This window comes from Miniopterus schreibersii, assembly GCF_964146895.1.
Source record: "Miniopterus schreibersii genome assembly, chromosome: 4".
Classification (NCBI taxonomy): Eukaryota; Metazoa; Chordata; class Mammalia; order Chiroptera; family Miniopteridae; genus Miniopterus; species Miniopterus schreibersii.
In genome coordinates, this window is record NC_138105.1 from 66,437,882 (window position 1) to 66,651,642 (window position 213,761).

Consider the following 213,761-nt stretch of genomic DNA (forward strand, 5'->3'; position numbering starts at 1 on the left):
TTTCCTTTCCAACCTGTACTGCTTTTATTTCCTTTTCCTGCCTTATTGCATTGGTTAGAACTTTCAATACTATGTTGAATAAAAATGGTGAGAGTGGACATCTTTGCTATGTTTCCAATCTTAAGAGGAAAGCATTTCATCTTTAACCATTAAGTACAATGTTAACTGAAAGTTTGTACATGTTCTCCATTAACTTGAGGTAGTTTCCCTTTTTCCTAGTTTGCTAAGAGTTTTTATTATAAGTGGGTGTTGAATTTTGTCAAGTGCTTTTTCTGCATCTGTTGATATGATTGTACAACTTTTCTTCTTCAGTCAATGCTTTTATTTTCTGTGGCTGCTGTAACAACTTTACAGCACATTTAGGGGCTTAAAAACACACACACAAATGCATTATCTTATAGCTCTGTAGGTATAGAAATCTTACATGGATCTCCTGAAGCTAAAATCAAGGTATTGGTATGGCTACATTCCTTGTTGGAGGCTCAAAGGATGAATGTTTCCTTGACTTTTCCAGCTCAGAGGTTTCCCATATTCCTTGGCTCATAGTCCCCTTTCTCATCTACAAAGGCAGCAACACAGTAAAATACTCACATCATCATATCATTCCTAACTTCTTCCACTGTCACCTCTCCCTGACTCTCTCTTCTGCTTTTAAAGTCTCTTGTAATTACAATGGGATAACCTCCCTATTTTAAAGTCAGCTGATCAGCAACTTCAATTCCATCTGCAACCTTAAATTCCCTTCAGTGTGTAACTTCACATATTCACAGGTTCTAGGGATCAGGACAGGGACATCTTTAGGGAGCCATTATTCTGCCCACAACAGCCTGTTAAATATGGTGGATAACATTTCTTTTTGAATACTGAACCTACCTTGTATCCCTGGAATAAGCACCACTTGGTCATGGTACATAATTCTTTTTTTTTTTTTAATATGTCTTTATTGATTTCAGAGAGACGAAGGGAGAGGGAGAGAGAGAGATAGAAACATCAGGGATGAGAGTATTTGATTGGCTGCCTCCTGCACGCCCCTACTGGAGATGGAGCCTGCAACCCGGGCATGTGCCCTGACTGGGAACTGAACCGCCATCTCCTGGATCGGGTGGATGCTCAACTGAGGAGACATGCTGGTTGGGTGGTGCATAATTCTTTTTATATGTTGTTGAATTCTATTTCCTAACACATTGTTAAAGAGTTTTCTGTCCCTATTCATGAAGGACATGGTCTGTGGTTTTCTTTCTCTGGACCATCCTTACCTGGTTTTGGTATCATGATAATTAATGCTAGTTTCATCTAATGAATTGGCAAGTCTTCATTCCTCTTCAATTTCCTGGAAGAGGTTATATAAAAGTGGTGTTAATTCTTCTTTGAACCTTTGGTAGAAAAATTATCTGGACCTGGAGATTAAAAAAAAATTTTTTTAAGTTGACTTTTAGAGAGAGAGAGGAAAGGAGGGAGGGAGGCAGGGAGGCAGGGAGGAAGAGAAATAAACATGGATTTGTTTTCCACTTATTTATGCATTCATTGGTTGCTTCTTGTATATGCCCTAACTGGATCAAACCTGCAACCTTGGCTCATTGGGATGATGCTCTGCTCTAACCAACTGAGCTACCCAGCCAGGCCTGGAAATTTCTTTTTTGGGAGTTTTAAAATTACACACTCAATGTCCTTAATAGATATAGGGTGAGGCTGCTTGGACTTCATACATATAGCAAAGGATAGACTTTGGAATCCACTGGAGAGCTGTGTGACTCTGGGCAATCTGTTCATCTTGAATTGTCTAATAAAGTTAATAATACTGCCATAAAGGTGTGCCATAGTGGTTATTTTTAACTTTGTTTACCAAAGGCAATAGGGAGCCATTGAAGGATTTAGAGCTGGGAAGGGAGGTGATCATAGTTGCATTTTAGAAAGATCCCTCTGAGGCCAGGGTGGAAGATGGACAGTGTGGGGGGTTAGTATGGAGGCCTGAGACAGAAGATGGCAAGGGTCCAGGTGGGAGAGGTACAGCCCTAGGTTTTGAAAGATAGTTGAAGGGAAAGTGGGCAAGGACCTAGAGGTATAAACTGAAGCTAGACTTTGGGGAGCAGGGGGATGACAAATTGGTGGCTGGACCTGCGGTGGTGGTTGGGGGCACTCCAAAAGGAGGCCTGGGCCGGACAAAAAGAGAATAATAATACTTCACATTTATCCCGCTCCTACTATATGTCAAGCCCTGATCCTTAACCCTTAAGTGGAATTATTATTATCCCCATGGGGAAAACAAAGAGGTGGAGCCACTTGGCTAAAGTCACAGAGGTGCTAAGTGGTGCAGCGGGATTTGGAGTCAGGTCCAGTCTGATTCCACGCCACCCTGGCTGGACACCCCCGCCCCCGCCCCCAATGTCCTCTCCCCTCTTGCAGACTGGGGTCCGGATAAACCCATCGGCGGCTGAGCCCAGCCAATGGCTCCTCGCGGCTTGGGGAAGCCCCTACCCCGGGCTTTTAGCCCTTCCAGGGGCTGGGGAAGATTCAGCGTTGGGGAGATTCGGCGCTGGGAGGTGGCGCTGCGCTATGGAGCAAAGGTCCCAGGACAGGGGCCTGAGACAAAGGACAGGGCGGCAGCCACCAGACACAACTCCAGCCCGGCTCCGCCCACGTGTCCAATGGCGTGGAGGGTGGGGCCACCCCAGACCCGAGGTGCAGGTTTTGATCCGAGAGCTGATTGGCTGTCTGAGTACCAAACCCTACAACTGGTTGGTTAAGTGAGGCTGTGGGGTCCAGATGATTGGCCAAGAGAGACGGCTGCCCATTGGCTCAGTCGGAGTTCTACGGAAGCAGCAGTTTAACACTGATTGGCTAGAGGAGGTAAAACGGCTACTGTTTATTGGTTGAAGATGAAATAAATCTCCGATAATTGAGTGGCGTACTCCGCTCTGGTCCAATAGTGGAATCAATTAGAGAAGGGCCCACCGGAAAAGTGGAAATTAACCCTTTAGATTAGAGCTTGCGGCCGGGCTCGGGAGAATTAAAGCCCGCGGCACAGGGTCTGCATTCTGGCCTGCAGCTCCAGGGCTCAGTGGCTCGTTCTCCGGAGCTTCAGTTTCTCTCCTGGTCCCAATGGCCAAGGTCTCTGCGTTCCTCTGGAGAAGTGGCGCTCCGTTTCCCCCTCGTCCTAGCGGGCTGAACTCCCGCGCCCCCCAGTCCCAGGCCTCTGTCCTATAGGAGGTGGCTTCCGGTGGAGTCACTAGTCTCCTGAAAGCATAAGTCCCGCTCCTCAGTTTCCTCATTTGTATCTATGAGCCCTCGGTAATCACCCCCCACCCCAAAGAGAGTGGCCTCAGGTCTCAGTTTCCCCAATGGTCCCAGAGGGTTAAGCCCTCGACTCCCAAATGTGCAGGCCCGGGCCTCAGTTTCCCCGCTCGCCCCAGCGGGCCGAGCCCCCCACCCGCCCACCAGCGGCGGCCAATGACTGGGGCGCCCCCCGAATTGGGGCGGAGCCGCGTCACGTGCCGGGAAGAAAGAACAAGCGGGGCGCGAGGTTGGAGCAGCCATGGCAGGTACCGCGGGCCTGTAGGGGAGCCAGCGAGGCGCGGGGCTGGGTGGCTGGACCAACTAAGGGGCGCGCGGCCCCGCTGCAGCTTGTCGCTGCCCGCAGCTCCGGAGCCGCTGTCCCCGGCGGGCGGCGCGGGCGAGGAGGCGCCGGATGAGGACGAAGATGAGGCGGAGGCCGAAGACCCCGAGCGGCCGGCGGGAGCGAGCGGAACGCGCACTGGCGGCGGCGGCGGCGGCGGAGGGGCGGGAGCGGGGGCTGGCGGCGGGCTGGGGGGCGCGCTCACCAGGCGCGCGGTCACACTGCGGGTGCTCCTCAAAGACGCGCAGCTGGAGCCCGGCGCCGGGGTGCTGTCTATTTACTACTTGGTGAGCACTCCCCACCCCCACCCCATCCCAGCAGAGGCCAGAGGAAACTGAGGCTCAGAGCTCCCTTACGGCAGACGGAGCCTGGAAATGGGGAGGGGAAACTGAAACACGTAAAATCCAGACCCAGCACGAACCCAGGAGCCCTGCTGGGAGAGAGGACATCGTACACCAAACAGCCCATTCTACAAAGGAGAAACTGAGGCTCAGAGAGGATACCACTGCTTTCTTGGCTGTGCGACCTCGCTCAACCTCTCAGTATTCTAGTATCCTAGTTTCCTCATTTGTAAAATGGGATTTTTTTCCTCTCTCATGGGGTTGTATGAGGATTAAATGAATAAAGCACTCAGCAAGGTGCCTGCTACACAGTAAGTGCTTTATGTTTGCTGTTATTACTTTTGTTGTTATTGTTTGGTTTGTGAATGGTGCAATTTGTGAATTGAGCACCCGCTGTGTACCAGGCTGTATGTTGGGCATCAGGGACACAGCAGTGATCAAGACAGATCCTGTCCCTGCCTTTTGGAGGCTCACAAAAGGCAGGGACAGTGAGGGGAAGGGGGAATAGACACATAATTGGGTGGTTTTGATCCAAGTTGACCAGGACTGTGACATTGGACATACAAGTACTGGGAGGCCCCTAAGATAAAAGGCTTCCTGGAAGGGGTGCTGAAGTGGGTAGTGAGTGCTAAGTCCTGGGAGCAGCATGGGATCAGGGAGGATTTGGTAGGTACCAGGTCCTAGGCCCAGCCAGCCCACTGTCACTGCAGGGAAAGAAGTTCATGGGGGACCTGCAGCCGGACGGGAGGATAGTGTGGCAGGAAACGGGGCAGGTATTCAACTCGCCTAGCGCCTGGGCCACCCACTGCAAGAAGCTGGTGAACCCGGCCAAGAAGTCAGGCTGTGGCTGGGCCTCCGTCAAGTACAAGGGCCAGAAGCTGGACAAGTACAAGGCCGCCTGGCTCCGGCGACACCAGCTCCATGTGCCTGCAGCTGCTGCCGATGAGGTGCCTCCTTCAGCCTTCTGGATTAAGTCTTAGTCTTCATCATATGTAAAATGGAAATGATAACAGTACCATGTGTATGAGACATATTTAGATAGATTAAATATGTTTGTATATATCTGGCTGGCAAGCCTTAAATTTGTAGGGCCACTGGCAGGCTGGAAACTCAGGCAGGAGTTGGTGCTGCAGTCTTGAGGCAGAATTCCTTTTTTGGGAGGCCTCAGTTTTTGGAGAAGACTGAGGAAGGGCGGTGCAGGACCTGACTTGGATGCTGGTTCAGGTGGATGGTGATGGGGTGGACCAGACTGGCTGTTGAGATGGAGAAGAGGTGGTCAGGTTCTGGCTAATTTTGAAAGTGGATCTCATGAGATTTGCTGATGGATTAGATGTTGGTGTTAAGAGTTTTGTTCTAAGCAAGTGGGTGGATGGGGTTGCTCTCATCCGAGTTGTGGGGATTTGGGAGGAGTAGGTTTGGGGGGATGGTCAGGTGCATCATGGCTATACTGAGTGTAAGCCCTCTGTGTGGGGACATCGAGGGGCAGCTGGACCCCCAACTCTGGAGCTTAGAGGAATCCCAGGATGGAGATAGGACTGTGAGTATCATTGGGCATAGGTGGGGTTGGAGCCCTGAGAGTGGACCAGGCTGTTCTGAGGGAAGAAGCCCCAGAAACCAGCCCTGGGCAACGAGGGAGAGATGGGGAAGCTGAGGGAACCCTGTAGAGGGGCAGGGAAGCTGGATGAGTTCAGGGTCCCTGAGGAGTTCCTAGGAGGAGGGGGTACCAGCTGGGTCAGATGTTGCTGGGAGGCAGAGCACAGAAACTGAGATGTGACTGTTGGGTTTGGACACAGAGAGGTCACCTTGGCAAGGGAAGTTTAGGAGAGGGCAAGAGGAGAGGTTATTGAGAGAACTTAGTAACATAGTCCACACAAAGTGCATGCTTGCTCAATGGATGGAGCAGCGGGGCATATGCTGAATTCTTTGCACGCATTATTAACCTGTTTCACCCTGACGCCAACCCTATTGGGCTAGAGGTCATTTTCTGGTGTTACAGGTGACCATAGAACTCAGAGAGGTTATGCTTGTCTAAAGTCACACGGCTTGTCTAGGATTCGAAGCTGTAAGTCAGCCACATGAAGGAGCTCAGGTCTGAGCAGCGTCGGAGCTTTAGGCCGCCTCTGCTCACCCCCTCCCTCTAGTGGACATATGGGGCAAGGGCAGGGACCTAAGGCTCAGGCGGGTCAGTGGTCTGGGCGGAACTTGGGGAGGTTGGGGTGCGCCCAGCTGAGGGTCCCGCCGCTGTCCTCACCCCCACCCCGCCAGAGCCCAGCCAGTGAAGGGGAGGAGGAGGAGCTGCTGATGGAGGAAGAAGAGGAGGAGGTTCTGGCAGGGGTCTCAACGGAGGACAAAAGTCGAAGACCACCTGTGAAGGGCCCGTCAGAGCCAGCCCACCCGGGTGAGAGGCGTGAGGGGGGGGAGATGGGGGGGACGGCCTGTAGAGCTCAGGTGAGGGAGGGGGCTGGGGACGCACAGGCCTGGCCTTTCTTTTCCTCAGCGCGCCCAAGATGCCTGGCTGACTTCTTAATGTGCTGCCCGATTTCTTCACCATGCTGCCTGACTTCCTTGTTCCCCAGTAGGATTTCTTTGCCCTGTTGTCTGATTTCTAAACTTGCTGCCTAATTCCCCCACCCCCAACCATTTTTCTGAGGTCCCCACCTGATATCCTGAGCCCTTCATCTGATTTTAAATCTCTGTTCAACTTGTCAACCTGACGCATGATTTCCCAGTCCCACTGCCTTTCTAAAAAAATCCTCATCCGAGGATATTTTTTCCATTGATTTTTAGAGAGAGTGGAAGGGGGGAGAAGAAAGGGAGGGAGAGAAACATCAGTGTGAGAGAGACACATGGATTCGGTGCCTCCCTCACATGCCCCAACCGGGCCAGATTGAACCTGCAGCCCAGGTGTGTGCCCTTGGCTGGAACGGAACCGGCGACCCTTCCGTGTGCTGGCCGACGCTCTAACCACTGAGCAACACCGGCTAAGGCCCAATGCCTGATTTTTAAGGCTGCTTCTAGGGTTTTTTCTTTCGTGGGTTGCCCCGTGTTTGTTTTCCAGTTCCAGGCGGGGGTGGGACTGACCCTGCCCTTTTTTCCTTACCCTGGCAGAGGCCACGCCCCTAGGAAAGCGAGTGGAAAACAAGATCCGGGTGCCAGTGCGATACTGCATGTTGGGTAACCGTGACTCTGCCAGGTCAGACATTTCCATGTCCACCACACCACCTCCATTTTACATGAGCTCTTGCCAGGATGGAAGGCGGAGCTGGGTGGGGACAAGGCCTCAGATCCTCAGAGTTGGCTGTGGGGGCGGGGCTGAGGAGCCAGCCTAGGGCTTCCTGAAGCTGTGGGACCCTCCGTCTCCTACAGGAACCCCCATACCCTGGTGGAAGTAACATCCTTCACAGCCATCAACAAGTTCCAGCCGTTCAATGTGGCTATCTCCAGCAACGTGCTGTTCCTGCTGGTGTGTGCCCAGCTACTGTCTTGTTCCTTGTGGGTCAGGGGCTCCCAGATCTGGGCAGAGGGCTGGGGAGCTCTGGAGGTAGGGGGTCCCTGGAATGTCAACCCGGTGTGGGTGGGGACTTTGTCTGCTCACAGGTGCTCAATGTTTGAAGGAGGAGGTGGGAGGGCTGGCCCCTGCCCATTTCAAGGGCCCTGGACTTCCAGGATGGAGTTGGGGCGGGTGCAGCCTAAGCGTGTCTTCTGATATCTCTTTCCCAGGACTTCCACAGCCACCTAACTCGCAGCGAGGTTGTGGGGTACCTGGGGGGCCGCTGGGACATCAACAGCCAGAGTGGGTATTTGGGGCCGAGTGGGCAGGGTGATATTGGGAGCCGGGTTGATGTCCACACTTTCTCCCCACTCTGTGCAGTGCTCACGGTGCTGAGAGCATTCCCCTGTCGCAGCCGGCTGGGGGACACTGATACTGCGGCCACCGTGGAAGAAGAGGTGAGGGGACATACTGATGGGCTGGGCGAACACAGCTGTCCTGGTTACTGTGTCCTGGCAGCAGCTAGCAAAGTCAATGTTCGAAAAATGTGCAAATGAGTGGGTGTGAACCTGTCCCCACCTGACACCTAGTAAGGGCCAGATAAATTTTTTTTTAAATATATCTTTATTGATTTCAGAGAGAGGAAAGGAGAGGGAGAGAGAGATAGAAACATCAATAATGAGAGAGTCATTAATTGAGCCCACAACCCGGGAATGTGCCCTGACCGGGAATCGAACCCCGATTGCCTGGATCCTAGGTCAACGCTCAGCCGCTGAGCCACACCCGGCTGGACCAGATATATTTTTAACTGCCATTCTTAATAATGCTTTTGTCATGGTTCTTAGTATGCACCTGGCACTGTGCCAAGCTCTATACCCACCTTCTTGTGGCCCCATCTGTGTCCCTGAGGGACAGGTGATTGGATGTTGATTCAGTGAGAACGATTCTTTTTCCACCCCTGCTTGCCTTCACTTGCTGAAGGCATCTGGGAATGCCCATGCCTGCTCAAATGCACACATAGCCACCTCTTTATTTATTGAGCATCTGCTGTGTGCCAGGCATTGTTCCATTAAGTTGGGGACACAGCAGGGAACAAAATTTTTTGCCTTTGCTTCATGACAGGTGCATCTTTTTTATGTATTTGTTGACCATCCCCCCACTGGACAGTTAGGGTGGGGGCAGGGTCTGTCTTGGTCACTGCTGTCCCCCCAGGCCTGGTACACAGCAGATACTCATTTTGTGTTGCCCTCACATGGGCCTGGATAGGTGCCAGGAGCACTGGCAACAGGGAGTGGCGGGAGCACACCTAGGCTGGTAGGGCCCCCAGCTCCCTGCCCACGCCAGCCCCGCCTCTACCCCCAGATCTACCAGAGCCTTCTCCTGCGGGGCCTGTCCCTGGTGGGCTGGTACCACAGCCACCCGCACAGCCCTGCGCTGCCGTCACTGCAGGACATTGACACACAGATGGACTACCAGCTTCGGCTGCAAGGCTCCAGCAATGGCTTCCAGCCCTGCCTCGCCCTGCTCTGCTGTAAGTTCCCCTGTGGGAATAGGTGTGTGTGTCTCTCTCCTGGACCATGAGCTCCCCAGGCCCAGCCCCCTTTCACTCTCCTCCCGCAGCCCCTTACTACTCTGGCAACCCGGGCCCTGAGTCCAAGATCTCCCCCTTCTGGGTGATGCCACCCCCTGAGGTAGGCAGGGCTCCTGGGGGAGGCCAAGGGTCAACAGTCTGGGTGTGGGTCATGGGATGGGAGGCTTGGGGTGGCTGGTGGTGACTGGCTGGTGTCCCTGCCAGCAAAGGCCCAGTGACTACGGTATTCCCATGGACGTGGAGATGGCTTACGTCCAGGACAGCTTCCTGACTAATGATATACTTCATGAAATGGTGAGCTCAGTCCCAGGTGGGGTGGGTGCACTCCCCTAGGGGTAGGCAGGGGCTGAAAGCACCTAGCTGGATGTACAAGACAAGGTATAACTCAAGAAGTGTGGCTGAATACGCTATACCAGGGCCTTGGTCAGGTTCCTCTTCTGTAGATAATCACCTGTGGCTCTTAGGATCAAGTCCCAAGTCCTTGGGGTAGCCCTTCCCCCACCCACCTGCTCACCCACCAGGCCTCCTAGTTGTTCTGGAACACCCTAGGGATGCTTCTGCCTCGGGCCTCTGCACCTGCCACTGCTTCTCCAAGTGGAGACACATGGAGGACTTCAGGTGTTACCTAGATGGTTTATAACGCCTGTGGCTCAACAGGCATTTAAAAAACGGAGCTAGTTCATTACACCTGTGATTTCATGGGTATTATGAGAGTGAGCCTAAAGCAGGGAGCTATGTCAGGCCTGTGTGATATAAAGAATCACATTCAGCATGCCTCGCTTGGCCTCTGGGGGAGTTCCCTCTCCTCCTCCAAAATCCTCCTGCTGAGCTCCCTTCTGTCAACTCTACTGGGTGGCACTCCTCAGTGGTCTCTTTCTTGGTGAGCAGTACCGTCTACTTGTTGCATTAGCCTGGAAGCCTTCATGATAGGTAGCGGCGGCACCTGTCCTGCTCACTGCTGAATCCCCAGCGCCTGGTGTGGGGAGGCAGGAGCGAGGGGGTCCCAACCACCCCGTCCTGTAGATGCTGCTGGTGGAGTTCTACAAGGGCGCCCCTGACCTGGTGAGGTTCCAGGAGCCCTGGAACCAGGAGCACACCTACCTCGACAAACTAAAGGTAAGACTTCCACCCCAAGACCCGTGTGAACCCCTCCTGTAGGAAGACAGTTCTTGGGGAGACCCCAAGAATACATCCATGGGCAGCCTGAGAAAGTGATTTCCTAATTTGTTCTGTACAAAAGTATTTCAGCTGGAAATTAATGCTGGCAAAAAGCCTTGTTTTATCACGAGGGTGGGAGTGGGAATCACCATCAAAATGGGGATGAAAATGTTAAGTTTTGTAGACCCAAGGACCCTGGAGGGGGGCGCTGCTCTGGACCCTATTTTGTTCTGTGGCCAAGCATGGAGGGTGTGCAGGGGACCTGGCCTGATTTAGAGCCTTAAGAGCAGCTGGTTTTATGAACGTGCACATTGGCCCCATAGGTAGTGGGACATTTAAATGAGGCTTTTGGTGGCTCCTGTGTGTGTCTATTTCCTGTTTGAAAGTCATTCTCAAAAGACACTCTCAACTCTGCTTTGCATAGAAACACAGTATAGAAATAGTTTCAGGCATTTGCTTGTTTTGCTCAAACTTTTATTTTTTTTGTTAATCCTGACCCGAGAACATTATTTCCATTGATTTTTAGAGAGTGGAAGGGAGGGAGGAAGGGTGGAGAGAGAGACAGAGACAGAGAGAGAGAAACAGAGAGAGAGAGAGAGAAACATCGATGTGAAAGACACACATCGATTGGTTGCCTCCCACACGCACCCGGACCCAGGGCTGCGGATTGGACCTGCAACCCAGGTATGTGCCCTTGACCAGGAATAGAACCTGAGACCCTTCATTGTACAGATCAATGCCCTAACCACTGAGACACACTGGCCATGGCTTTTCAAACATTTAAAGAAAACAGTAACCAGGGCTTAAAGTTTTTCCTAGTCACCTCCCACACAGGCACTGGGCCGTTGGGTGGGAGTGGCTATCTGCAGTCTTTGGAGACCCAGGAGCTGGGTGGCTCTCAGCAGGTGGTGAGTGTGGGATCCAGGCTAGAGGGACAATAGGATTTGGAAAGTGTAGATGACTCCCTCACTCCAAACAGTCAGCTGGGCCTTAAGTTACTCAACACCCCTTTTGTTAAAAAAAAAAAAAAGCATTGCTTTAGGGACACCATTGTGTACCTTGGGTAGGTGAGCTCCTCTGCCAAGTGGCAGCATTGGGCCTTGGGGGGGGGGGCAGGAGAGGGGGGCAAGGTCTGGAGAGGACTGCTGGGCAGAGTCCTGAGGCGCCAACCCTGCTTGTTTCAGATCTCCGTGGCCAGCAGGATGCCCAAAGACCAGGGCCTGTGCCATGTGCTGGAGCAGGTTTACAGCATCCTCAAGCAAGGGAACTGAGAGGATGGACCTTTGAGGACCTGGGAGGCCTCCTGGTCAGGCTCTGAGCACCCCGCCCCTCCGTGCAGCCCTGGGTGAGGGGGAACAGGTTGAGGGGATTCATTTGCTACTGTGTTGCTCCGTTCCTGTGGGACTGAGCTGTTCGATGGCAGGGGCTCATATAATAAATAAAGGAGAGAAGCAAACAGCCCAGGCATGTCTCACCCTGAGATGGGGGTCCCCCCAGCACTTGTTGCTGGGCATGCAGGCTGCTGTCTGGGCAGTGGAGCAATCGTGCAGCCGTGTGTGTGGACAGTGCTGGGCCCAACCCCAGTCCTGTCCCTTTCTGGGGCTGTGCGGAGGGGAGTCTTGGGGGACATACCTCCTATGCTGGTGACTGGGTAAATGACAACCACCCTTCCTGGGCTTGCTGTGGGGCCGATGCCCACTGCTCTGGGTGGGGGTCTGGGGGTGGGTAGCCACATAGGCCCTGTCCTGACCAGAGACCCCTCAGGAGGGCTGTGGGTGTCCTGGTGAGCAGAAGGCCTGCCCTACACCACAACCAGGCAAGAGACTGTAGAAAGAGACGTTTAATACTTCTTTAAAAAAAATATCAGGATTACATTTCCATCTGCCCTAGACTTTGACCAAGGCTATGCTGCTTGTCTTGATCTGGATGCCTGTGTCTCTCCCACTCACGATGGTGAGGGGGGCGTTGGGGACGAGCAGAGCCTGGTGTCATGGGGGCTGTGCAGGGTCATCGGAAGAAGGGAATGTGAACCAGGCCCGAGGTCCCAGCACTGAGCGAATTTCAGATTAGACAAGAGGGGAAGCAGGTGCAGGGCTGGGGCCCTGCTGGTCTGGGGAGCTGCCTACCTTGGTCTGGAGGAGACAGCTGGGGGCACTGTCAACAGGGGGATGGCAGCCAGCTTGGGATGGGGAGGCCCTGTGACACTCCCCAGGATGGTCCAGCAGCCAGGGGCCTGGGAACACTCACTCATCAAAACCTTTGTGCTTGACCTTCAGCAGAGAGGAAGCTGGAGGCTCCCATGGTCCCATGTGTTGCATGTCAGTGTGTGTGCGTGCGCATGGCTAGTGGTGGCAGCTTGTGTCAGAGAGAAACGTTCCATGTGCTTGGTTCCATGTGCAGGTGGGGACTGAGGGGTCCGGGGTAGGGTGATGGGCGTGGGTGTTTGGGGCTCAGCACTCTGCAGCTGAGGAGAGGGCCTGTCCTTAGGGGACCTGGCATCTATGCCAGGAGGTGGCATCTATGGGTCTTCAGGGGCCTGAGGAGGAGTGTCTGGGGGGAATTTAAAAGCAGGGTGGTGAGCCAGCGTACGGGGTCCTATTTGGACCACCCCATCACACAGACTCAATCTGCTCACAGTAAGGGTGGGTCCCAGTGTGGAGGGAACGAAGGGTATGCGTGTGTCTTTGTGACTGAAGGGAACCCATCCAGTTACCAGTCCTGGAGGGGATGGGAGGAAGTTAGTGTTTCTAAGAGCACCTTAGTGTTAGCCCCCCTCAGGGCAGTGGAGCCCAGACGGCTGCATGGAGTGGGGAGGGGAGCCACCACCACCACTATGAGTGAGCACTAGTGTAAACAGGGCCCCTTGCCTCCCTGGCTGGCCCTGCTGCCTTGAGTCCCTGGTGCCCCAGGAATACTGAGGGAGGCCCTGGGAGGAGCACTACCCTTGCTGTGCTTCGAGCCAAGTGGAATACAGGTGATCTGGACAGAGGGGCGGGCAGGCCGACGCTGTCACTGAGGCAGGGGCACCAGCACCTCCACATAGCTGAGGGGAAAGAAGCCCGACTGGCCATGGAGCATGCCCTCGTACCAATTCTCGTCGATCTGGTTGGTCAGTGTGATGATGTCGCCCTCGTGGAAGCCCAGCTCCCCATCATTCTCGGGCTCAAAGTCGTACAATGCCTTGCAGCTTGGCTGGTCCAGGGGTGCTGGGGGTGGGTAGGAGATGGGTGATAAGGTCTGGGCATCCAGCTCAGACCCCACCTGCTCCTGCTGCCTTGCTGTGCCTGTTTCCCCTAAGGAGAGCCGCTCCTTTCTCTTGCTTCTCAGGGTTGTTGGGAATAAGGAGCAAGTGACACAAAGGATGGAAAGGGTTTTGTGAGTGGTTACCACAATGCTCCTGGGAGGAGCTGGGGTGCACAGTGGCATTAGGATGACAGGATGACCAGAGCCTGCTGCCCTAGGGTGTCGCTCAGAGAGCTGAGAGCCAGTGGGTGCCCTGGATGCTCATAGCAGCCCCTGTTTCTCATGGGGAGGCTGAGGCCCACAGGCAGGTACCTACTGCCTGGCACCCACCTCCTTCCCAGCTTGAGGGTCTGAGAGGACCAACCACAGCAGGTGTGCATTTCTACCAGAGAAGGGGAGTCAGAAAGACCCTTCCAGAACAGACTGGAAGGCACTGATAAACTGAGGCAGGGGACACTCACGCATGCTCCTGCTGGGGGTCCGAATGGGCTTGTCGGAAGATCGGAAAGATGACGAAGCTGCTTGCAAACAAAACACAGAGGTGGGCTGAGAGTGCTGGGTGGGGCCTGGGTCCCATCTCTGGGGGCCCCTTTTGCAGAGCGTGAGTGGGTGGGCGGAGAGGTACCTGGCCCTACTATTTGGATGGGGCAGCGGGGCTGGGACTACCTCAGAAGGGGGCCTGTCTCTGAGGTCCTGGGAGAGCATGGCCCCCTCCCAAACCTTACCTGTGATCTTGGGGGCTGGGGTGCAGGGGAAGCCCCCATTGGACTGCTCAGGCTCTCCGAGGTCAAAGGGCTCCCGGGGCTTGGGCTTATATTCCCGCTTGGGGCGCGAAGAGGCTTCCCGCATCCTGCAAGTGAAGGGGTAGGTGTGGGCAGCCACAGAGCCTATGTCATGAGCCAGGGTGTCAAGGCCACAGAACAGCACCCCCTCCCCAGCTGTTTATGCTGCTGCCACATAGGCAGTGGGGCCCTGGGAAGGCTGTGAGGTAGACACAACACACAAGGGAATCCTGGGGGACTCGAACAGACTCGAGCAATTTTCAGGTTGCCAATCGGCTGGGTCCTGCTGAAGCCCCCTTGGCCCCACTGGGGAACCACTGCCAATCAAGGAGACTGGCAGTGGAGAAGGGTTCCTGGGGTCATCCCTGGTTAAGCTGCCTCCTGTCCACCTCAGGCTGTCTCCCATCCCCAGGCCACTCCAAAACTCTCCTTCAGGGGTCAGGACAAGCCTGAGGAGGACCTGCTCCCTTGTGGAACCCCCATTCTCACCCTCACAGTCAAAATTATGAAAAGCCAGCTGCCAGGCCCTGGACATGGCTGGGCTGTCAGGGGGAAGTGTGTAGGGAATCTCAGTGGCCAGCCCAGGAATCCACAACAGGGACTCCAGGTTTCCAGGGACCCCACAGCCTGTAGGTCTTTCCTGGCCAGCAGAGAGTGGGAAGGGGCTTACCTTCGCTTAAGCTTGTTGGCCAGCTCGTCCAGGATCTGCACAGCCTGCCGGTGGTATTCCAGCTGGGCGTCCACCAGGGCAGAGAGCTGGCTCACCTGCTCAATCTGCAAGCAACCAGCCAGGGCTGAAGAGGGAGCTGCCCTCTAACCCCATCTCTAGGCCACTTCCTGCAAGGAGCCTTCCCAGACTGCTCCAGGCACTGGGGCCCAGCTGACCTTTGAGCTGCAGCTAGAGAAGGGTGAAGGGCCCAGAGACCCAAAGCCTCAAGGTGCCAATTGCTGCCCACCTCTGGTCTTTGTTCTCCCTTCATTTTCTTCACCTTCTCAACTGGCACGGAACCCTTAGAAGCTGACACCCCCACAAGGCTCGTTTTAGGGGCTTCCCAAGGGTGGACCTGGGCCCATGGACATACGTCAGTCTCCAGGAGGTTGTGCATGCTGGTCTCGGCCACCTCCTTGGACTCTTCAAACTTCTCTAGGGCCTGGCGCAGCTCTTCATCGGGGATCTTACCCTGCCGCTTCTTCTTATAGTCAAAGTCAAGGCGGCGGCCCTCCAGCTTCTTCAGGTGGTGCTGGGGACAGGGATGAGGTTCACACTGCAGGGCACCTCAATGACCTGCGGCCCTTCTCACTGCAAGTATGCAGGAAGGTGGGCCAAGCTGAGGCCCAGGATGGGAAGAGGCTCACTGTCTGAGTGAGGGATCCCTGAGGGCTATACTGGGGGGTGGGAGGGGCAGGCCATCAAGGTGTACCTGGATCTCCTTCAGGTCTTTGTCGCACAGGTTCTGGAGGGGATCGATGAAGTTCTGCTTCACCTCTATATCCAGGGAGTCCTTCACCTCAGCCAGGCACTTCATGGACTCCCCTGCATCCAGCAGGGCGTCACCTAGGGGAGGGGAGGGGAAAGGAAGAAGCAATCACAGGATGCCTTGGCCTGTGGGGCAAGACACCCCCAACTTGTAATTTGACCCCATGGCCCAGGACCCGGACCAGAATTCAGAGCAACAGACCATAAAATCTGGACCTGAGCCAGTCGCCTGGGGCTGGTAATAATAGGTATCAAACAATCTGCCCTTCCACTCTTAGATGGGACCAGATTTGCCCTGAATGAGCCATGGTGTGAGGGGGAGGCCCTTCCTCAGCCTTAACACTGCATGCAGTGCTGGGATTCTCCCTCACCCCTGGGGTGTGTGTGTGTACAGAGGTGCTCTCTCAGGAGCTTCAGTTGCCCTCATCCAGGGACCAGCGAGCCCTAGAGAAGATTCTGGAGCTATGGGAGGGAAGTGCCCTCCTGCTCACCAGTATGGAGAAGCTCTGGCCTTCCCTCCCTCAACCTGGCCGTCTGCCCATGCAACCCTGCTGAGGCCTGAGGCCTGAGGCTTTCGTGGTGGCCCTCACCAAAGTTGGACTCGCCACCCAGCTCCTTCCCATGACGAATCATGCACTCGCCCAGCAGGCCCTCCGACTGCGGGTAGCCAGGATTCTTCACCTGCCCACGGATCTTGGATACCGTGTTGAGCATCGTCAGCTTGGCCCGTGAGGCTGGAACAGAATGGGCCAAGGAGGTATGTGGGTGGTCTCTCCAGGAACCACCAGGCCTGTGCTTGGTCAGTGCTTGGCCAGTGCTGCTAGCTGCCTCCCTCTGCCCTGGGTGCTCCCCCTCTCCCCCAAGGCCCACGTATTTATCTCTAAAGTACTCCCTTGGTTCAAGGCACCTTGGCTGCCATGCCTGTTGATGACCAGGACATGAGGAGAACCCCAAAGCAGACTTGCCCTCCTCTGTTCTTCTTGGCCACAAGGGATCATGGGCAGTGGGGAGGGGAGGTGATCGGCTCCTCAGGAGCCCCCAGGGCCTCCTCATCCTGGAGCATGGCTCTGACTGAGACCCTCCCCTTAATGGCTTGGTGGAACAGCACCCTAGAGAAGTGGTGGTGGTGGGCAGGTACAAGCGTCTCAGACATGGATATCCACCTGAGTTGGGGGAGGAGCTGTGCTTATACCTCTGCCCACTTAGATCTGTCCCTGGAATAGGCCTTGAATGGAGACACCTGGGTGTGCTACCTGTCCCACATCCACTGCCTCCCGCTATGCAAACTAGCATTTGGATTTTCCTTGAGGGAACATCCCCACTTACCTCTCATCCTAGGAGACCCCACTTCATGCTCTAAAGGCGGGCATGTGGCTGGGACCTGACAAACTAGGGTAAGCACCCATTTCAAATTAGTCCAATGAATTGGCTGGGGGTAAGGGGAAAATGCTCTTTTCTGCTGGGACTATTAACTGCAAAGGTGATTTGAGGCTGGAATTGACACAAGGAATGAAAACTGCTAGATGAAGCAGAAAAAAAATGCATGGCCCCAAGGACATCCTTTAGATCCCTGGATCCAGCCATGCCTAAAACCCACCTACCCCATGACATTTCAGTTTTGTGATCCCTTACATTCCTTCTTTATGCTGTGGTAACCGGAAGAACTTGCAGCTAGCTGGTGCCCTACCTGGGTTGGGCTGCAGGTATTCGATGGTTCTGGCCAGCACTTCCACCACAGCCTTGCTGGTAACATCCACCTTCTGTAAAAAGAGGCAGCATGTGTGGTTTCAAAATCACCGGGGTGCCCAAGGCCAAACCAGGGGCCCCTGGATAGCCCTTGCCCTGCTCCCCAGTCCCTGCCTGCCTTAGAACCCACATAAGAACCATCCTCTGCTGTGAGGGCTGCCTGGCCTCCCTGTTGTTCATTATACTGTGTCCCCATTGTTGCCTGCCCAGGGCTGAGGGATGCCTGATACCTATCTAACCCATCCTGATAAGCCTCATCCCCCTACCCACCCCAGATGTTGAAGCTGGGCCTTATGAGAGACTCAGTAAATGGTGCCAGACATTAGACAGGGCACATCACTCTTCCCATTACCTTCTCCATCTCTTTGAAGTCATCGTCAAGCTTGGTCCCTTCAGCCCCTCCGACCTTCTCACTGACCAGCTGGGGAACAGAAGGAGATAAAAGAGTAAGTCTCAGAAGAGGAGGCCTAGGATGCCTTCCAGCCATGCCACATCCACTGCTGGTGGGAGGTCGAGGGGTCAAGACATGCATGACTTCCCAGGGATGCTAAACACAGAAGCCAATGGCAAGATGGGTGGTTGACCACCCGGGCTCCAAATCTACACAATCCTTCAATGAGGGTGGGGGCATCTTCTCGTGGTATGAATCTCAGGGACCACTAGGTATGGCACAACCCTCAAAATGCACCCTCTGGAGGGCTCTTGAAAGGTGAGCAGGTCTGGGGTGAAGAGGAGATCCCATGGCTGAGTGGACAGTAAAGTGCCATGTTTGAAAAAAGCTGAGAGGGAAGAAGAGACTTGCCCTGCTAGGGCCAAATGTTATGGTGCCTGGAAGGTATTTCTCATGCACATGTGTGTGCATGCACACACATCTGAACAGCAGCCTGACATGTTTAATTATATGCAACCCAAAACAGCAGAGTGTGACATGTTTACTCAGATACTCATCCTGGCTGGTGTAGTTCAGTGGTTAGAGCATCAGCCTACACATTGAAGGGTCTTGGGTTCAATTCCCAATCAAGGGCATGTACCTGGGTTACAGGTTTGATCCCTGGCCGTGCTTGGTGCATGCAAGAGGCAACCAACCAATGTCTCTCTCTCTCTCACATCAATGTTTCTTGCCCCCACTCTCCTTCCATTCTCATGAAAAATCAATGAAAAAATATCCTCGGATGAAGATTAGAAAAAAAAAACAGACACTCATGCATGCATGGCACATACACAGACACACTCCATTTCCTGATGGCTGGCAGCAGCTTCCACCCACACATGAAAACCCCTCCTGGGGCTCCTGAGGACATCCAGCAGCTGCCAGCCTGCAGGAGCAGCCAGATCACTGGCATGCAAGGACAGGTCTGCGACCTTCTACCTGTGTAGTCATGGATAATCGGCTTCACTGGGACTCAGTTTTTCCCTTTGTAAAACGGGCTGACAAGTATGCACTCACAGGGCCATAACCTGGCATCTGTGGCCTGCTGATGGGTGTGTGCTCAGGAGCGTGCCTGGGCTACAATAAGCACTGGGTACCCACACTGCTCACAACTCCGACCACTATTACTTTCCTCAAGTGTCTTGTCCCTCCATGGGGACTGAGCAGAACTCCAGGGCAGGCCTAGCCTGTCTGTATTTAGCTGCCCACCCCCCACCCCCACACACTTGGAGTCAAAAGGAAAGTCAGTGGTTCTCAACTTGGCTGTACCCAGGGAGTCTACGAGGAAACTGGGCAGGTGAAAGAGGAGAGCACTGCAGTTGGGAGGGGGCAAGAAGGAAGTGGGGCTGGCCCAGAGACTGTCACCACTTGGACCTGCTGGGCTATGCTTTGCAGTGCACACTATCCTTTAGGGCACCTCACAGAAGAGGCAAGGGCTATCCTTCAGCTTCTGCCAATGACTTCAAAAGGAAAAGACCCTGTCTGTCCTAGGTGTTTTGGAGGCATTCCACTTTATTTCATGGGACAGTTTCACTTCTTTTGATTATGGGAAAATAGGGCGTTCTCAAATTCGGTGGTTGCCAGAGAGGGAAGTGAGTTAGCTGCCTGACGCGAGACACTCTTCTGGTGTATTGGGAGGGGAGCTGAAGCACTGGTGCTTAAAACCACACCTTCCGGACTGAGGGCACCAGGGCCAGACAGCCTGCTCAGTGCAGGGCACTGAAGAGAGCAGCTCACCACCTCTCCTGGGAATCTGGGACTTACCTTTCCCAAGCCCTCTGAACAGCTCCTCTGGTCCCCCACTCAGGGTCAGATTTACGTGGCCATCCTTGCACTCAGGTATCTGGGAGGCCTTGGAGGAACTACTAGGCTCCTACCAATATCCCCACACCATCTGAGAGCTCTGAGCTCAAGTCCCTAGGTGGCAGTTGATTGTCCCCCATGTCCCTGCTCTCCAAGGCTCAGTCTTAGAACCAGCACAAATGGATGAGATAACAAGAGGTCAAAAGGAAAAGTGGGAAAACCAAAGAAGCCACACGCCAACCCAGCAACAGCAACAAAGAACAGGTATAGTGCCGAGTGTGGGGCTGTTACCTCCTCTCCAGCAGGGATGTGACCTTTGGTGGTATGTGGCAAGTAAGGCCTCCTGGGCTCCACCTGGCTAAGTCAGAGCCTGAGTCACCAGTAGTGAGCCCCACAATGGTTGCCATCGTAAAATCCATGCCAGCGCCAACACAGGGCCCACCCTAAGCCAGAACATCCTCCCAGACTGTGCCCCAGTTCAGGTGCCAGCCTGGGCCCTGTGGAACCTACCTTCTACAAAGGCACTGGGAGGCTGGGATGGCCCAAGGCTGAGAAGTCACTGTGGGAGAGGCTGCCACTCAAGTCAGACATGGCAGTGACCTCTTGCCCACTGGACTATTCTTGGGTCTTTGCAAGACTGGCTCCTAATCTCTCAGATCCCAGTCCCAGCCAGCCCTGACTCTGCTCTCCTCTGCCCCACCTGCCCGATGCTGGCTGCATGCCACATTTCACTTTCCACCTGGAACTATCTGTTCATTTTTCTGTCTAGCACCTAATGTAAGCCCGGGAGGAGAGGTCATACCTGCCTGGTTGGTGGCTGTATTTCTCCTGTGCTGGCACAGTGTGGGCCTCAGGCAAGCACTGTGACTGTGCTCCACAAAGGGCCTAGAGCGGGGTCTACCAGGTGATACCCAGTGCTACTCTGTTACACCCTGAGCATTCGCCTGCCTGTGCCTGTCTCTTTTTAAATGGCTTTATCTTTATTAAATGACCTAATTACATGACATGAGCACACACCTTGATGAGTTTCAGTGACGGCACCTCCAGAATGGTAGGAAGTTCCCTCAGGCTGTCCACAGTCAACCCTGCTCCCACAGGAAACCTCTGCCTTGCTGTCTCTCTCTCTAGAGGTACCTTTCCTGGAAATTGCCAGATGGACTCACATCATATGTTAGTATTTTTAACTTCTGGGAAGAGCATACCCTGCTCCCAACCCAGGCTGCAGACCCTTCCAGGGCAGGATGGTGTCCACAGTTCCATGTTCTCCTAAGTTCAAACTGTGTTTAGACTATACAGGTGGTTACTGCCAGTGAGAGAGTAAAAGTCACCCCCAGTCCTGTTCACGTTCCCAAATGCCTGACCCACTCAGGCTGCTCTCCCAGGAACCCCCAGGCCTTATTCCACCTGGACTCTGAATGGTCATATTTACAACAACAAGCCCACAAGTGACTTCGAAGGACAGACCTATTCAGGCCTATTTCAGGCTCTTGCACTGTCTGACAATGAAACCTGTGAACCAGGCACCTGGGAAGTGAGCAGGCCTGGATCAGAGGTGGGGACTCACCCCACAGCACCTATGTGATTCCTGTTCTCATACTGGCTCATGGGCACTTACAATAAAAATCAATTGGAGAAGGGGGCTATTCTTTCAAAGACTGGTGTGCTTCAGTGTTCTAGATCTTTGTCTGTCTTTGGAGAGGAGCAAGGACATTGACACGCAGGAGAGAAAGAGAGAATATGCAGAACAGTCCACAAAAGGGACTGAGAAGATGCTGCACGCTAAGACCCGTCAGGGCAGCCATTGGAGGAGTGAAGCAGTAAACAAAGGCAGGAGAAGCTTTTACCCAGGAGTGCTGGATGACGGCTGCCCCTCACTGGACAGGCACATCTGTGGTGGCCACTACCAAGGAGCAATTTGAATCCTGCCAAGTGGACGATGGCGGCAACTGCATGCCTCATAATTGAGTCATCTCAGCAGGAAAACCTGATCAATACAACCCGGAAATAAAGTGGCCAATATGTTGGCTCTGTGACCTGGGCAGACAGTTCACTTTGATGAATTAAGAGTTTAAGAAAAAAAATAAGAGGAGAGGGAGGAGGGAGCTGGCATGGAGGAGGGGGAAGGAAGATTGCTCGGGGCCTTGCTGTCCAGAATGGGTGTTCCACGTTTCCTGCTCAGTGTCCTCACGCCTCATTCAGACATCATGCTCTGGGTGGCCATATGTAGTACTTCATGACCAGGTAACACCCGGGCCTCCTGTTCTCTCCTGACCTGGGCCAGAGTCTAAGGGCAGGCTTCCCCTCCTGCCTGTGCCTGGCTGTCCTCTCCCTGCCTGTGAGTGCACAAGAGTGACACTTTCCACCCTGGGCTATGGAGCAGCCCCTTCACCAGCCAGAAACAATATGCATGGAGACAGTGGCCCGGAACTGAGACAGCCCTGAGGGTCCAGCCCAGCCACCTTCCTGTGGCCCTGAAAGAGCCAACATCAGGTGTGGGCCAGTGACTGGCTCTCCTTCCGGAGGCAATGGGACTTGGCCCTCAGGTGTGAGCACTTCTGGCTCCAATTAGTGACTGCTCTCAAGAGTGGGGGAGAGGGTCAGCAGTCCAGTGCTAGCCAACAACCATGTAACGTGATGAACCGTGTCTGGAGCGGGAAAGGGGTATGGAAGGCCTGAGAGAGTGTCTTGGCCTTGAGGAGCATCCCTCTGGTGAGGGAGACAAGAACATCAGAACAAAACATGACAAGAGCTGCAAGGAGATGTAAACAGGCCAACATGGCAGAGGGATGTGCTAATGGCTGGATGGGCCATACAGACCAGTGCTATCCACACTGGACCTCAAATGAAAGGCAGGGTCCCAAAAGGCAGAGCCTGGCCAGGCTGGCAGAGGGTATTCTGGGTGAGATGCAAGTTCAGGGGCACAAAGGCCGCCATTTCTGGTCCACCACATAATCATGATCCTGTACGATGATGTTGAGTGCCACATTCACTCAACGATGATGCAAGGACCAACACAACCATTTTAAAGATGAGGAAACTGAGGGATGAGAGATGAAAGAATTTAAAGGCTGTGCAGCTGTAAATGGAGGAGCTGGGAGCTGCACCCAGACCTGCCAGACTGGACAGTCCATCATGTGCCCCGCCCCGAACTGGAAAACTGGTCAATGATGGAATGGGGTGAAGCCTGGGGACTGCACAGGGCCTGGCCGGAAGTATGTGGGGCGTCTAAGGGCCGCACCCCCATGTGCAGAGTGCTGGACTTGGGAGGCCCCAAGAGGCCACTGTGATGATCCTGGGCAGGGCTAAGAAATTCCTGAGTTGTGATGCCGACAAAGGGATGGGAAGGGAGGGAGGGAGGACTTGTTCGCCTCTAAATCCAACTGTGACTCCCCTCCCTTCTGGCCTCCTAACATCTGAAGAGATGTGTGCCAAGTAACTCTGAGCAACCTCTCTGGTTTCCATTACAGTCTCTTGTCTCGTGACTCAGAGAGTCCACGACATGGGCAGGGCCCCAACTGGTCTATTGCCAGGCTGACACATGATGCCACTGGCCTTCTCAGTCTCCTTTATCTGCTTGCACTCCTGGACCCCCAACTTGGAAACGCTGGCTGAGACACAAGATGGTGTGCTCTTTGGCTAACCAGACTCCTACTGCAAAGCTGAGCCGAGCATGCTTCTTGGGGAGGTAATATGCACAGTGCACTGGCTGCCCTGAAGTTTCCTGTTCTCGATGTGTCTGTCTGTCCCTGCCTGGAAATCTTCAGTGGCTCCTGGTGTCGCCAAGACACTCAGAATGATTTCCAAAGCTGAGGCCCTTGTGAATTGTTCAATTATGAAATGCTTGCTAATGGGGGCAGCAATCTGATTCCAGGAAGCTTGGAGCTCCCACGTCGCTCCTGAAAGTGAAGGCCATGAGGCGTGGGGCTGGGCTGCCAGGAAGAGGTGCCACACAAGTAGAGGTCACAAAAACACCATCTGTGCCCAAATGAACCTTCATACCCCAACTGGGAGGAATCAAAAGGTAGAAATCAACCCCTGAACTCAAGGAGATGGGTGAGCAGGAAGACCAAGGCTCTGGCAGCCAGGGAGAGACCTCATCCAGCAGAGTTCTTAGTAAATACTTGTGAGGTGACTGACATAGAAAGCCACCACCCCTTTAATCCCATGGAGGGAGGTGTTCTGACAAGTCAGAACTTACTTCGGCATCCTGGGAACTCTGAATTTTCCTGAGATTTGCTGGTAACTTTCATGCCTCAGGGCACACATTTCCTCTCCACCCAGCGATCAAAGCTAAATATATATTTAAAAACAGCTTTGTGAGCAGGAGTGGTGTAAATGATCAACCAAGAAAAAACTTCTAAAGTTACTTTTCACTTGGAAACCCCAAATTGGGCACCGAGACCACCAGATCAGGTCCCAAGAGGCAGACATGGGCCCATGTGTCTACACCTCCATGCGTAGAGTGTCACTGGTTTGGTAGGAACCTACTTCTGGCAAAAGGAAAGTGGCTTTAGAACCCAAGGCATTTTCTTAGCAGAAGGGGCGGTTGCTCAGGCCTGGGGGTGGTGGCTGAGATACCAGCTCAGAAGCAGAACCCTCAAGTCCCCCAGGCTGCAGGGGTAAGTCAGCTGCAGGGTCTCCCAGCCAGAGGAGGGAGCTGGGGGGGCTGGCTGTTGCTGTGGAGAGGAGCCTGGCACAGGGGCCTTGGTCAGACCTGGCCTCTCACAGTCTAGGAGTTTTCTGCCACCAGTAGTGCTCGCCATTTACATCACATGTCAGGGTGGCTCAAACTTCCCACCTTGCAGCACATACACATCTCAGGACTGCCTGGCTCCCGAGTCCTCCAGTTTGAGAATAAGACTCCAGGCTGGCACAGGATGATAAACACTTTGCTATCTGGAAGACAGTGAGCTGTCACGTGAAGCCTCGGTTTCACTGACTGGCACATGCTGTTAAAATGGGGGTGGGGGGCTTAAGCAAGAAAAATCCTTTCAAAGTCTTCTGTCTGGCTTAATTCAAGAGTCTGAGCTGGACACATCACGGGCACTGGCAGCAAAGCAGGAACTGGGCATTGGAAAGAACTGACTTTAGGGGAAGTGGCGACAGCAGATGGAAGACAATCACAAAGTGACTGTCAAGGAGGAGTGGTGAGCCAGACGACAAAGCTCTTCGAGATATTACCAGGGTGCAGCCAATTCCTTGTCTTAAAGCCCTAGCCGCCTTTTGCAGGTCCCAGTACCCGTAGCCACAGGTTCCTCCAGGGCGGACACAGAAAGAGCTGCTCCTTCAGCTCCAGGTTGAAAAGAATTTTTCTTTGCTGACAGCAAAGTCACCAGACCTCCACAAGTGCCTGGTCCACTCCTCATGCTGCTGTCATACTGCATTTCTGCTGAGGCCTCAGACAGTGCCACTGGCTTTAAACACCCTGGAATTCTTTATGAGAGCTCCTGGGGGAGCCCCTCCACACAACTGAACCAGGCCTGCCCCACCCTGGCTTGGACTTGTATCATTTTATTCTCCGGGACCTATGAGCAGTCTCCTCACTGTCTCGCCTCCCAGACCTTGCCCCAGCCTCCTGCCCAGAACCCTCCGTGCATTGGGGCCTGCCGCCCTCTCTGGTCTTTGTGCCACAGCCCCCAGATTGCTCTGCTTCTTACCCTGCCCATCAGTTCTGCTCCGGCCTAATCCCTGCTTTGTGAGTTCGGAGGCCTTGGCTTGGGCCCGACGTCCCATTAGAGCTCCCCACACCTTTCAGAGCATCTCGAGTTCTAACTCTGCATGCCATGCATCCCACGTTTGTCCCCAGTAGCCGACAGCAAGCTCCTGAGGCACCTCATGTGTTGCTCTGCTGTCACTCAGCACATGGCCCGGCACCGTGCATGGGTGGCCCATCAGTCTGACAGACTGGCTGGCCCACCGCTCTACACTCAAATCATCCTGAAGGGCCAACTCTTGCTGCCCCTCTGCCCCCCACAAAGGGTGAGCTTTTAGACAAGGTCAGAGAGGATTGTAGGCTTTGCCCAAGCCCCTTCCTTTCTGGGCTGCCCTTTCCTCATCTTCCAAAGGAGTGGTTAATAAGACACAGGTGCAGAAGCATAGGTGGACCTGAGGCTGAAGGAGATCTATGACTATGGGGCCACAGGGGAGGAGTTGGGGCTGGGTACACACAGGTGGTTGTAAGGTGCCTTGGTTTCAGCCCTCTCTGAAAGAAGTGCCTCCCACAGGTGACTCAGTAGTCCTTAGAGACGGGTGACAAGGAACCCACACCCTGCCTGGCCTGACCTCCATGTGGAAATGGTCTGAGGAGAGGGCAGGGTGAGTGAATTTTGGTCCACATGGGGCCGAGGAGTTTTCCCTCGAAGCCAGTCTGGCCAATCTGACCAGAGGCCAGGCCCTGAGCACCTTCCTGATGCACTGTGGTGGGTGGTGGCCTGGGGTCAGAGCACCAGGCCTCCTAGTCCTGGCTCCTCCAAGGAACCTCCTAATTTCCTCATGTGTGAACAAGAGCATTGGCCTAGGTTCAAACCCAATAATTGCCAGTCCTGGGATTTCCATTAAGACACCACCAAGTTTCCCCAAAAGGAAGCAGAAGCACTTAACAAAAACTGCTCCCCACTGTCACTCATGGTTAACCAGTTCCCTGGCTAAATTTTGGCATCTGGGGAGGAAGTGGTCCCCACTGGGTACTGGGAGGGCTCCACATTCTGTAAGGTAAAAAAAGCCAGCTTCTAATCGAAGGCCTGCAATGGGAGGCAGGCCCGCTGGAGCTGAGAAGGAGTCATAGAATTTGTATTTTTAAATATTCCTACACGACATGGCAGATACTACATAGCTGCTTGGACCTGCTGCCTTGCTAGGCCTTTTGTCATCCTTGAAAACCCCAAGAGGAAGGGACAGAGCCAGCTGGGACCTCCAGTGCCCACTGGGTCCAGCCTCTGGGCAAGTGTCTCCACCTTATAAATGGGACAACTAAGATCCCAGGGAGTGGCGTGCCTTGCCCAAGGCCAGGCAGTGTAGCTCCAGGGGCTGCCCTGAACCTCTCCAATCTGTTTCCTCATTTTCAGAGACTGGCCAGGTCTGTCAGGGGGCTGGCAGGACAAGTGAGATGATAATAATGAGCAGGAGGCTGTGGGAGACCGATGGCCAGGGCTCAGGATTGGGTCCCATCAGTTCAGGAGAGTGTTCCAGTGAGTATAAGGCCATGTCCCAGGCCCCTGGCTGTGCTGAGGGATTTTACCTCCGACTGAGATGACAGCAATCACTTGAGGCTCATCTCCTAGGAACAAATTGCATCTGAACCTCTTGCCAGAATTAAAAGGCCTAGATATACATCAGCATTTTAACTTCTCATCTTGGGGACAAGGCAGGAGGGCTGCATGGCACATAACTGGGAAAATCAATTTTAGATGGAAACTTATAAAAAGAAACACCCAACCCACAAACAAATGAGGCAATACCCCCTTTCCTCCTAGGACCTGCCTGGCAGGGCAGCGCCAGCTCCATACCACTAATAGCGAGCTGGGTTCACTGTGGGGAGCTGCTGGCTGCTAGTCTATTGCCTGGCTGGCAGAGTATTGTTCTGCTATGCTCATGCACAGAAATGATAAGGTAATTTTGCAAACTAATCTATTATCAATGGCAAAACTGATGCAAAAGCAGCTTTTTAGGAAAGGACAGGAAATAGGGCTTGGCAATCCTGTGAGGCACAGACCTGCCCAGCCTCCAGAATGCACCAGAACAGCCTCTGCATTAAACATTGTGACCACAGTCTACTGCACAAGAGGCTGTAGATATCCAGCATAATTTTTAGTGAGGGGTGAAGGGTTCCCCATCAATGGCAAGCTAAGGTGAGCAACTGACCAACCTAAAAGCCCAGAGCCCCTGCCTCCTGGAACACAGATGTCACCTCTCTATCTCTAAAACCCCTTCCATTTTCAAAGAAGCTACCTATTCCGCCCTCCTGATTCTCTATCGCCCACCTCCTAATCCAGGCAGGGGTGACCTGGGTGCTGGCTGCCTCTCCCATCACACTATGGCAGCTCCTCTCTCAAACCACTGCCCCCTTTGGACCTCACCTTGGACCAGGCTTGCCCAGGCCATTTTGTGTTCCATAAAGATACTCACCTCATTCCCAACTCTTTACACCCTCCTTCCCCACTGGACTATGAGCTCAAAGTAAGCATCTGGTCACTGCCATACTTGCAATCAGAATGGTATCTAAGACTCAGGAAGCGCTTAGCTAATACAACCTCATGGGGGTCTGATCACATCCTACCACTCCAGTGACTGACCTCTGGGAGGGCAGTGGACTAGGGAGATGGCTGGATGAAAGCCCACCTCCCATCCCCAACTTTCCTTTATGGGAAGTTCAAGTTAGGCTGGCTCTCTGGTTAGAGGCTGCCAGTTCAGTTCCTTGCTCTCAGCCCAATATCTGCCCATAGCAGGCTCCTACACTGCAGAGAGCAAAGGTTCAGGAATATTTGCAAAGATAAAAAATCTGAGCAAGCCAGGCCGAAGCTGGCTCAACTCCAGGGGATCCCATTTCCGGAATAGGGTGGTTTGTTATTAATAGGAACCTCCGTGAAAGCAAAGGGTCTGTGGTTTGGGAGGACAGGACACGGAAAAGGAAGGCTGATAGGCAAACAGGCTTTGAAGGCCAAACTGATATGGCCCAAAAACACACATTGGGCTGGAGCAAAGAGGTATGTGGGGGGAACACACTTAGGTCCCCTGTGGATCGCTGGGGGACAGAGAGTGGCCTTGGGTCTCTTTCACCAGACAGCCGGGGCAGAAGTTCTGAGTGGGTGCTAAGGAATGTGTTTTCACCTGGCTCCACTGCTCACCTGCCACACCAAGATGGTGACAACAGACTCAGGAAACAGGTGACTCATGGCCATGGTGGCTCACAGTCACCAAGACCAGTTTCTTCAGGTGTGGCTACCAGCAGCACCTGGGCAGCTGTCACAATCCTGAGACAACTCTTGGCACTGCAGACTGCCCCTACCATGGGTTAGTGATGGGCACTGTGAGTCGGGGTCATGTATTAGGTGCCAGTATCCTGTCACTCTGCACATCCACTTTTATCTGCAACCCATTTGTCCAGGGATACTTGCCCTTCTAAACTGCAAAGTTAGTATTGGAAACCTGGAGCTGAAATCTCAGAATCACTGTCCAACCTCAGCACACAGATGAAGAAAACAATGGGGCCGAGGAGGAGGGAGCTGCTACGGCCAGGTGGGCAGTTCTAGGTGGTCACCAGGGCAAACCATCCCTGTCCCACAGCTGCTGTCCACCCTGCAGCAAACAGAGTGGGTGGGCCTTTCCTTTCTAAGGATGCTCATTCAGACCTTGCACACACATGCTCACTAACACCACCTCTCATGCCCCAGTGATGGGTGAGCACCCAAACTTCAAGGTGCCCAGGACCCACCTCAGCCACAGACAGAGAAGAGCAGTTCTCAGGGGCCCTTTCTCCTCCCCCGAGGCTCAAATTCATTCTAGCAACTCTACTGGGGGGCAGCCTTGCCTCCCCACCCCAAACACTAACTTGCAGTCATTAGCAGTGCTGGCTACGGTGATTGAATTAGTAGAGCAGCACGGGCCTGATGTCCAGCAGGTGCTCAGGCAATGGCTATTTGTTGATATAAATAAGTACCTGTGTGCAGACCCCACCCTCCACAAGATCATTCCCAGGTGTGTTAGTAACAAGCCAAAACAAGGGTGCCTGAGGTCCTGAGGCAATGGAAGGGATGATAGAGGAAATGGAGGGACTTGGACTGCAGAATGGGGACTGGATCTGGCTCTGTCCACCAAACTGACTTTATGCAAGAAATGTAGATTCCTCAGCCTGTCAGCTTCCTCTGCTACAAAACGGGATAATGACAATGATGCACTGTGGGACTTGGGTGTGAACATGTTTTAAGAACCACAAACTGTCCTACAAATACAAGCCTGCCCAAGGCTGTGTGATGCCCTCAGGAGGAAGAAATGAGGTGAGGAAGACCTTGGGCAGCCAGCTTGAGGCGCGGTCCAGGACATGGGCAATATTCAGAAACAGGGTCTGCTGAGTGGCCTGGATAATGGGGTAGTAAGAATGCTGGGGTTTCTGGAGTGAAAGGTTTGGTGTGGACTCTTAAGAAAAGGAAACACAACATCTTGGGTGGCCCTCCTATGACGGATCCGTACTTCTGCACACACATCACCTCCACTCACCAGGACATGTGTCAATAGTGGGCTGATTGCTCAATCTTCCATTGTACCAAAAGGCCTCAGAGATCAGTAACAGCATCTAACCCAGACTCCAGAAGGCTCATGGTACCAAGTACATTTGTTGAGGAGCAACCATGATACACAATGGTTAAACTCTATTTGGGGGAAAGGGAGGAAATGAAGTGCCAGGAGATAAAATAACTTGGTTTGAAGGAATACGGGTAGGAAATTCCCCCATACTCCATCAAGAGCAGCACCTGGTGCAAAAATGCCACCATGTCTGACCTGGGCACAACAGTCTCTAGGCCACCCCTCCTCTTCCAAACAACCTGGTCTACTGGCCATCCCTGATCATCCTAGGTGGCTTTCTGGCCTTTGTCCTCACTAACATGATTCCTGCCTGCCCCTGGGACACCCTGCCCTTTCCTTCCAGATGGTGTGCATCACTTCCATGAAGCCATGCTTACATTCTGGGTATGAGGGATCCCCACACTGTAAGTCAGAAGGTCCTGTTGTATTTGCCAAAATGGCTATACAGTGCTGACCAAAGGTACCCCTCAGCAGAGATGGTTTTTCATCTTTTATTTTTCCTTTTTGCAGGAGAAAAGCTGCCCTGCCCTCCTCTTCAGGTCTTGCTTCTCTGTTGTCACAGTGTGATACATGTCTGGTGTGGCCACTTCCTGAGCCAGGAGCCATAAGAATATTCAAATCTATCTCCACTCAAGGATGATGGTTTAGCAGCAAGGGCCTCCTCCCGGCGCCCAGCATTTGTGGCAGCTCCTGCTCCCATGGACAAAATGACCCCTTAGAAAGACAGTGTCTGGGCTCCTGGAAGAGGGATGAAAACACAACAGGGCAGGCCAGTGACCCAGAGGCCCCAGCACCAGTGCCTGCCAGGAAACCCTGCATCCCATCCGCCTTCCCTTTCTCCTTTCTACTTCTAAATTCAAAGCCGACGTCCCAGTCACCTTCCTGTGAATCATCCCTGGTTTCTCCCTACAGGGCACTTGTCATAGGACCCTGTATCACACTGGTACTGGACCTATTTCAATCACTAGCCACTGTGTATGTTTGGGATACTCTCCTGCCCTAATCTGAACATTTGGGGCCAAAGTCAGATGACCGGATCTCCCCTTTTGAGCAGGTTGCTCTTATTCATTCAACAAGTATTTACTATTTAAATACACCAGGTATACAGAAGGAAAAAAAATAAATAACATAAGCACACAAAAAAATGGTAACATAAGGACCTCAGATAAGGAACCTACAGGGAGAAGCCACTTTCTTCTGTGGGGAGGGAACCAGGGAGGATTCATAAGATGACAACTCTGGACTTGGCTTTGAAGAATGGATTTAAATTGGATACGGGAAGGAGAAATGGACATGATGTGAGGAAAGACAGAGACAAGGGGACACAGGGGTCTACAACAACACAGAGGACAAAGGAGCTAAGGACTGCCTTAGAAATAGTAACTGCATTTGTAACTGCAGATGGCTGGGGGGAGACTCGTTGTTAGCACAGTACCTGTTAAGTCAACTTGGCAAAGAGAACTGGTCCTACTTTCTTGCTGACTTCAGCCATTAAAATGGAGATAAAAGCCAATGAAGAAACACACACACACACACACACACACACACCCTTAAAGGTTGAGCTGAAAACCTTTAGCAGGACAAAGCATTAAAACAGTGTGGACCTGTATGAGTTTCCTATGGCTGTTGTAATAAATTACCATAAACTCAGTGACTTAAAACACAAGTTTCGTAGAAGATACAATAAATGTCCTTACTACCTAAAGCAAGCTACAGATTCAATGCAATCCCTATTAAACTACCAATGACATTCTTCCAGAATTAAAACTAATCCTAAAGTTTATATGAAACCACAAGATCCCAAATAGCCAAAGAAATTTTGAGGAAAAAACAAAGTGGGAAATATCATGCTCGCCGATACCAAACTATACTACAAAGCTACAATAATCAAAACAGTATGGTACTGGCATTAAAACAGACACAGTGATGAATGGGATAGGATGGAGAGCCCAGAGATAAATCCTTACTTATACAATAAAAGGTAAGGATATACAGGGTGGGGCAAAAGTAGGTTTACAATTGTGTGTATGGAAAATAATACAATTAATAAGTAATAATACAAGAATAAACTCTGTGCTTTGCATACTCATAACTATAAACCTACTTTTGCCCACCTTGTATATAGGGTAAAGACAGGTTCTTCAACAAATGGTGTTGGGAAAACTGGGCAGACATATGCAAAAAAATAAAACTAGACCACCTTCTTATACATATATAAAAATAAACTCAAAATGAATTAGACTTCAATGTAAGACCTGAAACCATAAAACTCCTAGAAGAAAATATAGGCAGTAAAATCTCTGACATTGTCCTTAGCAATATCTTTTGGATATGTCTTCTTAAGCAAGGGCAACAAAAGAAAAAATAAATAGTATTACATCAAACTTAAAAGTTTTTGTACAGGAAAGAACCATCAACAAAAAAAAACAAAACAACCTACTGAACAGGAGAAGACATTTGCAAATGATGCATCCGATAAGGAGTTAATATGCAAAACATAAAAGAAACTCATCAACTTAACACCCAACAAACCCAAACAATCCGATTAAAAAATGGGCAAAGAATCTGAATAGACAAGTCTCCCAAGAGGACATAAAGACAACCAACACACATATGAAAACATGCTCAACATCACTAAGCATCAGGGAAATAAAATTAAAACCACAATGAGACACCACCTCACACCTCTCACAATGTCTATCATCAATAAATCAACAAATAACGAGTATTGACAAAGATGTACAGAAAACAAAATCCTCATGCATTGTTGGTAGGATTGTAAACTGGTACAGCCACTATGGAAAACAGTATGGAGGTTCCTCAGAAAATTAAAAATAGAACTGCCATACAATTCAGCACTTCCACTTTGGGTATTTATATGAAGAAAACAAAAACAGTAATTCAAAAAGATATATGCACCCCTATGTTCACTGCAGCATTACTAGTAATAGCCAAGATATGGAAGCAACCTAGATGTCCATCCGTAAATAATTGCAAAAAGAAGATGTGGTCCATATATATAATGGATATTACTAAGCCATAAAAAAGATTGAAATCTTGTGATTTGAGACAACACGGATGGACCCAGAGGGTACTGTACTAAGTGAAATAAGTCAGACAAAGAGAGAGATACCACATGATTTCACTTAAATGTGGAATGTAAAAAAAACACACACGAATAAACAAAACAAAGCAGAAACAGACCAGTAAATATAGAGAATAAGCTGATGGTTGCCAAAGAGGAGGGGAGGTGGGAGAATAGAATCATCTTTCAAAATAAAAAAATAAGCCCTGGCCAGTGTGGCTCAGTGATTAGAGCGTCAGTCCACACACTGAAGGGTTCCAGGTTCGATTCCCAGCCAAGGGCATGGACCTGGGTTGTGGGTTCTCTCCCCACCCCTAGTTGGGTCATGTGTGGGAGGCAACTAATTGACGTGTCTCTCCCATCAATGTTTCTCCACTCCCCTCCTTCCACTCTCTCTGAAAAGCAATGGAAAAATATCCTCGGGTAAGGATTAACAAAACATAAAAATAAATAAAAATTAAATTAAAACACAGCACAAAACATTAAACATGATGTTAAAATAACAAAAGTTCTTAAAGAGGTCAGAGGTCCAACATGGAACTCACCAGCTAAGACCAGGATATGGTCAGAGCTACATTAATTTCCGGGGATTCTAGGGATTTCCATGCCTTTTCTGGCTTCTAGAGGCCACATGCATCCCTTGGCTTATGGCCCTTTTCTCTGTCTTCAAAGCCAGCAATGGCTTTGTGCTGCCTTCCTTCTGGTTCTCTTTTCCATATTCACATCTCCCTCTGACCATAGCAGGAAGAGGTTTGAACTTCTAAGTGTCCTTATGATTAGATTCAGAATGCCTGCTCCATATGCAGGTCCATACTCTTAATCCCATCAGCAAAGTCCCTTGTGCTAGATAAGGTAACATATTCACAGGTTCCACAGATTAGGAGAGGGACATCTTGAGGGTGGGGGGTATTCTACCTGCCACAGGAACTATAGTGACTCTCATTATCCATAGTGGTTCTGTTCTATAAAGTCACCACAAACACTAAATTAGCAAATACAAAACCACTGCTCCTGGAGAAAATACTGTGTTAGGTTACATAATCTTGTGTAAGTGTATTTCTATTTAAAGACACTTCATTTAATATTCATTGTTGCTTCATTAACATTGAACTCAGCCAATAGCACTGTAACTTATGTCTGAATAAAGCTTCTCTAATACATGTTATCTTCTTTGTAAGGAACAGCACAGACTTCTTGCACTTAGGAACCCTGGATAGCACTTCAGCTCTACCCTTGGGATCAATTTAAACAGTGAAAACACCCACAAAAAGCACAAAAATACCAAAAATGCAGCACTAAATGAACAGTGAAAAGGGCACCAGTTTACAGTAGAAGAGCTGAAACAAGGCAGAGCATGTCAGGAAACTCAAAATTTTTTTGCTGTTCTGCACATATCTGTGAAAGTGCCACCAGTACTGATTTGAGCGTTACAAATAAATTTCAGCAAGTAGGTGAAACTGAAAATACAGAATCTAAAAAACAACAAGGATGAACTGTATATCCAAGCCTAAGAAGATGCCAGCTGCTGTCTGTGAGCTTAGTCTCACTGCGAAGACCAAAACAGAAGACATGGGTTCCTGAGGAATTGACAGGCTAGTGAAGAAACTAATACTACAAGAGGACAAAGGGGAGAAACAGGGTTCTGGATGCTAGCAGCAGCTGTGGGCTTCCTTGGGTTGATCCATGGTCCATGTTCCCTCTGGACAACACTGAGCTAACACCGAGCACCGGCCCCATACATGCCACTTCCCGGCCAAGGCCTCTGGGCATGTGCAGCCCAGTGGAGTACAGTTGAAATATCATCCTTTTATGAGGGCTCAAACACATGACCCCTACCAGCTTTGAGTCCATGCAAATTGAATAGGGTGGCTTTTTCCAGGCTGGTACCACTGAAAACCTATATGGCTACATTAAACAAGATATGACCCAAGAGAAACTCTAGGACATGTGCCCAAAGGGACATCTACAAGAATGCTCACTGCCACACTGTTTGAAAGAGTAAAAACTTGGAAACACCCTAAATGCTCACTGGCAGGGAGATGGATAAAAGCACTGTGGAATAGTTGTACCAAGGGAGCTATATAGCTGTGGAAATAAACTAGAGTCACAGGCCATCAGTGTGAATGAAACACAAATAATATTGAAAAAAGAAAGCAGGTTGAAACAATAAACAACCATGTGATACCACTTACATGAGGTGTAAACTTGCAAAATACTGGGCATTTTTCAGTGATACTTTCATATGCAGTGAAGGTGGGCACTTGGGCTGATCATTTTTTGTATCTCTTTTCAGTCTGAGACACTTCATAATACAAATTTAAGGTGCCTAGAAAGGGCTGTGCCCCATCAAGACTTACTGATGCTGACTAGCTAGTTGGTGGGCCTCGTGAACACATTGTGAACTAGTTAAGTGGAATCTTCTCTTGGAAGGATGTCGCCTCTCCTCCAGGTTCTTCTGTGAGCTGAGCAGAATCCTGGATTCAGACTGAGCAAAAGGTCTTGCTCCTCCCCACTCTCCTAAACAAGCATACTCTCCTCCTAGGCCCCACACATTCCCATCTCCACACTTTCCACACATCAGTCCAGAGGCAGTGGAGGGACTCTATTAAAGAGAAGGGCCCACTGGTGCCTTCTGCCCACCCAGCACTGAGGTTGAGGGGTACAAACGAGGTGCTCTGGGACAAAGTGGGGAGCCTGGTGTGGGATTTGGGGCTTGGGAGAACATTCAGCTGCTCAAGTTCCCTGGGAAGAAAGGAATTGATTAGGAATCTCCCAGAGAAAAAAGCATAAGACTTCCACTGTGAAGTAAACGTGTCAGAGTCTGGAGAGAAAGACAATCTCTGTTTCAATGTTCTGGACCTTGAAGCCAACCTCTGTGGGGGCGTCACCCTGCCCAGATACCCACTCTGCAATCAATGAGGGGGTGCAGCAGCCCAAAGACTCTTTGAGGGTGAAATGCTGACTCTAAGCGCAGCAAGAAGCAAGAGACTAACACATAGCAAGGACTCTCCACCTCCAAGGAGACAGGGGACAATGCTAGGTTGGGCAGCTTAGGTTAGAGGATGGGGAAATCCCATCCCCATTCCCTCAGCTGCCTCTTCTGAACCACAATGGTTGGCCTAAGGCCAGAGCTGCCCAACTGCCTGCCTTCAGATAATCACGGCTCCGATGAGCTGAGGCTGTCCATCTGCCCAAGGCAGCCAAGGGGCATCATCCTGGGGAGGTGAGTGGCAGAGGACAAGGAGGGGCCTTGGAGATGAAAAGGGGCAGGAAGCGCCCAGGTTCCTTCCTATGGGGCTTCCTAAGGACACAAGTCTCCTCTTACTCCTGGGGCTGAGGCCCAAAACGACAGCAGAAAAATCAATGATCAACTATTCCACTTTACAGAATATAGGCTGAAAGATACTTGAATTATCAACCAAGGTGGTGTCTAGGGACTAAGAATATCCACTGAACTGTGCCACTTACTGTCATGCCCCTTTCCAGACACTTGGGAATCCACCCTAATCTTCTGAGCCTTAATTCAAGTCCGTAGGATTTCCTGATTCTCCATGAAGACTATGAGGGGAATGGTGGTGGGTGCCAAGAGAAGAAAGGTATTCAGGCGATGCATTATAGAATTGTAGACCTGAAACCTTTGTAATTTTACTAACCAATGTCATCCCAATAAAGTCAATAAAAAAGTTTAAAAAATATATAAATATTGATTATATGAATGACTGTAGGTGTCAGAAAAGGGGTGGCTCTTCTGGAACATAAGTCCGTATGCAGACAGATCTACAGCAATAGAACTTTAACTCCTAACTTAATCAGCATGGCAACAATGTGATTGCATTTTTATTATTCTTAAGATAAATTTTTTTTAAAAAAAGGGAAGAAGAAAGGTAATGTAGTTTACAGGGAATCATGTTCTCCAAACTACAGGAGGTAACACAGGGACAAGTGAGAAAATTATTACCACAATAATGTTCCTTCAAAACTCTTTATTCTGGCAAGGTGGGTGGGCACTGTTCTGATTTCAACAACTCTTAAATAAGAGGGAACAGACCCCAGGCTCAGAAGTAAGGTACCCTGCCCTGGCTGGTGTTGCTCAGTGGTTAGAACGTTGGCCCTCACATTGAAGGGTTGCAGGTTCAATCCCCAGCTCAGGTCGGGGCACATGCAGGAGTCAACAAATCAATGTGTCTCTCTCACATAGATGTTTCTCACCTCCCCCCACTCTAAGAAGTATCCTCGGGTGTGGATTAACAATGACAAAAAAAACCCCAACCAAAAACCAAACAAAATAAAGGTATCCAAGAAATTTGATTACCCTGCTTTGTTTCAGTTTTATTTGGTGGTTCAGTTAATATAATGTTATAGCATGGAATAACGTCAACATCCCTTTAAAACAAATTTTAAAAGTTGATATAAGCCGGGCTGGGCATGGCTCAGTGGTTGAGCATCAGCCTAGGATCCAGGAGATTACGGTTTGATTCCCAGTCAGGGCACATGCCCAGGTTGCAGGCTCGATCCCCAGTCGGGGGGGTACAGGAGGCAGCCAATCAATAATGACTCTCTCATCATTGATGTTTCTGTCTCTCCCTCTCCCTCTCCCTTTCTCTCTTTGAAATCAATAAAGACATATTTTAAAAAAAAAAAAAAGTGAGTCAGGGTTCTCACATGGAGTCAGGGTAAGGAAAGGGTGGGGGCAGGCAGGTAAGAAGGCCGGCTTCCAGTGCACTGGGCTTTGGAGGGCTTTGCATTTCAGGTACCCTTGGGATGATCAGGGATCGCCATATAGGACAGGGGCAAAGAATCTTTTTTCTGCCAAGGGCTATTTGGATATTTATAAATCATTCGCATACCATACAAAATTATCAACTTAAAACTTAGCTATGAAAAAGGCTCCTAGATTTATTGAATTTCGAGTCCTGCCTGAGGTTGCCTTGGCATGGCCAGACCAAATGATTTCATTCCGTACCCCTGATCTAGGGGATAGTTGGGAGTGACTTGAGATGTTGATCTGGAGGACAGATGCGTGAGGGGTGACAGGTGCCAGGGAGGTGAGAAGGAGAGAGAATGAAAAGGCCACAGAAAGAGCCAACTGGGAAGGTGGGAGGAAAGGAAATAAAAGAACTGGAGGGCTAAGAAAACGAGGAAGAGGGGAAACAGCAGGCAGGTATGGAAGCCTAGTGGGCCTGGGGAGCAGGCTTCCACAGGCCAGGGAGTGGTCTAACAGAAGGTAGAGCCCAGCAAACTCCATTTCTGAGAAGGCTGGGCACCTCCAGATAAGTCTGGGCTTGGCCCTGGGGTCTGGATAATAGAGACTACACAAGACACAAGTCAGGAGGCCCCTATGGCCTAGTCAAGTACAGGTCCCTCTTAACCACAGCCCCTGGAGGCAGGCAGATCCTAATCCAAAGGGAACATCTTTGAGCTTTGATTTCTTATTTTTTAAACTAGTCAGACCTTTTCCCAACACAGCCCTCCAAGGCCTCACCAGCCACTCTACTTCCCTGGGGTTCTGCCAGGGCCTGAGCAGGAGCTAGATGAGGGCTGGTGATAAGCCACCACCAGGGACACTGCTGGGAGCCCTCACTCCCACGCTAAGAGGGAGCCCACCGCCCTGGTCTTTGTGGCTCAGTTGGTTGGAGTGTTGTCCCGTGCACTGAAAGGTCACAGGTTTGATTCCCAGTCAGGGCACATACCCAGACTGCAGGTTCTATCCCTGGTCGGGCGAGTACAGGAGGCAACCAATTGATGTTTTTCTCTTACACTGATGCCCCCCCATCCCCAGTGAAAAGCACATCCTCGGGTGAGGTAAAAAAAAAAAAAGCCCACCTTCTCTGCCAACATGGTCAACAAGCCATAACCCAGGGTACTGGGGTATGTCACAAACCCCCAGGCAGTCCCACTAACTCAGAGGCTGGCTTTGATGAGAAGAAAAATACATTTGATGTGAGGATGTGCTTGGCATGTGGCATACGTAATGCTCGGAGGGTGGAGAACTGGGTGGTAAGGGAGATAAGGAAAAAGGAGGATACACACAGAGCTTTAAAGGGCAACCAGAAAGTGGACAGAGAGACCCTGGGTGGGCTGGGAAAGGTGAGAGGAGCACTGCTTCCAACAGAAGGGGGGAAGGTACAGGCAATTGGGCAGGCCCAAGCAGACTGGTAGGACTAGAGTATGGCCCTAGAAGGGGATGGGTGGGAATTAGAGCAGGGACCACGGCGGGGGGCTCCAGAAGGTCCTGAATGCCAGGATGAAGCTCAAACTGCACCCAGATCAGCCAGCCACGGACATCCTTCTTATCATTCGTCCCAGCCCTTTGCTTTCTCCAGACATGCTGATGCAACTGCTTCCACTTTTGCACTCTCCCAACCAATGCTGCAGCATCTGCTCATTCATGTGTAGGGCAAACATCCTTCCAGTATTTACCAGTATTTACTGAGTTCCTGGGAGAGGTGGGGGCCAGGCTTAACACTGGGCACACAGCAGTGGGCAGAAAACAGTCCCTGACTGCAAAGAGCTTATAACCCAGTGACAAAGACAATAAGAATAGTCACCCAAGTCACCTCAGTCCTCTACTGAGAAGATGCTATACAGGAGTCTGTGAAACTGCGAGATGGGGGATCTGAGGGATCAGAGGTTCAGGAAGACACTATGTGAAAAGGCTGGAGGGACACATGAAGGATGAACTCATGTTCACCAGGCCAAGGGCTGGAAGAGCTGCCCAGGGAGCACTGGGAGGGCATCTCATACCCTTGGGCTACGACAGCATCTCCTGTGACAGTGAGTGCTGCTGAGACCATGGTCACTGAGCAAGGCTGGCTGTCTCATACACCAGGCTTGATGCACACCAGAGGCGTTTATGCCCAGGTGTGGAAATCCCAGCAGCCCTTTCCAAAGTGGGCAGGAGACAGATGCTGAGTCAGGTCCTCCAGAGGAAACTGCACTATTCAGAGGAAATCACACAGCTATCTTCCTGCTATGGTTGGAGTGTCCGCTTGACCCTACTCTCAGAGCCCAGTCAGCAGGTTTTTCTAAGAGCTGAGCAGAAAAGGAAGAGGGAAGCTGTCTTCTAGGAAGTGGCTGCCAAATCCAGCCCTGTGAAAGGCGAGGGAGGGGAAGGGAGAGGGGTGGGGAGAGAAAAAGAGGGAGGGAGGGGAGAGGAGAGAGAAGAGAGAAGCCAGCTGCTGCCACATTCTGACACATTCTTCCACCAGCTTTCCAGGGACAGCTTTGAAAAAGAACAGGAACAAACTGCCCCTAACACTTCACAAAGCACATTAAAAGGCCATTAGAGCTTGAGCACAGGGTGTAGAATGGCCTCAATGGGCTCCTAACCCCTGGGGCAAAAAGGCCCCTGGCTTAAAAGTTTCAGCATTAAACCCTCCCTCTAAAGCTTAGAAACCTCACCCCGCCTTGGAACTCAGAAACAGAAACAATTTGACTTTCCTCCTGGCCACTCACCCAGTCTCCCCACAGTGCTAAATCATGCAGTTGCCTCTGAAATCCTAAAGAGGAAGTTGGCTGCACATCCTAAATTAAAAATTATGTTTCTCCAGATTGGATCAGTTCCAAAAGGAGAAGAAGAGCTGAGATAGAGGCCAGGGCAGAGCTATCTGGTCTATGCCCTTGAACCAAAGGCCAAGGAAACACATGTCGAGGCAAATGGCAAGCCTGGTCACAACCTGCAAGATCTTCCTTTGAGGGAAAAAACAGACACACATATGGATAGCTTAAGTGCAAAAGGGTGAGGGTGGGATCTAAATGCACTAAGTGCACTCAGATGTGGACAGGTGGGTGGGTGAGCAGCAGGATTTTCTTGGCTCAGTGCTAAGTATTTGATAATTCTGGAGTCTCAAAAATGTGACAGCCCCAAATTTCTGAAATTGAACTTAGAGAGACTGTGAAACCCCTAACCTTACAGGCTGTTATTAAGTGGCACACAGATTATAACTAAGTGTCCTATGGCTTTGCCTTAAAACACACCCAGATATCCCTAGCCAGTTTTCTCAGTGGTTAGAGAGTCAGCCCGAGGACTGAAGGGTCCCAGGTTCAATTCCTCAGTTTGCAGGCTCCATCCCTGGCCAGGAGATAATCAATTGAATCTACATGTCTCTCTCTCACATTGATGTTCCTCTCTCTCTCCCTTCTACTCTCTCTGAAAAGCAATGGAAAAAAGTCCTCTGGTGAGGACTGAAAAAAAAACAAAACACCCACACCCAGATAAGCAGTGATTAGATTTCATGACACTTGAACTGTTTCTCCCCCCCCCCCCCCCTTTGAACTGGTCCTTAATACACACAGAATCCTGAGTCAGAGGTGAACTTTTGGCCTCATATTCAGCAGTTACAGTGTCTGAATCAGAATGTGAATGTGATGACCCCTTCCTTAGTCCTGGTCTGTTAATAACAAGAATGTGCAGGATGCTATATGGAAACAGAGTGTCTCTGTGATTGTGAATGGTGGGTCCTGGGAAGGAGGTCAAATTAACCTGCTTGTTAAAAATCCTTATCAGCCCAGCTGGGCGTGGCTCAGCGGTTGAGCATTGACCTAGGATCCAGGCAACCTGGATTCGATTCCTGGTCAGGGCTCATGCCCGGGTTGTGGGCTTGATCAATAACTCTCTCATCATTGACGTTTCTGTCTCTCCTTCTCCTTTCCTCTCTCTGAAATCAATAAGGATATTTAAAAAAATAAATTCCTTACCAGAGGATATGTTCTTATTGATGGGGGGGGGGGAACAGTGTGTCCAACCAAACCTGCAATCTAGGTATGTGCCCTCACCAGGAATTGAACCTGCAACCTTTTGGTGTATGGGATGACACTCCAACCAACTGAGCCATTTGGCCAGAGCAGGTTAACCTACTTTTACAAATTAGACCTGGGAAGTATGTATCGGGGGGGTGTCAAAGAAGCCCCTGGTTCCTTTAGGGAAGAACAGTCTCAAACCTCTTCTGGATCTCCAGAGTCCAGCCTAAAACACAGCCTGGTTACTCCACCCAGGCGGGGGGCGGGGGGGGGGGGAGCGGCCCAGTCTGTCCACTGATGGAGCAGGATGAGAACATCTCCACCCAGGGTCCCACAGGGACAAGGCTAATTCTAGGATCTTTTTCTTCTTCTTTTTAAATATATCTTTATTGATTTCAGAGAGAGGAAGAGCGAGGGAGAGATAGAAACATCAATGATGAGAGAGTCATTGATTGGCTGCCTCCTGCACGCCCCCTTACTGGGGATGGAGCCCACACCCTGGGCATGTGCCCTGACCAGGAACCGAACCAGTATCTCCTGGATCATAGGCCAATGCTCAATGGCTCAGCCATGCCAGCTGGGCTCTAGGGACTTCTTACAGATCTAGTCAGCAGAGTGGCTTCTTTTTTTAAAAAAAAAAAATTTTTTTTTATATGTCTTTATTGATTTCAGAGAGAGGAAAGGAGAGGGAGAGAGAGAGATAGAAACATCAATTATGGGAGAGTCACCGATCGGCTGCCTCTTGCATGCCCCCGACTGGGGATCGAGCCCACAACCCAGGCATGTGCCCTGACCGGGAATCAAACCCCAATCGCCTGGATCCTAGGTCAACGCTCAACTGCTGAGCCACGCCTGGCCGGGCCAGAGTGGCTTCTTGTAAGGGTAGACTTAACCCAGTTTCTTTTTCCTTTTTTTTAAATATATCTTTATTGATTTCAGAGAGAGGAAAGGAGAGGGAGAGAGAGAGATAGAAACATCAATGATGAAAGAGTCATTGATTGGCTGCAGCCCACAACCCGGGCATGTGCCCTGACTGGGAATCGAACCCTGATCGCCTGGATCCTAGGTCGACGCTTAACCGCTGAGCCACGCCTGGCCGGGCAACCCAGTTTCAATCATAAGTGGGCATCCCAATGGCCCAAAGCACTTCCCATGCCTGCTGCCCCAGTAAAGATGGTGTTGTGGAGTTGAGCTGCAGCTGCTAAACTCAAGGACCCACGGTGGGGAACCCACTCTCCAGACCTGTCACCTGTCATTCGTAGCCCATGAGTTCCACACCTTTATTCATGCTGAGATAAAGGGGTTAGAAGTTCCAGATTTTCATTATCTTAAGGTCATTCCAAGTTTATTACTTAACAGGCCAAGCACTTTGCTAGGAAATCAAAAGCATGAGTCCACAAACTGCGGTTTATAAAATAGGTCAGTGCAGGCGGTATCTGCACACATTCCAAACACTAGCCACATCCCCCAGAAACACTCTTAACAGGTTGGGGTCCTAGGTCTCCCAGCCCTCCTCCTCCCACCCCATGCCTCTCACAGGAAGTTCAATCTTTCCTCCTAGGCACAAATTGGGGGGAGGGTGAAGCTAGCAAGCACCCAACAAACTTCAAAGCTATGGGGTATGGTGGGTGTAAATTTTTCTCCTAGCTCAGATGAAACCAATCTTTCAGTCCAAACTCTTTCCCTCCTTTCAGACAAAAAAAGTCAGGCCAGCATTCCAGGCAGCTCCCAGCTCTATCCTTAGTTACACTTTCAGATCTCTACAAAACCCAGCCACAAGAGTTACCAGAAAACCAGTTAGCAGTTTAGGTCTGGAAGTTAATGTCACTCAAACACACGACAATGAGGAGTGAACTTTCAAGTCTGTATCTCACTAGTAAGGTTCCCTTACCCTCCTTAGTTTCCCAGAAATATGCACATAAAAGCATCTTCCCCAATTCTAGTCTTGCCTAAGTACCACACAGCTACTGAGGGAGTGGGCACTACACGGGGAGAACAGGGGGGACCAAAATAATGAGCCAAGACAGATGCCTATTTCTTTTACTGCTTTCTTATATGGATTCTTCAACTTTCCTCTGCCCAGGTCTGCAACCCAGGCAGTGGCCAGCTCATAACAAGAAGTAAAAACTCACAAACCTCCCACTCAAACACAAAATGATTTTAATCAAGACCTGAAAAGTTTTCACCTGAGATGAAATGGCATGGAATTTTCCCAAAAAATGCCAGATATAGGCAGAGCTTGAAAATACTGCAGGTTCGGTTCCAGACCACCGCAATCAAGCCAGCACCACAATAAAGCAAGTCATACTCTTCCTGCTTGGCGGGGGGAGGGCTTGCCTTCAATATGTAAAAAACACAACATCTCTGAAGTGCAACAAAACAGGTATGTCTGTACTAGTAACTGATTTGTTACTAATATCATCAATAAAATTAGACATTTTTACTTAACATCACAACCTCACCTGCTAGAAACCAAGTTTCTCTATTCCCGGAGCCCAATCTGGCTCCAATTTCTCAATTTAGAAATGACAGTTACAAGCCTTTGAAATCAAGAACCTGTTTCAAAGCAGGATTTCTCAACCTTGGTGCTACTGACACTTGGGGCCAGATAATTTTTTTGTTGGGGGGGGGCTGTCCTGTACATTGTAGGATGTTTAGCAACCATCCCTGACCTCTACCTACTTGATGCCAGTAGCATCCTCTCCCCAAATAGTGACAACCAAAACCTGTCTCAGACATTGCCAAATGTCCCAAGGAAGGTACATGGGAGGAGATGAAAGAAAGCAGGGTTAGTCACTTCTGGCTGAGTGGCTGAGAAGCAATGATGCAAGTTTATACCTTCTCAAAAATACCAGATGCCAAAAGACACTCTGGAGTTCTAAATATTTGGGAACTGGATGCTGAGTTTTATGTACATGTCCATCTGTGTATATGTGGTTATCTGTGTTATAAAAACTGGGAAAAGCAGGTAACTAACACAAGAATGGCCCAAATGTGATTATTTTTAAAATTTTTGGTATAATTGTCCTCACTTTTCTCAAACCTTAAAGCAGGGTTTCTCAACTTCGGTACTACTGACATCTGGGGCCAGGAAATTCTTAGTTGTGAGGGGCTGCCCAATGCATTGTAAGATGTTGAGCAGCATCCCAGGCCTCCTCCCACTAGATACCAGTGGCAATCCAAGTTGTGAAAACCAAAATGTCTCCCAATATTGCCAATGTCCCCTGGAGGGCGAAAATGACCCTGGTTGAAAAGCACTGTTCTACAGGAAGATAAATGTCCACAAATCCTTTTACGTAAAAGAGGGACTACATTTACCCTTAGGCCAGATAAGTGAGACCAGTTGAGATCAACTGGTTTAAAGCATATTGCCTGTTCACACTGAGAATTGAATAAATACTAATTATTAGTATATTAACAAGAGATGTTACTCTTCAACAGACAACCCTATTCTGAGGGGACAGAAGAGGATGAAAGATGGTGTTCCTAAGATCGAGAAAAAGAAACACACAGAAAGATGAACAAGGCCAGATGAACAATGGAGATGCTAGAGGACTGTGGAAACTATTGCAGAAGAGAATGGAACACAGCAAGGGTGATTTTTGAGAGCACAACTCAATGTGGAACTAACCAGGTAGCCAAGATGACTGCTCTCAGATTAGGATGTGGCCACTGCATCAATTCTTTTGGGTCTGGGCCTCAGATAATAAATTGATGCAAACCACAAGCTTACAGTGCATTGAGCATTCCAGGTTTCAAAGCACTTCTCACAGATCTGAATACAGGCCATTCTGTTTCCCTCCCCCTGAGAGAAAAAGCTCTGGTGGCTGACGCAAGAGGCCCAGCTAATTTGGGATGGGATGGACCACCAGCATCAGGGCTCAAGACAGTGAGCAGCTTTTCTAGGTGCTCCAGTCAAGCACAGGGGACGGTCTGATGCCTGTTAGGCAGCATCTAGGGCCAGGCCACGTAATTTCGTCCTTTTAAAAAGGGCTGCAACAATCCTAGAACCCTTCTAGATTAAATCTCTCTTCCTCTAAGGGCTTAACCATCATCTGGGGTCTACAGACAGACCCCAAATGTCTTTAGCTCTAGACAACCACTAGGGTTGTGACTTTTCCCCGTAAGGGATAAAACATACCAGCTTTGGCCCATGCACTGAAGGATTTGGGGTTCGATTCCTAGTCAAGGGCACATACCTGGATTACAGGTTTGATCCTTGCCCCAGTCTGGGTGTGTGTGGAAGGCAACCAATAGATGTGTCTCTCTCACATTGATATTTCTATCTCTCCCTCCCCTTCCACTCTCTCTCAAAATCAATGGAAAAAAATATCCTAGGGTGAGGATTTAAAAAAGAAAAAGATACCAGCTGTGTGTTACTGGAGACTCATTTTTCATCCCTCCCAATGGACCTCTTCAAATGTGAGTACTGCATGGTGTGCTAGCAAGGTCCAAACAATTCTTAAGATTATCACTTATTCTTCCATGGAGTCTATCCATACCAACTCTACACCTAAAGTTCATAACCTGGGATGCAGGGACCAAGAGGATTCAAGGAATTTTAGGCTTCTTGGCCCAGACTTTCTAAAAAACCTATACAATCTGTCACATGTATAATGGATATTTTTTGATTTGGAATTCCACTTCTGGGAATTTATCCTATGAATCCAATCACCTCTGTGAGCAAAGATATTCACTGTCTATTCACTGTAGCAAAAAACTACTGGAAACAATCTAAACATCCATCAGTAGAGGACTGGTGAAGTTAATTATGGTATGCTTCATGGAATGGAATACCAGGAACTTATTAAAAAGATCCAAGAAACTCTAGGAGTATGTTCTAGTGCAGTAACTCTGGGGGAAGGAAGGAGCTCCCCCAGGGACATTTGGCAGCGACTGGAGACATTTGTGGTTGTCACGACTCGGGGTGCTCCTGGCATTGAGGGAGTGGAAGCCAGGGATGTTGCTCAACATCCCACAGTCCCCAGAAAACCCCCTCCCAACAGAGAGTGTCCTGAGGTGGAGAATTCTGACACATTTAACAAAAAATTCAAAGTACACAGGACTCTGTAGACTATGCCTCACCACCTGTGTATGTTTTTAAAGAAAAGGTGTACACATATCTTTGAAAAGAGACATAAGTCATCAGTGACAATCCTTGTCTCTGGAGAGTTGTTCTGAATGCCTGAGAGTCTGGAGTGAGAAACTGACTTTTTACTCTACCCTTTCAACTTTGTACCGGGTCCATCCAAAGGGTATTTATTGTTGTTGTTTTTAAAGAACTGCTCTGGACACAAATTTTTCCTCCCCCTGGGCTATCTGGCAATAGTCCAGTTTCTTCCCCTTGTCTTTCCCGTCCATGCCCTTTCAGAGGGGAGGAAGTGTGTGTGTGTGGGGGGGGGTCCACATCCCAGATCAACCTCTGGGGGCCTCTCTGCCCCACCCAGTAGTCTATCCACCCTTCTCAGGGAGACTGGAGCCCACAGGGCGGGCAGGACCTGGGCCACCCTCGCACGAAGCCCCCGGCCTTCCTGGGCTCTCCCTACCCCGCGAGGAACACGTGCCAACGCCGCCCCCTTGGTGTTCCCCGCACCCTCCCGAACCAGAGCCCGGCCTAGCCTGGCCCCTCACTCCGGGTAGCCCGGGTCCCGGAGCTCGCCCTCCACTCACCTGGCTCGCCTTGTAGAACTGCTTCTTCAGCCCCGCTACCGACATTCTGCCTTTCGCCGTCGGACCTCCCGTTGGGACCCAGCGAGCCAGAGAAACAGCGCAAGCGACAGGCTCCGGGGCGCCGCCGAGCCCCCGCGCGCTTCAGCTGGCCCCGTCGGCACCGCCTCCGCAGCCCTCCAGCCAGCTCCGCGCCCGCCCGGGCGCAGCCTCAGCCCCTCTCGCGCCCGCGCGGCCAGGATATTACATGGCAACCACACACTTCCGGCGCCTGCCCCGTCTGAGCACGCGCGCGCTCCCTGCCGGCTGGATAGCGCACGCGCATTTCTCCTGTCGCGGGAGCGGCAGCTTCTGCCAACGAGTGGCTCGGGGCGAGTCTAGAGCGGCCAGGGCAGCTGCAGCGACCCCTGGAGTCCTGGAGGTGGCTCTAATGCCTTAGGAAAGGCGTTTAACCTTTCTAAAGAGGTTGGGACACTGGGTGTATAAATCTTGACATACCAGTTCACTAATCTCTCAGCTATATCCAATTCCACCATGCGTTTAGTCCCTACCTTCCAGCCCAGAACCCTGCCCAGTGTTCATCCACTCAGTTGTCCAAGTCAGACATCAGGGTGTAGCTTCTACCTCTTTTCCACTGTCCCCACTGTCGTTTGCCTTGACCAAACCATTCTACCAGCTTCCTCTCTGTTGTGCCCGCCTTCAGGTTCTCCTCTCCAATTTATCCCCTACCGGGAAACCAGAAAGATGCTTCTGTAACACTATTCAGATCAGAGTGCCCCTTTTAAAGTCCACCCACTGCCCTCAGAACACACTCCCAACTTCCTAATATGTTCTACAAAGCTTGCATATTTTGGCCCCCTCAACCCTCTGGTTTCTGGGCTCTCTTCCTCTCATACCTGTTGCGTGTGGGCCTTTGCTAATGTTGTTATTCTCTTGCGCATTCTTCCCTAATCTTTCCCCCCATGGTTTGTGTATAAAAGAGGAATCTGCGTGGAATATTGCCTCCTCCAGAAAGCCTTCCTGGATTGAACATGTCTATTGATAGTGACTTCTTTTTGTTAATCCTCACTGAGGATATTTTTTTCCATTGCTTTTCAGAGAGAGAGAATAGAAGGGAGGGAGGGTGAGAGAAAAAGAGAGGGAAACATCATGTGAGAGGGATACATCCATTGGTTGCCTCCTGCATGCTCCCTGATAGGGGGCAGAGAGCGAACCCACAATCCAGGTACTTGACAGAGAATCAAACCTGCAATCTTTTAGTGCAGGGGCAGATGCTCTAACCACTGAACCATACCAGCCAGGGGATATTGATAGTGGCTTTTTAAATCAATTCTTATTGATGAAAATGTATTGAATGAGTTGGAAATTAATAATGAGTCAGAATGAGTAAATGAATTCAAGAAGAGGAACAAGGAAGTGACTAGAGCTAAAGGGTTTTCAGCTTCAGTGCTGAAATTTCTGACAGATTTGGGTAATTTTCTGAAGCAGAAGGTTACTGGAAGTTTCCGAATGTTTAATAGAAGGTACTGGACTAGATCAGAGGATTGTTTCAGAGTATGCATGCCCAACCTCCCTCTTGAACAGGCTATTATTAATAGTTTGAAAAAACACCCATGTGATTATGATGGGCACCCTTAACGGTGATCCACTGGCCGAAATCATTGTATAGTGCCAGAATATCAGAGAAGGAAAACATCCTCATGGTTCATATGGAGAAACTGAGGCCTTGAATAAGACATGACTTGCCCAAACTGAAGTCCCCAAATTCTGGATTTCTCCACATTGTTTCCAATCAATTCTATTGATTTAATTATCTAATCTATAGTACCAATAGAATTCCAAACTTGGGCTCACTTTTAGTCTTCTCACTTCTGCCCTGCTTAAGATTAAATTTGTGCTAAAGAAAACCTATTTCTAAGGCCTGCAGGCTGACACTGAAGGTCTCTGTTCTGTGAGGCTTTTAACCTACGTGATCACACAAATCCAATCCAATGATATTTATGCATTCACGCAAATATTTATTGAATACTCACTAATGTATAGGTCCTGGGGATACAGTTATAAATGATTCCTGCCCTCGAGGAGCTAGTGACAAAAACAGAAATTGATTCATTAATCATAAATAACACGCAAACAAATAAATATAAGCTGTAATCGCTTTTGGGTTTTTTTGGTATTTTTGTTTGTTTGTTTTTTTTAAAGAACGCTGTAAGCACTTCTTGTTGGGGTTACGGGAGAAAAGGCTTCTCTGAGGTGCCAGTCTAAGATCTGAAAGTTAGATAGAAATTAGCCAGCAAAAGAACTGCGGAAAGAGTTTTCTAGGCGAGGAAACAGCGGGCGCAAAAATCCTGACTAAACCAGAAACAACTATTTCATTCATTCTCTCTGAATATAGTTAGTGCATATCAAATGCTGCCTAGATTTTATTTATTTTGTTTTTGTTCATATAAAAAGTAATTTATAATCTTAATTGCTGTTGTTATATTCAGCGGACGTCCAATTAGGATAAACTCAAAACTTCTTCACCTAAACTGCAGTTTCAGGTTGTCACCTGCACCCTACGTAAAACGTTTCGTCATGACGTAAGAGCCTGTACCTCCCTCCTCCTATCGAGCGATCCCACGCACTTAGCCAATCATAGTGTAGATTTCTTGACTTGACACCTCCCACCCCCAATAGCTGAATGCCTTCTTCCCACAAGGCCGCCAAGAGAAAGCCCGCTCCTCTGAGGGAATATCAATGGGGGAGCTGTGGGGAGGAATGGAAGCCACGGATCTCGCGAGGATACTTCCTGCGCTCCCCATTTCCCTAGGAGGGATGTCACGTGACGCGGCCTTGTCCAATCGGCGCGCGGGCTGCGGGGGTCGCCGCGGTTCCCGCCAAATACGAGCGCGGCGGCCGCGGCGGCAGCAGCGGCGCGGGCGGGAGGCGAGCAGGAGCCGCCGCCGGAACGTAGCCCGCGCCTCCGTCGCCCTAAGGTACCTCGAGCTGCCGCCGGGGCAATGCTGGAGGAGCCAGAGTGTGGGGCTCCGGGCGCCAGGGGAGCTGCCTCAGGTCGGTTCGGGCCTGCGCGGAGGGGTAGTGGGGGTGCAGCGAGCGGCCTGTGCTGGCCGAGGCGGTGATTGTGGGCAGTCGGGCCCCCCCGGCCCCGAGCCGCTTCTTTGCGCCAAGTGTTCGGTTCGTTGGGTCGTTACAAACCCGAGGAAGGGCCTTGTGACCCGAAGGACGCTCTCCTTGACGTTATTGTTGCAGCAGCGACCATTTCCGCCCCCCCCCCTCACCCCCTCCCCCGTGCTTTTGCGTTAAGTTTGTTCTTGCAGGGCCCTCAGCGGTGCCTTAGGAGGAGAAACTGAGGCCCAGGAAGGCGAAAGCGCCAACTCTGCAGGTTGCGTTTGTTCCCTCTGAGCAAGTTAGATCCTGCAGCGACCCTCTGGCCGGGTAGGGAAACTGAGGCCCAGGGTCACATGGGCTCGGAGACCGTAACGGCTGTGTCTGACGGTCAGGGCAAGTCCAGGTAAGAGGCCTGGATGATGGGGATTGTCAGGAAGCTCGCACTCCCGGATTCTTATCCTGCTGGATATACAAGGTGAAGAAGACCTGTCTTTCTCCTCCCAGTGTCTTGGGATGGGGGTTTCTAGCACCTAGCAGGCCTGGGGAGAAAAAGGGTGGTGAACCAAGTAAGACTAGATTGCCTTCTCCACAGCTTGACTCCCATTTTATCCCCAATTCTTGGCACAATGCTTGGTACATAATAGGTGCCCGATATTTGTTGGTTGACTGAATTAAGAATTGGCAGGGACATCAACTAGACTAATCCAGGATTTCTCAACCTCAGCACCATTGACATTTGGGGCTCTCCTGTTCACTTGAGTGTATCAAGCGGCATTCCTGGCCTCCACTCATTAGATGTTGATAGCAACCCCTCCTCCCCAGTTTTGACAACCAAATGTATCCAGGCATTGCCAAGGGCCCCTGGTGGGAAAACCACTGTTCTAATTGTTTCCAGATTTGGGAATTTCACAAAGTAAAATTTTCACCAAAAAAGTTAGGGGGACTGATTGTCACGGACAGTCATTTGACCCACTAAGGGTGTTTAAAAAGTAAAAAATATCACCTGCTATGACCATACTATTAGAAAAGGAAAGGATATTTTAACAGCAAATAGAATTAGGAGGGATGTAATATCAAGAGCAGTGGTGAGTTTATACACAAGTGGGTGTTAATTGTATGTGTATCTTTGAACAGTCCAGATCCCTGAATGGGGTCCCTTTTTAGGTTGACTGAGGTTGCTTCTGGGCCCAGGTCACTACTGTTCCACTTGCATCAAAGCTCGTGACTCAGGACCACACCAATAAATCCTTGTGATTGTCCTAAAAGTAAATTTAAGTGGCGGGTAGTGGGAATCCATGTTTTTGGTAACTGAAAACTAGAATGGTATTGTCTTGAAATGGGTAGAAAGGAAGTATGAGTCTTCTGGGTACCTTATATTTCAAGCTTGGAAGTGGGGAGGGCAGTTTCATTTATGGACAGCTGAGTTTTTCAGAAAGCCCTGGTCTGCTTTTTATTTATTTATTTTAATTTTTTTAAAAAAATATATCTTTATTGATTTCAGAGAGAGGAAAGGAGCGGGAGAGAGGGAGATAGAAACATCAATGATTTGAGAGTCATTGATTGGCTGCAGCCCACAACCTGGGCATGTGCCCTGACCAGGAATCGAACCCCGATCACCTGGATCCTAGGTCAACACTCAACTGCTGAGCCACGCCCGGCCGGGCCCTGGTCTGCTTTTTAAAACTATTCACTTATATGTATCTTTTACAAAACATATATAGGTTGCCCAAAATAAACTAGATTTTTCCAAGCCAGCTCTCCTGGCAGGTGTGAGCTTCTAAACTTACTCTATTTAAAGATGCATACTTACAGTCATTTCTACATCAGTTTTGATGTTATTAGATGCTTTTCTTGAGGTTTTTTGGTGGGTTGTTGGTGTGTGTTTTTTGGTGCAGGTGAACTTTCCATTATTATTGATTTTAGAGAGGAAGGGAGAAAAAGAGAAGCATGGATGTGAGAGAGAAACATTGATCTGTTGCCTCCCACACGTGTCCTGGCTGGGGATCAAACCTGCAACCTGGGTGTGTGCCCTGACTGGGGATCGAACCCACCACCTTTCAGTGTATGGGATGATGCTCCAACCAACTGAGCCACACTGGCCAGAGCTTCCTTTATTATTTGACAGTGCTTCAGCTTTGCCTGGCAAGCTCAAAATGCTTTAGGTTCCATTACTTTCATAAACTATTTAAAAAGAAAGTAAACCCTATTCTAATCTTACAGAACTGGTTGGATTGAAGGTAGATGTTTTGAGATCCTGTTAATGGTGACTTAGATGATACATTGTTTTCTCTCATTGCATCTTGTACTCATTCCCCTTTTTGTTGTTGCTGTTACTATATTCATTGATTTTCCCCAGTGTGCCAGACCGTGGGTTAGGTGCTCCAGGTACAGTGTAGAACAAGTCTCCCTGCCATCACAGAGCTGGCATTCTGTAGGAGGAGACATAATAAACAATGTAAGTTTCAGAGCAATTAATGCCACAAGGAGAATAAACCAAGAAGGTGTGACAGTGTCCAGGGCAGGATTTCTCAACTTATTAACATTTTAGGACAGATAATTTTTGTTTTGTTTTGTGTGTGTGTGTTTTATTTTTTGGTTAATCCTCACCCAAGGATATTTTTCCATTGAATTTTTTAGAGAGAGTGGAAGGGAGGGGGAGAGACAGAGAGAAACATCGATGTGAGAGAGACACATCAATTGGTTGCCCCCCGCAAGTACCCCTACTGGGGCTGGGGACCGAGCTGCAACTGAGGTATGTGCCCTTGACTGGAATGGAACCTGAGACCCTTCAATCCTTGGGGCCCATGCTCTAACCACTGAGTGAAACCGACTAGGGCTTGGGCCAATTAATTTTTAGTCGTGGTGGGCTGTCCTGTGCATTGTAGGATATTTAGCAGTATCTCTCTCTTCTACCCACTAAATTCGATTAGCACCCTTCCTCCAAGTCATGACAACCAAAAGTGTCCCTAGACATTGCCAGCTCCCCGGGATGCAGATGGCAAAGTCACTCCCACTGGATAACCGCTTTGTATATAATAAGTGCTACTTATGTATTTACTCCTTCATTATTTCCTGCATTTAATAACTTATCCTTTGACACTTTTATTCACAGCAATGGATTGTAAAGACAGACCAGCTTTTCCAGTCAAGAAGTTAATACAAGGTAACTTTCTGAGAATGGGTTAATAATTTTTCCTAATGTATATCCTTCATTGTCTCCTCAGTTATATTTTTAATCCCCCTCTAGCAGAGATTGTCTGTTGGGGTCCTTAGCAGCAGTATCAAGGGGGCTGGAGGGGAGAAAAACAGCTGTACTTTACATTTGGGATCTTGGGAATCCTTTTTTTTTTTAATCCTCACTCAAGGATATTTATTTATTGCTTTTCAGAGAGAGTGGAAGAGGGGGAGGGGAAGAGAGAGAGAGAGACATCAATTGGTTGCCTCCTACACATGCCCCGACTGGGGGCTAGCCTGCAACTGAAGTACATGCCCTTGGCTAGAATCAAACCCAGGATCCTTCAGTCCGAGGGCCAATGTTCTAACCACTAAGCCAGACCAACTAGGGCATGGAAGCCTGGGAACCCATTTTATTACACTACTATTTCCCTAGGTTCCCAGGAGTAAATCCAGAGGTCACTGTCTTTATAGCAGCCTTTCTCTACTTCAGTCCTATTGACATTCTGTAATTTTTCAGGTGTGGGGGACTGCCCTGTATATTGTAGAGTTTAGCAGCATCCCTAAGCTCTTCCCCCAAGTCATGACAACCAGTAATGTCTCCAGACATTGCTAGATGTTCCCTGGAGGGCACAGCTGCCCCAATTGAACCATTGTTGTACAGGAAGATAAATGTCCCCAAATCCTTTTGTGTCAAAAGGGAGTGCATTTACACTGAGGCCAGATTAGTTGCTGGATTGTATTAAAAACCATGGTTTCTGATTTTTCAAACTTGGTATCTAGTTTCCTCCTGTAGCAATTTCCCTTTTCCTCTGACAACTGATAGCAAGTTTGGTAGTGGTAGGAATTGTGTTTAGGGTGATAGTCTCCTGAGGTTAAAGGATTAGGGGTAAACCATAGTACCCAAGGGCATAATTGCTTTATAGACTATTAAAGTATGAAAATCCCCACCCCAAGTCCAGCAAGGTTGATCATTTTTTGAGCATATAGAATGGTAAAGTATTGATCAATTGTCACTCTTCACACTTTCACTGTAAAGATAGTCTCCTGTCTTTTATTTCAGCTCGTCTGCCCTTCAAACGCCTGAATCTTGCCCCAAAGGAGAAAACCGAGGACAGGTCGGACAATACAAGAAGCTCTCCAAGTGCTCTTGCACAAAGTCAACTCCCCGATGTAGAAACCTCTTTGGACAACTTGGAGAACAATTTTCATATGGGTTCTGATATAGATTTTAGGCCAAAACTTGTCAATGGGAAGGGTCCCTTAGATAACTTTTTAAGAAGTAGAGTCAAAACCAGTATTGGCGAGACCACAGTCGTCATTGATTTGACGGGGGACTCAAGTGACCAACCAGACAACATTGTGGCCTACAGTAAACTAAATTCTGCATCCTGTCCCTCCTTGGAGGAGGTTGTAAGTAGCGTCAGAGAAGAAGCCGAAGGTGAGGGGAGGCTGCTGAAGGCTAGTCAGAAGGACAAGCTAACGTTTCCTGAAGAGACCCTTTTAGACATTCCATGCAAAACAGAGGAAGAGGGTGCTGGCTCAAGGTGCACAGAGAGGCGAGGAGATGCACAGAAAACACCTCAGAACTGCTCCAAGTTGACAGATGATCTGAGAACGTGCTCAGAGAAGGAACAGGACAGTTGGAGCGAAGCTGGGGGCATCTTGTTCAAAGGGAAGGTGCCCATGGTGGTTTTGCAGGATATTCTGGGTATAAAACCTGGAGCCAAGTCTCCACCAACCCCTCTGGACCATGGCATGCCCCCCCAGAGCGAGATGATGGAGTCCGGCCCTGAAGAAGACTCTGTCCTCAGCCATTCGTCCCTGAACTCTTCCTCTCCTACCAGCTCGCCTGAAGGGTGGTCTGCTTCTGAAAATCAGCACAGCAGTCTCAGTCCCTTCCCCACCCCTACACCTGTCCGAAGAGTGAGTATCTCCACAAATCCCAGCATCTTAGTGCTGATGATGTTTCTATTCCAGCCCCTTTTCACCTGGGGACACAGTGTCCCTCAGGTGGTTAGTGGCTGAGTGAGGGGCCACTAACTAGGTCTTGTAACTTCTGATGCAGAATTTTGATTCTTTTCAATATCAAAGACCATTAGAGGTATTCAGTGATGTGTACTGTACAGTGGGTTGTTTTGGTGGCTAGGTTAATCACAACTGTGTCGAGATCATTCTGGTAGACTTTGTTGTTCACACCTAGTTAGTTGTCTGGTCAATGTAGCTATTTTAGGAAATGATGGCATTAAGCAGGCAACTGTAACCCCTCATATCAGACTTTGGCCTCAGCTCCCTCTGTTCCTTCTTCTTGTTATAACACAAACTTGTAGGGGGGGTAAAGAATCAATCAGTGTTGGTGAAGAGACCCCCAAGACAGCAGGAAGTCTATAACGGAATTCTGTAGTCAGCTCTTGTCAGCATGACCACCCATCTTAAAAACCTCACTCAGCGCAAGAGAAACAAAAGGGGAAGAAAGCTGGCACCATTTAAAAAAAAAAGTGTATTGATTTCAGAGAGAGGAAGGGAGAGGGAGAGAGAAACATCAATGATGAGTCATTGATTGGCTGCCCATGCACGCCCCCTACTGGGAATCAAGCCTGGGCATGTGCCCTGACTGGAAATTGAACTACGATCTCCTAAATCATAGGTTGATGCTCAACTGCTGAGCCATGCTGGCTGGGCTGGCACCATTTTTAAGGATCCCAGAAGGATGACTTTGTTATTGGTTTCTGATCAGCACGATGGCAAATGTCACTCTTCTCACCTATCCTTAAGGTCTTGTGGATAAAACATAAATCGGTTAAGAATCCCAAAGTGTGTCTAACAGTGTTTTGTTTTTTTTTGGTTTCATGGAACCTTAGTTTGTTCATCTTGGGTGTGTGTGTGTGTGTGTGTGTGTGTGTGTGTGTGTTTTAATATATAAAATTGGATCTAGGTTAGGTTATTTCATCTCTACCTGCTTAATTTAACCATAACCTTGATCACTTTCTGAAATCTCTAAGGACTAATTATTTTTCTAGATAATTCCATTTCTTGTTTTTCATATTCTGAGTATAGGAGAAAATGGCTTCCTCTGTAGGTTCATAAAATATTAAGAGTGGAGCCATCTTTTTTTCTTCTAAGTTTCTCAGTGTGGCAGACAGATAGACATTTTTATTTTTTTAATATGTTTTTATTGATTTTAGAGAGAGTAAGGGAGAGAGAAACATCGATCAGTTGCCTCCTGTATGTGCTCCAACCAGGGATCCAACCTGCAACCCCGGTATGTGCCCTGACCAGAAATTGATCAGGGCAATCAAACTGGTGACGTTTCAGTGCGTGGGATAATGCTCAGCCAGCTAAGCCACACCAGCCTGGACCGGATATACATTTTTAAATTTCCACCTGAGCTATTACTCAGACTCTCAGAATCAGAGTTTGAGTCCCTCTTGCTGTCAGCCATATTGTTCGGTCCATAGTTAGTTGAAATCCTTTCAGACTGCTGCTAATCGTTTACAGAACTATTTTGTCATGTGATGTGTCACAGCCAGTTAGCCTGGAGAACAGGACATTACACATTTTCATTCTTCTTAATAGCTTCATTAAGTTTATTTTTATGCTTATAGTTCCAAACCTGAAAATTGGGAGGTCACATAGTTGGTCATTGTCATGAAACAGTTTTACTTCTGTCCACTGGCCCAAATGGCTCTAAGACAGCCGAGCATGGGAACCAAGTGTGTTCAGTTTAGGAAATCCTGTATCTGAGATTCAGGTCTTATTTTGAACACATACTTGGAGTTTTGAAATGCTTTAGAAGACATTGTTATCATATCTTTGCAAATAATTCACACTGCAAGTGGTGAAGGCTGAGGCTGTCCCAGAGCCTATGGCAGAAAATTGCCCCAGGTGGGCCATTCCATCACAAGAGTGGAAGTAGAACCTCCTGATGTTAGGTGACACTGAAGGTATGAGAGTGAAATGATTATCAGGAGCATCTGGGTGCTGTGACGGCAAGACTTCCTGAGAGCAGAGCTGAAGACCACACACACACACACACACACACAGAGAGCTTTCTAGTTTATCTCCTTGGAGAGTACTGGATTTCATGATTTGCTTGTGCCTTTTGTTGTTGGTATGTAACTTGAACAGCTTTCCCTGCCTTGGCGTTTGAGATTTTCCTGACCCCTGTTACTATGGGGAACACTTTGTTTTTCCATTTTCCCTCTCCACCTCCTTTCCAGATTGTAGCCAGACACTTGCTAGAAGTTTACAGAGTGTTTCATATTACCATGTAATGTGTGGTTTTTACTGCTCTTTGTTAGTCATGGAGTTGGGGACTCGTAGGCACTCACTTGTCCTCTATTTTGAGTGTTGTTTTGGGTTTGTGTTTTTTTCCTTGTGGGAAGCTTGTTAAAATGCAGATCTGATCCTCCTGTCCCTTTCCAGGGATCTAGAGACTCTTTCTTGGGAAAACAATAGTTTAGAACACCTTTTTTTACTAGCTTAAGGAGTTTCTATTTAGCATTAGAGCTTTTTTTGTGTGAGTGTGTATTAATCCACACCTGAGGATATTTTTTCCATTGCTTTTCAGAGAGAGTAGAAGGGGGGGAGAGAAAGAGAAACAGAGATGTGAGAGAGACACATCGACTGGTTGTCTCCTGCATATGTGCCAATCTGGGGTGGGGATAAACCGGCAACCAAGGTACGTGCCCTTGACTGGGAATCGAACCAGCGACCCTTCACTGTGCAGGCTGATGCTCTAACCACTGAGCAACGGCTGCCAGAGCAGCATTAACGCTTTTTACCATTTGGGGTAGGACTATTTCCCAAGTTTGTTTGCAATGAGATGCGCAAATTATTCCACAAATGATAATGCTGATATGGTTGTGTTACTGGAATCTCTACCTTGTCTGTACAAATGGGCCGAGCCCTGCCAGGCGTGGCTCAGCGGTTGAGCGTCGACCTAGGATCCAGGCGATCGGGGTTCGATTCCCAGTCAGGGCACATGCCCCGGTTGTGGACTCGATCAATGACTCTCTCATTGATGTTTCTATCTCTCTCTCCCTCTCCTTTCCTCTCTGAAATCAATAAAGATATATTTAAAAAAAAAAAAAAGTGAGCCCAGATCACTGGAACTTCTTCCCGTATAATTTTAATTTGGCAAGTATTAAATTCTCCATGTTTATTTTTATTATTATTTTTAATCCTCACCTGAGGATATTTTTTCCATTGCTTTTCAGAGAGAGTGGAACGGGCGGGGGGAGAGAGAGAAAGAGAGAGAGAGACATGGATGTGAGAGACAGATCGATTGGTTGCCTCCCGCATGTGCCCTGACTGCAACTAAGGGCACCTGCCCTTGGCCAGAATTGAACCCGGGACCCTTCAGTCCATGGGCCGAAGCTCTAACCACTGAGCAAAACCAGCTAGGGCAAATTCTCCATGTTTAAAAAAATATATTAAAACATGACAGTCCCCTTTGGCCCCCTTTTTCTTCCCCAGGTTGCCATTATTATCTTCACAGTATCATTTTGTTTTCTTATGTGAGTGTATACTGTAAATTTGTTTCTTTTTCATTGGAGGTGTCTCATATTTTTATATTGGGATGCTTTAATTGCCTATGATGTGGATATACTGCACTTTACAAAATCAGCCTCAATAATGGGTATTTCTGTTGTTTCTAATTTTCTGCCTCAGTAGAATGGTAACTAATGAACTTCCTTCTACCTGTTTCCTGGGTTCTTCAGTTGGTTTGCGGGCTCCCAGTGAATAATTTTTTTCCACTTGCACTCAAATATGGCTGGACCAATTTGGGTTGTGTCTTTCCCTCCCTGCCTTCTCTCTTCTGCTGTTAGATTTTCAGCTGCTCTTGCTGAACCCATTCATAACAGCCTCTGCTCACCTCATTTGCTGTTGCTTATCTCCTCTGAGCTTAGAAATTCACTCTCCTTATGTATAAGGAAAGCAGAGTAAACAGGCTCTGAGGATTTTTATGAATAAAATGTAGGAATTTTAATGCACAGACGCAGTTAAATCTGCCTTGACTGGAGATAGTTGGTCTGTGTTTCAGCCTCCTTCTGAGATCCTGGGTTTTGTTTTTGGCAGCTGTGTTCCAGACAATATGTATGACACATGATTTTGAGAGAGTTCTATAAATACTTGTGCCATATGTCACAAAGATAAAATTATATCAGACCAAGAAGTTCCTTCCAAATGTCTAGTAAAACCAGTAGAGATATTGGTTTTATATTAAATTGTAATTGCTGAGGTTGTTGCATGTCATTAAGGTGGCTCCTGATAAGTCATGTTAACTCTAGTATTCCTGGACTCACAGCAAAGGGGAAGCAATGTAAAAGGCACTAGATTCTGTGGCTGAAATTCCACAAGTATGGGCAAAGCTAAGTGTATTCCTTCTTTCCTCACCAAATACTCATGTAAGAGCCTGGCAGTCATATTCACTATAATCTTTGAACACAAAGGACAATGACATATTGATACAGCAACTTACAAATTCTGCTGTTAAATCCTTTACTGTGAAGGTGAAGCCCACAGACTTGGCAGCCAAAGTGGATTCTGAAGAGGAAGGTGCTTTTTCTTAAGCTCGTGGTAAGATGGCTTTGGTAACTGGCATTTTAGTTGGGACATGCTCACTTGAGCACAGTCTCTGTGGCATTTGAGCTCCTGCCAACATATGGCTTTCAGATGAGTGCTCAGCCTTTTCGTTTAGGAAGGCTGAGTCCAGAAAGAACTTGGTATGCCAAATCAGAAGAATGTCTTCTTGAGTTTATTATCTGTAAGTTTTATTCTGTAAGAGGTCTTAGGGCTGAGGCTTCCCCAGATAGAGAAATCACGGTTACATAGTTTTGTCGATATGGCCATAGTTTTGGCCATTTTAAGAGAAATGGGCCTTTGGTTTTCCAGCTCCACTTCAGTCTCATTTTTTGGCTGCCTGTCCAAGTCTGAACTCTCCACTGCTCTTCAACCTAATGGTTTGGTTGTCAGGACTCCCTACTCTGGAGAGAGCTTAGGTCAGTAGTCCGAACTTCTGTTCGTATTGCAATCAGACTATTTGGCCAGCATGGTGCATGAATCCAACCGTGCGTTTTGGGAAGTCCTTGTTACCACTCTCAGTTTGAAGCAGAGTGATAGAGAATGTTATGCTCTAGAACAGGGGGATTCTAGACCAGATTGCTTCTTCTGGCAAATAGACCTTTTTTCTTGAGCATTCAGCCTGCATTCTAAAAACAGAACCTTACCAGGCAGAGAATACAGATTGGTGGCCCACAGGAATCCTGCCCATAAACGTTTTCTTTCTTTCTTTTTTAAAAATATATCTTTATTGATTAGAGAGAGAGGGAGAGGGAGAGCGAGTTGAAACATCAATGATGAGAGATTGATTGGCTGCCTCCTGCATGCCCCCGACAGGATCGAGCCCACAACCCGGGCATGTGCCCTGACTGGGAATTGAACCACAATCTCCTGGATCATAGGTCGATGCTGACTGCTGAGCCTTGCCTGGCCAGACAACATGTTTTCTTTGATTCATATAGTGCTAGTTTTTAGACAGTACCTACAAAATTTACATAAAATTGACAATTCTCTCGTAAATTACCTGTAAGAGCATGTCCTCTCTAGTTGGCTATAAATCTTATCACTCCATGTGGTCTGCATTGCTTTTATTTTCTAGCTTTCCTTGTTTTTCTTGTGCTTGGCCCTCCTGTCATTCATTTGTGTCATCTGCCTCCCCTACCTACCCTCTCATCCCCAGACGGACGTGTGTGTTCTTCATTGGAGTTTATGACTCCACTAAGGCATTTTGGTTCTGTATGGTGGCAACTGGTCACCTGGAAATGTTTCCATTTTTCTTGTTTTGCAAAGAAGTCCTTAATAGTGTGGGTCACTCGTTCCTTTCTTCCCTTCCCCAAGGACTGTGCAATGTGTTAAAGTGACCGAAACAGCCCACGTTTAAAGATAAATGTCTTTCATTTCAGATAACTAAGAAATTGGTCAAAGGTTCTGCTGAGAAGAACAAGATGAGACTACAAAGAGTAAGACATTTCCCCTGAAGTAGAAAGTTAACTTGCTGTGCTTTTTGCATTAAATATAAACTAAACCCTTTGCACTTCCCTCATCCCAGTTTTTACCTTTCCTGGCTTATCCTGACGCTCATTGTGACTCTTACTTAATTTTACATAACTGGGCTTTGTAGATTGTGTCATTTTTAGCCTTGCATGTAGACTTTTCTAATCTATTATTATTATCATAATAATTGTGTATCTTATTGTAGCTTAAAGTTGTCTTCACAAGAACCTAGTCCCTTTATTTGCATCCCAGGCTCCTACAAGTAGATTTAGGTTCCGTTGCTTTCCACTTGCTGTAGCATTTTGGTGACCCCTACTTTCAGTGGGTGATTATTACTTAGTGATCCACTGCTGAGTCATGGATTCTATTATCTGGGGATGACCACATTTCACACACAGCAGTGCAGGGCACTTCTTTTTATTGCCATGAAGAACAGAGAAAGCCATCGAGTTTTTCCCCTCCCATGCCAGCTCACGGAATGGGCACTGATGACAGTTGGCTGTGTGTTCACCAGGTGCTTCATATGCCATCCATCTTAAGGCTGTGTTTGATTTTTGTAGGTTTGATTTTGATGACTTCTTTAGAGTTTGTCTCATTCTCCATTGGGATTTCAGAGATGGCCACATGTGCGTGGGAGTGGAGACAGGACTCAAGTATGGCTGAAGAGACCTGATTTATATGATCCACCTGTGATTTACAAAGTCTTCTGTCTTCTGACTGAGCATTGGGGAGCTGTTAGTCTCATTACTAGATCCAGACCAGGCACCTTCTTAAGTATCTTATGTGTCAGGTGAAGGTGCCGAGGATACTTGGCAAGAATTGAACATTCAAACATCTCTAACAGCCTCTGTCGCTTTTATTTTTTTTTAATACTATATTCTTTTTTCTTATTGATTTCAGAGAAGAAGGGAGAGACAGAAACATCAATGGTGAGATTCATTGATTGGCTGCCTCCTGCACACCCCCTAGTGGGGATCAGCCTGCAACCTGGGCATGTGCACTGACCTGGAATCAAACCATGACTTCCTGGTTCATAGGTTGACGTTCAACCACTTAACCACGCTGGCTGGGCCTCTGTGGCTTTTTCGTTTTTAAAAAAATATATGTTGATTTTTAATTTAAAAAAAAAAAAAATATCTTTATTGATTTCAGAGAGATGAAAGGAGAGGGAGAGATAGAAACATCAATGATGAGAGAGTCATTGATCGAGCCCACAACCCGGGCATGTGCCCTGACCGGGAATCGAACCCCGATTGCCTGGATCCTAGGTTGACACTCAACCGCTGAGCCACCCCCAGCCGGGCTAAATATATATTGATTTTAGAGAGAGGAAGGGAGAGAGAGAGAGCTGAAACATTAATGATGAGAGAATCATCATTGATTGGCTGCCTCCTGCACACCCCCGACGGGATTGAGCCCACAACCCGGGCATGTGCCCTGACCAGGAATCAAACCTTGATCTCCTGTATCTTAGGTCAATGCTCAACCACTGAGCCACGCCCAGCCGGGCTCTGTGGCTTTTATTAAAGCAACCAAAGGGTTATCAGAGGAGAAGGTAGAATATTCTCTAGAGGTGAGGCATAATCATATACCCAGACTGAAAGATGAGTTGTTGGGCTCTTCACCTCGGGAAGACCATTTTTGGTGGTAATGTAATGGTCCTTGAAAGTTACCTTGTCCTGTGTTAGAGCCTTACTGCTCTTCTGGTCACATGAATTCAAGATTCTATAATAACTCAGTGTCTCAGACTACATGCCAGTTCTTTGGAATGAAGGACTGATGTGCTAAAATGATGCATTACCTCTTTAACAAATAGCAAAGACACTAGCTGTTTTCTCCTTAGTAATACAAATTACTCTTTGTCCTTTCTTCACATCTACTCTTCTTCTCAGGACCTGAGTAATTGTTTTAAAGATTAAAAATAATACTTTTTCTTTGGTTTTATTTTTTATGGTTCTCATCTGTTCCCCACTGTTTTAAGGATTTACCCATCAGGTTCCCTATCCTTGCCTCATCCAACCTTCCATTTTAAAAGAAATAAAATAAACCCTGTTATCTGGGATGGTTTGGCGGGGGATAGGAAGAAAAATGTTTTTGTTTTAAAGGCAGGGAGGCAAAACGTGTAGGTGTTTTTGTGTCTTTATTATTTTACCACAGATTATTTTTTAAATTTTTATTTATTGATTTGAGGGGGAGAGAGAGAAAAACATCCATTCCACTTATTTATGCATTCGTTGGTTGATTCCTCTGTGTGCCCTGACTGGGGATTGAACCTGCAGTCTTGGTGTATTGAAATGATGCTCTACCTGGCTAGGGCTTTACTACAGATTTCTGATTAAATAAAAGCAGCTCAAACGAATAGCTGGCATCCTGCATCGGCATCCCAGGGGTACTTAGTTAACCTTCTTTAAGTGAAAAATTAATTCCACCCCATGTATAAAGAAGGGTATTTTAAACAAATCTTATTTTGAATGGCCCACAAGGGTCCGTAACAGTACCTAATTTTCACAACAGAAGGAAGTGTGATGGAAAAATCACTTCCATGTAAGGATGTTGACCACCAGGCTTCTCCTAGAGCTGGTTTCTTCATTCTTTCCCTTTCTGTTTGAACTCATCATTGCCATGATGCTGACCTGACCCTTCCCTGGAGGTCTGCTGGGGACACAGCTGTCGAATTGTCTCTTGGCTGCAGGATAAGGAGCGTTTGGGCAAGCAGCTGAAGTTACGGGCCGAAAAAGAGGAAAAGGAGAAGCTGAAGGAGGAGGCCAAGCGGGCCAAGGAAGAAGCCAGAAAGAGGAGGGAGGAAGAGAAGGAACTAAAGGAGAAGGAGAGGCGCGAGAAAAGGGAGAAGGAAGAAAAGGAGAAGGCAGAGAAGCAGAGACTCAAGGAGGAGCGGCGTAAGGAGCGGCAGGAAGCCCTGGAGTAAGTGTCCTTCCGAGCGCTGCCTGAGCACTTGTGGACCAGGCTGCTGCCTCCTTCCCTCTCTTTCTGTATCTTCCCAGAGGAAGGGATGAAAGAAGCCTCTGCCCTGGTGCCTCTTCCCCTCTCCTCCCGCCTCTGTCTTCCAGGGACACAGACCCCTAACTGACTCATGGGTTTTTGTCCGGGGACACGGGCTTTATGTGCATTGGGCTCTGGTTGGCTGAAACTGAATTTCATGTCCCTTAGGGCTAAGCTGGAGGAGAAGAGGAAAAAGGAAGAGGAGAAACGGTTGAGAGAAGAAGAAAAGGTAAACATCCTCCCAAAACTCTATATTCTAGTCTTTTTGAGAAGTGGATCCTGGAATCATCAAAAACGGGATTTTTGCCTATTGCTGCCCAGTGTTCCCCAGGTCATGGGAAACCCAGTGGCCCCACGGGGATTGGTGTGTGTGTACATGTTTCTGTATATTGTCGTTGCTGGGCTGTCATGTGCCTGCTGGCTCAGCACCCCAGCCCTTCTGTCTACAAGAGCACCTCTGACACTTCGAGATTGCTTGATATCCAGTTGAGGGTTGATGGGTTTTGAGAGTTAACATTAAAATAATGCTTTCAACTTAAAAATGCACAAGAGGCTAGTTCTAGGGGCCTTTGTGTGTTTGAAAACACAAATTTTTTTTCATTTCCTCGTGTATTTTATTGCAGCGCATTAAAGCAGAGAAAGCCGAAATCACGAGGTTCTTCCAGAAACCAAAGACTCCACAGGCCCCTAAGGTGAGCAACAGCTTTATTTGGCTTTGCTTTTTGTGTCTGTCAGGCTCTTCCTTTGGAAATATAAAAGGGTATCTTCTGACCAGAGGCCCTCTGCTTGCACAGGGAGCTTCTATTTCTGATAGAGCTTGGAGGTTCTTGCTATGTCCTTGAAAAAGGAAAAAGTGGCACATTTGCTAAAACTGTTGGGTGTTTAGGGCTTGCTTCATGAACAGTTGTGTGTGAGGGGCTATGTGAGAAGGTATAAGAAAAGATCTAGTCCTTACCCTCAGGACTTTATGCACAAGATGGGAAGCAAGATTAAGCCTAAAACAAGAGCCCAGAATTTCTCTTCCCCAGTCTGGCATCTAGTCACCCTCTGAAATATCTGCTTGTGCAGATCCCAGATCTCCTCTTCCCTTCTTCCTCCATACTGCAGAGATAACTCATCTTCAATGCAAGAGTCTCCTTCCAGATCTTTCTGAATTTAGATCCGTTTGTATATTTGTGCATTTGTATACACATAAATCAGGATCATTTTGAATTTATGATGTTACTGCTTTGTTTACATAGCTGTAACTTGGATTCTTGCCAGGTCAGCACATTTGAGTCTATTTTAATTTTTTTGTTGCTGCATGATATTTCATAATGTGGATGGTATCACAGTATATAGATCCATTCACCTATTGATCCCCTATCAGCGGTGCCATGAGTGTTTCTTACCTGCCTCTGTGCTCATGTGCCTTCCTTTAGGATGGCAGCTGGTGGGTAGGCTTGCTGCTAGGTCCTAGAGTACATACTTCAGCAAGATTGTTTTAGTTATTGTCCGAGTGCCTTCCCATTGGGAAATGCTGGTGTACATTCCCCAAAACACATGAAAATACAATCTTCCCTGTCTGCTACCAGCACTGGATGTGATGGCTTTTTTACTTTATTTTATTTTATTTTTTATTAGGAAGGGAGAGGGAGAGAGAGAAATATCAATGTGAGAGAAAAACATTGATCAGCTGCTTCCTGTGTATACCCCGATCTGTGATCGAACCCACAATCTGGGTATGTGCCTTGATCAGGAATTGAACCAGCAATGGGACAACGCCCAACCAGCTGAGCCATACCGGCCAAAGCACGACTTTTAATTTAGCCAACCTGATGGGTAAAAAATTGATATCCTTGTTTCAGTTTACATTTTTTCATGATGTCTAGGGTAGTTGAGCATCTTTTTAGTTTGTTTGCCATTTTACTTCTTTATAGGTTGGGGTTTTTGTTCTGATCTCTAGGAGTTATTTATATAGCCAGGATTTTTTTTTATTATTTTTTTAAAATATATCTTTATTGATTTCAGAGAGAGGAAGGGAGAGGGAGAGAGAGAGATAGAAACATCAATGATGAGAGAGTCATTGATCAACTGCAGCCCGCAACCGGGCATGTGCCTTGACCGGGAATCAAACCCTGATCGCCTGGATCCTAAGTCGATGCTCAACCGCTGAGCTACGCCCGGCTGGGCTAGCCAGGACTTTCATCCTTGGTGATACATACACTGCAAATACTTTGAGTCTGTTAACTTCCCCTTACACTTGTTTGGTGTCTTTTGTTGTAATTTTTTTGTTTTAATGTCAACATTTTTATTCTTTTATGGCAATTGGCTTTTGGTTGGAAAGCCTTAGCCTATCTACCCTATGGTGTAGATGCGTTCTAATTTTTTCAGGTTTTCATTTGTTTTGGTTTTTTTAGTTTAGGCTTTGTTTCTTTATGTCTAGTTCTTTATCCTAACTGGAATTCTCTATGCCTGTGGTGTGGGGCATGGCCCTTTTCCCCATATGGATTCCTGGTGTTCCCAGTGCCTGCTTGTTAATGAGAACAGTCAGCTGGTTCTTGGCCTTAGGTGCATGTTGGCATCACCAGAGAGCTTTAAAGAACACTGGGCCTGCATCCCATCCCAGAGAACACGGGTCTGTGCTGGGCTTCAGGATTTCTTATAGTCCTACTGGCCTCAGCTGTTCTTTCCTTGCTGAGGTGAAACATTGGCTTTCTTACGTCAAGCTTCATAGATGTCGACTGTCCTTCTGACTTCCCACACCCTCATGTGCTGCCAGTTTTTGGATCCATTGACAGACATTAAAAATGCTGAAGGAGCCTGAGCAGGGAAATCAAACCTCTCAGAATTTACAGTGTGTGATTCTTAGGACACAGACACCAGTGTTTCAGGTTAATGTCAAAGTTCAGTGTTGAAATCGGCCCTGTGTTGAAGGCCATCTTGTATCATAGTGGTTGTAGCTCTTGGTAAGCTAGTCACTCTCCAGGTCTTGGTTTCCTCACCTGGGAGCTCAGGTCTTATTGTCTTTTTTTTTTTTTTTAAAGGAGAAAAGATTTATTGAGGTGTAATTTTCAGTAAAGTTTGCCATTTCCAGGAGTACTGTTGAATGAGTTTTGACATTGTATAAGTCCATACAGCCACTGGGATAATCAAGATCTGCAGTGTTTCTGTTATTCCTGTTGGCTCCCTCATAGCCACTATCCTCCTTCCCCCACCAGTCCTTGGCCACCACTGTTCTGTCCCTGTAATTTTGCCTATTCCAGAAACCTATGTTAATGTCATCACACAGCATCTCTCCTTTGACTTGCCCATCTGGATGAATCTGAAATGCAATGTGCTATGGCTCACCAATGCCTCTGATGAGTGGCGACCATCACCCAGGTGTGCCATCACATCTCATCTCCATTTCAGACCCTGGCTGGCTCCTGTGGGAAGTTTGCTCCTTTTGAAATTAAAGAGAACATGGTCCTCGCCCCTTGTTTTCGGACCGCCTTTGACCAAGACCTCTGTGATCAGTTAGACCAGCTCCTGCAGCAACAGAGTGGCGACTTCTCCTTCCTGAAAGATCTAAAAGGCCGGCGGCCCCTCAAATCTGGACCCACCGTGGTTTCTAACAGGAATGCGGACATTTTTAACAGGTTAGTTCCCCGGGAAGACTACTCTTTTGCTTGTTGGCAGAGTTCTGGACTTCGGTCCACTGCTCACTCGTTGTGGCCTTGGGCTAGTCATCTCCCTTTCAGGTCTCAAGCCCTAGTTTCAGTGCTTTGTCTGACCTCTCTCTCGTGCTTTCCTGTGAGCCTCTGAAATCTCTGGGGTGTGCTTTTGGAGTGCAGACTGCCTGTCCCGGCATCCTGGGAAGGATTCATTTTCATGCTTCCTGGAGGGGTGCTTCCCTGTTCTTTATGATTCACTTACTCTCCATGACCCTGCTCACAGATGTGCCATGGGGCAGCAAAGTGGTGGCACTTTTGTTTCTCCCTCCTCCTTGCTTTGTGTCTCTGGAATAAATGTTCCTTAGCCTTCTTCAGGAGCAGGTGGTACTGCTGCTTAATGGTTACCTGCCTTTGTAGACTGTTGGTGGCCTGCTTCCCTAGGAAGATGGGGTGACTGTCACTGGGGAGGTGTGTGACTGAGCACAGTGTCTTACTCCTTAGTGATGTGGTGATAGTGGAAAGCAGCAAAATAGATGGCATTCCTGAAAGGAAGAAGTTTGGCAGGATGAAGCTCCTGCAGTTTTCTGAGAATCACCGACCAGCATATTGGGGGACATGGAATAAGACGACGACGGTCATCCATCCAAGGGATCCCTGGGCCCAAGACAGGGTGAGCATGCAAGCAGAAGTTCCGGTGGTCTAGACACGCCTGTCTTTCCGTGTTTCCTTCTCAGTTTGCCTTTACACTGGTCTCTTTCATTCCGTAAGTATTCTAGCTTTTCTGCTCTGCCTTTTCCTCCCAACCCTGAGAGATGGCAATGACACACTGTGTGTCTGTTTTCTCAGAAGCTCCTGGACTATGAGGTGGACAGTGATGATGAGTGGGAAGAGGAGGAGCCAGGAGAATCTCTCTCTCACAGTGAAGGGGTGAGTGCAGAACTGGAATGATTGCAGCTTCCAGCAGAAAACCACAGCAGCCTTAGGCTGGATTCATTTATATAGTTTCTGTGTCACCTGCAGAGTTGTCTGAAAATGTCAGCCAACAGTTCACATCTGGATTCCCCGCTTCTCTTGGAATACCTTATTTGGCGACAGTAGCCTGCCCACCTGGCAGTAGTGGGTTGTTACTGAGCAATGTCACCCCTTCTAGATAGGGCACACCCACTCTCTGGTTCACCCACTTCCCCACCACTCCCTCTTGCCTTACTGGGTGACTTTACTTGTTTGTGTTCTGCCTGGCCCTCACCCCTCACTGCAATACAAGGGGATTAATTGATGGGGTTTTGGTTGATCCTCGTGGTTTCCATAGGAACAACAGCAGTAGATGGCTTTTTTTCTTCCTTAGACAGGTTTAAATTTTTAATGAAGCATGTATTCTGTTTCCATATGTGAACTTTTTTTTTTTTTTTTTTGAGGATGATGATGATGAAGTAGGAGAAGATGAAGATGACGATGATGGTTTTTTTGTGCCCCATGGGTACCTGTCTGAGGACGAGGGAGTAACTGAGGTGAGTGGATGAATGGGGAGGTTACCGGCTCAGAGAATAGCTTAGTCGGGGGCCAGAACTTGGTGGGTGCTGAACTGGGGACAGTACCAATGGGTCCCGGCCCACCCATGGCCAGTCCCACATGTATCTCACCCCTGATAGCCATGAAGGTGAGCCCCAATGTGTGGTCATTTGTCGGAATGCTAGACCTTGAGCCAGAGTTTGTCTGGAAGGGTGGGAGAATTTGCAAAGGTGAGAGAAAATCTGTAGTGATAGGAGGGCGTGAGAAGAAACTTGGGTCAGATAGCTACTATGGTTCGTGAGTCAGCTCACCAAACTTTTTTTTTTCTTTAATTATTCAGTTTGATGAGTTTTAATAATTGACAACATTTGTGAAACCACCACCAGATATAAAATATAGAAGTTACCATCTCTCCAGAAGGTTCCCCCATTTCCCTTCAAGTTTACCCCACCACCACCAACTTTCTAAATTTTGCCACGCCCAGCTGGTCGTGATGACTCAGCAGTTGAGCGTCAACCTAGGATCCAGGTGATCGGGGTTCGATTTCCAGTCAGGGCACATGCCCGGGTTGCGGGCTGCCGCCGATCAATGACTCATCATTGATGTTTCTATATCTCTCTCTCCATCTCCTTTCCTCTCTCTGAAATCAATAAAGATATTAAAAAAAAATTTTTTTTTAAATTTTGCCACATGGTTGAACTTTTGAGTAAGCCATTTTTAGGGTTCCAAAGGCCTGTTGGTTGTGGTGTTTGGGTAGTAGGGAAATAGTAACAGGTAGGATATGCTTGGGGAATGATTTTGTTTCTCAAAGTGATATTTCAAGGGCATGTGTCCTGTATACATTTCCAACTAATAAGGCAGGCTGGTGTCTCATACCCATAAGCACATCTGTCTTAGAGAGTGGTATCATCTGGTGTGGGAGATGCCCAGCCCTGTGACTATACTGGGCATGTTGATTTTGGATTCATTCAACAGCTCCCAGGACCACATTGTTAACCTGAAAATTGAGAGGCGTTAAGAGGCCTCTTGTACACCTGTGACTTGTCAGTCACAGCTAGACAGGATAGATGCTTCTAAAACACCAAATGTGCCAATTACAATTCAATCTAGAAAAACTCTTAGAGTTATTGATCTCCTGTAATGTTAGAAAAGGGACAACTAGGACACTGTGGGAGCCATGAAGATGTTTCTGCCCTTTCCCTGACCCTGCAAATAACTGCACCCACTTGCTCTTTCCTTCACTGTCCCCAAGGCTGGGACTGCAGAGCCTGGGGCTGAGGGGAGTGGGACCCTGAGTAAGCATCTCTTCTCTCACCTGCAAGGAGTGTGCTGACCCTGAGAACCACAAGGTCCGCCAGAAGCTGAAGGCCAAGGAGTGGGATGAGTTTTTAGCCAAGGGAAAGCGGTTCCACGTGCTGCAGCCTGTGAAGATTGGCTGTGTCTGGGCGGCAGATAAGGATAGCAGCGCTGACCTGAAGGTTCTAGAGCAGTTCACGGCGTGCCTTCTAGAGACAGTCCTCTCCGAGGAGGAACAGACGCCCAAGGCCTCCAAGAGAAAGAAGAAGGACCAGCACAGTGAGTGCTGGCTTGGGGCTGGGGTGGAAGGGGGTTGGGCTCCCACTTGCTCTGAGGCCCAGGTTGGTCCAGGGCCAAGGGTAGAAGACCTCTTAGGCGAGTAAATTAATAATTTAGAAGTTCTTTCAACAAATCACAAAGGCCAGCACTTGGCACATGTGTTCCTTCTCTGATATTCACAATAGCAGTACAAGGCAGGTAGTTTAATTAGCCCTGTTTATCAACAAGGACACAGGCCCAGAGTGCTTGGCCCAGGGTCACTCTCATTCCTAACTCCTGTACCTCCTCACTCTTCAAAGCTGGGAAGGACCACTGACCCTTACTAAGGAAACACAGGGGCATAAAGTCAGATGCAATAGTTTATCTGAATTAATATGCCTTGTGAAGTTTGGGCTTCACAGAATCTCTTCCAGAGCAAGTTCATGTGTCTTAAATCTATCCTTAAAAGGCCACCTGAAGCTGATTGTGTCCCTCAATCTTGGCCACAGGTTCAGGAACCATGTGCAGTGTTTATTGCTTTTCTCTCCATGTCTGACACTACCCATGTCCCCTCCTCTCCCTGCTAGTCTTGGCCCAGTTGCTCCCGCTGCTGCATGGGAATGTGAACGGAAGCAAAGTGATCATCCGGGAATTCCAGGAGTGCTGCCGCCAAGGACTGCTCAGCAAGGACACTAACAGTCCTGAGAGCAGCTCCCCCAGCCCTCCAAGCCCCAGCTCTTCCCGCCCGCAGACCCCCACCACCGGAGAGGACAACACTGTCCCATCCAAGGCCAGGCTCAAGCGTATTATTTCTGAGAACTCAGTATACGAGAAGAGGCCTGATTTCAGGATGTGCTGGTACGTCCACTCACAGGTGCTGAAGAGCTTTGATCAGGAGCACCTGCCCGTGCCATGCCAGTGGAGTTACATCACCATGGTGCCCTCAGCCACTAAGGAGGACAGTGGCAGCGTCCCTGCCGCAGGGCCCAGCCAGGGGACACCCATCTCGCTGAAGAGGAAGTCAGCAGGAAGCATGTGCATCACCCAGTTCATGAAAAAACGCAGGCATGATGGCCAGGTGAGCAGCAGGGTGCTTGAGGGCCTGAGCGGGGCAGGGAGGCCCCCAAAGTGGCATTTTTATTTTTAATAAAGTTTATTTTTTAGAGTCACAGCAAAATTGAGGCAACAGCCCTGGCCAGTTTGGCTCAGTAGTTAGAGTGTCGGCCGCAGACTGAAGGGTCCTTGGTTCAATTCTGGCCAAGGGCACATACCTTGGTTATTGGCTCTGTCCTGGTCGGGGCTCGAGCAGGAGGCAACAAATCAATGTGTCTCTTCTGTCACATTGATGCTTCTCTTCCCCCCCCCCTCTCTGAAAAGCAATGGAAAAAATATCCTTGGGTGAGGAATAAGAAAAAAAATTTAGGCAACAAAATTGAGGGGGAGATACAGAGATTTCCCATATTACCTCTCCCTCAACACACACATGCATAGCCTTTTCCCCCATCAACATCCCCCACCAGAACCCTATGCTTGTTAGAGTCAATAGACTCACGTTGACATGTCATTAGCATCCAATGTCTGTAGTTGACATCAGGGTTCACTCTTGGTTGTGCACATCCTATGGGTTTGGACAAAGGTATAATGACGTGTATCCACTATTACAGTATCACACAGAAGAGTTTCATTGCCCTAAAAATCTTCTGCTCTGCCTAGTCATCCTCTTTCCCTCCTAACCCCTGGCAAGTACTGATCCTTTTACCATATCCATAGTTTTGTCTTTTCCAGAATGTCACATTGTTGGACTCATACAGTATGTAGGCTTTTCAGATTGGCTCTTTCACTTAGTTATATGCATTTACGTTTCCACCATGTCTTTTCAAGGCTTGATGGAACCTCAGTTTAGGTCCTCACTTTGGGTCGGCATCTCACAGACTTACAGATTTTAATGAAGGTGAGATAAGAGCTAGGTCTCCCACTCACATCCAGAGCCCTCTTCAGGAGGGCAGTGCTGCTGCGGGAGCTGTGCTTTGAGGGCTGTAGCAGTGGTAACAGGAGGAGAGTCTGTGTATGCCCCCTTTACTCTTCGCTCCCAGCTCCGGATCCTCTGACATGAGTTACTATGAGACTTAGAAAATAAAGTCATCAGGGCAAGGAAGCAAAAGAAATTGCTCCTGGAATGTGACAGTAAATCTTAAACTGTCACAGCAAGAGGGACCATCAGAACAGTCCAATGCCAGTTGTCACCCCAGAGCCCCTGTCTGTGAGCACTTGTATGCATAGCTCAGCCTGCCTGTGGATGCACCTTGGTGCTGTGGGGAGCCCACTGGGTGAGGAGTTGGGCCACAGACCCCCAAACACTTCTCTCCTTGGGCCTTGGACTGAAATGATCAGCTTCATTAGATCCATTAGGTGTTTGAGCTACACAGTACCTTTTGTAGTTTATCTCATTATTAACCCAGTCTTAGAAGGAACCCACATGTTGCTATTCTGGTTGAAGCAATCTAGGAACCCCTGATTTGAAAATGAGTGGTGCTGCAAGATACCCTTTGTGTGAACTCACAAGTAGAATTCCCAGGCCTCCGCCCCATCAGCTCTCCCTCAGGCACCTTTGTGCTATTGTCTGTTAGGGTGGTGTTCATTAGGGTGCTTTGGAATCCCACAGGGTCTCATGTGGGGGCTCAGCTGCATTCTTGATCTTTGCTTTTCTCATAGTCATCCTCATTTGTGTTCATAGCCTGTGTTTTCCTACATGAAAAGCAGTGGTTTTGCCCCATTACATGCAGGTGCTCTCCCAGGTCAGAGGTAGATATAGGAGAAAGTGTGTGCCTGGGAATCAGTGAAACGGGGCATGTCACCCGATGATACGCATATAGCAGCGGCCCTATGCAGTTGTTATGGACTCCACTCCTTGTTGCAGAAGCACTGTGCAGGAAAGGGGTTAAAACCTTAGAAGATCTGGGTATGCTGGCCTCTATAACTGATTCAGTAAGTGGTAGGGGGCTAAAGTCTGCATTTCAAAGCCCTTTCTCAGGGAATCCTTTGGGAAGTTCCAGGACCACAGCATGGGCCAGCACAGTGGATGCTGGCTCTTTGGGATGTTCTGGGAACAGTTCTGTGGGCAATCAGCCTCACCCCTGCTCCTTGGAGCACTCGAGCACTTGACAGCCCTGATCCCACAGGACTATATCCATTCTCAGGTAACAGAGCCCCTATGTTGTGGGGGTTTGTCTCCAGCAACTAGTCCTGAGCTCATGTAACACCCTACTCTAGTAGCCAGGTCCTTCTATCTCCCGCTCCCTCCTTAGTATGTGGCCAGCCAGCAGGATGAGGGTGGCTGAGCCTGTATATTTAGCTGGAAAGGGACTCTCACCCCAGCTGACTTCCACCTGTCTCATTCTGGCCAAAATGCTTAGGCACAGCCACTCTGAGTTGTAAGAGAGGCTGGGAAATGAGAACTTACCACCCTTTGCCCCTGTCTTGACTTGGGGGATACATGTGTAAGGCCTCTCACCACACAGTGCTGACACAAAGTGGGAGACAGGTACAACTTTCTAGAATGGAAGATTGGAGGAGCATGTGGAACACTTACCCTACATTTTGGGGGGAAGCTGCTGACTGGTATTTCTGCACCCTCAGAAGTAGTTGTAGCTAAACTATAAATGTGTGTGAATATTTTAGAGTTGGTCGGGCCTTGTTGAAGTTTTCTTTTTTAAATGTTTTTATTTTATATTTATTTATTTATTTTTTTAATCCTCACCCAAGGATATTTTTTTCCATTGCTTTTCAGAGAGAGTGGAAGGGGGAGAGAGAGAAACATCGATTGGCTGCCTCCCACACAACCCTGACCTGGTTTGGGATCGAGCTCACAACCAAGGCACATGCCCCTGGCCAGAATTGAACCCGGGACTCCTCAGTCCAAAGGCCAATGCTCTAACCACTGAGCCAAACTGGCTAGGGCTGTTGAGATTTTCTTTTTTTTAATAGATTTTTGTTGATATCAGAAAGAGGAAGGGAGAGGGAGAGAGTGAGAAACATCGATGAGTCATTAATTGGCTGCCTCCTGCATGCCCCCTTTTGGGGATCGAGCCCACAACCTGGGCATGTGCCCTGACTGGGAAATGAACAGCAATCTCCTGGATCATAGGTTATTGCTCAATCAATGAGCCACGCCAGCCGGGCTGTTGAGAATTTTTAAATCTTCATTTAGAGTTCAAAAATCAGCATTAAACCCTGAGTTTACAGGATATTATGATCTAGTTAGATGAACAGGCTGGGGTGAGACACCAACTTTGCCACCAGGTGTCTCTGGCACCAGAGTGATTCAGATCTGTGGGCCTAGGTTTTATTTTAAAGTGGGGAGAGGTGCCCTAGCCGGTTTGGCTCAGTGGTTAGAGCATCAAGCCAAGGACTGAAGGGTACTGGGTTCTATTCTGGCCAAGGGAACGTACCTCGGTTGCATGCTCAATCCCAGGTCAGAGCACGAGTGGGAAACAACCAGTTGATGTGTCTCTCTCACATCAATGTCTCTTTCTCTCTCTCTCTCCTTTCCACCCTCTCTGGGGAAAAAATATGTGTATGTGTGTATGTATGTGTGTGTGTGTGTATATATATATATATTTTTTTTTTTTTTAAATGGGGAGAAGTTCTCTTTCCCCTTTCCAGTAAAATATATTCTATAATCAAAACAAAACTAAAAGAACAATTGTTACACAGCCGGAGTTCTTGACAGTTGCCAAATATCTCTAACTCCTGCCCATTTCACATGTTCCTCGTTTTCCATCTCTGCGTCCACCACATGCAGCAGTGACAGCAGGGTGATGAGCTTTCCCATTACAGTAAACTGCTGACAGTCTGGCAGGTGTGGCTCAGTGGTTGAGTGTCAACCTGTGAACCAGGTAACAAGTTTGATTCCCAGTAAGGGCACATGCCCACGTTGCAGGCTCGATCCCCAGTAGGTATGTGTGCAGGAGGTGGCCAACTGATGTTTCTCTCTCATTGATGTTTCTCTCTCTGTATCCTTTTCCCTTCCTCTCTCTCTTGAATCAATAAAAACATCTTTTTAAAAAAGCTGCTGATCCGGTCAGGGCACATGCCCGGGTTGCGGGCTGCGGCTGATCAGTGACTCTCTCATCATTGATGTTTCTGTCTCTCTCTCTCCCTCTCCTTTCCTCTCTCTGAAATCAATAAAGATATATTTTAAAAAATAATAATAATAAATAAATAAATAAGCTGCTGACAGTTCAGCACAATGGGCTCAGGGTGTTATCCTAAATTTTCACTGTAGAATATTGTATAGCCTGTCCTGTGTCTGGAGGGTTATAGATAGTCATTCCTCTATACTTGTGTTTCCTGCCTGGAGCGCCCAGTGACCAGGGGAGGCTATGAAGAAATCCCTGTTCTTTTTGCCTAACAGACCCAAACAAATATCCCCAAATCCACATAGTTGAGAGCTAGGCTGTCTGCTCTTCTGTGATCAGTTCTTTAGAACGCATAGTTAGAAATCACCCTCAGCATCCTGCAGTGGCAGCTCCTGCTTTTGCTCTAGGGACAATTCCTATCTCTGTGATGCTCCAGCCACCCAGGAGTCCATGCATGAAGCGTACTCACCAGGAACTGATGATGCCCCAAACTTGAGCCCAGTCTGCCAACTAGGTCAGGAACCCAATCTGCAACTTGCTGCTCTGTCGTCCCTTTTCCAGGCAAATGGAGATTTTTGTAGCACAGGAACTTCAAAGTATTTTCAGAAGTAGCTTCTCTATTGAAATAAGTCTGTTCCTGTCTCTGCCAGTTCCTTGTCCATTTACAGAGAGTGAGCACTCCTGTGGGTGGTTAATGTTTAAAATTAGTTCTGCTACTTTCCACTGTCTGTCTGTCCCCTCTGCTGAATACCAATGAAAATTGCCCAAGAATCTTGGAAATTCTAGCCCCCGTAGAGGCCTTCCTGCTGTCCCCTGTCCCTCCTGTCCTGACTTCTGTCCACATTTGCCCGGGTAGTACCCACACTGGCCAAACTGGTCTAAACATAAGTTGAGAGTTGTCAAGCATCAGGCAGAAGGGACAGAGAAAGCACTAACCGACTGGGCTCTCAGCCATTTATTTCAAGTAATAAATTTGAAGAAAGTGTGTGCTTTGTCAATTTCTTTTTCAAACCAAACCAGAAACCCAGAATTCTAATTCAAAAACAGTTCACAAGTTATTTTTGTAATGAGGTAAATAAGATAGTGATACTTTTCAGAGCTCTGAATTAGTTCATTGGAGGGAACTTCCCAAGGTTTCCTTTGGTCATCGGCTATCAAATGGACTCCTTCAATATGTTGTCAGAACAGTAAAGGAGGTCAGAAGTATAGATACATGTAGCAGGAGGGGCATACACTGCTCTGCCCCAAAGCGCCCATGCTAACGGCCCGTGCCCCCTTGTCTGTTCAGGTTGGAGCTGGGGACCTGGATGGCTTCCAGGCAGACACGGAGGAGGAGGAGGAAGAGGATGGTGACTGTGTGATGATGAACATCTCAGATGTTTCTGGTGAGAAAGACCCCCAGAACCTCTTCTAATGTAGGCTGGCAGCAGGGGGAAGAGTGTGCACCCTATTCTCACCTTTTCACTGGCTCTCTTTTATATATAACGGGGGTTGAATTAAAAGACTCTGAAAGACACTTGGTGAGCTGGTCTAATGTGGGATGGGCAGTTGGGTCCAATCCAGGCCCTGGAGGATCTGACTTGGTTTCCTAAGCTACATTTAGGAGACCAAAGAACTGAAGGTTGGTTGCTGCCGAGGTGGACGATGGATGGGAGGTGTCAGGGAAGAAGAGTCCAGAAGGTAGGGTTCCTGGCACCAGTGAGGTGCCTCTGAGCTTCTCCAGGGAGGAGAATAGCAGTGATGCCGGGCTCAGGGAACCTGAAGTCCTTGACAGAGCCACTTAACCTTGGTGTCCTAGTTTCCTCCCCTTTGCTGAGAGGCTTCAGGCCCAGATTTGGCTCTTCCTCTGAGTGAGCTGAAGAGGGGACAGGGGCTGCCTGAGGGCGGGAAGGTAGTACATCTGTCTAGAAAAGGGGGATAGGTCTGGGAGCTAGAGCCACGCCCCTTCTCTAACCACAGTTGGATCAAGGGGTCTTACCCGAAGAAGGCTCCCAGAGCTGTTTTAGGCCCTGGGGACACAGCTACAGCCACTAAAGCCCTACCTCTCTTTCCTTGCAGAGGTCCAGGACCCTTGTGGAACCACTCCCAGAGCTGGAAGGCCTGTGGGAATGGACACCAGCGAGAGCCCCATGCCCTCCAGCTCACTCAGCCCCTCCTGAGCACTGCAAACTGGCGGGTGTGTTTATGTAGAATGGTTAGGGTTTTCTCAGATGCTTCTCAGATACTTGAAAGTCCTATGATTCCTGTGTAAAGAGCACTTTGTCCTGCTTCGCATATGCCCCCTCAAGGGTTGGAAAGTATATAGGATGCTTGACTCATTCTTTTTGTTATTTGTAAAAATTTCCCCCGAAAGCTGCGTATTAATCTGCCCTTTAATAAAGCATTATTGCAATGTGTTGGCCTGTACGGGGAATCCTAATTGTGTGCTAAGGATCCTGAGCAGGCACTATGATGAAATGCTTATAAATGAATTGGAGCCCTGCCGGTGTAGTGTGGCACCGGGACTGACATGGACGTGTATAAACTTATTGTCTAGCCTTGACCTGGTTTGTCATTTTTTCAACACATTGTTTCTGTGAGTGTGTACCTTAACTTGTCGCCTGAGCCTGGTGCCGTTCTGTGCTGTGAGGTGTCCATTCCTTCTACCTCACGTATTGTGGCATCTGTATCAAGCTTTCCACTTTGCAAAAGCACTGTCCTATCTCTTTGTTGTGAAATCCTCTGCCTCCCCAATGACCTAGTTCAGGGTATGGCTTCTCAGCAGATACTTGTGCCCATCAGTTCCTCCTGCCCCTTGGGAGGTGAGCAGGGCGTATTCTGGGCCTCTGAGATCTGAATCCTGGCTTCCAGATGGACTTCTGGGTCAGGCCACACCACAGAAGAGTATTGAAACTGAGTGGAGCCAGCTAGACTCTGGAGCCCTGTTCCCGAAGGACCTGGAGCGGCCCCATATTGGGGCAGTGACAGCATGACAGGCATCTGAGCATATGTTGGACTCGGAGCTGATGTTTTGGCAGAGTTCACACATACCATCCAACCTGGACTCCTGTCCTGCCAACCCTTCATATCGAGTTGTTTTTGTTCCTGCCTCAATGTAAGAAGAGCCAGCAGGCATATCAATGTGCAGAACAGTTCATATCAGCTGGATACAGCCAGACAGCAACTCAACCCTGTTGCTGTCTGGTAGCCAAGACTCCCCAGGTTTTCCACTCCCACAAACACCCTAATCCTTCAGGGGCCCTATATGGGTGGGGCTGAGAAACACCCATTGCAGAGTGAGGGCATGAGCCCTGGCCAGGACCTCCTGCTGGAGGCAGGGTGTAGCTGAATACAGGTGTGTGCACAGGATAGAGGTACATAATGTTACACCTGTGGACATGACCACCTGTCAAGTCCCCTTAAGCCTGTTTTAGCTGGATATCTGACAACTGACAACTTGCAGTTGAGCCCTAGCAGCAGCTGGGGACAGAGAGGGGACATAGGACCTAAGTGACAGGGGTGAGGCCATGCTGGGTTCCCAAGATATGGCAGCAAAGGAGATAGGCGTGGGTCCCACATCTGTGTGAGGCAAGGGCATACATGGGGGAAACTTGCTTGCTGAGGGGATTACAAGGGAGTTTTGCTTTGAAAATCACATTTGGGCCCTGGCCAGCGTGGCTCAGTGGTTAAAGCGCGTGCCTGTGCACCGGAGAGTAGCTGGTTCGATTCCCAGTCAAGGGCACGTACTTGGGTTGCAGATCCAATCTCTGCCCCCGATCAGGGCATATGTAGGAGGCAACCAATCATGGATGTTTCTCTCCTCCCTCTCTCGCCTGCCCCCATTCTCTCCAGAATCAATGGGAAAAAATATCCTCATTCCTCAGGTGAGAATTAAACATTTATGTATGTATGTATGTGTGTGCATATATATGTACACATATATATACCTGTACATATACATATATATATACACACACACATATATATATATATAAAAACCCACATTTGGGACCTTGAAGCATCACCCAGCTGGCAATGTCCAGAGAACCAGCCACCAGGCCTCCATGCAGGGGAGAATCTAACAGATCTAACAGGAACTAGAGCCAGCAGCCCACCTGGGGGTAATAGGAGAGGTATGACCCAGGTGAGTGGTGAAGGGGGCATCTCACATCCTGGGTGTGATCAGGGCTGAGTATCTTTGACGTTCCAGGTCTTGGGTTTCCCTGTTTTAGTTCCCTGTAGCTGTAACCTGTCACTGCAAACTGGCTTAAAACAACACAAACTTGTTCTTACAGTTCTAGGTGTCATATCTGACATGGCCTCACTACTTTAAAATACAGGTCTGGACAAGGCTGGTTCCTTCTAGAAGCTCCAGGAGAAAATCCATTTCTGTGCCTTTTCCAGCTTCTAGAGGCCCCTCCATTCCTTGGCACATGGCCTCTTACTCCATCTTTGAAACCTGCAGCATAGTATCTTCCTATCTCTTCTGCCTCCTCCTTCCATGTATAAGAACCTCTTTGATGACACTGGTTCCATCTGGAAAATCCAGTACAATCTCCCATCTCAAGGTCCTTAATCACAAAAGTTCCTTTTGCCACATAAAGTAACATTCACAGGTTCCAGGGGTGAGGACGTGGACATCTACGGGAACCGTTCTGCAGGCCTCAGACCCTAGCTCCACAGCCCAGGGTCCCTGGGGCACCCTTCCTCAGCAAGACAGGCTCATCCACTGGGTGAATGTAGCTACTGACCTGACCTGCAACACACAGCTGGAATTCACCACCAGGAGACTAGTCAAACAGCCTGTTTATTTGGATTCAGAATTTAGTGTTACAGAACTCTGTCCTGACAGGCCCAGCATCTCCTTACGCCACTATCACCAGCAGCTCCAAAGGGTAGCCTCAGGGCCAGCCGTGGTGCCTGGGCGACAGAACGTGGGACCTGGGCCTATGCTGCAGGCCCACTCTCCTGCCCAGGAAGGCGCCCAAGTTTGTCATTCCTGGGGTTCCATTAATCAGGTTAATAGCAGCTGGAGAAGGCTTAGTTAGACCCAGCCCAACCTAGGACAGCACAGCAGCTGTCCCCTGAAAGCCCCCAGGGTGACGGTCACAGGCCAACCAGTGGCTCTCCCCTCCCTGTGGGCTGGGCAAACAGTCCCAGAAGAAGCTGGGAGGCCTTGGAGTGGACGGAGAATGAGGACATGAGCAGTGGTGGAGGAAGCAGGAGAGCATGAAACAGACCCATGGGGGCTGAAGCCAGCCCTGCTTTTATTTCACGAGAGCTTCTCGATGGTTACCAGGAGCTCGGGTTTCAGGATAGATGAGTCTGGCCTGGCCCCTGCGGCCTTGATGTCCTCTAGTACCGCCATGTCCCACGAGAAGGTCAGGAGGGCTGAGGGCACCTGTGGTGAGGGGAGAAGCGTCAGCCTTGTTTTGGCCTTTATGTGACAGAGCTCACACCTTCATGTTCAAATCTTCATGTTGGAACAAGGGCCACACACTGCGAGGGCTACCCCCCACTAGTGACACCAGTGATGGCCTTCACATAGTCAACCTATTCCTGAAACAGTGGTGCCTCCTACAGAAAGGCAGGGCTCAGGGACACCTCCTGATCTAGCTGAGGCTGTCCCAGGCCACCTTCCTTCCTGGTCTCCCTGCATCAGGAAATTCCCACATTTCCAGTCCCATCTGGGTCCTCAGAGGACTCGAAATAACACACTTGCCACCTTCCTTCCCATTTTAAAGGTGGGAAACTGAGACACAGACAAGTTACTCACTCAAGGTTACACTGCTAGTAAAGGGAAAGGTAGGACTGAAACCAAGGAAGCCTGGTCCTGGGACCCTGGCTCCTAGCACCACCCCATACTAAAGAGTGCCACCCTCACAGGGAGTATGTGTGGATTCAATGTGAACCCAGACAGCCAGCATGAGGCAGCTTGTCACTCACCAGCCCACACTCATTGAAGGCCAAGTTCTCATCCTCTGACAGCTTCTGCCCACACGAGGCCAGCAGCTCGAAGGGGAGCCAGTCATTCTGCAAGGCTTCCCGGACAAAGCTATACAGTGCTGCCACCCGCTCCCGCGCATAGAAGGTCCCTGAGGGGTGGAACAGTTAGAGTGGGGCTGGAGATCATGGGAATCCCCCAGCCCAGACAAGCAGAGTAGAGCCCAGAGGAGCTCAGACCAGAGAAGCCTTCCACTCCTGCTGGAGGTGCAGCAAACCCACAGATGCAGTTATTACACTACACCCAGCTCAGCCAAATTAGCACAGACACCACCTCCCAGGCCTCACCCTGACCAGTGGGAAGCACACACCCTGGAGGAGGCAGCCGTCGGGAAGACGGACACGCAGCAGTGTGTAAGTGTACTTGCGCATCTCCCTCTGCTCCTCCTTCTCCCGCATAGCCTTGGTCCTCAGCATGCTCAGCCTCTCCACCGCCTCAGACCTGAGTTTCTGCTCCCGTTTGGCCTCCTCGGCCGTGAGGTTGAAGAAGTCAGAGGGCAGGTCAAACTGAGAGGCCAGCGGTGAGGGCTGGAAGACACGGCGCTGGCGGAGCAGTGTGGCCCGCACAGGTTCAGCGCACAGCAGCTGCTCCTTATGCCTCTCCAGGCTCTCGGGCTGGGCCAAGGCGGCCTCGCTTAGAACGTAGAACTCTTCGGGGCCCTCTGGGACATGCAGGGATGTCACTATGTCATGGCAGAAAGACCCCCGAGCTGGGCCCCTCACACCCCCACCTACCAACTTAGCCAAGGCCTTTCTCTACCCAGCTTACCCTGATCTGGAACTGGCAACAATGCCTTCTGGAAACCAATGGCCTCAAAAAACTCGTGGGTCCCTTCCAGGCAGTTAATGCGTTCCTGGGAGCAGAGCTGGAAGTCATGCAGGGCCCTTGGGCCTCCTCAAGCCCCACCAACCTCACTGCACAACCCATCCCACCAGGCCCAGCATCCTCCTCTTTTGGAGCGTCTGCTGCCTACTAGACAGGACAAATCCCCATATAGCTGCCTAAGGACAGGCTGCCACAGCTAGTCACAGAGGGTGTGGGACCCCAAAGGCTAACAACCATGGTAAAGAACTAAAGAGCCAAAAAACATCATTGGGGGGGTCCCAAAAATTGGGAGGGGGCTGTGTATGATGATGGGGGAGACAGTCAGTGCCCTGCCAGCAGCACAGGTAACAGGGTGGACCCCTTGATTTTTCCACAGAAGCCATAAATCTCTGTGCTGATATGATCCCAACTAAAGAAAAGTCAGAACACGCCACGGGTGGTGGTGAATGCAGATTAAATATAGATATCCTGTGTGACCTATATTCATAAAATGCCCTCTCCACCTGCCACCTCTGCCCACCTCAACTTGAAACCCCTGGAGGAGCACTCCGACTGACCCCACCACCAGACTGAGCCCTATGTGACTGGAGGCCCAGCCATGCTGGCTACACAAGCTAAAAGTCACTCAACACAGCCCTCACCTGGAACACCTTGTTCTGCAGCTTGATCTTCCGGTACTTCTCCTCCTCAGGGTGCAGGTGGATATTGTCCAGGTACCTGGGGCAGAATTAGGGAACCGGGACAGGTCTGGGTTGACCGACTGGCTCCTCTGTACCTCCCACCCCCAGGTGGACAGCACCCCAGAGCCACATCCAGGCTTGTGGTAAGAGGGCTGGGGGGCGGTGCCATCACACCTCGGATACCTCATGGAGCCTGACCCCTGGTGCCAACAGCCTGGGCCAGCACAGGACACCACTGCCCACCTGATGCCCATTCCTGTGCCTGTTCCTGGGTCCTGCCTCCTTTGGAGGGCACCAACAGACTACAGTATCAGGATGGAATGAACAGAGTCAGAATAACAGGCTACCAGGGCCAATGGGCCACAGTATCTACCTGGGGGCTCGTGAGCAATAAGGACTTCCAGTACCCCCGGACCTGCTCAGTCAGGGGAGCTGGGTGGGAACTCACCTCCTTCCCATTCCTTTGATGATCCCAAGGGGAAGCTAGGGTTGGGAATTACCAATTCTGTAAACCCCTTCATTTTACAGACAGATAAAGAGGCCAAGCCCCTTCGTCATGGGCTCAGGGGCAGTAAAGGGTAGGGCTTGGCTTGACTCCCAGGGCCAGGCTCCTTCTGGGCCCCTTCAGCAGGTCATGCTGGAGGCCTAAGGGGCTGGCATCCCCGGTGGGGAAAGGGTATCCACTCACTTGGCAATGGTATCCACGCCCAGCTTCACCCTGTCCCGGTCTTTGTTGAACGTATGGATCTTCATGATGGAAGCAGCTACTGGGTCAGTGGAGAAGTGCTGGGAGGAGTGAGTAAAGATGTCAAAAAATACTTACCTCACAGCCTGGAGGCCTCACTACTCAGGAGGCAGCAGTAATACCACCAGTAACAGTCTCATGGTGGACTGGCCAGTAGCACTTAACTGCAGGGAACTCAGCTCTATGCATACAGCAGAAAAAAAGGAGAGAAGCCCTTTGATGACTCCATCCTCGGCCTCAGCCCTGCCCTCACCTCTAGGGAAGAGGAGGCCGTTGGCAGCCCAGAATATGCAACAGAATTATGGCTGCTGACCAGCAGACCTTAAAATGGAATATTAGTCTGGATAATCCAGGTAAGCCCAGGGTAATCATAAGGGCCCATCAGGAGAGAGAACCAGAGAGACGGTAGCCGGACAAAGACTTGGCCTGGCACTGCTGGCTGTGAAAATGAAAGAAGGGGCCACAGGATACAGGTGACCTGGACACCAGAAAAAGACAGGAAATAAATGGACCGTCCACAGAGCTTCCAAAAGAAATGCAGCCCTCCTGCCACTAGTGAGAGCCATGATGGACTCTGACTTCCAGAATTCTAAGAGACTAGACATGTGCGTTTGAAGCCCCCAAGTTTGCAGTAATCTGTTATGACGGTTAATGAGAAACTCAGACCCAGAGCAAAGATATTAGGGTGTTCTTTCTGTTCCTCTTGCAAGTTTTTTTTAAGTTTGAAATTATTTCCAGATTCAGTTTTAAGGAAAAAAAATGCTGGAGCTCTTTTTGTACTGATAATAATAGCTGGCAGTTACTATATTAAATATGAGCAGTATGTTACTTTTTACAAAAAACAAAGCAAGTGAAGGGGAGATACAAGTACGTCAGTAGTTTGTACATATTTGCAATGTCTCTGGAAAGGGACGTAAACCACCCACAGAGGCTGCATCCTGGGAGAATGCCTGGGAGGTGGGTGGAAGGCAGCTTTTGTCTGCCTACCCTTTTGCATTGTATTCTGTACCATAAGTAACCATTACCTCTGAGTAAGCGACAACAGATATGATACACACAGGTGAGAACACTAGGAAGGATCTGTACCACCCAGCCTTACTGGGGCTTACTGAAGGCAGCCCTGACCCTGGAGCCTCTAGGTGAGGAATGGGGGCATGGGGCCTCCACTCACTGAGAGAATGGCCTCTTTGATTCGGGTGTCACGCTGGTCCTTCCTTAGGGTGGCCCCTGTGAGCGGGCAGGTGAAGTACACTCCAGGCACTGCCAGGGGAGTCGAGCCTTCCTCTTTAGGCTCGGGTACCTGGAGGGATGGGGATGAAAGTGTCAACCTTGACTGTAGACAGAGGCCACCCCAAGTCAGATTGCCATAGCCCTGAAAGCATGGCCCTGCGAGTCAGACATCCCTGGTCTCAACACTATCCCCTCTACCATGAAACACTCTGGCGCATGACCGAGCCCCTCTGAGACTGTTTTCTCGTCTGTGAAATGTCTCTACAGGACAAACTCAGAATTCAACAAGGTAAGAAATGATAGAAAAGTGTACAGCAGCTTCAGACACAGCACTCTATCAATGGCTTTGCTGTTCCGATCCCTGCTACCTGGTAAAGGGGCTTTGTGGTGAGGAGTTGCGTCATGGTGCCCTGGAGTCCTGGCCTCTCTCTGAACCTCAAGTCCTAGGCAATATCTAAGGTCTCTTCCACTCTAAAATCCAGTGAGAATTCGAGGGTTGAACCGTTAGGAATACCCTTTCTGCAGAGCTCTCCTTTAGGATGGCCTCTGATTACACCGGTCTCCACAGAGTCCTTCTACCTCCCAAGAAGGCTACAGGGGGCAGTGCTAAGGGTACCGGCTTTGGAGTCCCACAGACTGGGGTCCCATTCTGCCCCTGCCAATTCTGAGGTGCATGACTGAGGACAGTTGCCTTCACCTCCCTGAACCTGTTTTGTCTGAAAAGTGTGAACTATAACAGTACCTACCTTCATGGAGTTATGAAGTTAGGGTGGGGAGGAAACCAACAAACTAATGGAGTCCAGTCCTACCCTCAGCACCCAAGCCTGACATCATTAGGCCTGAGTGTGGAGGTCCCAGTCAATACTGCACTCAGCCACAATCCACCTCTACCTTTCAAGGTGGGGTTCCCCAAGGCCAGAGGTGACCTCTATTTACCCTGATGTCTCTTCTGCGTACCCACTGCCCCCAGTACCAGGTGCTTACAGCCCAGGGCTGGGCACTTCGCTGGTGATGAGGAAATGGACAATTAGACAAATGCAAGCAACAACTTGAGGTGCTGGGAGCCAGCTCCCCTGCCCCAGGCCACCCCCTGGGGCGTCATGTCACGTGAATGCTTTTACCATGTTAGTCCCTGGTGCCTCTGTGATCCCACTGACAGTTGCTTCAGCTCGAAGTTCCTTTCTCACTGCAGGAAGAGGCAGAGATGGGTCAGTGTACGGCCCCTTCGGGGCTGGCCCTCAAGTGGGTCAAGTTCTAGTCCTGCTTCTAGCTTGAAGTCCTGGCCCATCTTCCTGCAACAATGCTTCATGCCCCCAGTCTTCACCTGACCATCTGATGATGACTTTCGACTTCTCACCTTCTCTTCCTCCTCCCTCCCCTCTTCAACCTCCCTGACATTCATGGCACCCAAACTACATCAGACCCTTGTTCCTCTTCACCCTGAACTTCTCCACTCTCACAACTGTGATTTTAAAGCCCCTCAGAGTCGTTGGTTATGTAATTATTTTCATCCAGGGCCAAGCACAGGATCTGGGGCCTGTAAACAGCCACGGACAGGCCTCGAGAACAGAGAGGCAGAGGCTTCACTCCACCTCCCCTCGCCTGCCCCCACTGCAGCCCAAGGATGCCACAGCTCACCCTGATTCCGGATGAAGTCCTGTGATGTGGGGCCCCGGGCCCTGGGCTGCTTCTGCTCAAGCCGGGCCAGGGCTGCTGCAGCTGCCATCTGTGCCTCATTGGTGGGTCCCTGGCGGGGCTGCTGGCGCGCCAGCTGGTTGGGCTTTTCTTTGGGGGCCTTCTCCCTGGGGGAGACATAGGAAAAGTAAGGTGATATGGGGCCAGACAGAAGAGTCTCTGTCCCTCTCCCATTTCTACTCTTGCCCCATCAGACAGATATGACCCTTTTCCTAGCCCCCTACTCGCCCACCCCGTGGCCACTAGAAGGTTCTAACACAGACAGCAGAGCCCCTGGAGGCAGATGGTGATTTCACCACCAGCTCTGCCCCTTTGGGCAAGTCATGCACTGGCCTGGGCCCCAGAGGCATCATCTGTTAAATGGGGGTAACAGGTAACAGCACCCACCACACACATGGGGGCAATCCTGGTGAAGCATGTGTGACAGCACCCTAATGTCTTCAGGAACTAATGCGACTGAAGGTATCATTTCTCTCCTTGCTCCCTCCTAAGAAGCTCAACCCTCATTGTCTGCAACAGTGAGCAGTTGCAGGTTTTTTTTTAAAATAATAGTTTATTGATTTTTAGAGAGAGAACGGAGAGGGAGAAAGAAAGAAACATTGATGTGAGAGTGAAACATGATCGGCTGCCTCCTGCATGCCCCCTACTGGGGATTGAGCCCACAACCCAGGCATGTACCCTGACCAGGAATTGAACCCTCAATCTTTCAGTGCATGGGATGACGCCCAACCGAGACACACTGGCCAGGGTGCAGTTGCAATTTCATTAATTGAAAACCTACTGTGTACCAGGCAGCATACAGTGTTTATTCCTCATACCAACACCCCTCTGAGGGAGGGCTTAAGATCTTCTTTTGCAAGACCTGGGTTAAGCAAGGTACAAGATGTAGTTTAATCTCACCTCCATCCTGGGAAATAAGTGTTGTGATGACCCCAGGGGATGGATGGCTTAATAATCTACTTAACAAGAAAATGAGCTGGTTTTGAATGTTCCATCAGAAAAATCCTTCCTCCCACTCTGGTCTTACTCACCTACCTCTCCTGGCCCCCATAGTTGGGATCACCTGTGCTAAGTCTGTAAAACCTTCCCAGGAGCCAACGCTCTCAGTTCATGGCCTCACTCCTCTTACTCTACTCAGATAAGCAGGCATCCCCTCTTCTTGTTCCAAGGCCTCTGGGGCCTGCTTCCTGCCAATACCTGCCCCTCTTGCCAGCCCTCCCCACAGCTGAGAACTTCATGTTGACGGAAAAATGAGTCATATAGACCCATCCTACTCCCATGTGATATTCTGATCTTTCTATAAAAATGCCACTTTCCAAGACATCTCACCCACCCCCCTTTGTGGCTCCGATAGGCAGAGGGATTCCTCTAAAACCTAAGTCAGTGCTTATCACACGTCTGCACAAAGTCCTCCCAACACCTGCACAACAGAATCCTAAAACCACCCATGTCCCCATGGCCATGCACAACCTGCCCGTCTCCCTGGTTCACTCTATCTACAATGGTCTCCCTGGTGTTGCTCAGACAGGGCCAGCTAGTTCCTGCTACAGAGCATTTGCACTTCCTATGCCTTCTGCCCAGAATATTCCACCTGGCTGCCTGCGGGTGGGATAAGAAAAAGAGGTCTGGGAGAGGGTAGAGAAGCTGTGTGTGTGTGTGTGTGTATGTGTGTGTGTAAGCGTGCACGCTCGCCAGTGCCTGGGCGCCGGAGAGAGAGAGACGGGTTGATTTCCGCATGGCTAAATCTCACCTCATCCAGCTCTCAGCTCACATGTCACCTTCTCAGACAGGCATTCCTGGACCATCTAAAGGTTCCCCCCAGTACTCACTATCCCCTGTCCCTGTTTTTTTTCACGGCCCCAGGCAACACCTAATCTTTAACCATTCATGTATTGGTTTCTTTTTCCATTTCCCCCACTAGAAGGTGAGCCCTGAGAGAATGAAAATTTTGTCCTGCCTCTCCTACCCCTCCCAGCCCCTACCTCTTCACAATCCAATCTATTATTCCTCACAGACCCCTGCCCAGGCTGGGGTCTTTCCTCAATCACTCTCTCCCAGTCCCCACAGCCCCCTCTGTAGCTCCCTGCAGCAGCCCAGTACCTCCCAGGCTCCCTTTGCTAATCCCATCCCCCAGTGGAGCTTCCCTTTCAGCCCTGACAGTCTAGCATCCTCACCTGCTTCACCATTTCACTGGCCCTCCACACACATCCCCATTGAATTTTCAGTCTTGCCCCAGGCCCTTCCCTTCTCCAAATCCTCCCCAGAAAACTCACAGAGGCCTTAGGGTGTGCATACCACCTCCACTATCCTTCCAGACCTCCCAAAAGCCTACCCCAACCATCACCCACAAGGCCTCCAGCTCCTTCCCATCACAGACAGACAAACAGACACACACACTCACACACAAACACACGGCTTCTCTCCCACCCACCCACCTCTGTCTCCATTCTCCTTCCAGACATTCCTAGGCCCCTCGCTGCCCCCTCCAATTCACCCAGACGTCCTAAATCCTTGGCGACTCTTCCAACAATGCCTCAGGCTCCCTGGCCTTCCAGGCTCTCCTTCAGTCCTCCTTCGCGCTCCAGAACCAGAGCCCAGAACCAGGGCCTCACATCAGGAACGCTAAACCTCTAGACTGCTTCTCTAGGCTCAGCTCCCAATCCCTGTAACCTAGATTCCCCCAAATCTATATGCTTACTCAAGAATCCTTCTCCGCCCTCAGGCTTCTCCCTAACCACTCCCCTACTCCCTTCCCAGGTCGCTCGGTTCGTCACCAGCTCTCTACAGCCCCGCCCCCCTCGTCCCTTCCTCCTGCCCCGCCCCCTCAGGTCTCGCCCCTCCCGCTTCGCCCCCGGAGGCCTCCCCTTCCCCTTAGTCCCACCAGCTCTCCGAGCCCTGCCCCCGAGGTGTCTACCCGCTGACTCTCGGCCTCCCCTCCGCATTCCTCGCCCTCTCTGGCCTCCCCCGACCGTCTCCGTCCCCGGGCCTCAACCCCCAGCCCTGGTCACGCACCCCACCGACTCCGTGAGCTTCTGTCCGGCACCCGCACTCTTAAACTTGATGTCAGCCTTGATCTCCTGGAAGAATTTCTTCATGGTGGCGGCAGCCTCGGCGGCACGGGGCCGCGTGGGGGCGGGGGGGCGCAGGGCCCAGTGGGTTGGTAGGAGCCAACAACCGGAAAAAAAATAAGACGCTGCCGGAAGTCCCGCCTTCCCAGGCCAGCCCACGTGACAATCGGCGGAGCACGCCTTTCTAGAATTCTACGCTTTGCAGGCCTGCAGCGGCCGCTCTGCACTCTGTGCCTCTTCTCGGTGGTTCTTCCGGAGTCTGTTGCCAGGGGCGATGAACGGGCTGCTAGCTGCCGGCTGTGATTTGGCGCCTTCCACCGCCTTCCCCAAGGGGTAACGAGAGGAAGGATAGCCGACTTGACCCCACGGAAGAAGTGCTGGCCCTGCTCAGAAAACTTCGTAGCTCCCCAGCACTTAAGTGATAAAGTCTCAATTCAGTTGTGGGTGAATTCAAGGCCCCCATTGAGACAGGCCAGTAAGCCAGAACAAGTGGAATAGGGAAACTGGGACAGTTGAACAAACTGACAGCAATTTACAGCAAATACAGGTCATCGCCCTAGAAATAACACCTAGGCCCCGCCTGGCTGTGCGTGGCTCAGCGGTTGAGCGTAGACCTAGGATCCACGCGATTAGTGTTCGATTCCCGGTCAGGGCACATGCCCGGGTTGTGGGGTCTATCAATGACTCTCTCATCATTGATGTTTCTATCTCCCTCTTTCCCTCTCCTTTCCTCTCTCTGAAATCAATAAAGATATATTTAAAAAAAAAAACACCAAAAAAAAACACCCACATCTAGGCCTCAGTTGCATTTTAGCTGCAGACCCAGAAAAGCAGCCAAACGAGGTGGGCAACACCAGGACCAACTGTAATGACTAAAGGAGCACACCTAGAAAACTGATGAATATTCTGCTAAAACCCTCCCCTGAGACCTCCCCTAAGATTCCCTCCTGCAAGAGAGAAATAAAAGCCTCAAGACAAAGGCCCCAGAGTGTGCTTTCCCTCTGGGGAGCACCCCCCCACCACCACCATGCCTCTTCCCCTCTTCTTTCAACACAGACATGCATCTCCTAAATTCTAAGGGGATCCCAGGAGACTTGCAGCCAGGGCAGCAATAGGCAGAGGCAGCTTGTGGCAGGCTATTTCCCTGAACTTGGCCACAAGGCCTCCTTTTCTCTAACTTCCCAGAGCACTAGGGCAGCCTAGCCTGGGCTCTCCTGTTGCTTCTCCTATGCTAAGCCCTTTCTTGTTTTACTCTCCCCAGCTTTAATAAATGTCCCCTTATAGTTATCTGGACTCATGAAATTTTTCCTGCATGAGGTCAAGAACCCACACACTACCAGCTGGCCCTAGGCAGACAAGGGCCAGCTCCCCTTCCCGGTAACACCACAACCCAGCCCCATGGTCATCTTCAGTATCCCATCATCCCCCTTAACCTTCCTGAGCTTCAGTTTCCTATCTATGAAATGGGGATAAGAATAGCACCTGCTTCCTTGGAGGACTGTAAGCACGATAATGCAATTGGAAGGCTCGATAAATGGCATACTTTATATTTCTTGAGAGTCGGCTCTGTATCAGCAATGAGAAAAACAGACAAAATTCCCTGACCTCAAAGAGCTCCTAATTTTTTCAATGGGCTTGGGGAGGGACAGACAATATGATAAATAAAATCTATGCTAGGGTAGATAGTGTTAAGTGTTATAGAGAAAAAGTGGACAACAATAATAGAGGAGGGCAGAGTGGGGGCAGTTTGCAACATCAAAACAGGCACGGGAAAAGGACGGTTTTGAGACCACCACTGACATTTGAATGTGTCTGAACATTAGATGATATAAAGGAGCTACCATTAATTTTGCTAAGGGTTGATAATGTGATGGTAATTATGTTTATGCTTTTTTTAAGAGATGTATTCTGAGGCATTTATGGGTAAAATGACATCTGAGATGTGCTTTTGAATAATCCAGCAAGAAAATTATACACACGTACTCACACATGCACATACTTCAGATAGGAATTCTCAGGGCTGCATTTTCTCCATGTGGTAGAATGTGAGAGCACTCATTCCCCAAACATTAACTGAACATACACTATGCATAAGGCCAGTAGAGTCATAGCAGGGAACAAGACAGGCAGGATCCTGCTCTTGAGGGGCTCCCAGTCAAATAGGGACACGGCTATTAAACAAGTATATAGTGCCAGGTAGTGCTCACTTCTATTAAGAAAAATACAGTAGGAGAAAGGAATCAAGAATCTTGTTTTGGATAGACTAGTAAGGTCTGACTTTTGAATAGAGACCTCTGAAGGAGACGAGGGACCAAATCACAGGGACATCTGGGAGATCATTTCAGGCAGAGGGAAGAGCAAAGAGAAGGGTCCAGAGGTGATAGCTTATTCAGGGAACATGGTGCCTTGAGTGGGGTGAGTGAAAGGTCTGAGAGTAGATTCTCTGCTAAAAGCAAGTAATATGTGGTCTGATCATCCCCTCTATGGAATATTCTATAACCACCAGAAAGTGTGAATGTGGGACTAAATAGCAGCAATAATAGTAGTAATTGCTACGTAACAAATTACCCCCAAATTTAGCAGCTTACAATAGCAAACATCTCATAATTTCTGTGCATCAGGACTTAGGAGTGGCTTAGCTGGTTGGTTCTGGCTCAAGGCTTTCATGATGTTGCAGTCAAGCTGTTGGCTGAGGTTACCTAAAAGGCTTGACTGAAGGAGGGTCAACTTCAAAGCTCACTCAAATGGGTGTTGGCAGGTCCCAGTTCCTTGCTGGCTCTTTTCTTTTTTTTAATCCTTTTTTTTTAATCCTTACCTGAGGACATTTTTTCCATTGATTTTTAGAGATAGTGGAAAGGAGGGAGGGAGAAGGAAATAGAGAGAGGGGGCTGGAAACATCTATGTGAAAGGAACACATTGATTGGTTGCCTCTTGCACATGCCCCAATCAGGGCCTGGAATTAAACCTGCAACCCAGGTATGTGCCCTTGACTGGGAGTTGAACCTGAGACCCTTTGGTCCAAGGTCCAATGCTCTAACCACTAAGCAACACTAGCCAGGGCCCCTTTGTTGGCTCTTGACCAGAGTCCTGAGGTCCTTTTTTTTTTAAGTGGAGTGGTAATTTTTTTAAAAAAATATGTCTTTGTTGATTTCAGAGATAGGGAGAGAGATAGAAACATCAATTATGAGTGAGTCATTGATCGGCTGCCTCCTGCACGCCCCCTATTGGGGACTGAGCCCAAAACCAGGGCATGTGCCCTGACCGGGAATCGAACCTTGATCGCCTGTATCATAGGTCAATGCTCAGCCCCTGAGCCATGCCAGCCGTGCTTGAGGTCCTTTCTATATGAACCTATCTACAGACTGCTAGAGTGCCCTCACAACATGGCAGCTGGGTTCTGAGAGGGGGGAGGGGGAGGGGAGGAGAGGGAAGAAGGAAGTTGCAGCCCTGGCTGGTTTGGTTCAGTGGTTAGAGCGTCCGCCCGTGGGTCCCTGGTTTGATCCCGGTCAAGGATATGTACCTCGGTTGCAGGATCAACCCCGCCTGGTCGGGGCATGTGAGGGAGGCAACAAATCCATGTGTCTCTCTCACATCGATGTTTCTCTCCCTTCCACTTTCTCTGAAAAGCAATGAAAAAAACATCCTTGGGTGAGGATTTAAAAAAAAAAAAAGAAGGTACAGCCTTTTTATAACCTGATGTTAAACTTGCCATACCATCATTTTTGCCTTTTGCATTGGTCACACAGACCCACCCTGGTACAATGTGGGAGTGAACTTCACAGTGATGTGAATAGCAGTAGGCAAAAATCATTGGGGCCCACCTGGGTGGCTCCCCACCACCTAGAGCACTGGGTAAAAATTCAACAGATGGTGCCATCTGCCCACCTCTTTATGTCATGTAGAAGGCATGCTGGGGAAAAACAAGGCAGGGAAGAGGGGCAACATTCTAACAATGGTTATTTGTGTTGGAGGGGTCATAGGGAATTTTTCTCCCTTTTTTCCCTAGTTTCCAAATTTATGTAATGGAGCTCTACGACTTTTACAATGAAAATAATATTTAAAAATACAAGGCAATTGAATTGAACCTTTAGGCCTAACTTATAGGAACTACAAGGGGTGGAGAAACAAATGGAACACATAATGAGGAGACAGACAAATCCAGTGACACATTCTCTAAGCCACTTGGTTCGGTTCCTTAAAAAGTCAGTGTTGGGCCCTGACCGGGTAGCTCAATTGGTTAGAGCGTCATTGTGATACACCAAGGTTGTGGGTTCGATCCCCAGTCAGGGCACATACAAGAATCAACCAATGAATGCACAAATAAGTGGAGCAACAAATTGATGTTTCTCTCTCTCTCTCTTCCTTTCTCTCCCCCTTTCTCTCTCTCTCAAATCAGTAAATAAAAAAGTTTATGTTGTGAAATGAAGATACTAATTAAAGGGATTAGAGAAACATAGCCTTTAATGCAGTGCATGAACCTTTGATTTGATGCTGGTTAAAAAAAGCTGAAAAAGACTTCTTAGAATACTGATTACAGTCTGAAATGGACTGGATATTAAATAGTATCATGGAATAATTGAATTTTCTTTGGTGTGATAAAGGTATCATGCTTATATAATGAAAAGTTCTTATTCTTAGGAAATGCTGAAGTATTTAGGGATAAAGTGTTATGATGTATGAAAGTTTCAAATGTTTAAAAACAAATATATAGCCTGGCCAGTGTGGCTGAGTGTTGAGCATCGACCTATAAAACAGGAGATCGAGGTTTGATTCCCCGTCAGGACACATGCCCAGGCTGCAGGCTAGATCCCCAGTGCGGGGTGTGCAGGAGGCAGCTGATGGATGATTCTTTCTCATCATTGGTGTTTCTATCTCTCTCCCTCTCCCGTCTTCTCTCTGAAATTAATAAAAACATATTTAAAAAATTAAAATATATACATATATAGTTGATCCTTGAATAACATAGGTTTGAACTGTAGGAGTCCACTAATACATGTATTTTCTTCAGTGAATACCGTAAATGTATTTTTTCTTCCTTATGATTTTCTTAACATTTTCTTCTCTCTAGCATACTTTACTGTAAGAATACAGTATATAAAAAAAGAATACAGTATATAATACATATAACTTAAAAAATATGTGTTAAATTAACTGTTTATGTTATCAGTAAGGCTTCCTATTAATAGTAAGCTATTAATAGTTAAGTTGGGAGGGGAGATCAAAAGTTATTCATGGGGTTTGACTGCTTGGCTGGTCAGCATCACTAACCCTCATATTGTTCAAGGGTCAACTGTGTGTATATGTATATTATATATATATCTATTACATATGTGTTCATATACATACATATAAAGTATATATGGAAAAATGTTAACAATTGTTGAAATAGGTGTAGGGTAGTGGTAGTTTTAAAATATGTCCATAAATTCTTTGACACTCCTCCCTTCCAAAGGTGGAGCCTAATTCCCCTCCCCTTAAGTGTGGGCTGGACTTAGTAACTTGCTTTTAACAAATAGAAAAGGGTGGAAATGATGGTTTACATCTTTGAGACTAGATGGAAAAGGTATGGCTCAATCTCTGGAATCACTCACTCTGGGGAAGCCAGCTGCCATGTTGTGAGGAGGCTCAGGCAGCACTAGGGAGAGGTCCACTGGTGTCCTCAGGTCCCTTCCTGAGGCCTACTGCCAGCAGCCATGTGAGGGAACCACCTTGGAAGGGCCATCTTTCAGTCCCAGTCAAGCCTTCGGATGAGGCAGCCCCAGCTGATATCTTGTCTATAGTCTCATGAGAGATCCTGAGCCAGAACTCCCCAGATTCCTGACCCTCAGGATCTACATGAGATCATAAATGTTTGTTGTATTAAGCAACTATGTTTTGGGGTAATTTTGTTTTAAAAATATATCTTTATTGATTTCAGAGAAAGGAAAGGAGAAGGGGAGAGAGAGATAGAAACATCAATGATGAGAGGATATTGATTGAGCCCGCAACCCGGGCATATGCCCTGACCGGGAATCGAACCCTGATCGCCTGGATCCTAGGTCGACGCTCAACCGCTGAGCAACGCCTGGCCGGGCTGAACCATTTTTAATTTCACAGCTCAGTGGCATTAAATACATTCACACTGTTGTGCAACCATCCCCACCATCTATCTGCAGAACTTTTTCATCTTCCCAAACTGAAACTCTGTCCCCATTAAACACTCCCCATCCTCCTCTCTCAGCCCCCTGGCATCCACCATCAACTTTCTATCTCTATGAATCTGACTCCTCTAGAGACCTCTTATGAGTGGAATCATAGTATTTGTCCTTTTGTGTTTGGCTTATTTCATGCAGCATAATATCTTTAAAGTTCATCTCTGTTGTAGGATGTATAACAAATATTTTTTACTGTAGATATGTAACAAATATTATGCAGGACAAATATTACATACAACATACTAATCCTAAAAAAGTATTTATTATGTATCTGCAATTCCAATTTAACTGGGAATCCTGAATTTTATCTGGCAATTCTACCTATGGCCCTTCTCCACATAATAGCCAAAGGGATCTTGAAAAACAAAACAAGACAAAAACAAAACAAAACCCCCCAGCTTTATTGATATATAATTTACATACCAAAAAACTCACCTGTTTTAAGTGTACAATTGTGCATATTTACAGAGTTGTATGACCATCACCACAATCTAATTTTCAAGCATTTCCACCACCCTAAAAGGAAACCTCACGCCCACTTGCAGTCACTTTGGATTCTTACTCCCAGCCCAAGACAACCATCAATCTACTTTGTCTTGAAAAATGTGCCATGTGTGGGGACATTCTATCAAGCGCCATGTGATATTGGAATGGTAGAATATGTGGTCTTTTGTGACCGACTTCTTTTACTTAGCGTAACATTTTTGAGGCTCATCCACCTTGCAGTGTGTAGTGTGTATTAGTGCTTCGTTTCCTTTTATTGCTAAGTAGTATTCATCATGAGGATACACTACATTTGATTTATTCATTCAGCCACTGATGGACATTTGAGTTATTTTCTTCTTTGGGCTGTTGTGAATAACGCTGCTATGACTGTGAGTGTAGAAGTTTTTGTGTGAATGTTTATTTTTATTTCTCTTGGGTAGAGATGGAATTGCTGGGTCAGATGGTAAGTCTATGTTTAAAAAGTCTTTTTGAGCTATATTTCACATGCATAAATGTGGGGGGTTTTGAAAAACAAAATAAAAACTCTATTATAAGGAACATACATAGCAAAACAGAGCTGGAAGGTGGTGGGGGTGAAAGATATGGGAAAACTTAATCACCAAACAAGCTGCCGAAACAAAGCTTTCTGCTGTAGAGGACAGTGATTTGACCCTTACCTCACCTGCCTTTCTTCATTGTATTTATTTTATTTTATTTTATTTTATTTATTTTACTTTACTTTACTTTACTTTACTTTATTTTATTTTATTGATCCTTAGAGAAAGAGAGAGAGAGAGATTTTTTGTTGTTCCATTTATTGATGCATTCATTGGTTGATTGTTGTATGTGACCTAACCAGGGATTGAACCCAAAATCTTGGTGTATTGGGAGGGCACTCTAATGAACTGAGCTATTCGGCCAGGGATCACATGCCTTTCTTTCTTTCATTTTTTTTTTTAATTAAATATATCTTTATTGATTTCAGAGAGAGGAAAGGAAAGGGAGAGAGAGAGAAACATCAGTGATGAGCGAGTCATTGATCAAGCCTGCAACCTGGGCATGTGCCCTGACCGGGAATCGAACCCCCATCGCCTGGATCCTAGGTCGATGCTCAGCCTCTGAGCCATGCCCGGCCAGGCTGCCCTTCTTGATTCAAAGAAACCTGGCAGGGTCAGGCCCAGAGAGCCCCATTTTCCAATCTATTTTCTTCCTGGGTCTTTCAAGATATAGCAGACTTATGGAGAAGGGAAAGATGCAACAACCCTTTGTTCCAGTATCGTCCCAGCCCGATCCCTCAGTATTCATTGATGTTAAAGAGATGAACCCCATAGAACTGGGGCAATTTAGGCAGTAGTATGCTGAGCAATGGGGCTGTGTTGATGAGGAATTGAGCTGCAACGTACTCGGTGGGGAAACTGGCCAGGAGGCTAAGTGCAATAGGAGAGACAATGAGGAATTTGTGGGCAGAAATAAACTGGAACCAGTAGTCTATCTGTTCCCAGTGTGTCAATAGCTGAGCCTGTCCTTGGAAAGGGGTCTCAAAGGGTGTCTCTTTCACTGTATGTAAGGAGACATACATAGCCTTCCAGCTTCAGAAGCCTACCAGCTTGGGGTGCAGTGCTTGCTTCTACCCATAAGGATTTTTTTTGAGACTAAAGTAATTTCTTTGTATTCTGTGATCAAATCTCTCCAATGTTTTCCCAAGAAGGTAAAATAGAACCTAAAATTCTCACTAATGATCACAAGGCACTATAATAGGTCCTCAATGAATCCCTCCAGCCTTACCTTCCTTTCTCCCCCCACTTACTCACTCCTTCATCCCGAACTCAGATGTTTGCAATAGCCTGCACCCACTTCGATATATGGGTCAATTTTTATTTATCCTTTTTTTTTAAAAAATTACTTATTGATTTTAAAGAGAGAAAGAGAGAGATATCAATTTGTTATTCCACCCATTGATTAATTCATTAGTTGATTCTTGTATGTGTCCTGACCAGGCATTGAACCCACAACCTTGGCATATTTGGACAACACTCCAACCAATGGAGTCACCTGGCCAGGGCTCCATTTATCTTTGGTCTTTGGTTAAACCACCTCCTCCAGAAAGCCCTGGTCCCTAGGATAGACAAAGTCTCCCTCAGTACTCAACTTCTCCTTAAACACTCTGAGAATATTTTTTCCATTGATTTTTTTTTTTTTTTGAGAGAGTGGAAGGGAGGGAGGAAGGGAGAGAGAGAGAAACATTGATGTGAGAGACACACATTGATTGGTTGCCTCCTACACAAGCCCCAGTCAAGGCTGGGGATTGAAGCTGTAACCCAGATATGTGCCCCTGTTCAAGAATCAAACCCGAGACACTTTGGTGCATGGGCCAATGCTTTAACCACTGAGCAACACCAGCCAGAGCAACACTCTGGCTCTTTTACTCTGAGCTCTTACCAGGTGACAAAGAGAAAATTCAGAGATGTCCTGAAGAAAGAGACAAAAAGGGGTCAATTGGAAAACAACAGCAGTGCAAAACAAACAAAAGATTACTCCCACTCTTTAGTGTGCATTGGATGAATTTAACTTCCAGGCAGATATTTCTCAGATTATCTAAAAAGAGAGAATAGCCCTAGAACCCCTGGAGTTCCTGCTTCTTGTTTACACATGAGCTTTAAGGACTCTGCTGTGTCTATCCCAGAGCTACCCCCTAGCCCCACTTCACTTTCTCCCACCCATTTGCCTGTAATGCATGTAAATTCTTTCAGACTGCTTACATTTTTCTTTCCCCTTCGCCCTAATTGATGTATAAAAACGCTTGCAGCCCGACCAGGCGTGGCTCAGTGGTTAAGCGTCGACCTAGGATCCAGGCGATCAGGGTTCCATTCCCGGTCAGGGCACATGCCCGGGTTGCGGGCGTGATCAATGACTCTCTCATCATTGATGTTTCTATCTCTCTCTCTCCCTCTCCTTTCCTTTCTGAAATCAATAAAGATATATTTAAAAAACAACAACAACAACAACAACAACAAAAAACGCTTGCAGACTCCAAGATGAACGGTCATGCCTTTTCTACCTATCTATGCTGCTGGTGGTTTAGATTCCATACCCCAAGGTGGGTCTCTTCTTCCTCTTCCTCTTCTCTGTATTCTCCTCCTCCTTCTTTTTCCTTTTCCTCTTCTTTTTTTCATAGCAATGTCCTAATAAACCCTTTCTTTTCTTTTAAAGATTTTCTAAAATTGATTTTTAGAGAGGGAGAGAGAAACATCCATTGGCTGCCTCCTGCACGCCTCCTACCGGGGATCTAGGGCGCAGCCCAGGCACGTGCTCCGACGGGGAATGGAACGGGCAACCTTTCGATGCTCCCCACAATGTCCAACCAACTGAGCCACGCAGGCCAGGGCTAAATCCTTTCTGTTAAAAAGACTTTCAGCTGCGGAAGTTAATTTTTTTTGTTGTTCAACAGAGGTCCTAATTACATTGAGTTCTTGGAGGGCAGGCTAACAATATCTAATGCTCCCATTATTTCCTAATGCCAGGCAGAGTTTCCAGCGCTTTCGGTGTGATGTTATTTAACCCTCCTGCCCCTATAAGATCAGTAACATTTTGAGTTCCATTTTACAGGTGGGGGTCTGAGGCACAGAGCCATTAAGTAACTTGGCCACGCCGTGCTCAAAACATTTTTCTTGAATGAATTAATATAGATAGGTACTTTGTAGCTCTGGCACATGGTGTTCAATAAACTTTTCCTAAGTGTTTTGTGCATTTTCTGGCTGTTTAACCTAAGAACCCCTTCCATGGTTCGCTCCATCTTCTGACCCCCGCCCCCCAGGGGATAGGCCAGGGCACCTCCCTATTTTGCATTAACCTCCTACGATATCCAATGGCTGACAGATGCTTAAGCCACGCCTCTCGTGGTAGTCAATTGCCACTCCCTACCTCAAAGAAGCTTCTCCTTTGGTATCCAATGGCCTGCAGCTCTCTTTTAAGCCCCGCCTCTGGGAGCGGGAGGCTATCAAATGACCCGCCGCCTACATTGATTGGGCCTTCTTTTCTGTGGTATCCAATGGCCTACCTCCCACATAAAGCCCCTCCTACTGTGGCGGTCCAAGGCCTGCCCCTCTACCCTAAGCTCCGCCCAAAAGGAGCCTGGCCGCTCTCCTTCAGGCTCCCTGGCCGCCACCGTTTCCCTCCTTCTCCCTTTTCCCTTTTACCTTCGATAACCTCCTCCCCCTTCAATTAGGCCTCTGGGTTACGCCCCTTGGCTCAACCCGTTATCCAATCCTGTTAATGTGTTCTCCAACCCCCTCTTCTCATTGGTCCCCGCGCTCCTCTATCCCGGCACGTGGTTCTGAGCGACCGTGTCTCCCGCCGGTGACGGCAGGAAGGTGGGACATCCGGCCACAGCGCGCAGCCCAATAAGGACGCGCCGGCCCGCTGCCCAAGCGACCGTCTCCGCCCCCTCCGTTCCCTGCTCCCGCCCCCGGCTTCGCCGCTCGCTGCCGCTGCCGCCGCTGCCGCCGCTTCCCGCGGCCTGGGCTTCCCGCCGCCAGCATGCCGCACGCCTTCAAGCCCGGGGACTTGGTGTTTGCCAAGATGAAGGGCTACCCGCACTGGCCGGCCAGGGTGAGGCCGTGCGGGAGATGTGCCAGGCGGAGCGGTGTGGGGGGGGTGGGGCAGTAGAGGACCCGGGCCTGAGGGATTCGCGCGCCGGGGTTCTGGGGGTCCCTCGGTATGAGGGACTCGCGTTCCTGGAAGTCTGGGGGTCCCGGGCCTGAAGTACCCCCACGCCGGGTGTCTGGGTGCTTCGGGCCCGGGGGTCCTGGAGAACCTCCGGCCTTGTGTGCTCGGGGGTCTGGGGGACCCTGGGCCTGAGGCACCCGCACGCCGGGGGCCTTGGGGGGTGTTCCCGGACGTAAGGCACCCGCGTGGAGGGCCTGGGGGGCCCCTAGGCCTGAGGGATTCGCGCGCTGGGGTTCTGGAAGCCCCCAAGCCTGGGGGACCCGCGTGACGAGATATGGGGTTCCCTGGCCTGAGGAAAGCGCCCTGGGTGTCTGGGAGTCCCGGGCTGGGGGACTTGTGCTCCGGGGTTCCCAGAGCTGAGCGACGGTGGGTTTGAGCGATTTGGGCCCTGAGCGGGCATGGTTCAAGTTTGAGGGAGGTCCGTGAGTGTGAGAGCTGAGGGATGTGGGATTTGAGGAGAGAGATCAAATTGATGGAAAGGGGACGTCCCTCACTGAAGGACCTCGTTGGGGAAGCCATGAGATGCCAAGTTCTGAGGGGCTGGGGGCTCTGGGGCCATGTGTGAGGGTGGCTAGGGATGACGGGTGCAGTAAGGGAGAAGGATTGAGGGTCAAGGCTGAGGGAGGCAAGGGCTGGAAATAGGGCTGGGGGCTCTGTTTATAAGGTCACTTGATCTGATTAAGTCTCGGACGTTAAGGAATAAGGAGGTTGGAATAAGACTTGTTTTTGGGGACTCCCCCCAGAGCCTGGTGGAGGAGGCTGGTTAGGGCATGGGGTGGAAGGAGGGCTTGGGGTGTGGTGGTCCTCCCAGATGCTTGAATCAGAGACTAGCCCCTTGCAAAAGGGGATCAGTCCCAAAAGAGAGATCATATGAGGGAAGGGGACTGGGCCAAAGGGACTTTGGGGATCCCCTTTGGAGGAAGCTGTGATCCAAAGGACCCAGATGGTCTAAGGATTCTGTCCAAGTCTGAAGGGTAGTCCTGAGCCTAGGATCCCTTATCAGATCTGCAGAGTGGAGTTCCAGGCCCTGTTCAGGGCAGGTCAGTGTGGAAGAGCATCCAGAGGTTATTGTCAGCCCCAGGTGTTAGGGCTGAGATTGGTGGAATATGCTTGGCAGGACTGAAGGAATTTGGGGGTGGGGGTGTGAGGCTCAGGCAGCAGCAGGAGACAGTGAAAGGATGAGGCTGAAGATTTGACTGGAATAGAAGGAGTGCAGGAGTTGCCAGAGCAGTCCTATAGGATGGCTGGAGATTTCAGCCTGGACCCTCCCTCCCTCTGGGTGGAAGTAAACAGATGGTCAACACTCGGAACTGGGGGTTTAGATGCAGAGAGGCTGCCATAGGATGTCAGGAGAGGCTCAGGGACCACTGCCCAGAGAGCAGTTTGGAGCTGCTGCTGCTAATAATAGGATATCTGGGCCTCCGGCTCAGAGGTGGGTCCTAGGTGAGGCCAGAGCAGAAGATGGCCTGGAAGGCATGCTGGACTGGGCCTCAGCTCAGGGTGTTGGAATTTGGGGATGCTTCTGTGTGGGAGTGAGATGGTTGGGATGGATGTTGGAGATCCACAGTCCAGGGCCAAAGCTTTGAAAAGTAACCTGTAAAACTGAGGAAGGAAGCTGGGTGATGGGAGCAGGGAAGATCTCAGCAGCCCCCAGGCATTGAAGAGGGTGTTAGGGAATTAATGGGAACCAGAGAACCTGTTTTAAATTTGTTTGCTCCCATTTATTTTCTTGGGGGACACCAGAGCAATGAAACTTTATGGGCACTCCCCTTCTTTCCAATGTACCAGCTTCTCCCACTCCTCTAACCCCCCTCCAGCTGGCTCTCTTAAGCTCTTAACATTTCCAAGCACCTGATTGGAAGTGAAGGGGCTGCTAGCCTCCTGTGAGGAGGTGACTGACAGCTGCTGGAACCCATGGCCCTGTAGGAAGAGGGTGGGACTTCCTGGATGCTCAGGTCCTCTCTCCTGCAGCCCACCCCCCACCTTCTGCATCCTTGGAGCTGCCAGCTGCAGCTTCTGGGAGACTAACCACCCCAGTGCTCTATCCCCTCTTTGAGGGAGGGGTTCTGATAGTTCATAGAAGCTGAGCTTGGTCCCACTCCCTGGCTGCTCAGAGAACTATTTTTGGCTTTGCTCAGGTAAAGCACCTACCTTGGGGGCAGAGAGAGCACACTGTATTGGAAGAGGGGATAGATATGTAATTGGAGCTGGGGGGGGGGGTGTATACAGAGGAATGCAGATGCCTAACTGGAAGGTGATGTGTCTTCCCAGGTTGAAGGCTTCCCTTCTCTTGGCATACTTTTCCATAAGTAACTTGGCTAATTTCTGGGTGATTTTTCTGGTTTAGTGGGTGAAGCTGATGCCACCCCTTCAGCCACCCCCTTACCAGCCTCTCACTGTAGATTGATGACATTGCTGATGGTGCTGTGAAGCCCCCACCCAACAAGTACCCCATCTTCTTCTTTGGTACACATGAAACGTAAGTGTCCCTCACTGTACTTGATTTTTCCCCCTGGTGCCTCCCAGGGTGGCCTGGCTCACCTGGGACCGGCCGTGGTTTCTCTCTCCAGAGCCTTTCTGGGACCCAAGGACCTGTTTCCCTACGACAAGTGGAAAGATAAGTACGGGAAACCCAACAAGAGGAAAGGCTTCAATGAAGGACTGTGGGAGATCCAGAACAATCCCCACGCCAGTTACAGTGCCCCTCTGGTGAGTACCTGGGGGTTGGGGACAGCTAGTATGAGGTCTGCAGAGCCAAGTCAGGCAGTGCTCACGTGCACTGGAGACAAGAAGTAGCCTTAGCTTGTCTCATAGAAAAAGAAGAGGGCTTTGGGACAGGTCTCCTCCCCCTTGGTACTACTGACAAGCTGGGCTGGATCGTTATCTGTGGGGGCCTTCCTGGGCACTGTGGAGTGTTAAGCAGCAATCCTGGCCCCCACCCACTCGATGCCAGGAGCATCCTCCCCACTCCAGTTGTGACAACCAAATATGTCCTCAGACATTGCCTACTGTCCCTTGGGTGGGGTGGAGGAGTGCTGGCTCACCCTGGTGAGACCCACAGCTCTGGGATTAGTGTGAATTTATAATAGTGTTGTTAGAGCTCTCATAAAACCTTTTGTTTTCTAAGGTTTCCCTTTTAATAATAACCCCTACTTCTGCCATTAATGCCAGATTTTAGACTCGGAAAAAGACAGCAGTTAGTAGATGTGAGAGTTCTTGCTTAGGTGGGAAAAAAATGCCATGAATCATAGAGATTACATCTTAGTGGCAAATCGGTATCTGGAAACAAAAAAGCCATGGAAGGCTGCAGAAGGATGGCAGAGGGGTGCCTTGCTCTGGGTATTTTGGGGTGAGATGCAAATAAGAGAAGGCTGGGCTAGGGTTCTCCACTCTGCTGTTAACCACTGTTTTGAGGGGTTTTGTGGGTGGCGTGGGGAGGCGGAGGAGCCTGGCCTCAGGAGGGGTGGGTTCAAGGTTGGCCTGGAATGAATTGACCGAAGGGGGCAGAGCTTGGCTGGTACAGAGAAAAAGCACTTGCAGCAAGGTCTGCAGGGAGAGAGGCAGGAATCGGAGAGGGTTTGGTTTGTGTGAGCGAAGGTTTGAGTAGTTCTGTGGGACCTGGTCCTGCTTGAGAACTTTGGGTCTTGAGATGGTCTGGGTATGCCTCTCCTATGGCTCAGTCTACCCACTGATCCAGCAGAGCTCCTGTACTAACACCCGCACACAGCTAGGGACCAGGAATTCAGGGTGACTCACACACTTCTTGCCTCCCAGAAGCCCATGGCCCAGAATTCAGGGTTCGCTCAACAGATGGACCAGGCTCACATTTAGTGCATGTTGGGGGGCATTTGACTCACCTCCCATGATGGATCTGGAAGACAGGTCACCCTGCTTTGAAACCCACCCTTTTCCTGTACTTTGAATGCCCCTAACTTGGGTAGATGGATCGGAAGATTTTTAAGGTAGTTGAGTTTCATGAGATCTTTTTCTGGCCCCACCTCAGGTTCTGTTTGGTTATGTCCTAAGCTTATTGTCTCCTGGTGAATCATCACTCCATTTAATATTTATTGCACACCCACAGCTTGCTGAGTACTGTGTAGATGCCTGCCCTCGAGGAAACAGAACTCAAAATGGTGTGACCTTGACATTAAACCAGCCTCATACAGGCTCCCCAAGTTGAGAAGTAGCTCTGAGTGTGAGAGCTTATCACTGCTGTTTGGTTCTCTAACCAGTCTATGCCTACAGATGGAACATCGGTTTAAAATCTAGATCCTTGGACCCCACCCCTAGAGGTTTTTGATGTAGTAGTTTAGAGCTGAGGCCTGGGGACCTTGGGGTTTTTCTTCCCATGCATCCTAGATGTTATTAGGATGTCTGGATGGAGCCAGTCCACAGACAGACTTTTAGAATCATTGCTTTATGGGTACCTGAGCAGTCTCTTTTTTCATCCTGTAAGTTTGCAGTTTATTTTTACATTTTGAGTGGGAATACAGACTCATGATACAAAATGGAAAAGTTACAAAAAGGGTGTACAGTGAAAAGTCAATCCTGCTTCCTGGTCACTCTGTTTCCTTTTCCTCTTAAGACAGCCATAGCTACCAGTTCCTTATATATTCTTCCAAGATTCTTTACTCATATAAAACCCTACATAGCTTTATTTTTAAACATATTTTTAAAAACATGTTTTTATTGATTTCAGAGAGAGGGGGTTAGAGGGAGAGAAAGATAGAAACATTAGTGATGAGAGAAAATCATCGATCGGTTGTCTCTTGCACGCCTGTTACTGGGGATCAAGCCTGCAACCCCAGCATGTGCCCTGACTAGGAATTGAATGGTGACTTCCAGGTTCATGGGCCGACACTCATTTTTAAAGCATATAATTCTGTGCTTTATCCCTTCAATAATATATCTTGACGACTGGTCCATGGCAACATACTTTATTCTTTTCAATAGCCTTAACTCATCTGGTGCTTCTACCAGGAGTGTACAGCAAGGTCTGTTCCACATCCCTTGCCAAGCCAGGAGGTGAAAAATTGTATCTTGCTATGGTTCATTGTCTTTTGTTCCACACACTAATCCTAGAGTTGGGTGGGCCAGTGGCATTTTTTCCATTTTACAGATGAGCAAACTTAGGCCCAGAGAGTTCACTTGATTGCCCAGAGGAACCCAGCTGGAACCTAGATCCAGACCAGGGTTTTTCAACATTCAGGCCTTATCATTCTTTGTGTGCGGCTGTCCTGGGCACCAAGGGGTGTTGAGTAGCATCTTGCCCCCAGGCACTCAATGCCCGGAGCACCTCATCATGATAACCAGAATGTCTCTAAACATTGCCAAATGGGGGACAAAGTCACCCTTGGTTGAACACCATTGATGAAGGATTCCAGTTGATACATCTGTGTACCAATGGAGGAAGAGGTAAAGGGACCTATCTAAGGTTCTCAAGCTGGTTAGAGCTGAGCTGGGAATAAAACCTAGGCCTCCCACCTCCTAGGGTGAAATTCTTTTCCCTCTGACTGATACAAGCCATGGTGAGGGCCTGGAGAAAGACGAGTGCCTCGAGAATAACCTCTACATGGTGGGATCTGGGCTTAAGAGCCATGCTATGTGGGCGCCTGGACCTGGGTTCAAGTGAGCAAATGCGTTTCAGGTACCTAGCACAGTCACAGGCTGAATTTGGCCTTCCCTTTCCGCCTCATTCACCTCCAGGTCCATTAAGACAGAGAAATGAGTGTTCATCTCACTTAGCCACTGGGTGTTGGGATGTCCCCCAGACTTCTCCACATGGATCAGAGTTCCCAAAGTCTTTGCTAACAGGCACTTAGATCCCATAGGCTGACCCAGATCAGAGTTCCTGGCTTTACACACAAGCACAGTGTAGGGCATGTCACTTATCTTCCCAGAGTCTCAGTTGCCCTAATTGTGGACCATGCCCATTCATCCCAATCGCCTGGCTGGGCCATGGAGGTACAAACGGGATCACAGTTGGTCAAGAGGTTGGTAGAAGTGCAGAGGGATATAATAAGCACTAGCTGTGTGCAGGGCACTGGCTTAGTAGCCAAGGTGGACTTGCCTTGCATCCCAGCTCTGTCACTTACTTGCTGTGTGATCTTGTCACACCAGTTTTTTTCTCATCTACAAAATGAGGATGACAGCTCCCACAAGTTACAGAGAGAGAGAGAGAGAGAGAGAGAGAGAGAGAGAGAGAGAGATAATGATCTCAATGTTTAGTGGTTTGCACTTAACTAATGTGTGCAGAAGATCTTTGGACCAGCCAGTTAGTCATTTACTCTCCAAGTGACGGGGTAGCATCTCCCTTCTCTATTCACCAGTGGTGCTCCTCAGTCCTGGAGGACAGGTGTGATAGAAACCCACTATGAAGGCGTGATTCTTCTAGTGTTTTAGGTCTGGGCCTTGACCTACTATGTGTTTTCCTTTTTAATCTTGTCAAACATAGACAGGGCCCTGTTGCCCTGCCTAAGGCCCTTGGTTACAAGGGAGACAAAAGGTGTTTGGTGCTGAGCTTTTAAGTCCTGTCAACCCCTGATTTTCATTTTTCTCTCCTGTTAAATAGGGATTATGGTGAAGGCTGGGAGGGCTCACGATTTCAATTTCTCAGTGGGGGAAGAATGGGGCACAAGTGAACATGGAGTGGGGAGTAAAGATGGACTGAGTCCCCTCCTGGCCACTCCCTCCACTTGGCCTTTCCTGTGTCATTGCTGTCGCTGGTCCAGCTCTGGCACCACACTTCAACTCTCACATTTTCATTCTCTCCTGCATATTTCCATTTTGATGTGCTTCCAAAATCTGGCCTCTACCTCTGTCTAGCTGTTCACTCTGTCCAGCTGTTCACAGCCCCTCTTTCCTCCTCCTAGCTATCCAGCAACACAAACCTCTGCTTTCGTTGCTTCTCATTCTAGCCTCTCTTAGTGCGTCCCACCGGTGCAGCCCTGGGGACTCCCCTCCCATCCTCTCGTGCCTTTTTTGTCCTCCTTGCTTTTTTCTTGACCATCATGCATGCCCTGCTCCAGTCCATTGAACCCAACTGTCATCACACCAAGAGGATATGGTTTTGGGGGATAAGGTTCTTTTTTCTTAATTGGGGTGAAATTCACATAACATAAAATAATTTATAAATTATGTTATTCATCATTTTAAAGCATACACTGCTGTAGCTTTTAATACTTTCACAATGTTGTACAACCATCACTACTATCTAATTCCAGAACATTCCCGTCACCTCACAAAGAAAGCCCCCTCTGCATTAGCAGTCACCCCCAATTCTCTCCTCCCCTAAACCCTAGGAACTACTAGTCCACTTTCTGTTTTGATGAATTTGTGTATTCTGAACATTTCATTTGGATGGAATCATATATTTGGACCTTTGAGTCTGCTTCTCTCGCTGAGCATGCTTTCAAGGCTCACTCATGTTGCTTAGCATGTGCCAGAGCTTCATTCCTTTTTATGGCTGAATAGTTTTCTATTCTGTAGCTATCCTGCATTTTTATTCTTCAGTATATAGACATTTGGGTTGTTTCCAGGAAATGTGGCTTTTAAGAATTTCAATTTTGTTCTTAAAAAAAGTAAAAATCGGTTACTTAGAAAAGAGGTACATACCATGAGAAAACCTGGTCAGATTTTACACTTGGACTTGGCTGGGTGCCCCCCTCATGCTGTGTTGTAACTGTGCATTTACTTGTCTGTCTCCCCATTAGACTATGAGCTCCCCAAGGGCAGGGACCCTGTCTTACTCGTCTCTAGCCCCAGCACCCAGCACAGGGCCGGGCACATAGTAGGTATTCCGTAACATTCATTGGGTGAATGAATGATGGCTGAATTTGACTGGGGCTCATCCATTTTCCTCCCACAAACATAAAACATCCAGAAGTTCAAAAAGGGACCCGAGAAAGCCCTGTGGCCTGACTGTCATTGTGCCATCTGCCTGATCTCCTCAAGCTTTGATAACTCCTGCATGATCCCGCCCAGCCTAACCTCCCAGCCTCTCTGCTGTCATTTGCTTGTCTTTCGCTGTGTCCCCTTCCCCCACCTGTTCAGGTTCCTTAGGGGAACTTTCACTTATGCAATCCTGTCTTCCCAAATGCATTTAGCCCCTATCCCTTTGCATGCTTGTGATGACCCTTCAGCTAAAATGTCCCATCCTCTGAAGGTCCTCTTCCCAGTGCAAAATACTCCCACCACTTGGCACCCACCTCTTTCTGACTCCTCCCGGCCCACGTGCTGATATTTTCCTGCTGCCCATCACCATGGTGTGACATTGATCTGTCCAAGTGGCTATGGTTGGTTTCTCCCACTAGATTGTAAGCTCTGCAGGGGCAGGGACCATGCCCTGTTCATATCTGTGTGCTCATCACCTACCTAGCACAGTGCCTGGTACCCAGCACTGCTCCCAAAAGTGTCTTAGTGGTTCGCATGGAAGAAGTCCCATATAAGTGTTTACTATCTTTGTGGCTGTCACTACCTGAGCAGGAATTTTGGGTAAAGCAGACATAGCAGTGCCTTGAAGTTTAAGCACAGATGTCCTGTTCTAGGTCAGCTTCCTTCTCTTAATTATGAGAATAATAATAATCATAATAAAAAGCAAGCCCTGATGGACCTCTTGCCAGTCTGGGCACTGTCCTAAGTACATCACATACCATTTGAGCCTTATTCTCGCCATAGCCCTGTGAGGCGAAAACGTTGGCATCCTCATTGCTTTGATGTGGAAACTGAGGCACAGAGAGGCTTAAGTCACTTGCCCAGGGTTTGACCTTGAGTCCCACAGTGCTTGAATCCTAGTTTTGTCCATGTCAACCTCCTGCCTCAGTTCTCAGGGCTTTCTGGGCCTCAGTTCCCCCACTGGGAAAGCGAGGAGGCCCGGGCATTTGAGACACTGCCACTGGTGGGTACTGTCCTCTGGGCCACTCTCCTGGTTGGGAAATCCACCCAAGCCTGGGGGTGACTCACTGTCTCTGCCCCCTTCCCCCCAGCCGGTGAGTTCCTCCGACAGTGAAGCCCCTGAAGCTGACCCAGCGGGCAGGAGTGAGGACGACGAAGACAGGGGGGTAATGGTTGTCACAGCTGTGACTGCTGCAGCCACCAGCGACAGGATGGAGAGTGATTCGGACTCAGACAAGAGCAGTGACAACAGCAGCCTGAAGCGAAAGGCATCAGCCTTGAAGGTAGGGGTGGAGTGGGGCAGGTGCACCTGGCCTATGGTGGGGCTGATGTCCAGCCAATGCCCTGACTCTTCCTCATTCCACCCTGAGGTTGTACCCACTCTTGACTTTCTTTTTTCAGACATGCATTAAGAAAATACATGTATCATTCACATACCAGGAAATTCACCCTTTCAAATTATATAATTCAGTGGGTTTTGTTGTTTTGTTTTTAATATGTTTGTATTGATTTCAGAGAGAGGTGGGGAGAAGAAGAGAGTCATTGATTGGCTGCCTCCTGCACGCCACCTACAGGGATCAAGTCCAAAATGCAGGCTAGTTCCCTGAGCAGAAATTGAACCGTGACGTCCTGGTTCATAGGTTGACACTCAACCACTGAGCCATGCCAGACGGGCTGCAATCAGTGGTTTTTAGTACATTCACAGAGTTGTGCAGCTATCACTCTGTCTAGTTCCAGAATATTTTATCTTCCCCAGAAGAAACCCTGTCCCTATTAGCAGTCACTCCCTCTACTCCCCCAGCCTCTGGCACCCACGAATTCACTTTTGGAATCACACACTATGTGACCTTTTGTATCTGGCTTCTCTCACTGAGCATCATGTTTTTAAGGTCCATTCATGTTGTAGCTTCACTCCTTTTCTTTTCTCTTTTCTTTTTTAAAATATATCTTTATTGATTTCAGAGAGAGGAAAGGAGAGGAAGAGAGAGAAACATCAATGATGAGAGAGTCATTGATCGAGCCCACAACCCGGGCATGTGCCCTAACCGGGAATCGAACCCCGATCGCCTGGATCCCAGGTTGACGCTCAACCGCTGAGCCATGCCCGGCTGGGCTTCACTCCTTTTCATAGCTGAATAATAATCCTTTTGTATGGATGGACCACATTTTGTCCATCTACTGATGGCTATTTGGATTATTTCCTCCTTTTGGGCATTATTAATAATGCTGCTGTGAACATTTGTGTACAAGTTTTTGTGTGGGCCTAGGTTTTCAGTTCTCTTAGATATATTCTCTTTCCTACCTTTATTTTTCCTCTGACTTTTGACTGCTTCTAAATATTTGGGCACAGAATGAAAGGACCAGGACCTCCAGCAAACTCTTTTGATAGACTAAGGCATTCTTTTCATTATTTTTAAAAATAACACTAGCTGCCCTATCCAGTTTGGCTCAGTGGTTAGAGTGTTGGCCTGCGGACTGAAGGGTCCCAGGTTTGATTCGAGCCAAGGGCACGTACCTCGGTTGCAGACTCGATCCCTGGCCCTGGTTGGAGCACATGCTGGAGGCAACCAATCAGTGTGTCTCTCTCACATCAATGTTTCTCTCTCCCTTCCACTCTCTCTGAAAAGCAATGAAAAAAAAATAGCCCGGCCGGGCGTGGCTCAGCGGTTGAGCATCAACCTAGGATCCAGGCAGTCGGGGTTCGGTTCCCGGTCAGGGCACATGCCCGGGTTGTGGGCTCGATCAATGACTGTCTCATCATTGATGTTTCTCTCTCTCTCTTCCTCTCCTTTCCTCTCTCTGAAATCAATAAAGATATATTTAAAAAAAAAAAAAATATATATATATATATATATATGTACACACACACACACACACACACACGGGTGAGGATTAAAAAAAATAATAATAATTAAAAAAAATAACATTAGCTCCTGGTTCCAATGATAAGGATAAGGCATGCTCATTGTATATAAGCTATCAAGATGCAAAAATGGCCCAGCCAGTTGTGGCTCAGTTGGTTGAGCATTGTCCAATGCACCAGGAAGCCACCGGTTCTATTCCCAGTCAGGGCACATGCCCGGGTTGCCGGCTCATCTGCAGTAGGGGGAGTGTAGGAGGCAGCCGATCACTGTTTCTCTCTCATTGACGTTTCTACCTCTCCCTTCCTTTCTCTGAAATCAGTAAAAACATATTAAAAAAAAAAAAAGATGTAGAAAGGATATAGTAGAAAAGACCCATACTATCTGAGGGGTTTCTGTGCCAAAGACTAGAAACATTCGTATGTGTTTTCTCTGTGATGTGTGTGGATGTGTATAAAGTACAGAATTGGCAATATATACGTACTGTATGTGTCTTGCCTTTTTCCCCCACCTAATATTGTGAGCATTTCCTTGTCATTAAATATTATTTTAGAATGCAGGTATCAGTGGTTGAAAAGTCTATGACATGGATGAATTCTAACCAATATATTAAGATTTAGGGCATTTAGTCGTCCCCCCCCAGCTTTTTATGATTTATACTTGATATTGTTTTTTAAAAGTTCCCGTTATTGCCCTGGCCATTGTGGCTCAGTTGGTTGGGCGGCATCTGTGCACCAAAAAGTCGCTGATTCTATTCCCAGCCGGCACATTTCCGGGTTTCAGGTTCAGTCTCCAGTGTGGAGTGTGCAGGAGGCAACTGATCCATGTTTCCCTCTCATGTCGGTGTTTCTCTCTTTTTCTCCCTCTCTCTGAAAATCAATTTAAAAAAATCTTTTTTAAAAAGTCCCCATTATTTCTGTTGTTAGAGACGTTAAATATGTAAACACCCATCCCATATCCCTCTTAGAAATCACTATTTATTGGTCAGTATATGTTCAGATTTTCTTGGCTAACTTTTCATTAAGCAAATATAAGTTCTTATTATAACACCTTTTAACAGTCCGGGGGAAGAATTTAAGAGACCTTTTTACTCTTAACCCCACTGCATTAGCATATCCCTGGTGCTCCATTCCCAAATCTGTGGGGGGCTGTGATCTTCAAACTCATCCTTCTTAATGGCCCCATAGAGGACCTCCTTTTGTCAGGGTTTAATAACAGACCCCCTACCACTAGCCCTCCTAGAGTGCCGTCTAGCCCAGGGCCCTGGTGGGAGGGGAACTGAGCTGGGTCCTCCAAGTTAGCATTGCCTGCCAGCCAATTGCCTGCCAGCCACATAGCCCCTTTTCACCTCTTTGAAAATACCAAGCTACCTTCCACCCCAGGGGCTTTGTACTTGCTGTTTTCTCTGCCAAGAAAACTTCTTTGCATTTGCCATGTCCTGGTCCTGTAGGCCTCTCAGCAGCTTCCTCCGACCATCACCTTAAGGCATGCCCCATCACTCTCCACCACAGTGCCCTCTTTTATTTTCACATATTCTTATCTCAGATCATTAAACAACGTTTCTGTTTGTTTCTTCCGATAAGTTGCACAAGAATAGGAGCCTCATCTCTCATTGGCGCATCACTGAGTGTATGATTTGCTCAGACCATCATAACAGAGTATCTTAGACTGGGGTGCTTAAACAACGGACAGTTATTTTCTTATAATTCTGAAGGCCAGAATTCTGAGATCAAGGTGCTGGCAGGGCTGGTTCCTTCTGAGGCTTCGCTCCTTGGCTTGTAGATGGCCATCTTCTCCCTGTGTCCTCATATCCTCTTCCCTCTCTGTCCTGATCTCTTTTTATTTATTTATTTATTTATTTATTTATTTATTTATTTATTTATTTATAAGTATATCTTTATTGATTTCAGAGAGAGGAAAGGAGAGGGGGAGAGAGAGATAGAAACATCAATGATGAGAGGGTCATTGATCAAGCCTACAACCGGGCATGTGCCCTGACTGGGAATCAAACCCCGATCACCTGGATCCTAGGTTGATGCTCAACCGCTGAGCCACTCCTGGCCCGGCCTTCTTTTTTATTTTTTAATTAATTTTTTTAGTTGATTTTAGAGAGAGAGGAAGGGAGAGGAAGGGAGAGAGAGAGAGAAACATCTATGTGAGAGAGAAACGTCAATCTGCTGCTTCACACATGTGCCCCGACTGGGGATTGAACCTGCAACCTGTGTATGTGCCCTGACCAGGAATCGAACCCATGACCTTTCAGTATATAGGACGATGCTCCAAACAACTGAGCCACACCGGCCAGGGCCTGATCTCTTCTTATAGGGACACCAGTCTTATGGTATTAGGACCCGTCCTAATGACCTCATTTTAACTTATTGCTTCTTTAAAGACCCTCATCTCCAAATATAGTCACATCCTGAGGTACCAGGGGTTAGTCTCCAACATTTGAATTTTAGGGGACTTAATGCATGCAGCCCATGACACTCTGGTCTTGGACAGGCATGGAGAAAGGACATGCTTAGGAAGCAGTTTTTAAGAGAAGGAATGAGTTTTATTTGTGACAGAATAGAGGCAAAAGTGCTTTCTAAGTAAACACATACCCTGATAGGAAGAACTGATTGTCACTGAGCAGGGATGTATTTCTGAAGTTCAGTTCTCTATGCTTCCTTACTTCTTCCTTTATAAAAACTTTTTTTCTTTTTTAATCCTCACCTGAGGATATGGTTTTCAGTGATTCTAGAGAGAGAGGAAAGGAGAGGGGGAGAGAGAGAGAAACTTCCGTTGGCTGCCTCATGTGTATACCCCGACCAGGGATCGAACCCACAACCCAGATATGTGCTCTGACCAGGAATCGAGCCTGCAGTCCTTCAGTGCACGGGATGACACTCTTAACCAACTGAGCCACACGGGCCAGGGCTATAAGAACTCTTAAGCTGGCTTCTTTGGATGGGCGATAATCCAGGGATCACTGAAATGGAATTCAGAATTGTATGATACATATATATATTTTTTGAAATTTTTTATTGAGGTGAAATTTAAATAACAAAATTAACCATTCTAAAATGTACAGCTCCGTGGCATTTAGTACATTCACAATGTTGTGCAACCACTATTTCGAAACTATGTTTGTATGTTTTTTTGGAGAAAGGATCCCTGGTTTGATTTATTTTTTCTTTTCCTTTTTTTAATCTCAGTAATGTATATATAACATAAAATATTAACTATTTTTAAGTATATAGCTCAGTGGCTTAAAATATATTCACATTGTTGTGCAACTACCACCATCTGTCTCCAGAACTTTCTCATCTTCCCAAACTGAAACTTTGTCCCCACTACACGTTAATTCCCATCCCGTCCCCCAACCCCCAGTACCCACTATCTACTTCCTGTCTCTATGGATCTGACTCTAGGAACCTCTTAGTGGAATCCTACAGTATTTATCCTTTTGTGACTGGTTGATTTCACTCAGCTTAATGTCCTCAAGGTTTAAGATCCCTGTTTTTTATCAGATTCTCGAAGGGTCCCTGTTACCCTCGCAAAGGTTCTAGAATCTGAGCTCTTCCCCGGGCTAAGGGGTCAGGTAGGAGACAGCTCTGCTGAGCATATGTGCGTTTCTGGTTGCTGATCTGTTTGGGTGGTTCCCCCTCCAGATGTCGGTCTCAAAACGAGCCCGGAAGGCCTCCAGTGACCTGGATCAGGCTAGTGTGTCCCCATCCGAGGAGGAGAACTCTGAAAGCTCATCTGAGTCAGAGAAGACCAGTGACCAGGTAAGCAGGTGGTTGGCTCCTTGGGTGAGTGGGGGAGAGATGCACAGGTGGGAACTGAACAGTGGCCAGCCAGTGGAAAAAAGCCAACTCAGCTCCCTTCTCTCTGCCCAGGACTTCACCCCTGAGAAGAAAGCCGTGGTCCGGGTGCCACGGCGGGGCCCCCTGGCAGGACGGAAGAAAAAGGTAGAGGTATGTTTTTTTTCATGCTCACCTGGGAGAAACTCTTAGTGGTTCTCTCCAAGGTCACCAAGCACTGTCCATAATTAGAATCGGGTCCTTTTTGGTGGAGGATAGGGCCTAGGCCACAAGGAAACCCCAGGGAACTGCAGGCTTTTGCCTCTGGCTTCACTGATGGCCTCAGTCTAGTTTCTGAGTACCATGTGTGCAGAGCACTTCCCTGAGCAGGAGATGGTGGTTTCTGCCGCTCCTGACCAGAATTTACAGGCTGGTTTGGAAAACAGGATGCTGAGGTGTTGGCATTGAAAGGAAGTGAAGCACTCTTAGGTGACCCAGGTGTATGAGAGAGAAATCTGTGTGTGTTGTATGGGTGTATGAGTGTATGTGTTATATGTGCTTGTGTGTGTATGAGCATGTGCATGCCTGCACGTGTGTATGTGTGTGTGGTGCGTACAAGTGTGTTGTCTGGCATGTATAAGTTGTGTACAAGTAAATATGTTGTGTGTACATATACATGTGTGTATGAGTGTGCATGTACAAGTGTGTGCTGGGGATCCAGGAGAGCTCAGGGGCAGACAGTGGAAGAGGGCAGCTCATCTGGTTGGGCCTCCAGGCAAGATTTAAAAAGCTCCTGCTACTGGGAAAAATCCCTGTATCTCATTTGACCCCCTGCATTTCACCCAGGAGGAAGGAAGTCTGGGGAGATTATACCCTGTGACCAAGGTGAAGGATCAGGCAGCTGTAGGTACATCTAGGGCTGCCTGTGATTCCAGGCCTAAAAGCAGCTTTCTAATTTGGGGAAGGCAAATTTTTGTCAGTTGGGGGGCTACAAAGGGTGCTGGGGGCGTTATAAGGGGTGCTGGGGTCTGCCCTCTCACCTCCACACCCTGGCCTCTCCCAGAAGCCGCCCTCAGCCTCTGACTCAGACTCCAAACCAGAATCAGAAGGGGCCAAGGCTGAGCCAGTGGTGGTGCCCAGGTCAGCCTCCTCCTCGTCTTTGGCCTCCTCCTCGTCCTCCTCGGACTCTGACATGTCGGTAAAGAAACCTCCCAGGAGCAGGAAGCCAGGTAGGATCCCTGGCACTGGTCCTGACCTGGTTCCTTGGGGCCTGCCTCATATGGCCCCTCACCTCTGGGCTAGCCTGAAGGGGTCCCCTGCCCCTCCTGGTGGACAGAGCTGGAGAAGGCCACCCCCTTCTCCTTTTTCACAGCTGAAAAGCCTCCCCCAAAGCCTCGTGGGCGGAAACCGAAGCCCGAACGGCCCCCGAGCAGTTCAAGCAGTGACAGGTGGGTGACAGCCCCGGGTTGCCTCTGGCTGGGTCCTCAGCCAGGCTGTGAGCGGTGCCTCCTGAGGACCAGGTGCCCCCTCTAATTGGCCTGCACCCCCAGCGACAGCGAGGAGGTAGACCGCATCAGCGAGTGGAAGCGCCGTGATGAGGAACGGCGACGTGAGCTGGAGGCCCGGCGGCGCCGGGAGCAGGAGGAGGAGCTGCGGCGGCTACGGGAGCAGGAGAAGGAGGAGAAGGAGCGGAGGCGCGAACGGGCTGAGCGAGGGGAGGCCCCGCACGGGGCCAGTGGGGGCAGCAGCGGCGACGAGGTCAGGGATGAGGAAGAGCCCGTCAGGAAGCAGCGTGGCCGGAAGAGTCGGGGACGAGGGCCCCAGTCCTCCTCTGACTCGGAGCCCGAGGCTGAGCTGGAAAGAGAGGTGTGCCCAGCCTGGCGGGGGTCATGGGGCCCCCATGGAGGGTGATGGGGAAACAAGGGTCACTGAGGAGACCTCTCCCTAACACCCACGCCTTATCCATTACGTTTACTGAGCACCTGCTGTGTACTAGACACTGTTTTGGGTGCTGGGGAATGGCAGTAAGGCAGTGGGTGACACACAGAAACCCCTGCTGTTAAGGAGCTGTCATCCAAGGGATGGAGGGAGAGGAGACAACATTAAGGTGTTACATGGTGCTTTCCAGAGTGTTCTGTGCTAAGAAAAAAAATAAGGTAAAGGGAAGGATGGTTTCTATTTTAAATGGGGTAGACCCTAAAGGCTTCAGTTGAGAAGGTGACACTTAGAGATTTGAATTAAGTGGGAGATAATCTGGGAAGATACTTGGGGGAAGAGCATCCTAGACTCTGGGCATAGCCTGTGCAAAGGCCCTGGGACAGGACCATACCTGCCATGTTGGAGGAAGAACAAGGCCTGTATGTCTGGATCAGAGTGAACCAGGGGGAAAGAAGGTGAGGGCAGGGAGGAAATGGAGACAGGCTGTGCAGGGGCTTATGGGCTGTGGAAGGACTTAGGCTTTTACCCTGAGGGAAGTGGGAGATCTGAAGGGCTGTATGCAGATATGGGATGTCCATATGTGTCCTCTGGTCACTATGGGTAACTGCTAATGGGGTGAGCATAGGAGCAGTTAGGAGAACTCTGATACCAATGAGGTGCAGTGGTGACGCTCAAGCACCATGTGTTGGTGTGGGCCTGAATCCGAGAATCTGACTTCTAAGGCCTACCACGTTCTAGACTGAGCCCAGGATCCCACTCCATGTGGGAATGGGGAAAGGCTGACAACACCCAGTTCTCTCTTAGTCGCTCTTCCTTGTCCCAAAGGGAGGAACCAAGTTCCCTGCCTCAGGAAGTGTCCTGCTCAAAAGGAGGAATATGGAGGGCTGTCCTACTGTTGGGCAGTCCTTTCAGAGCCTGAGATCTGCTGCCGGGGGATGGATTGGACATAGGGTTCTTTCCCATTCCATCCTGTCAGTTCCACCAGCTCCCAACAGTGTGAAGGTGGTGGCAGAAGGTGTCATGCTGTATCTCCAAGGGGGACAGTTCAGGAGTTGAGAGCAAGCCCCTGCCACTCCAGCCACTCTGTTTTGTTGCTGCAGGTGAAGAAATCAGCTAAGAAGTTGCAGCCACAAAGCACAGAGCCTGTGAAGAGACCCAGCCAGAAGGAGAAGAAAGGGCGCCCCGAGGAGAAGACCCGCTCCAGGTCCGCACTCATGTAACCTGTCTTACCACAGCTCCCCGAGGCCTGTCATGGTCCCCAGCTTCTCCTCATTGGAGGGGCTTGGCTTCCAAATTTAGTTTGGTAGACAGATCCAGTTCAGGTGTCTCCTGTTCAGAATTGTGGTCCTTAACTGGGGTGTTCCTGACATCAAATGAGTCAGGGCCAGGTTTGCCCCCCCCCCCCCCCCGAGAATGACCTGGCCCTGATGTCAGTAGTAGTGCCAAAGCAGGGAACTGTCGCCAGATCAGTGGTTCTCAGGCTTTTTAACGCCAAAACCCACTGAGGTGTGGGTATTGTGCATATCCCAGACATTTTTAAGTGGAATTCAGCCATTGGTTGGACTCTGCCTACTGGGAACTTGGCAGCCTGACTGCCGAGTAGAGTGTAGAACTGGAACCGTGTTAACAAGTGTTGCTGTTGTCTATGAGTGTCCAATTGGAGCACCTTTTAATAATTCATGCACTAGGTTTTACATACTAGCCACTAACCCTCAGCCACATACAAAAAAATAAAGAATTTTGGGATTTCACATGGTTTGCCCTAAGTGCCTTGTCTTAGACCAGGTTACAATGGTCCCTGACCCCTCCCAGCTTCCAGGGCCTCCTAAAGGTTTCCTTCTGCAGCTCCTGGCCTTTGGTGGGGAGGATGGCAGTGGTTGGGGCAGGGTGGCCTCGTGGATGTTGGTCAGAGGCCTAAGGGGAGTGAGTCTTCACAGGCCCGTGAAGGTGGAACGAACCCGGAAGCGGTCAGAAGGGTTCCCACTGGACAGGAAGGTTGAGAAGAAGAAAGGTGAGGGCCCAGCTATCCCAGTCGCTGCCCAAGGTCTTGCAGCTCGAGGTTGCTGAGGTCGGGAGGAGGGAAGGTTGCTTCTTTCACCATAGCAGTCCTCAGACAGATCCTTGGCCATGTCTGGGTTGGGGGCTTAGGCCCAGGCGGTCCATTCTCTCCTGGCCACAGAACCTTCCGTGGAAGAGAAGCTTCAGAAACTACACAGCGAGATCAAGTTTGCCCTGAAGGTCGATAATCCGGTAAGACCCACCTTACCGGGATCATGGGGAACCACTTTCCCTGAGTGAAGCAGTCCCTGCCACCGCCTCATGTCTAGACCTCCCTTAGAAGTCTCTGGAACTTGAGACAAATCCAGAGTCCCTCAGGGTAGGTAGGGCGGGCGTCCTTGTCTCTATTGTGTGTGTCCCAGCTGAGAGCCATCCTGAGGTGCAGTACTGGGCATCCCAGCCAGGTGGTGCTGTGGGCAGGCCCCAAGAATCCTCCAAATCTGGGTCTTTTCTGCAGCTCTCGCTGCAGGGAAAGCCCCAGTGTGTCCTTCTCCTGACCCATTGTGTCGTCTAGGTGCTGTCCCTCCTTACTTTTTATTTTCCCACCCTGCAGGATGTGAAAAGGTGTTTGAACGCACTGGAGGAGCTTGGGACCCTGCAGGTGACCTCTCATATCCTCCAGAAGAACACTGATGTGGTGGCCACGTTGAAAAAGGTATGGTTGGAGTCCAGAGGTGCAAAGGGCTACGGGCAGGTGGGTCCAAGCAGATTGGGGCCTGGTCAGAGAGCCCATGTTCCTGCCCACAGCTGCCCTTGGTCATTGAGAAGAAAGCCGGTGGATCAGCTAGGGGAGTCTCCGTGGGAGGTGCTGAGGTGGTGGCAGCAATATGGAGGGTTTCGGGTAGGGGGTGAGGCCAGCTACACTCCCTGAGCTAGGCCTCTCGGCGGACAGATTCGCCGTTACAAAGCCAACAAGGAGGTGATGGAGAAGGCCGCGGAAGTCTATACCCGGCTCAAGTCGCGGGTCCTTGGACCAAAGATTGAGGCCATCCAGAAGGCAGCCAGAACTGGAGCGGAGAAGGAACTGGCTGAGGCAGAAAAGGCTGAGGAGGCTCTGGTTGGAGAGGAGGCCCCATTGGAGAGAGCAGAGGATGAGACCAGTGCTGGTGAGCTGGATGGGCTCCTCCCCCAATGACCATGGTGGTATGTCCTGCTGGTCCTCTCTGCACAGGCCTGGCTATGTCCCCAAGGCAGCTGGTGCCTGGTATACTCACACACCTATGCTGCTCACTGGCTCTGGACCCTCAGAGCCAGGGTAGTGTAGGAGGCTATGTGTGTGTGAGCACACCTGGGAGGCACAGGCTTTGGGCTGGAGCTAGTGGGTCATGGATGAGCTGAGAGGAGGAAGGACATTTCTGGCAGGGACAGTGGCCTCTGGGAGCGGGAGGGTGTTCCTCCTGGGGTCACCAGATCCTGATGACAGATGCTTGAACCAGCCCTTCAGACTGGTGTCAAGTTGGCTCCGCTGAAGAAGCCTCAGCAGCCTGGGGAATAGTCCAGAGAGGTCCTCTCCTTATTTCTGTCCCAGCCTCAGCACTCATTTATTGGCCCCTCCCTTCTTCAGGGGCTTGGCTGCAGAAGCACATGCAGTCAGCATGGTCTGATGGAGCTGACAGTCCCCATGCGACTGGGAGGCTCAGAGGTAGAGATGATTGTGGGTGTACAAGGCCAGGGCCCTTCAGGAGGGTTGAGGGTCCCCTGTCCCAAAGTTGGCTTGCTCTCCCACTGGCTCTCAGTGGGAAGGGGACGGGTCCCAGACAAGTAGTACCACAGTGTCCTATGACCCTTTTTTCTCTCCCAGATCTTTCAGCCTCAGTGAATGGTGAGGCCATATCCCAGAAGGGTGGGAGCATAGAGGACAAGGAGCAGGAGGAAGGACAGAACTCAGAAGAGGCGCCAGTGGGGGGCTCCTCTGAAGACTTGTTACACAATGAGTAAGTGTCCCTGGGGGCTGTGGCACTGGGGGTGACTTCCTAAAAAGGGGGGGCAACTTGCTGAGAAGGCACCCTGATGTCTCGGCTGCTTGTCCTGGTCAGGGTCCCAGGGACTTGGCCCCCATGTGCTGGCCTCCCATCCCCCACTTTAGCAGCAGACCCCCTCAGGATCCCCCAGGCGAGGGAGCTGAGCTGCCCTGGGTCAGACCCTAGGGATAGTGGCTTCCTCCCAACTCTCCAGGAGTGGGCACAGGCAGTCTCTTTCACAACTACCCTCAAGTCTGGTATGCAGCCGTGCTGAGAACTCCAGACCATTCAACGCACACCTACTGCATTGGGCATGGTGGGAGGAGCCTAGAGTTTTTAGTCTGTCAGTGATAGATGGAAATAGACAGACAGGAAGGCAGTCTGTTCACCCCCACCGTGCTGTGCTTCACCAGCAGCGCGAGGGAGGGCCCCGACCTGGACGGGCCTGGGAAGGACCGGCAGGAGCGCCAGAGGGCGCACGTGGACTCTGAGTCCCTGGACGACGAGGACAGCTGAGCCCCGGGCAGCCCGGCGGCCAGGCCCCGCCCGTCATGTAGATGCCCGTAGGCCTGCCCCACTCCTTCCCGGCCACCCAGGGATCAGAGAACTGTTGGGGAGATGCTGTGCTCTTCATTTGTATTTGTCCCTCGGGGTTTTTTTCCTGCCCAATTTCTGTGATTTCCAACCGACATGAAATGACTATAAAGGGTTTTTTTAATGAAAAATCATTTTTATTGGCTTGATTTTCTAGTGTTACTGGTGCAGCTGGGCTGGGATTGGGGAGAGGTCTGTAGCTGTTAAGGACCCATTTGGGGACAAAGGGTTTTAAGCCATAGTGTCACCCTATACAGTGAATGTGAGCTTGGTTTTAATGGCAGGGCTGGTGGTGAAGGAATGGGGTGGGAGCAAGGCCTTTCCAAAATAATAAAGGAAAAATAAAACTCTCTGAACTTTTGAGGCTCAAATGGAGGCTGTGGTTTGATGTCCTGGGTTTGGCTGCCCAGTGCCCAGAAAGGAGGAGCAAAGAGGCCAGGAGGGCAGAACAGTGGCTATCATGTTTTCCCCAGAAGCTGCTACTTTGCTCCACTGACTCAGTTGTTTTCCCTCTTGCCCAGGCTGCATGTGGCACTGTGACCCCCTACTCCCTAGGGCCCTGTCCTCTGTGGGGAAGCCCTTCTATTCGGCCATGGGCAGCCTCTGGGCCCAGGCTCCCCAGGGAACAGAACCTCAACTTTGTGATCCTGTGATTGGCCTGTAAGGCCAGGCAGGTGGGCAAGTGGAAGAGGCAGGAAGGGGCTAGATTTGTAATCACCCCCCACCCCAAGCAATGCAGTCCTCAAGGCGGGCCCCTACAAAGCTGGGGGTGGGGTGGCAGCTGGTGTTTTTATCCTCACGAAGCCCCCTCTCTTGGCCACACTGGGGCCAGCAAAGGCAGTTGGGACCCTGCCTCAGGATGATGCAATTCTAGTACATTGTGATGCAAGGCGTTTGCTAAGGGCTGGGGTAGATGGTTTCAGAGGGAGGATGGAGGAGCAGGACTACCCACCAAGCTGATAGCTAAAGGCCCAGCTGGGTGGAAGACCCTCACCCCCTGCAAAGGTAATGGGGCTCCTAGTGGGGACTGCTGAGTGGAGTATCTTCTAGACTCTGGCACATTTCATTTCTCTTTCCTAACTGGAGTGCTTGCTCACGATTTTCAAGTACAGGCCCTCTGTCAGTGGTCTTAGCAACCCTGGGCTCTTAGGGCCAGTCATGCAGAAAGGTGGATGGTACAGTCCCAGAGCTGGGAGCATAGCACGCTTAATGCAGAAAGCCCTCTGTGTGCCAGCTGGCAGGGTCCAGAGCTTTGGGGATTTGGGGCTAGGGAGGCTCTGAGGAGGACCTACAGCTGCTGCCCACTGGGGTGCAGGTCAAAGGGCCCCACCAGCCAGCTAAGCGGGGGGCTGTGCTGCACACCCTCCAGCAGCTTCTCCAGCCCTTGCCAGGCCTGGTTTACACGTTCACGGCTCTGAGCCAGGTGCTCAGCTGGCAGCTCTGTGATGGAGCTGGCAGAGGAGATGACGCCATAGAGCTCACAGAGGCTGTGCCGCGCCCTCCTGACCTGTTGCTGGAGCTCGGCTGGAAGACCCTGGAGGCTGGAGGCCAGGGTGCTATAAGCCACATGGAGCTGCTGGATGAGTCCACAGGCCCTGGACAGAGCCCCTGAATCAGGCGCCTGCGGAAGGAGAGAGTGGTGTGAGTGGGAATCAGAGAGGAGAAGACCCTGGGAGCCTTGGCCTCTTGTAGGTACCTCTTGGGTACAGGCTTTCTTCACTCTGCCTTGGAGACCTGGATCCAGCCATGACTGTCCTTCTAAAGACTGTTCAGCCTTTTCAATCTGTAAAGAGCCTAGCAGAGAAATGAGGGCTTTTGGCAGGGACCTTTCATACACTTTCCCTGGGAGTGGCATGAGGAACTGGGGTGGGCATTCCCTGGCCTGGCCTGGCGCTTTGTGTCTAGACCTTTGTATGGCATAGTCTACAAGTGGTGCGAGTGCCACAAGTTTAGAGCCACCTGTGCTGTGATGGGCTTGTCTTTCCTTTTTTTTTTAAGTTTTACTGATTTCAGAGAGAGGAAGGGAAAGGGAGAGAGAAACATCAATGATGAGAGAGTCATTGACCGGCTGCCTCCTGCATGCCCCCTGCACGGATGAAGCCTGCAACCTAGGCATGTGCCCTGACCAGGAATCAAACCTCAATCTCCTGGATCGTACGTCGATGTTCGACTGCTGAGTCATGCCGACCGGGCAGACTTGTCTTTTCTTTAAAGTGGCAATAATCCAAATTCCCCATGAGCCCATGGCTCCCCAGTCCCTGTTGGATAAAACCCAACACCTCACCATGGTCTGCACGGTCTTCTCCCAGGGTGTTGCAGACCTCATCTCCCTTTGACGCCCCATCATGATCTCTGCACATCACTAAACCCTAGATCCCTGGGCTCCCCCTACCCTGTCCCCACCTTCACTTCATCCTGTCACCCCAGCTGCCTTTCTACTTGAACACACAGCTTGTTGTTGGGCACTATTTTTGTTTTTTTAATAAATTTTCCTAAAAATTGATAGAGGAAAGGAGAGAGAGAAACGTCAATTTGTTTTTTCACTTATTTATGCATTCATTGGTTGAGTCTTACATGTGCCCTGACTGGGGATAGAACTTACAACCTTGGCATATTGGGTTGATGCTCTAACCAGCTGAGCTACCCAGCCAGGGCTGGGCACTCTGTTCTTATCGTCCCCACTTCTCCCCAACTCTGCATGGCTCTCTCGGCATTCACAATGTGGCTCAAAGGGACGCTCTCCTGTTCAGCCCAGACCCTCTCTGCATGGTTGTCTTGTTTCCTTCTTTACATCCCCATTTGTAGGTACAGCAGTCCCCTCTTATCCTTAGTTTCACTTTCTACAGTTTGTTTTCTTGGTCAACCACGGTCCGAAAATATTAAATAGAAAATTTCAGAAATAAACAGTTCATAATTTTTAAATGGCATCTGTTCTGAATAGTGTGATGAAATCTGAATGGCTCCACTCTGACCCACCTGGGGTGTGACTCATCCCTTTGTCCAGTGTCTCCACTCTATAGTTGCCCCCTACCTGTTAGTCCCACGGTAGCTGTATCAGTTATCAAATCAACTATTGGGGTATCACAGCACTCATGTTCAAGTCACCCTTATTTTACTTAGTACCACATTAACATCACTTTTATTACAGTATAATTGTTCTCTTTTATTATTATTTATTGGTAATCTCTCATTGTGCCTAAATTATGAATTAAACTATCATAGGTATGTATGTGTAGAAAAAACATAGCATATGTAGGGTTCAGTACTATACAAGGTTTCAGGCATCCACAGGGGGTCTTGGAATGTCTCTCTCAAAGATAAGGGGGGACTACTGTTTAGGTTATCTGTCTCCCTCTCTGGGACACAAGCCCCGTGAGAGCAGTCTGTGGCTATCTTAGTGGCTGACAGATGTTGGGTCACTGCCTGAGGTAGGGCGAAGCCATGGGGAGATATTCTGAGAAAGACACCCTAGAGAGAGGAAGACTTACCATCCTAAAGGAATCCTCAAGCTGGGCCAATGTGGCCCTGGCCTGGAACTGGCCCTGCTGCAGGTAGCTCAGGGTGTGCTCGAAAGCCCGCTGGCGGAAGCTGTGGGCCAGGTCACCAAGACGCACGAAGTAGCTGCTCTGGTCTGCTGCAAGTACCCTGGGCCCAGGCTGAGAAGCTGCCAACTGAGCTGGAAGGGAAAACAGGATTCCTCAACCTGAGAGGCCCGTTGGGGCATCCAGGCCTTGGGTTGGACAGATGACAAGCCCCCACTAGAACCTGGGACCCTGCTCGTCCTAGTCTCACCTTGCTCCTCAGCATTCATTGGGTGGAAGATCTCCCCCAGCTCCTCTAGTTCGTCTGGAAGTGTCATAAGGCCCATGACACCTTCATGGCCCCGTGCAGTGGCCACACCCCCCGCATCCTCTGTGCCCAGAGTAGTCTCTTGAGTGAATGCTACCACATTAGAAACAAGGCCCTGGCTGCTTGCAGTTGCTTCTGAGGCAAGGTCATGTCCTGCACAGAGAGTGTCCGGGAGGCTGGAGACGGTGCAGGACGAAGCCTCCAACGGGCTCAGCACAGTTTGTTGCCCACATTTGTCCATCTGCCTGTGATTGATGAGACCACCATAGGAGCTTTCCTCAGTGCCAGGTGACCGATTCTGTATAGTGCCCAGACCAGTCTGGATAGAGCCCTTGGTCACACTCATTGCCCCGGTAAGGCCAGAGGACATTGTGTCTTTGGTGCCAGTCAGGATGATCTTGGAGGTGTCCAATCCAGTTTGAGCAGCGCTCTTGGCCACACCGATTGCCCCAGTGAGCCCAGTGGACACTGTGTCTTTGGTGCCAGTCAAGAAGGTCTTGGTGGTGTCCATGCCGGTTTGGATGACGCCCTTAGCCATACCCATAGCCCCAGTGAGGCCTGTGGACACTGTCTCTTTGGTGCCAGTCAGGATGGTCTTAGATGTGTCCACGCCAGCTTGGATGCCACCCTTGGCCACATCCATTGCCCCAGTGAGGCCAGCAGACACTGTGTCTTTGGTGCCAGTCAGGATGGTCTTAGAGGTGTTCATACCAGTCTGGACGGCACCCTTGGCCATACCGATAGCCCCAGTGAGGCCTGTGGACACTGTGTCTTTGGTGCCGGTCAGGACAGTCTTGGTGGTGTCCATGCCGGTTTGGATAGCACCCTTGGCCACACCAATAGCCCCAGTGAGCCCAGTGGACACTGAGTTTTTGGTGCCAGTCAGGATGGTCTTGGAGGTGTCCACACCAGTCTGGACAGCACCCTTGGCCATACCCATAGCCCCAGTGAGCCCAGCAGACACTGTGTCTTTGGTGCCAGTCAGGATGGTCTTAGAAGTGTCCATGCCAGTTTGGATGCTACCCTTGGCCACATCCATTGCCCCAGTGAGGCCAGCAGACACTGTGTCTTTGGTGCCAGTCAGGATGGTCTTGGAGGTGTTTACACCAGTCTGGACGGCACCCTTTGCCACATCCATTGCCCCGGTGAGGCCTGTGGACACTGTGTCTTTGGTGCCAGTCAGGACGGTCTTGGTAGTGTCCATGCCAGTTTGGATAGCACCCTTGGCCACACCCATAGCCCCAGTGAGGCCTGTGGACACTGTGTCTTTGGTGCCAGTCAGGACAGTCTTGGTGGTGTCCATGCCAGTTTGGACGGCACCCTTGGCCACACCCATAGCTCCAGTAAGGCCTGTGGACACTGTGTCTTTGGTGCCAGTCAGGACAGTCTTGGTAGTGTCCATGCCGGTTTGGACGGCACCCTTGGCCACACCCATTGCTCCAGAGAGTCCAGCAGACACTGTGTCTTTGGTGCCAGTCAGGACTGTCTTGGAGGTGTTCACACCAGTCTGAACAGTACCCTTGGCCACACCCATAGCCCCCTCAAGCCCAACAGACACTGTGTCTTTGGTGCCAGTCAGGATAGTCTTGGAGGTGTTCATACCAGTCTGGATGACACTCTTGGCGACACCCATTGCCCCAGTGAGCCCAGTGGACACTGTGTCTTTGGTGCCGGTCAAGAAGGTCTTGGAGGTGTCCATGCTGGTTTGGACTGCACCCTTAGCCATACCGATAGCCCCAGTGAGGCCTGTGGCCACTGTCTCTTTGGTGCCAGTCAGGATGGTCTTAGAGGTGTCCATGCCAGTTTGGATGCTACCCTTGGCCACATCCATTGCCCCAGTGAGGCCAGCAGACACTGTGTCTTTGGTGCCAGTCAGGATGGTCTTGGAGGTGTCCATGCCAGTTTGGATGGCACCCTTGGCCATACCCATAGCCCCGGTGAGGCTTGTGGCCACTGTGTCTTTGGTGCCAGTCAGGACAGTCTTGGAGGTGTTCACACCAGTCTGGACGACACCCTTGGCCACACCCATAGCCCCGGTGAGGCCTGTGGACACTGTGTCTTTGGTGCCAGTCAGGACAGTCTTGGAGGTGTTCACACCAGTCTGAACGGCACCCTTGGCCACACCCATAGCCCCGGTGAGGCCTGTGGACACTGTGTCCTTGGTGCCACTCAGGACAGTCTTGGTAGTGTCCATGCCGGTTTGGACGGCACCCTTGGCCACACCCATTGCCCCAGAGAGGCCTGTGGACACTGTGTCTTTGGTACTGGTCAGGACCGTCTTGGAGGTGTTCACACCAGTCTGAACGGCACCCTTGGCCACACCCATAGCCCCCTCAAGCCCAGCAGACACTGTGTCTTTGGTGCCAGTCAGGACAGTCTTGGTGGTGTCCATGCCAGTTTGGACGGCACCCTTGGCCATACCCATTGCTCCAGTGAGCCCAGTGGACACTGTGTCTTTAGTGCCAGTCAGGATGACCTTGGAGGTGTCTATGCCGGTTTGGACAGCACCCTTGGCCATACCGATAGCCCCGGTAAGGCCTGTGGCCACTGTGTCTTTGGTGCCAGTCAGGACCGTCTTTGAGGTGTTCACACCAGTCTGGACGGCACCCTTGGCCACACCCAAAGCTCCAGTGAGGCCTGTGGACACTGTGTCTTTGGTGCCAGTCAGGACAGTCTTGGTAGTGTCCATGCCGGTTTGGACGGCACCCTTGGCCACACCCATTGCTCCAGAGAGTCCAGCAGACACTGTGTCTTTGGTGCCAGTCAGGACTGTCTTGGAGGTGTTCACACCAGTCTGAACAGTACCCTTGGCCACACCCATAGCCCCCTCAAGCCCAACAGACACTGTGTCTTTGGTGCCAGTCAGGATAGTCTTGGAGGTGTTCATACCAGTCTGGATGACACTCTTGGCGACACCCATTGCCCCAGTGAGCCCAGTGGACACTGTGTCTTTGGTGCCGGTCAAGAAGGTCTTGGAGGTGTCCATGCTGGTTTGGACTGCACCCTTAGCCATACCGATAGCCCCAGTGAGGCCTGTGGCCACTGTCTCTTTGGTGCCAGTCAGGATGGTCTTAGAGGTGTCCATGCCAGTTTGGATGCTACCCTTGGCCACATCCATTGCCCCAGTGAGGCCAGCAGACACTGTGTCTTTGGTGCCAGTCAGGATGGTCTTGGAGGTGTCCATGCCAGTTTGGATGGCACCCTTGGCCATACCCATAGCCCCGGTGAGGCTTGTGGCCACTGTGTCTTTGGTGCCAGTCAGGACAGTCTTGGAGGTGTTCACACCAGTCTGGACGACACCCTTGGCCACACCCATAGCCCCGGTGAGGCCTGTGGACACTGTGTCTTTGGTGCCAGTCAGGACAGTCTTGGAGGTGTTCACACCAGTCTGAACGGCACCCTTGGCCACACCCATAGCCCCGGTGAGGCCTGTGGACACTGTGTCCTTGGTGCCACTCAGGACAGTCTTGGTAGTGTCCATGCCGGTTTGGACGGCACCCTTGGCCACACCCATTGCCCCAGAGAGGCCTGTGGACACTGTGTCTTTGGTACTGGTCAGGACCGTCTTGGAGGTGTTCACACCAGTCTGAACGGCACCCTTGGCCACACCCATAGCCCCCTCAAGCCCAGCAGACACTGTGTCTTTGGTGCCAGTCAGGACAGTCTTGGTGGTGTCCATGCCAGTTTGGACGGCACCCTTGGCCATACCCATTGCTCCAGTGAGCCCAGTGGACACTGTGTCTTTAGTGCCAGTCAGGATGACCTTGGAGGTGTCTATGCCGGTTTGGACAGCACCCTTGGCCATACCGATAGCCCCGGTAAGGCCTGTGGCCACTGTGTCTTTGGTGCCAGTCAGGACCGTCTTTGAGGTGTTCACACCAGTCTGGACGGCACCCTTGGCCACACCCAAAGCTCCAGTGAGGCCTGTGGACACTGTGTCTTTGGTGCCAGTCAGGACGGTCTTGGTAGTGTCCATGCCAGTTTGGATGGCACCCTTGGCCACACCCATAGCTCCAGTGAGGCCAGTGGACACTGTGTCTTTGGTGCCAGTCAGGATGGTCTTGGAGGTGTTCACACCAGTCTGGACGGCACCCTTGGCCACACCCATAGCTCCAGTGAGGCCTGTGGCCACTGTGTCTTTGGTGCCAGTCAGGACAGTCTTGGTAGTGTCCATGCCGGTTTGGACGGCACCCTTGGCCACACCCATTGCTCCAGAGAGCCCAGCAGACACTGTGTCTTTGGTGCCAGTCAGGACAGTCTTGGAGGTGTTCACACCAGTCTGAACGGTACCCTTGGCCACACCCATAGCCCCTGCAAGCCCAGCAGACACTGTGTCTTTGGTGCCAGTCAGGACAGTCTTGGTGGTGTCCATGCCAGTTTGGATGGCACCCTTGGCCACACCCATAGCCCCAGTGAGGCCTGTGGCCACTGTGTCTTTGGTGCCAGTCAGGACAGTCTTGGAGGTGTTCACACCAGTCTGGACGGCACCCTTGGCCACACCCATAGCCCCGGTGAGGCCTGTGGACACTGTGTCCTTGGTGCCAGTCAGGACAGTCTTGGTAGTGTCCATGCCGGTTTGGACGGCACCCTTGGCCACACCCATTGCTCCAGAGAGCCCAGCAGAGACTGTGTCTTTGGTGCCAGTCAGGACAGTCTTGGAGGTGTTCACACCAGTCTGAACGGTACCCTTGGCCACACCCATAGCCCCCTCAAGCCCAGCAGACACTGTGTCTTTGGTGCCAGTCAGGACAGTCTTGGTGGTGTCCATGCCAGTTTGGATGGCACCCTTGGCCACACCCATAGCTCCAGTGAGGCCTGTGGCCACTGTGTCCTTGGTGCCAGTCAGGACGGTCTTGGTAGTGTCCATGCCGGTCTGGACGGCACCCTTGGCCACACCCATAGCTCCAGTGAGGCCTGTGGCCACTGTGTCTTTGGTGCCAGTCAGGACAGTCTTGGAGGTGTTCACACCAGTCTGGACGGCACCCTTGGCCACACCTATAGCCCCGGTGAGGCCTGTGGACACTGTGTCCTTGGTGCCAGTCAGGACGGTCTTGGTAGTGTCCATGCCGGTTTGGACGGCACCCTTGGCCACACCCATAGCTCCAGTGAGGCCTGTGGACACTGTGTCTTTGGTGCCAGTCAGGACAGTCTTGGTGGTGTCCATGCCAGTTTGGACGGCACCCTTGGCCACACCCATAGCTCCAGTGAGGCCTGTGGACACTGTGTCTTTGGTGCCAGTCAGGACAGTCTTGGTGGTGTCCATGCCAGTTTGGACGGCACCCTTGGCCACACCCATAGCTCCAGTGAGGCCTGTGGACACTGTGTCTTTGGTGCCCGTCAGGACAGTCTTGGAGGTGTCCACGCCAGTCTGGACGACACCCTTGGCCATACCGATTGCCCCAGTGAGGCCTGTGGACACTGTGTCTTTGGTGCCAGTAAGGATGGTCTTGGAGGTGTCCAGTCCTGCCTGGACAGCCCCTGTGGCTTTGTTCACAGCATCCGTCACTCCAGTGCAGATGGTGTTCTTGGTGCCGGTCAGCACAGTCTTGGTCGTGTCTACACCCGTCTGAACGGTCCCTTTGGCCATGCTCACTGCCCCGGTGACCCCACTGGTCACAGCCTCCTTGGTTCCCATGAGTACAGGTTGGGTCATTCCAAGACCTCCCTGGACCACACCTTTAGCTGAGTCCATCACGTTGGCTATCCCTGAGGAGATGGCATCTTTGGTTTTGGTCATCGTGGAGCACACCTGGTCCTTCGCCCCAGAGATCATCTGATGAGAAAGGACATGTGTGGTCAAGAGCGGAGCTGGGAGGCAGACTCCTGCCAGTCTGATTCCTGGTAAGTGGTATCTGTCACCCAGAGTCCCTGCCTCCTCACTTTCCACCCCAAGGTACCCATGGCCTTCCAGGACATAGCCTAAACAAGCTCCATCCCTGTGTTAAATTACTCCCCTAATTCAATAGCCCCCCCATTGCTGACAGGTCCCTAACACCTCTGGAACCCTTGACAAGGTGCTTGGCCTTGGGTTCAGCAAGTCATTGAATTACATATTTTTGTTCATTTTTAGCAGAATTTGAGCCTGGTTTCCCTGTTATAGTGGAGAAACCAAATTGTTCATTAACATGAATGTATTCAACTAAGAGAAGGGAATGAATATTTGGAAAAGTAGTAATCAAAAAAGTACAGGAACAAGTATTGGGTTCGAGCCATAGGAAATTGTCCATAACTTTAATTATTTTTAACCTACTTGATGGCAGTTGTTTCTAGTTCAACCAAACTACCAAAGTATTGTAATGGCCTCAGGGTTGCCACCACTCAGGTATGAGTGTGCTATTTTTACTTTAGTGGTTCTCACCTGGGGTGATCCTGCCCCCCCAGGGGATGTTTGGCAATGTCTAGGGACATCTTTGATTGTTGTGACTTGAGGGAGAGGGTGCTACTTGCATTGATTGGGTGGGGGCCTGAGATACTGTGCAACACTCCATAGTACCCAGGACAGCCCCACAACCAAGAATGATCCTGCCTCAAATGGCCGCAGTACTGATGTTGAGAAGCTCTGAAGTTTTATTCTCACTGCCTGCTCCTGCCCAGTACAGAATCAAGTGGGCACCTTGGCTTCTGTGCCTGCAGAGACCCAGGTTCAAGTCCCAGCTTTTTCCTGTACTTGCTGTGTGAAAGCCACATCCCCTCTCTGAGCCAGTTTCTGAAAAGTGGTTATTAAAACAGCACCTCCTTCAAGAATTGTGGAGGAAACAAGTCAGGTACCTAAAGCACTTTGCAGATAGTAGGTGCTCAGTGAACATGAGTGGAGAGGAGCAGAGAAGAAGCGCATAAATGGAGAGGGGGTGAGGAGTCTGTTCTAATTTTGGCCAGGAGGACCTGTTGAGGTCCTTCCCCCTCTGAGATGCTAAGATCTGGTTGAGCTGAGGGCAGAGGGAGACTAAGAAAGACCAGAGTCAGGGCATGTGCTGGGCAGAGGAGTTCCTATCAGGGCTCTGACACCCTGCTGTGTCCTCAGCTGACTTACCTCAGCCCCTACGATTGGCCCAGCCTTGGGGACAGGATAACATGGACAGTCCCCATGTATTAGGGATGCAGCATTGGTATAGTTCAGCCTCTGGCTGCCCCTGGGTTCAAATCCCAAGCTACCATGTCCTGCTGTATGACCTTTGGCAGGTGGCTTGGCTTCTCTGTGCCTCAGCTAATGTGTGGGGTACTGTTTACTCCCTCACAGGGTGGTTGGGAGGATTAACTATTAAGCAGCATGAATAAAACACAGTGCCCAGAGCCAGACACATGGTAAGTGAGTTGCCGTTGTTTGGGTCACATCATGCTAGACACAGAGTGAGGGGCTCTCTGTAGTCTGGAGCCTGACCGCGCTGGGCAGTGAGGCAGTACTGCACCCATTTTACAGATGTGGAGATGGAGGCTCAGAGGGGAAAGATTTGTCTGGAATCCCATAGTAGGACACACGGGTGTCAGCTCTCTCCTTGGGCAGGAACCAAAACATCCCCGAGGAGGCAGAGGCCATCAGACCAGGCTCTGACAGCCACTCTCACCTTGTCTGAAGGTGGCGGCAGCTTCTCCACTTCCCTGGCCATCTGCTTCGAATCAGTAGCTGCTACAGGGACAGGAGTCGGTCAGGCACCTCAGGGAAGGCGAGGGAAGCGGGCTAGCATCAGCTGCCCTAGTGCCCATTGCGCAATTGGCAGGCAGAGCCTGAAAGGTCAGGAATGTCCCCGCCACCCTGCCAGGGACAGCAGGAGGTGACATCTATGGCCGTGGGCTTAGCTCTCGTGCACCCCCTTCCCCCCAGGGCCTCAGTCCCCTGGATCTGAGGAGCTCCCTGGTGTTTTCTCTGTCTGGGTCCTCAGCGCTGGACACCCACCCAGGGAGATTGCAGGGAGAGGAGTCAAGGCCCTGCCCCACCCCTGCTACAGCTGGCAGTTGCCTGTCAGGCCTGGGTATGTGGAGCAGAAGTCAGCTGCCAAGGGCTCTGGGCCCAGAGTAAGGCCCAGCCCAGGCAGCCACCCCAACCCTGGGTCCCCCTGCACCAGCCCCCCTATGTGCCCTGAGTACCCTGTCTGAGTAACTGGAGGGTGGGGAGACCCCCAGGCTCTGCCATCCCAGGGAAACCACTGACCCTTTCTGGGAACCAGAATTGCCACCCCAGTAAGGTCTGCCTGCAGAACGCCCAGGCCCTGGCCCATGGGCATTGGAAACGGATGATGGGAGGAGGGGGCAGCGTGGAAAGCGTGGGTGGTATTGCAGGGAGACAGACTGTGTTCACACCCCCACTTTTGCAGGTTATGCTACCTTGGGCCTCTCACCTGCCATATTTATGCCTCAGTTTCCTCATCTGGTGCTAAGTGAGTGTAGTGTCTTGTAGTGTCTATTGAGATGATGCAGGCACATATGAAACGTCCCAAAGTGGCCAGAAGTCCCTCCTAGGGGATTTCCTATTGCTGGGGTCCCCTTCCAGATACCCCACCCTATGGAGCTGTGTACTTACCCTGGGCCTGGGGATGGGCAGCCTGGGGGGTGGGAGCACCTGTGGGATCAGCTGCTGGCTGGGTCTCTCTTGCTGAGCCATGAGTGTTGGCCACCAGGTTCCGGGCAGAACTGAAGCCAGGCAGGAACCCCAAGAATCTGCTCAGGGTCTATGTGGGGAGAGGGCAGCATGAGCAGGGCCGGGCTGCAATGGGGTGGGGTGGGGTGGGGGAAAGCATCGGAAAACCCTGGGCTCCCACACCTCCTCAGCCCCTTGCTTTTGGGTGACCTTGAGTTTCAAGCCTCAGTTTCCTAGTCTGGACAGTGGGCAGATGCAGTCGGCCTCATATGGATGGAGGAAAAAGTGGTCCTTCGAGTCTCCAAGGCCTTCTCCTCCAAGGCCTCCATTTCACAAATGGGGAAACTGAGGCTCAGAGAGGGGCCGTCGCTAACCCAAGGTCACAAAGTAAGAAGGAGCTGAAGTCTGCAGGAGGCACCCCACACCCCCAGCTTGGGACAGGAGGAAAGAATTAGCACAGAGGCTCTCAGGGCTTTCCCACCCCACCCGGAAGGCCCCTCCCAGACCCCAGGACTGTGGAGGTCACCTTCCCAAGGTTCTCGGGTCTCCAGGCCTTAGCAGGGGTCTCCCCCACCCGTACCTCTCCTCACCTTGCCCTTGGGTTTGGGGGGCTCCCGGCCTCCTTCCTCCTGAGCAGACATGTTAATTCTCTAAGCAACTGGGAGGGAGCAGAGATGGTTCGTAAATGGGGACTCCCATGCCTCCTGCCCCACACCCATAGCCCCCAGATGTTTCCAGATACCCACCTGGAGACCTTGCTTCACCCTGTCATTGCTCACCTGGTCTGCGCGAGGGTCCTTTTGAGTGACTGGCGGCACAGCTGGCAGCTGGCTCTGCTTTCAGCTCCCAGGCCTTATAGGGTCTGGGGCAGGCGCAGGCCTGGCCGGCAGAGGCAGGCAGCCAGCCTGCTGGGGGAGGGCCCTGGAGGGTCACGTGCTGCACGCCCGGCCCAGCATGCGTGGGCCCCGGGCCCAGCACCTTTCCCCTGCTCTCAGTACTGGGCCACCTCTGCCCACAGCACCCACCCCCAGCAAGCTGAGTGATTCACAGGCCATCTATATCCCTGAGATACAGTCTATATGCCCTCTTGGCCTACTCTTTCCATCCATGAGATGTACATGGTTCAAATCTCATCTCTACTGGTATGCCTTGGCCTCAGTTTCCACTCCAAACTCCTCACTGTGGCCCACAATATTCTGCCCTCATTTCCCCTGGCTCTCCCCTCTTTGATCACTCCAGCCACAGGAGGCTCTGCTATTCCTCCAAATCTTTGGGCATGGTCCTGCCTCAGGGCCTTTGCATAAGCTATGTCTTCTGCCTATAGCACTTTTCCCCAAACACCCCCACAGCTCCCCACCTCTCTCTGTTCCCTGCAATAGAAGAGTACCTGACACACAGTTGGCACTTAATAAATGTTTGGTTAAATGGGCCAACTCAGGATGGTTGTGAATGAAATGAGGTCACACATGTGACCTGTTTATCCATGTGCCTGGTACTCAGCAGGTACTCAACAAACATTAGCTTAGCATTGTTTGGACAGAAAGGAGCAGCGCCTGTTCTCAGCAGGGATGGGATATGTCATTCTCCAGATGGGACTTCCCTTGAGAAAGGAGACAAAACATAGACCAAGACAGAGCACCAACAGAGTTGTTCTCACCTAAAGAGTGAGAACCAGGCCTGGTAGGCTTGGGCCAATCCAAGGTGGCTTCCTGGAGGAGGTATTTTGTGCCTAAGGCCAGAGACAGGAAGTGGCAGAGAAGGGATTCAGACCCAGACCCTGAGTGTGTGTGTGTGTAGAGCAGGCTGTCTGTGGTTGGGTAGACAGATGAGCGGAGGAGTAACTGCCATGCCCTCACTGGGCTGTTTCCCCCTAGCCTGTCCCTGAAACAGATCACAGTCATGTGCTGGTGGGGATTGGGGAGATTCAGCTGGTGGCTCTGGACTCTGGTCTGCTATTGGGTCTGATGACCCCCAGGTTGTCTCCTTGGAGCCATCACTGTGTTTCCCAAACAGTCAAGGAACAAAAGGGGGGATCCCCTGACCTCTCTCCTCTAGCCAACACTTTCTAAAGGTGACATTGGTGGGGGGTAGATTCTGGGTGTGCCCCTCCCCCTGCAAAAATAATAAAGATCATAGCCCTCGCCAGTGTGGCTCAATGGTTAGAGCATCAGTCAGCACAACAAAGGGTTGTAGTTTTGATTCCTGGTCAAGGGCATATACCTGGGTTATGGGTTCACTCCCTGCCCCCTGTCTGGGCTAGTGCGGGGGCAACCAGTTGATGTGTCTTTCTCACATTGATGTTTCTCTCTCTCTCTCTCCCCTCTCTCTCTCTGTGTTCCCCCCTGCTCCCTCCCTTCCACTCTCTCCGAAAGCAATGGGGAAAATATCCTCAGCTGAAGATTTAAAAAAAAGACAGATTATAAACACCGAGTCAGGTTTCATCCCCTTCTGCCACGGTCCTCCAGGGCTCCCATCTCCTTTGGGGTAAAGGCCCAAGTTCTCCCCGTGGCCCATAGGCCCTGGATGACCTGCTCCTGTCCTCTCCCTGCCCTCATGTACTCCCTTTCTCCTCCCCTCCCCCCACTCTACTTCAGGCACACAGGCCCCCTTGCTGTTTCTCCAACAGGCCAGGCAAGGTCCTGCCCCAGGGCCTTTGCACAGGTTGTGCCTCCTGCCTGGAATGCTCTTTAGTCTTTGCTCATATGTCATCTCCTCAGAGAGGCCTTTCTGGACCCTCTCTGCTATTTAAAAATATACATCTCTCCTCGAAAGCCCACACACTCCCCATTGTCCTTCTCTTTTATTTTTCTTATCATTCTGCTAACACTAAGAAAAGTAATTTACTTATCTTTCTTGTATATTGCCTGTCTCTGATTGTATTGTCAGGTCATACAGGGCAGGAATTTCATCCATTTTGCTCACTGCCATGTCCCCAAGGTGGAGAACTGCCTGGCACACAGCAGATGTTCTATAAATACAGGTGTCCTCCCAAAATGTATACACACTTTAACAGTTGATAGCTCAATTGATATTTCTTTTCAGATTTAACCCATTGGAATTAATAATTATTCAAAGTGTGTATATATTTTTTGGAGAAACCCTGTATTTGTTGGATGAATGAATGAGTGAATAATAGCTTCTATGGGTGAGGTGTTTACTAGAATTGGGCATGACTTACCTGTTTTTTAGAGGAGAAAACAGGTTTGGAGAGGAAAAGTCAGTTGCCTACCCATCTGTAGGCAAGGCTGGGACTCAACCCCAGGGCAACAGGGAGCCAGGGAGGTTTCTGAGCAGGGGCAGGGAAGTAAATCTGACCAGTGGGAAGTAGTCAGGGCTCCCAGAGCTGCCCCTGGGCTGGGTCCCAGGGAAGTCAGGGGCCACCCTGACCTCACCGAATCATGCCATGGTTTCCCAACACCCTGCCTGGTCACTGGGGAATCTGAGGGGCAGCCAAGAATGTGGTCAGAGGATGGGAGGGCTCCCATGAGACTGGCCCATGGCCCTTGCCCTGCCTTTGTCTCCCCAATCCTGACCAGTGGAGAAACCACAGCAAGACCAGCAACTGGGTCCAGGGAGGTGGGCATAGAAGGGGCTGACCCCTCTAACTTCTTTTTCTTCAAGATTCTGCTCCCTGTAGTTTCCAAGACGTTCATTTATACTAAAGTGTGAACTTTCACTTCAGGAAGCTACATCTGAAGGGGCAATGCTTAACCCAGGTGGGCTGGGCACTAAAGGTGGAAGTACAGACAGAAAGGCAAGCTGGTGGGAGGGGGGGCATTACTCCTTTCAATTCTCAAACCCTAGCTTATGCCATGCAGTCACACACCTCTGAGGCCCGAGGCACCCTGCAACTGAGACTCACCCCAGCCGGAACAGAGGCCATAAGGCTGTGGACAACACAAAGCACCTTTATTCTGGAGAGCATACCCCAAACAGCAAAGCAAGTGGGTCTGGCAGGCCCAGCTGGTGCAACCCAGCATCTTTGGGGACCCCTCAATCCAGGATGTACAAGCTGGGGAAGCAAGGCAATGCTCGCTTTTCAAAGCCCCAAATAGAAACCATCAGGCAAAATGTGTGTTTCTCAGGAGTTTTGATCAGCTTCTTGGGGTGAAGGAACAGGTGACCGCAGACAGATAAATCCAGCTGGTGACTAGTCGGACCTGAGTTAGGTTCATGTCCCCATATGTCCAAGGAAAAGACTGGGGAGGGTCTGATACCAGTGAAGCTGGTCTAGATTCATAATTCCACCGGAACCCCTTACTCTGGGCCTGGGCCAGGGTCGAGGCATTGGCTGTTAGTGCCCCTGCGTGGCCACTAGGGGGCAGCAGGGTATGGAAGTGTAGGGCAGCCTCTTGCCGCCACTGTGAGGCCGAGGCCCCATCTGGTCAGAAGTCCAGCTCTGGCATCAAGGTGTGCTTGGGGCGGCTGGGGGGCTCAGGCTCCTCTGGAATGTCCTCTGGGAGACCTGTCCCGTTCCGGTGCTGGGCCTGCCAGGCTCTCTGCTGGGCCGGCCAGTCCAGATGCGCCCAGCGCGGGTCAGGGCCCCCCACAACCTCGTCCACCAGGTTCTCCAGGTCGGGCAGGGACTGTGACCGCTCTATGAGGATGGGCGAGAAGGGCCCCACGAGCCAGGGCAGCGGCATGGCCTGCACCACCAGCTCCAGCAGCTCGTCCACACAGGCGTGGGCCCGAGCCACTCTGCCCCGGCCTTCGGCCAGCGCCGACGCCGACACGTCCTGGAAGCAGCGCGCGTCGGCGAAGGCGGCCTGCAGGGCGTCCACGCTGCGCCGGACCTCGGCCACCTTCTCCTGGGCACCCGGGGGCAGGCCCCGCACGCTGGTCTCCAGCGCGTCCACTGAGCCCTGTAGCTCCCGCATCAGACTTCGGGACAGGACCAGCGTTTCCAGCTCTGCCTGCGGGGAGGGGAAGGGCGGGGCAGAGCAGGGCCTCAGTGTCCCAGATGGACACATGCAGGGACCGACGTCCTGCTTCATTTTACCCATGGACACACAATGGGACTTTCACCATGCTTTAGTTTACTCCACAGGCACACACTGGGACCGAACCCTGCCTCAGTTTCCCCATGGACACAATGGGACTGTATCTCCCTGCCTCTGTTTTACCCACGGACACAAGGAAACAGCCCTGCCTCCCCAAAAGCAGGAATCAAGGGCAGGTTTCCCTAAAGGACCCACAATGAGACTTTCTCTGCCTCAGTTTCTCCAATGGACACCCAATAGAACTGCATCACCCTGCCTCAGTTTCCTCCATGCACACAATGAGACCAAGCCCTGCCTTAGTTTCTCTTGTGGGCACCCAATAGGACTGTCACCTTACCTCAGTTTCCCATGGACACTCCACCCAGCTGGCCTCAGCAGTTGGTTAGACACAGCTCAGGCCTGGCCTCTGGCAACCCCGGGTGGATCCAGAACCACTCCCTACCATCCTACCATCCTACCATCCTACCTGACTACGGCGGCGGCCGTTCTCCAGGGTGGTCAGACTGCAGTCCCCCCACAGCTCGTGCACCTTCCCAGGGCGGGCTGGGGCGATGGGGGTCACCCCACACTGCACGAGGTCAATCTGTGGGGACCAGAGAAGTGTTCCTCAGAGGTGGAGGGTTTGATTTGGGGTGTCAGGGGAGCCAAGACTGATCCTAGCTTGGATCTGGCCTCAATAAGCATTTACGGAACATCCGTGTGCCACCTCCCGCACCTGCTGATGCAGCTGGCCAGCCTGTTCATTGTCTCCTCTGCCCTCTGGCAGACCCTGTGACCCTTGGTTCTCCTGAACCTCAGACTCTGCCAGGCATTTGCTTATGCTGGTCCCTCTGTCAGGTACATTCTTTCATCTACCTCATCTCTCTTCCTGGTTCACTCCAGTTCAAGTATCGATGTAGATGTCACCCCCTCCAGGAAGTCTTCCTGGAGGGTGTATTCCTCTGGGTCCTAGGGCACCTGCAGTGTTCCCCATTATGACCCTGATCCCCTGACTGGACTGTGACTGTCCTGAAGAAGCACTGTGCCTTCAGTACACAGGACAGGGCAGGTATTAAAAGATGAATAGAAATAAATTGTGGCCCATCCATACAATGGAATATTTATTGAGCCATAAAAAGGAAGGACGTTCGGACATATGCTGCAAAATGGATGAACCTTCAGGACTTGATGCTCAGTGAAATACGCCGACTCAAGGGCTCACAGGCGCCCTCTGTTGGCTGCTGTGGGGAGGACAGCCGGGTCCAGGGGGAGTGCTGAGCGACCAGGTGAGCAAGCGTGGGGGCTGGACGCAGGGGGGGGGGGGATGTGGGCAGATTCAGGGTGGACTTTGAGGGCAGAGCTGATAATATGGCTGACATGTTAGATGCGGGAGGGCTTGAGAATGCGGGGCTGCTGGCAGTTGAGACGGGGAGAGGGGATGTGGGATAAGCAGGGTGGGGATCTGAACTTAGCCCAGTAAGCAGGAGCTGTCATGTTCCTTGAGCAGGGAGGGATGGACCATGAGGGAAGCAGCTGGATGTGAGCTGGAAGTTAAAGGATGGCGAAGGCTGGAATTGGTGACAGGAGAGCGAGGGAGGAAGTACCTTCTCCCTCTCCGGACCCACTTTAACTGCCTGTAAATTCCAGCTCCCACTTCTCCTCCACAAAACCCCTCCCTTACTTCCCAGGCTGAGTCTTGGCATCCCCTGTGCTCCCCCAGCCTGGGCATCCCTCTTCCCCAGCCCTGAACACACACAGCTAGAGGCAGCTTAGACCAGTTCTGCCTCCCCCTTCAATCTAGCATGGGACCAGGTACTCAGCTGGTGTTCAATCCATGCTTACTGGCCAGCATTACGGGGTGCGGGCAGGCAGAGGGCTCTCACCAGCTCCAGTGTCTCCTGCAGCTGGGCCAGTGTGTCCTGGGCATGATGTTTCTTCTGCCTCAGTTTCCCCAGAGAGTGTTCATATGCTAGGTGGCGGAGCCGTGCTGACAGGGAGCCCAGGCGCACAAAGTAGCCCTGATGTCTTCTCTGCTCTTCCACTGAGCCCACTTCAGGGCCCTCAGCCTCAGCTGCCAGGGCCGCTGGAGGACAGGATGGGGGAGAAGGGGTCAGCGTAGACACAACCTCCATGTCTGTTCACCCTCCTTCTGGGTGACAAGCCCAGGGGCTCCCAAATTTATAGTTTCCCTTTACCAATATCAACTCATTAAGTCTTCCCTAAACCCTATGATGTAGGCACTATTATCAGCCCTATTTCACAGATGGGGAAAACTGAGGCAGAGAGAGGTGAAGTCCCACAGCATGCCAGAAGCAGAACCAGGATTTAAACCCAGGCAGGCTGGCTCTAGACTATTCTTAACCACTCTAATAAATTGCCTCTTAAAGAATATATCACAAGTGCCTGGCACACAGTAGGTGCTTCATAAATGTCTCACAGCCTTTCTGCTGAGGAGGAAGTACATCAGCATGTTCTTCTAGTGCCATAGGTAGGGGTTGAGAAGTCAGATTGGCTACAGAATCAGCAGACAATATTAGAACACTGGAGAAAGGTGGGCTTTAAGGAGGCAGATGCTATTCAACCCAAGTGTCTAGTTTTTCAAGGCAAGGCAGAAATTGAGATTTGTAGGGCAAATCTGATTATTAAATGCATGCAATAAGTTAAGACATTTTAAAGGCATTATACAGGTCAGATAATACAATTTGGAGGGCTACCGGTTTGAGACCACGGCCCCCTCAAGCCTTTAAGCCACTTACACCCTTGGGGTCTGGGCTGTCTGGTTTCTAATAGGATGTGGACTGGGGGGCCATGGAAGTGAAGTGGGAGGTCAGGGCTGGGTTCCAGCTCCACATTCCTACTGATCTGTTGTAGCCTTGAATGAGTCCTGAACTTCTTTAATCTGTGACCTCTGGGGATGGAGACTGGGCAGGAGGATTCAGGGTCAGAGTGGGGAGGGACCAGCCTCACCGAGTTCCTCCTCCGTCATGGGCAGGAAGTGGTCCACCAGCTCCTCCGACTTGCCCAGTACCACGTCCACAGCGTGGCTCATGGAACGCTTTAGCTCCACGCTCCAGCGCCGGCTCTGCCGCGCCAGGCCCACCACGCCTGTCATGCTGCTGGCCACTGCACCCTTGGCTGAGGTCACCACCTGGTGGGAGGGACCCCCTCATCCAGTTGCTATCAGTTTCCAGCTCCCTTCCCTGGCTCCTGGGACTGGGGGGTCAAGGATCCCTGGCCCCTTCCCAGCTCTGGGCCTTAATTTCCCCTCTATAAATTGGAGGAAAATAAAATCTCTCCCTCACAGGATGGTTGAAGGGGTTACTAGCATCTACTGGCACATATTAAATGCTAGATAAATATGGGTGCTGATTATTTTAAAAAATATTTTTTATTGATTTTTTTTTTAGAGAGAGAGAGAAGGGGAGAAGGAGAGAGAGAGGAACATCAGTGTGAGAACAGAACATCAATCGGCTGCCTCTTGCACGCCCCTCCACCAGGGATCAAGCCAACAACCCAGGCGTGTGCCCTGCCCTTTTGGTGCACTGGACAAAGCCTAACCAATTGAGCCACACTGGCCAGGGCTGGGTGCTGATTATTTTAATCTCTGTGGTGCTTTTTGAGTTGACCAAAGCCTGATTTGGTCCTAGAGTCCAGCTAGCAGAGACTTTCAGGCTAGGTCTTGGAGGAGGCAGCCTTGCTCCCTCCCATGCCCACCCCCTGCAGATCCCCATGGTCTGGTGCCATACCATCTCCGAAGGTTGCTGGAGAAAGGGTAGCTTCTCCTCCAGCTTGTCTAGGCCTTTGCAGGCAAGATCGTTCACTGTAGCCACTGGAGAGAGGCAGGGAGTGAGAATCTGGGAGGTGATAAGGGAGACGGACACAGGGAGGGACACAAAGAGGGAGTGCTAGAGGGAGAAGCGGAGGGAAAAAGAGAGAAGGGAGGGAGACAGCTAGGGAGAGATCATGGAAGGCCTTCAAGGCCCAGGTGACCTGGCTAGTTTCCAGGGGCTGGAGACTAGGGTATGGGTGAGCCACCAGGCTGGGCCCTGTCTCCTTTGTTTTCCCCACCTCTGCCCTGCCACAGGCTTCTGCCAGCACCAAGGTGACTCCACACCCATGCTCAGCTCAGATGCCCCAGCGAGCAGGCTCAAGGTCACTCAAGCCAGCTAAAAAGGAGGTGGGGAGGCCCTGGGCTGGGACCCTCAGGAGACCCCCCTTCTTCTGTTAAGAGTTTTTCTGCCCCCACCTCCATCAGCTTGTCAGGTTGGACTCCTGAGCTGGTCACAGGTCTAGGAAGATATGGGGCTCAGGGCAGATGGAGGCAGGGACAGAGGGGTAGGGGGGGAAGGGAGGTTGGACAGGCAAAGGGGACCCAAGGCATAACAGGTCAACCAACAAAGGAGGAGGACTTTAAGACAGATGGAATAGGGACAGAAGGAAGGGACCACAAATAAACTGCTAAGGGCAAATGACAGCCAGGTGGTAAAATAGACACTGACAGGTAGAGGGGAGGTAGGACAGGCAAAGAGGGATTAGGAGATGGCACTGGCAGAAGGACTGAGCAAGGATGACACAGTGGCTGGGGCAGGGCCGACTATAAGGGCCCACAGGGTAGGCACGGACACCCGGGTCGGGGGCTCTGTCCCAGCACGCCATGCGGATGGAACACAAGAGGGTGGAACCACGAGGCAACCACTGGACTCTCGGGCCAGGGGACTCACGCTGAGGCTGCAGGTGACTGAGCAGTGGCTGGGCGTGGTCCAGGGCGCTGGTGGTGAGGCTGCACACGCAGTGCTCAGCCAGGCGGCAGGCAGAGCCCAGTAGTGGGTGCTTATCCTTGGCTGCGCTGTAAGCATCAGAGACAGCAGTGCACGTGGCCCTGACCAGGGGCAGGGCCACAACTCGGTGTACCACGTTCTGTGGGAAGGGGTACAATCAGAGGGGTCCCCAGGGAGGTAGAAGGCTCAGCCACACTTTAGCCCACTTCCTCCCTATGGGCCAGAATTAGAGGTGGGCCAGAGGGTTGGGGGAAAGTGTACTGAACACCTGGCTGTGTACAGCAGAGGAAACCTGCCTGAAGGTACTCACAGGCTCCCATTCCCAATAGCACACACAGAGCATGACAAGTTCTGAAAGAGCCTGGTGGCTCTGGGGCAAAACTGCCTGCATACAGTTCTGGTTCGGCAACCTTTTAGCTGTGTGAGCTTGGGTAAGTGAGTGAACTGCTTGGTGCCTTGGTTTCTCATCTGTAAAATGGGTTTCTAGGGCTGTGATGGGAATTCTAGGAGCCAATGTATGTGAAATGCTTGGAGCAGTGACTGATACAGAGGAGATGGTGTGAGCGCTGGTATTATTGTTATTGTTGTTGTTAAGAGTGCCATGATGGTGGACACAGAAACAGGGAGATATAGGCAGAGACCCAGACGTGGGAGTGGGAAAGTTGGACAGAGGCCAGGTAAGCCAGCTGGGTGTGCTTAGAGAAAGTCTCCCCTCTGCAAGCCTCACTGTGCCCCTCTGGGAAATGGATAGGAGGTGCAGAGATGCCAGCCTCCATGGTCCAAAATGCCCTAAGAGTGTGGTGCTCGAAGCAAAGATAGAGTTAGGAGCGGGTACCCAGCCTACAGCTGTCCAGGGAGGTGCTGTCCCCCATCCTTCCCCATGCCATGCTCCATAGGAGGTGCAGCCCCTCACCTGCTGGTCCTGCTCCCACAAGCTGGGTCTGCGGGCCTGAGCTGCCTCATCTTCTGACATGCCTGCTGCATACAGGGTCACCCTGGGGGACAGGACAGAGTGAGGGGGGCCAGCCCACTCAGCTCCTTCCCAAGGCCTGGGTTCTGTCTGTCTGGGCTCTGTGACTCCAGCAAATCTTGTTCCTTCTTGGGGCCCTCAGTTTCCTCATCCAAAAAATGAGGGAATGATAATACCTACCTCAGAATGTCATGAGGAGCACAGACAATGCATACGCAGGACTCTGCACACAGTAGGTGCACGCTAGAGAGCCTCTGGTAAAGTGGGGGCCCTGTAGTGATTCAAAGCATGGGCGCAGGGTTTGAATCCTGCCATTACCTGCTGTGTGACTCTGGGCAAGTGCCTTCATCTCTCTGGGCTATTTCCTCTTCTGCAAAGTAGAGGAGGTCCCTGCTGTCCCTACCCTGGACAGAACTGTACAAGCAGCTCCCTAAAGGGATGCAGCTGGATAACTGTAGAATCCCAATAAACCCAGTCAGATTACAATCAGGGAAACTGAGGCACACAGCAGTCCATGCCGGGCCCAAGGTCACTCAGCTTAAGCTGACTCACAGTAGGGAGTTCGACCTCAGCCTCCCCGCCTGCATTTCATCTCTACCCCGTGCCTTCAGAGCTGTGGTCCCCGCCCAACTGGGTCCTGAGCCTCAGCCAACTGGGCCAAGGGTCTCTGCCACCTGCTCCAGCCCGTCACTCCCCTCTTTTCCCCACGCCGCTGAACCCTAGCCTGCCCACCCAATTCGGGGCCCCCGTGCCAGCGGGGAGCTTCTGGACGCCGCCCGCGTGACACTCACCTGGGCGCGCACAGCCTCAGCCCCCAGGTACAGCCGCGGACCCCAAACTCTGGCTCCAGTCTCCGCCCCCGCCGGCCCCGCCTGCCTTATAGTGGCTCGGGAGGCGGGGCCTCCGGGGACTGACCAATGGGGAGAGGCCGTGCGGGGGCGTGCCCTAGGGGTGGGGCTCCGGGACCCCAGGCTCTGCCCTGGTGCTGCGGGAGAGCTGTGCGGTTGCCAAAGCAACTTTGGGACGCTGGATGCCCAAGGATTGAGCTACTTCCGTGGGCTAGCTTTGGCCGCTTGTCACCCTCGCTGTTGCTGCAGAGACAGAGGGGGGCGATCACAGCTCCCACCTCCTACCCCAGTGACCTTGGGCAAGTCCTTAATGTCTTTCTATTTTTAAAAAAATTTATTTAAGAGAGAGGGAGAGACAAACACTGATTTGTTGTCCCACCCATATATGCATTTATTGGTTGATTCTTGTATGTGCCCTGACTGGGGATCGAACCCGAAACCTTGACATATTGGGAGGATGCTGTAACCAACTGAGTTACCCGGCCAGGGCACTTTCTATTTTTTAAAAATCGGCCACTTAACTAAACCAGGAGCCAGGCCGGCCCATTCCCTCAGATCCCCGTTTTACAGATGAGCAAATTGAGGTTCAGAATGCTTAAACCACTTGCCTTGGGTCCCACAGCGATTGAGGGATTTGATTTTAACCCAGCTCTGCCAGGCTCCAGACCCTGGCTTTTTCATCATCACACCTAAAATGATCACCAAAGTGGGCATGGGACTTCTTCCAGGGGGCTGAAAAACCGAGCATGGCCCAAACACTCCCGGCCCCCAAAATCTGATCCTGGCCCCACTATGTCCAACATTGTGTCAGCAGGTGGCTCCAGGTTCTGAGTTCTGAGAACACAGCTCCCTGGGCTTCTGCCCACCTGCCCAGCCCCATCCAGCCTGCCCACGCTTGCCCTGGGTGGCTGCCCTCTGGTTTATCACTGGCCAGCATGACAAATTGTTTGGAGACCTGAAGCAATCTGGTTTAATTTAAACCTTCCCCAGGGCACAAGCTCTGGCAGGAATCCACCAGTAAAATGAGACGCCAGCCAATGGGCAGGGTTTTATTTCCAGTTAAGCCACAGGATAGGCAAGAAGAGGAGGAGGAGTCACGGGCCATCAGATCCCAGTTGCCATCCATTTGGGATTTCAAGTCCAGCACCCCAAAGCCTGGGTCATGCCTCTTCTTTCCTCCTTCATCCTGGAGACTTAGGAAGTTGACTTGAGAGATGCAGGAACATAGTAAATGCCAATTTGCCCAATTCTGTTTTACAATTATTTATTAAACCCCTTAGGTCTGACGCCTGAAAGCTGAGTAAGAGTCAGCTCAGCCCCAGGCCCTGTACCCAGCAAGCACCCCAAACTGGGGGAGCCAGAGCCAGATAGAGACAGCCCCAGTGTGGCCAGGGTCGTGCCAGAGGGAGGGGAAGTGAGCTGAGGGAGCTGGGACACCAAAAGATCTGGGAAATGGGGAAGGCACTCCTGGAAGAGGGTACAACTTGAGCAAAGGCAAGGAAGCCGGTGAGCCTAAGGAGTGTTTTGGGAAGCATGGGCAAAATGGGTGTGGCAACTATGGAAAGCTTGCCTCACCCTTAAAAGGGGGAATTAATTGCCTAGTGGGGTACAGTATTCGGCCAGGCCTTCCCTACCCATCTCCACCCCAGCCTTAGGCTTCAAATGGGACATGGCTGCGGCCAGGAGAGTCCGGCCCTTCATGGCTTTAGGCTCAACGCAGCATGTGTTATTCCTGAAGAACATCTTGTCTTTATTGTTCACAAGCCACTGATAGAGGTCTTCCAAGTTCTGGTCGCAGATCCAGGGGTTACCGGAGATGTCAAAGCCATTCTTCATGTCCTGGGCTGCCCCAGGCTTCCCCAGGGATGTCCAGAGCCCCTTGGGCACACTGGTCAGTGAGTTGTTGGAGAGGTCCAGCATGTGCAGCTGCTTCAGACCTCGGAAGGCACTGGCCGCCAGTGTGGCCAGCTGGTTGCCATTCAGGAAAAGGTAGTTCAGGTTTGGCTGGGGCTCCAGCAGGCCCTCTTCGAGTGCTCGCAATCTGTTGCCCTCCAGATGCAGCCATTCCAACTTCAAGGGGCCCCTCAGAAGGTCAGGGGGCAGAGTCTCCAGCTGGTTATTGCCAAGGTCAAGGATGCGCAGTTCCGTGAGGTTGGCCAGGAGCCTGGGAGGCAGCGTCCGGAGGTGGTTCCCGGATAGGTCCAGATGCCCCAGGGCTTTCAGGCCACGCAGCGACAAGGCTTCCAGGACTTCTAGCTGGTTTTCCTTCAGCACCAGGGTGTGGAGGGTGGCTGCGCCCTGGAATAGGCCGGGGGGCAGCCGGGTCAGGGCGTTTTGGGTGAGATCGAGCACCTTCAGCTGAGGCACAGGCAACAGAAACTTGGCTGAGAGCTTCTCCAGCCCGTTGCTGGAAAGGTGCAGTTCCTGGAGGTTAGCGATGCCCTGGAGGGTGTCAGGTGGCAGCTGGGTGAGGTTGAAGAACTCCACAGACAGGTAGATGGTGTCAGCTGGGAAGTATCGGGGGAGTTTGGCAGGTGGGTAGCAGTTGACCGAGCTGCCATTCTCTGACTGGAACACCTGGCAGGCTTCAGGGTTTGGGATGACCCCTTGGGCTGAGGGAGCCACAATTAGTAGCAGCAGGAAGAGGGGTCGAGAAAGATGGGGGCCCAGGCCCCCTGAGCTGCAGGCAATGACAGAAGGTGCATAATGAGCCAAAATAAAAATATACCCAGCTCAGTGAAAATATATCCAGAATATGCCCAATTCTTCCCATCCACTTTCACTCCCCAGAACCCCATCTCCTCATTGCTCCTCTGGACTAGAGCAGTCGCCTCCTCCTCTTCATATTTTGAAGGCAGACCCATCCTACAAAACTCCCAACTCCAATGTCCCCTTTTTCACGAAGCTGCCTCTGACTTTGCCAAGCAGAACTCTCGATCTCCCCCTCTGTGCTTCTCCTCTTCCTTCCAGCCCTGACTAAACAAGATTAGGTTATCTATGTCTAGCTCCATTTTGCTTCAAGCCCAGGGTTCCAGGGCAGCAAGAGTCTCTGGGGGTGAGTCCCCACTCCCCACTCCCCCAACCCAGGAATCAAGGGTCAAGCTTTCAAGGTGCCAGTCCTGGAGGATGGGGGCAGCTCTTTGAGCAAGAGACACTATTTATGACACATTTGAGCAGTGAAGAGAACATGAAAAGTCCCTGAAGCAGGTCTGGGGGTAGGCATTTGGCCTTGAGATCTGGTGGCTTACAGTTGGCACTGTAACCCTTGGAGGACTGAGGCTTCTGCTCTTCCCAGTCCTCCTCTAGCAGGCCTCTAAAGTCAGGGGTGGGCTCCCACTCCCTGCCTGGGCATCTGCAGGTGAGAGTGTGTATGGGAGCAAGCCTGTCCTAGTTAGAGCCTGAGTGTTGGTTTGTTCCAGGCAGTAGGCCTACGTCTGGCCCCATGATTTCAGTGGGTCAGACAGAATGTCCCTGCCTGTTGTCGGCTCAGGAACGGCAGGGTGGCGACCTACCTCTGGTTTTGCTCTGGGCTCCAAGAGGACATGGTGGCCTTTCTCTTTTCCATCTAGATTCCTTTGGTGTGGTGAGTTGGCCTTATACCTACCTGGGCTGGGGGCAGGGGCACCAACCATAGGGAAGTCCCCACCCACATCCTGTTCCTGATAGGGGCTGAATCTGAGCCAGGCACAGGAAAGGGAGGGGTCAGGATTGCAAAATTGTTTCCTGGCAAGGGGAGGCTGCCCACCCCTTCTTGTCCCTGCTTCTTCCCAGTTTTCCATCCCCTGATTCCTGCTATTGGAAAGTGGGCACCAAGAGTCTCTGGGGATGAGTCCCCATTTCTCCCCTCCCCCACCCAGGAATCAAGGGTCAAGCTTGCAAGGTGCCAGTCCTGGAGGATGGGGACAGTTTTTTGAGCAAGAGGTACAATATATGACACATTTGAGCAAACAGGAAGTGCAGTGAAGAGAACAAAATACACTTGTCTTGAATTTATGACATGTTGTTGGATATATTTTTATTGAAATAATTCTTTAAAAATAGTCTAAAAGCGAGTGATGCCAGAAGTCTTTGCAGTCTTTGAACAATGGGCTGGGAGGGACTAAACCTATTTGTGAATCCCAGCTGTGCTAGGACTGCTATGCTTTATGATCGTGGGCAAGTAGCTAAACTTTTCTTGGCCTCTGTTTCCCCACCTGTAAAGTTGAATTTAATCTCCAAAGGCCCCGTCTACTCTTTCTTTTTTTAAAATTGAATTTGTTGGAGTGACACTGATTAATAAAATTATATAGGTTTCTAGTGTTGCTCTTTCTTCATCCTAAACTGGTGCACTATTTGTTTTGGATCTTTTTTTTTTTACTAATGAATGCATTCAGAGACTACACATTTCCCTTTGAGAATGGCTTTGGCTGAATCTCATGGGTTTGGCTATTTAACGCTTTCATTCTGGTCAAGTTCTAAAAATTCAGGTGTGCTTTGTTATCTTTATCTGTCATGCCTGGCTATGGCCTCTTCTCCCTACCCCATCTCTGAAGGATTTGTCCCTATTCAGCTTTGAGGATAACTGAGTTCTGTCTTAGTGGACCACACAGGCTCAGAGACAAACATGCAGGCTGACAGTGACAGGCACAGAAAAAGAATGACAGATACACATGAATCCACAGACATAGATACTGACACATACATAGACAGAACCTAACAGACATGGACAGAGCAGGACACACAGGGCAGAATGGCAGAGCTGCAAAGACAGTCACACAAAACAGGCACACACCAAAATGGGCAAAGGACCTGAATAGATATTTTTTCCAAAGAAGGCATACAAATCCAACAGATATATGAAAAGATGCTCAACATCACTGATCATCAGGGAAATGCAAATCAAAACCACCGTGAGATATCACCTCATACCTGTTGGGATGGCTGTTATCAGTAAGACAAGAAATAAGAACTGTTAGTGAGGATGTGGAGAAAAGGGAACCCTGTTGTGCACTGTTAGTGGGGATATAAACTGGTGCAGCCACTATGAGAACAATATGGAGGCTCCTCAGAAAATTAGAAGTGGAGCTGCTATACCATCCAGCAATTCCACTTCTGGGTACTTATCCAAAGTACATGAAATCACTATCTTTAGATATCTGCTTCCCCGTGGTTATTGCAGCATTATTCGTGCACACACACAAATATTACTCAGCCATAAAATAAAATGCAAATCCTGCCATTTGCAGCAACATGGATGAAACTTCAGGGCATTATGCTAAGTGAAAAAATTCAGGTAGAGAAAGATAAGTACTATGTGATCTCACTTATATGTGGAATTAAAAAAATGAACTCATTGCCCAGTCAGCATGGCTCAGCGGTTGAGCATTGACCTCGTATCCAGGAGATCGCGGTTCGATTCCCAGTCAGGGCACATGCCCGGGTTTCAGGCTCGATCCCCAGCAGGGGTCCTGCAGGAAGCAGCCGATCAGTGACTCTCATCATTGATGTTTCTATCTCTCCCTCTCCCTTTCTCTCTCTGAAATCCATAAAGACACATATATTTTTTAAATGAACTCATAGAAACTGATAATAAAATGGATTTTGCCAGAGGCTGGGGGGTGGGAGGTAATGGGGAGGGGAGATGTTGGTCTAAGGGTACAAACTTGCAGTTAAAAGTTCTGGGGATCTAATGTATAGCGCAGTGACTATAATTGATAATACTGTATAGTATACTTGAAAGTTGCTAAGAGAGTAGATCTTAATGTTCTGATCATACACTAAAAGGTAACTGTGTGAGGTAACGGATATGCTAATCTTATTGTGGTGATCATCTTGCAATATATATGATCATCAAGTTGTGCACCTGAAACTTATACAATGTTATATGTCAATTATATCTCAAGCTGAAAAAACAGACACACACAGGTTCCAGAGGAGCTGTTAGATGCCATCACAGTATTTTGTGTTTGTTTATTATCAGTCTCTCCTATGACAAGGGGAAACCAAGTCTGTCTTGGTTCACACAGTAGGTGCTTAATTGACACCGGCTGGAAGGAAGGGTTGTGAACTGTATAATGACATACACTAAAGCGATCTCTTAAAATGAAATCAGGTCACGTCCCCAGCTTAAAACCCTCCAGTGACTTCCTGTCCAACTTAAAACTGATAAGCCTGGGCGATTGGGGGTGGATGAGGGGCTAGTATTTAGTGAGGATGTTGTTTCAGTTTGGGAAGATGAAGTGCTGGAGATGGATGGTGCTGATGGTTGCCCAACAATGTGAATGGACTTCATGACATTGAACTGAACACTTAAAAAAGGCTCAAATGGCACGTTTGAATTTATGTGTATTTATACATATTTTGCCACAGTTAAAAAAATTGTACTCCTCACCTGCTAGGCCCTGCCAACCTGGGGCCCTACCCTTCTCTCCCTCTTCATCTCCGCCTGACCTTCCTTCACCAACTGCTCCAGCTACACTGGCTGCCGCCTCACCCATCCTCCAGGTGAATTTTCCCCTCATGGCCTTTGCACTGGCTGTTCCCTCTGCCTGGAAGCTCTATCTGCACATCTCCCCAGGGCTGTCCCTTCTCACCTGTCTCAGCTCAAATGTTACCCCCAGCAGGCCTTCCTTAACCACCCGTTCTCCCCCCCACACAGTCACCTCTACCTAGCACATTATCTGGCTTTTATGCCATTACTCATATCACTACCTCAAATCAAGTCCTAGTTTGCTTGTATGTGGTCAGTCTCCCCACTAGGCTGTGAGCTCATGAGGACAGGGGTCTTTGTTCCAACACAGTGCCTGGCACATAGTAGGTGCACAATAAATATTTGCTGAAGGACCGATCAGAAACTGGCCCCCATCCATATGAAGACAGGGAACCCCTCGACTCTCCATATTCCCACAATCAGTGCCCCAGAGTTCTGTTGGCTGCTGTGACCCAGCCGTGAGTATTATAGGTGCTCCCAACTGTGCAGGGCAATGCCACTGCCCAGGTCCCACCCCTGGGAGACAGAGCAGACCCAGAGCCTTGGGGGCCGGTGGTTGTAAACAGTTTTATTGATGTGGAGGGGGTTGGGGAGGCAAATCCCAGAGAGGGTCCAGGTCTCAGCTGGCCACTCAGCTGGCATGCATGGTCAGCTGGAGGTCAAAGGGGAGGTCACAAGGGGACAGGTGACGTGGGACCCTCTGACCACCCTGGGGCCATATTTACAGGGGGGCCCACCCACCTTTGCTGCCCCCGGGGCTTTTACACAGCTGCTGCCAGTGTGACTTATGGGCAGGCCCCTCTCCCTGAAACCCCCTCTCTGTCTCCCCTCAAATTCCTAACCGGCACCGTGGAGGCCCCCCTGGCCTTCTGGAAGCCCCTGTGTTGGCTCAGCCAACGCCCAGGCCGCTGGAGCCGCTGCACTCACACACAGACACACACCCTGCATGAGTGCCCATCCCCACGCACACACCGGCAGCAGGCCTCGTGGGCATACACACGCACACTTCCCTCCCCTTCCTGGCCCCTTGCACACGAACATGGCATGCACACACACACACACTCACACACGCCAGGAGCCTAGGTGAAGGAGGGACCTGGGGGGGGCACTTGGGTCTGCAGCTGTGGCCCCCTCCTCATCCCGCCACCTCCAAGCCCTGGGCCGCCACCCCGAGAACGGAGTTGTGCAATTGGGTAGAAAACTGCAAAAAAAACCGCAAATTGGAAACAAACCCAAACCCACGCACAGAAGGTCAACCTCAAATCCATAGCACGTCCTCCCGCCACCCCCCAAACCGCCTCATGTCCCGCGGCCCCGATCAGGGTGGGGGCCAGGCCGTTGTGCTTCCTCGTGGCGGAGGCCCCCCCCTGCGCACTGGGGTGGGGTCTGGAGCACCCACTCGGAGTCGGGCCGGATCTCTCGCTCCTCTTCCCGTGGCTGGCACAGCCGAGGCGTCCGGGGCCCCAGCCTAGGGCACTGGGGGCGCAGTCCTGTCTGTCCCACCGTAGGAGAGGAGGTGGGCCAAGTCCGTGCTGGGCCGGGGGTGGCGGCCACGGCGATGGTCACCCGGCCGGCCCTCGCCGCTGTTGAACGTGTGCGTGCGGCGCAGGGGGGCGGCCGCTGTGGCCTGGGGTCCCGGCCTCCGGAGGCTGCCCGTGGGCGGTGGGCTCCAGGGCCGCGGGAGGCCGTCGGGCGCTGCGTTTGGGTCCAAGGGGCCCGTGGGCGCTGACACCACCCGCCGGCGGTCTGGGCTGGCGTGGGGCGTGAGAGGGAAGTCCCCGTGGGAGGCCCGGCCGGGGGCGGGGGGCTGCTCGGGGGCCCGGGCGGGGGCCAGCAGCAGCAGGGAGGAGGAGGCGGAGGCGGGGAGCAGGGGGTGGCTGTGCTCCCAGGCGCGCGGGCCCAGGGCGTGGGGGTGTGGGGCGGGCAGGCGCTTCTGGGGCAGCGGCGTCTGCTCGGGTGTGGGCAGCAGCCCCGAGTCCAGGTCGTGGGGGCCGCCCTGCAGCAGCGTGGCCTTGGTCCACCCGTTCTGCATTAAGGGGGCCAGCAGGGCCTCAGGGGGTCCCCCAGCCCCCCCCGCCCCCCCGCGGCCCCCGGGGCCCCCTGCCCGGCGCTCGCCCAGCCGGCTCACGCTCAGCACGGCCTCGCTGCCCCCGTGCGCCAGGATGGCCTCCTTGTCCTTGCGGCGGGCCAGCTCGCGCCGCTCGCGGAGGCCCACGTACCAGCCCACGCTGAAGCCCGACACCACGGCGCCCACCACGAAAGCCGCCACCGACGACGTCACCAGCAGGTTCACCGACACCAGCCCGGCGCGCTCCTCCGAGAGGCTGGCCCGCAGGAGCCCTGGCCAAGGGGGCCGTGTGAGGGGGCCGGCCGGACCCGGCGCCCGCGCCTCCGGCTCCTCGGGCGGTCTGCCCATCTGTCTGCCTGGCTCCTTGTGATGTCTCTTTATCCCTTCCAAAGCCTGTCTGTTTCTCTGGGGTCTGTCTGTCTGTCCTCTCAAAGCCTGTTCACCTGTTTGTCCTAGGATGTCTCTGTCACTTTAAAGCCCGTTCATCCGTTTGTTTCTTGGCATCTGTCTCCAGCATCCGTCTGCCTCTCATGCTCTTTCTGTCCCTTTCAAAGCCTGTCCATACATCTGTCTGTCCCCTGACCTCTCTGACCCTCACCTACCTCCTTACCTGGAAGTGGGACCCCCTGCCCTTCCAAAGGTAGCCCCCCCATCTGGACATGGGCCGCAAATGGCATGAGGACCCCAAGGGAGGGTTCCCAGGCCTCCTCCCTTTCCCCCACTTACCTGTGCAGTCCCCTAAGCCTGAGGTGCTAGCCCCGGACACGTCCTGCTCAAAGGTGGCCCTAATGGGGGCAAGACAGACACAGTCAGCAGAAGCCCCTCTCACAGAGCCCGAGGGGGGGAGGGGGAGCCCTGGTCATCAGGTGGGTCCGACACCCTCCCCTCATCTGCCCCCTCCCTCGTACCTGGTGCCAGGGCTGAGGAAGATACAGGAACCATCAGGAGCCCACCCGCAGTAGGGGTCCTGACTGCCAATGCAGTTCCTAGAGCAGACAAGGGACCCAGCAGGTCCATCAGCCACAGTCTCCTGCACGATGCCTCTACTATCAGCTCGGGAGCCCTGGCCACAAATCTCTGCAGTGGGGGCTATTCATTCTCCATTTTACAGATAAGAAAACTGAGGCTCAGGAAAGTTCACTTAAACCGGAGCAGCAGAGCCAGGATTGGAGCCCACCAGCTTGCCCCAGAGCGTGTGCCTTGGCTCTGTGCAGTGGCGTCACTATTGCCATGATGATGGGTGTGGGCGGGGCTTCTCAGTGTGCAGGGCTCACACAGAGCTCAGGGGGGGCCAGGACTTTGCATCTGATTTTCCACCCATTCTAGAGGTAGGGAAACAGCCACCTCCCTGGTCCCCAGCTTCTGCTACTGCTGCTCTTAAAAATGTCATTCAGAAAAAAAAAAAAAAATGTGACTCAGGTCCCATTCCTCCTCTGCCCACACCTCCCTTGGGGTAAAAGCCTAAGTGCTCCCCATGGCCCACAAGGCCCTGCATGACCTGCCCCCATCCTCTCCTTGCCCTCACCTCCTTCAGTGACTCCTCTCCAGCCACATGAGCCTCCTCACTGTTTAGAGCCTCCTCTAAAGCCCCAGACATGGTCTGGTTCCAGGGTCTTTGCATGTGCTGTGCCCTCTGCCCCACTCATCTTTCAACAAGTCAGGATGCTGTTGGGCCCTAAACTGAAAATCAGCTCTTCCCCTCTTCCCATGGTCATCTCCCCTTAATGCCCCCACACGCCCCCAGCAGCGGGCCCGGGGGCACTCACTTCATGCACCCTGAGTACTGCTGGCAGCGGGCCACGGGCACGCGGACCACACAACGGGGGAAGGCCGCCAGCAGGCCTCCTGAGGCCACATCCAACTCCAGGCTCAGCAGCCGCTGCACTGTCTCACTGCCACCTGACTGTCCACACCTGGGGTGAGCAGATTAGTAAGACTCAGGGGTTGTGTCCCATCTCCCTGCTCACTGGCCCTACCTCCCGGCCTCTGCCAGACCCCACCTGTCTGGCCGGTAGGTCTCAAACTCCTCAAGGAAGACACTGGGCCCAGAGGTGCCCAAGGTGCTGGCGTTGGGCCAGACGAGGAACTTGAGGATGGTGCCCGCCTCGGAGCCCAGGAAGACGACAGTCTGGTTGCCCCAGGGGCCAGCGCCCACATCCACAGCCACTCGAGTCAGCTGGTGCCTGTGGCCAGGGCAAGAGGAGTCAGTCTGGCACCACAGCCCCTTCAGTCCCACCCTCACTGGGCAGGCACAGACACACCACCCGCACCAAGCAAGGTGGGCCCAGGCGTGGTTACGTGAGCATACATCACCCTCCTCCAAAACACCCCCCAAACTCGGCTCCCACTTGGGCCTGTCTCTCTCTCCCTGAATTTCCCTCTTTCTGTGTCTCTCTGTCTCCCTCTCTGTGAGTCTCTCTCCCTCTCACTATCTCTCTGTCTCCCTCTCTCTGTGTCTGTCTCCCTCTGTCTTTGTCCCTGTCTCCCTCTCTCCGTCTCTATCTCCCTATCTCTGTCCCTGCCCCTCTGTGTCTCTCTCTGTGTGTCTCTGGTCAGTCCTCAGAGCCACATACCGTCTCCAGAACACTGCTCTCGTTCTCTCCACCCTCCCCTGTGTCCACAGTCAGCCCCGTCCTCCTTCCCCACCCACCACCCTATCCTGGGCTTTCGTTTTCACCCTCTGCCCCACTAGACCCCAGCCACATGTGGGGACTGACCGTGTCAGAGTCCGTACTATCCAGGGCGCATGGCCCAGCGAGGGCACTGCCTCGTCCATCAGGGGGTGGGTCTTGACAAAGCTGAGGATCTCATCAGGGAAGGCGCTAGAGGCGTTGTACTGCATGCCGGGAGCTGCACAGCACCCAGGCCTGGGTGCAGATGAGGGGGTCAGGGCAGTTTGGGGGCCCCTATATAGGAGCTGATTCCCCGTGGGACCCACTGCCCTGCCCCAAGGGCCTCAGTTTCCCTCATCTGTGTAATAGGTGTGGTTGAATTTGGTAACAGCTAAATAACTGCCTGGGAGTCCCCAGACTTCGGTTGTGGGGACAGGACCCACCCAGGCACCTGTCTCAGGATGGAGGGGGCTCTCACCGGGGCCGAGGCACCTGATCCTCCGGCACAGGCGTCCAGATGGACTCAGGGGACTTCTGCTCGCGGAAGCGGCCCTCAAACACGGCAGCCACCTGTGTCATGTCAAAGGCGCAGACAGCAGAGCCGGGGATGCTGGGGAGGTCAGGTGAAAGGGAGCTGTGAGCCTGGTGGGAGGCACTGCCTCAGGCAACTGTGTGGAGGAGTCCTTGTCCTCCGGAGCTGTCAGATGTTCAGTCCCCTGGGCCAGTGGTGTCACCCACCTGCCCCATCCAGTCACTCTGCCTCCTGAACAGTGCTCAGATGGGATCATATTTCAGCTCTTCCGCAACCACTCGTTCCTGGCCTCCACTGTCTCTTGTCTGAATGTTCAGTCTCCCAGACACCACTCTTGCCCCCTTACAACCCTTCCTTCTTCTGTTCCTCACTCTCCTACGGCTCATGAGTGCTTCCAGGATAAAATCCAGGCTCCTCCCTGCAGTCTGTCACCTCCTTGCCCTCAGACTGTCCACTTTCCCCTTTGCTCCCTCCATTCTAGCCACATGGGCTCCTCCCTATTGTTTAAACATTCCAAGTTCATTGCAGCCTCACAGCTTTGCACATACTGTTCCTCCAACTGGGAATGCTCTTCCCTTTTCCTCCATCTCACACCCACTGAAGCCTAGTTTCAATGTCCCTTCCTCCAGGTAGTCCTTTCTGAGCCTCTCCTTCAAAAGCAGTGGGTATTGATGTCTCCCATCTGCCTAGTTCTGACCAAAGGGCCTTGGAGGGTCAGTGTGGCTTTGTTCTACTGTGGCCTGGGGTCAAGGCCTCTTGGGGGTCCAATCTCGCCCAGCCTAGGAACCGGGGAATAGGCAATGAGTGAATGTGGGACCTCTCCATTCATGCCCACCTGGTGCCCCCAGCTCACTCCCATCAACATCCTACTGACCTGTTGCTGGGGGTGGAGAAAATGGCAAGGACTATGGGCCGGCCCCCCAGGCTGACCACACCAGTCACAGCCTGCAGCACATTAAAGTAGAAGTGGGAGTCCCCAGGCACGGAGCAGTTGAGCCGCGCCTTCAGGAAGGACGTCCACTGCTTCTCCAGGACGCGAGGGGAGCCTCCCACATCATTCTTGCACACCCGGGCCACGCGGGACACCACCACCTGGTGTAACAGTGGACAGATGGCACCTGAGCCCACCAAAGGCCACACTGCCCACCACCCAGGCTGGGATGGAGGAGCCTCGCCCTGGCTCACTGTGGTGTCCCAGCCAGTCACTCTACCTGTCTGGGCACCAGACTCCCCAGTGGAAATGTGGGAATGACAGTGAGGATCACAGCAATGTGGCAATCGTGACCATCAACATTTATACTTACAGATTGTTTACTATGAATCTGGTGCTTTATTCTCATCATCTCTTACTCTCCTCCCAAAACTCTACCAAGGAGGGCCTACTGATATTCCCATTATATAGATGGAGAAACTGAGGCACAGAGAAAGGGAAGTGACCGGCACAAGGTCACACCAGTGGTAAATGGCAGTCTGAGCACTTAACTGTGTGGCTGCTGCAATGGATGGGTAGGGAGAGGGCTGGAGGAATGGTGGATGGCTGAGTGGATGGATGGGTGGGTGGACTGATCTGAAGGAGATGATGGATAATGAATGAGACGATGGATGGGTGGGTGGGTGGGTGGGTGGATGGATGTGTGGATGGATGGATGCCTCTCAACTCCACACCCCACCACCTGGGCCTCTCTGGGAGGGGAAATGGCGCTTTACCTTCTCCAGGTAGTTAAACTCCATTGCGATCTCCCGGAAGAAGAAGTAGATGTGGCCGCCCCACTCCACGGCATGCACAAAGTAGGGCTCTACGGGAGAGGAGGGGTCAGAGCCCTGCCCTGACTTGAGAAAGGGTGCATCTAGAGCTGGGAACACGTCAGCCTGGGTGGCTGCTTTTGTGGTGAAGGGTGGAAATCAGTTGATTACCCAGACAAAAGAAAACAGACTCAAAGTTCTGGGGTTTTGAGGGAAGTGGTGAGTGTCAGAGCCCTAAATCACGGTGTCTACCCTCCACAAATAGCAACATCTACTATTTTTGTCACCTTCCTCCCTCATGTGCTAAAGAGCTGAGCTCCTGCTATACCTCTCTTGTAGTTCCATTTTGGGCTTCCAAGCCACTCATTGGTTGATACTTGGATGGTCTCTGAACTGGGATTGAACCCGTAACCTTGACATATTGGGACAATGCTCTAACCAACTGAGCTACCCGGCCAGGGCTAATCTTTCCTCTAGCTTTGTCTTTAAAGAGGCCAGTTGGTTCCAAAGATGAGATGGGCGCCCCCTTCCTGTCTCCTCTGGGACTGTTATTCTGGTGGGGTGGAGGGGGGGAGTTTGATGAATGTCCATCCCACCTTTAAACCACTTGGAGTCGTGTTTCACGGTGCGCAGAGTGGGTCGGTCTCCAAGACTGCGGTAAATGACGGCATCAATGGCTAGGAAGTCGGTAACCGTGGCTGTGAAGAGCATTCCTTCTGGATGGGAGTGATGGGGGAAAGCAGGTGAGAGATTGGATCATAGAGGCCAGAGGCTGTGTGGGTCAATACTTGATCTTCCAAGACTCAGTCTACCTCACTGAGCCCAAGTTATCCTGTCTCTAGGCTGAGCCCTGACCACATCTAAGCCCCGAGCTCAGGCTGAGCCCCAACCCTGCTGAGGCCCTGAGCCCAGATGAACCCCAACTCCCACTGAGCCCCAACCCCAGGCTGAGATTCTGCCTATTTCACAGCTGGACAGACAGTCTCCCAGTCACCTTTTAAATGACCCCAACTCCAAGAGTGGAAAATGCCATGCCTTGCTTGAGGCTGGGGCCCCATCATGTGGTCAGAGTTGGGGGGACACTCACCAGAGAAGAGGGCGACATTGGCGTGTTTGGGGTCATATGGGCAGCGGGCCATGCCACTGATGTTGTCTCCGAGGGGCTGTAGTGTGTCTATCTGCAGGGGGACAGGGCTTGAGTGACAGAGCCCCTGGCTACGCCTGGCAGCCCCCTGGCTTCCCCATACCCCCTCCAAGGGGAATCCTGTCTCTATCTTGGATGCTGAGTGACTTGACCACTCACTTAACCTCTCTGGGGCTCAGTTTGTTGATCTCTAAATGGGTCTAGGAGTCAGTTCTAGCTAATCCTGTTACTGGATCATAGGTAAAATAACTAGGGCTTCCCTGACCCTCATAGAGGCCTCCTTTGGAAGTCTCTTGAGCTCTGGGTGAGGAGGCGAGGAGGACATATCCAGTAAGGCTTCCTGTAGGAGGTTATGTGGGCTGGGGAAAGGGCACGGCTAGTGGAAGGCAGGTGAGCAAAGGTCAGGAAGTTGGGCCTGGGCCACCAGGACTTTGAAGGGTAGAGACTCACACTGTAGTTGGCGCACACAGGATTGAAAGCATTGGAACCGCACACAAAGAGGGTGGATTCGTCCCGAAGTAGCAGCACCTTTACAAAGTTTCGACACTCGCCCTGGGGGGGGAGGGAACAGAGAAGCCAAAGTGGGCGTGGTCATGTGTAGGGGCGCAGTCAGGTCTGTGGGCCTTAATAGGGAGCGGCTAGGGTGGAGGGGAGCCAGGACTGATGAGGACTTACCAAGAGGGGCAGGGATGTGGGCGAGTCTAGATCTAGGACCACATTAGGGACATGGTCACAGCTAAAATAGGGCCGGATAGGGGCATGGCTATGATTAAGGGAAGGGCAAGGACAGAAATATCTACTTTCTATCAGCGGCCATTGAAGGGGTGAAGCTATGGCAAGACTTGGCCTAAGGAAGTGGCCATGACTGAGGACATTTTGGGGTCATGGCCAGGCTCTGGGCGTAGCCATGACAACACCAGGATCCAGGCCTGGGATGAAGGGAGAGGAGGATTTTGCCTTGGGTGTGACCAGGCTGATTGGGGGCATGACCAGGGCCCTCTCACCTCCTGCTTGCCCTTCATCCGACACACGTTGATGTCGCTGGGGTTGGAGCGCCAGGTCAGCTTCTGAGGGCACAGGGAGCTGGTGAGGGGTAAGGGGTACCCAACAGCCCTAGGAACCCCCACTGGGTAGGCCCGAATCCACCTTGCTCCTCAGGGCAATGTCAGCTTCCTCTGGTGAGAGCCCCAAGGGCTGTCCCTTCCCCTCCCACCTGCACCCCATCCTCACCCTCTGGTACCGAAGCTCCGTGGAAGTGGGGGGCTCCAGCTCTACCCGGTACAGGTTGTCCCTGAGGGAGAGGTGCAGTTAGTGAGATTGGGGGCCTCTACCCTCTCCACGTTCCATCCTCCTGGTGGCAGATGTGGTGTCCCACATGGAACATGCAAGGGCATGACAATGCCTCTGCCATGAGCAACTCCAGTACTGAACATGCCCTCACATGCTTGCATGTGCCCTAACAAGTCTCGTGTCTAAAAAGACTCACACGTTTTAGCACACCCATGTGCTTCAACAGGCCACCTCAGGCTTACATACCTGATGGCCTGCGGGCTACACAAAACATGATGAACTGTCTGACTCCTTTACAGCAGGTGCCCCACCCAGCAGCTCTCAGTCTACCCCAGGCTTCCCCCACCCCTCATGTCACAGAAACCTGCCCTGGCCAAGCCCATTGGCCAACTGATATGAGGTAGAGCAGTCACTTCTCTGTCCCCCCCTCCACCATGTCTGACCCTTACAGGTCCCCCCTCCTCCTGGGAACTCAGTTCTCACATGGGCCCCCAAACTCACCAGGCTTCCCTCCTACCTTTCAGACTCTCTCTGGCCTTTTCCCTCCCCCAACCACACCCCTGCTGAGCAGCCTGGTCCACTCTAATACTGACTATACCCTCATAACAACACCCACAGTCCTGTCTCCAGCTTGGGCCTCCTCTGAGCTCCAGATTTGGGGGCCAGCTGCCCCTCCACATCACCACGGGGAGCGCTCACAGACATTTCACATCCAATGTGGCCATTCTGAGCCTGACTGTTCCCTTAAACTTGCTACCCCCCTTCCTCTGTCTTCCACCTCTCACTTTCCTCTGTCCATCTCTGTCCTTCTGGGGGTGCAGACCACAGCTTGGAAGTCACCCTCACATCCTCCCCTCCCACATCCAACTCATCAGCTAACACTGTCTCCTCTGCCTTTAATGTCTATTGAGAACTCACCTACTTCTCACCCTCTCCATGGTCACCACCTTATTCCAGCCCTATTATCATCTCCCACCTGGACCAGCTCAGTCCCCCACAACTTGCCCCCACCCACAGTCTATTCTTCCCAAAGAAGCCACCGGAGGGTGACTGCGACCACCAAAATTAGGTTCCCTCCCTTTACCTACAGCTCTGCAGGGCTCCCACCTCCCTCCAGGTAAAAACCTGTCTTCCCCTCAAGCCAGGAGACCCTAAATGACCTGCCTCTGTCTCCTCCCTCCCCTCACCTCCTCCCTCTCTCCCCTCACTCATTCTGCTCCAGCCACGCGGGCTTCCTTGCTGTTCCTCTAACAGGCCAGGCACAATCCTGGCATTTGCACATGCTGTGCCCTCTGCCTGGATGTCTCCCTCTCCTCCAAATTTCCTCAGGGCTGACTGCATTATTTAGGTTTCAAATCAAATGTCACCTCCTCAGCACCCTCTGTAGGCACCCAGTAAGTTGTCCCATCTGCTAACACACCACAGCAGGCACTGGGCTCCAACCACACCCAGAGTTCAGCACCCTTAAAAGTCCCACCCCAGCCCTGGCCTATGTGGCTCAGTGATTAGAGCACCAAAGGGTTGAGGGTTCAATTCCTGGTCAAGGGCATGCACCTGGGTTGCAGGAGGCTGGGTGCAGGAGGCAGCCTCTTGATGTGTGCTTGATGTGTCTTTCTCACATCGATGTTTCTCTCTCTCTTTATCCCCCCTCCCGCCCTCCCTCTCTTCTCTCTAAAAACCAATGGAAAATATCCTTGGGTAAGGATTAAAAAAAAGAGTCCCATCCCAGGTATCACACAATCACATTCCAGCCAAATAGGCCCCATCATGAAAACTCCCCCAAAGGCTTCCACCTGCTCCCCACACTCTGTTGACAGACCCCCTACCTGTCTCCGATAAACAGCGTCCTGTTGACCCGCAGGACCCGCTGGATGTTGAGGTCATCGGCGCCCTCCACGGGGGTCAGGCGTCCTGGCCCGCTACCCACGAACACGGGATAGTGGTTCAGGTCTGGGGGAGGGGAACAGAGGAGGTGATTCAGAACAGGATGCGCCTGGCCTAGTGAGTCCCGGGGGAAGAGGGGGAGCAGGCTCAGTCGGGGAGCAATCCCTCCTCGGGACACCCCCTTCCCCAGGATCCCCACTCACAGTCCCTGGGGGCCACGCTGAGCGGCGGTGGCTCCTCGGGGAAGAGTCCGTGGGCGCCCCCCAGGAGCAGCAGCAGGAGCAATAGGGCCAGGCGGGGAGGGGGCACTCGCGGAGTCCGCATGGCGAGGTCCGGACGACAGGAGGTGACACCTGCGGGGCGAGGGGTAGGGCGGTGAGCGGCGTGGCCTGCACCCGCCGCCAGATGGCGCTTAAGAGCCGCAGCGGCCTGGACCTTCAATCTCCAGAAAAATTCCCCCTTGGGATAATTTGAAATAACAGCAATCACGGCACTAACAATAATAATACCAGCACTTGTTTAATTACCACAACAACGTTCTTACCACATATTAGTGAAAGCTCAGGAAACTTTCTAACAAAAAATTAATAATATTTAAATTAAATGATTTTAATTTGTAAAATTAAATGATTTTAAATAAACAATAATAATAATGATAATAGATACATTTCAAAAGATATTTTAAAAATTAATCTCAAAAGTAGAATTAAAACATAAATATCTTAAAATGAAAGCCTCAAAAAAGTTCAAAGTCCTTTGGAATTTTATCAACCACAATCTGGGAATTGCGGTACTTTAGAATCACAGAATATTCCGGCCTCAAAGGCCCCCGGGTAAGTTTGACTTCCTTCTGGAGACCAGCCTTTCTGTCCTCTGCTCCAGTGCCCCTGTGACAGGTGCCTCACTACTTCTCCAGGGGGTCTGTTTCCCACTCCCATTCAAAGAATTTTAAAGAAACTTCCTGGCATGTGGAGTGAAGGCCCCCCCCAACTAAATGACTATCTGATTGGTGGAAGTGTTTGTAGAACTCACCCTCTGGAACCTAGCCGTCCATACCCCTTCCAGAACGGGGTGCAGTCCAGAGGCCCCAAATAAGAAACCCACAGCCTTGTCCTTCTGAGAAGTCCCAGCAAGCCCCATGCTTCACTTTCCACATCTCAGTAGCAGGGACATTTCCAAGCCCTGCCCAGGCCTCAAAGGAAATTCTGAGCCCCTGGAGGCGGAGGTGGTGAGGGAACTTTGGCCCTGGAGTGCCTGCTTCCTGGTCTTCAGGGCCAAAACAGGAAGGCCTTGCAGGGACCAGCAGGGCTTCCTCTCTATGACCCTGAACTTCCAGGATTTGTGACTCAGAGGACATCCGGATCCCACATGTGCACAGCCGTGACATTCCTTCTTTAAGAGTTTCCTTCCCCAGATCCTCCCCTGCTCCGCAGCCTCCCATGGCTCCCAATGACCCCAGATCTAGGCCCCATCCACTGTCTGGCATTCAAGCCCCCAACTTTACTGCTAACCCCACTGGTGCCTACCCCACTCTTCTTCCCTACACCACCAGCCTGGACAACCCTGACCTCTCTGGTGCTCTGTCTGCTCTGTGCCTTTTTTTTTTTTTTTTAAACACATTTTTGTACATTGTGGTAAAATATATATAACATAAAATTTACTATCTTAACCATTTTTAAGTGTACTGTTCAGTGGCATTAAGCCCATTCACAATGTACAACCGTCACCACCATCCATCTCCAGAACTTGCTCACCTTCCCAAACTGAAACTCTGTTGCCATTTAAACACTAACTCCCACTCTCTCCCCCAGCCCCTGGCTCCCACCATCTACTGTCTGTCTCTATGGCTCTGACTCCTCTAGGGACCTCCTGTGAGTGGAATCACACGTTATTTGTCCTTTTGCATCTGGCTTATGTCACTGAGCAAAATGTCCTCAAGGTTCATCCATGTGGTAGCACATGTCAGAATTTCTTCCTTTTTAAGGCTGAATATTCCGGTGCGAGGATGGGCCGCCCTGTGCCCATCCGTCACCTGCGCATGGGCGCTGCGTTGCTTGCACCTCTTGGTAACTGAACGGTGCTACTGGGAACAGGGGCGCCAACCGCCTCTTGCAGGCTCCGCTTCCTATTCTTTTGGGCATGTACCCGGAAGTGAAATTGCTGGGTCACATGGTAACTTTATGTTTATTTATTTTTTAGAAAATGCCATACTGTTTCCACACCACTTTACCTTCCCACCAACAGTACGCGGTGTTCCAACTGCTCCACAGCCTCCCATCACTCCTCATTGCGTGTTTTTTGATCGCAGCCACCCTAATGAGTGTGAGGTGATGCTTTGTGTCTTTTCAGGTTAGTTATTCTGACGATAATACAGAACTGAACGCCACATGCTCTTTTTTGGGGAGTCTGGGCTACTTTAGGGCCAACCCACTGTACCTGGCCTCAGTTTACCTCCCCCCACCCGGGGTTACCAGAGGCCTCAGCACCTCCCCCAGCTCCCCTAAGACCATCTGCTTCTCTCCATGAAACTCGAGGCGCCTCTGCTAGCAGCCGCCCGGCGCCCGCCTGCCGGGAAGCCGCCCCACCACCTGCCCCAGCACCTGGCCACCGGGAGCTGCCACCAGGCAGGGACGTGTGTGGCCAGCATGTGCACCCCATGGCTTGCAGGGCACCCATACACTCACATGTCTGTGTGCCTGCGGAGGGGACATGCTTGCTGCCTGCAGCCTTGGGACATGCATTCATGCCCATGGGGGCGGGGGACAGTCATAAATTGGTAAAGCGATAATTCCCATCCAGAAGGGCTCAAGCTGTGGTTGGGCCTCTCAGCTTGACCCCTCAACCATCACTCCAACTCGTGACAGGCAATCCCATTGTACAGATGAGGAAGCTGAGGCAGAGATGGAAATTCCTCAAGGCCACCACACTTCATCTCCCCCCATGGCCAAGTGGTCTCTGGAATGACTTCCCAGGTATTACACTGCCTTAATTACTATTAGTTTGTCACAGGTTTGAATTTCCTTCTGGAACATTTTTCCTACTTCTTCCTGCCCTGGTGCCTGGGCTACTCTTGAAGCCCAGGGCTTCAGTATAAATTTTAGGATCAGCTGGTAAGTTCCAAAACAAGCAACAGATAAAACAAGCCCTCTCAGGATTTTTACTGGAAGGTGCTGAATGTATACATCCAATTGAACTACTGACTGACAGCTGATGTTCCTCCACCCAACGGGTGCTTCCTTGGTCCTGCCTGTTGCAGCTGAGGGCTCGGGCCACACCCAGGAATCACTTTCCAACTCCTATCAACACCCCCGCTGCCCCCAGCCTCACCCTCTCACCTTCACATCCAATGCTAGCAAGTCTTGTGGGTTCTGCCTTCAAATTTATCCAGAATTCTCACCCATTCCCAGTCCAATCCCTGGTCAGCCCCAGTCATCTCCTGCGTGGACCAGTGCAGCACCCTCCGCCCTGATCCCCTGGCTTCCACCCTTGCTCCCCCAGCCTGTTTTCCCTGCATCAGCCACCAGAGGGCCTGTGTGAGCACCTATGTCAGGGCTATGCCAGCTTTCTGTCCGCAGCCCTCCTGGACTCCCACCTTCCTAGGGGTAAAAGCCTAAGTCCTCCCAGTGGCCCACAAGGCCTCGTATGACCTGCCTTCATCTGCCCCTCTTTGCCCTCATCTCCTCCCTCTCTCTTTGCTCATTCTGCTTCAGCCACACAGGCCTCCTTTCCGTTCCTCCATCATGCCAGGCACAGTCCTGCCCCAGGGCCTTTGCACGGGATGTTCCCCCACACCCGAAAGCCTCTTCTTCCAGATATCCACAAGTCTCCCTCTTTATTTCAGGTCTCTGCTGAAATGCTGCCTCCTCAGAGAGTCCTCCCCACCCCCATCACCCTGGACTCCAGCAGCCCCACCCCTCCCCATGTCCCCCCCATTCACACCTTGTGTCACATTCTCAAAGGGTCCTTTACACCCTTTACATCTCCAAATATGGTCCTCAGACCAGCAGCCTCACCTCATTTGAAAGCTACTAGAATGCAGAGTCCCATGCCCTACCCCAGATCTGCCCAATCAGAGCCTGAATTTTAGCTCTATCTCCAGAGACCTGAGTGCACAATAATTCAGAGAATTGGCTTATGTACCAATTCCCCCAAATGAAGTAATCACTCATGTAACAGCTCATTCAAAGCCTTTCTGCCCCCTTGGAATGTGAGCCCCATGAGGGCAGGCCTGGGTGTATCTTGGCCAGTGATATGTCCCCATAGTTTCTGGTACACCACTGGTGCTCAATAATGGCTTGTATGTGGATGAACTAAGTGTCAGCACAAGCAGTTGAACCCAGATTGGACCTCTTGCCTGGTTCAACTTTGCCCATCACCTCCGTAACTGCATGGGTGTCTGCAGGTGGGTTGGTCCCCCCCCACATGTCCACAGGCCCCAAAGTCCACTGCATGTCATGGTGTCTGTGTGTTCACATGTATCCATGGATACAATCACAGAACAAGCATGTGCCCCAGAAGTGGTGGGCAGTCCACACTTGTGTGTGCACACGCCTTTGTGTCCAAGTGTACACACTTGGACACCCGGGAAGTTTCTGTCTGCACTCCCCTATTGATGACTTTCTGGCTGTCAGCTTCCAAAGACCCCAATTAACCGTTGACAGGCTGTCTACCCACCCTCCTGCCCTGCTCAGCCTAACCCACTCTTGGTGGCAGGTTGGGGAAACTGAGGCCCAGAATGAGGGCTGGACAAACAACAGTGCCAGCCAAAGAGCCTCAGGTTAGCAGCCCAGTCCGAAATGCACAGTCTAGGCTCAAATCCTGCCTCTGCCTCCTATCAGCTGCAGGACCTCCAATAGTCACTTCCCCTCTCTGGGCCTCAGTTTCCCCATCGATAAACTGTAGGTAACTATAAGTTCAACCCTTAAATGTTGCTCCAGGGTTGAAAGGACATGTTGTAGACCAGCAACGTCCAACAGAAAACCATGCACGCACATGTGTAGTTTTAAATTTCCTAGTGGCCACGTTGGAAAGGTGGTTCAACAGCAGCCCAGTGCTGGGTGAAAGGCTGAGCACAGTGGTTGGTGAGTAACTGGAACCATTGAAGGAAGAGTGAAAAGGTCCCAGCAGGTCGGGAGAGGACTCCTGGGATTTCCCCCCTTTTCCAGACAAGACCATTTCCCCTTTGGTAAAATGGGGCACTAGAACAGGGCCTGGCCCACATGCTCACTCTATGTGAAATGACCTTGCTGAATGACCTTGGGTCAGCAGCTAGCCCTCTCTGGGCTGCTGTATCATGGCAGGAGCTCAGTAACCCCGGGTCAGGCTCAGAGCCCATTTCTCCAATCTGCCATGGCAAAGATTGGGGCGAGATGCCCATCTCCATAGAAGGAGCTCCTGTCAGCCCAGCCGTTCCAGGATCCCAGCTCCGGGGCCTGGCGTCCCCGAGGAGATCAAGTAACCTGCCTGGCAGCCAGGCCCCTGCACCATCCAGGTCTAGTTACCGGCTCTGCTTACAGCTGCCTCCTCCAGCTGCCTCAGTCGCCCCCGTCGCAGCCTAGCCGGGCTCTGGAGCTGTCTAGGAACTTGGCTGAGCAGCCAGAGGGTGTTCCTGGGGCCCTGGGCATGGTGGGGCGGCTGTGGAGAAACGTCTCGACCCCCGATACCCTCTCAACGCCAGTTACAGCATCTCTCCCCAGCCTGGGAGGTGGCCAGTGCAGCCTCCTGTCCTCCACCCTCCTCCGTTTCTCCATCATGATCCCCGGCACCACCTGGTTATCACAAGGAGTAAATGAGGTACTCATAGCTGCTTAGTAAACTACTGACTGCTGTGCAGCCTTGGGCTACATTCTCCCCCTCCCTGGGCTTGCTTCTTCCTCTGTGAATGAGGTATGAAACTGTCAGCTCCACGACAGCAGGGGGTCTGGCACACAGTAGGTGCTCAGCAGACACTGGCTGAATGAATGTCCCACAAGCAGTCCATACTTATAAAAGAGCTGCAAGGATATATTTATTTCCTGAGAACCAACTGTGCGCCAACACAGCAAGGGGTAGAGCCATGACCAGGACTGTGTGTCAAGAGCTTGGCAGAGCTGGGTATGCAGTCAGCACTCAGTTAATGCTGAGGGTCTCTTTTGAAGAGGATAGCACTCAGAGTACCCGAGCATATCCATCCCACAGCAGCCCAGCAGAGCAGGGATTGACATGAAGATTTTATGAAGCCTCTACTATGCGTGGGCCAGGTATTGGGCCAAGCCCTTCACATGCATGAACTCATTTCCTGCCCACACCAACCAGATGACGCAGAGACCAGCACCATCACACAAGCATCATCACCCCTGTTTTATAGATGGAAAAACAGATTCAGAGAGGTTAGGTTACTTGGCCAAGGTTGCACAGCACAGAAGGATAAAGCCAGCATTTGAACCCAGGCATGTGGTTATACTGCCTCTTGCTGACATTTATTGAGCGCCCACAATGTGCCATCTGTCTATGAGGCCACACAGTCTGAATGAACATTTTGAGAATAAACAAGTGGAGACCCAGAGAGAGGCTGTCCTGTCCCCAGGCCACTCAGGGAACCAGAGAGGAGACCAGGTGGCAGAAGCAGGACCTTGAATGGGAGATATGGGCAGGTCCCTGGGACTCCCAGCCCTGATGGGGAGTGGGTGCTCCTGGGTAATTAACTTTAATCCCTGTTTGGAAATTGGGACACCAGGAGGCAAATCGGAAGCAGCAACTTGTAATTAGGAATGGGGAAGAGGGGGCTGCTTTCTTGCTGATGCTGAGACCATTTTGAGGAAATTAAAGTGTCATTTATACCCAGAGAATCATTAGGGGGCCTGGAAACAGACCACCCAAGGGGACTGAGGACTGGGGACTCCTAGGGAATCCGGGCTGGGGGCTGGTGGGCTCGGCACTCACAGATTCCCAAGTGGGGGGGCGGCTGAGCAGGCCTGGGGACAGGTTGGCCCTGCCTTCAGCCCCAGTTTGGAGGAAATACGGAGTCAGGCCCTGCTCTTGGCACCATTTTGGGAGACAGAGGGAAGCAGGTTTGGCTCTCAGGACTCCACTTTAGGGAGAACAAAGAGATCTGGTCCCTACCCTCAGTGTCCTCCATCTGAGAGCAGATGATGGGGACCCCAGTCCTGCTCACTTGGGGTTCTGGAAGCCCTCCTTTACTCCAGGCTGAGCCCCCACCCAGAATTCCCCCTCTCAGAGGCCCTGCCTGGGAGGTCACAGGGATCCCCAAGTGGGATAGGGCCAGAAAGGCAGGGGGATACCACTGAGAGATGCTGGGCTGGAGGCAAGCAGGGCTATGCCAAGTGCTGCTGGGAACGGAAGACCTGGCCAATGAACTTGAAGAAGATAAAAGCGGGAAATAGGTCCCAAGGGAAGGTCCTGGGGTCAGAGCAGACCACAAGTCCTAGTGAGTCACAGCTCAGGAATGGCAGAATCATTGGCAGAGTGACATGGGCACTGGGGGATGGGTCATGAGAAATGTGCATCAATGGAGAAAAACAGTGAGGGGCCCCCAGTTTTGCTGGGTGACCTCAGGGAATTTGCCACCCAATCTGTGCCTTATTTCTCTCCCCAGAACCTGGAGATTAGACATTCAAAGGGAAATAAAAGCAAACACTTATGGAACATCTATTGTGTTCCAAGCCCTGTGCTATGGGGCTTTAGAGAAGATACTGGTGGGGTAGTTGGGAGGGGTTCTTCTCCCATTTTACAGGTGAGAAAACTGAGGCCCAGAGCAGGTAAGTGATGTGTCCAAGGTTGCACAGCTAGGAAATGGCCAAGCTGGAATTTCAACCCAGGTCATCTAGTCCAGACACCACACTCTTAATCATAGCACTAACTGCCCCCAGAGAAAGGGGTTCTCAGTCCCTTCCCACATCCATCCATCAGCAAGTCCAAAATCTACCCCATCCACCCATTTCTTTACCCCCCCATGCCTCAACCTGGCCAGCCTGCATCATCACTCACTGGACCAGTGCAGCATCCCTCCCCACCCACAGTGCTGCCCACAGTAGTCCTCCTAGCAGCAGCCAGAGGCACCTGTGGTTACCCAAGTCAGGCTCCACCCTTCTCTGCCCACAGCCCTCAGGGCTCCCACCTCCCTCACAAGGCCTTGTACAACCTGCCCTGCCCCATCCCCTCCCTGCCCTCACCTCCCCCTCCTCTCCCCTTCACTCACTCTGCTCCAACCACACGGACCTCCTCTCTTCCTCCAACATGCCAGGCACATTCCTGTCCCAGGCCCTTTGAACAGGCTGTTCCCTCTTCCTGGAATAATATTCCTCCAGATCTCTGAACGACTGCCTCCTTCTCATCTTCCAAGTCTCAGCTCAAATGCCAGCTTCTCAGAAACACCCTCTCTACTCCATCAGCTCTGCCCTTCTCAGCTACATCATCCAATATTATTGTCTTCAGAGCACTTATTATATTTGACTTACTTTCTCTCTCTAGTTAGTGTCCATATCCCCAACTGGCTGTGAGCTTGACAAGGGCAGGGCCCAGTCAGCCTTGGTCATTGCTGGCACATAGTAGGTGCTCATTAAATATTTGTCAACTTCCCAGCTGGCGTGGCTCAGTGGTTGAGCATTGACCTATGTATGATCCAGGAGATCGCAATTCCATTTTCCGTCAGGGCACATGACGGGGTTGCGGGCTTGATCCCCAGTAGGGGGCATGCAGGAGGCAGGTGATCAATGACTCTCATCATTGATGTTTCTAACTATCCCTCTCCCTTCCTCTCTGTCTAAAACATCAATAAAAACATATTTTTAAAAAATATTTGTCAGCTTATCAAATGAGAGCAAAGACCCTCAGCTCCCATTGAAATAAAGGCCAGAAGCCACAATTTCTGCTTTTCAAAGTAACTCCTTTTTCTGGAGTAAGAAAAACAACAGGATTATGCTTGGCATGTGCCTGCATCCTGCATCCTCTTTTTGAAATGTTGAACCCTAAGAGAGAGAATAGCATCTCTGTTTTACTGATGGGGAAACTGAGGCTCAGAGAATGGGGCATGAGTGAGTGAAGAGGTGGGCTCAAACTTAGGCAAGTCTGATCTGCCAAGGCAACCTCTAAGGGCAATAATTTAGAGTGGCTGTTTCAACTGCGCAGACTCTTACTCTGGGGAAGGAAAAAGGTTCTTCTGAAACTAGCAGAGAACGTGTGGTCTCCTCTGGTGAACTCCTACACATTCATCATAGCCCTAGCTGCAATGCCCCTCCAAAGTGCATCTTCTCTGATCCACTGGGCAGAGCCCACTTTCACCAGTCCTATTTGCTCACTCTGCCCAGGCCCTGACCCTCTGTAGCAGAGGGCCAATGCCTGCCTCTGTTTCCTTTCCCCCTTGAGAGCCAAACAGAGTCAAACAGAGCTAAAACCTCCCCCTCTAGGATCCCAGTGTCATGCAGCATGGGACACAGTACATGGAGGCCACTGGGGGCATTTGTTGAATGACTTATCTCCCTATCTGCCTTGGACAAGGGCTGCCCTGAGAACCCAAAATCCTTACTGGACTCCTGCATTTAGGAAGTTCTCTCCTAGGTCTGCCCTTGGAATGCAGGCTCAGCCTGGGTCACGGTGCATCCTGGGAAACGTAGTCCTCACTAGACAGAGCCTCCGTCCCTGCAGGTCCTGGGGTAGCCACATTTGGACCCTGGGACCAGACTGTGAAGGGTCATTGAGGGTGCCTGGTGAGGAGCCCATACCCCTGCCCAAAGGAATAGAACTGGCCTCCCAAGTTACCTCCTTAGTGTTCTAATGTCTGCCACTTTTTCTGGACCTCCCCGAAAGACAGGTGACGAATGACCATGACAATAAAAAATAATTTTGTGACTAAGGTCCAGACCTCTTAGGCCATATACTGAACTCTCGCCTGTGTCTGTTGGGGGCTCCCTTGAGCCTCAGTTTCTCTATTTCTGCTAAGTGAGACTCTACCCACAGTCAACCCCAATCACTGCTAGGTCTTAGAGGAATCAGTCTGAGAATCTGCAGCCCTTTAAATGAGAATCTGCAGCCCTTTAGAAGGATTTCAGAATCATGCTATCTTAAATATTCCAGCTCAGAAAACCCATAGTACCTGGAAATTTAGAAGAAATCTGGAGGGTCACCTGGACCTAACAAATGCCAGAATTATTTTTCCAGGGTTCGGGAAAGATGGCTGTCCAACCCCACTTTCCTGCCACCCAGGATGGGTGGTCCGTGGTACCACCGCTCCAAGCAGCTAACTTGGCTTCCAGGAGCCTGTCTCCTGGTAGCTACTCATTCTCACTGTTGCTCAAGGCCTGAAAAGTTGCCCATTCACTCTCCTATTCTAAAACCTTCTATGGCTCCCTATTCCCCTTGGGATAAAGCCCGCTCCTCAGCTTGGCATTCACGACCCCTGCTAACTCTCAGGCCTCATTATTCATTGCGTCCCACCCTTAAAATAGCCCAGCCATTCAGGACTCCCACAGCTCACCAGGCAGTGGCTATCCTTGCTGCTCCTTCTACCTGGCATCCCTGTCGCCCTCTTCTCCTGGCAACATCCTTTTCATCCTTCAAGCCCAGTGCTGACATTCCCTCCTCCAGGTGGCCTTCCCTGCTTCCACCTGTCGTGACCCTGGCTGAGTCTCTGGGCCCCCAGCATCACCTGGCAAAGGGCCAGGTACAGAGGACAGGGCCACACCCCAGGTTCAGCTAGGGACACCCTCTCCCCCAGGAGACGGGCAGCAACCAGCATGTCCTTCAGCCCCTGGGGACCCAGCTCCCCTGTCCCGCCGGCTGACGTCAGGGTCACCTTTCCAAGGACAGTTTGATTTCTATCTTGCAGGTCCAGGTAACCTCAGCAACTCCTGTCACAAGCCCTGGGCAGCCACTGCAGATGCCAAACTCTTCTACAGCACAAATCTCCAGCACCTTCTTTGCCCAGTGGACAGAGATGAAAACTGAAGCCTAGAGGAAAAACAGCCCCTCCTAGGTGACTCAATACTCCCTCTGGCTCAAAGACACCTTCTCACCTCAAAGCAGAGAAGGCGACAGGACCCTGAGGACCTGTGGGTGCTCAGTTCTGGCAGAAGGCAGGGGGGAAGTAGGAGGAGAGTGGAGAGGTTACAAATCCAGGGCTTTCTTATGTGACCTCTCTCTGCCTCATCTCCCTCCACTTAACTCCTTAGACCCAAAAAGCATCTTCTGGGTAAATCACAGCCCAGAGAGTGCTAGAGACCTGTCTAAGGCCACACCTCTCAGTCTCCTGCCTTTTCCCTTTTTTTTGGAGTGGGTTGGGGTGTTGGAAGCTCCAGGTCCAATTTCTGCACAGCCCAGGATGGACAGAGGAGTGGGGTCCCAGGGTAACCTTTGGGGAAGCATTTGGGTTTCATGTGGGGGCACCTTTCCCCTGACCCCATCTAGCAGCCCCAGGAGTGGAGAGGCCTGGCTTCACTCTTCACCCTCTGTGCTGCCTCTCTGGGCCTCAGTTTCCCAATCTGCTCTTGGGAATGAGCAGGTACAGGGTGGGCACACTATAGTTTAATGAGGTTTCTGGCAGGCTGCCACCTACCCAGTATCCAAGGGGTCTCCTATGGGCCCCACGGACCCCCAGCCACCTTCCTGTAGAGCTTGGGGCCTCCTCAGGTGAGTCCTGACCCCACCCAAAACCCCCATCCATCTCCCCACATCCTGTACTCTCTCAAAATAGAGTTTCAGCAACTGCCCAGATACATCTGAAATTTTTATCCTTGAAAGAAACCACGTCTACTAGGATGTGGAAAGGGGGATAAGGGCAGGGGAGCTTATGGAGGAGGGGATGTCCCAGGGTTCTGAACTTTGATTTTGAACCCCTTGAGAAGCTGAGGGAACCCAGAGAAACATGAAGAAATGCAATTTTGCAAATAAGGTGGGGGTCCCTTCTGTAGCCCCAGCCATTGGTCTCCCCTCCTTCCTCCTTAAATCCAAATCCAGACCCCAAATCCCAAGCCCCAGCTCCCTTTGGATCTGGGGGTCAAAGATGACAACCTCAGGGGGAGGATGCCAAAGATCTCAGCCAGAGAGGTTCTAACAGGGGCAGAGAGTGTGTGAATTGCCCGGATTCTAGGACTCTTCCAAATACTTTAAGCTCCAGTGTCTACATATCCCCGGCAGGAGCAGGGGCAGGGGTTCCCTAAGGCACCCCCTCTATGGAGGTGCCAGGAGATAGAGAGCAGGACAGAGGGTCAGGTGACCCCTGCCCCCCCCACCAATTAGCACCCCCAAGAGGGGGGGCCACACTCGGTACTCCCCACCCTGCCTGACACTCTGGGAGAGAGACCCTTTCTTTGTCCCTTTGTCAGTTCTTGGGGGCCCCATGAACCCTCCCGGGGTCCCCACTGCAGCGAGGGTATCCGGGCGGCTCTCTCCACCCACTGCGGCCCCTCCCCTGTGGCTGGGGCCCTGGACTAGACCTGGGCCAGGCAGGAGGCTGGAGAGGGCTCAGGGGCGGCCAAGGTGCGGTGGCTGACAGTGAAGTGGGGTGGAGGGGCTTCACCGCGCTGGGACCACCCCCAGCCCTGGGTGGCCCTCGACTTAGCCCCCAGGGCCCCGGTCCCCAACACCAACCCCCATCCCCTGCCAGCAGGCCCCCAGCCTGCCCTGAACACCCCCACCTGGGCCCAAATCCAGCTCCCCAGCGGCGCAGCCGTGAGCCCCCATTATTGTCTCCTACGCCCCCCCTGGACAAAATCTCCACCCGCTGCGGTGCCGACAGAACCCCCATTATAGCTCCACATACAGGCCCCCAGACAACATCCAGCCCCCCCTCCCAGCTGCGGTGCCATTGGACACCCCCTTTACGGAGCCTCATTCGGCACCCCAGGCCCAAATCCAGCCTCTTCAAGGCGTTGCTGCTGGACCCCATTATACCCTTCCAGACAGCGACGCCCCCTCTAAAATCTAGCCCCCTCCCCAGTTTCTTTGCCGACAGATCCTCCCGCTATGGTGCTCCACAAACACCCTCCCGGCTCCAAATCCATCCCCCTCCCAACGGCGGGGTCCTCAGGAGCCCCCCAATGATAGCGCCTGATCCGGCTGCCCTAGCCAACAATTCGGGCCCCCCAGCTGCGTGCCGACAGACACCCCCAGGGCAGCGTCCCCCAGCCCCCTCTCGCAGACGCCCCAGGGCGCTTACCTCGGAGCCGCGGCCACCGCGAGTGCGCGGGAGGGAGCGCGAGGGCGGGAGGGCGCGGGCGGGGGCGCGGGGGGGTCGGTGCGCGCACCTGTCCGGGCCCGGCCGGCTCAGCTGGGCATCCCGAGTGGGGAGGGGGCTGGGGGCGCGCTCCCCCGCCCCCGGGCCGCGGCGCTGCGCTGGGGGAGGGGGCTCAGCCCTGGCTCCCCGCGCGCTGTCGTCGGCTCCGGGGGGGGCGCTGCGCGGCAGCCGGGCCGGGGGCGCGCCGCGGCCGCATTTTTTCTGCCCGCCGCGGCGGCCGCTGCGACTCGCGGGCAGCCACCTCGGCCCCCCACCCCGTCCGCCGCCTCTCCCCCCCTCCAAGCCCGGCCTGAGCCGCGCAAAACGCGGCCCGGATTGACGGCGGCACGGAAGGGAGGGCGGAGCCTGGTGGGCGGCCCGAGGCACTGGGGATGGGGGCGGAGGTGGGAGGGAGACCCGAGAGAAGACTCCCTGATTTTGTCCGGGTGGGGCGCCTAATTGCGCAACCCCCTTACCCTCCTGCCTTCCTGCTCTGGTTCACTCTAGCCAGACTCACAGCCCCAGGATCCATTCCCAATCACACCCTGGGGTGATGGGGTGGCGTCAGAAACCCCCGAGGTCTACATGGTCCCCTTCATATGAGGTTATTTATTCAGTGTTATACTCAGCAGACACGTGAGGAAACTGAGGCACGGGGAGGCTTCTTGTTCAAAGTCACCTAGTAAGAAAGTGGGGATTTGAATCCGGGGCAGCTGGCAGCTGTCCTGTGTCCTAGGGTCCTGTGGGGCCTGGTACAGAAAGGGGTTCCTAGGGTGCTGCAGTTCCCCCTGGACCCATGAGGAGTATTCTGCCCCTTGCCTTTGGGACTCCAGGACAAAGTGGTCTTCTGATTCCAGAGACCTCCAGGTAACCTCCTTGACCCTCTATGACCTGAGGACAGTAGGAGCCCCTCTCAGGGTCTCAATGTCCCCATCTGTCCAAAGCACCACCCCATGCAGGTGAGACCATGTACATCTCCCCCATTTGTCCCTCCAGCATCTCCAGTATACAGTAGACATTCAATAGATGTTTTATTATGTATCTATCAACATATCTTGCACACTCCTGTATACGGGGGCCACTTCTGAGCCCTTGATTGCATAAGTCGCCTCATTCACTCCTCAGGGCAGCCCCATAAGGCTCCCAGAGATGGGAACTGAAGCACAGAGAGGCCAAGGAGCTTGCCCAAGGGCACAGGCAGATGGGAAGAGAGCATTGTCCTCTTGTCACTGGTTATAAAGCACCTTCTATGTGGGCCTTACACATTGTGTCCCATCATGGACCCCAACAGTCCTGGGGCTCACACAGGCTGTGTGGTTTCCCTGTGTGTCATCAAAACTTGAATCTTGCTCCCTGGGACACACAGGGTCCTGGCAACCCGCTTCTTCCAGAGCCTGGGCATCTGCCCAGGGGCCATCCTGGTGACCACAAACCTCCGCCAGCAGCCAGGTCTTCCTGACAGTGGTTCTGCCCTGGTCTGTTTTCCGGCAGAGCCAGAGTCCCAGGCAAATCAGCCTGCACCTGCCAGCATCCAGCCTCACCCCCTGTGTCCTGCCCATCTGGGGAGATGATGCCTGTCAACAAGGGGAGGTGAGGGGTAAGACACAGCACCTCTGGGTGACAGCCAGGCTCTGCAGCTCCATACCATTCCTTGGGCTGTGCCCCCCCCCCCATGCCCTCCCTTTCCTGCAACCTATTCCTTCAACAAATATTTATCTAGCACCTACTGTGTGCCAGGCCCTGCCATGAGCAGCCAACAAGACAAACCAGCTACCTGCCCTCAGTCTAGCAGGGGAGAGAGAGGAACCAAGGCTAAGATGGATGGGGGCACTGTGACTGGGTGGGAGCCTAGGAGGACCATGAGAAGGTAATCAGGGGACCATAGAAGGACAATAGTTGGATTTGGCAAAGCACATGAGGTGAGGGGTGAGGAGTGGGAAGGGAATACTAGACAGAGGAACCTACTTGAACAAAGGCTCTGAGGGAGGCCCCACCCCCGAGGACCAGCTCAGCTGCCACCCAGTCTTCAGCGACCATGAATGGGTCTTTCATGCCCTGGATCAGGGCAAGGTCAGGCCCCGCTGCTCATTCCCCCCGCCCCGGGCTCCTGACTGTCTGAGCCCTGACCTGGAGGAGGGTGGCAGGAAGTTCACAGTTCCCCCTCTGGGTGAACCAAGGAGGCCCGGGGAGGGGCCTCACCCGAGGTCACCAGAGCCAGCAGCACCCTCTTAGTTGTGTGACTTTAAGCGAAGCCCGCTCCTCTGGGCCTCAGTTTCCCCGCATGAGCTACCGGTTGGGCAGCACTGCGCTCCCGTCCTGCTCCGACCCAGGAGCGATCCAGTGCGGGTTTTGCGGGCGCCCGCGGCCACTGACACCTTCTGCCCAGCGCGGCCTGGCTGCAGCCCGGGGTCGGGGGGCCGGGAGCGACCTGCAGGGGATCTGAAGGCTTTCGAGGGCCCCAAGATGGGCCGATGCGGGGCCCGTCCCTGGCGCCTGGCGCCTGCCCCGCTGCTTGCGCGCCACCCATCCGCGCTCCCCGCCTCGCTGCCCCGCTGTGTGACTCCCGCCCACCTCTGCCCCTCTCTGGGCGCGCTGGAGCCTGGCCCGTGGGCAGCCGCACACGGGGTCCCGCCTCCTCTCAGGCGGGTCCCGGACTCGGTTTCCACGGCCAGGTGCCGGCCTTCTTTTAAACCCAGGTTGGGGGTCGTCAATGCTGGGTCGCACCCCAGGTCCCTGCTGTGGCCCGGGAATCCCCTTGGGGCTCGGAAAGGATAGCTCCGATTGGTTGAGCCCTCCTGTGACGTCAGGGCCTCCCCGACACCTCCTCCCCCAAAGGCACGTGGGGGCAGCCGCTGCAGGGGAGGGTCCCGGGGTCCCTCCGGATTTGGGGTGTCCCTCCAGCCTGAGCTGGCAGCTGGGCGGCGCAGACGCAATTTTCCTCGGACAGATTTTTTCCCTCGTCCCAAATCCCCCTCCAGCCCCCCCAGAACGGCAGCTGCTCGGGTGGCAGATGCGCCGGCTAAATCCGCCCAGCTGGTCCCTCCACAGAGCTAACCGCCAGGAGTCCACGGTGTGTGTTGGGGGGGGGGTAGGTTTTTGTGTGCGTCAGGGTCCTTACCCTTCCCTGCCCCTGCCCTTTGACCCTTGTTTTTTCGCCGGGGAAAGGGGGTTCTCTCTTGGATCCTTTCCCAAGTTCAAATCTCTCGTGGAGCTCCTGGAGGATTTCCGTGTAACTAACTGGTGCCCAGAGAGGGTGTGGACCTTTCCAGAGACTACACAGTACCCCTGGGACTGTTGCCCAGAAAAATGCCCCATATTAATGGTGCATTATATTAATGGTGATAAGGATGAGCTGACATTTATCGAGCATGTACGGCATGCAGCCCCATGATTCTAGAACAAAGCTACTGTTCATATCCCGTTTTCAGGTCTGGAAAGTGAGGCCCAGAGAGAAATGGCTTTGCCACTCACATAGCCAGAAAAGGCAACTGGAATTGGAACCCTATACTTTTAATTATTTCCATGGGCTCAGGGACCCCCTAGCTTGGAAGTCTCTTAAGGCAAAAATGACTTGTGACCTGGGCTGAGTGAGTGGGGTCTCAGCAAACTCCTTCCTGCCCTCTTTCTAGGCATACCTGAGCCAGGATGGACTCTCCCTTCCCGGCTTCTTTCATTGAATCTCAGGGGACTTCTGAGGGAGGGGACGTCATTCGGAAGTGTTAGAGGCACAGCTGTTGAGGATCTGATGGCTCTGAATGTGTAACTTTGTACCGAGTCTGTCCTGCCCCAGGGCCTTTGTACTAGCCATTCTCTCTGCCTGGAATGCTCTCCCCACAGATTTCTATCCGGCCCCTCTCTTCCTCTAAGTTTCAGCTCAGATGTCACCTGCAGGGAGACCACCCTGGCCTCTGCATCTATCGCAACACCCCTTCCTTTCTTTCTTCTTACCCTTTGTTTTTCTTCATTTTATTTTTTTACAATCAAACATTGTATACTATCTCTCCCACAGCACCGTTTCATTCCCTACTGGATTCCCATTGCCTAGAACAACCCTGGCACACAGTAGATACTCAGTAAATGTTTGTTACCCAGAAATCTCAGGGACATGAGCACGAATGGGGACTGGAGGGCAGAGGCAGCCATGGGGAAGGCCACATGGTAGTTCTGTCTTGGTGGGTGTGTCTAGGAGCCTAGGCCATGATCCTGCCTTGTGCCCCCTTCATCCAAGTCCCCTCAGGGCCAACCTCTTCCCCCCTCTCCCATCACTCTGCTTCAGCCAGATGGATCTCTGTCTCCTCGCTGTTCCTCCAATAAATCAGACACATTCCGGTCTTAGGGCCTTTGCACTGACTGCTCCCTCTGCTTGGAAAGATCCTTGTTGTGCTTGGCCAATGTCCCTTTCTCCAACAGGGCAGCTTTTTGTCACCCAGTTTTTTTCTTCTAAGATTAGCTTATTAATTCATTTTTGAATCAGTGATGGGGTAGTGAGCTACCCCTTGTTAGAGGCAAGCAAGCAGGGGTGGAATAGGTGTGCCCGCTGCAGGCTGGGGTACAAACCTTAGCTTTGCCCCTTCTCAGCCATGAATGAGTTGTTCAATGTCAGGATGCTGCAAAAGATGCCAGGGGCCCTGGCCTGTGTGGTTCAGTAGTTAGAGTGTCAGCCCATGCACTGAAGGGTGGCAAGTTGGATTCCTGGTCAAGGGCATGTACCTGGGTTGCAGGTTTATCCCTGCCTTGGTCGGGGCACATGCAGGGGGCAACCAACCCATGTGTCTCTCTCACATCTCTCCCTCTCTTCTCTGTCTCCCTCTCTCCCTCTCTTCTCTGTCTCCTCCCCCCTCCTTTCCACTCTCTCTGAAAAATCAATGGAGAAAATATCCTTGGCTGAGGAGTAACCAAAAAAAAAAAAAAAAAAAAAAAGATGCCAGGGCCTGGCACATAGTAGGTGCTTAACAAAGATGGGTTCCCTTCTCGCTTCCTTCAAGGTTCTGAAATTCCACGTTTCTTCCTCTTAATCCTTTCCCCCAAGCCTAATCCTCCCTTGGAAGTTGTGAGGAGCTTTGATGCCCTTGACATTGTTCAGGGCTTTTTCAACAGAGAAATAAAAACAGACAGCTGGAACAGATACCTGTGTGTCAGGAACAGATCTTTGCACACCCGTGTTCATAGCAGCATTATCCACAACGCCCAAAAGGTGGAAGCAACCCAAGTGTGTGCGGATGGATGATGGGTAAACACAGCATGGTCCGTCCAGACGATGGAATATTATTCAGCCTTAAAAAGGAAGCTGGTCATGGGAGAGTTTTTAGTGAGCAAGTGAGATGACCTTATTCAACTTTTAAAAAGGTGCCTCTGACTGTCTTGTGGAGAGCGATGCTCCCGGGCAGCAATGGCGCAGGGGGGCCAGGGAGTGGCTGACTGCTTTAGACTAGGGGAGGGGCATGGGCCCTGGGCCAGGGCAGAGGCTGAGGAGGTGGAGAGCGACAGAAGGTGGGAGAGACATTGTGGATACAAAGACACAGGACTTGGGCAGTAAGGAAGAGGGAAGGACCCAGAAGGACTTGGAAATCCTTCCCCTCAGCCCCCTCCCCAATCTGGCTCTTCACTCCCCATCTCTCTTCCTTCTTTGGGCTCAGCTCATATCACCGCCTCCAGGAAGCCTTCCTGACTGCCCTGACTAAGTCTGAACTCTCTGCCTTGGTCCTGCCAGTTTCCCAGCTCCCAGCATAATGCAGAAAAGTCCTATGTGTTCCCTTAGAAAAAGAAGGTAGATTCCAGAGTTTGGGGATCTGAAAGTTTTAACAAGCCAGTAATCCTCACCTCTGGGCTTAAAATATCATCTGCACCTCCCAGGGACAGTCCCAACTATGCCCTTCTTTTTCCAGACACCTGGCAGGGGGAGGCAAGGGCAGAAGTTGACTTATTGGGGGAAACTGAGGCTCTGTCAGTTACTTCCCCTCTCCATTTTCCAGTAGGAGTCCTTGGGGTTGGGGGCTTTGACCCAGCAACTACTGGAGTGGGCACCTAGCCAGGAAAGATTCAGAGTGGGAGAGAGGCAAGGCTAAGAAGAGCTAGAAAAGTGTCTATTTTTCCTCCTGCAGCTGTATTTATAGATTCTCTTTGATGTCCCAGCGGTTGGCTGACCTGGTTCTGTGCCACCATGGGAGGAAGGCAGGTTCTCGGAGCTGCATCTTGGAGCTGGGCGGGAGGTGCCTGGATGTGCAGAGCCTGGTGTGCAATGACTAGGCTCCTGGGCTGCGGAGGGGGAAGTAGGGAGCTGGCCTCAGTTTCCCCATTTGCAGTGTACAGTTCTCCAGAAAGCTGAAACATGACTCCTCCCAACAGAGTAAACACGTGTCAATGATTAATTAACTTATTCAGGGAACCAGTAAATGGTCAAGCTGGTTCTAAGAGCATTTGCCGAATTAGGTTATTTATCAGGATTTTTCTTTTTTAAGAATGTTAGAATAAGATTAGGCTAGATACAAACTTGCAGCATATCCTGCATGTAATAAACTAACAGGGCTTTTCTTTTGTACAGGCAAAAATCTAACTGTAACTTTCCAGGGCCAGGGCTCTAACCTCATGATAAAGAGCAAAGCCAAATAGAAATGTGTCCTCCTAGAGAAACCCAGTTCCATAGATTTTCCTGCGATGATGGACATGTTTAAAATCTGTGCTTTTTGATACAGCAGCCACCAGCCATGAGGCCGCTGAGCAGTTACACTGTGGCTAGTATGCATGAGGATTTTAAATTTTATTTCATTTTAATTGATTTAAATTCAAATCAACCTAGTCGCAGGTAGTTAGTAGTCCCATATTGAATGGTGTTGTAAAAATGAAATAATCTGTGGTGGTCACCACCCCAGTAGAACTTCAAAATCAGTCTCTCCATTCTCAAGTTTTAGATATGTTTTCTTAACAGGTAGAGCAGTAATAACATAACAGCAGCAATAATAGTAACAGCCCTATTCATGGAGTCCCAATGGGTCCCACCTATACAGCTTTGTGACTTGGGGCAGATTGCTTAGCCTCTCAGGGCTTCAGTTTCCACATCTATAAAAAGAGACCTTTATTAACAGTTCCCACAACCTCATTTGGTTTTGGGGAGAATTAAATGCGCTAATCCATGTAAAGAAGGCACACAATGAGCACCTAATATGTGTTATTTTGGTTATTACTGATTGGATTATTTCACCCTGTGAATCATAGAACCTCACTCTGTGCCTCAGTTTCCACTTGTTGTGAAATGGGGTCAACAGTACTTGAGAACTCAGAATCCTGCTATAAGAGAGAGTTTATTTATAGAAAGGCTCTAAACATGGCCCCCAGCACATATATGCACTGAAGATGTGTTGGCTGTTATTATTATTGACTGTGGTGGTGACCAGAGAGGTTGACTGACTCTCTCCAGGCCACACATCCCAGCAGTGCCAGAGTTAGGAGTTGAAGTGGGTCTTTCCAGCAAAGGTTGGGAGCAGTGCCAGGGTTCTCTACGGGGTCAAGAGGGACTGCATTGGGCCTCTGAGGACCCGGCGCCCAGGCTCCAGGGTTAAGCCAGCGTGGCAGCTGAACTTCCGTGCAGCTACTACCCTGAAATCCCTGGGAAGCGAGGCATCAGGTGTTCCGGAACAGGCGCCTGCTCTTGACAGACCGGCTCACACATGGAGGGACAGCTGGTGGAGGACTGGTGGGCCAGGGGAGAGGGGTCCACCGGGAGGGGGCACCTTGGCGAGAAAAAGGTCACAAGCTGCCCCAACCTGCTCACCCCAGACAGGGGCCATGAGCCTTCTGTTTCACGACAATCATCTAGAACCTCAATTTTTCATCAACATTTGGCAATTAGTTATGGAGTGCCTGCTGTGTTCCAGGTGCCCTCTTGGGCTTTTAACTTGAGTATTGTGAAACTGAGGCTCAGAAAGAGGCAATCACTTATCCAGATCACACAGCAAATAAATGGCAAAGCTGGAACCAAAGGCAGGGGCTCCTGCCTCAGGGCCTTTGCACTTGCTGTTCTCTCTGCCACAAACACCCTCCCTTAGTCTCTAATGCCTTTAGCCCTCAGTTTAGATAACACTTTCTACAGTAAGTCTTCCTGGACCCACCAGCTCCCTGACCCCATCGCTGCCTGTGTACCCCCATCACAGCCCTCTGACCCCCATCACCCCACTGGACTGTGAGCCCTCTCACTGTGGGACTATATCCTGGACCTACAGCACAGGCTTGCAGACGGTAGGTGCTCATGAAATGTTTGTTGAATAATATGAATGAATGAATGAATGAATGAATGGATGAATGAATGATGTCAGAATTTCTACCCATTCCCTATTTCAAAAGTGGCTCCTACTTGGGAAGCGAGATGGTGAGGTTGATGCTGGGATTTGAAAGTGTGGAGGGGATGGGTGGGTAAAGTCTTTCCCGTACGGTTTCCAATGAGGAGCCCGGCCCAGGACTGGGCATTCCAGGTCGGTGGTGTTTCCAGATACCTGCTGGGTAACCAGGCTGCAGGGAGCCCAAGGGCTGAACCTCAAAAGCTCTGGCTGGTCTTCATATCACAAAATATGAGGGTGCTGTCCCAGCTAAGGAGGTGCCAGGGAGGTCTCCACCAGCTGAAGGGTCACATTTGTATCTGGACTCTGGAAAGGACTGTCCAGGCCACCCCCTCTGAAGGGGCTGGAAGATGGGAGGGGTGATCAGGAAGGGGGGGGGAGAAGGGGCCTCAGAAGAGGGAGGGGGCTCGAGAAAGGACGGGGCTCAGGAAGCAGGGGGGCTCCGCCAGACGCGGGGCTCAGGGAGGCTGAGGAAGCTTGGAGGCCCGCCTGCCTTCTGCCCTCCCCTGGGGCCCCAGGACGCCAGGGTCCCGAGTGTATCTTGTCACCGGCTTTCGTGTCCATCCAGAAACCTGACGGCATGTCAGGGTCGCGCTCCGTCCCTCTCCCCACCCCCTTCTTCTAGGGTCCTCCAGGTTCTCTGCCATCGCCCCTCCACCCCCTAGTCAGCTGTGTCCGTATTTATAGCGGGGCTGCCCATGTCACTTCCCTTCCGAAATGGATTGTGTCCCTTATCCTGCCTTCAGAACCCCTCACACCTGTTCCTGGAGCGGGCCAGGGGCCGTGGGCTGCCTCTCTTTCTGGAGCCGCAGCGGAGAACTAAGGTGCCTCCCCCCCCAGGCCCCGCCCCTGAGGCCCCGCCCCTGAGGCCCCGCCCCTCGGAGGCCCCGCCCCTCGGAGGCCCCCGCCCCTCCTGGAGCCCCCTTGTGCCCCCCCCCAGCGCCACCCCCACTCGGAGCCCCCGTCTGATCTCAGGCGCCCCTCCCTCGCACCAGCCCCCAGCCGCCGTGTTCCCAGGCCCCCAGGGCCCCAGCTCCGCCCACCCCGCTCTTTGCGGGGCCTGCTTATTGTCGGGGACCTGGGTTCCAGGGGGCTGGGCCGCCGGGGTCTGCGCGCGGGGGCAGTCGCCTGCCTGCTGCCCACCCGTCTCTGGGCAACGCTGGCAAACCTCGACCCGGGACACAGAGGCAGCGCTGTTTGCTGGGAAGCTCCAGGGGCATTAGGTTGAACGAACCCCGGAGGAAGGGGGGGCTCAGGCAGGGGGCAGATCTGACTGTCTCAGGTTGGCGAGAGGTTAGTGAGCGGTGGCCGTGGGACCCAGGCTTGGAGTCCCAGATTGGGGTTGGTGTGTCTGGGACTGGTCCCCTTGCCTTTGAGTGACAGCAGGTTCCCCCACCCACCCTCCATCTCCTCTGCCTGGGTTGTGAAGACCACCCAGAGCCCCTGAAGTTGAGGGACCCACCCAACTCTGACCCTGTCTGGATAGTCTCTAGAGAGTGGGGAGCAAAGCGCCCCATACACCCGATTGTGACTCTCCAGGGTGCAAGGGGAGGCAGGTAGGCTCCCCAGCTCTCCTCCTGCAAGCAGAGGTGGTGGCAGGTTTCCCCTATGAAGAGAAGTGGCCCAGCTGCCCTCTCCATCTGCCCCAGCAGTCACCAAGGTGGGTGCTCCTGCCAGGGGCCCCCTTCCCAGTGCATAGTGTCCTGGTGTGTGTGTGTGTGGGAGGGGGTGACAAGAGAGAGTCATTGGAAAAGATTCTGGAGGGAACAGGAGAAGGGGAAGTGAGGACAGTGCTTGTGAACAGAGGACTCTCAGAAAAACCTGGTGGTCACTGGAGAGGCATGTGGGATCAACAAAGGGGTTATAAAAAGTGCCGTGAACAGTGTAAACGCTCACCAAATGGATGCTGCTAAATATACTTTTATTAAATAATAATTAAAATCATTATCCTAATGACAGTTATTACCAGGTCCCGATGCTTCGGGCAAATCCCAAACTGCTCCCAAGTCTGTCATCCCTTCAACTCACAAAGGAAGGGCTTAAAGTGACAGCAGGCTGCCAGGGGCTCACAGCCCAAGGTCTAAGCCCAAGGGTGTCGGCGTGGAGGAGGCGTTGATTTTGATTTAATGTGTGGTTTCAAAGCCCAGGAGGCTGCAGCTTTCTGCCTCTCAGGCTGTCAGGGAGCAGTAATGAGACGTCTCCAGGGAGAATGAGAAGCTAGAAACAGCTTCTAGAAGGGTGGTGGCCAAGGTGGGAAGAGCCCAAATCAAGGCAGAGAGGTGGGAGGACCCCAGCCTGGCCTTCCCCAGATACCAGTTGGCAGGTTGTCTGGGAGGGGCTGAGTCCCAGAGCTGGGCCTGACTGCTGGTGCTTTCAGTGAATACGCATTTATTGAGCACCCACTGTGTTCTAGACTCTGGGAACTTAGTGGCATCTGCAACAGATGTTAATGAAAGAAGCTCCCAGAGTGTTTCCCGGAATCAGAGACTTCATGTGAGTGAGGGAACAGAAGGTATACCTTAAGGAAGTGATGCTTGACCTGAGAACAGAGGATGAGGAGAGGGAAGGGAGCCTGGCAATGCACCAGCAGGAGCTAAGGCCCTGGGGCCACACAGAGCATGAATGTTGCAGAAACTGTGTGGCCACAAACAAGCCCATTTCCACCTCATCTCAGAGCCTCATTTACCCCATTTGTGAAACGGGAATAATCTCAGAACCTTGTAGAAACTACCTCTTCAGGTGGGGTGTGTGTGTGTGTGTGTGTGTGTGTGTCTGGTATTAGTCTTACTCTGTCCCTCCCCATTCAGATGTCAGCTCCCCAGGACAGGAATTTGTGCATATCCTGTTCACTGCTGTAACCGCTAGGTTTGGCATGCAGCAGGCAATCAATACTTGCCAAATATGTAAATAATAAGCATTGGAGAACACTGAGTATATTCTGGGCCCCATGTTAAGCATTTTCTATTATCTCATACTTCCAGAAGCCCCATGGGTGTGTGTGTGTGTGTGTGTGTGGAGGGTACTGTTATAATCCCATTTTGCAGGTGGGAAGACTAAGGCACAGAGCTGTTATGTGCCCACTCATCTCACCACCATGATACTTTGCCTCTCTGCCTACTCTGTTGGTTATGGGTTCATCAGCATGTGTTCATGTGCCTATAGGTCGGAGGGTGCCCCAGACCCCGGGGCTGGAGAGGGGAGGGCAAATGGCCAGCAGGGCCCCCTCCAGCAAGGTGGAGTCCAGCCTGCTGGCCCTGTTTCCCTCTCCTGGAGTGACCCCTTCCACCTGTCTTGGCCTGGCCCAGGCCCAGCTCTTGATCTGGGAACTTGAGTCCATCCCCCCACCCTCCACCCCAAGCCCCCGACCCCTGGGATATAGGTAGTCAGTTAGGATTAGCAGCACCTGCCTAAGTAAAAGGCCTGCTTTAATGATGCCAGAAGGAGCTGCTGCAGGTGGCAGGCACTGGGCTGAGCCAGGCCAGGCCAGGGCTAAGGGACCTCCCCAGGCCACTAGTGCCCACCCAGCTGCCTAGGTGGTGAGTCCCTGTGTTTGATCTTATTATTTTATCATCATTAGGCTGGCTATTTACAGACCCAATAGAACAGCCTTCAATTCCTGCTGCCACAAGCATTTATTGGGCATCGACAGTGTGCTAGGCCTTGTGCTGGCTGCAAGGACACAGCAGGGACAAGACACACCTCCCAGGGCCTTGCAGTCCAGCAGAGTGCTAGACCCCTGTGTGGGGTAACCCACACAGGGTGGTAAGGGCTCTGATGGGGACACACAGACAGCAACGGGACCAGAGGGGAATCAGGGTGGGCTTCCTAAAGGAGGTGATACACAAGCAGAGATCTGAAGGATGAATAGAAACCAGTCCAGGAGGAGGGGAGGGAAGAGGACTACAGTGGCATGGTAACAACCTATTTGGTTGTTTAAAGGTTGCTAATCAGTTGGACTATCCAGGTGAGCCAAGTGTAATTACAGGGGTCCTTGTAAAAAGGGAGGCAAAGAATTGGAGCAAGCCCTGGCCAGTGTGGCTCAGTGGCCAGAGTGTCAGCCTGCACACCAAAGGGTTCTGGGTTCGATTTCTGATTAAGGGCACGTACCTGGGTTGCAGGTTCAGTCCCCAGCCCCAGTCAGGGCACGTGCAGGAGGCAACCAATCGATGCATCTCTCTCACATTGATGTTTCTCTCTCTCTCCCTCCCTCCCTCTCTTCCACTCTCTCTAAAAATCAGTGGAGCCCACTGGCTTGGCTCAGTGGTTCAGCGTCGACCTATGAACCTGGAGATTACAGTTCTATTCCCAGTCATGGCACATGCCTGGGTTGTGGGCTCCATCCCCAGTAGGGGGTGTGCAGAAAGCAGCTGATCGATGACTCTCATCATTAATGTTTCTATCTCTCTCTCTTCCTCTCTCTGAAATTAATTTTTAAAAATCAATGGGAAAATATCCTTCAGTGAGGATTAACCAAAAAAAAAAAAAAAAAAAAAAGAATTGGAATGATGCAATGCAAGAAGGACTCGACCCTCCATGGCCAGCTGTGGAGGAAGGGCCATGAGCTGAGGCTCCTGTCCCTCTAGAAGCTGGAAAAGGCACTGAAAAGATTTTCCCCTGGAGCCTCCAGAAGGGGTCAGCCTTGCCAACTCCTGAATTCTAGCGCTGTGAGACCTATGTCAGATTCCTGACCTCCAGAGCTTTAAAATAGTAAATTTATGTTGTTTTAAGCCAGAGAGAGACAACAATAGAGAGAGAGATGTTTATGAGAGAGGCTCCCAGCCCATACCCTACTTGTCCTCTCGGGGTGCCCCAGGCTCTATGGCTCTGGCTCTATCCTGACCCCTCCCCATTTCTCTAGTTGGTACTTGAGACCCCTACCCTGAGGGGCCACAGTCCCTAACATGGGGTCTCCCTACCACAGAGATCCCGGGCTCAGCCCTGGAACTTGGAGACCGTGGCACATTCCTCCTGAAATGAGGGTGTCCACACCACTGAGGCACGAGCTGAATGGGAGCCCACATTCATGATGCTCTCACTGTGTGCAACCACCACAGCAGTTTCCCTGCCTTCTGTCACCACTCACCCCAAGCCTGTGTGGGAGGGTTTCACCCCATTTTACAGCGGAGGGAACTGAGGCCCAAAAATGGGGAGGGATTGTCAAGGGGCATAGGTTTGTTCACCCACAATAAAAAGGAGTGAGCACCCACTGTGTGTGCCAGGCCCCATGCTGGGGTTCTGGATTTACTGTAATGGAGAGGCCGTTTGGGGCCCTCTCTTCCTGAGGCTTATAGGCCCATGGAGTGACAGAGGCAAAACCAGGCAGTTATAACTTAGGGTGATGAAGGTCATGATGGGGGACACCCAGGAAGTTTGGGGGTATAGATGAGGCAACTGGCCCAGTCTGGGGAAGAGAGAAGGCTTCTCAGAGCAGAGACCACTGAAGTTGAGGCCTTGAAGGCCCAGTGAGAATAGTAAGGTGAGAGAACATGGTCCAGGCAGGGGGTATAGCATATGCAAAGGGCCTGGGGCGAGAACCAGAGAAAGGATTCTTTTTAAGAACTGAAGAAGGGAATATGAAGGTGAATAATGCTGGCAAGAGTCCACCATGCAGGGGTAGGTCTGGTAAATTATTTTGAGGCCTCTTTTGGGGGTTCATATTTACCTGGTAAATCTTTTTATATTCCTTGACTTTTAAGTTTATCTGCACCATTTTTTCACATTTTATTATGGAAAATTTCAAACATATATAAAAGTAGAGAAAATAATACAGGGCGGGGCAAAAGTAGGTTTACAGTTGTAAGTATGCAAAACACAGTTTATTCTTGTATTATTAATTAATTAATTAATTAATTATTGTATTATTTTCCAATCAAACAACTGTAAATCTATTTTTGCCCCAGCCTGTAGGGGTGGGTTTTGTTTGTTCTTGTTTCTGTGCATCTAATCTGAGCTCTGTGTCTTTCAAGTGGTAAGTTTAATCCATTTATATATATTGTATTTACAGATATATTTGGGTATATTTCTATTACCTTTTATTATATTTTCTGTTCAACGTGATTGTTTCCCACTGCTTCCTTTTTACCTCTTTTTCAGCCTTCTGCTGAATTTGTCAGATTTCTGTTTTTTCCTTTCTTATTCCCTCCAGTGATTTGAAAATTATTCATTCTATTTCTGTCTGCTGAATAGTCACCCTCATACTTTTTTTTAAAAGCAATTTTTATAAGGTAGGCCATTCTTTTAAAAAAAATTTTTAATTTATTTTTAGAGAGAGGGGAAGAGAGAGGGAGAGAGAAACATTGATGTGACAGTGAAACATTGACCAGGTGCCTCCCGAGGATTGCGCCAGCAAACCTGGGCATGTGCCCTGACCATGATTCGAACTGGCAACCTTTCGGTGCACAGGACAGCGCCCAACCAATGGAGCTACAATGACCAGGGCCACCCTTATACTTTTTAACATGCATACTTAGCTTATGATGGCAGAAAGTTAATCAACGTCTCTTTGCATCTCCTAACAAGACAAGATCTTAGGATTCGTGCACATCAGAACCCCCTCATCACCACTCTGCTTGTCACTCTTGTTTAGTATTTGAGCTCTGCCTTGGCACGCCCAAGGATGGGGGTGCGGTCATCATTTGCCTGTAGTAACGGCCGCAGAAGTGGAAATAGACTCCAGAGGACCTAACTCTGTGTGGCTTCAGGCAGGTCCTGCTTTGGGCCTCAGTTTCCCCATCTGTAGGAAAGCATAAAGAGTCCCTCCGGTGCTAAAAGCTGAGGATTTTGAGCCCCTCACTCTCTCCTTTGTTCCCACCACTCAGGCAAAAGTCTGTGCAGGCAACTTGATTGCAGAACTAAAATGAGGGGGGTCTCCAGGAGCTTGCAGGAGAACGCTAATGTCATTATTTACTTCACTGAACTAAATAATCTCGGAAATTGCTCATCGGGGCCTGATAATTCGATTGGATTTCACACACAATTAAGCCTTCAGAGCTGAGGCATTCGTGGATGAGCTCAGGGAAGAAGCCAGGCTCCCTGTCAGGGAGGCTCAAGGTGAGGCGGCAGCAATGGGGTCCCCAGCCCCAGGAAAGGATTAAAGGTGCCTGCTAGAGGGAGGCCTGGATGACCCAAAGTCAGAGGGTTCAGCTGGGGCTGGAGTTGGAGACCCACCAATTGGATTTAGCTTGTCATTGTTCAGTTATTAGTTCATTTATATTTGGAGAAATTTTTAAGTAACAAAGTCCTGAGAATAATACCACATAAGGACCAACCTCAGTTGATGGACACAGTTACTGTTTTGTCACTTTTGCCTGAGATTTTTGTTTTTCTTCTTATATGAAAGAATTCAGAATGATCGATTTAAAATCTATGCCTCTTCTGCCCACAGCCCTCCAGGACTTCCACTTCCCTCAGGGGTAAAAGCCCAAATCTTCCCACAAAGCCCAGCCCAACCTGCCCTAGGCCCCACCTGCCCTCATGCCCTCCTCTCCCTCTTACTCACTCAGCTTCAGCTACATGGGCCCCGCTGCTGTTCCTCCAACACACCAGGCACAGTCCTGCCCCAGGACCTTTGCATAGGCTATGCCCACTGCCTGGAATTCCTTTCCCTCAAAGTCATTCCTTACTAGTGACTGGTTGCCTATTAATCCTTTAATGCCCCAGCTCCAAGCCCCTCTTCTGTACAGCCTTAATTCCCCACCCACACCAGCGCCTCCCCTCCCTGTTCCCCTCTGGACAGTTCCCCCACTAGCTCCACGCTTTCTACCCTAGCCTGACCACAGGAGGTAGGGGGTGGCCTACAGGAGATCTCCTAGGTACCCAAAGATAACTGCTGAAAGAACATAAACCAGCAATTTAAACAATTATGATCTGAATGTCACTCTGAGGTCTTTCCTGGATCTCAGTGACTGTTCTCTATCTCTCCTTATCTGTGCACATCTCTGATCCCTGTGTGTCCGTGTCCGCACTTCTCTCCCTCTCTCTGTCTGGGTCTCCTTTTGTCTCTGTTTCTCCAGTGGGGCACCTGCTTTATTTACTCTCTCCTTCCTCCTCCCTCAACTTCCTGGTCCTCTCCCCCTAACTCTCCTCCCCACTATACCTCCTTCACTCCTCTCCCCCTCTTTTTTCTCCCCTCCCCCATGAAACTGTGTGGACTCACATATCCTTCTAGGACTGGTCCCAGGGTGGAGGGAATGGTCTGGCCTCCCTCCATCACTCCCCGCTATACCGTCTCCCTCGATCAGCTACCCCCTACCTGACCCCTCTCTCCCATCAACTTCCCACCCCACCCGCCTCTCTTTACCTCTCCTCTCCCCACTGACTTTCTATTTCCATCTTTGGCAGCTGGAATCTAAGGTGTGCTGGGCGCCCTCCCCTAGCGCTGCCCTTCTCTGAGCTCCACAGTTTCCTTTTCTACTGGGTGGGGCCCCTCTATTTCTGGGCCCTCCATCTGCTCCCTGCTTCCCCAGCTACTCAGCCTAGAGCTGGGAAGCAGAATTGAAATGTATCCTATGACCTCACCTCTCCCAGCCTGGTTGGGAGTGGAGGTGGGGGTGGGGGGTACAGGGAGGGAAAGGTGCCTCCCCAAAGTCACACAGCACCCAGCCTGGGACCCCCTGCCGCTTCAGGTGTGAGTCCATCAGGCCACCACTTGCTGTATGACCTGGGCACTTCCTCATCTGTGTGGGGACGACGAGAGTGCCACTTCACTGGGTGACAGCTAAACACACTAGCACAGGGAAGGTCCTTAGAACGTGGGAAAGATGGAGTCCAGGAGACTGCTGCCCACGTGGCTGTTCCCAAGGTGCGTGGGGAGGCGGGGAGGGGCCAGCTTGCTTTGGGGCCCTGAACTAGTTTGGTTCAGAAAGGGGGGGGAGGTGCATGTGCAGGGGGGAGGGGGACCAGCTTATCTGTTCTACTCAAGAAAGGAATATGCATTGGGGGCTGGGGGGGAGGGGGAGGTTGTGTCAAGAGCATTGGGTTGCCTAGCAACAGGGATGAAACTGACAGGGTCAAGACCACTGACTTCCTAGTGGCTGGGGTGAGGGGAGCGTTTAAGAAAAGGGGGCTCCGCTGGCCAGGGTGGCTCAGTTGGTTGGTCCTTGGCCCCCGTGCGCCAAGGGATTGGCAGCTCCATTCCCAGGGTCTGATTCCCAGCCGGGGCCATGCCTGGGCTGCGGGCTCCTGGAGGGCCAGGGAGCGTGCAGGGAGCGTGTAGGGGCAGCCCATCGATGTGTTGCTCTCACATGGATGATTCTCCCTCTCCCTTTCTCTCTCTAAAAATCAATAAAAATCTTTTTAAAAAAAAGAAAGAAAAGGGGGGTGGCCACCTTCCAAACAAGGAACCAAGCACAAAACATTCTTATGTTCTACCTGAAGACTGATGGGCCTCAGCCTTCGCTAGTAAAGACAATGACATAAAATGTTGCCATCTGTATCAGTGAAGAGGCAATAACCCGCACACGGAAACTGAGATATATTGAAAGTGTGTCAGCGACAAAGGACACAATGTCAAGGTAAGGGGTCAGGGTAGGAACACGCAGGTTAGTGCAGGGATATAGTAGAGAGCACGTTGCCCCGTTAGGTATGGAAGAGGGAGAGATTGTTGACGTGGAAGGAGAGTCCTTCAGTGAAGGTCAGGCTGAGAGGAGCAGTGACCTTTGGGGGACATTCAACCAGCAAGAGGTAAATTTGGGGGGGGGGAGAAACCCTCTCTCTTCACTCCCTTTGTTCTCTTTCATCTTCTCTTTGATCAGCTCCCCATTGGTCAAATCTAACCTGAAGCCTGAGAATGTGAGCTCTTTGTGTCCTTAAGATTTGGGGTAGACGTTCGCAGGTGGAGAACTGTAGAGAGTGGGCGGGAAGGGTGGATGGAGGATGTCCAGGACAGTGTCCAGACGATTTGCTCTTTTATGTCACTATGGCTATTCCATTAGAACCAGAAGGGATGTAGTGACTTCATGCTTTTTAAGACAGGGCTCGTTCCTTCTCGATAGATGGGGGCCATGGAGGGAGTGCTGAGAGTGTTGAGTGGGGAGCTCCCGTAGCGGGTGTCAGGCTATAAAGGCAAATGGCCTAACAGGGCAGACAGTGGGCCTTATGGTTGAGCAGATTTACAGGATCCTCTTTGTCCACTGCTCTCCAGGCAGTACATGGGGACCTGACAAGGCCAGCGCCTAGGAGGGAGCCCCAGTCCGTGGCCCCGGGGCTCTGAAGCGCTAAGACCGAAGCAGTAGCAGCCGCCCGCTGGCCTGATCAGGACCTGTGCCTGAGCCTTGCCGCTGCAGCTGGTATTACTTGACCCTGTGATTAACACACTCTCTCTGTTTTCTAATTTTTAAAAAAATTTAATTTAGAGAGAGGAAGGGAGAGGGAGAAAGAGAGAAACAACGGTGTGAGAGAGAAACATCGATGGCACTTGCCCTGACCGGGGATCAAACCCTGACCTTCGGTGCTCAGGACGACGACGCTTAACCAGCTGAGCCGCCCCTGCCAGGGTGTCTGAAACCCTGATTGCATCAAAGGCTTGGATATGGACAGCTTCCTGGGAGATCAGCCGCAGAGAATTGGCCTTGGACAACTGAGGCCTTACCTCTGTGAGGAAGGTTTTGTGCGCTAACTTCCCCCCTGAGGCCGATCAGTATAATCTTCTCTCTCTCCTGAACCAAGAGTTCTTGAAGCAGCGTTACAGTTCCATGGAGATCACAGGGACTGGGAGTCCAACACTGAGTCACAGGCTCCGATCTCAGGACTGACGAATAGATGAACCTGGTCAAGTGAATTCAGCTTTCTGGCTTTATATTTTCTGAAATAAAGTAACAGTTGGAAAGCAGGGTGAACTGTGGATCAGATTACATCAAGTGATTCTTTCTATTCTGGTGTCCTGGGGTTGTACCCTCTATAATTTTTATCAATGTCCACTCTTTATCTCTAGAACATGTTTAAGAATGCTCTTAGCCCAGCCCGCGTGGCTCAGCGGTTGAGCATTGACCTGGGATCCAGGAGATCGAGGTTAGATTCCAGGGCAGGGCACATGCCCGGGTTGTGGGCTCGATCCCCAGCAGGGGCCTGCAGGAGGCAGCCGGTCAATTGCTCTCTCTCATCATTGATGTTTCTCTCTCTTTCCCTCTCCCTTCCTCTCTCTAAAATCAATAAAGACATTTTTTTTTTTTAAAAAAAGAATGCTCTTAAAATTATGGCTTGAAAAAATGCTGAAGATGACCTGCCTGTGTTCAACACTTTGTAAATGCTAGGTAGTGAGAACTGGGAGAATTTTGAATGTATTATAGAAAATGTATGCCTCCTCTTGTGCCTACTAACACGCCTTTGTGTTTAGAACTAATTTTCTTATGAACTACTTAAGAAAACTGGTAATAGCAGGACTTGTAAATCATCTCCAAATAGCAGGTAGAGTAAATAGGATGGATATACATGTTTAGAGAAAGCTCAATTCTAGTTGATCTGAATTTAACACAATCTTTGATGAAATAGTTTGCCGACTGTCTCTGTATTTAAAGGGAATAAGCCAGAAAAAAAGCTAAAGGACAAAATGGAAAAACACAATTCCTTTTTTTAAAAGCTGTAAATCATGTAGCAAATATATTTTGATTCATGTAAATAATAACTAGTTTCTACATCAACAGATTAAAATATTTGTCTCTGAGTGATATTTTGTGTGATCTTTCTTTATAATTCTGTGAATTTCTAAATGTTTAATAGTAAATTTGAATTATTTTATTTAAAAAAAGAAAAGGGGGCTGTCATTCAGAATTTTGCTGGGGTGGGGGCAGCCAGACATTAGTTAAAGAGTGTGTGTGTGTAAATCCATCTTTATTGAGCATCTACTATGTGCCAGGCAATGGAAACAAAGCAGTGAACAAAACAGACAAAAGTCCCCACTCTTGGAGCTGACAGTCCAGTAATGGAAAAGGGTAATAACATAAATGTAGAAGTGGGGAGCTGTGCTGTGGACAAATCAAAGTGGGGGGGGTCAGGGAGGGAGACGGGCTATTTTAGACAGAGTGGGCAAGGAGGGCCCTTCTGAGGAGGTGACATTTGAACATTGACCTGAAGATGAGGGAGGAAATCTACAGAGAGCTGTAGAAAGAGCATTTCAAGCATTGGGCACAGCACATGCAAAGGCCCTGAGGCAGGAGCATTACTAGATTATGAGGGATGTTTATATATATAAACATCAACAGTAACAGGATAGTATAAAGTGAAACTCCCCTACCACTTTTTTTTTTAATCCTGAGGTTATTTTTTCCATTGCTTTTCAGAGAGACAGAGAAACATCAGTGTGAGAGAGACACATCAGTTGGTTGCCTCCTGCATGAGCCCCAACTGGGGCTGGGGATAGAGCCTGCAACCCAGGTATGTGTCCTTGGCTGAAATCAAACCCGAGACCCTTCACTCCATGAGCCAGTGGTCAAACCACTGAGCAACACTGGCTGGGCTCCTCTATCACTTTTAACAGCTATGTAGTATTCCAGGCATGAGCATAAAGTGATCTTTAATGAAGCCCCAATTCCACATCCTGTGTCATCCCCTCCAATGCCGTGCGAGTGGGACCAATGACTCATTTCTAACCAATGGCATTTAGCAAGTGATGGAATGCTACCTCTGAGAGTAATCGGTTACATAAGATGGTAACTCCTGTTTTGCGGCTTCTCTCTCTCTCCCTGGGGCTCACCTCACATGCTTGCCCTGATAAAGAAGGCCGCCTGGGGGGAGCCGAGTGCAGCCTCTGGCTAACATCCCTTGAAGGGCCGAATGCCGCCAACACACACTTGAGTAGACTTGGAAGCCCGGCCTTGAGGCGAGAACACCACCAGCTGCCCCACGAACGTGGGCTCGTGAGACCCTGAAGCAGGGCGCCTCGCTCAGTGCCTGTGCTGTAATTCCTCAGAAACTGAGTAGTAACGTGTGTCCCTAGAAGCCTCTAATTTTAGGGTCATTTCTTACGCGGCCAGAGATGACTAAGACAGCCTGGGTGACCTCGTCCTCTGTGTCTGTTTCTAGAAAGGGTAGAGAGGCAGAGGGCATGACATGGGCAAAGGCTTAGAGGCGAGACGGATGTTCCCTGGCTGGGGTACCATGTGGGACGGGACGGGAGAGTGGAGCTTGGGCTCTGCTTGCTGGGCGGCGGGGAACCAGAGGCCTGGGGCAGGTGGGGTGAGGTGAATCTGGGTTCTAGATTGGCCACTCTGGTCATGGCTGTGTGGGAACCGAGCTGTCGATGAGCAGGACTGGAGGAGGTGGGGGGCCAGGTCTGGGACCCCAGAGGTCTCTTGTCCCAGTGGTCCTGACTCCGTAGGTGGCCCTGTGAGTTGTCCATCTTCCCCACCCTCTAAATCCCCCATCTTTCCCTGCTGGCTCCCTCTGCTGCTGGAGACAGAGAATGGAATCACATTTTAATAACTTCTTGTTTTTCCTGAACCACGATCCATGTGCACTGAGCTAAATTTAAAATCAGATGGATGGTCACTCTCGCTGCCCTTGGGGAAATGCGCCTCCATTCAGGGATGCAGGGGTGGGGTGGGGGCACTTTGCTGAGGGGTGATAGACTGAGTTGGGAAAATTCATACCTGGATCCCAGTTGCTCCTCCCTGAAACTTGACCCTGGCCCTCCCCCATCTGAGCCACCTCTGGGGTCCCCCACCACAGGCCTGGTCACCCTGTGCTGGAACCACCTGTTTACAGGCTTGTCACCTCCTCAGGGCCTTTACTCTTGCTGTTCCCCCTGCCTGGCACACCTTTCCCACATGCATCTAGGGCTGGCTTAACCTTCAGGTCTCAGCTCTGTTAACATAAGAAACATTCAAACCTGTGAAGAATTTTTGTGAGTTTATTTGAGCCAAACTGTTGACACCGTGCTGGGAAGCAGAATCTCAACAGATTGTGATAATGTTCCAGAGAATGGCAGTTTTGCACCTTGTTTTATATGTTACAATCAAAAGAGGAGACAGAAGTTGGCTACATGAAATCCACTGGTGATAGATTAGGGAGGCGGGAGAAAGCAAAGCAGGGAAATCTCCCGGATTGCATAAAAAGTAAAATAATAGCCCGGCCAGGCTTGGCTCAGTAGTCGAGCATCAACCTATGATCCAGGAGGTCACAGTTCCATTCCCAGTCAGGATACATGCCTGGGTTTCGGGCTCGATCCCCAGTGGGGGCCGCGCAGGAGGTGGCCTATCAATGACTCATCATTCTGTGTCTCCCTCTCCCTCTCCCTTCCTCTCTCTGAAATCAATAAAGATATATATATATTTTAAAAGTAATAGACACTTTTTTTACTTAGGTGGGTGCAGGATAGTTAGCAGTCAACAATTAACTCAGTAAAAATGAGGGGATCTGTGGTCTTCACAGAGCAGTGACTGTGCTTTGAGGGGTCCAGGGAGGAAAAAGGAAAATTACTTTGACATTCCAAAGATATGTTATCAAAGATGCAAAAAGACAATAGACAGGCTCAGTTAAGGTAAAGATTGACCTTTGTCAGGGAAGATATTGGCCTAGGACATGACTCCCCACTGTAGACTACTGTTAGTTAAAAAGTTTTCACTTCAGACCACTCTTTGTGGTTACTTTAGGTCTCTGAGTTTGCAAGGCTGCCACACAGGCCTTCCCTGAGCTTGTCAGGTTAACAAGTGGCCCCTTTTCGTTCACAGCTCAAATGTCACCTCTTCTGAGAAGCCCTCCCAAACACCCCAGCTCAAAAAGCTGCCCAGTGGCTCCTGTGCCATTATCCTCTCGCATTTTCTTTTTCTTCTTTTTTTTTAATCTTTATTGTTGAGAGTATTACAGGTGTCCCATTTCCCCCCCCCCAGTTGTCCCCCTCCACTTCACTCCCACCCCCTCCACAGGCCTTCACCACGTTATTATCTGTGTTCATGGGTTATGCATATATGCATATAACTTCTTTGGTTAATCTCTTCCCACCCTCCACCCCCTTCCCTCTTTCCTCTGAAATATGATCGTCTGTTGCATGCGTCAGTGTCTCTGGATCTATTTAGTTTGTCAGATTCTTTTGTTCATTAGCTTCTTCTTAAAGAAGACCCTTCAACTTTTCCTGTAGTGCTGGTCTGGTGGTGATGAACTCCTTTAGCTTTTTCTTATCTGTGAAGCTCTTTATCTGACCTTCAATTCTAAATGATAGCTTTGCTGGGTAGAGAAATCTTGGTTGTAGTTCCATGTTTTTCATCACTTTGAATATTTCTTGCCACTCCTTTCTGGCCTGCAAGGTTTCTGTTGAGAAATCAGCTGACATTCGTATGGGTTCTCCCTTGTAGGTAACTAACTGCTTTTCTCTTGCTGCTTTTAAGATTCTCTCTCTGTCTTTAACCTTTGGCATTTTAATTATGATGTGTCTTGCTGTGGGCCTCTTTGGGTTCCTCTTGTTTGGGACACTGTGCTTCCTGGACTTGTAAGTCTATTTCTTTCCCCAGGTAGGGGAAGTTTTCTGTAATTATTTTTTCAAATAGGTTTTCAATTTCTTGGCCTCTTTCTTCCCCTTCTGGCACCCCAATAATATGAATGTTGGGCCTCTTGAACTTGTCCCAGAGGCTCCTTATACTATCTTCATATTTCTGGATTCTTTTTGCTCTTCTGGTTGGGTGTTTTTTGTTTCCTCATGTTCCAAATTGCTGATTTGATTCTCAGCATCCTCTACTCTACTATTGATTCCATGTAAATTATTCTTCATTTCAGTTCATGTAGCCTTTGTTTCAAATTGGTACTGTATTATGTCATCGATTTTCTCAGTTATTTTCCTAATAGTATGCTTAAACATCCTTATAACTTTGAACTCTGTATCTGTTAGCTTGCTTGGATCTATTTCATTTAGTTCCTCTTCTAGAGATTTCTTCTGTTCTTTCCTTTGTGACATGTTTCTTTGCCTCCACGTTTTGGCTGCTTCCTGGTGTTTGTTTCTATGTATTAGGTAGAGCTGCTATGTCTCCTGGAATTTGTAGAGTGGCTTTGTGTAGTAGGTGTCCTGTAGGGTCCAGTGGCTCAGCCTCCCCAGTCACCTGAGCTGGGCCTTCTAGGTGCTCCCCTGTTGGGCTGTGTGCACTGTCCTGTTGTAGTGGAGCCTTGGTTGCTGTTGGCGTCACTGGGAGGAATTGACCCCCAAGCCAATCAGCTGTGAGGACCAGCTGCTACTATAGTCAGAGAGCTGCTGTGCTGGAGACACCCCTATGGATCGGGATTTACTTCAGTGGAGCTTTAGTGTTCACCAAGTGCGCCCCTTGAGTGTGTCACTTGTGGATGTGGTAGGGTTGTAATCTAGCGTGGTCGAGTCTGACCACCAGGTGCATGGTCTCTGGGGCCTCCCGGGACGTTCAAAGTCAGTCCCTGCCAGTGCCTTGCCCAGGGCCACCCAGCATGAACTACACAGCAAACCGTAGTTGACTGCTACTTGTGCTGGGCTTGGAGGTGTCCAGGAGAGGCCCAGCTATGAGCCAATGCAGGCTGCCGCTAGTGCCAGGCCTGGGCCACTTGTCAAGCCCTATGGGGCCCGCTGCTGCTTGTTTGAGAGAAAGTCCTACGCATGAGGCTCAAGAGGCCACTTGCACAGAAAAGCCCCTGGAAATGGCCTGGATGAGCTGCAGGTGGGGAGGGGCGAGGCCTCCGGGAATCACGGGGCGGGGCCAAAGGCGTGAGTCAGGTGCTGGCGATTCAAACTTGGCGCCTGCCTGGCGGCTGTGTGCGGGGAGGACTCGCCACAGGAGCCATGGCCTCTGCCAGCCCTTCTGCCTGGGAGGAAGCCGCCCTCCACCTCTCGCCCGGATCTCAGGCAGGTTAGTTCCCCCCGAGTGTCCCAGGTCCTTTCAGGCTGCTGCCCGGCGCTGGGCTCAGAGGGAGCGTCCCAGTGAGTCCGTGCCGGGCCCTGTAAGAGGAGCTGCTGGGGCTCCCGCAGCCTCCGCGACCCTCAGGGACGGTCCTCGCTGGTTTCACAGCCCGAGGTTGTGGGGACGTCTCTTCCTGGCCTGGAACCCTAGAGCCCTGGGCTGGGGGCCTGCTGTGGGGCTGGGGCCCCTCACTCCTCCGGGAAACCTCTACCCCGAGATTCCCTCCTGTGTTTAACCCGCGGCACCGGGTGTGGGCCCCGCGGCCGCGTCTCTGCGATTCAGCCCCGACCCGCCCGCGTCTCCGCCCCTCCTCCCGCTCTCGGTGCTGCTTCAGCTCCCTGGTTGCGGGGCTTCTGTGCAGCCAGGTCTCAGGAGGCTCTGAGTGCTGGTGGTTCTGTGTTTTAGTTGTAATTTTGATGTGGTTGCGGGAGGCGGCGGGTGCAGCGGTTACCTACGCCGCCATCTTGTTTCTCCCCCTCTTGCGTTTTCTTTATAGTGCTTGTCGTCCTCTGGAATTCACTTAGGCTAGTGATGGCAGTTCATTAAGTACAATTAAGGGAACTGGATCTTGGCTGCCCAAACACTCCCAAGTCCAAACTACAGGCCTGTAGGAACGCGCCCATCCTCCTAACCTTCAGTATTATTCTCCGCAAATAATTCATTTATCGCTTAGAAAATACGTTTTAAGTGGCTACTGCACTGAACCATGTACCCAACAGTTCCCAGCCCTGTGTGCATAGCATTAGAATCACCTGGGGAGCTATTAGCTCCTACCACCACCTTCTGCCCCACGTCTTACCTGGTCTGGAGTTGGAGGCTGGGTACAGGCTTTGAATGTGCCAGCAGCGTGAATGACTGCGAGGTTCCTCAGTTCCCCAAAAGACCGAGCTCACTGCTGCCTCCAGGCCCTTGTGAAGCTGGTGCTCTGCCTGGACTGCCCTTCTGCTTTCTCTCTACCTGCGTAAGTCCTCCGAAGCTGGCTTTCTTGGTCATGATCATTTATTTATTTATTTTTTAATATACCTTTATTGATTTCATAGAGAGGAAAGGAGAGGGATAGAGAGATAGAAACATCAATGAGATAGTCATTGATCGGCTGCCTCCTGCACGCCCCCAACTGGGGATCAAGCCCGCAACCCGGGCATGTGCCCTGACCAGGAATCGAACCCCGATCGCCTGGATCCTGGGTCGACGCTCAACCGCTGAGCCACGCCCCGCTGGGCGATTATTTATTTTTAATTTTAAGAAAAGTAAGAAAGAAAGAAAAGTGCAAAGACAAATATAGCATACACCTGCGTGTCTTCCACCCAAGACTGACCGTGAATGGTTAACACTTGTCAGCTTTGCTTCAGGTCTTTTTCATTTTTTAAGAAACAAAACATCAGAACTAAACGCGAAGTCTCATTTGATCCCCACCTTCATTCTCACATTTCCGTATGTTTATATACGTACACTCTCAACACATATACCCATGAACAGCGAATAGGGTTATTTTGTGTGTAAAAATATTCATTAACGTACTTATATGGTATATGTAATTCTGCAACTTGTTTTTCTCACTCAATATTTATTTTCATTGCCTGTGGAACAGGCAGTTAGACAGACGTAAGGAGAGCAAAGACATTGAGGCAGGTACAGAAGGTCACCAGGGTGGAAAGCCCAGGGCGCCTAGCAACGGGAAAAACTGGGAAAACAAGAACCTTGTCCCCAGGGAAACCTATCCTCCCCCAGCATATCGCTGGTCAGTCGGTTTGGACCCCCTGAGGGTTTCCTCCCTAAAGTAGCATCTGGGCCTCAGTTGTATTTCAGCTCCAGGCCCAGAAAAGCAGCAAAACCAGACAAGTGACCCTGTGGCTGCCTCAGGACCAGCTGCATTGACTAATGACCCCCTCTGCGCTGGCACTGACCAATCAGTGGAGACCGTGACCCTGAAAGGACAGAGCTGGAAAGCTGATGAACATTCTATTGAGATTCTCCCCTGAGACCTCCCCTAAGCTTCTGGTCTCCAGGAGATAAATACCCTCAAAGCAAAAGAGAGTACTTTCCCTCTGGGGAGCACACCCTCCCTCCCTTCCCCTTTCCCCTCTTCTTCCCCCACAGGCATGCATCTCCCCTAAACTCTAAGGCACCCCACAAGACTTGCAACCAGGGAAACAATGGGCAGTGGCAGCTTGTCCCAGGCTAACCCCTGAACCTGTCTCCAAGGCCCCCTTTTCTCTGATTTCCCAGTGAGCCAGAGCAGCCCACCCTGGGCTCTCCTGCTGCTCCTTCTATGCTAAGCCCTCCCTTGTTCCACTGTCCTGAGTGTTTTTTGTTTTTTGCTGCAGCCAATAAATTCATGCCTGCTTTGCTACATTTTGCCTCTTGACTGAAATATTTCCTTCAAGAAGACAAGAGCTGGCCGAGGTCTCATCGTCTTGCCAGTAAGACTTGCTTTCAAATTCAAGCTCTGGCACGTTTAGGCTCTGTGACTTTGGGAAAGTTACTTAATCTCTCTGTGCCTCAGTTGCCTCATCTAGTATAGTAGTTATTATTGCTAAATAACAGAATATTGTGAAACTTAACAGTTTAAAACAACAAATATCTATTATCTCATAAAATTTCTCAGGGTCAGAAATCTGAGAGTGGTTTATCTGGTTGGTTCTGACTCAGGGTCCCTCATGAGGCTGCAGTAAAGACATTGGCAGGAACCCAACTGTGTCTTAAGGAGCCACTTCCAAGGTAGTCCATGCACATGGCTGTTGGCAGGAGGCCCCAGTTCCTGTCCACGTGGACTTTGCCGTAGAAAGGCTTGAACACCTCCCAATACGGCACCTGGCTCCACCTCCCCTCACCCCAATTGAGTGCTCAAGGAGGAAGACAGTGCCTTTTTTTTTTCCAAATCCTCACCTGAGGATATTTTTTCCATTGCTTTTCAGAGAGAGTGGAAGGGCGCACAAGAGAGACAGAGAGAAACATCAGTGTGAGAGAGACACATGGACTGGTTGCCTCCTACACGAGTACCAACCGGGGCCAGGGATCCAGCCTGCAACCAGGGTACGTGCCCTTGGCCATAATCGAACCCGGCACCCTTCAGCCCACAAGCCAGAGCGCCTTTTATGCCCTAGTGTTAGGAGGCACACATTGTCACTTCTGTCTTATTCTGTGCAGGAAAAGCAAGTCATTAAGTCCAGCCCACCCTCAGGGAGAGGTTACTGGTTGAAGAAACTGTCAAAGAATTCATGGACATATTTTAAAGCTGCCATATTTGAAAAACATAGATACTAATCCTCCCTACTTTTTAGGGTGGTTTTCCAAGGGATGCTGTATGTTATCACATGAAAGTGCTTAGTCCTGGCCGGTGTGGCTCAGTTCGTTGGGTGTCGTCCCATGCACTGAAAGGTTGGTGGTTCCATTCCTGGTCAGGTTGCTGCTCAGTCCCTGGTAGGGGGCATGTAGGAGGCAGCTGACTGATGTTTCACACTCACATTGATGATTCTCTTTCTCTCTCCCTCTCCCTTCCTCTCTCTGAAAATCAATAATCTTTCAAAATAAGGGAAAGTGCTTAACTGGCACATAGTAGGTGCTCAATTAATGTTAGAAATTATTATTGTGTTAATCTAATTAATTCCCACACTGTTCCATCATTTGAATATGCCTTCATTTATTTATCTGTTCTCTTGTTGATGAATTTTTAGGTCAATTCTTGTTTTTTTATATGAACGTTGCTGCTGTGAACAGCTTTTACACATCTCTTTATGCATTTGGCAAAGTATTTCTCTAAGGATTATGGATAAAAATGGAATCGCTGGGGCACTGGATATGCGCACTCAGAAGTATCAATCTTCCTCCATTGTCTCTCCATCTGTCCCCAAAACAACAGCTCACCAGAGTTAATGCCTCTGGGTCTTTGCACATACTGTTCCCTCTTTCTGGAACACTCTTCCTACAGATATCCACATAGTTCCCTCCTCACCTCCTTTAGGTCTCTGCTCAAATGTCATCTCCTCAGAGATGCCTTTATGAACACCCTGTTCCTCTGGTAACCTGTTTCATTTGTGATGAGAGAATTTACACCTGCCATTAGATTATACATTTTATTCAATTGTTTATTGTGCATCTTCTCCACTGTAATATCAGTTCCACAAGGGCAGGGGGTTTTGTTTGTTTGTTTTTGTTTTAATCTTCACCCGAGGATATTTTTTCCATTGCTTTTCAGAGAAAGTGGAAGGGGGGGGGGGAGAGAGAGAAGGAGAGAGAAACACTGATGTGAGAGAGACACATAGACTGGTTGCTTCCCACCTGAGCCCCCACCGGGGCTAGGGATCGAGCCTGCAACTGAGGTACCTGCCCTTGGCCAGAATTGAACTGGAGACCCTTCAGTCCAAAGGCCGACACCCTAACCACTAAGCCAAACTGGTCAGTGCGAGGGCAGGGAATTTTTTCTGTTTTCTCCACTGTTGCATCCCCAGAACCCAGAACAGTGCCTGACACACAGTAGGCATTCAGTAAATATCGGTAGAGTGGGCATCAGGTCTGGGCGGGGCTCTCCTGGGTCCTGACACCTCCACTCTCCACCTTGGATTCAATCCTGAGCTCCCCTGAGCTCCAATCAAGGTGTCAGCAAGATTGCAGTCCTGGAGGCTCTAGGGGAGAACCTGTTTCCTTGCCTTTTTCAGCTCCTAGAGGCCGGCTTCCTGCATTACTTAGCTTGCGGCCTCTTTCTCCATTTCAGAGCCAGCAAAGGTTGGTCAACTTTTTCTCAATGTATCACTGTGGTTCTTGGCTTCTGTTGCCACATCTCAGATGCTGGTGCTCATGCCTCCCTCTCATAACAACCCTTGTGATGACATTGCGCTCATCCAGATAATCCAGGGCGACTTCCTATCTCAAAATCCTTAACTTAACCGCATCTGCAAATTCAGTTCTGTTATATAAGGTGACATGTGCACAGGTTCTGGAGATTAGGATGTAAATCTTTTGGGGGGAGATCATTATTCTGCCAACCACAAGGAGATGCAGACATGGATATATTCATTCATTCTGCAAACACTTATTGAGTGCCTATTGTATGCTGAGCTGTTCTAGGTGCTGGAGGCCCAGCAGGGAACAAGGTAGACAATATTCTGGCCTTTGTGGAGCATAGTCAGCGAGAGGACAGGAAACACAATTGATGAAACAGGCACAGTATCTGCTGTTGACTGTCAGGGAGGGTCTGCCTGGGGGATTGGAGTCTCAGCAGGTCCTAGACTCTGTGGCCGAAGATGCCCAAGGTACTGTGTGCTTCTAGTTCAGAAATAACATGACTTCAGATGATGATCGACATGAAAGGAAATTACATAGAACTCCAGTTGCAAAGAGACCCTCTTAAATGTCATTTCCATCTTTTTCAAGTCTCAGTTGGGTCCTGGGTGGGGGCCTGTAACACCTTTTCCATCGCTAATCCCACTACACGCTACAGGATCAGTGCTTCTGAAGGAAGCAGGAGCCAGTGAAATTCAGATTAAATTGTATTTTGAGTAACCTTCTACCTATGACATGAGATGCTGATTTTTTTCACCTTTGTGATTTAAAAAAGACTTTAAAAACTAGTACATTTATTATGTTCCAAATGTGAGCGAGCAGGTTTAGAGGAAAATGTTAAACAATGATGGATACGGGGGAAATGGAAAATGTAAGAAACCACTGGCATAAATTTGGGAAATGTTACCTGTTTATTTTACAGATGGGGAACAGAGGCCCAGGTAAGGGGAAGGACTTCCTGGTGACCATAACCCACTGGGTGGGCTGGAGGTCCTTCTCCAAGGTGGAGGTATGAAAGGAACAGCAGGCATTCCATCATCTCCAACCCCTCGCCCATTTGCGAGCAGGGATCTCCTCCACCCTCCTCACCATCAGCTGATGTGAAGGAGATTTTCTATAAAGATCTTCAGGAAACAGCATCCCAGGCAGAGGAAACAGCCCATGCAAAGGCCCTGGGGCAGGACAGTGCCTAGTGTATTGACAGAATATCAAAGATGCCCATATGTCTGAAACAGAGATCGTGATAGAGGGGAGAGAGGGAGGAGGTGAGGGCAGGGAGGGGACAGGGGCAGGTTCTATAGGACTTTGTGGGGAGAATTTGGGCTTTTACTGCTGGGGAGGTGGGAGCCCTGGAGGGCTGTGGGCAGAGAGGGACCTGACCTGACTCAGGTGCTCACAGGCACCCTCTAGCTGCTACAGGGAGAATGAATTGAAAGCAGAGTGCAGTGGCTGAGGGGTGACCAGTCCCATTTCTGTCTCTCATTCGCTGTGTGTCCACAGGCAAGTGAATTCCTTCTCTGAGTTAAGTTTCTTTATCTGCTTAAGGGAGCCTGTAACAATGCCTTCCTCAAGGGGCTGCTGCAGGAACTCTGAGGAAATGTGTAAGAGATGCTTGTTGCTCCAGATTCTGGCCAGGTGAGGGCTGCTGAGCTATTATTTTATCATGTCAGGGTTTGGCTCACATCCTCCATGAGGTGGGAGGGTGACATCAGCAGCACCCCCCCACCCCCCCCACCCCCCACCCCGCTCAGGCCCAGATGAAGTCATCAAGACAGACAGGCGGGTGTGAGGACAGCGAGGAAACATTTCTCACCTGAGCCCAGGGCCTTGCAGAGAGGTGAGGATGAGCAAAGCAAGCAGGAATCACAGGGTGGCGGGGTAATCCTCAGCACACCTTGCTCCCTAGGAGCTCTCTCCTGCAAGAAGCCCTCCTAGATTGCCTTTACTTTCTGGGGGCTTGCAGGAATCTGGTGAAGGAAGGGTCTTAGGGAAGCAGTCAGGGACCCTAGAGAGGCTGACAAAACTGAGCTATGGGAGGGAAGGACAGTCAGAGAAGAGGACAGAAGTACTCCTAGGGTGAAGGAAAGCACTGAGTTGGACACAGAGGATGGCAGGTGAGGGTTTGATTCCCAACTCAGGATATGGATTTCTCTTGTTTTTCCACTAATGCCCTTTTTTCTGTTCCAGGGTCCAACCCAGGATCCCCCTTTGCTCTGAGTGTCCACTGCCCTTAAGAATCGCACAACTGTAAGTTTGGTTTTTTTTACCTTCACTGGAGGATATTTTTTCTATTGCTTTTTCAGAGAGAGTGGAGGAGAGAGAGAGAGAGAGAGAGAGGGAGAGGGATGGGGAGGGGGAGGTGGGAGGGACACATTGATTGGTTGCTTCCTGCACGTGCCCCCACCAGGGCTAGGGACTGAACCTGCAACCAAGGTATACACCCTTGGCCAGAATCGAACCTGGGACCTTTCAGTCCAAGGGCCAACACTCTAACCACTGAGCCAAATCAGCTAGGGCCACAATTGTAATTTTTAAATAATTTGTCTAATTCCTGCTTCATGCTCCACTGGAAAATCAGCTCCATGAAGGCCGTGCATTTTGTCTGTTATGCTCCTCAATGGGTCCTCAGTGCCTGGAACAGTACCTATTATAAAGTAAGTGCTCACTAAATACACGTGGGATGCATGAGTACGTGGGGTGGGACAGGCCAGAGCCCTGCATTCCTTGCCTGGGTTTCCATGGAAACCTGATGACTTTGGACAGGTGACAGTAACAGTCCACATGGGTTGACCCATCCAGTACCACAGTACCCTGCAATTCAGCATGGTGGGGACACTTAGCCCCAGTTGACAGACAGAAGAAGCTGAGACTCAGAAAAATCACTTGGGCCCAAGCTGGAAACTGTGATTCAGAGCTGGACTTGTTCCCTCAAGGAGCTATCTCACCAGTTGAGTCTGAGAGTGCAAGGAGGGTTCTGAGGGTGGAGGGAACAGCAAACTAGAACACTTTATCAGGAGGGAGGGTGATGGGGGCGGCTGGGTGGGTTGAGGTGAGAGTGGGGCACTCCGGGATGGCCTGGCAGAGCCTGTTAGAGCCACTGCAGGTTTTAGAGCAAGTGTTGACCTGAGCAAGAAGCAGGGACTTTGGGAGTTTCTCAGCCTCTCCCTGAAGAGGGCCAGTCTGGGCCCTGGAGGAAGGCAGCTCTTTTGAGGGTGGCAGTGACGCAGCCCCAGAGGGAAGCAGGTGGCCAAAGGGGACCCAGAAGAATGGGTTCACCGGGAGAGACTGGAGGCTTCGGTATCTCCAGAGCCTGGGGCTAGGAGAATAGGAAAGTCACAATCAAAACAGTGGCTCAGCACAAACTCTGTCCCTAACTCTGACCTTCACTCTCTTTGCACTTCTTTTGTCCTCAACTCTGGTCACATCCTCAAACAGTTGGATTCTGTACCTTGTCAGTCACCCCCCAATTGCCCCCACCCCACTATCTCCCCCGGGGAAAGGCAGGTCAGCCAGCCCTCCCCCCCCCCCCCAGCTCTGCCTGCATCTACCCTGCTCAGGACCCCAACAGCTTCTCTACCCTCTGGGTGCGATTGGACAGGGCCTCTCAGGGCACCCCTGTCCTTCCCCACACCCCCTCTTCCTGACCTTCCAGCTTCAGTCCTGCGTACTGCTGTCTACCCGACACTGGCCCCTAGAGGGATTTTCCAAATACTTGAAGCTCTTCCTGGCTCTGACACACTCCGTGGCTTCCCACTGACTCAGGCTGAAATCTAGAATTTTATATCCAGCCTCTGATGTCCTGAGGGTCCCCGTGGTCTGATCAGGACACACTGTTCCTTTCAGCCCCCAGAGCTTCCTAACCTCTGCACCTTTGCTCTTGCCTGGAATGCCTTTCATTCAACACTTCAGCCCTGTCACAGAAGCCTTATGCCTCCTGCCCATAAGCTGGGGGCTCCTGGGAGCAGGAAACAAAAGACCCAAAATAATAATCACCAGCCCTCATGCGGGCACTCACTCTTGGTTAAACACTCTCCTGCATCCTCTCAGTCTTCGCAACTGCCCAGAAAGGTGGAGGCTGATTTAAAGATGAGGAAACAGGCTCAGAGTGGTCCTGTGATTTGATCAAGGTCAGCAAGCCAAGATAGAAAGCTACTTCCCATGGTTGACTTTTGCTCTTTCTTAAAATTTTAGCTCAGTTGTCACCTCCCTCTGGAAGCCTCCCTGGGCCCCCACGCGAGGTGACGTGACCAGTCTGGGTTCCCACACCTGCCTGTGTGTTCCTCATCACAGCCCTGACTTTGCTGCCTGTGCATGTGTGTCAGGCCTCTGCTGAGCTTGCTGTGTCCTCAGAGTTTTCCAAGTCTCTGAATCTGGTGCTGTGACTGCACCCATTTTCCAGATGAAGGAACTGAGGCTCCAAAAAGTGAAGTTTCCTCCTGCAAGGAATGATGTGGGGCTCACTACACTCAGAAGCAGCAGCAGATTCTGCCCACACACCCACATACACCTGTGCACACAGGCCCACAACTGGACTTTATCTCTGCAGACACATGCCTCCCACACGCAGCCAGCAGGTGGCTGCTCAGCTGACACTTGTAAATACATCCTGCCACTGAGGCCAGCTTGCTCCTTTGCTCAGCGGGGAGGAAGGTGGGGGGAAAGGGGGCAATGGAGGCAAAGGACTGAAGTTATTCCAGGACCTCCCACTCCACTTTTCTTCTGCCTCCATTAGCAGATTACAGAGGAGAGGAGAGGGGTCACCTAGGCCCTCTGACCCTGACCTCAGGTTGAGCCAGTGATCTCAGAGATGATGACAGCCTCCCCCCCCCCCCCCAACTTGCCCTTGCTGAAGTTCTGTGAGATGTCCTGGCCTGACCTCCAGTGGGGGCTCCAGCAAGGTCCGACCCCCTCATCCTGTCCCCCTCTGGGTCCACCCACCCACTGTCTTTAAGTGGCCTTGGGAGGAGTCTCACCCCACAAACAAGTGGGCTGGGGACAGATGGATTAAGGGCACGTGGGAGTTACCATTGGGCTTGGGACATGGGAGGGGGTTGTTATGGCCACCGCCACTACTGGTCCCCCAAAGCTCCTGGGCAGTGGGGAAGCCGCCAGGCAAGGGACTCCCAGAGGCTCCGGGAGAAAAGGCTCCCCCCTCCCTCATCCTCTCCACCCGCAGGGACGAGGCAGAGGCCCAGAGAAGAGGGTCGCTGTCTCTGGTTACACAGTCCTGCAGGGTGCAAGGCCTGATTTGGGGGTGCAGGTGACGCTGGATGCGTTTAGGGTCTGGGGTAACTTGTACCTGGGACCCTTCCCAGCACGCAGATCCGGCCTGCTCCAGCCACGCATTCAGGGAGAAGAGGAGTCGCTACTGGGCTCGCTGTGGGCAACGCACGCCCCCTGTTGCGCACGGCCGGGATCGACACAGCCAGGACCCCAAGGCCCCCGGCTGAGCCCTAATTCCCAGCTGAGCCTCTAACCCCAGGTAGAGTCTCCGGT

The 213,761-nt window shown here is 51.0% G+C and overlaps 9 protein-coding genes across 31 annotated transcripts; 3 read left to right on the plus strand and 6 right to left on the minus strand.

Moving 5' to 3' along the window:
• The first annotated feature begins 3,373 nt into the window (after positions 1-3,373).
• MPND (MPN domain containing) lies at positions 3,374-11,651 on the plus strand. 7 transcript variants are annotated; one of them, XM_081136913.1, is made up of 13 exons: positions 3,469-3,539; positions 3,638-3,900; positions 4,665-4,901; positions 6,220-6,352; positions 7,063-7,147; positions 7,321-7,417; positions 7,675-7,747; positions 7,826-7,902; positions 8,807-8,975; positions 9,065-9,135; positions 9,240-9,329; positions 10,059-10,151; positions 11,378-11,651. In XM_081136913.1, the coding sequence occupies exons 1-13, from the start codon at positions 3,533-3,535 to the stop codon at positions 11,462-11,464; spliced, it is 1,482 nt and encodes a 493-aa protein (XP_080993039.1). In that variant the 5' UTR covers positions 3,469-3,532; the 3' UTR covers positions 11,465-11,651. The 7 variants fall into 7 exon arrangements, with proteins under 7 accessions (XP_080993036.1, XP_080993037.1, XP_080993035.1 ...); XM_081136910.1 differs by having other exon boundaries at positions 3,374-3,900; XM_081136911.1 differs by having other exon boundaries at positions 3,374-3,900; positions 8,894-8,975.
• A 364-nt stretch (positions 11,652-12,015) lies between these two features.
• On the minus strand, positions 12,016-47,746 carry SH3GL1 (SH3 domain containing GRB2 like 1, endophilin A2). Of its 2 annotated transcripts, XM_081136916.1 has the most exons (10): positions 47,468-47,746; positions 17,794-17,862; positions 17,383-17,455; positions 16,286-16,429; positions 15,640-15,773; positions 15,301-15,459; positions 14,889-14,992; positions 14,162-14,286; positions 13,898-13,954; positions 12,016-13,399 (listed from the first exon to the last, which is right to left on the minus strand). In XM_081136916.1, exons 1-10 carry the CDS (start codon positions 47,510-47,512, stop codon positions 13,203-13,205), a joined length of 1,107 nt encoding a protein of 368 aa, XP_080993042.1. In that variant the 5' UTR covers positions 47,513-47,746; the 3' UTR covers positions 12,016-13,202. The 2 variants fall into 2 exon arrangements, with proteins under 2 accessions (XP_080993042.1, XP_080993043.1); XM_081136917.1 differs by lacking the exon at positions 13,898-13,954 and having other exon boundaries at positions 47,468-47,724.
• Positions 47,747-50,322: 2,576 nt separating this feature from the next.
• CHAF1A (chromatin assembly factor 1 subunit A) lies at positions 50,323-79,185 on the plus strand. Of its 4 annotated transcripts, none has more exons than XM_081137260.1 (15): positions 50,323-50,518; positions 53,688-53,738; positions 54,813-55,675; positions 61,717-61,773; positions 64,500-64,729; positions 64,976-65,036; positions 65,431-65,499; positions 68,201-68,427; positions 68,944-69,112; positions 69,292-69,369; positions 69,858-69,950; positions 71,274-71,526; positions 72,093-72,583; positions 77,932-78,028; positions 78,702-79,185. In XM_081137260.1, exons 1-15 carry the CDS (start codon positions 50,467-50,469, stop codon positions 78,800-78,802), a joined length of 2,892 nt encoding a protein of 963 aa, XP_080993386.1. In that variant the 5' UTR covers positions 50,323-50,466; the 3' UTR covers positions 78,803-79,185. The 4 variants fall into 4 exon arrangements, with proteins under 4 accessions (XP_080993386.1, XP_080993389.1, XP_080993387.1 ...); XM_081137263.1 differs by having other exon boundaries at positions 50,337-50,518; positions 69,289-69,369; XM_081137261.1 differs by having other exon boundaries at positions 50,357-50,442; positions 69,289-69,369.
• A 2,225-nt stretch (positions 79,186-81,410) lies between these two features.
• Positions 81,411-91,020, minus strand: UBXN6 (UBX domain protein 6). Of its 2 annotated transcripts, none has more exons than XM_081137264.1 (10): positions 90,814-91,020; positions 87,745-87,908; positions 87,228-87,292; positions 86,048-86,176; positions 84,820-84,917; positions 84,093-84,168; positions 83,395-83,479; positions 82,937-83,287; positions 82,569-82,717; positions 81,411-82,023 (listed from the first exon to the last, which is right to left on the minus strand). In XM_081137264.1, the coding sequence occupies exons 1-10, from the start codon at positions 90,894-90,896 to the stop codon at positions 81,895-81,897; spliced, it is 1,329 nt and encodes a 442-aa protein (XP_080993390.1). In that variant the 5' UTR covers positions 90,897-91,020; the 3' UTR covers positions 81,411-81,894. The 2 variants fall into 2 exon arrangements, with proteins under 2 accessions (XP_080993390.1, XP_080993391.1); XM_081137265.1 differs by lacking the exon at positions 90,814-91,020 and adding an exon at positions 89,552-89,614.
• Positions 91,021-102,006: 10,986 nt separating this feature from the next.
• HDGFL2 (HDGF like 2) lies at positions 102,007-123,728 on the plus strand. Of its 4 annotated transcripts, none has more exons than XM_081134155.1 (17): positions 102,007-102,157; positions 104,677-104,753; positions 104,845-104,983; positions 111,259-111,450; positions 116,682-116,798; positions 116,910-116,987; positions 117,877-118,042; positions 118,186-118,261; positions 118,364-118,679; positions 119,852-119,955; positions 120,689-120,762; positions 120,931-121,001; positions 121,363-121,464; positions 121,702-121,915; positions 122,374-122,451; positions 122,611-122,743; positions 123,184-123,727. In XM_081134155.1, exons 1-17 carry the CDS (start codon positions 102,086-102,088, stop codon positions 123,284-123,286), a joined length of 2,112 nt encoding a protein of 703 aa, XP_080990281.1. In that variant the 5' UTR covers positions 102,007-102,085; the 3' UTR covers positions 123,287-123,727. The 4 variants fall into 4 exon arrangements, with proteins under 4 accessions (XP_080990281.1, XP_080990282.1, XP_080990283.1 ...); XM_081134156.1 differs by having other exon boundaries at positions 116,910-116,981; XM_081134157.1 differs by lacking the exon at positions 122,374-122,451 and having other exon boundaries at positions 123,184-123,728.
• PLIN4 (perilipin 4) lies at positions 123,487-136,635 on the minus strand. 6 transcript variants are annotated; one of them, XM_081134145.1, is made up of 7 exons: positions 136,565-136,635; positions 136,376-136,443; positions 135,729-135,876; positions 134,776-134,834; positions 127,157-132,986; positions 126,853-127,040; positions 123,487-124,985 (listed from the first exon to the last, which is right to left on the minus strand). In XM_081134145.1, the coding sequence occupies exons 2-7, from the start codon at positions 136,424-136,426 to the stop codon at positions 124,653-124,655; spliced, it is 6,609 nt and encodes a 2,202-aa protein (XP_080990271.1). In that variant the 5' UTR covers positions 136,427-136,443; positions 136,565-136,635; the 3' UTR covers positions 123,487-124,652. The 6 variants fall into 6 exon arrangements, with proteins under 6 accessions (XP_080990271.1, XP_080990269.1, XP_080990270.1 ...); XM_081134143.1 differs by having other exon boundaries at positions 134,776-134,837; XM_081134144.1 differs by having other exon boundaries at positions 136,532-136,581.
• Positions 136,636-139,673: 3,038 nt separating this feature from the next.
• Positions 139,674-147,386, minus strand: PLIN5 (perilipin 5). Of its 3 annotated transcripts, none has more exons than XM_081134166.1 (9): positions 147,304-147,386; positions 146,693-146,783; positions 146,456-146,537; positions 145,486-145,681; positions 144,511-144,593; positions 143,732-143,912; positions 142,648-142,847; positions 141,252-141,368; positions 139,674-140,698 (listed from the first exon to the last, which is right to left on the minus strand). In XM_081134166.1, exons 3-9 carry the CDS (start codon positions 146,513-146,515, stop codon positions 140,171-140,173), a joined length of 1,365 nt encoding a protein of 454 aa, XP_080990292.1. In that variant the 5' UTR covers positions 146,516-146,537; positions 146,693-146,783; positions 147,304-147,386; the 3' UTR covers positions 139,674-140,170. The 3 variants fall into 3 exon arrangements, with proteins under 3 accessions (XP_080990292.1, XP_080990293.1, XP_080990291.1); XM_081134167.1 differs by lacking the exon at positions 146,693-146,783 and adding an exon at positions 146,831-146,882 and having other exon boundaries at positions 147,304-147,367; XM_081134165.1 differs by lacking the exon at positions 146,693-146,783 and having other exon boundaries at positions 147,304-147,374.
• Positions 147,387-148,394: 1,008 nt separating this feature from the next.
• Positions 148,395-150,975, minus strand: LRG1 (leucine rich alpha-2-glycoprotein 1). Its single transcript, XM_081134172.1, has 2 exons — positions 150,873-150,975; positions 148,395-150,040 (listed from the first exon to the last, which is right to left on the minus strand). The coding sequence occupies exons 1-2, from the start codon at positions 150,923-150,925 to the stop codon at positions 148,951-148,953; spliced, it is 1,143 nt and encodes a 380-aa protein (XP_080990298.1). The 5' UTR covers positions 150,926-150,975; the 3' UTR covers positions 148,395-148,950.
• A 3,407-nt stretch (positions 150,976-154,382) lies between these two features.
• SEMA6B (semaphorin 6B) lies at positions 154,383-178,308 on the minus strand. 2 transcript variants are annotated; one of them, XM_081134154.1, is made up of 17 exons: positions 178,253-178,308; positions 165,306-165,455; positions 165,045-165,168; positions 163,159-163,219; positions 162,933-162,995; positions 162,379-162,480; positions 161,872-161,962; positions 161,381-161,500; positions 160,749-160,837; positions 159,916-160,133; positions 158,988-159,119; positions 158,615-158,764; positions 157,898-158,080; positions 157,664-157,810; positions 156,806-156,883; positions 156,624-156,682; positions 154,383-156,169 (listed from the first exon to the last, which is right to left on the minus strand). In XM_081134154.1, exons 2-17 carry the CDS (start codon positions 165,424-165,426, stop codon positions 155,298-155,300), a joined length of 2,610 nt encoding a protein of 869 aa, XP_080990280.1. In that variant the 5' UTR covers positions 165,427-165,455; positions 178,253-178,308; the 3' UTR covers positions 154,383-155,297. The 2 variants fall into 2 exon arrangements, with proteins under 2 accessions (XP_080990280.1, XP_080990279.1); XM_081134153.1 differs by lacking the exon at positions 178,253-178,308 and adding an exon at positions 166,135-166,277.
• Between the last annotated feature and the right edge of the window lie 35,453 nt (positions 178,309-213,761).

Coding starts and splice junctions, on each gene's coding strand:
- MPND (XM_081136909.1), top strand. CDS start 3,448: ATGACTGGGGCGCCCCCCGAATTGGGGCGGAGCCGCGTCACGTGCCGG. Junction 8,976..9,064: donor CTGCCTCGCCCTGCTCTGCT/GTAAGTTCCCCT, acceptor CTCCTCCCGCAG/CCCCTTACTACTCTGGCAAC. Junction 9,330..10,058: donor ATGATATACTTCATGAAATG/GTGAGCTCAGTC, acceptor CCCGTCCTGTAG/ATGCTGCTGGTGGAGTTCTA.
- SH3GL1 (XM_081136916.1), bottom strand. CDS start 47,512: ATGTCGGTAGCGGGGCTGAAGAAGCAGTTCTACAAGGCGAGCCAG. Junction 13,955..14,161: donor CCCAGCCCCCAAGATCACAG/GTAAGGTTTGGG, acceptor GTTTGCAAGCAG/CTTCGTCATCTTTCCGATCT. Junction 13,400..13,897: donor GACCCCCAGCAGGAGCATGC/GTGAGTGTCCCC, acceptor ACCCACCCCCAG/CACCCCTGGACCAGCCAAGC.
- CHAF1A (XM_081137263.1), top strand. CDS start 50,467: ATGCTGGAGGAGCCAGAGTGTGGGGCTCCGGGCGCCAGGGGAGCTGCC. Junction 55,676..61,716: donor CCCCTACACCTGTCCGAAGA/GTGAGTATCTCC, acceptor CTTTCATTTCAG/ATAACTAAGAAATTGGTCAA. Junction 69,113..69,288: donor ATCCCTGGGCCCAAGACAGG/GTGAGCATGCAA, acceptor CTGTTTTCTCAG/AAGCTCCTGGACTATGAGGT.
- UBXN6 (XM_081137264.1), bottom strand. CDS start 90,896: ATGAAGAAATTCTTCCAGGAGATCAAGGCTGACATCAAGTTTAAGAGT. Junction 86,177..87,227: donor AGGCACCAGGGACTAACATG/GTAAAAGCATTC, acceptor CCATCCCTCCAG/GTACCCGAGCCTAAAGAGGA. Junction 84,169..84,819: donor GGCGTGGATACCATTGCCAA/GTGAGTGGATAC, acceptor ATTCTGCCCCAG/GTACCTGGACAATATCCACC.
- HDGFL2 (XM_081134155.1), top strand. CDS start 102,086: ATGCCGCACGCCTTCAAGCCCGGGGACTTGGTGTTTGCCAAGATGAAG. Junction 111,451..116,681: donor GAAAGGCATCAGCCTTGAAG/GTAGGGGTGGAG, acceptor TTCCCCCTCCAG/ATGTCGGTCTCAAAACGAGC. Junction 121,465..121,701: donor TGGTGGCCACGTTGAAAAAG/GTATGGTTGGAG, acceptor CTCGGCGGACAG/ATTCGCCGTTACAAAGCCAA.
- PLIN4 (XM_081134143.1), bottom strand. CDS start 136,426: ATGTCTGCTCAGGAGGAAGGAGGCCGGGAGCCCCCCAAACCCAAGGGC. Junction 135,877..136,375: donor CCCCCAAACCCAAGGGCAAG/GTGAGGAGAGGT, acceptor CTCCCCACATAG/ACCCTGAGCAGATTCTTGGG. Junction 134,838..135,728: donor TGCCCATCCCCAGGCCCAGG/GTAAGTACACAG, acceptor CTGTCCCTGTAG/CAGCTACTGATTCGAAGCAG.
- PLIN5 (XM_081134166.1), bottom strand. CDS start 146,515: ATGTCAGAAGATGAGGCAGCTCAGGCCCGCAGACCCAGCTTGTGGGAG. Junction 143,913..144,510: donor TCCAGCAACCTTCGGAGATG/GTATGGCACCAG, acceptor CCCTCCCACCAG/GTGGTGACCTCAGCCAAGGG. Junction 141,369..142,647: donor TGCAGGAGACACTGGAGCTG/GTGAGAGCCCTC, acceptor TGGTCCCCACAG/ATTGACCTCGTGCAGTGTGG.
- LRG1 (XM_081134172.1), bottom strand. CDS start 150,925: ATGGAAAAGAGAAAGGCCACCATGTCCTCTTGGAGCCCAGAGCAAAAC. Junction 150,041..150,872: donor AGCCCAGAGCAAAACCAGAG/GTAGGTCGCCAC, acceptor CATTGCCTGCAG/CTCAGGGGGCCTGGGCCCCC.
- SEMA6B (XM_081134154.1), bottom strand. CDS start 165,426: ATGCGGACTCCGCGAGTGCCCCCTCCCCGCCTGGCCCTATTGCTCCTG. Junction 161,963..162,378: donor CTGTGTGCGCCAACTACAGT/GTGAGTCTCTAC, acceptor GTCCCCCTGCAG/ATAGACACACTACAGCCCCT. Junction 158,765..158,987: donor GATCAGGTGCCTCGGCCCCG/GTGAGAGCCCCC, acceptor ATCTGCACCCAG/GCCTGGGTGCTGTGCAGCTC.